Below are 288358 nucleotides of genomic sequence, written 5' to 3' on the forward strand. Positions count from 1 at the left end.
AAGTCAATAAATGAATGAATATGCCATAAATAAAAAAGAACAGAAAGCCTTCTACTTAATTAAGTGGCAGGACTTACTCAACCATCAGCTCCCAGTTGAAATTTCACCTGGGCTTCCTCATAGAGTGCTCCTTCTTCCCCCCCTTGCCTCATTAGTAACTTCCCTTCCTCTGCATCCCAGTTTAAGTGTCACATCCTAGAGAAGCCTTCTTGGTCTTCTCTTAGATCCTCTGTTTTGTAATCTCATGTGGCCTATATCTTTCTCATTCATAATCAACACTGTTGTTCCACATTGATATATAATTTAACTATTTGATTAATATCAGTCCCCTTTAATTAATTATAACATCAAAAAGAATGAAGAGTGTGTCTGATTTTGCTCTTATTTCTCACAGCTAAAACTGCGTCTGGCACATAGTAAATGCTCATTAAATACTTATGAAATGTAGGAAGATTTACTATGAGTAGAAGAAGAGAATAGGATAATGGATCCTGGGCTTGGGCTTGAGTTTTTGATATCCCAGGTGCAGAGCAATGAAGGAGAAAACAATGCCTGCCCCTGGACTCTTTTTTGGAAGACTAACAGTAGTGTGTGTGTGTGTGTGTGTGTGTGTGTGTGTGTGTGTATAGTGAGGGTGGACTGGGTGGTGACGCATGTTCATAGAGAAGTGGCAGGCATGTTAAAGGGGCTGAAGAGACAGAGTATGATCCACAAAACTTCCACTGTAAGGGTAAAACTAAGGCTTATTCTTATTTTTACGTGGGATTTAATTATTTGACGGTATATGTGGCACAGACTCTAATCCCATTATAAGGGCTTTTTTTACATTTAAATTTTATTTATTTATTTCATTTCTATATATTTTTGTAGTTTGTGATGGGGGTGTTTGATTTTGTGACACCCGATCCCCATAGAACTAAATGGGCACCATTCTTTTTGAATAGCAGCTATTTAAGTTAAAGATAAATTTAATTTTGATTTGGAAGCTGTGCAATACTTTCTGAAATAAAAGGCAACAACCTAGGGAACCTCAGAATAATAGTTGGGGTTTACCACTAATAATGGGAAAACAAACCTTTAGTTTAAAGCCAAGTTTTGGCCTCAAATTGGCTAGAAAATGTCTCTCCTTTCCTTTAAAGGACAGGCTGAAGCCATTAGACCAGCAAGACCCCTGCCTGTGTGCTGCCTGTCTGAAACGTGCTAATTTTTTTTCCTCATAACTGTGAAGTGATTGCCTTTTTGCCATTTTCATGGTATTATCATCTTATAATGGCTAACAAATCTTATGCTCTTTGATCCACACATTGCTCTTTCATTTAACTTTAATTTATAGAACCCTAGGAGAAATTAAAGAGATATTCAAAATACTTTAAATGCTAATAAGAGAATATCTCTAAAAGCGTTTTCTGTACACATAAAGTGTTTCATGTGCACACAGAATCTTAAACATTTGACCTAATCACTTTTCTTCCTTGATGATGTACTTCTATGTTCACATATCATTTTTAAAAATTGTTATTTTTAGTTCTGGGGTACAAGTGCAGGATGCACAGGTTTGTTACATAGGTAAATGTGTGCCATGGTGGTTTGCTGCACCTATCAACCCATCACCTAGGTATTAAGACCAGCATCCATTAGCTATTTGTCCTGATCTTCTCCCTCTCCCCACCCTCCCTTCCCAACAGGCTTCAATGTGTGTTGTTCCCCTCCCTGTGTCCATGTGTTCTCATTGTTTAGCTCCCACTCATAAGTGAGAACATGCAATATTTGGTTTTCTGTTCCTGTGTGTGTTTGTTGAGGATAATGGCTTCCAACTTCATCCATGTCACTGCAAAGGACATGATCTCATTCTTTTTTATGGCTGCATAGTATTCCATGGCATATATGTACCACATTTTCTTTATCCAGTCTTGTTCATGGGCATTTGGGTTGATTCCATGTCTTTTTTATTGGTTCACATATTATTTAATGAGTCTTAGGTCTACTTTTTAGCCCTCTGTTGACAATAGTTAGGGGCCAGGTGCAGTGGCTCATGCCTGCAATCCCAACACTTTAGGAGGCAGATCACTTGAGCACAGGAGTTTGAGACCAGCCTGAGCAACATGGTGAAACCCCGTCTCTACAAAAAAAATACAAAAATTATCTGGGCTTGGTGACACATGCTTGTAGTCCCAGCTACTCGGGAGGCTGAGGTGGAAGGATCAATTGAGCCCCAGAAGACGGACGTTGCAGAGAGCTGAGATCCCACCACTGTACTACAGGCTGGGTGACAGAGCAAGGCCCAGTCTCAAAAAAAAAAAAAAATAGGGATAGAAAATTTCATTTACAGGAGGAATATGATCAGGAAAACTATTATACAAAATGGTGACTGGTGACTATAGTTAATAACAATGCATTGTATACTTGAAAATTGCTAAGAGAGTAGATTTTAACTATATATATCACAAATAAATGATGCGTGTGAGGTGATGCATATGTTAATTAGCTTAATTTAGTCATTACACAATGCATGCATATTTCAAAACATCATGTTGTATACCATAAATATATACAATTTTTATCAATTAAAAATGAATAAATTGTTAAATAGACATAGAAGGAAACAAACCCTGATACTTATTTGTTCATTGTTTTTTTTTTGTTTTTTTTTTTTTGAGACAGAGTCTCGCTCTGTCACCCAGGCTGGAGTGCAGTGGCACGATCTCAGCTCACTGCAAGCTCCTCCTCCCAGGTTCATGCCATTTTCCTGCCTCAGCCTCCCGAGTAGCTGGGACTACAGGCACCCGCCACCACGCCCAGTTAATTTTTTTTTTTGTATTTTTAGTAGAGACAGGGTTTCACCGTGTTAGCCAGGATGGTCTTGATCTCCTGACCTCGTGATCCGCCGGCCTCGGCCTCCCAAAGTACTGGGATTACAGGCGCGAGCCACCGTGCCCGGCCACCAGCGTGTCTTTTACATATTAGGTAATCAATGGGGGTAGCTATCATCATCATCATATTTTTTAGTTGTACTTAGTAGGAGGAATAGGGGAAATTACATCTACTACTCTGTCTTCCCAAAAGCGGAATTCCTTACTTTACTTTTTTTTTTCCTCATTGTATAATTATCCTGATTCAACTGGCCCTTTCACTAAAATTCATAAGAAAACATTTCTATAGATCTCAAAAAACACAATGTAAAATATAAATGCATAGGATTGCTATCCTGTTTCAGAAGACTGACAAAGATCAGGCAGGGCATGGTGGCTCATGCCTGTAATCCCGGCACTTTGGGAGGCCAAGGTGGGCGGATCATCTGAGGTCAGGAGTTCGAGACCAGCCTGACTAACATGATGAAACCCTGTCTCTACTAAAAATACAAAAATTAGCCAGGCATGGTGGCACGTGTCTGTAGTTCCAGCTACTTGGGAGGCTGAGGCAGGAGAACCGCTTGAACCCAGGAGACTGCAGTGAGTTGAGATCACACCACTGCACTCTAGCAGGGGAGACAGAGCAAGACCCCATTTCAAAAAAAAAAAAAAAAAGGCAAAAAACGAAAAAGAATGACAAAGATCAAAAGAAACTGACAGAATATAAACTATCTTCCCAGATGGAGGTGATTTTACTTTCATTGTAGTTGTGCATTGTGCATGCGGAGTCCCATAGAGATGCAACAATTTAGGGGAAATTTTCCTAATTTTAGACTGCAAAGATTCATCCTTCCTCAGAACATATCTGGCTTCTTGATCTCATATTATTTGCATTGCAATTTAAATGTTTAACATATTCCTTTCTTTCTAAGTAGATCCCTAAAGAATAGACATTTTTTTAAATGTAGAACTGCTAGGCATTCAATCATTGAGTGGATGATGGAAGGAATTATACTTCATAGTGTACATAGTGCTATGTTAAGGACTTTTATTTTCCTTACAATTTTATTTCGAAAGATTTAAATAAATTCACACCACTGGAGAGTTGGGACATGTTTTGCAATTACTATGGCTTTGGGGCCCTAGGTTTTACTGTTTCTGCGATGATAGTAGAAAAAGCTGCAGTGACATTCATCTACCCTGCACAGAGGTACATGTTGTTACTGTAATATTAATGGGTCAGAGATACAGACCTTATGACTTCGTTTTCCCCAGTAGTATTTTTTGCTCTTTTTTTTTTTTCTTGAGATGGAGTTTCGCTCTTTCATCCAGGTTGGAGTGAAGTGGCATGATCTTGGCTCACTGCAACCTTCATCTCCCCGGGGTTCAAGTGATTCTCCTGCGTCAGCATTCCGAGTAGCTGAGATTACAGGTGCCTGCCACCAGGCCCGGCTAATTTTTGTATTTTTAGTAGAGACAGAGTTTTGCCATGTTGACCAGGCTGGTCTCAAACTCTTGACCTCAACTGATTTACCCCCCTCTGCCTCCCAAAATGCTGGGATTACAGGCGTGAGCCACCGCGCCTGGCCCCAGCAGTATTTTTGAGGTGCACTGTGATACTGCTCAGGTAAGGACCTCTGCTGTTCCCCTTCGTCCTTCCTCAGTACTATCAGAATTTAGACAGGATCAAATCTAGGTAAAGTATTATGTTTTGTGACCATCAAAATACTAACTGGAGTTTTACTTCAAAATCAATGAATCACAAAGATATCACTTCTTAGAGTTTCTTATTGAATTAACAAAATAAATTTATCAATTTGTGGATTTGGCACTTTTGAGACTGCACAAAAACAAAAAACTGCACAAAAACACAAAACATTTTTGAGACTGCACAAAAACAAAAACAAAACAGTCCTCTAGACTTCTTCAGGGGATTTAACTGTCAATAAAATGGATAACCTCATTCATAGAATTATTTTTTCGATGAGTGAATTGAAATGGTAGCATTATCTAACCATTTTCTTTATTGAACAATCACAATTTAGGATGCTGTGGAGACAAACAAATAAAATAAAGGCAAAGTTTCCGCTCTTAAGGAAATTATAACTGATATGGTTTAGTTTTGTGTCCCCACCCAAATCTCATTTCAAATTGTAATCCCTAGTGTTGGAGGAGGGACCTGGTGGGAGGTGACTGGATCTTAGTGGCAGATTTTCACCTTGCTGTTCTCATGATAGTCAGTGAATTCTCAAGAGACATGGATGTTTAAAAGTGTGTGGCGCCTCTCTGTTTGCCCTTTTCCTCCTTCTCCAGACATGATTGTAAGTTTCCTGAGGCCCTTCACCTTCTGCCATGATTGTAAGTTTCCTGAGGCCTCCCCAGTTATGCTTCCTGTACACCTGTGGAACTATGAGTCAATTAAACCTTTTTTTTTTTAAATAAATTACTCAGTCTCAGGTAGCTCTTTATAGCAATCTGAGAAAGGACTAATAAAATAACTGAATAAAGCAGGTGGAACATAGAACTGGAGAATCAACTACGAGTAGAAGTACAGTGCACCCCTGAACAATGCAGGGGTTTGGAGTGCTAACCCCTGTGTAGTTGATAATCCATTAACTTTGACTCTCTCAAAACTTAACTACTAATAGCCTGCTATTGACTGGAAACTTTACCGATAACATAGTGTATTAACACATATTTCGTAAATTATATGTATTATATATTGCGTTCTTACAATAAAGTATGCTAGAGAAAAGAAAATGTTATTAAGAAAACCATAAGTAAAAGAAAATATATTTAACATTCATTAAGTGGACGTGAGTCATCATAAAGGCCTTCATTCTTGTCTTCACGTTGAGTAGGCTGAGGAGGAGTAAGAGGAGGGGTTGGTCTTGCTGTCTCCCAGGTGACAGAGGCAGAAGAGGTGGAGGAGGTGGAAGGGGAGGCAGGAGAGGCAGGCACCCTTGGTGTAACTTCATGGAAGTATTAATATATCATAATTCTGGTCTGATTTTTTTTCATTTCTCTAAAACTGTTTCTCTACAGTACCAATCCTTCTTCTACCATTTGCTTTAGTTTCAGTGCCCATATTGTAGAAGGGTCCACATTGTAAAAGAAGTCACAAGCAGTCTTGAATAATTGGAGTCCTGCTTCTTGTATGTCTTCTTCTGCATCATCTGGCACTGGTTCAGAAGCACTCATCTCCATCAAGTCATCTTCTGTTAACTCCACTGGTGGTGTCTCTATTACCTGTTGAATTTCTCCAACATCCATATCTCAAAACTGTTCACCTGCCATCTTATTTACTTATTTATTTTTTGCCCTACCCACAATCTCTTTCATGATTTCTTTGATTGGCTCTGTCATAAATCCTGTGAAGTCATGCACAACATCTGGACAGTTTTCTGCAGGAATTATTGTTTCATGCTTGGTGACTTTCACAGCTTTTATTTGTCTATAATGATGGCTTGCATCTTCAATGGTATAATTCTTTCAGACTTTTTTTTTTTTTTTTGAGAGACAGGGTCTTGCTCTGTTGCCCAGGCTGGAGTGCAGTGGTGTGATGACAGCTCACCACAGCCCCAAACTCCTGGGCTCAGGCAGTCCTCCATCCTCAGCCTCCCGAGTAGCGAGGACTACTGGCATGCACCAACAACCACGCCCAGAATTTTTTAATTTTTTTGTAGAGATGGGATCTTGTTATGTTGCCCAGGCTGGTATTGAACTCCTGACCTCAAGTGATCCTCCCACCTTGGCCTCCCAAAGTGCTGGGATTACAGACGTGAGCCACCAGACCCAAACCCCTTCCAGACTTTCATGTTCTGTTGGGCTTTTGTTCTAGCATTGACAATCCTTTCTATAGAGAACTGTGTGTAATGAGCCTTAAAGGTCCTATGACTCCCTGATGTAAAGGCTGAATTAGAGAGATCGTGTTTGGGGGCAAGTAGACAACTGCTAAGCCTTCCGTGTTGAACTCATGATGTTCTGGGTGATCAGGGGCATTGTCCAATGTCGAAAGAACCTTAAAAGGCAATTTCTCACTGGCAGGGTACTTTTTGACTTCAGGGACAGAACATCAATGGAGCCAATCCAGAAAAAGGGTTATCATTGTCCAGGCCTTCTTGTACAACCAGAAGACTGGCAGCTGATGTTTATCATTTCCTTTCAGGATTTAGCAGCTTTATAGATAAGGGCAGTCCTGATCATATACCCGATTGCATTTGTACAAAACAGCAGTTAGCCTGTTTCTTCCTGCCTTAAATCCTGGTGCTTGCTTGTCTTCCTTACTAATAAATGTCCTTTGTGGCATTCCACCCACCCACCCCCCTGATTAGGGCACTTTCGTCTGCATGAAAAACCCGTTTAGGCAGTTATCCTTTCTCCTCAATGATTTTCTTAATGGTGTTTGGGAACTCGTCTGTTGCCTCCTGGATCAGCAGAAGCTGCTTCTCCCTTATCTTGACTTTTTTTAAAAAGCCAAACCTCTAAAATGAACCATTCATTTCTGGCATTAAATTCCCCAGCTTTAGATCCTTCACCTTCCTTTAACTTGTCATATGATGACTTTGCCTTTTTGTGAATCATATTAGAGTCTGTAGGTATGTCTTTCTTATAGCAATCCTGTACCCACTTAAAAGCTGCATTTTCAATATGAGAGAAAAGGTATTTTGCAAAAATTGCAAGATTTTTGTACTTGCAGATGTAGTAGTGGCAATGGATTCACAAATTTTCTTTTTTTTTTTTTTTTCCCAATAGTCCTTACACTGGATTTATTTATTTTTTTTGAGACAGTCTCGCTTTGTCACCTAGGTTGGAGTGCAGTGGTGAAATCTCGGTTTGCTGTAACCTCCATCTTCCAGGTTCAAGTGATTCTCGTGCCTCAGTCTCCCAAGTAGCTGGGATTACAGGCGCCCGCCACCACGCCCGGCGAATTTTTATATTTTTAGTAGACATGGGGTTTCACAATGATGGCCAAGCTGGTCTTGAACTACCTCAGGTGATCCGCCTGCCTCGGCCTCCCAAAGTGCTGGGATTATAGGCATGAGCTACCATGCCTGGCTTGGATTCATTTATCTTGAAATGGTGAGCAACCTCAGCTGCAGCCCTCATCTATGGTACATATCAAGCAATTCAACTTTTTCTTGTAACGTCATGACTTTTCTCTGCTTCTTGGGAGTATTTCCAGCATCACTAATGGTACTTCATATCGGTCCCATGGTGTTATTCAAGGTTTACAGTATTGCGCTAAACATGAAAAATACATGAGAACTCCAAGAGCTCAATTTCTACTGTTATATGCAATTTACTGGAGAGACGAACTGCTCATATGGAGATGGTCAGCGTCACACAGCATTTAAGTGGATACTCACAACACCTGAGCTCATGCAATAGCAACAGGAGGTGGCTACGAAATTATTAATTTTATGCAGTTATGATTTAATACTGCATCTTATTTTTTTTTGGGACGGAGTCTCACTCATGTCACCCAGGGTGGAGTGCAGTGGCGTGATCTTGGCTCACTGCAACCTCCACCTCCCCAAGTGATTTTCCTGCCTCAGCCTCCCAAGTAGCTGGGATTACAGGCACCTGCCACCACACCCGGCTAATTTTTGTATTTTTAGTAGAGATGGGGTTTCACCATGTTGGCCAGGCTGGTCTCGAACTCCTGACCTCAGGTGATCCACCCACCTTGGCCTCTCAAAGTGATGGGATTACAGGTGTGAGCCACTGCGCGCAGCCTAATATTGCATCTTTGTTTAAATTTCTCTCAACTGAATACGTATGGTCTATGTATGCATAAATTTTGATAAATCTCTGAATAGATTCATGTGTATTTTACATAGTAAATTATAGACTAATATCGAAGTCTTTGATAGTATGAAAGCTATTAAGAAAAGGTTATGTCATTAATGCATAAAATACATGTAGATATTAGTCTATCATTTACTACTATAATTTTATAGCAACCTCCTGTTGCTATTTCAAATTTTCACAGATCCCCAAAAACTTTTTCAATACACTTTTTGAAAACAATCCAGGTATAAGTGGATCTGTGCAGTTCAAACCTGTGTTATTCAACGGTCAACCATACATAACTATATGGAGATAGAGGATTACAGATGTCAAGAGACATTATTGTCCATATGTGACCCTCAAGTCAAATAAGTTTCATATATATATATATATTTATTCTGTAAGAACAAGTGAGAAGACTTGACATAGACATGGCCAAGTTGTCTGAGGATCCTCAGGTTATACTGTTTTAATCATGCTCCATGTTCCTTTGTTTCCTATTTTTCATTTCAGTAGAAGCATGAATAATGGCTACTTGTGTAACCCTGGGCAAATTATTTGGCTACTTCGTTCTGTGAAATGCGGGTAATTATACCTGCATGATAGAGTTGTTTGATCAAACCACATAATGCATGCAAAATGTTCATTACTCTTCCTTGTACATACTATAAGGATAGTAGATGGTGGCCGGGTGCAGTGGCTCACCCCTGTAATCCCAACACTTTGGCAGGCCGAAGTGGGGGGATCATCTGAGGTCAGGAGTTCGAGACCAGCCTGGCCAACATGGTGGAACCCCAGCTCTACTAAAAATACAAAAAATTAGCCGGGCGTGGTGGCAGGCACCTGTAATCCCAGCTACTCAGGAGGCTGAAGCAGGAGAATCGCTTCAACCCGGGAGGCGGAGGTTGCAGTGAGCTGAGTTTGTGCCATTGCACTCCAGCCTGGGGGACAAGAGCAAGACTTCATCTCAAAAAAAAAAAAAAAAAAGATGGTAGCTGTTATTTTGCTATTTCACTCTGCTATTGTTGCATGTAGTTTTTGTTAGCAGATTCTGTAAGTTAACAGGTTAAACTACCTTTTCTCTCTGATTGCCTCAGATTCTGTCCCATATTCCTCTTAGGTAAATCTGTGCTTAGAAAGGTAAGCTGGCATCAATGACATCAGACTTTTCCCTATAGTGTTCACAGACAAAGTACATAAAAAGTATCGTGACTTCCCTTCAATATTCCTATTATACTTCAAATATGCATTTCTATCTCGTTTATAAAGAGCAATAACAAATTATTTCATTGCCTTTTTATAATTTCATTAAGGATCTTATTTTTGGCTCAAGGCTTACTCTTAAAAATTCTTATGAGCACAGTCTTTTCTTCTCTTTGCTATTATTCTTGATTTATCCATTTAAGTGACTTTAATGCTCACAAAATCTGGTAGTAAATAAAGTTTATTCATCTCATCATCATTAAGTGTTTACTATATGCTAAGCCCTGTGCTAGAGATACTAATTGTAGTAAGACATGCCTTCTGTTTTTTTTTTTTTTTTTTTTTTTGAGACAGAGTTTCGCACTTATTGCCTAGGCTGGAGTGCAATGGTGCAATCTCGGCTCACTGCAACCTCTGCCTCGCAGGTTCAGGTGATTCTCCTGCCTCAGCCTCCCAAGTAGATGCGATTACAGGCATGCACCACCACCCCAGCTAATTTTGTATTTTTAGTAGAGACGGGGTTTCTCCATGTTGGTCAGGCTGGTCTTGAACTCCCGACCTCAGGTGATTTGCCTGCCTCAGCCTCCCAAAGTGCTGGGATTACAGGTGTGAGCCACCGCGCCTGGCAAGCCTTCTATTTTCAAGAAGCTTATTGTCTACTGCAGATATGATATTATCACTGTTGTTCAAACTACTGGAGTCATTTTAAGCTTACTTTTCTACTCAAAAATGTTTTATTCAATGTACTGCCAAAACTTTCTACTTATATAATCCCCAGTTTTCATACCTTCAGAAACTGAAGACTATAGCAGTCATTAATGAGTGTGGGCTTGGGATCCAGACTATGCAGGTTACAATCATGACTCCACTCTTTCCTAAATATGTGACCTTGGGCAGGTCACCCTTTTGTGCCTCAGTTTCCTCTTCTGTTGTGAGTCATTATATATCAAGTGCTTAGAACACTGGTTGGCATACAGTAAACACTTAATAAATGTCAAACTATTACTAGTTTGTTTCTCTAAGATGGCAGAAACAATCTAATTCTGATTTTGGGGGTTCATTATTTTATAATTGCTATTAGTTCTCTTGCTATCTCAAAGAGGCTTCTGATGTTACTATGTAAATATATTAATATTACAAAATTGATTGACAGGAACTCCCTCCATCATCCAGGCTAGAGTGCAGTGGCACGATCATAGCTCACTGTAACCTTGAACTTCTGGGCTCAAGTGATCCTCCCATCTTGGCCTCCAGTGCTAGAGATGAGTAAGACTATAAGGAAATGAACACCTTTGTGACTAAGTCTGTATTCTTGCTTTTAACATATAATTTCCTAAAGTTTCGTAGGCTGAAATAGGTTTCTTTGATTTGGATAAATTTATATACATTCAAACTTATACCCTAGCTTTCTTTTTAAACCTCTGAAAACTGTTACATGATTGTAGTTTATAGTTAAGTTCATGAGAGTTATGCAGGCACTTTAGGGGAAGAATCACTTCTGTCTACAAAAATTATGTTTCTCAGAATTATAATGATAATGAAGCTAAACAAACAAAAGAAAATCTGACTTTTTAAATAAACATCTTTTAAAAATCATTTATATCCAAAGAGATACATATTTTTTTACTTATGGAAAGTTAATTCTTTAAAATTATCAAAAGGCAGACAATGACAAGAAGTTTATTCCAGCTTTACTTAAAATTTTAGTTTCAAATGAAATGAAATGTGACACTGACGCATAAGAACACAACTGAAGACTGCAAACAACCTAATTCATTTTCCGAGTTTGCTCAAACCTCCAGGCACCAGTCAAATATCGAAGTCGTATAAAAAGTAGGTCTTTGCCCATTTGTAGCCAGCTCCAAAATGGAACTAATTTAGAACCTGTGATTTAAAAATAATTAAAAACAAATTAGCTTAAATAAACTCAGCAGAAAATGTATCAGTTTAAAGTCAGTCTACATGATCGTTGTGAGCCTTTAGCACCTTAATTTTTTAAATCACGGACCATAAAGTGAAACAATTTCAAAGCTGAAGTGAGTGTAGTGGTTTTCTCTAAAAACAAAAACAGAACATCTTGAAGTGAAACGAAACTTGACAGGATCTAAATAGTGAAAATTTCATACAGCCGTACTATAGAAAGGAAGGACTACATATGGTGAGGGCTTTAGAAAAGTCTAATAAAAAGCTACTCACTGAGTGCTCATTACTGAAAATAATTACATATGAAACAACTAAAGATACAGCACAACAGATAAATATGATTATTTCTACATAAATCCAATCTTAATGATAAAAAATAAAGCCTATGATCAGACTTAAGATAATTTTGTCCAGACCTCTTTGTCTCGGGCTACACAAGAACACCAGCCTAATTAAATATCTGATCCACATATCACAGCAGATTCTTTTTTTGTTTTTTTGAGACAAGATCTTGCTCTGTCACCCAGGCTGTAGTGCAGTGACACGATTATGGCTCACTGTAACCTTGGCCTCCGGGGCTCAAATGATCCAGTCCTCCTACCTCAGCCTCCCCAGCAGCTGGGAGTACAGAGGCACGCACCACACCTGCCTAATTTTACAATTTTTTAATAGAGATGAGGTCTCACTATGTTGCCCAGGCTGATCTCAAACTCCTAGGCTCAAGTGATCCTCCCAACTTAGGCTCCCAAAGTGCTGGGATTACAGGCATGAGTGACCGCGCCCAGCCACAGCAGATTCTTATAACCATTACTTATAGTATATACCTGCAGATAAAGAAGTATCAGGAGGAAGGTTTAACATTTCATTATCATTTTAATTATACTTTATATTTAAAGAAGACCTTTTTCACTGCTCTGAATTTATATGACAGCTTTCTTCTGAAAACATTACCACCAAAGCACTGTAGAGACATTATCGTTTATCAGGGCCAAAAATTATCTTCATCCCACAAATGAGGAAGTTGAGGTACCTACAATTCATATTACAATACAACTATCTCTGTAATGCAAATAAGCAAATGACTAAACATAAAATGGACTTTTACTTTTCCCCACCTCATCTTCCCATAGAGTCTATGTTGGCCAAAGATCTACACAAATCAACAGAGTTGATCATGATACCCCTGAGTGATCCTTTGACCTGCTTCCCAATCCTCTTTGATTCTAGGCAGCTACTGTGGAGATGAGCTAAGATTTTGTAAACTCAGTTTGATTCAGCAAGACGTAAAGAGGTCTGAATTCATCCTAGACTATATAGTTTGTATAATCTTGAGACTGGTTCTTAACCTTTTTCTGTCCCTAAACATCTGAGGTTACAGAGCAATAATGGTTTACTGCAACAAGGACTCTCACCAGAAGAGCTGGATTTGAAAAAGTCTCCAGTTGATTATGTTAACTGCTCCCACACTGTGAATTAGTTTAGGTTCATTCTAAGGTAAGGAGAAAACTAGAGTATGTTTAAAATTCTATACAGCCAGAGCTGTCTAAGCCTTTTAAAATAGGAATTATTAAGATTTATGATAGATTTCAAGTTATGATAGAGTTGGGATCTTTATATTTTTGGATATATGTACAGATATAGTTTTAAAATGGCTCTGGATTGACTGTGGGCATTTGGAGTAAAAACACTTTTATTTATTTATTTTTTCCGATGGCCTTTCACTCGTTGCCCAGGTGGGAGTGCAATGGTGCGATCTTGGCTCACCGCAACCTTTGCCTCCCGGGTTCAAGCAATTCTTCTGCTTCAGACTCCTGAGTAGCTGGGATTACAGGTGCCTGCCACCACGCCCGGCCATCTTTTTGTATTTTTTAGTAAAGACGGGGTTTCACCCTATTGGCCAGACTGGTCTCAAACCCCTGACCTTAGGTGATCCACCCGCCTTGGTCTCCCAAAGTGCTGGGATTACAGGCATGAGGCATGGTGCTTGGCCATAAAAAAAATTTTTATTTCTTATTTAGCTTTGCATAGTGGTTTGCAGGTACCTAATTAATATCCACCTAGTGATAAAAAATATATATATAGGAAATGGTGATGCAAAAAATAAATGTATCTATCTCAAAAGACTATCAACCTTCTAACTTCAGATCACCATGACTTTGTCTATTGTAGGAAGTTTTATTGAAGTTTCTTCGACAAGGTAGTAGGCCTACTGAAGGCCCCATGAACAGACAAAAAATATAAAAGGCAGCAAGCCAGATGGAAGGTATTAGTAGGTACTATTCTCCTTGGAACTGGATCTTTGAGTCAAGACAGCTGAGAAGGGCTTGATGAGGGGAGCAAGGAGAACATTAAAGCCAGCTGACTTTACTAGACAACTGTATTATCTGATATCTCTCCCTTGTCTGACTCAAGACAATCATACAATAAACAATATACTCACCTTCAATTTCTGTCCAGTTGACAGCAATTTCTGCTATTGGAATTTTAAAGAACTGTGCTATGTACAGTAGTTCTACATCAAATGCCCTAAAATAGAAAATATATTGATATTTATTTCTAAAGACAAATAGAACACAACTGTATCTCTACCTTGGCATGTTTTAAAGAAGCTTACATGGCAGATATAAAGCTTATACCATAAACCTGAAGATCAGATTCACAGAAGTCAAATAATTCAAAGCTTAGTAGTTCAGAAGTTTCAAGTCAAATAATAATTTAGAATATCATTGCATAATACTGTATCTCTATTACAACTCAGAAACTCACAGAGGTAAAACTAGCCTCATGGGTTCCAAGAAAAAATTTAATCCTGGAAAATTTCAAGATTGATGGTTTTCAATCCTAACCTTAACTGGACTAGCTCAAGGTAAAGAACTGACATTTTCAACTGATTCAGAGAGCTGATAAAACAAAACTCCGAGATGCTCTAGTTGAGACTGTTTTACATTACTTTAGAGTTGGTTGCCTATTTTCTTCTATCATCAGAGGATCAAGATTACTTTTCTAATACAGTGTCCCCAGGGCCTTCCTTGTCTTTTCTGTTCCCCTTCCCTGTGGTGTCCTGCACAATATAATACTGGCAAGTATTGAAAGTAAAAAGCTACTTTGGACTAGTCTGAAATACTCTTTGGGTATAACTAATACATACACAGGAATCTGATATATTGTCTTACTTGTCCTAATATATACTGTTAAAACCATTTCCAGTCTAAATCTCCAGTGTATCCTTCCTTCCACTTACCACTTACAAAAGGTCTTTCTTAAAGCCTCTTTTCAGTCAGTGCCTTGGCTTAGGTCAAACCTGCTTTCCTTAAAGGTTCTGAATCCTGACTCATAAATTTTCCTGGATTCTGCTTACAAAATTTCTCTGAACTAGTTGCTTCTCTCACTGGTATTAAAGCTCAGGAAGAAAAGCACCACTACCTGTTAAATCTTCTTCATCATCATTTAAACTGTCTAAAGTCCTTGACTGTTTTGCCTTCATCCATGAGTCAGTCCCCACTTTCTAGGCTGCACAGAGCACAGTTCAAACTTCTAGGGCTTGGTTGTAAAACATTATTAATACAGACAAGAAAATGCCTAAAGTCCACTTATATTTGATTTCTCCAATCCCAGACAACTTGAATTTGGGAGATTTTTGTTTTTTTGCCACAATACCATAATCATCCATTAGGTAAATAGTTTAAATTCTGAGTATTTGGATAATTCAATATGAAAACTATTTTTTAAAACAATGCTTTTTCTTATGCAAATAAAATACTTAGTTAAGATGATAAAACCATTTACAAAAGTGGGTTGTATTTTAAAACTTTCATCCCCTAGAACTGTGATACTCATGAAAAAAGAAATAATTTCAATATTAAGCCTGGTGCTTAACCCTTAACTTTCCTTTTAACACAAAAACAAAATATTAGCTAGTGGGCTGAGTTAGTTCTAATGATACTTGATAACCTGAACAAGATTATTATATATTATTTCTAAGGATATCAGTATATAGCTAGTGACTTATCAAATACACAAAACAATTGAGTAAAAAAGAGTGGGGTGGTTAATTGAAATCACTTTATATTAAAAAAAAAAAATCCTAGACCAAAAGAATTTTTCGGTTTTGTTTTAAACAGGGTCTTACTCTGTCACCCAGGCTGGAATGCAGTGGCGCAATCAGGGCTCACTGCAGCCTCGACCTCCCTGGACTCAGGTGATCCTCCCACCTTTGCCTCCCGAACATCTGGGAGCATAGGCCCAGATATTCCTTACTAGTCCTATAATTTTATCTTCTTATTTTCTAGTTTTGTTCTTTTGAGATTTCCTCAATTTTATTATCTAGCCCTCTTTTTGAATTTTCATCTCTGTGCCACCATGCCTGGTTAATTTTTGTATTTTTTGTAGAGAAGAGGTTTCATTATGTATCCCAGGTCTTGAACTCCTGGGCTCAAATGATCCGCCTGGCTTGACCTCCCAAAGTCCTGAGATTACAGGCTTGAGCCACTGTGCCTGACCCAAAATTAAATTACGTCTTTTTCCTCTTAAACATTTTAGAAGACATGAAGGTATTTTTTACACATACAAAAAAATGCAGCTCATATCATCATACTATAAGTGCCCAGTCTGTTACCTAAGCAAACATTTTAACTAAAATACCAAGTACTTCTATATAGAGCCTTACGTTATTAGGGGGAAACAGTATAAGGGTTATTCTCCAACTAAGATGCCTTCATTTGTTTATGCAAATATGGGTTGGGCTGAGCCACTGTGTTTTCTTTTCTTACTCAGTTCCTGGTACAGCTGTTATCTCACTAACAGATTCCTAAAGAACAAAAAATATGCTGAGACCCTGTTAAACCCACCAGATGGACATGAACCCCACTGCTGCCTCCTGCAGCCCTATCAAAATTAACACAACAATATGGAATAAACATATAAGAACAAAGATGGGAGGAGACGATAATAATAATAAAAAAAAAACCTTGGAAGTTGTAGGGAACATGGACTGGAGCAGTGGGAGAAGGGTGCCAAAGAGCACCCCAGAGGCTCAGGCATTGAAGGCCTCAAATGATGTCTTCAGGTGAAGACACAGGTGGGGCTGCAAGTAGCACTCACTGAACATCTAAGATTTTCCTTCCCTTCATGACTTTTCTCTGTTGGTTCTGTGAATGCTAACAGCCAGGCTCACAGCTCCTAGGCAGGAGATTGAAGGACTCTACTTTCATGAAAATGACCTGTCCAAAAGACAATGCCAGTTGGGACTTTCTCACACGAAGCTCTGCTGGTTTAACCTGTAGCGAAATTTACCATTCAGAGGCTCTGCGCATGGACACAGCTTCTACTGAGTGTTTTAGTGCCATACTATAGACATGTGAAGAATGAGTGTTAAAAAGAAACATATAAAATCAGAGGCAACAGAAACAATGCAGGTAAAGAAAATGACAAAGTTTTAAATAAGATATTCAGAGGTAGTGGAAGATACCGTAGTCATGAAACAAGAATAGGTTTTTTAAAAAGTTAATACTGAAAAACAAAAAAAAGAGTTCTAGGAAATTACAATTTTGACAGCAGAGATAAAAATTCAAAAAGAAGACTGGATAATAAAATTGAGGAAATCTCAAAAGATCAAAACTAGAAAAGAAGAGAGAAGATAAAATTACAGGACTAGTAAGGGGGTTCCACATCTGTTTGTAAGAGAGCAGAGAAAATGAAGAGAGATTGTAAAAAAAAAAAAAAAAAGATTAAGAAACATTTCTCAGAACTAAAGGACATGAGTTTTCAATAGATGGTGTTGGGAAAACTGGATATCCATATGCAGAAGGACGAAACTGGACCCTTATATCAAAAAACTAAAACAAAAACAAACCTCAACATGATTAAAGACTTACACACTTACACATAAGACCTGAAACTGTAAAACTACTAGAAGAAAACATATGGAAAAAACTAAATGACACTGGTCTGGGCCATGTGTTTTTTATTAGATTGGATCCCAAAAGCATAGACAATAAAAGCAAAAACAGACAAATGGGATTACATCAAACTAAAAAGCTTCTGCACAACAAAAGAAATACTAACAGACTGTACAGATAACCTATGGATTGGGAGAAAATATCTGTAGGCCATATATCTGATAAGGGGCTAACATCACAAATATACAAGGAACTCAACTCCATAGAAAGAAAACAATTAATTTGATTAAAAAATGAGCAAGGGACCTGAATAGACATTTCTCAAAAGATGACATACAGATGGCCAAGAGATATATGAAAAAATGCTCAGCATCACTAATCATTAAGGAAATGCAAATTAAAGCCCCTGTCAGAATGGCCATTATAAAAAAGATGACACAACACGCACTGGTGAGGAGGTGGAGAAGTGGGAACCCTTGTACACTGTTGGTGAGAATGTAGATTAGGATAGTGATTATGGGAAAGTGTATGGAGGTCCCTCAAAAAACTAAAAACGGAATTACCATATGGTCCAGAAATCTCACTTTTGAGTATTTATCCAAAAGATTTGAAATCAGTATGTTGAGGAGATAACTGCACTCTCATGTTCACTGCAGCGCTGTTCACAACAGCCAAGTTATCAAATCAACCTAAGGGTCTGTCAACAGAAAAACTGGGAAGGAAAATGTGGTATATGTACACAATGAAATATTATTCAGCCTTGGGCAACCTCCTTTGGGTCCCCTCCCATTGTATGGGAGCTCTGTTTTCACTCTATTACATCTTGCAACTGCACACTCCTCTGGTCCGTGTTCGTTACGGCTTGAGCTGAGCTTTAAGAGGTGGCAGTCTTACACTGCCAGGGTCATCAGAAAGGAAAGAGAAGAGAAATAGAAAGGAACCACCAAGCAGATATTGAAGCCAAAAAAGCCAAAAGAGCTGCAAGGCGGGACCCTCCATTAGAAATGCTTGTAGAAGGACCCCTAGTATGGGGTAATCTCCTCCAGGAAACCAAGCCCCAGTACTAAGCAGAAGAAATAGAATGAGGCACCTCATGAGGACACAGTTTCCTCCCCAAAGGATGGCTAGCCACTGAAGAAGGAAAAATACTTTTGCCTGCAGCTAACCAATGGAAATTACTTAAAACCCTTCACCAGACCTTTCACTTAGGCATTGATAGCACCCATCAGATGGCCAAATCATTATTTACTGGATCAGGCCTTTTCAAAACTATCAAGCAGATAGTCAGGGCCTGTGAAGTGTGCCAAAGAAATAATCCCCTGCCTTATCGCCAAGCTCCTTCAGGAGAACAAAGAACAGGCCATTACCAGGAGAACACTGGCAACTAGATTTTACCCACATGCCCAAATCTCAGGGATTTCAGTATCTACTAGTCTGGGTAGATACTCTCACTGGTTGGGCGGAGGCCTTCCCTTGTAGGACAGAAAAGGCCCAAGAGGTAATAAAGGCACTAATTCATGAAATAATTCCCAGATTCGGACTTCCCCGAGGCTTACAGAGTGACAATGGCCCCGCTTTCAAGGCTGCAGTAACCCAGGGAGTATCCCAGGCATTAGGCATACAATATCACTTACACTGCGCCTGGAGGCCACAATCCTCAGGAAAAGTCGAGAAAATGAACGAAACACTCAAATGACATCTAAAAAAGCTAACCCAAGAAACCCACCTTGCATGGGCTGCTCTATTGCCTACAGCCTTACTAAGAATCCGAAACTCTCCCCCAAAAGCGGGACTTAGCCCATATGAAATGCTGTATGGACAGCCATTCCTATCCAATGACCTTGTGCTTGACCGAGAGATGGCCAACTTAGTTGCAGACATCACCTCCTTAGCCAAATATCAACAAGTTCTTAAAACATTACAGGAAGCCTGTCCCCGAGAAGAGGGAAAGAAACTATTCCACCCTGGAGACATGGTATTAGTCAAGTCCCTTCCCTCTAATTCCGCATCCCTAGACATATCCTGGGAAGGACTCTATCCAGTCCTTTTATCTACCCCAACCGCGTTTAAAGTGGCTGGTGTGGAGTCTTGGATACATCACACTCGAATCAAACCCTGGATACTGCCAAAGGAAACCGAAAATCCAGGAGACAACGCTAGCTATTCCTGTGAACCTCTAGAGGATCTGTGCCTGCTCTTTAAGCGACAACTGTGAGGAAAGTAACTAGCATCGCAGATCCCCAATCCCCATGGCCTTCCCTTGTCATATTTTTCTCTTTACTGTTCTCTTACTCCCTTTCACTCTCACTGCACCCCCTCCATGCCGCTGTACCACCAGTAGCTCTCCTTACCAAGAGCTTCTATGGAGAATGTGGCTTCCCGGAAATACTGATGCCCCAATGTATAGGAGTTTTTCTAAAGGAAACCCCACTTTCATTGCCCACACCCATATGCCCCTGCACTTCAGGCCATACATTTCAATCCCTGTATCTTTAACCTCCTTGTTAAGTTTGTCTCTTCCAGAATCAAAGCTGTAAAACTACAAATGGTTCTTCAAATGGAGCCCCACATGCAGTGCATGACTAAGATCTACCGTGGACCCCTAGACTGGCCTGCTAGCCCATGCTCCGATGTTGATGGCATCGAAGGCACCCCCCAGAGGAAATCTCAACTGCATGACCCCTACTACGCCCCAATTCAGCAGGAAGCAGTTAGAGCGGTGGTCTCGCCGGCAGCACTTGGGTTTTCCTGTTGAGAGTGGGGACTGAGAGACAGGACTAGCTGGATTTCCTAGGCCGACTAAGAATTCCTTAGCCTAGCTGGGAAAGGTGACCGCACCTACCTTTAAACATGGGGCTTGTAACTCAGCTCACACCCAACCAATCAGGTCATAAAGAGGGCTCACTGAAATACAAATTAGGCTAAAGCAGGAGGTAAAGAAATAGTCAAATCATATATTGCCTGAGAGCACAGGGGGAAGGACAATGATTGGGATATAAACGCAGGCATTCAAGCAGGGAATGGCAATCCCCTTTGGGTCCCCTCCCATTGTATGGGAGCTCTGTTTTCACTCTATTAAATCTTGCAACTTCAAAAAAAAAAAAAAAAAAAAAAGAAAAAAAGAAAAAAAGAAAAAAAAATTATTCAGCCTTAAAAAAGAAATTCTGTCATTTGTGACATGGATGGAATTGGAGAATATTATGCTGAGTTATGCCAAGTGAAATAAGCATCAGACCCAGAAAGACAAATGTTGCATATCCTCTCACTTTTATGTGGAATCTAAAACCATCAAACTCATAGAGGCAGAGAGTAGAATGGTGGTTTCCTGAGGCTGGGTGGGGAGATGGGGATACGATAGTCAAAGGGTACAAAATCTCAGACAGGGGGAATAAGGTTTTTTTTGGAGATCTATTATACAATGTAGTGATTATAGTTAATAATAATGTGTTGTACATTTAAAAATTGCTAAGATAGTAAATTTCAAATGTTCCCACCACAAAAAAAGGATGTGCATTAATTAGCTTGATTTAATTATGCCACGTTGTATTCATAAATCATATCACTTTGTATCCTAAACATATGCAACTATAATTTGTCAATTTACAAAAAATTAGAGGGACCTACTGAATACTCAACAAAATGCATGAAAAAGAACTACATTAAAGCCTAGAATTATAGTATTTCAAAACACTGTGGAGAAAAAGCTTCCAAAAGGGGGTGGAAACAATATGTGAAGAGTCAAGATTCAGAATTGGACTCCTTCACAGAAGCATGGAGTGCCAAAGACAATACAGGAATATTTCCAGAATTCTGAGGAAAAATTTCCATTTTGAATGATTATAATCCTTTCTCTACCTAACTATAAAACAAATGTGAGGGTAGAATCAATTTTTTTTTTCACATGCAAGGAATCAAAAAGTTTCTTTCTCATATTTTTAGAAAGTTAATAGAGGAATGTGCTCTACTAACATAGGGGTATAAATAAGGAAATGGAGATAGAGGATGGAGCAAGCTGTATCACAGGCCAGAGAGCAAGCAGAAAGACATGAGCTGACTGAGATGTCTCCAGCGAAAATGAAGAAATGTAGAATCTGTGTTTAAACACAGTGAGGGAAAATTATACTCTTAAGAGCCTGAACATGAGTAAGTAACAGATCCATAGTAAAGTCAAGCAAACAAAAACCCCAAACATTTATTACCTTCAGGAAAACAAAAAGTAGTACAAGAAAGGTAATATAATAATGCTGCACTCAAATGTGAATTATCTTCACACAGCTATGACTATCAATACTGACAAAAAATGATTATTTTAAAACTGTATTTGGAGTTTACATGTGGAGGGTATACAGAACTTTAAGAGAACTTTAGTTCTTAGCATCGATTTCCTATTTTGGAAATTAATATCTAAAATTGAACAACTGAGAAATAGCTATGCAGACCCATTTTGAACACAAATGCAAATACCACAAAGAAATAGCAAAAAACAGTTGAAAGTGGCCACAGCTACAGAGTGGAAATTGGGGCAAGGAATTACTATTCTAAGCCTATCAAGCTAACTATTTAATATATAAAATTATAACACTGATTAAAAATAAAAAGTATTCATTGAAGCAAAGTTCATTTCAAAGAAAAAACATATATATATATTATTATTGAGACAGGGTCTCATTCTATCACCCAGGCTGGAGTGCAGTGGTGCAATCAAGTGCTCACTGCAGCCTTGACCTCAGGGCTCAAGCTATCCTCCTGCCTCAGCCTCCTGGGTAGCTGGGACTATGGGCATGTGCCACCACGCCTTGCTAATAATTTGCTTTTTTTTTTGTTAGACGGAGTCTCGCCTGCAATCTCCACCTCCTGGGTTCAAGCGATTCTTCTGCCTCAGCGCCCTGAGTAGCTAGGATTACAGGTGCCCACCACCATGCCCAGTTAATTTTTGTATTTTTTTTTATAGTGATAGGGTTCTGCCATGTTGCCCAGGCTTGTCTTGAACTCCTGGGCCCAAATGATCTGCCCAACTCAGCCTCCCAAAGAGCTAGGATTACAGGTGTGAACCACTACACCTGGCCCAGGTATTTTAACTTCCATAAATGGAAAGAATTTAGGTGAAGTACAGCTCTGAAGATGAAGCTATACACATAGTTGGTTCTCCATATCCGTGGGTTCCACATTCGCAAATTCAACCAATCATGGACTGAAAATATTAAAAAATAAACAGTAAAAAACCACAATAAAAAATAATGCAAATAAAATATATAAGCTGAGTGCGGTGGCTCATGCCTGTAATCTCAGCACTTTGGGAGGCTGAGGTGGGAGCTCAGGATTTTGGGACCAGCCTGGCAATATGGCAAACTCTGTCTCTACAAAAAAATACACAAATTAGCTGGGTGTGATGGCATGCACCTGTAGTCCCAGCTACTCAGGAGGCTGAGGTGGGAGGATCGCCTAAGGCCAGAAGGCAGAGGCTGCAGTGAGCCATATTCACTCCAGCCTGAGTGACATGAGACCCTGTCTCCAAAACACTAACAACAAAAAACAAACACACAGTACAACTATTTACATAGCACTTACCTTGTATGAGGTATAAGTAACCCAGAGATGATTTAAAGTATATGAGAGGATGTGCGTAGGTTATATGCAAAGACTACACCATTATAGCAGACTTGAGCATCTGGACAGATTTTGGTATCTGTGGGTGATGGTCCTAGAATTCATTTACTGTAGATACCAAGGGACAACTGTATATATATGTATCTGAATTTGAAGGCCAAATTTACATTACTTAAAACTTTTTAATCTTTGTATTTTTAACATACCCATTTAATTTATATTAATATTTGAATATATATACTTAACATACTTATACTCAACTCTGCAGTTCTGAATCCAAAGAGATACTGAGTCTTTTTTTTGAGACAGAGTCTCACTCTGTCGCCCAGACTGGAGTGCAGAGGCGTGATCTTGGCTCACTGCAACCTCTGCCTCCCGGGTTCAAGCAATTCTCCTGCCTCAGCCTCCCAAGTAGCTGGGATTACAGGCGCCTACCACCACGCTTGGCTAATTTTTAAAAATGTATTTTTAGTAAAGACGAGGTTTCACCATTTTGGCCAGGCTGGTCTTGAATTCCTGACCTCAAGTGATCCACCCGCCTCGGCCTCCCAAAGTGTTGGGATTACAGGCGTGAGCCACTGCGCCCAGCTGATACCAAAAGTCTTAATTTTAGGTATACTCCTTTACAGATTTCTAATACCTAGAAACTCTATTTGATTTCGATTTCTTGAAAGTTCTGAGAAAAATTTCAATGAATCCTTAAGAAAAAATAGTCAAATGTCAAAGGCGACATTTGGAAATAAGGCATAGATATACAACTTGGTTTCTGTAACTTATATTGTTCTTTAGTCTTGATTTAAAGTGCAGGAACAAAGATGTTTAAATAAAAACCACTGATGACGTATTATTGTGGTGAAGGGTATACTGCTCATTAAACTGATACATGTATACTTGGTGGTTCTCCTTTAGAGGCACCAAATAAACATAATGTACCCTAAAGAAAAATGTGAGCAGTTAAAATTTTAAGTGAGGTGAATCTTTTTTTTTTCCCTAATAAAATTAAAAACAAAAAACAAACCGAGACAGGTTTCACCATTGTTGCCCATGCTGGTTTCAAATTCCTGGACTCAAGCAATCCACCTGCCTTAGCCTCCCAAAGTGCTAGGATTACCGCTGTGAGCCACCATCCCCAGCCATTAAGTGAGGTCCATTAAGTGAGGTCAATCTTATGTCAATTAACAACAAAATAAATAAAAGGCTTGCATGTAACATTAACATTAAAAAAAGAAAAAAAACCCAATAATGTTCTTTAACTTAACCCCACAAGAACTGCTGTCTAATACAACAGCCCCTCAGCCCATGAGGATACTGAGCACTTGAAATGTGGCTAGTCTGAATTGAGATGTGCTGTAAATTTGAATATACAGTACAAAGAAAATAATGTAAAATATTTCAACTTTTTTCATATTGATTGTATGGTGATATGACAATATCTTGGAAATATATTGGATAACAAGTAAATCTTATCAGCTTCTTTTTACTTTTTTTAAGAGACAGGATTTCACCCTGTTGCCCAGGCTAAAGTACAGTGGTGCAATCATAGCTCACTGCAGCCTAAACTTCTGGGCTTATGAGATCCTCCTGCCTCAGTCTTCCGAGTGGCTGGGACTACAGGCGTGCACACCACCACACCCAGCTAATTAAAAAAAATTTTTTTTCTGGAGACAGGGTCTTGCTATGTTTTCCAGGGTGGTCTTTAACTCCCGGCCTCAAGTGATCCTCCCCACCTTGGCCTCCCAAAGAACTGGGATTACAGGCATGAGCCATCTTTTTACTTTTTAAATGTGGCTAATAGAAAATTTGAAATTACATATATGCCTTGCCTCTGTCTCATATTTCTATTAAACAATGCTGCCCTAGAACAATCCTGACAGGGAAGCTTCATGATTTTTAAGTTATCAATCTTAACCTTTTATATTTCAACAAAAATGACAGATCCTCAACAACGAAAAATAGTATTCTCAATTTCTAAATTCTTCCTTTCAAACCACAAAGAACCTGCATCTCTGACCCTGCATCTCTGACCCTAGTTCTGGAGCCAACAGCTGACTGAAAAATAGCTAATGCAGACAGAGGGCTTTACTTCTAGAGTCGTTTCTTAAATTAGATTTTCTGATTTCAAAGTCTATTAACTATCAGTTTATTTTTCAACACAATAAAAACACATATCTAAATTTGACAACTAATGTAGACTACTTAAAATGTTTTAATCTAGGAAAAAAGATTTAAAAAAGCCTGAATGATAATTCTGAAAATACATTTTTTAAAGTAGCATTTTGGGGGTTATATGGCATATATTTCTAGGAAGACAACAGGTCTTTGAAAACAGATGCACAAAAATTGTAGAGTATAAAAATGGACACATACTGGCATAATCATGCAGATACCCAACATGAACAGGATTCACACAGAACCCATGACTAAGTATTAGTTCTTTCAACAGTATTTACTGGGTACCTACCATGTGCCAGGCATGATATTAGATAGTGGGATATACTAATAAGTAAAATTAAATGTGACTCTTGCTCTCATGGAGAAAGATTATGCTTTAATCGAGAAAAAGAAACATTAAGCAATTACACAAATATAAGAAAAAACTACAAATGTCATAGGTGCTATGAATACAGCACATGGTACTGCAACAGGATATAATTAGGGGTACCCGAGCTAATTATATTATCTTTAGAGAGTGAGGGCAGGCTACCCTAAGGAAGATCTGAAGAAGAAGGTGAGAAGGGGCGTGGTTAGAAAAGAGAAGAGTCCGCATGTGGAGACACAGGTGGGGCCAGACTAAAGACCATGGGAAGCCCATGAAGGAATATAAGCAGAAGAGGTGCATATGATTGATCACATTTAAATTTGCAAAGACCTTGTGGGCTACAGCATGGTAGTCTGGAGAAGGATGGTGTTCTGGATGGCGGTGGTGGAGACGGAGAGAAATGGAGGAACATAAAAGCTAAAATCAACAGGCCCTGTCATGGATTGGATATATGCCTGTGGAGAATGTCAGGGCTGATGTCAGGGTTTCAGCTTCTGTATGACAGTGCTAGCCACCTGTATCTCCAGTATATTTCAAAAGAGAGCTCAGGAGTATCAAATGCTGCTGATAGGTTAAGTGTGACAAGTGGTCATTTAACACGACCACTGGCTTCAATGACATAGAGGTGGCTAGATGTTAAGATGAAGTAGACTGGGTGTGGTGGCTCACGTCTGTAATCCCAGCACTTTGGGTGGATCACCTGAGGTCAGGAGTTCAAGACCAGCCTGGCCAACATGGTGAAACCCCATCTCTACTAAAAATAAAAAAACTAGCCGGGTGTCGTGGCGCCCACCTGTAATTCCAGCTACTTGGGAGGCTGAGGCAGGAGAATCGCTTGAACCTGGGAGGCGGAGGTTGCAGTGAGCTGAGATTGTGCCATTGTACTCCATCCTGGGCGACAAGAGCGAAAATCAAAAAAAAAAAAAAAGATGAGGCATGGAAGAAAATCCACATGAAGAAGGTGGGGTGAGGAGTGAGTGGGAAGCAAGAAAACAAAGCCAGTGAATATAAAACACTTTCTCAAGAGAAGGTTGCTTGTGAAGGACGCAGGGCTAGAGCTGGAAGGGCACAGCAGGGTCAATGGAGAGGGTTCTGGGAAAGATGTGATGGAGGGGAAAAGGCTGAATACACAAGAGATGAAATACATGGACAGGATTAGGTTTTGACAAGGTGGAAGGAGATGTAGAGGTCAAAAGATCAGTCTTAGGAAAGACACCTTATCTCCCGTAGAAGGAAGAAAAGAGAAAATGGGTGCCCTATTCTGTTTTGATATTCTGAGCTTTTTCTTTTTTCTTCAAAGGAAAAAAAAGGAAGTCTAAGGAAAAAAAATGTTTTCAGGCCACTCAATTTCTACTGTCTACAATTAAGGTGAACACACATAACTTTATACCATATTGTTGGGTTTGTGTATTTTCAAAATAAGATCCAACTCAGGAAAAGTATAAAGGCAAGATCAAGTTTACATACATTATTGTCAATTTTGTTTAAATCTACATGTTCATTATAAATATACAGGGCTGCTTCTCATTACCTAGAATGATGGCTGGGTCATAAGACAGATACATTCCAATCAGAAACCTACCATCGTTCAACGTGTAGAGATGAAAACGTCCGCAAAGCTGCTTCTCGAGTAAATAATTTGAACCCACACTGTGTGTCCCTGATTCCTTTGACACAAAGGAACCAGACCAGAAAGTGGAACCCATACATGAGAAGAGTACGGAAGTAAGAACGCTGAAAACAAAGACAAAATATAAATGACTTTTCCATTCATCTGCAAAGGAGACACTGAAAACACCTGGCTGTAGACAACTGTATTTTAATATTTAATTGACTAGTAGATCTTACATAAGAACACCACTGTTCCATGAGCTTCACCAACAAAGCATATTAAAGAAACAGCAAGAATGCCTACTGCTTGGAGCAGAGTAGAGGCACTAGGAAGCAGTTACTCATTTCCTGGAGGTTGAGTCAGACAAGCGGCCAGGGCTTTAGCCTACCAGGAGAAACAGGTTTGGAGCTGCTGCTGTGAGCAAGGAGAACATCTCGTTTACTTACATATTTTATGCTGCTTTGCCCCACATATATTTCAGTTTCAAAAAATATGTCAGTTTCCAGGATGTAGTGACAAAACAAAATACAGATGTAAGCCTGCAGCTGATACTTAACTAATGAGAATATTGACAGAAGACGTATAGTAGAGTATCATGAAAGTTATGGACTAGAAAGGAGTTTGAAACTAACACCTGGTCTTTCTAAGTATGCCAGAGATCTAATTAAATACATTTAAAATACTGAGTTCTTTAATACTTTGGATATTAAGATTAAGTAGGTTTTAATCCCATCTAAAGTTTCACTACTGTTATTGATGATTAATTTTATTAGTAGTAACAGAATATTCCATTATTCATAAAACATAGCACATTTTAAAACATAAGAACATAAGATTATTATCACTGGATTCCAGACTTTCACATTTAAGATTAGTAAAAGATAGGATCTTTCTAAAAAATAAAATAACAAAATTTTTTTTTAGAGACAGAGACGCCTTCTGTTGTCCAGGCTAGAGTCCAGTGGTGTGGTCATGGCTCACTGCAGCCTCAAATTCCTGGGCTCAAGTGATCCTTCTGCCTCAACCTACAGAGCAGCTGGGATCACAGGCGTGTGCCACTACACCCAGCTTCTTTAAGACAGGATCTTTTAAAATGTTCCTTAGTTAAGGCAATAGACTCAAGTAATGATGTGTTACTTACGTACATAAGCAACCTATTAAGAGTCTATTAGAACATTTAATATCTCATACTATAGGATAAAGGTCCCTTCCTCCTTTTGGCTTTTGCTTTTCAAAATTATAATTTTTAGTATCATTCTTCCTTTGCATGGCTTTTTCCATCATCACCAAACAGAACCACAGTGGAACAGAGTAACACAGAAAAAGCACCAAATCAGGCGAGGTGCGGTGGCTCACACCTGTAATCCCAGCACTATGGGAGGCCGAGGCAGGTGGATTGCTTGAGGTCAGGAATTTGAGACCAGCCTGGCCAACATGGCGAAACCCCGTCTCTACTAAAAATACAAAAATTAGCCAGGCATGGTGGCACACGCCTGTAGTCCCAGCTACTTAGGAGGCTGAGGCAGGAGAATCGCTTGAACTTGGGAGGCACAGGTTGCAATGAGCTGAGATGGCGCCACTGTACCCCAGCCTGGGTGACAGAGTGAGACTCCGACTCAAAAAAAAAAAAAAGAAAAGAAAAGAAAAGAAAAGAAAAAGCACCAAACTAGCAGGCCTATATTTGAATCCTGGCTCCATTACTAATTAGCAGGGTGACCTTGAACAAGTTACTTCAGCCCTCTAAGTCCATTTCCTCACCGATAAAATGAGAACAATGCCTACCTCAGAAAGTTATTAAAAGGATTAAATGAGATTATTTTAAAGAATATAGTGAAGTGTTTGGCACAGAAAATAACAGGAACTCAATAATGTTCTTCATAAAGGAAGAAAGCTTGAAAGCTTACTTTACTCTCCTGACCACAATTTTACTTATGTATTAAATAGGGCAGGAAGGAAAGGAAGAATAAAATACTTATCTATATGGTATGTAAAACAAACTTTTAAAAATGATCTAGCACTTCTCATTTATCATCTAGAATCATTAGTTATGAGTTGATGTAAATATGTCTTACCTCTCTAAGTAGATAGGGCAGAAACCTCATCTTAAAATACTTTAGGAATCTCACAACAGCTTGCTCAGTGCCTTCCATATAAAATACTTCCAATAAATACTGGTTGACTGATTAAACCTCCAAAAGAGCACTTATGCTTAGGAAAGGAACAAATAGAAATTGAAAGATAGAAAAATAAAAATTAAAGGTAGAATAACAATACCTATAAATTATTCTCCTTGAGTGATTTTTAATGTGATTTGAGTGAGCTTATTTGTTAGCAAATAAAACTATTCATGACTGCTCTGGCTTGGATGTTAATACAGGATTTTTGTTTGTTTTAGGATAATGGCTATTTTTTAAAAAGCAGAAAAATGTAGAGTTCACATGAAGACCTTAAGTTATTTGATTTCTAACATATTTAAAAGCTTAACAAGGTTAGTCACAAACAAGAAAATCCTGTTTTTGTTTTTAGAACTTTGCAAAATATCTTAAAATTTAGAAGATACCTAAAATATAGGATAGACTTATTTAGTTAAGTGAAGCTACTAAAAGAGAGTAGGCTTATATGATCTTCTGAAATGGCCATTTAAAACATTAAGGAAAACAATTTTCACTGTTTCAGTGTTAACGCTAATATCTTCAATGTTTATAAAATGTAAACAAGAAATTAATTCAGGTGAAATTTAAAGGTGACTGCTAATTTCATTATCTTAAAATAAGAAGTTCAAAGAAGTCCCAAGACTTAAGCAAAGACTCTTTAAACAAAAACTAAAAACATTAAATAACCACTAATGGATTCTATTTTTGAATCCTTTTAAAATGATAAATTCAAGAATAGCCAGACCGTATATAAACATTACCGTTATACAGAACAGATGGGAATATGAGCACTTTTAAGGATGATACAAGACTCCATCAGGGCAGTGTCATGTTTGTCTTCCAAGGGAGCAGTAAAAAGAGGTGGTAGAATAATTGAGAAATGTAGAAAAAAATCAAGGAAAGACGTTTCTGAACATTAGGCAATAAGCTACTGAAGTTGTCATTTGCTATCTTGATTAATTCTTTTATAATTTGCTCATTGTCCATAGACTGATCACCATGCAGGGGTTAATTACTGACAGCACATGAAGGGAAATGGAAAGCCATGCTGCAGTTTTCTGGACATGAGGCAGATTCATGTCTTGTGCCTCTTGGAGACAACCTTTTGTGAGACAGGTATGGTTCTATAAGAATAAGCTGGACTTGAACAAGCCTACTGAGCAGTAGTTGTCATAGCATCTGCAGCAGACAACCAATGATGTCTAGTGAGTATCAAAGGTTATCCTTTCTTTTTATAGAATAGCAGCCAATTCTGTGGGAATCAAGAGCACTAAATCAAACACTAGGTTTTAGAGATGAAAGAATGAATGGATGGAGACAAGATGAATTATAAATAAGTGGTTTCTGCGATTGATCCCTTGATACCTGGCTAAGAGCAGTACTAGGTAAAAGATTTAGACCATAGCATAGTCTCATTTAAATACTAGTGTATTTCTAGGAAGAATTCAGAGTTTTCAACCAATGCAAGTTCTAAGTGAAAAGAATTTACACCATGAAAAACAAAACCAAAACACATGGCTCCTTTCTACAGCCACCATCAACAAATACAAGAATTATCTCTTGCCTGCATTACTCACTGGCTCCTAAGTCTGTCTTTGGCTATTTCTCCAAACTATCTTTTTTCCTTCACCAAGTAGATTATCCTTTTTCATCTCATTAACATATTTTTTAAAAAAGAAAGAAAAAAAGTACTTAAAAAACCATTAAATTAGTATTGATCTATTTTCATTAGTTGTTTTAGTGTGCAGAAACAAATTTTTATTTATTTATTTTATTTTATTTATTTATTTATTTTTTGAAGAGGCGGCGTCTTACTCTGTCACCCAGGCTGGAGTGCAGTGGCGTGATCTCAGTTCACCTGCAACCTCTGCCTCCTAGGTTCAAGTGATTCTCCTGCCTCAGCCTCCCAAGTAGCTGGGATTACAGGTGCCTGCAACCACGCTTGGCTAATTTTTACATTATTAGTAGAGACAGGGTTTCACCATGTTGGCTAGGCTGGTTTCAAACTCCTGACCTCAGGTGATCCGCCCGCCTCAGCCTCCCAAAGTGCTGGGATTACAGGTGTCAGCCACTGCGTCCAGCCTATTTGTTATTTCAACACAGATAACTGTATTTATAATATCATACTATTTTTTACAAACAACCTAATATTTCAGGTTTTATCCCATGTTATTAAATAGTCTCCATTATCATCAGCTTTACTGGCTGAACATTTCATCTAGGGCTATAGCTGCATTTCCTATTGTGGGAATTTAGTATTTAATAGTTTCTACTACAATTTTATATATATATATATATATACTATTTTATAATTATACATATATATACTATTTTATAATTACACACACACATATATATAAAATGTGCTGAACATCTTAGACACACACTTTTCCTTTTCTTATCCCCTATGCGTTGTTAAACTGATGAAGCTGGATTAATTCCAAGCTCTCTTCCCATTTTAAATACTAGGAGTGTGCTATTCTCTATGGTTAACAGATTAACCTTTTTCAAACATCAGTGAGAATCTCTAGGATACATAGAATACTAGACTAGGTGCTAGTAAAATAATTATTTCTAAAAAAAGGAGAAGAGGCCAGGCGTGGTGGCTCACACCTGTAATCCCAGCACTTCAGGAGGCCAAGGAGGGCAGATGACTAGGTCAGGAGTTTGAGACCAAATGGCAAAACCGCCTCTATGACAAATACAAAAATTAGCTGGGTGTGGTGGCGCATGCCTGTAATCCCAGCTACTCGGGAGGCTGAGGCAGGAGAATCGCTTGAATCAGGGAGGCAGAGGTTGCAGTAAGCCAAGATTGCGCTACTGCACTCCAGCTTGGGTGACAGAGTTAGGCTCTGTCTCATAAAAACAAAAACAAAACAAAACAAAAAAAAGAAGGCCGGGCATAGTGGCTCATGCCTGTAATCCCAGCACTTTGGGAGGCCAAGGCAAGTGGATCACCTAAGGTCAGGAGTTTGAGACCAGCTTGGCCAACATGGTGAAACTCCTTCTACTAAAAATACAAAAATTAGGCAGGCATGATGGCGCGTGCCTGTAATCTCAGCTTCTTGGGAGACTGAGGCAGAAGAATTGCTTGAACTCGGGAGGCAGAGGTTGCAGTGAGCCAAGACTGTGCCACTGCACTGCATCCTGGGTGACACAGCAAGACTCTGTCTCAAAAGTAAATAAACAAAAAATAAAAAGAGAGTCTGAGTTTCTGTACTTCAATATAATCCTTAAAAGGTTTTTGTCACTTAAACTTAAATTTAAACTTAAACTTAAAATTTCTACATATCTCTTTTCCGAATCATAGGGGGAAAGGTTCAACCTTTTATTCTACTGGTTCTCAAAGCCTTGTGTGCATAAGAGTGACCTGGGAAATTGTTACTCTAGTTTTTCTAGCATAATCTACAAAATGAAGAATTAAACATCTTTAGTGACATTTTTACACCCTAAAAGGGCAGTTGCAAACTTGTGAAATTTTAAGGTATAGTGTTTTTCTAAGAGGAATGAGGTTAAAAAAAATTTTTTAACTGAATCAAATTCAAAATAAAGCACTTTACTGTGCCAATGTTAGGAAAAAATAAAGGCAAGTTGATTGGTTAAAAAATGCATCATTTAGGCCGGGCACAGTGGCTCACACCTGTAATTCTAGTACTTTGGGAGGCTGAGGCAGGCAGATTACCTGAGCTCAGGAGTTCAAGACCAGTCTGGGCAACACAGTGAAACCCCGTCTCTACCAAAATACAAAATCATAGCCAGGTGTGGCGGTGTGCGCCTGTAGTCCCAGCTACTTACGAGGCTGAGGCAGGAGAACTGCTTGAACCCGGGAAGTGGAGGTTGCACAGTGAGCCGAGATTGCACCACTGCACTCCAGCCTGGGCAACAGAGGGAGACTCTGTCTCCAAAAAGAAAAAAAAAAAAAGCGTAATTTAGAAGTTTGTTTTATTACAGAACAGATTCTCTTTATCTTAAAAATACATTAAAAAGAACTGCTTGCATCCTAAGGCAAAGCGAAGTCCACATCTTCTTGTATATGCTTAAAAAAAATCAATTCTAAAATGTGCCAATCCTTCATAACCTTTCCACAATTAAAACATTAATTTCTTTTGAAAGGAACCTCATGTTTAAGAGATTAGACATAAAAGCCAATTTCTTGCCAAATATATATGTAAAAAAAGAAATAAAAGCCAATTAATTGGCTGTCCCATGCCAATTAATGAAGTCTCACCTGAGCAATTGATTCTTTTTCTAAATGAGCTCGAGATCCACATGCTATAGCCATTTGATTCTGAGGAAAAAAGCAGAGATAGTTTTTCAGTATTTAAATATCACTAATAAAAATATTTATTTTCAATGAGAATATCTAATTTTTAGAAACTGATTTTTAAAAAAGTTGACGTTAAAAATCTTTGAAAGGTTTATTGAAAAGTTCAGAGTATGTACAACTTTGAGAAGCCTAATCATACTAAGAGAACACTAAATTTTGCTTAAATAGGGCTAAATATAAGGGGCATGTGTTATGTTAAAATTCATAACTTTAAATGATATTTTCTGTGTGAAAATACTATATTATTTGAGAGAAAATTTAGTGGTATGAGAAAGAAAAGGGTTATCTGTAGATGACATAATTATATACCTTGAAAATCAAAGAATAGCAACTGAAAAACCACATTAGAAACAATGAATTTTAAAAGATGGGTAGTCACAAAATGAATATATATACAAAACTTTAGATGTCACATGTACAAACAATAATCACAAGATATAATCGAAGACAGCATTTATAACACCAATAAAAAGGAAAAATCTAGAAATAACATTTATAAGAAAGGTAGAAAGTTTAGACAAGATCTAAATAAAGGAAACACGTAAATGCTAACAAGGAAAACAAAAGAATTAAACACACAGAAGGTCTTGTCATGATGGATGAGAGGATATAGTAACAGCATTAAAAAGTCAATGCTTCTGGCCGGGCGCGGTGGCTCACGCCTGTAATCCCAGCACTTTGGGAGGCCGAGGAGGGCAGATCACGAGGTCAGGAAATCGAGACCATCCTGGCTAACACAGCGAAACCCCGTCTCTACTAAAAATTCACAAAATTAGCCGGGCGTGGTGGCGGGTGTCTGTAGTCCTAGCTACTCTGGAGGCTGAGGCAGGAGAATGGCGTGAATCCGGGAGGCAGAGCTTGCAGTGAGCTGAGATCACACCACTGTGCTCCAGCCTGAGCAACAGAGCAAGACTCCGTCTCAAAAACAAAAATAAATAAATAAATAAATCAATGCTTCCTAACTTAATACCAATAAAAATACCAAAATGATTTTTCATTGAACTAGACAAGCTAATTTTAGAGTTTCCATTAAAAAAAAAAGCCCTTGTTAGTATAGTGGTGAGACAATAGAAAATTTTTTAAAAGAGAAGCAAAAATAATCAAGAAAAGAGCCAGGAAAATTCAAGAGTAAAGGATGACTCATCACAAAAATTTTAAAAATATATGATAAAGCTACAATAATTCAAACTAAGGTGCTGGAATGTGAATAGACAAATTCGTGGACAATTCCATAGACAGAATGAAAAGGTCAGGAAACACATAAGACAAAGCCATATGAGTACTTAGAATATGATAAAGATGACCTTTTAAATCAGTGGGAAAAAGAGGAACTGACAAATGGTGTGGGACATCATGGTAGCCACTTAGAAACCAAATTAAGTTGGACTTGAGCTTCTTAACTGAATAATGGGACATAGTCCAGATACATCAAATATTTAAATGCAAAATATCAGAAATCATTTTGTAAATAATCTGAACGAAGGCACAAGTACAAAAAACCAGAAGACTGATACATTTGTTAATAACATTTTAAAGAATTGTATGACAAAATAACAAAAAATCCAACCACATTCAAAACTAAAAGACAAAAAAACTGGGGGAAAGTATTGGCAATTTATACTACAGAAAAAAGGTTAATTTCCAAAAAGCATAAAGTGCATTTGCTAATTATTTTAAAAAGTACCCAAAAACACAGTTGGAAAAGAAGCAGACTAGAAACAGAGTACACAAAAGAGGAAGTGAAAATAGCTCTTGAACAACTGAAAAGATTCTCAATTACACTTATTCCAAGAGTAATGCAAATAAGACCTATAATTTTTTACCGTACTGTGCCTGCACACTCTCTAGCAACAGCATTTGAAACATTATCAAAATTACAAATATACATATAAACTGACCCAGCAATTCCAACAATTCTTCCAATAAATATACTTGCATATGTGTAAAATGACTTTCATAGAGTTTACTCATTTCAGTATTTGAAGTAGCAAACCTGCATGTCCATCCGAAGGGACTGGCTATGAAGATGTGAAAGAATGAGGAAGGTCTTTATGCATAAATATAGTGCAATCTCCAAGATAAATTGTTAAGCAGAAACAAGAGAACAGTGTATAGTATCACACTTTGCAATTTTAAAATGAATACATAAACAGTATGCATCTTCCCAATAAAAGAAATGAGTAACACTAGTTATATCTGAGGGTAACTGAGAGATGAAAAGTAGAGCTAGTTTCACTGTATATCTTTCTTATACCATTTGAATTTTGAATGACTAACAAAAATAAATTTAAAAGTGTTCATTATAAAAAATTTGCAAGTATATAAATTTACATATATAAATGATAATTAAAGAGAAAACTCATGTATTATCTTACTACCTAAAAGCAGTCACTGTTTTAAACTGTGTATATTTCTTTGTATTCTTTTTTCTCTACATTACAAAAAACCATAGCTCAAATTTACTCATGTACGTCATGTTTTTTCAACAAAAATTTATTCATGTTAAAGTTTATTGTTTTTATACTTTTTATTATGGGTATTTTCAAACATACGCAAAACTAGAAAGAACAGGAAAATGAAGCACCACATACCTACTACCTAGCTTCAATAATTAGCAACACATTGCCAATCTTGTTCTATGTAAAGCCCCCCACCACCATCCCACCCAATCTGGGATTATTTTGAAACAAATTCTAGACATCATATGTTACAAATTCATATAATGTCAATCATAATACCACTATGATACCTAAAACATCAATAATTCCTTAATACCATCAGATATACATATTTCAAATTTGCCCAATTATCTCTTAAATGTTTTCAGTTTGTTTGAATGAACGGCCAAATAAAATCCATACAAGGCCGGGCGCAGTGGCTCACGCTTGTAATCCCAGCACTTTGGGTGGCCGAGGCAGGCAGATCACAAGATCAAGAGATCGAGACCATCCTGGCCAACATGGTGAAACCCCATCTCTACTAAAAATACAAAAATTAGCTGGGCGTGGTGGCACACGCCTATAGTCTCGGCCACTTGGGGGGTTGCAGCAGGAGAATTGCTTGAACTCAGGAGGCAGAGGGTGCAGTGAGCCAAGACTGCACCATTGCACCCTAGCCTGGGCAACAAGAGTGAAACTCTGTCTAAAAAAACAAACCACCACCACCAAAAAAATCCATACAAATCAGTTGGTATTTCTTTTATCTTCGGGTTCTCCCTACCTCTTTAAATTTTCTTCTTGTAACTTGTTGAAGAAACCACATTGTTTGCTCTACAGTTTCCTAGGTTTTAGATGTTGCTGATTGCACCCCCATGGTGACATTTAACATGTCCTCCTGTCCCCTGTACTTCCTCTAAACTGGTAGATTCAGAGGCTTGATAAGATTCAAGTTTGATTACCTTTCAAGAATTTGTCATAATAGTGCTGCATGGTAGTTTTTCTTTTTCGTGTCAATTGTAAGGGCTATACAATAGTTCAATGTACAGATTTACCATTACTTTGACTATTTGCCTATTTGTTGTCCTTTCTAATTTTATGTTATAGAAAGGCAACTGAAAGAACATCTTTGAATATAAAACTCTATCTGTATTTTAGATTTCCTTCTTTGGAGTCATAGATGTAGAATTCTAAGTTAAAAGTCTGAATGTTTTTTAATGCATATGGGCCAAATTCTCCTTTAAAAGGTTCTTTACCTGTAATCCAAGTACTTTGGGAGGCCGAAGTGGGCACATCCCTTGAGACCAGGCGTTTGAGACCAGCCTTGGCAACACAGTGAAACCCCATCTCTATTAAAAATTGGCCAGGCATGGTGGTGTGCCCCTGTAGTCCCAGCTACTTGGGAGGCCAAGGCAGGAACCACTGCACTCCAGCCTGGGCAACAGAGCAATAACTTGTCTCAAAAAAAAAAAAAAAAAAAAAATTGTTACTTACATTCCCATTAACTGGTATGATATTGACTATTAAATCAAATTCTTGTCAGTTCTAGTTATTCTAACTTTATTATTAATAAAAAAATAAACTTTTGGGGGATGTTTTAGCTATCCATATTTTCTTTAAAGAATTTTCTAGGCTGGGCACGGTGGCTTATGCCTGTAATCCTAGCACTTTGGGAGGCTGAGGTGGGCAGATCACCTGAGGTCAGGAGTTCAAGACCCGTCTGGCCAACATGGTGAAACCATTTCTACTAAAAATACAAAAACTAGCCAGGAGTGGTGGTGCATGCCTGTAATCCCAGTTACTCAGGAGGCTGAGGCAGGAGAACTGCTTGAATCTGGGAGGTGGAGGTTGCAGAGAGACAAGATAGTGCCATCGCACTCCAGCTTCAGTGACAGAGCGAGACTCTGTCTCAAAAAAAAAAAAAAGAATTTTTCTCAGCTAGGCATGGTGGTTCATGGCTATAATCCCAGCACTTTGGGAGGCCAAGGCAGGCAGATCTCCTGAGGTCAGGAGTTCAAGACTAGCCTGGCCAACATGGCGAAACCTCATTTCTACTAAAAATACATAAATTAGCCGGCTGTGGTGGCATGCGCCTGTAGTCCCAGCTACTTGGGAGGCTGAGGCAGAAGAATCGCTTGAACCTGGGAGGCAGAAGTTGCAGTGAGCCGAGATTGCACCACTGCACTCCAGCCTTGGCAAAAGAGCGAGACTCTGTCTCACGAAAAAAAAAATTGTGTTATACGCTTTGCCTACTATTTGATAGTAAAATAATTTCTTCCCTTGTTTTTCTGGTAGAGGTACTTTGTGCAGAAAGGGAGAGAATGATTTTCTTAGAGAGGAAGCATGTTAAAAGTTCAAATAGCATATGGCAAATCAGTTTTAACTTTAAACTTGAAAAGAGCAACAACACTATTGAGTAATACATAAAAAAGAACATACTTCTACATTTCAAAGATGCATGAGTAGAGTTAAAATGCCATGTAATTTAACTAAAAACAAATCAAAATCCAAACAACTTTCTTTTACAAATCTCATTTTTATCTCAGCATAAGTCCCCAAGAGCTTTTAAGAGTTTTGTGTATCTGAAGAATTCTGATGTAAGAGCTGAATCCCTGATACCAATCTCACTATCAGGTAGAATTAATCTAAACGTTTTTTTCCAAAAAGTTACCTATTCCTCAGAAATGAAAGGTATCTTTGTTTTAAAAACTGCCCATATTAGAAAATGTCTGTAGACATGGAGTCTCTTTCTTTTAAACCTCTTTTGGAGTATAACTGAATTTCCCATGGTTTTTTAAAATGAATATTTAAGTTACTATGACAGTTGGCTTTTAATAAGTGAGGCAGGTGTGGTGGCATTTGCCTGTAGTCCTAGCCACTAGGGAGGCTGAGGTAAGAGGATTACGGCTGAGTCATGATGGCACCACTGCACCCCAGCCTGGGCAATAGGACGAGATCCCAACTCACTTAAAAAAACAAAAAAAAAGGTACAGTGGCTCATGCCTGTACTCCCAGCACTTTGGGAGGCTGAGGCAGGTGGGATTGCTTGAGGCTAGGAGTTCAAGACCAGCCTGGCCAACATGGTGAAACCCCGTCTCTACTAAAAATACAAAAATCAGCCAGGCATGGTGGCACACACCTGTATTCCTAGCTGCTTGGGGGGCTAACGCATGAGAATTGCTTGAACTTGGGAAGCAGAGGTTGCAGTGAGCCGAGATCATGCTATTGCACTCTATGCACTCTAGCCTGGGTGACAGAGACTGTCTCCAAAAAAAAAAAAAAAAAAAGGTGGTAAGGAGTATATTATCTTCTAGCAAGAAATGCTAAATCAATCAAAATCTTTCTCAGTACTTTTTTTTTTTTTTTAAACGGAGTCTCACTCTGTTGCCCAGGCTGGAGTACAGTGGCGAGACCTTGGCTCACTGCAACAACCACTTCCTGGGTTCAAGCAATTCTCTTGCCTCAGCCTCCCCAGTAGCTGTGATTACAGGCACGTGGCACCACGCCTGGCTAATTTTTTGTATTTTTAGTAGAGACAGGGTTTCACCATGTTAGCCAGGATGGTCTCCATCTCCTGACCTCATGATCCACCTGCCTCGGCCTCCCAAAGTGCTGGGATTATAGGCATGAGCCACTGCACCCCACCTTTTTTTTTTTTTTTTTTTTTTTCAAGGCAGAATCTCGCTCTGTCACCCAGGCTGGAGTGTAGTGGTGCAATCTCGGCTCACTGCAACCTCCGCCTTCTGGCTTCAAGAGATTCTCCTGTCTCAGCTCCCAAGTAGCTGGGATTATGGGCACGTGCCACCACACCCAGCTAATTTTTATATTTTCAATAGAGATGGGGTTCTGCCATGTTGGCCAGGCTGGTCTCAAACTCCTGACCTCGGGTGACCCGCGTGCCTCAGTCTCCTGAAGTGCTGGGATTACAGGCGTGAGCCACCGTGCCCGGTCCTCAGTACTTTTTAAGTTAAATATTTTCACACAATTTACTGGAGAGAAGGAATAGATAGAAATATAGCTAATTTATATTAACAACCATAAACAGTAACAGAATTGGATCTGATGAAAAAATATCAAGCACAAAGATGAATGTTGGCCGGGCATGGTGGCTCACGCCTGTAATCCCAGCATTTTGGGAGGCCCAGGTGGGAGGATCACTTGAAGTCAGGAGTTCAAGACCAGCCTGGCCACCACGGTGAGACCCCGCCTCTACTAAAAATACAAAAAAAGTTAGCCGGGCCTGGTGGTGGATGCCTGTAATCCCAGCTCTTTGGGAAGCTGAGGCAGGAGAATCACTTGAACCCAGGAGGCATAGGCTGCAGTGAGCTGAGATTGTGCCACTGCACTCCAGCCTGGGTGACAGTGAGATTTGGTCTCAATTAAAAAAAAAAAGAAAAAAAAGAAAAAAGATGAATGTTAATAATTACAGGTACTGGTTGAGTGGTGAACACATGCTAAACACCTGACATACATTTCCTTATTTATTTGTTTATTAATTATGGAGTATTGCTCTGTAGCTCAGGCTGGAGTACAGTGGCACGATCTTGGCTCACTGCAACCTCCACCTCTTGGGCTCAAGTTATTCTCCTGCTTTGGCCTCCTGAGTAGCTGGGACTACAGGTGTGTGCCACCATGCCCGGCTAAGTTTTTGTATTTTTAGTAGAGATGGGGTTTTACCATGTTCGCCAGGCTGGTCTCAAACGCCTGTCCTCAGGTTCCCAAAGTGCTGGTATTATAGGGATGAGCCACTGTGCCCGGCCACATTTCCTCATTTTAATCACTACCTCAGAGTTATGGTGTCTAAAACAAATGACTTTGGAGGTTGAGTTCTCTTTTGGAAGCCTGGTTTTCTACCCACATATTGAGAGGGTGAAACAAACATACCAGCTTCTTAGACTTGCTCACATGGTCCACAAAAAAAGGGAGAAGGACTAACTGTCACGTTCTTTTAAGGAACCAAACCATGCACGCATATATGAATCGTTGGTATACAAAACTAGAACTGGCCAAGGATTACTATATTAGCAATAAAAGAGCATTCAGGGTCATTAGTAAGCAACCCAGCACTCCAGATTGAGTTGTGCGTGTGGTTAAGATCTGCTTCCTATGGTTCTTCTTAATGTAATTTTTCTCCGTATCTTTTTCATATCCATTAATTCTAGTCATCTGTGGGCTTAAAAAACTAACCACTCAGCTTGTTAGAGCTATGTCTAAATCAGAATTTAAGGGCCAGGCGTGGTGACTCAGCCTGCAATCCCAGCACTTTGGGGGGCCAAGAGGGCTGACTGCTTGAGGTCAGGAGTTCAAGACCAGCCTCGGCAACATGGTGAAACCTCATCTGCTAAAATTACCAAACAATTAATCAGGCATGGTGGTTTGCACATGCAGTCTCAGCTACTCGGGAGGCTGACGCATGAGATTTGCTTGAACCCTGGAAGCGGAGGTTGCAGTTAGCCAAGATCGCACCACTGCACTTCAGCCTGGGTGACAGAATGAGACCTTGTCTCGAAAAATAATAATAAAAAATTAACAAAATAATTTAAAACCTGAGTCACAGCCTGAGAAATTACTCTATGATCATGCAATACACACATTTTAGCATTTATTTTGCCTGTTAGAGATTTTTGATTCTATTTAGAAAAGTTAAGCAACTGAACAAGTGATCATCATATACTTCGGGATTATTTTTTGAAAAAATTTTATTTTTATTATTTTTTGAGACAGAGTCTCTCTCTGTTGACCAAGGTGGAGTGCAGTGGTGCAATCCTGACTCACTGCAACCTCTGCCTCCCAGGTTCCAGTGATTCTCATGCCTCAGCTTCCCGAGTAGCTGGGATTACAGGTGTGCGCTATCACATCTGGCTAATTTTTAGTAGAGACGGAATTTCACTATGTTGGCCAGGCTGGTCTCATACTCCTGGCCTCAAGTGATCCTCCCAGCATGGCCTCTCAAAGTGCTGGGATTACAGATGTGAGCCACTGTGCCTGGCCAGCATATATTTTGCTTAGAAAAATTACTAAAAAACAAGCATATTTTTAAAAAGAGGTAGACTAACTACCAGTTAGGAAACTGAAAATCTGAGAGGAAAGCTTTGCATATTAAAAAGAAAGATGTGGGAAAAGAAAATATAAGTAAAATACAAATGAAAGTTTTGGCTGAGCATGGTGGCTCATGCCCCTAATCCCCACAGTCTGGGAGGCCGAGGCGGGCAGATCACTTGAGGCCAGGAGTTTGAGACCAGCCTGGCCAACACAGTGAAACCCCATCTCTACCAAAAAACACAAAAAATAGCCTGGCGTGGTGATGCGTGCCTGTAATTCCAGCTACTCGGGAGGCTGAGGCACGAGAATCGCTTAAGCCCAAGAGGCAGAGGTTGCAGTGAGCTGACACTGAGCCACTTCACTCCAATCCAGGTGACAGAGGGAGACCCTGTCTCAAAAATAAAATAAAATAAAATTTTTAGTATGAAAATGTAAATGTCCTATTCTATTTGTATGTATTATACAAAGCTCTACTTAAATTATATACATGTAGTTTAAAACCTTACAAGAGCACTTATTATCAGAAAAGAAATTGTAGGCAACTTTTGTAAGATGACTTTGTATAAGAATCATCAGACCAGAACATGTAACCTGGTTACTCTAAGAGGAAATACAAGCAAGTAGTAACAAATTTCTTTTTGTAGTCATTAAAAAAAAATCAGCTAAGAAAGAAGACATTAGAAACCACTGTAAAACATACTAAAGAAATGACTTAAATGGTCAAAACAATATTGTAAAAGACATTTAAGCTAATGACTGCCATCTAGTGAGACAGTCATGTAATTACAGGACTTGACTACAAAACCCATGTTCCTGTTTCATTATTTTCTGAACTATTTCAGTCACTATTTTTATTAGGGCTTAGGGAAATACATGCAAGACATGCTTATCAAATTTGTGGCTTAAATGAATTGAGAAAACAGCTATTGCCCTAAAGATAGAACAAGAACCTACACTTTTAGACACAGAAATCTAACAAGCTGAAGTTATTAAGAGATAACTAGCCACAATTCCATTCCTGAAAACAAAGCAAAAGAACACAGAAAGAAATCCACACCAGTATAGAGATGGAGAGACAAAGTTCAAAGGCAGTGAACAGGAAAAAGAGTTGGCAATACCTGTATGAAGTAACAATGTAATGTGGAAACCAAATCCACACAAACAGACACTTCTTCAGTGGAAAATTATAAGAAAAAAATATGCTATGTTTAAAAACTGAAAGAACTGGGCCGGGCGCAATGGTTCATGCCTGTAATTCCAGCACTTTTGGGAGGCCGTGGTGGGCAGATCATGAAGTCAGGAGATAGAGACCATCCTGGCTAACATGGTGAAACCCTGTCTCTACTAAAAATACAAAAAAAAATTAGCCAGGCGTGGTGGCGGGGGCCTGTAGTCCCAGCTACTCGGGAGGCTGAGGCAGGAGAATGGCGTGAACCCGGGAGGCGGAGCTTGCAGTGAGCTGAGATTGCGCCACTGCACTCCAGCCTGGATGACAAAGCGAGACTCTGTCTCAAAAACAAACAAACAAACAAACAAACAACAACAAAAAAACCGGTAAGAACTGACAGCCTAAAATAGAGAATACACATGGAAAACAGCTTTGACTCTGTGAAGGGCTGTCACAAAGAAGTGGAGTAGATAATTTTGTGTAGCTACAGAAGACAGAAACAATGGAAGGGGGTGATTAAAAGGAGACGTATTTGCATTCTGGTGTCTGGAGGAACTTCACAGCTGAGCTGAGACAGAATGAGCTGCTTAGGCATCACTAGAGCTATGCAGTAGAGGCTGAAAGATCACTAGGTAGTTGTAAAAACTTTCCAATATTGGATAAATGATTGAATTAGATTTAAGAGTCAGCAAACTATAGCCTGTAGCCCAAATCTGATCTGCTGCTTATTTGTGTAAATAAAGGATGTATTTTATCTATGTCTACTTTCACGCTACAATAGAGAGTTGAGCAGCTGCCATAGACGCTGACTGGCTTTAAAGCTGAAATATTTACTATATGGTCCTTTATAGAAAAAGTTCTCCAACACCTGAATTACATAAGTAAGAAGACTTCTTCTAATTTCTCTATGCATGTCAACTTCAGAATGTAAGTTTTCTGAGAGCAATGACTGGCTGTTTATAAGCTTTGTCAGAACCATATTTTTCACTGGGTGGATCCAAAAACTATGAATTTTGTAACTTTAACCACCTATCATTTATTTGCGTCCTTTCCACCTCCTCCAAAGAGTATTACATGATGCATATTAATAAAACTTACTACATTTAATTCAAATTAATTCAATTGAGTTGGGACACTTAAAAAATTAGGGATACTTTAAGGTGCTATAAAACCAAGGCTATGAATTAACAGCTTAATGATAATTACATGCTTTAATTCTTTAAAACTTAACATTTCTAGTAACAATGTAGTAAATGGGATTATGATAAGGAAAAAATATGGCATCAGAACTCCTTTTCTTTACAGAGTAGTATAAAGGAACTAGATTTATAAGAATAAAGTTCAGATTTTTTTTCTGTTTTATTGTTTGGTTCACTCCCTAACATCAGCAAAATCATTTAAATTCTCTTTGCCCTACTGCTGAATGACAAAATCAGCTGCTAAAAATCTGACGCCTTATGCCCTCCCTCCCACTCACGGCTCCCTCTAGAAAGATAATGCAAGGGAAATATTTATCAAGTTTCTCTCAGGGTCCTCTAGGGAAAACCAGGAAATCACACTAAGTAACTTTATGAATTAGATTTTCCTTTTAGCCTATCATGATTTACCAAGATGTTGGACATGAAATACTTTTTTAGTAAGAGTGAACTACAACATATCCAACAATAAATTCATATCATGTTATAAGCCAGAGAACTTTTTGTGATGATGGAAATGCTACACAACAAGCTGGGCATGGTGGCTCACTTCTGTAGTCCCAGCTACTCAGGAAGCTGAGGCAGGAGGATGGAGTTTGAGTCCAGCCTGGGCAACATAGTAAGACCTTATCTCTTTTAAAAAAAAAAAGGTAGCTTTTAGCCACAAGTAATTTAAATGTGGCCAATGAAACTGAGGAACTAAATTTTCATTTTATTTAAATTTAAATAGACACATGCAGCTAGTGCTACTCTTCTGAAGAGCAATGGTATGAATATCTTTACAGCTAATTCTCTTAAGAATTAGTTGATTCACTTAGAATCTTAAAAAAACAAAAAACACCTATAAAAAAACAAAAAACAGCTAGGAATACAAGGGATGGGGACAGATGATGGTGGGGGAGAAATATAATACTTCACAAAGTGTGGAATTAAATAAATATTTATTTCTAGAAAGATATGCAGTGAGTTTTTCTGTAGTTATTATTAAATTTTTTGGGGGGGCTTATATGTTTACCTTTTTGGTTTGGTTTTTGCTATAATAGGATCTTAATAAATACGTAATAATATTCAGTTCTAAACTAGGTCTATTTCATTCATAGATAGTTTTACATATTCATCTTATTTTGGTCTCAATTTGTTTCCTTAGTTCTGTAAATTTTTTTTTTTGAGACAGGCTCTTGCTTTGTCACTGAGGCTGGAGTGCAGTGGGGCAATCACAGCTCACTATAACCTCAAACTGCTGGGCTCAAATGATCCTCCTGCTTCAGCCTCCTGAGTAGCTGGGACTAGAGGCATGCACCACCACACCCTGTTAATTTTTCTCTTATTTTTACAGAGATGGAGTCTCGTTATGTTGCCCAGGCTGGGCTCAAACTCCTGGCCTCAAGCGATCTTTCTGCCCTGGCCTCCCAAAGTGCTGGAATTACAGGCATGTAAACCTGGCCTGTAATTTTTCTTTTAATCCCATTTTGTTGTTTTGTCATCTTACCTTTGAAGACCTGTGTTGCTAAATTCTTATTTTCATTGTTTTATTTCTTTAGCCAGAATACTTGCATGTAATTTTGTCCTTTTCCTTGGATTACACTATCTTAATCTTTTGTATGCAACTTTAATTCTTTTTGTGTAATTATATGTTGGTGTGATTGCCATTTCTTTCTTTTATTTTGTCATCATTAACATGGGCAGCTCTCCTATAGTAAATGAACATTCTCCTTGATGTACTTGTATCTCTTCCCCCTCTAAACTAGAATTTCAAGGCCTGAGTATTATATCTGGACTTGAGGGTAGGCGGTGGGAAGGCAGGGAGGAGGGCCCCTCCCCTGGAGCTCTACGTGGCTTTGTTGGTTACTTGGGTTCCCTGGTCTTGTGAGATTTTGTCAAGTGTCTTGAACAAGCTACACTCCATCCAGGAAAGGATCTAGTCACATGGATCTGTATCCCCAACTCAGCTTACAGTCCTGAAAAATGGCAGCTCTCAGCAAGTTTTCTTGCTTCTGCTGAAATTGTGACATATTGTGTGATGGTAGGTATATTGTTTGATGTTGTCCAAGGATGCTTTTTCATTCTCTTATTCATTTTTTCCAGATTGAGAAGTATTTGGATAAATCCCGAGCGTTTGCCAAATACATCTTATTTCTCTAAATGGCTTTTAAAAGGTAGGAATGGCACTAGGATTTTATTTCTTTCCTCAACCTCCACTTTTTGAAGTTATGGTGTGAAGTTTCAAATAATCCTTTTTGAGTGATTGCTGCTTGTGATTTTGTTTGTTTCATCAAAAACTGGATTCTGTGATCCAGCTTCATTTCACATCTTTACCTGGAACTCAGGCTATACTTTTAAATAAAAGTATATTCAATTAAGATTGAATATGCACAATAAATATTAAAACTTGGGTAGAAGCAATCAGAAATCAAGAGAGAGAAATGGTCACAATATTAAATAAGTAATCGTCAAGTGAATCTCATAAAATCAGACAATATTTGTAACAAAATGATCAGTTCTCTATGGGGCTGTACCATTTGTATAACGATTTCATACCAAAAACACTCAGTTTTTAAACTGACAGGTAAATTCTCCTTTAACTTTACTTTAGCTCCCCTGCATTCTTGACTGAATGTTATTTGAACTACATTCTTATACTCACAGGCCAAGGCTGTAGATCATTTAGTCCCTTTTCTAATTTCTCAACATCTGGAAACTTTGTGGCTCCATCAGCATCTGCCATAAGGATCTTTTCTCCTCGAGAACTGGATATACCCTGTATTTTAAAATTTCAAGTCAAAGAAAATTGGTTAAAATTCAGGTTAAATTCAATGACATTTCAGTCTGTTCTACTTAAAATACCTAAGAGTGAAAGATGAGGTATGAGATGGCTGAAGGAGGCCAGAGTTCATTGAAAACAAATTACCTGTATATTAAGACGATCTTCTCAAATGTACCTATTGCCTATCTTCATTATTTTAAAAACTTTGTGAAGTCATACTACAAATATCTTGGAAAATACCAAGATAATAAACTAGGTTTGGACAAATTAAAGATATTCTGCATCACAAAGAATAAAAAGGGACAGTACGTATCATACATATTATATGCTTATCGTGTCATGATGCTTAAAATGAATTAGGGGCTACTTAGAACCACATATAAAGAACATGTTTATAGACAGATTAAACATTCTAATATATAGATATGCTGAGAAATGTACAGGTCTTTAGTATCATTTATTATAGGATCTAAAGTTTGCTAAATTAATTAAAGAAATAAAAAGTGTCAATAAAATTTAAGAATTATGCATAAATCCAAATGTTATTTTATGCCATTTGTGATATTTGAAACAGCAAAATTATGCCATTCAATTCTGAATTGGCTGGTCCTTTCTGCAAATTATGGCTCCATGAGTGCACATTTCATACAGAAATAAACTGCACATCAACTTTTAATTTCTCTGGTGTATTTGAGTGAATTCCTTATTTCTTAGGTGCAAATATATTTATGGTTTGATATAGTAAAATTGCTTTGATAACACAACATAGTGTGACTACAGATAAGACATATACAAATGTAGAGAGAAATCAGATCATTTATTCTATGGTATAATAAGCTAACTAGTTAGTATCTGTGATGTCTTTTTAATCACACCCATTAGAACAAATGCAAAAGGCTAGGTGAGATGACTCATGCCTATAATCCTAGCACTTTGGGAAGCTGAGGTGGAAGGATTGCTTGAGCTCAGGAGTTTGAGACCAGTCTGGGCAATACAGTTAGACTCCATCTCTACAAAAAAATTTAAAAAATTAGCCTGATATGGTGGCACATGCCTGCAGTCCCAGCTACTTGGGAGGCTGAGGTGGTAAAAAAAACTGGAGCTAGTAGTTTGAAATGGGGCAAAAAACCAGTAAGTGACTAATTTCAATGATGCATGATCAAACTTGTTTAAGCCTACTTTCCTGTTCTGCCGTCTATGGCCTTCACTTTGCTGCAGCTCCTTGAAAAGGCAGTCTACCATAGCAACTCCCATTTGTGTTTCCTCAGTCATATTTTATGCCCATTATTTCTCATGTGCCTCATTGCCTTAAGATTTCCTGGTTCTCCTTTTCTCTGTAACCTCCTCTTTGCCAGTTTAATGGCTTCAGGTTCAACTATCACCCGATGTATGTGGATGACTCACTCTCATCCTCTCTCCTAGGCTATTCTGGATACCACTGCATGTTGTCTCAAACTTAATATGGCTCAAACTCAACATAACTGCCTCTTATACCAGCTCCTCCTCCAGTGTTTCATTCCTTCTATTAATGGCATCACCATCCTCCCTGTTACCCAAGGCCAGTGGTACTCATTTGACATAGTTTGGATCTGTGTCCCCTCCAAATTTCATACTGAAATGTGATCCCCAATGTTGGAGGTGGGGTCCAGTGGGAGGTGTTTGGGTCATGGGGGTGGATCCCTCATGAACAGCTTGGTGCTGTCCTTACAATAGTGAGCAAGTTCTCATGAGATCTGGTTGTCTAAAAGTGTGTGGCACCACCATGCCCGCTAACTTGCTCCTGTTCTCATCATACGATGCGCCTGCTTCCACTTCGCCTTCTATCATGAGTGGAAGCTTCCTGAGGCCCTCACTAGAGGCAAATGCTGGCACCACACTTCGTGTACAGCATGCAGAACCGCGAATCAATCATATCTCTTTTCTTTATACATTATCCAGTCTCAGGTATTTCTTTATAGCAATACAAGAATGGCTTAGCATGTCATTCTTGTCCCTGATCCCAGACCCAATTCTATGTCATTTTAATAGCTCTCACATTTATCCCCTCATTTTCTTCTCTTCTGTCACTATCATAATCCAAATAAATATTCATCATACCTTGCCCAATATTGCTACACTTGCTGCTGGCTGATTAAAGTGTCACTCTGTCAATGGTAAAAAAATGTAAAAGCCCCTCATCTACAGTTTGTGACCTTAAACCACCCACCCCTCCAGCCTTATCTCCACAGTCAAGACGTGGGTACCATGAGTGGGCCCTTTACTGTGGCATGTTCTTTCACATTGCTGTGCCTTTGTTCATGTTCCCCGTCTAGGCTCCCTGCCCTCCCAACTTGTAGGTGGTTAAGTCCTAATCCTCCTTAAAGATCCCGCCCAGAATTTGCCTCCTCTGGGACATCTGTGCTGCTCCCCACAAAAGATGGTGGCACCAACATTTTGCATGTACTTCTATTATAGCATTTACAACACTGTATGGCAGTGGTCTGTCTCCCTACTAAACTGTGATATCCTTAAGGACAGAATAGGTGTCTTTCATCTCGGTGTCTCTAATGAAAGTAAAACGTTGGCTGAATAAAGAAACAGATGGATAGATTTAAAGCCCATCATGACATTGCATCAATCCTACTTTGTCTCTGTTTCATATATCCTGTGACCCAGCCAAAGTGAATCACTGTTTCTAGTACATATCCAAAGAGTTTCTACTTCTGTCTTTTCTGGCTTTACTAAATGGTGTGCTGTTTTCTCAAGTCTTTTCTCTCTAGAGTTATCAGAGGTTAAAAGCACGGCTTTTAGAATGAAACTAACTGCATCCAAATCTTGACTCTACCTCTTATCATCTGATAATGTTGGGTAATTTACTTTACCTTCTTTCCTCACTTTCCTCATCTATATAATAATCAAACTAATAGCACCCAACTCATAAGACACTGTGAGGAGGGCAACATGTGATGGTTTGTATCCTGACCATTTCCCTTCTCCTTCCTGTTGAATGTGGACATGATGGCTAGTGCTCCAGGAGTCACCCTGTGTGCATGAGGAAGAAGGAGTGAAACGGCAGAAGCCTAGACTTCTGATGACTGTGGAGTTGAACAAGCCCTGGACTGCCCACCTCTAGACTTCTTTTTATGAAGGAAAAATAAATAAATGAACCTCAAAGTCAATTATTTAGGTTTTCTTTCACATATCTTGATTTTTAAACTTTCAGCTTGATTCATACCTGATATGCCTCAGTTGACAGTAACCTCTTTTTTGAAATTTCTTAGCACTTTATCTGCACGTCTCTCATAATTATAATCTTCTTTTTTACTTATGCAAATGCTTACCTTTCCTATGAGACTGCACATTTCATCAGGATAGACCCAAGTCAAATTCATCTTAGTTCACGCTACCATGCATAACAGCATACCTTCATCAACGTAAAACTTAATACAAAAAAGCATTTTTTAAACTGCAGAAAACCACATAAGCTTACTATCTGCTAACTCTATCAAAGATGCAGAGGTAGATGGTAACATTTTAAACTTTAAGATAAGCATAAATACATAAATATATTTTTAAATCACCTACTATATTATAGATATGACACATCTTAAAATTTGACTAAAAACATGAAGTTATTATTAAAAATATGTTATCACTAACTTGAAATGCTGGTATTCAAGCAGCGAGCAAACACACAAGTCTGCAAAAGACATTATTCAAGATACCTTCATATTTTAGATAAAAATGTTGAAAATATGTATTACCATTCTAATCGCTCCACCTTTTCCACGATTCTTCACCAAGGTTATCACACGTACTTTGTCACTTCCATATTTCTGGCAGTATTTAAAAGCTACCTGTGAAATTATATAAAAATCAGAATAAAATTAATTTGGATTATAGAATTATATAAGCCGTGTTTCTTGCTTTGGCTCAAACACTGCTATTGCAGTTTATCCCTTCTTGTGACTAGATTATACCCACTGTACATTTTGATGACCTGGAGGAGCTGTAAAATTCTTGGTGCCATTTACCTACTAGGTTGAAATCATAGTTCAATTTCCCGCAGAGGAACCACCATAGTGGGCAATGACCTTCTTGACTCCTCTACCTAAGCTACTGAGCTGCTAAAAACAAAACAAAACAAACAAACAAACAAACAAAAAAAACCCACAAAAGCCATGTGCTATCTGACTGGTACAAATTTGTGATTGGGCCCTTAACACTGGTTAATGACTTTTGTATTTGTTCTGGTCTGCAATCGATCTTATTCCCCAGAGAGGCTGTTTGTACCCTGACCATTTCTCCCAAATCTTTTCACTCAAATTCCTCTCTCTCAGCAGTAAATTCTCTTCTAAATCTTCAATCTCTTCCTCTCTGCTGGCTCCACAGCCTCAGACTTGCTCAAGCTGCCAGCATCCTAAAAACTTTCCTTTGATTTCACTATATTCTCAAGCTACGGCCATTATTCTGCTTTATAATCAAAGTCGTGAGATAGTGATCTATATTTGCCACGTGCATTTCATCACCCATTTATTTTTCAGTCCACTGTAGTATGGCTCATGCCCTTTGCTCTTCCACATCCCCTTTCCTTGTAACCTTAGCCCATCAGGTACCCTCTCCTTTGACAACCACCTCTACAGGCAGCTGTAAAGTTGCTCTCATCTGGCCTTTGCCCTCCTCTACTGTTCCTAAGTTTTCACCACTAACTCCTTTTGCTTGGCTTGCTCCTTAAATGCTGATAATCCGCACAAGGACCGACTCTACACTGTACACACAGCTAATGGGAAACCGCTGGCCATCTTCTCTTCTCAACATAAAAGCTCACTGGGAGTCATTGAATGGGCTTAATTACAGCTTATATTTATGAATCTCACATGCCTGTTTAGAGCCCAGACTCTTCTCTCCTGTGTCACCTACTTATATATCAGATAAATAAAAACTCCAGAATTTCATTCATCTCCTCCTCCCAACTCTTGCTCAGTCTATATTCCTTGCTGCAGCAAATGGCATCACCATCTACTAAGTTGCTCAAATTGAAAGCCTGAGAATCATCTTCCGTTTCTATCACCCATCACAATTCACTGGCTACTATAACTCACTGGCTGATTTGTAAAATCCCTCTCAAATCCATGCTATCCTCACATCTTCCTGACCTAGTTCAGGGCCTTATCCCCTAAAATCTCCACATCTCTACCCTGACTCCCTAATTCATTCCTAAAGTTATACGAGTAGCCTTTCTAATATGGAAATCAGTTCACATAAGCCCTGTTCAAACACCCTCAATGACGACCTACGGCTTCTAAGCATCACATATGAGTTCCTTATCATAGCATAGGAGATCCTCTGTGATTCAGCCTTCACCTTTTTAGCCAGCTTCTGAGGCTGCCCCATTAGTACCATGAACATTAGCAATATTTGAGATTTCCAGACCATACCACGGTCTTACACTTGTATGCCTTTTCTCAGAACACTGTCTTCCAGCTTCCCCACCTGTCAGGCCAGCTTAAGACTCAGCCAAACACTATTTTTCTTTTCTAGCCTCCATGCCCATCCCCACCTTCCCCCGGGAAAAAGAAAAGTATAATTCTAATAGCAATATGTACTACTAAAGCATTTTCTCTTTCAACTATTACTTTACTCATTACATAATGCAACTGTAAATGTCAGCTACTTAAAGGCAAAGATTTTTATTTCTGGTACCTGACACATAAATGAAATCTATCAGTTTCAATGAGCAAATGCAGCCATGGTCCTATGTACACACTCCTGTTGTAGCACTGTTAACTAGCTGCCAAACCAGCAAACAGTGCCTCCTTCTTTGCTATTATGGCCCCTGTAATGCATAGTGACAACTGTGAAGCCCTAGGGGATGAACCATGATTGGTCTAACTCCTCTTTGCTGAGTACTTCTGCAGCCTCCCTGCAGGCTTTGGTGGTCATGTCACTAAGTTCTAGCTTGTGAACTTTGGGTGTGGGCTTTACTAGAGGGAGGGGTGAGGACTTCTGATAAAGATTTTCATTCCTAGTTAAAAAGGAGAGATGCACGCAGAGATGATTCTTTTTTTTTTTTGACACAAGGTCTTGCTCTGCTACCCAGGCTGGAGTGCAGTGGTGCGATCATAGCTCACTGCAACCTTGAACTCTTGGGCTCAAGCAATCCTCCCACCCTCCCACCCTGGCCTCCCAAAGTGTTGGGATTACAGGCATCAGCCACCATGCCCAGCCCAGAGATGATTCTTAAAGTCCTGGCTGTCCCTTACTACTCCAGGACATGTAATATTTGCAGCTGTGGCCATTTTGTGATGAAGGAGTGCATGAGACTGAAAATGATGTGGATCCAGCAATCTGATCCTGTTTAAATGCTAAGCCAACTCTGGAATCAACTATTTCTAGACTTCCTGGCAGATGAGATAATTAAACATCTTTATTATCTAAGCCACTCTATGATATAGTTCCTAAGTGATAAAAATGTCTAACACATAGTGCATATTTGATGCCTATTTCCAGTGTTATTAATAGATGTGAACTCCTTCAAGGCAGAAAGTGGTCTTTACATCTTTGTATTTTAGTACCAGTCAGAACTCTCAACTCCTGCTTAACAGCTGAAGAAATGTCTGTTCAAAGAACGGTTATTTGTGCTGTAGATGTTTACTCTGGAATGGCACAATACTTGAGACTCCAAAACCAAGAAAATAAAGTCACTGTATAAGTAGCTAAGTGAACTAACAAGACTTTACTATGTTAAAAGCTCCCTCTAGAGAGTATGGTTATCTAGCTTCAAGGAATATAACATTGTTGAAGCCACACCTGTTTGGAATGGATGCACACTGAAGCTTTACAGCATGGCCTTTAGTATACAGGGCAGCAGCTGTCACTCGGCCACCATTTGTGAACTGAGTTCCTACTGAGTGCCTGCTTGCCTTTTTGATATGTTGTTTGAGGATATAATAAACATCACTGTACAACTGCAGTATTCTCTTGTACTATACTTTGTGCTCCCTTAGTCTGAAACACTTCAAGAACAAGAGCCATATCTAAAATTTTCCTCATACCCCTCAGACTGTAAGACATTAACAGGGAATCTATAAATACTTAACTTAGCAAAAACTGGTTTGTTTTAAATAAAAACTTCTACTAAATATAATTTCAACTTTCTACTTCCTCCCAACCTTGGGAACAGTGGGACCAATTGCTAACCCCTCCGTTGCTTGTCCTCCCTGGGAGGGCATCCCTGATCCTCCCAGCAGAGCAGCTGGCCACTCACAGGTCAAGGGCCACCAAAAAAGTGCTTCTCAGGAGAAGATGCACAGCCTCAGCTGGGTCTCGGCTACCTCTCTAATCTCAACAGCAAGTGTCCAATGTGGCTTTCCATGCCATTCCCTTCATGTATCACTAAACTGCTGAGATGGCTTGTGTTCATAACTTTCACATCATACTATTCAAAGTGCAGCACTTACCCTTCCTAAGCCAGATCCTGCCAATGCTCTCTGTGCATGTGAAAGGACACACCTGCTTCCCAGGGGCTGGTACGAAGGCAGCTTTCTATTGGCGTGACTGCTTTAGAAATTATAAGGCAAGATGGAGCATAAAGAAACTGTGCTTAGGGAAAAAGGAAGCACAAATTGGTAGGCAACGAAGGTTCCTACCCTAAAGGCCAGCAGGAACTGTGTGTGGGCATGTTTCTTCCCTATCTGGCGATCTTCAAAGCTTCCCTGGTCTTATGGAGAAGTTCCATAAATGAAATCTGTTTTTTCTGCTATCTACACTATAACAATGGAGAGTGTTAGGCACAGCTTTGTGGTCCGCTGGTGAATGAAAGTGAGATTTCACATGTGCAAAATTATTCTCTATTTTCTATCTATTGTCAATTCTAAAAGCAAGTGTATTTACCTTTGAGGTCTGATCTTTACTGCCATCATCAACTACTATCACTTCATAATTGAACGCAGGATCTCGTTTCTGCAAGAAACAAAAATAAAATAATACAATTTGGCATAACTGCCATGAAGTATTCTAATGAAATCACCAATAATTTAAAAAACAACTGCTTTAGCGTTGATACATATAAATTTGAATATAAATATTAGTGCACAAACCGCATAAAATAAAAAGGCTAAGTAAAAAAAGAGAGAGAGATCCTGGGTAGAGGTGGAGAGTGAATATTGACTCAATCTCTCCATGTCACCTTGCTGTTCCCCGGTCTGCCCTGTACCTTGGTGGTGGAACTTGCGGTACTACAGCACATTTGAGAGGGTACAGGTGTGTAAGAAAAAAGCTCCTGAGGTTTGAAGTCAGAGAGGGCAGATTCCAGCGTGGCTGCAGCATTTCTTAACCTGATGACCTTGGGCAATTTAACTTTTTGGACCTATTTTCTGATTAAAAAAAGAGAACAGAAAAACCTACTCTATGTGGCTGGTGTGAAGATTACATGTAATTGAAGAGGTAGAAGCCTCATACATATTAAGGGCTCAATTCCTTTCTTCTTTTCTCTAAGTTGAATGTTTGGAGTTGGTAATAAGGTAATAGAGCCCTTTCTCTTTCAGTGAACCTTCTAGTTCCCCTTTATACAAAAAATCTAAAAGCAAAGTAAATCAAAACAATTTTTTTTTTTTTAAAAGAACTCACTTAATTCTTAATCCCTCCAGGGGGATTCCAATGGCAGCTAATGTTACAAAAGAAGGTTGTGTATTATTTCTGTTCTCCTTATGTAGGGAAAACAGGAAGAAAATGTGAGGGGAGACTCTTGAGAATATTGAAGAAATATAAAATAATTTCAATGTAAGTGTGTCTTTTAAAAATATCTTTTTTCTGTTCATTCAGACTTAGTTTTTCTGTTTATTCAAACTCAGTTAACCAAAAAATAAAAAAAGGGAGAAGAGAATAAAAGTTAACAGCAAAAACAACAATACACCTTTTCTTACAAGTCATAAAAGTAAAAACAGCATTGTGGCATCATACAAAGTCTGCAGACATACACTGTCACTCAATTTTAAATATATCATCAAGCAAGACAAGAGAAAAATGGGTAGGAGGGTACAGAAACAGAAATTTTCGCTTTCTGGTTTGTCCTGGGTCACCCACCTGCCTCTGGAGGTAGCATGCTACGTGCCGGGCTTATGGATAACAACAAGCAAGCAGCAGGTGGCCCAGCGATCAGGGTGCTGCCAGGACTGCCTCTCACAGTGCATCTAGCTTGGGGTCCACAATTGGTGACCTGGTCTAGTTTTAATTGGAGATATCATATTAAAAGAGAAAACATGATACCTGTCTCTTCTCTAGATAGCTCAGAGCTTCATCCATCATCACAGGCACTTAAAGAAAAAAATATATTAAAAATCGCTTTTGAAAATGATTTTCCAAGCCCGGCACATTCAGCTTACATACAGAAAAAAGTCCCAATAATCTAACAAGCCCCTCTGGTACTCTCCCAATGGTCATTCCCATCTGGAATCCTGCTTTCTGTCCACAACGTGCTTATTACCTCTCTAGAACATTCCAGTCCCGCTGCCTCATGATGCTGCTCCTACTCATGAGAGCAAATATTCACTTCCCTCTCTGCCGAACTACAACAATTATCAACTGTGTGCTCAACACAGCCCACATCTATTAATGTTTTGGCAAAGACAGTGAAGTCAAATACTTTCAATTTCCTTTTCTTTTCCAAACTACCCTTTACCAAAAAAATCAAAACAGGGCTTACACCGTTTTTCTTCATTGTATGAAGGCACAACGACAGAAAGTTGTTTGGTAGGTGAGTCCCATATGCTGGGTAAAGTTTCTTTCTGGCCTTTGGCATTTAAGAAGAACTTCTCTTCTTCATGTCGATGGAGCGCTGGCATTTTTGTAGCAGTTATAAATGCAATGATGGAAATCTAAAAGCAGACATACATGTCTTTTACAAAACAGAAATTATGTTTTGCTGAGTTTTCTGTATTTATGTTAGAATACATCATCTACTTTTCTTTTAGTTGAATATTCACTCTCAGGTTTTAGTTCATTAACAATGGTCTAGAGGTGACTCCAAAATCAGACAATAGTGAGTCCCCTACTTATGAATGAATTACTGTCCTTTTTTTCCATCAGTAAGGTGCTGATGCCTTAGGAGGCTCTGTCTCTTCCCAGTCTTCATTCCCCAGGCCTCCACCATCCCAGCTGCAATAAAGGTCAGTCACTACAGGAAGACCAGTCTACTCTTAGGTGCCCTAAACCCCTGATCCTTAGCGTGTCTACATGCATAGAGACAAAACACAGAGACACACACACATATAGTAAGGTTCTGTCTCTACTTGGAATCTATATGTGACAGGACAAGTCCATTTTGAAGTTGGAACATGTGGGGTGAGGGCACACTTTCCATCCAGGACCAGACAGACCCAAGATATAAAAGGAAGATTCCCCAGACTACCAAGTAGGGACCAACAATGTTTAAGAATATGTTTTTGACACTTAACTCAAATTTGAATTCAGAATACAGCATTTACTGAAGTATCTAACTTACAGGCTCCTTTCCATATGCACTTGGGAGCTAAGCTTTGGAAATAATCATTGTTTTTACATTGTTTCTATTGGTACACTTTCTGCTTTCAAAACAGTCTATATATTTTTGGAATGCTACTCATTTGTAATTTGATGATCAATTTGAAGACATTATCAAATTGTCATTGTCATCAGCTCCTGAGGTTTGATCTTTGAGGTCTGATCTTTACTGCCATCATCAACTACTATCACTTCATAGATTATAAGATTATAATGAAAGATTATCAAAGATTGTAAGGTTTGTACTGAAAGGACAAAGTAGTCAACCTGAAGGGGCTCTCAGTGGCCTACGATGCAAGAATCTGATCATCCTTCCACCTCCCCCCGCCAAAAAAAAATTATTGCAATGGATCAAACCACGAAAAATACTGTAAATCGTAAATTCACAGTGATACTAAAAACAAAAACTGGGTAAGATGCAGGAACCATCTCATTTCAAAAATTTGCCTTTTGCGTTTTATATGTATGAAAGGTATTTTAGGGTAAATGAATAGCTGAGGATGAGATTTCTTTCATTACAAAACTCTAGGTAATAAATGAAGGATACAATGAGAATATTTCACTTTACAACCCACAATGAAATAAAGCATTTAGGTAATGATCCTCAATGACTACTAAAACCATTAGGCTGATGACAAACTTTATAAACTGGTGGGTCTGGCTGGCAACATTAGAAACCACAGATCCATCTTAACACCAGAGACAAATGGCCATTACATGACTCCTGATGAGACACGAGAGAAAGGAAGAAGCATCACTCACAATTTTTTCTTGATTAAAAAACACATCAAGTATGTATCTGATCAGGTCTCTCGATCCTAACTACTAGTTTATAGAAAATTTGAGATAGAAGATGTTAAAAGGCATTAAGGGGATGCAATCAAAGAAATCCAAATTGTGAGAAGTTCTACAGGACAAATGATCATATTAAAGACAAGGAAAAACGCCGGGCGTGGTGGCTCATGTCTGTAATCCCAGAAGTTTGGGAGGCCGAGGAGGGCGGATCACCTGAGGTCAGGAGTTCGAGACCAGCCTGGCCAACATGGCGAAACCACATCTCTACTAAAAGTACAAAAATTAACCGGGAGTGGTGGTAGGCGCCTGTAATCCCAGCTACTCAGGAGGCTGAGGCTGGAGAATTGCTTGAGGGCGGAGGTTGCAGTGAGCCAAGATCACGCCACTGCACTCCAGCCTGGGCAACAAGAGCCAAACTCCGTCTCAAAAAAAAAAAAAAAAAAGACAAGGAAAAGAAAAAAAGGGGGAGGAGAAACTGTCAACCGATTAAGAGACTCAAGACATCAACGGAGTACAATGTGTGGCGCTTGTTTGGATCCTGATTGGAACAGACAGACATATATACTGAGACATATATGAGATAAGTGAGGGCAAGTGAACTGAGGGGGCATTTGAAATCACAGAATAAACTTAAATCTGTTTATTGTGGTATTTTAAAAAGAAGGACCTTATCTGTTAGAAATAAATGCTGAGGATTTAAAGACAAAATGTCTTCGAGTTGTTTTAAAATAATTCAGAAAGGAGGTGAGACTGTGAGAAAGTAAGAATGGAGAGTGGATACATATGAAGACAGGATGAGGTTTTGAAAAACTATTTTTTTAACGATTTCTTGCTCTGGCATTTAAAAAACCTAAGTTTCACTAGTTGTGTAACATTTGAGTACACAAGCTCATTTCTCCAACATGTTTCCTCACCAGTAAAATAATGCTAATGATAACATATATGTCACAGTGTTATTTTAAAGATTTAATAACTCCTATTAAACCAAGTGCAACACAACATATAGTAAGTACTACAATCAATAAATGGTAGCTCTTATCACTTCAAGCTAGTGGGAACAAATACCGTCAGTACAATCCCATAAAATCCGTGCAAAAGACCCAAAGTAAGGCAGCTTCAATCTAAGAATGTGTGAATCCACTCCCCGCCCACATCCCTCCAAAAATAAATAAATAAATAAATAATTAAATAAATCCTGGTTTGCTCAAAAACTTGAAAAAACAAAAAAGCCCTAAACCCTGAAATCTCCACTAGTTAGGGCAAGAGAGGACTCCTCTCTCACCCAGATACTATCAACAAAGAAGGATGCATTACATTTTATCTAAACTAAATTTATACAACCTCTGGAAAGATGGCAGAGTGCCCTGCCTGGCAGTGCTGTCTAGGTGGCTAATCTGAATGTCAAGGAAGCTGAAACCCTCTCCACTTACAAACTAGAGGGCAGGCTCATTCCAAGGTGTGCGGGAGAGAGTTCACCAATTTTCTACCACTTAACAATCAGCAAGTGTTTACAATGTTTTTGTGTTTCGAGAGCAAGGGCAAAGACAATCAAGTTTGAATTCTATCATCTTGCCTTGTTCAGGGGCAGTATATTTAGGGTGCTTAATTCTGGGACACAGTGCGCCCCCGACAAGAGGCCTGAGGCCTGTCTCTCTCGCTCACCCTGCGTCCCTAGTGGGTCTCATCGATCCACGGATTTATTCCCATTTGTAACAGATGGCTGCCGTCAAGGCTCCGTCACCCCTATTTGCTTAACCCCATCAGCGAAGGGGGCAGGCAAGGGAGCACACCCCTTCTAGGGGCTCCAGACCTCCCTGGGTGGAGCAGAAATGCAGCGGCTGCAGGTCCCGGAGAGTATGGGAGAGGTCGAGGCTGACAGAGCAGGTGGGTAGGGGGCACGGGCGCCAGGGGCGATGGAAGCGGCGACGATGCCAGGCCGGGTGGGTGCGCCCCAGTGTGAATAAACTTACAAGTCTCTGAGCACACAAAGAGATAAGATTCCAAGGGAAAATTAAAGAACCGAAGAAAAGGAGAGTGAAACTCCAGGAAAGGAAACTCCGAGGTCAGGAATTTGGGGGAAGCTAGGGGAAAAGGGACTTCTCCGAGAACGGGTAGCGCGGAGGAGGGGACGCCTGAGGAGCCGCAGTCTCCAGGAGAGCGGTAAGCCCCGGCCTGCGCGGGTTCCCATCCCTGTTCTCACCAGTACGAGGGCTGCGGCCGCCAGCGCCGCGCCGAGCACCGTCAGCTGCAGCAGAAGCAGAGCCATTCTCCATGCCGGGGCAGCCCGCCCAATCCCGGACCTACACACAGGCGGAAGCGCGCCCGCGCGACCCGGCCCCGCCACCAGAGAGGTCGCGCCCGCTGGCCGCAGCGCCCCCGCGTGGCGAGGCGGAGAAAACGCCGCTCTCGTGCCCTCGGCGCCCAGTCGGTGGAGAGGAGCGCTAGGTTCCATAGCAGGGCGCCAGGTTTATCAAGTATGCAAGACATCTACTTAATTTGAATTTCAGATAAAAAAAAAAACTAATCGTGTTTTTAACAGCCTTATTAAGATAGCCACATACCATACAACTCATCCAGTTAAACGTTTCTGGTTTATTACATTAGTTTTTATAAACTGTGGTAAAATAAAAAGTTGCCATTTTAATCATTTTAAGTTTACAATAGTGAGTGGCATTAATTACATACACAATACTGTGCAACCATCACCACTATCTATCCGTAAAGCCTTCCCAGCTCCCTCCAGGTTCTGGCAACAACTAATTGCATGCTCTATTTGGGGCATACTCATGCTAAACACACACAAACACACACAGACACACACACACAAACAAAAAACAAAAAAACCACGCTCTGTTTATGACATTCAAATTTAACGTGGTATCCTGTATTTTATCTGGTAACCCCACCTAGGAGGGAGATGGCAGCTTTGAGCACGACACAATCTACAACACAAGGTGGTGCTTAGGAGCTCTCAGCTCCGGGACCTGCAGAGCAGAACGTGGTGAGGACAATGAGCGCACAGAAAGTTCAGGTTTCTCGGCCGAGCGCGGTGGCTCACGCCTGTAATCCCAGCACTTTGGGAGGACGAGGCGGGCGGATCACAAGGTCAGGAAATCGAGACCATCCTGGCTAACACGGTGAAACCCCGTCTGTACTAAAAGCACAAAAATTAGCGGGGCGCGGTGGCGGGCGTATGTAGTCCCAGCTAACTCGGGAGGCTGAGGCAGGAGAATGGCGTGAACCCGGGAGGCGGAGCTTGCAGTGAGCCGAGATCGCGCCACTGCACTCCAGCCTGGAGGACAGAGCGAGACTCTGTCTCAAAAAAAAAAAAAAAAAAGTTCAGGTTTCTCATCTGTTGGAGCATGGAGCCCTTGACCAGTGAAGAGGCAAGGCCAGGGCTCAGCCTAAGTCCCAGGCGGAAAAAAGACGCAGAAACATTGGAATAACGCTCCACACGCGCTGCTTGATTCTTCGCTAGAAACCCTGTTATCTCCGAACTGTTGGCGTTATTCTGAGTTACAGCACCAGCTCTTTTATAAAGAGGGAGACCCTCTCCTTCTTTAACAGCAGATTCGTCAAAATATGTCCAAGGCAAGGAAACCTAGAAGGGCGTCGGGCAGGGGAAAGTCGATGCGAAGGCGGGCCAGGGACTTTTCGTCGCGTCCCCACCTTGGCATTTCCTGTGGCGTGAGCGGCCCGGGCATCCGTGTCGAAAGTGCGGCGGCGGAACAGGCGCGCAGGCGCGGAGCGGCGCAGGCGCAGACGCGCGGGCGGGAAGATGGCGGCTGGGTTCAAGTGAGTGTTGGCGGGTGGCGGGTAGAGTTCTGTACCCTGGCGGACGGCAGCTTCCTTTAACTCTTAGCTGGGATTCTCTCACCTGGAGGCCGACCCCGTTGGGGTGCCATTTCCTTCCTCGTCGAAGCAGGCGACGGGCGGGAGGACCTGGAGGTCGTCACAGTGAAAAAAAAGGGCTTCTTCCCCCTAGTGAGACAGGAGATGAAAGGACTCTGTAGAGTTCCACACCCGCTGCGAGCGCTCGTGAGCGTGGTATGTAGTGAACGTGCAGTCCCAGGAGACATAGTTGTAATCTTTTAAAGATTGTGGCCGGGCGCGGCGGTTCACGCCTGTAATCCCAGCACTTTGGGAGGCCGAGGCGGGCGGATCACCTGAGGTCAGGAGTTCGAGACCAGCCTGGTCTACATGGTGAAACACTGTCTCTAATAAAAATATAAAAATTAGCCGGGCGTGGTGGCGGGCGCCTGTAGTCCCAGCTACTCAGGAGGCTGAGGCAGGAGAATCGCTTGAACCCGGGAGGCAAAGGTTGTAGTGAGCCGAGATCGCGCCACTGCACTCCAGCCTGGGCGACAGAGTGAGACCGTCTGAATCAATCAATCAAGATTGTTGCATCAGAGCCACATACCGCCTGCTTCTCCCTCTCCCGTAATTTATTTCTAAAAGGATCATGCCTCGTTCGGAAGGTTTTTGTGTGTGTGAAGCCAATGGACTTTCTTAAAGTTTTTTAAAAATGGATAAAATAAATAGGATTCCAAAGGAAATCCATTATGTTGAAATAGTTATCTATGAGTATAAACTCCAAAGACATAATATAGTAGTATATATACTTGCTTTAAAATTAACCTTCGTAAACAAGATCTATTGGCGAGACTAGTAGTAACTCCTGGGATTTCAAAGTAACAGTGAGCCTGACCATACCTTACACAGCTAAAGGGTACAGACGAAAACATCTGTGGTCTCCGTGGTTGTTAAAGTTGCAGGTACTGCTAATGTTACTATGGTTTATTGCCTACAGTGATAATTGAAGAATATGCTAAATTTCACTTACAGTGAAAATAAAGATGTACCTTTTTGTTTCCTGAGTTATCTAGTAAGAGGTAACTATTCGTGATCACTAGATTATGAAAATAATCTTTTTTCATGATCTCTAGATCACTCTGAATCCTTGTTTCAGAGCAAGAACGACATGATTCTTTTGACACAGATTGAGCTTTTAAAGAGCTCACTCAGAGGGCTTTTAGACGCCAATCTTCTAATCGTTTATGGCAGAGTTAAGGACAGCAATTGAATGTGATTTCTACTGCAAGGATTTTTACTTTCTAGAATTACTTTTAGTTAAAAAGTTGTGGAGATTTATGCTGCATCACCACACCCTTAAGATCTTTGCCAATTTCTGGATTTATGTTAAGATTCATCAGTTTATCTCAGATATATTTTTAACACGTGTTTCAGAACCGTGGAACCTCTGGAGTATTACAGGAGATTTCTGGTGAGTAAAGGTTATGTACATGTTATGTGTTTTGATAACAATGAGCTGCTTTTAAAGATAAATTTCAAGTAATTTAAATTAATCCATTTGAAGTAACATTTAATGTTTCCCCGGTGTGTGTAAAACTTGTGATAGATGTGTAAAATATGTAATAGGTATAATCTATTTTTATATAAACATATTTATTTAGAAAGAGAACTGCCGTCCTGATGGAAGAGAACTTGGTGAATTCAGAACCACAACTGTCAACGTAGGTAAGGATGTATTTTCCACTTTCAACTGTATGATATTCCCAAGTTTTAGTCTATGAACCAGCTAAACAGTTTTTCAGCTAAATTCTTTGTCTAAAGGATTTGATGATTTTTTTTGTCAAGAGATTTTTATCTGTACAAAAGCCCTGTAACTGAATGAAAAATGATTAACACAAATTCAAGGACAGGTGAATAATTATTTAAACACTAATTTAAAATAGTTATGTAAAAATCAATTCTTCTAACTTGAAATATTCATAAGCAACTGAGAGGGGTAGCAAGATAATCATACACAGCAAACTAAAACACTTAATTTTAATTATTATGTGGATAATTTTGTAGCTGTTTTCCTTTTATGAACTTTTCATTTTGCTTATCTTTTCAGGTTCAATTAGTACCGCAGATGGTTCTGCTTTAGTGAAGTTGGGAAATACTACAGTAATCTGTGGAGTTAAAGCAGTAAGTCTAAATATGTCCTATTGAGATTTGAGTTACAAAGTTAGCTTTATTTATTAGATTGTAATATACACCTGTAATTCTACTCTTGATTTGGTAGTTGGGTGTCAATTTTTAATATTTAATTTCCCAAGAGCTTTCACTATGAGTGTTAGATAATATGACCCAAGTTTAATGGCTAAGTGAACAATTGTCAAATGTAGCAAAATGAAACAACTCTTAAAATCTTAGTCACCATTTTAAAAAAATTTAGTTACGTCATTTGAGAAATTAACAGATTTTTGGTGACATCCTTTTAGCCATTGATGACATGTAATCTGTGTAAATGTGTAGAAAATTGAAATTGTTGAAAAGAAAAATTTGAGGGAATACTGGCTACCATTTACTGAGTACCTGCTATGTTCCAGACACCTTTTTAGGCGCTTTACAGAATTATCCACTTTAATCCCTACAACAATCATTTGTTACTTCTCTTCACCTCCTGTTTTACAGATGAGGTTCAGTAACTAGTCCAGGTGCATAAGACTCATAAGTAAAACTTAGACATAAATCTGACTCCAAAGCCTGTGCTTCTTTGACTACACTACACCCTGTGTTATTTAACCTCAGTTGAGATTCTTCTTTGGTAAACCTGGAGTGATGTATAACAATAAGATTTGAGAACTTGCTCCTTGTCAGGTTTTATGCTTGGGATTTAACAGGTCTATCTCATTTGGCCCTTATTAACAGTCCCTAGGAGCAGACACTTTTCTTCCCATTTGACAAGATGAGGAGTTTAAGGTAAAAGGTTAAATAACTTGCTTAAAGTCTCTCAGCCAGTAAGTGTGGCTCTGACATTTGAACTGGCTTAGTAATTGCAGAGCGTTTCCTTTTATTTTTTGAGACGGAGTCTTTCTCTGTCGCCCAGGCTGGAGTGCAGTGGCACGATGTCGGCTCATTCCAACTTCTGCCTCCTGGGTTCAAGTGATTCTCCTGCGTCAGCCTCCCAAGTAGCTGGGATTACAGGCACCCGCCACCACGCCTGGCTAATTTTTGTATTTTTAGTAGAGACGGGTTTTTGCCATCTTGGCCGGGCTGGTCTCAAACTCCTGACCTCAGGTGATCCGCCCGCCTCTGTGTCCCAAAGTGCTGGGATTACCGGTGTGAGCCACCGCGCCCAGCCGAGCTTTTGCTCTGTACCACTAAAGCAGCAGTTCCTAAATCTGGCTCTGTCATCTGGAGAATAAATTAAGATTCTTGGCTACTAGGTGGGGGCACAAACCCAGTTACTATTTTTTAAAAGATCTCCAGGTAATCTTGACGAGCAGCACTGTAGTGTAGTCCACTGTATTGTAGTGCCTTCTTATCTTGTAGAGCTATTGTGAGGATCAGCACCAATGTCTGTAGAGGCCCTGACACAATTCCCTAAGCTGATATTTGATAGAGCCTTCCATAACTGATTGCTAAATTGTCTTCATAATTTTTCAGTAGCTTCTTTCAATAAGAAACATTTCTTTGCTACTATAGGAATTTGCAGCACCACCAACAGATGCCCCTGATAAAGGATATGTTGGTAAGTTAAGTGGTTTTATAATTTTAATACAAATACTTTTAACACATTTAATAATTTTTAGTTAAGTCCTAGTTGAGTTGATGTAAAGAAAATTATTCCTAATATTCAGAAATATTTAGGAATAAAACAAATTCCTCAAAAGTTTTCCGTGTTAGTAAAAGATAGCATAATAGCAGGATATAGAATTTCATAAATTTAACCTTTATCAAACTTGCTTGCTCAATTTTTGTTTATACATTCATATGTTACTAACCAAGAAATAGAATTTTGGCTGGGTGTGATGACTCACACCTGTAATACCAGGATTTTGGGAGGCCAAGACAGCAGGATTGCTTCAGCCCAGGAGTTCAAGACCAGCCTGGGAAACAAAGGAGACCCCGTCTCTACAAAAAAAATCAAGTTAGCTGGGTGTGCCGATGCACACCTGTGTTCCAACTACTTGAGAGGCTGAAGCAGGAGGATTGCGTGAGCCTGGGAGGTTGAGGCTACAATGAACTATAATTGTGTCACTGCATTCAAGCCTGAGTGACAGAGTGAACCCTGTTTCAAAAGAAAAAAAAAATAGAATGGAATTTTTTTTAGTCAAAGAACTGTCATTGCACACCTTTTGTTTCCATAAAGATTCTTTGCTTTATACAACTGCTATTTTTTTCTTGCCTTGGAACCATCTGTTCTTTATGGTAGGAACCAACTTTTTTTAAAATGAGAAAAACAGTTGGATGTTAGCAGAGGGGCTATATCTTCAGTTACAGAGTGAGGTATTTTGAAAGATATCAGGAAAACTGGTAAAGGATTTAGGAGAATTGAGGTCTAAAATAGATTTTTTAAAAAGGCATATGGGGGGAAAAACGTCAGAAAAATAGAAATTTCATGGCTGGGAGTCTTAGAGAGACCAAACAGAATATAACTATAATGTTACAATATATTCTACTCAGAAGAGCCTGCCCATGGCCACAGTTGCCTTTACTGTGGATTGATAATCCCTCTAACACTTCAGTAATCCATAAATTGAAAAGTTTAGGCCGGGCATGGTGGCTCACACCTATAATCTCAGCACTTTGGGAGGCCGAGGCGGGCGGATCACAAGGTCAGGCAATCGAGACCATCTTGGCCAATATGGTAAAACCCTGTCTACTAAAATACAAAAAATTAGCCGGGCATGGTGGCGTGTGCCTGTAATCCCAGCTACTTGGGAGGCTGAGGCAAGGAAATCTCTTGAACCTGGGAGGCGGAGGTTGCAGTAAGCTGAGATCGCACCATTGCACTCCAGCCTGGCGACAGCAAGACTCCATCTCAAAAAAAAAAGGTTTAGTTCATCGCTGCAGAGTGTTTCTTTCAGTTCCTAATGTGGATCTACCACCCCTGTGTTCATCGAGATTCCGGTCTGGACCTCCTGGAGAAGAGGCCCAAGTGGCTAGCCAATTCATTGCAGATGTCATTGAAAAGTAAGAGCACCATGATAAAATTTTATTATAATTCATTTTCAGATAGTTTTTGACTTTTCATTTACTTTGCTCTTTGTCATCAAATCAAGTTCACAGATAATTCAGAAAGAGGACTTATGCATTTCTCCAGGAAAGGTAAGAGGAATAGAGAAGCTGTAAGTTCTTATTAATTCTGAAGGGATTTTTTTTGTGGGGGAAAGTGAACAAGGAAATTAAAACCACCAATCAAAGTAGCTTTAAACATGGCTGTCTTACACATTTTAGAGATTCAGTAATTTCTTACTCTATAATTCTCTAAATGAACCATATTGTTTATTAAAAAACCAAGTTTGACTAACTTACTGCCTGTCTGGGAGCTACCTTTTAAACCGAAGTAATTTTTTTCCCCCTTAACTTTTAAAGTTCAATCATCTTTTATTCCTTATAGCAGATTATAACATTAATCATGTTAACATATGTTTATGGTGAATCCACACAGTAGATTCCAAAGTCTATTTGAAAATGTAAAACTAGGTTGATTAGAACCTAGAGAGGCTTTCCTACTAGATCATATAAACTGATACGTTAGCACTGTAAAACTTAAACATTTCATGTATTTTGGGAAAGTGCATTTTGAATTTTAGCTAGGGCTTTCAAAACCATCTCCCTTATCTGTAACCTCCCAATGAGAATGGAAATTCCTTCTACATCTGTAGCTCCATTAAGGGAAATGGACATGTTTGTCATTTGTCAGCTTGGCAATCAAAAGCCAGCTTTCACCAAACCTGTCCACTTTCTTCTGGTTTTCTATAGAACTTTAAAAAGGTAAAGCATTTTCTTAAGGTTTTTGAGCCTTGAAGGTTATCTTGCTTGTTTAACCAAGGGTTCTGTGGTTCTTAAGTCTAAGCGAATAGCAGGTTCTACCCATTAGAAGACTTTAATTTCCTTTTGTGTTAATTCTATTTTAGCTTGTCTGGGTTCTATACTGTGATCTCATTTGCCTTGACTACGATGGAAACATTTTGGATGCCTGCACATTTGCTTTGTTAGCGGCTTTAAAAAATGGTAAGCAGCCTTACAAAAAAGGCAATATTCCCACTAATGTAGGAACATTCTTTCTATTTTGAAAAATAGAAAGAATAGAACATTCTTTCTATTTTGTGAAACTTTTAATGTACATTTGCTTTCATATGCTTCCAAATTAATGAATGTAATGGTGACATGACTTTCCAAATATAGTTGATAGTTGTATATTCTCTAACTGAATGCTCTTTAGAGTGCTGCTTTGACTGTACCCATCTACTTAAGTTAGGACTTCAGTCCTTTCCAAAATAGTGTTAATATTGGTGGGAGAGGGAGACAGGAGTTGTAACTTCTGGCTTGGTGATTGGTGAAGATCTGCCAGTATCCTCATAGTTCTTTATGTGATATTGCCAAAAGAAATAGAATGGATTCTGTTGTTTTTACTGTGAGGCCATAGTAATAGTGAAGTTTCTTAGCAAGGAGTCTAGGTTGACTGATTAGTTACAGATTTCAATAACTTGTGCATATTCCCTATCATTGATGAATGATGAATTGGTAGGAACAAATAGTTGGAGGTGGAAAATAATGTTAGCACAGCAGTATTATCGTAGAGTGGTTAAGTGAATTGGAAGTAGAAAATGAAGTTAGCAAAATATTATAATAGAGTGGTTAAAGTAGATTCCTGGCTCTATCACTCTGTGCTGAAGTTTCCTTATCTATAATAAAATAGGGATAATAGTACTTACTTTGTAAGAGTATTGATTAGGTGAATACAATGAAAATATGAAAATGCTTACAACAGTACGTGGCAGATATAAATTAAAAAAAAAATCATTGACTTCTTAAACTTAAAAAAAAATTAAGCAATAAGCACTAGGTAGGAATGTCAGATATTGTGAAAAGCAATGTATATCCTCTATATTTACCTTAGTGGCTGTAAGGTGCTTTTTAAAAAGAAATGTTCTGGGCAAGTTAAATAGAGGGAAAGGTGAATTAAAAAAAAAAAGCTTAGGAACCATTTGTTTCTTAGAGACTTACTTTACAAATTTGCCTTTCTTAGTACAGTTGCCTGAAGTTACTATAAATGAAGAAACTGCTTTAGCAGAAGTTAATTTAAAGAAGAAAAGTTATTTGAATGTTAGAACTCATCCAGTTGCAACTTCCTTTGCTGTGTTTGATGAGTAAGTTAAGTTAATCAAACTTACTTTAAAATTTTCTATATTTAAGATTAGGGTAATTGATGTTCAGCATTCTAACTCTTTAGGAAGTGCTATGGTGACCCTACATCCTAGTTTTCCCTGGACACTTGAGTTTATACTTGTCCCTGCACAATTATTTCTGGTCAGCCTGTCTGCTTTCATAAGCATCCTGATTTGGATGATCAATTGTGTTCACTTTACCTGTTCCTTGGTTTACTTATACCTGTGTAATGTTAATTTCCAATTCTTTCACTAAAGATTTATCTGAAGCTATCTTCAGTATTTTCCAAGGATTTTAGCACGTTCAGAAATAGAAGAGCAGGGCCGGGCATGGTGGCTCACGCCTGTAATCCCAGCACTTTGGGAGGCTGAGGCGGGGGATCACCTGAGGTCAGGAGTTCAAGACCAGCCTGGCCAACATGTTGAAACCCTGTCTCTACTAAAAATACAAAAATTAGCTGGGTGCGATGGCGTGTGTCTGTAATTCCAGCTACTTGGGAGGCTGATAGTATGTTTAGTATTTTAAAGTAAAATTTGTTCCATGGATTGATAACTTATATTTTTTTCTTTTTATAGCACTTTGCTTATAGTTGACCCTACTGGAGAGGAGGAACATCTGGCAACGGGAACTTTAACAATAGTAATGGATGAGGAAGGCAAGCTCTGTTGTCTTCACAAACCAGGCATGTTCCCGCCACTTCAGTCCTAAACATATGTAGATGAAAACCCAGTGTGAGCCTTAAATTAGGGAGGGCCAAATGGAATATGGGATGTTTTATTTACCTAATTTTAGTATAGTTTCTTAGCTACCTCAAATGTTCTTCCATCTTAATGGTATATGTCAGTGGTTCTTAAACTTAAGACATACATTAGAATCACTTGGAGGTCTTGTGAAACTAACTTGTAGATCTTGAGACTGTACCCTGATTTACATTATCCAATTTTTTTGTTTTATAATTTGACATGACATTAATGTTTTTTGAAAAGGAATGATAACAGATTAAAAGTATTGGCAAAATAATTTTTCAGGTGGAAGCGGGCTAACTGGAGCTAAACTTCAGGACTGTATGAGCCGAGCAGTTACAAGACACAAAGAAGTTAAAAAACTGATGGATGAAGTTATTAACAGTATGAAACCCAAATAAATAGCCACCACATTTTCAAAACAGATTTGTAAAAACTGTATTTGTTAACACTGTGCACAAACGTTTTATACTAAATAAATATCAAACTACATTCTTCTGAAAGATGTTTCTATTATTTCTTAGGTCACTTCCATATATATTATGTATAGTGAAACCATTTTTAAAAAGCAATGACTTAGGCAAACCAACCCTAGTTTGTTAAACCATTTCCCTGTTTTTATTTAAAAATGATAAGGTTGTGCTTCTGTATAAAGTTTGTACATCTAGCAATGTAAAATACTGACACATTAAAAAAAACAAAAAGTAGAAACTCAATCCTTTTGATTCAATGCTCTTGTGTTTTTAAAAAAGGAACAAAAAGTAATGCAAGACTCAGAATTTTGGAGTGGTTGGCGTGCCTCTCTTCATTTTACTTTTTGACTGGCTGCCTGTATGCCGATGATGATGTAGCTGAGCTGTTTGTGCTGCTGCTGCTGCCATAGCCATTTGATGCTGCAAGAATCGCAACTGCTGCAAAAGGGAGGGAAAAAAATCGAGTTATGTTAAATGCAGGCAGGTGTGGAAAGGTGCTTTTCCTGAGAGTGACGAAACAACACAACTGAAAAAGGGAGAAAGCACCAAGATAACAAAAAGGGACTATACCACATTGAGACAATGCACAGTCAAACAGCACCAGTGGCACAGAAGCCTGCTGAGGGCTTTAAAAATGATTCTTGGCAAACTTCAAAATTATTTGTTACTTTGCCCTGCCAGTCTATATTGTAGTAACTCAGCAACTTCAGTTACCATTTTGTTGTATAGCAATATAAAACAACCCTGAATATCAAGATAGTCAACTATAATATGCTGACTTTCCTTCCTAAAATTATGGTATAACATTTTTCTAAATAAACAGGTATGACATTTACTAATAGGAACACTTTTCTGCAGTAAAATATTAGAAAGTTAACAATTGGCACTTACAACTGTCTTTCAAAATATACTGCATACTAGAAAAATGTATGTTAATGTGCCACCAGCACTTCATGAAAAATTTTAAATTAGAGTATGGCTTAAATGTACAAAATATATTCAGTGCTCCAAGTTGACTGGCTAAAATATCAGACTTAAATAAAATTTGCTAAATTATTTACCAATTACTGTACAGTCTTAAAAGACAGTAAAATAAAACTAAAGCAAGTTATTTTGAGGTACTTTTGGAGCTGAGTATCTTTAAAAATGTAATCAGAGTGAAGTTGCTGGATTACTTGTATCTGTTGCTGCTGCTGTTGAAAGGCAGAGGAGAGCTGGAATCTCTGCTGAGGAAGGCTTTGCTCAGGTCTGTTCTCGGCAGAGCCAAGCTGAGACAACACTACAGAGAGGAGAAGGGGAAAGCAGGCCAGTCAAAAAGTTTGAAGGCTACCAGGGTTAGAAAAGGACAACATAGAAAATGAAATAATAGAAAAGTTAGCAGTATGATTAATCTTAAGTATCAAATCATAGACATTTCAGAATAAATTTAGTATATGGTCTCCTGTTAGTTGGGGGTACCACTGATTATGGAACTTTCTGGACACAAAAAGAGAAGGGAGTGCATTATGTATCAAAGCACTGAACCTCTCTTCTCTTGCATCTGTATAAAATTTGATATTGATGCTATTTTGTTTAGAAGAGTATATTTTTGAAATATAACCAACAAAGTAGGAGAAGGGAGATGGAAGAAATCCAAACTATCGTTAACAACAAAGCTGGTAGACAGACAATTGCTTTAAACAAAAGATGCTGCAATGAATATCAGACTACTCTACTAACAACAAAGGTGGTGAACTGAGACTAAGCATTGTTTGTTATTTTTTTAGCTGAATGGAACCACAGTAATCAGTTCAACACTCATTTTACATTGAGGAAGTTTGAAGGCCAACATGATTTAAGTGACTCAGACTCTAAGTATGGCAAGTCTGTGGCGAGGAACATTCATGATTTTTTCAGACTAGAGTTGTTTCCACTAAATTATACTACAGCTATTTTTGGAAATTCACAATTGGTCTGATAAAGGTATATAATTATATAAACTTCTATTTGGAAATTCACTACCTCTAAATTGGAACTTTATATGTAAGGATTACTGACTTCCAAAATAAAGATTATTATTCTAAAAGACTTCTAAAGGCATCATAGTAAGCCCACAGTGATAAGATGCTGACAACACAGTCACTCATTCAATCCTCAAACTCTTATAGTTTTCTTATACATATGGCTTACTCTTTTAATTAAGTGTGAAGTTAGAATTATCGTCTTCAACTGACAGGAAGTTAGAATATCGTCTTCAACTGACAGGATAATCATTAAGAGTAATCTTTAGTTCACCATTTACTGCTGGAAGTGTTGAGAAGTAATTTAATCTTTTTTTTTAAATGATAAAAGTGACTTACAGAAGTTGTGCTATTGACCATTAAGACTTAAGTCATTTATGCAACTACAAGTTATCAGAATGAGACAAAAGATTATGCAATCTAGAAAAATTCAGTCTTAACCCAGGAAAACAAAAAAGTTATTAATTAAGATAACTATTGGCAAACACTGAAAACAGCTCTGGTAACCTAGTAAAGTGGATAATTATTTTGCCAGTAAACTGTAACATAAGGAAACACAACTGTGGTAATTATGTTAAGTCAAAGCTCTTTTAATTAATCCACTATCAAATTAATCAAAAAAATCTCAGCCATTAATTGATTTAATAGTTCACACATTATAGCTTTACTTTTTCCTGTTTACTGGTTGCAAGGGAAGGAAAAGAAAATAATTTAAGTGGTGAGATCCCAAATAGATTAGGTATGTTTAGTAAATTCAGCATATAAAGTTATGAAGATACCTACCAGCTGCCTGTGACTGCATGAAACTTCCTACTCCAGTAAGGTTAATAACAGCAGCTTGCTGAGCAGATAAGGCCTGTTCTTGACTGGTTGAACCTTGTTCAGAACCCTGAATAAAAAAATAATAAGTGACTTGTACAAGAAAGAAAAACAAATTTGATCTGGTGAAAAGAAATCAGTATTTTTTCCTATATGAAAGAAAGCAGTATTAGACTAGTCTTGTAAAAAGAATAACAAGGAAAATGCTTCAAAGGTATTTAGAATAAGCAAGAATAAATTTATGGTATTTGAACAAAGAAAACTTCATTTTTCAGTGCATCTGTATTTATTGTTTGATGCTACCTAGACAACGCCTAAGGCTTTTATAAAGCTTCACTGAAACAATTTTTTAAAGCTTAAAACACCCTTTGTAACATAAACATAGTACTGGAACTTTTAGTCAGCAGACTAAGTCAAGAAAAGGAAATAAAAGGTATATAGATTTTATAGGAAAAAATAAAATTGTCCTTATTTGCAAATGGCACAACTGTCTATACAGTAGAAAACCCTAAGCAATCTCCAAAACAGCTCCTAGAAGTAGTTAAGTTCAGTAAGAGGGCACAAAACAAGACCAATATACAAAACTCAACACTATATATACTAGTAATGAACAGGTGAAAACTGAAATAAAAAAAATACCATTCACAATTACTCAAAAAAAGAGAAAAGCTTAGGTATTAATCTTAAGTCTAAGAAAACATATACAGGGCTTGTATACCAAAAACTACAAAACATTGACTTTGGTCTAGATAAGGACATACTATGTTCATGTACTGGAAGACTCACATCATAAAGATGGCAGTTCTTCCACCAAACTGATCAACAAGTTTAACTCAATTCTTTTAGAAATGCTGGCAAGGTTTTTGTAGATATAGACAAGATGACTTTAAAATGTATATGGAAAGGTAGAGAACCTACATTAGCTACAATAATTTTGAAAAATGGTATGGGAGAAAACACTGCCCAATTTTAAGACACTACAATGAACAAGACAGTGTGGTATTGGCTGAAGGAGAGACACACAGATTAATGAAACAGAACAGGGAACCTAGAAATAGACCCACCCAAATAGACCCAACTGACTTTTAACAAATGTGTAGAAGTAATTCAATTCAGAAAGGATAGCTGTTTTTTTCTTTGTTGTTGTTGTTTTTTTTTTCATCAAATGGTATTGAAACAATTGGATACTGATAGGAAAACAAAAACAAACAAAAACAAAACATGGACCTAAGTTGCACATCTTGTACAAAAATTAACTGAAAATGGATCATGGATTCAAAATAAGAAACTATAAAACTGTTAGAAAAAAAACACAGGAGAAAATCTTTGGGATCTAGAGCTAGGTAAAGAGTTCTGAGACATGACAACTAGAGGATATTCCATAAAAGAAAAGATACTGTTAACTTGGACTTCAGCAAAATTAAAAACTTTTGCTCTGCAAAAGACATCCTTTGGTACCACCTAAAATAGTGTCTGAAGTAACATTTCAGTATATAATGGCAAGCCAAACATTTCAAAAGTTACATTTATCTTGAGGGGATCTCCCTGGATATAAAAAGAGATTGGACAAAAGAGCACAGAGTTGAAAGGAGGATACATTATTGAATTTGGAACCCAGTTCATGAAATGAACAACAGAATAAGGCAGACCACATCACCACCATAATGGAGCTATGATAAAACAAAAAAACTCAAAATGCAAAAAAACTCCAGGTGATATCAATTTCCCCCCAAAGCACTCCACAAACCTAAAGTAGACTATAAGCCACCACCACAAATGGAATATTCAAACAAGGAGGAATAATGATTAAACAAACATCTTGAAGAAGAAAACAAATACTAAGAAGTAAAAGGACTTAGGCTAAAACTAAAAGGATGAAAAAAGATGTACTAAGCTAACGTTAATCAAAAGAAAGATACGAGAAATATTACCAGAGATAAAGAAGGTCATTTATTAATGATAAGGGGTAAATTAATCAAGGATATAACAATCCTAAATGTATATGCACCTAACAATAAGGGCTCAAAAAACAACGTTTAGCAAAAGGAAAAATAGAAATTTCCAGTTTTGGTTGAAGACTTCAACACTTCTCTCAGTAACTGATAAAACATACAGAAAGAAAAGGATATAGAAGACCTGAACGATGCCATCAAATACCTTGATCTAATATGGAACACTCCTAATAGCAGAATATACATTTTTTCAGCCATATATGGAGTATTCATCAAGACAGATCACGTTCTCAAGCATTAAACAAACCTCAACAAACTTAAAAGAACCAAAAATATGTTTTCAGACCACAGTGGATTTAAACTAGAAATCAACTGCAGAAAGATATTTGGAAAATTCCCAAGTATTTGGAAATCAAACATATCTAAATAACTCATTTAAGAGGAATCCATAAGACAGAAAATTCTATGGAACAAAATGAAGGCACAGCATATCAAAATTTGTGGAAAGTGGCTTAAGCAGTACTGAGAAGGAAATGTATAACATTAATTGTTTATTTTAGAAAAGAATGATCTCAACACAATAATCTAAACTTCCACTTATGAAACTACAAACTATCATCCAAGAAAACATTCCAGAAATAAAGAAGTGACTCTACACATTAAAAGGATCCACAGGAAAAACATGGAAAAATCAATTCTGACACATACACCAGTGAAAATATTAGACAAACATTCAGGACCTCTAGGCAAACTGTTTAAATAAACTTACAAGACCAAGATAATTACACTGCCATCAGATTTCTCAAAAACACACAAAGCAAGTCAACAGTAGGAAGTGTTTTTAATAAATTTAAAGGAGACCTAAAACTAGAGAACATTTATAAGAAAACAAGTGAAAATGCTTCAGGACATTGGATTTGGCAATGATCTTCAATATGATACCAAAAGCAGAGGCAAGAAAAGTAAAAAGAGAAAATGAACTACATTAAAATAAAAAAAAGAAAAAACTTCTGTGCAATGGATGCAATCAAGAGTGAAAAGACAACAAATGGGAGAAAATATCTGGAAATCAAACATCTGTTATATGTGTATATGAAGAATGAAGAACTCCTACAATTCAACAACAAAAATTAATCTGATAAAAAAAAATGGGCAAGGGACTCAAACAGATTCTTCTCCAAAGATGATACACAAATGGCCAACATGCATATGAAAAGATGCTCCACACCACTAGTCATTAAGGAAATGCCAATCAAAACCACAATGGGATTATCACCTCACACCTATTAGGAAGGCTGCTTTAAAAAAAAAATTCCCTAAAGACCCAACCACCACCAGAAAATAACAAGAGTTGGCGAGGATTTGGACAAATTGAGATCTCTGTATGTTGTTGATGGGAATTAGGTAAAATGGTACAGCCACTATGGAAAACAGTATGATGCTTCTTAAAAAATTAAAAATTACCACATGAACCAGCAATCCAACTTCTGGGTATATATCCAAAAGAGTTGAAGACAGGGTCTCAAAGAGATAACTGTACACTCACATTCACACTAGCATTATTTACAATAGCCAAAAGGTGGAAGGTACCCAAGTATCCATCAGTGGATGAATGGATAAACAAAATATGGTATATACAAGTATTATTCACCATGAAAAAGGAAGGTGATTCTGACACATGCTATGGAATGAATGAACCTTGAAGACTTTATGCTAAGTGACATAAGTCAAACACAAAAGGACAAATAACTATATGATTGCACTTATATGAGGTATCTTGAATAGTCAAACTCATACTAACATAAAGTAGAATAGTGGCCGAGGGGAGGAGTTGTTATTTACCGGATATAGTTTCAGTTTTGCAAGATGAAAAAGTTCTATAATAGAAATCTGTTGCACAACAATGTGAATACACTTAACACTGCTGAACTGCACACTTAAGAAGTTAAAATGGTAAGTTTTGGCCAGGCGCGGTGGCTCATGCCTATAATTCCAGCACTCTGGGAGGCTGAGGTGGGCAGATCACGAGGTCAGGAGATCAAGACTATCCTAACACGGTGAAACTCCGTCTCTACTAAAAATACAAAAAAAAAGTTAGTCGGGCGTGGTGGCACACGTCTGTAGCGACAGCTACTCGGGAGGCTGAGGCAGGAGAATCGCTTCAACCCAGGAGGTGGAGGTTGCAGTGAGCCAAGATCGTGCCACTGCACTCCAGCCTGGGCAACAGCGCGAGACTCTGTCTCAAAAAAAAAAAAAAAAGTTAAAATGGTAAATTTTATGTGTTATCTTAAAATTAATTTTTTTAAAAGAAAATAAAAGATTTTATATCTAGCCAAGCAATCTTTAATGTGTTTAGAATGAAAAAACAGTAAGTTTTTAATGTGCCCTTCCTGAGGACTCTATTAGAGGATGAGCTTTATCCGACCAAGACCTGACTGGGGGAAATTGGGCGAAAGGACTAATGTTGAATATTTCATATAATTTGTGAGATAGAGAAACTCTGGATTTGGGACCCAGGATCAATATTTTTTTAATTTCCCAGATGACTCCAGTGTACCCAAAGTTTAGAAACACTTGTACTTCCTTCTTCTAGTGTCATTTATTGCAATTCTTATTCAATTTCTTTCCCTTTGGCAGTGTACACGTTTGTTTTTGTCTGTGTTCCCACTGCCCTACATTTTATGATAACAGGGATATCTTTATTCCAATAGCAACAAAATCCTAAAAACAGAAAGATAATGATGGGGTAGAAAATACATGAGCGATAGGGGCACAAAGACCTAGGTTTGAATCTCTGGCTCTGACACTCACTGTACGGCTAAGAGCAAGCCATTTATCTGAATCTCAATCATCTATGCAAGATGCAGGTGATACCATCTATTCAGTATGGTATGACTGTTTTATTAGGAATACACACCCAATAGCTGATTGCTACTATTGTTAATAAAAACAGTACAGGAAATGTTTACACTAACAAAGCAAATGAAGTATGCTTGGAATATACCAAAAAATGTTATAAATTCGATGTAAAAGCATATGGAAGGCTAGAAAACCCATACCTGCTCCCCTGGCTGTTGAGGACTAGAAGTTGTGGGCTGCTGAGGTTGTTGTGGTGTAAACTGGGAGAGCTGCTGTTGCTGCTGCTGCAGAGTGTTAAAAATAAGTGAACCACCTGGAAGCTATTAAGAATTTAAACAAAAATTAACCAGTTTCACATGATTTTATATCAAATATTTAAATTTATTCTACAAATATTTTTGGATCATTTGCTATGTGTCACTCTTCTAGTTATTGAAGAAACAGGTGAACAAAAAACAAGTTGGCTGCCCTTAAAAAAAAGACCTATTTAGAAACCATTTTTAAGTCCTATTACTTTGGGCTCCCATGTATGCTAATACTCTTAAACATAAATTTTTCTGCTTCAAGCTAGTAGTTAGCTATCCCAATTCACATGCTATTTTTCATTTCACTCTTTTTATACATCAATACAGAAGAGCATTAAATACATTAGAAAGTACAAACAAGCAGCTTATGAATCAGAAATGTATACTACAAAAAGCCACCCCTCATAAATTTGTTCTAGTTTTGCCAAAAACACAAATATTATACAAGATCTTTTATATAACATAGTGAGGAATTTCAAAGCTGAAAAGAAAGTGCATTTAGATGTCCATATTTATTTTGGCGACCACTACTTTCTCTTTCATTCAAATCTAATTTGAATTTAATCCAAATTAAAAAGCAATTTTTAAAGAAGCACTCAGAAAACTCCAGGTTAAAAGGGAAAACAATGCTTTTCAAATGCACCAAAAAACAAATAGTTTTTCCATTTTAAGCTATAGGGGTTTATGGACCACTTTGAGGTCCTTAGGAGAATGTCCAAGAAAATACCAAATATAGAACTCTTAGGTCTGTATAGTCAAAAAAAAATAAAATAAAATAAAATAAAAAAATAAAAAATTCTTGGGTCAAAATATCTATCTATATCCATCACAGCTCATCATTAGGTAAATCTGGACACAGCACAGATCAAATGTTCCTTCCTCAATCAGTATATGGTAAATGTAGAAAAATATAACAAACTAAAGGATTTCCATTCCTATTAACACTGAGACGGACCCCTAAGAAACTTTCAACAGCAATATGCCGGAAGGTAGGCTAAATAAACAAATGCAATTTGTAGGCTTGTCCATATTATAAGTATATTGTTCTGCAATTAGTCTGTAAACATACTGCATCGTATATAGGAAATAAGTTTTAAATTTTAGCTCTAATGAGAATTTCCCGATTTGTTAATCCTGAATACCAGGGTAGCTGATCTGTTATTGTTATTTCCCATCAATCCATAGCTCTACTATGTTACATATCCAGATCTCTATAGTCATGTCTATCCATTTTCCAAACTACTAGCTTAAAGCTTACTCCTTTAAATTAGAGGACCTAGCATTAACACCAGGAACGTTGTAAATTCACCCCCCTTGTTTTTCTTTTGAGACAGGATCTTACTCTGTTGCCTAGGCTGGAATGCAGTGGCGCAATGTCAGCTCACTGCAGCCTCGACTTCCTGGGCTCAAGTGATCCTCCGACCTCAGCCTCTTGAGTAGCGGGGATTACAGGTGCATGCTACCATGCTTGGCTAATTTTTTGTAGTGATGGGGTTTTACCATATTGCCCAGGCTGGTCTCGAACTCCTGAGCTCAAGCAATCCACCCACCTGGGTCTCCCAAAGTGGTCAGATTCTAGGTGTGAGCCACCGCGTACGGCCCATATACCTATTTTTTAAATCTCCTTCAAGCACAAAAAAACAGTATTACATATATGTATACATAAAACATCTGTTGGGAAAGCAATTATTTTCTAAATACATCCATTATTATTATTGTAGGGAAGTATCCTCCTTGGTAGGTGCAAATTCTCCCCACTAGCACAGCTAGTCTTCATTAGGCAGGGCTACTGGAGCCAAAGTGTGGTATATAGGATACTGATTCTTTCTCTTTATCCGCTTGATCATACAAAGGTAGCAATAATAACCACACCCTTAGAAGAATCTAAACAGACCTCAGAATTTCAAGTGCTGATACATATAGATATACATTGTTTAGAAAAAAAGTCAATGCACAAAAAATTTAATCAAAAGCAGTATTTCAGGTTTACCTGGAGTAGATTTAAGGGCCTGAGACTTGAAGTATTTTTTAAACCAAATGGAACACCTGTTAAATAAAACTCATGGTTATAACAGAATTCAAAGTTTATTACACATGAAAATAATTTATACTTTAGTATATATAAGTACAATAATTTTATGTATTCTCTGCATAGATGTGCTTATTTTCCATACTTCAAAAATATCTTAAAAACAAAAGATTGTCTTCAATATTTATCAATACTGAGATTTTATTCAAAGTTGTGAAGCACCAGATGCACATTATATTCTATATTTCAGAAACTGGGACTTCTTTTTCATTCTTCCGACTGTTGGCTGAACAAAGAGTAATCAAGAATTATGTGATCACCATAAATATAACAAAACTATCACTGCTGTGCAAATACATTCCAGGTACTGGCATCTATTTATATTTCTCAGTGCTACATAGTATACTATAATAATCATATCTCTAAGAACTGGTGTGCTTTATGCTTTTTTTTTTTAACTACAAATGTTAATCAGAATGCTAAAGAATGTTGCAATTTGTGTATAAAGATCAAAACTGTGAGTCAGGAAACAGTGCTCTGTTAATTTAAACTTATTCCTAAAAAAATCTGTTACATAACACAGAGCATATCTTAAAGCTGGGGGTGACAAACGTTTTCAGTAAAGGGCCATCATGTGGGCTTTGTGAGCACAAATGGCCTCTGCTGCATTTTCTTTTCATAATCCTTTAAAAATGTAGTAACCATTTCTAGCTTAGGCTGTGTGCTATAGTTTGCTGATCCTGGTCTCAAGGTATGTATATATTTTGCTAACAAAATATACTAATTTGAACACTATTTAAAAATGTATTTAGTTCTCTATCATATTTTTTTTTTAAAAAAAAGATTTAAGGGAAGAAATGCACATGTAATACTAGCAAAGCCTTGTATAAGAAACTGAAATTTGGCAAAAATATCCCTTTCTGGAAAAATTCTCATTTAAGAAAATGGCTTAACCCCCTTTTAAAAGTGGATGACATCTGTATAACGCTTTCTAGCTTACCAAAGGCACTTTCATACTTCATTTATTTCTCTAAAGTACCAACTGAAGATATTTTTATTCCCACTTTAGAGCAAATTGAACTGAGGCTAAGGCGGAAAAATTTAGTGACTTTCTGTAGAACCCCAGTTTAGCAACTGAAGCCACATGTAACTGGTACAACTAGTAGTTACATGTAAATATCCTAAATTCAAGATGTGAAGTCCATTTCCAGGACTTCTCGCACTAAGGCACACTTATGCTTATTAAAATAAGAACACTAGCTAGAAGTAGGAAATTACAGCAACATGTTAGCATGTATAATTATATTCTCTGGGTTCTCTTTCTCATAACTAAGAAAGTTTTTAATAAATTTTTCTAGATTGTTTTTCCTATTAAATTTTTCTTCAAGTGAAACTGAATTGTTTCAAGATATTATAATACATTCTTTTAAAGAGCATCAAAAAAATAAGCACAAGTTATTATAACTGTTTTCCTGTATAGGTAAAAACTACTCCTAAATAAAAGAATGCTTATCATGTCTCAGGCACAGTTTAAGCACATAATTTGTATTATATTTCATTTAATCCTCACGACTATGAGGTAAGTTTTTATTGCTATTCCCATTTTATTTATGAGGAAAATTAGACACAAAGGTAACTTTCTCAAGATTACACAAATGGTAAGCTGTACAACTGGGATTCAAGCTGAGGTAGACTGGCTCCAGAATCCAGGCTCTTAACTGCGATGCAGTTGCCTCTTGTGCACAATGTATATTTTCAAAATACATTTATTTTCCCTGGAATATAACTACAATGACAATAAGGCTACCAAAATTAATTTTGTTATTTGGAAAGCAAAAGAAAGATTTGCACAGACTCACAGGCTTACCAAGTTTTCCACAGAAGTTGACTGCTAGACGAATTTTAATTCAAATGCCAGAACTTTGAAAGGCTTTTGAAGTGAAATACATGTGATACAACACTTCATGAAATAATGACATTAAATGCCTTTAGCATTACTCTTAAAATTACATTTTTACTTTAGCATATACTTTAATTTTTTTTTTTAGAGGTTATTATTTCCAACATTCTGACCTGCTTGAGAAGCTGCCTGCATTGCACTGGGCAATGCATTTGGTAGCAGACCTCCTGAGGGTAGAAGGCCGCTCAGGTTTATTCCTGCAGGAGTTATGGCACCAGTGTTACAGCCCAGCATGGGGTTTGAACCACTCATCAAAGCCTGGGCCCCACTGCAGGAGAATAAGACAAAGCATTAAACTTCACTGTAAAAGGAAAAAATCAGCCACACAATTCCTCAGATTAAAAAACAAAACTACTAAGCAAACACAACTAGTTATTTATCTGTCTTAAATATCAAAGAAAGTAATGCAGAAGATAAACAGGAAATTCTAAGCTGCTGTCAAGATGAAGTATCAAAAAACAAAAACAATAAGATGACATATCATCTTAGTGCAGTTAACAGATGTATTATTTAAAATTAAAACATACATGGTCAGGCAGCTTCTGTCCATATCTAAACTATTCCTTTTCAGTCTGAGAAATATGCGGTTTGTTCTTAATTTCACAAATTAAGAATTTATTTAGATTGGTGAAACTATCTTTAAAAAAAAAAAAATCCGAACATCAATGCAAACTTACCAAACAGAGCCCACTACATTGATGAAGTTAAGTCCAGCAGAGTTTGCCATGACCTGGGTGGCTGTGGTTCCTGGAGTTATAGATGTTACCATGGTGGAAAGAGGAATGGTTGTTACAGGCATTGCCTGGCTCAGAGACCTTTGCTGCTGAGCAAACTGAGTTAACAAAGTGGGCTGAGGGGTGAAGCCTGAATCTTGGGGAGTAGGGGTGGCTGAAGGGGTACTAGGAGTTGAGCTCTGAGCATCAGGAGGGTGTGGGGTCGATGAAGGGGTTGGTGTAGGAGTAGATGGCTTAGGAGTTCCAGATCCTGCTCATTGAGAAAAATAAAAATTGCTAGTTTGTTATAAATGGCCAGTCCTTTTAAAATAAGGTTAATGGAATCTTACTTAGCACTGACAATTTGTTCTAGTTTTTTTTTTTTTAAGCAGTTAACTGCAAGTGTTAATTTCTACACATGATACATGAGTGTTGCTACACTCAATTACAATTAAGGATGCAGTATATCACCTAAAAATCCCATTAAAGATGCTATTGCAGTAACAGTAAAAATATACAGTTATATTCTACCACAATACCCATTTAAAAGTTAGTTTCCTACATGCTGCCTTTGGCCTAAAAAGTTCAAAACGAATTCAAATTAATTTGTTATTTACGATTTCACTAATTCAAGACTTCATTTAAAAATATTGCTTATTTAGTGTAAAAGTCTGAGATAAACTGTGAACATATTTAATAAGTTACATATGGTTAACAATCATATTTGGCACCTAAATATACATGTTTAATTCCTAACACATCAAGTTTATCCTGACAAACAAATTTACAAAAAACAGTAATAAAGCAAATATCTGATAGATAATACTGCATCTTTAACAGTAACTGTGTACTTCTGTTTAAATGTAGAATGTATAGAAAATCTGTTGTGAATGAAGTATGCACAGTTTATCAATTTTTTAAAAAACAAAAACAAAAAACAAAAACCAAAAAAGTAAAACCAAAAGCTCTTGAGGTGTTTTCTTTTTTAGCTTTCATGTCCTGCAGAAAGAAAGGAAAGAAATGTGAATGTCCAGAAGCTGTCACTCAACCCTTACTTAAAGTAACAACTGTGTGCAGTAGATTACCATAATCCATACCCACAACATAAGAAGTGTGAATAAGACTTTCAGAAAATTTATATATTTTTCTTTGTGCAAAACAAGAAGGCAGAAAAATTACACCTTTTGAGCTATCGAGATGAAGATGTTTATATCTAATGCGAAGACCACCCTATCACTGTGCAGTGTACTAAAACTTTCAGCATATATTAGCTATCTACAAAAAATCTAAAAAACTGGAATGACTTTTTTCCCCAAATTGGTACTTTCAGGTATTTACTAATTTGAAGAAATTCTCCCAAACTAATGCTAGCATTCTTGTATAACTCTTCTTGATGTTAAAAAAAAGTATTCAATAGTAAAAATTACATTTCAGTATCTTCAGAATAATGCTTTATGATTATCATCACATTTTAGTAACTGACAACAATTTATAAAAGAGTGTAGGAGTGTTTTTGAAATATTGTTTTTCAGTTTATTTTATCACCACCTTGGAACTAGTTGACTTCTTACATATACACAAAGATAGGACCTGCAGCAACAACTCTTATGACATTTTTTTCATATCAGCCACACAATTTACATAAATATTTAAAATGATCCCAGGGTACACTGGAATAAAAAATATTTTGAAATCTTATTGCCACATGTAACTACCAGGTTATTTTTTTAAGGAGATGTGTAGGTTGTAAGTCTATAAGAAAGGTATACGCAGAATGCATACATAGATACAGAAAAACAAGTACAATTACAATAGAGACGTAATACATACAATCAACAAGAGCTCTGCCTGAAGCTTCTAGCAACTTATACATTTTGGGTACACAGTACATTCAGATATCACTACTTCACAAGTTGAAAAAAGCTGTCTTAAGAAACACTAATGCAAAAGCTTATGAAGATTTAATGAAGAATTTAAGTTATGACTCACTTTGTGATGAGCTGGCAGGTGATAGGGCAGCTGGAGAAAGCATGCTAACTTGATTGAGATCCACAGATGATTTCCGAGGAATAGTTGGTGGCTTAGAAGAAGGAGGAGGAGTTGGAGATTTGAGAAAGCTGCTTGTCTGTTGTGGTGTAAAATAGTTACCTAGAAGAACATAAAAGTTATTTCCCAAATTTATAATTCAAACTTCTGTGAACTGTAGAAATCAAAATGGGGCAAAGTTTTAAAAAGAGATTATGATTATATAATGTTTGTTATTCTAGACTGCAAAAAACTAAGAAATGTAATACCTGAGGAACTATTTCCTGAGCTTGAGGGAAGTTTGATTGGTGGGGGTCGATGTTTTACACCCTTCCCCAATACTGAAGACTGAACTGACACGGTTTCAGTTTGCTAAAAGACAATGACATTAAGCATACTTGTTAGAATTAATACTGCTATAAACCCCGATGTTATTTATATTTAACTTCATAGTTTATTAAATAAAATTAATACTGCTATAAATCCCAGATTTTTAACTCTGCAAAGTGCGCTTAGTGGTTATAGATTGAATACTATATGTATTACAGAGAAAATTTCACATGAGACTCATGAAATATATTACAGTACACACAAAGAATGAGGAAAAGATTTCTGAGTAATAGGGTGGGAAGAGAGAGTTTTAGGGAGAAAGGCAGAGGAGTAAGATGAAAGCAAAGCTTCCACCCTTCCATACATATCTATTAAAGGAAAATAATAGCTGTTGAAGCCAAATGACTAGAACACAGGTGTTCATTATAATTTTCCTTTTATCTTTGTGTACATTTAAAAATCATGTTATAAAGAGTTAAATAATAATTTTAAAAAAAAGTAAAAGTAAAAACAAAACTAAACTGTACCCCCGCTCCTCAAAAAATGATTTTTTTTTTTTTTTTGAGATGGAGTCTTGCTCTGTTGCCCAGGCTGGAGTGCAGTGGCGCTATCTCGGCTCACTGAAACCTCCACTTCCGGGGTTCAAGAGATTCTCCTGTCTCAGCCTCCTGAGTGGCTGGGATTACAGGTGTATGCCACCATGCCCAGCTAATTTTTGTATTTTTAGTAGAGACGGGGTTGCACCATATTGGTCAGGCTGGTCTCGAACTCCTGACCTCAGGTGATCTACCCACCTTGGCCTCCCAAAGTGTTGGGATTACAGGCATGAGCCACTGTGCCTAGCCTCAGAAAATGATTCTTAACATTTCTCAGATTACTTGTGAAACAACTGGGCACAAAGAAGTAACATTAATGAAACACACTTCTGTTTCTTTCCCTGGAGAAACCTGACTCAGACTGGCTGAGCCACTGGAGCTGTGTGACATCTTGACCGGACATTTGGCTTCATTCTGGACTAATTCTTGGTACTGATTGACTACCCTAAAATATCAGGAGAAAACAGGTAAAGATTAGAAAACCTGTTTTAAACACAAATTTATTTTATAGGAAAGAATAATGACTATTAATGGCAAAAAGAAAGTTCTATCAAAATTAACATAAATATTAAAAATTAGGCAATTTATCTTTGTGTTAAAAGTACATATTTTTAAACTATTCAATGACAAATTGTCCAAAACATTGTGCTAAATAACAATCTAAAGATATACTTTCAATATCTTATTTCTAATATAGAAATTACAGGGATTACTTAAGTAATAAGCAGCCAAAGAAAATACTCAATTCCTTTCTTAGATTCTGATTAAAGTATTATCTAGAAATCATCTTCCTTAGCTACAATAGATATGTCTAAGTTTTCTTATTTAAAACAAAACTATACTTTAAACATTACTTTTATTTTCTTAATTCTATGAAAAAAAACCTAGGTATTATAAACTTTGGAAAAATGCATTTAAGTCCCCGAAAAATCTCATCCCATGAAAAGAACCATTCTTAGTAGTTTGGTGTATCACAAGCTTTCAAATATTTTTCTAGAATCAATAAGATTTTAAAGTTGGAAAGGACCTTAGAGGTTTTATTGTCCAATGCCCTAATTTTACAACAGGGGCCCATAAATATTAAACCGTGTAAATATGGTTAATAGCATAACCAAAATCAAAGTTTTTAACTCCTAGTATTCTCTATCCTATAAGGGTGAAAAATTTTTCATATCCATCCTGACCAAAATAGAGATGCAAATATTTTTACCTCTCAGCATCGGTCTTTGATCCAATAATGAACCTAAAATGTTTAAGGAAAAAAAAGGGGAGAAAAGTATTAGGTAAGAGTTGTCTTAAGAAGGCTTGGGATTACTTTTGAAATCTTCCATGTTTTAGTCACAGTAATATAAACTGGTATTAAATCTACCAAGATATGAAAAAAAATTTTTTTAATGCATTTAAACATATGAAACAATGACTAAGTTTTGCATGCATTATGAAACAATGTGAATAATTTGGTTGATTTAATTAAGTGAGATTTCTTTTGGCACAAAATTTATTTATTAAAACATAATCTGGGCTGAAAGTTACCAAGTGCTATATACCCTTACAACTACTGATCCTAAAGCAAAATCACTGAACTACCATGTGCAAAGGTCTTTGGCCTTCCTCTCACTTTAACCTACGATTTTAGAAGTTACTATTAACGTCTACATAACAGATCCTTAGAATATATTTCAAACAAGGTATACATATTTATCACCGATTCAAATAAAGTATCTTTAGCAAGTCTTTTTAAAGAGTTTGATATTTATTTAATTTCTTAACAGATTAAAATAGTTTATTTTTTAATTACCAGTTTGAATGATCATCTGTGGACGAGCTGAAATATAAAATGTAAAAAAAAGCTTAGTCAATGCAGCTCAAACTTTAACTTCATAGTTTATTAAATAAAGTATTTTATGAATACGGAAGAATGACTGGAAGATAATAAACCATGCAGCTACTCTGATGCAAAGGTAAAAAATTCAATTCTCTTCCTGTCAAACAAATTAGTCATTTGGCTCTAGAGACTAATTTTTTCACAAAAGAACATGTATCACCCTTGTGTTCTATAAAAATAAGTTAATAAATTCAAAATGGCCAATGTATGTTGTCTTTAAGTGAAAAGATTTTTTTAAATATAAATAATCAATATTGGGTACTATATTCACTACCTGGGTGATGGGATCAGCAGACACCCACACCTTAGCATCATAAATATACCCCTGTAACAAACCTGCACACATACCCCTATATCTAAAATAAAAATAAAGAAAAAAAATGGATTCCTTAGAAATGCATGCTGAGGATTCAGAAATAAACTGTTGTGATGTCTATAACTTAAAAAAAAAAAAGAAGAAAATGCATGTAATCAAAATATCTGATCCTTTTACAATAATAAAAACTGGTCATGTGAAAAAACAAGCTGAGGATTCCCTGTTATTTCATTTCATTGATTTTTACCTAAATATTGATGGGGTTGCTCTTTAAAATCCACCTTTCTACTGTAGTTTCAATTAGTATTTTGTGTAAGTAAAGGCTTTACAATTAACATAGACCTGGCCCCCATCCTTTTCTGCTGAGCTTCTTTCTTCTTTTTTCAAAACAGAAAATTGATTTTTCAAATCAATTTGATTAAAAAACCAAACAAATAGTAAAGCAAAATAAACTAAATACTGACAGTACCAAATATATGTAGTGCATACATTTTGGAAGATCATCTATATTTTTATGTATTAATATGTAGGGCCAATAACTACAATAAGCATTGAGTCTGTGTCCTTACATGCAGTGCCAAAATACCAAGCATCTTTTTACATTTATAGTAAACTTGCTTCATATTTAAACACACTATTGACCAAACACTTCATGTTCACAGGTTAAAGTCCTAAGTGCCATAAACATATAAAGAAGGATATCACAGGAATAGCCTTCAAAACAAGCATAAAAATTATACCACAGCTTTTTTTATTTTTAATAACTCTTGAGCAACATGGTAACTACGACTTAAGTTTACTTAGGTCTACTGCCAAATCTAATTGTTACATTTAACTAATAAGTGAGTTCCCAAAGAGAAATTTTTATTCATTAATGGTTCATCAGTAGTTACTAGATAAATTCTTGGTGGCTTTTTTTTTTTTTTTTCAGTTACTTGTATTTAACAGAACTCACTGTGATGGAGACATCTGGCTGTCACTTTCTTCATCTGCTTTACATGGCTGTATTTTACCATAGTAAAGTGGATCTCCAAGCGACTGCAAGATGGTCAGCTTTGTTTTCTGATACTGAGTACTAGCTTCACATTCAAATACATAATCATCTTTTACATCCTGAAAAATGCATAGCACCTCAAATAAATACCTTCACAAGTAGGCAGGCAATAAGAACTAGTAAAAATCAGGAATAAATGATACAGTAACATGTATCTGACGATAGGAAGACACACAGCACTTAGGCTACAAAGATATTTAAGTCTGCCTATGAGAATTAAAGCACAGCACGGTTCTTTTCCTAAAAACTATATGGGCACTCAGCATGCATTTAGTAAAGCATTAACATATACTATGAAGTATGAACACATATGTAACAATATTAATACATCATTAAATACATTATTAGACATATTGATATACATATTGGAAATAATAACAACGAACATTAATCAAACACTGTTCTCAGCACTCTACAGGGACTGAAAGCTCCACCGTATTTTCATGGTTGGCACTGTTATTATTTCGTATTGGAAGTCAGGGAATTAAGCAAAGAGAGGTTAAATGAATTGCCTAGGGTCACACAGGGAGTTAGCAGTCTATCCCTAAGCTTGCATCCCTGATCCTCATGCTGCCGTGCCCGTTTATGCTCAGGAGGGCAGTACAGGATTCTTTTTTACATGGTACTCTGGGAATGAGAGTTCAGATGGCAGGTTTAATCAAGCTTAATATGGCAGAATTTCATACTAGATATATGAATTGCAAATATTAAATAATATTAAAAGGATAAAACTTTCAAAAGCAGATCTATTTATCATTTGTCTGCTTTTGCTATCACACACACAAAACATCTCCCAACATTTCACTCCCAGAGTTCACCTAATTTAAATATTACACCTATTTCTCTCTTTTTAAGACATTATTATTGCAATTAGGAAAACTTATAAAGAACACTTCTGTTAAAAGACATCCTTAGAAGAATTTATTAATTTGAAACAAAACAAATCAAACTACCAATACGCAAACCAAAAGTAAAAATGAAGTTCTTCATTAAAATTGCTCTTTAAGGCCGGGCACAGTGGCTCATGCCTGTAATCCCAGCACTTTGGGAGGCCAACGTGGGCGGATGACCTGAGATCGGGAGTTCGAGACCAGCCTGGCCAACATGGCGAAACCCTGTCTCTACTAAAAATACAAAAATTAGCCAGGTGTGGTGGCAGGTGCCTGTAATCCTAGCTACTCAGGAGGCTGAGGCAGGAGAATTGCTCGAACCTGGGAAGTGGAGGAGGTTGCAGTGAGCCAAGATCGCACCTCCAGCCTGGGAGATAAGAGCCAAACTCCATCTCAAAAAATTAAAATAAAATAAAAATAAAAAATAAAAATAAAAAATTGCTGTTTAAAATGCAAAGCATACTCTGATAAACAAAATAGTTGTTTCTTCTTGTAATAAACCGAACTCGCAGAAAGTAATTTAAAAAAGAAAAAAGGTCCCAAACTAATGGCAATTGCACTTTATGTTTAATAAATTCAGAGGCCAGATTAGAAATGGCATAATTAGAAACAGAGACAGGCAATGATTACTTACATGGGCTGGCCAGACTGTTGGCTGTGAGTCATCAGATTTGATAGACTTTTCCACTTTAGCATACTTCTCCACCTAAACAATCAAATCAAGAAATACCACATAAAATAGAATCCATATCAGATAAAATGGAATCAGTATTCTGATCAAAGAGAAGAAACTAGGTAACTTGACAATACAATATACTTGTTAGCGCAAGAATTCTTAAATTACCGGTATCAACTACTTATGCTTAAGCAGTTTAAAAGTCTTCTGATGTGTTTAAAACAACTTTAATAATACCAAACCAAATAAATAAGTGTTAATAAACACAGCTGCTTTTCTAGACAGTGCCTCTTCATTTTTTTTGTCCATAAGCTGATATGTTTTTCCTTTAGAGCTTCTCCTTCAGGAAAATTGGAATGTCAGAGAGATAAGGATAAGGATCTTTTCCTTTTGGCAGGGCTTTTCTTGAAATAAAAGCGGTCATGTAACAGTGGGGACAAAACTAAGGGAGACTAGGGAAGGTAAAATATTAAAGCTGATCAAATTTTTTGAACCTTTTCCACTTTCTAGTCAGACTTGACCATATATTCTGTACATGTCCTAGGCATCTGTGTGAGTCAAATGTTATTACCTTACTGGCAACCACGATCTTAAGAGTAATTTAGACTTACCTGGGGCACCTATTAAAAATACAGATTTTCATGTCTGTCCCTTAGAAATCCTAAGTAGATTTTGAGTAGGGCTTGAAATCTCTGTTTAACTGATATCCTAGGTGATTTTTCTGATTAAGCTAGACTGAGAAGCTTTGAGGGCAACTGCTACTCAATGTGTGGTCCACGGACCCCAGCATCACATAACCTAGGAGCTTGTGAGAACTGCATCTTAGCGCCTCAGACTTGCTGAATAGCAATCTACAATTTAACAAGCTCTCCAGCTGATTCGTAAGGACATTAAAGTTTGGGAAGTACTCCAGCCTGTCCTCCAAAGCTAAATTCCACCCTTCAGTATTTACACTGAAATTCTATTATCAGGCCATGTTCCTTGAAGAACTGCACATAAGCTACCAAAAGATAATATGGCTTACTTCCTTGAGTTGTATACACTTTAGAACTGACTTCTAAAAACTACTGCTGCTTCTGGCTTTGTGCTTTGCGTAATTTTTTTTAAAATCAGAAACAGTAAGAATAATGCATGTGCTAGCATGGAAAGGGTGCAACAGAAGAACAAATCTGAAAATAAAGAGTTGAGTGAATATAACAAAGAACAGAGGAGAAAGAAAAACACAGGATCACTCATCAAAATATCCCTTTTCTGTCTTCAACCATTTATAGTTCATGTATATTATGGATCAATAAAGAATACAACCCAATGTTCCTAATCTTGGTTACTTCTCTAGTATTATTAATCTTTATTTTATTTTATTTCAAATAGTATTATTAATCTTCAAATTTAACCAGTTTGAGGAAACAAGCACCATTAGGAAATTTTGATGAAATATTATCAAAAAAAAGAGAGATTTCACGTGATTATGTAATATGCACTGTATTTTTCCACATTTTAAAATTGTTTTGTTTACTATTCCTGTTCCAAACAACTATATTAAGGGGTTATGTTCTTTCAACTTAATGTGAAAAAAGAACAATACACAGCTTCTAAAAATCATTTTTCAATGTTTTTTGAAATAAATCGTGTCGTTTTTAAAAAATTTGTTTAGAGTATGATCTAAATCACTTTGTTTTTAAAATAAGTTTTTTTTGTTTTCTCAAGGTATAAGCAACCGAATGGCAAAACTTACAAACTTTATATGAAAAAAAGTAATTCATGAACTGACTTACATCTACTTCAGAAGGTATGGCCAAATTACAGGGACTCCGTTTCCACATATCTACACACTGAAAAATTAAAAACAATATAAATATATTGAAAATGCTAAATAAGATAGGCTTTTGGGCATAATAAGCTTCATTTAAAATATATATACTTACATTTCCTGCCTTAGAAATTTTGAGGTCATAATGCTGACCTGCTTTTCTTTCCTTTCTTTTTTGTAAGAAATCAAGTAACCTCAGCTGAGGAGGAGGTGGACAATGAGATAGATCTTGCTGCCGATTCAGAGAGGATCTGGAATACCTCTTGAAACACCTGAAATATTAAGAAATTTGAACTAAACAGCACTAATAAAAGAAACTCATAATATATGTGAGTTGAAACTAGTCAGTGCTGAATATGTACAAATCATGTTTATAGAACACTGCCACATGCCAAGCACAGTCCTAGGAACTAGGACTAGGTGAAATAAAAATGAATAAGACAAACAAAATTCCCATCACCACAGAGCTATCAAGTCCAGAGGGGGAGGAGACATTCACAAGTACACAGATAAAATAATTTCAGATTTCAGATACCAAGAAAGCAGTAAGAGAAACAAAAGAGTACTGTGGAGAGTATGGGATAAGGAGGGCAACATTAGGGAAGGGAAGGGGGAGAGGGAGGGGAGGAAAAGAGTCTGAAAAAATGACATGTGAGCTGAGACAGGAATGATGAGAAGGAACTAGCTATGGAAAGATGGGGGTGAAGGGGATAACTTCCAGTTTTGGGTACAGGTATGTAAGACTCTGGAAGTTGCCACCTCTTCCTAACAAGTAAAAAGCTGAATAAACAAAAAAATTGACGATTCTTCTTAGATCCATCAAAGAGATGTGGTCACAAGTCAAACCACTGCCCCAAACTTGGAGAAACCAATAGGCAAATGCAGACCATCATGGCTTGCTGAAGCAGAAACCCATTAGCACAAACCTCCTCAGGAACCAGTGCCAGGGTAGGGAACCTCAAGTATAACTGATGAATTGCTGGAGGCCTAGTGTGGACATGTCTGAGAGATTCAAAACTCCAGGGGGATCTAGTCACTGGGAGCCCCCAGACTTTTGGTGGGTTTATCTCCAGGAGCTCAAAGAGGTTCTCACAGTGACTACTGGGGAAAAATCCCCTCATGTTTCCCATGGAGGGTGGGGAAAAGAAAATATTCTGAAAGATCAGGGAATGACTATTTGAAGAGACATTTTTAAAAGATGCTGAGGTAGGAATAAGCTTGGTTTGTTTCAAAAACAAAAGGTAGGTGTGCCTAGATTCAGTTTATAACTGACTTCTAAAAACTATGATCATATTTTCTCAAATCTCGAAATTACAAATTCTTTCCTTAAAAGCAGGATTAACGACAATTAAATCATTCATTCATTATTAGGAAAATAATGAAAAAATTATTCTTTTTGTTCATATTTGATCTCAGCCTCTTTACCTTTTTGGCAAACAGACTATAAACTTAGAAAAAGTTTATTCTTTAAAAGACTGCAGAAAATGCATCAGTTCAATCTAAAGCATAGAGCATTTAAAAAAATAATAATACTATACAAAAAAATATAATACGAGACCATTAAGAATCCTATTTTCAAAAAGAAAAAGAAAATCAGAGGCTGGTGCAGTTGGTCATGCTTGTATTCCCAGCTGTTTGGGAAGCCAAAGTGGGAGGATCCCTTGAGGCCAAGAGTTCCAGACTAGCCTGGGCAACAAAGAGAGACCCCATCTCTACCCTTCCCCACCAAAATCGGAGCAACCATATCCTGGAGGGAAAAGATACTATAAATAGCAAAATTTACAGCTACTTGTGTCTTTTGGTTCACCCTTCCACAAAGGCAATTACCGTTTCATTGGGCGAGTGTTCATCTTTTGCTTGTTATAGAGCAGTCTGTTTGCAGTACAGGTGACTGCTATAGAAGGATCAAGACAGAGTGGTTCAGCTGTAGCTAGGATGAGCTGGCTCTCAAGCAAAAGTTTGTCTTCCTGAAATGTGTAAGAGCATATGTCAATACCAGATTTAAGATTTTCAAATATGTAATCATACATTGCACTTAATCTAGAAATATTCCCTGGAATTCTAATAAGGACTACAGTAAAATATGGTATTTCAAGTTCCAATATTAGTGTGCACGTAAACTTTTAGAAACCAGACAGCATAAAGAAACTTCTAATGGAAATTCAATGCAGGTATACCTCGTTTTATTGTGGTTTGCAAATATCGCACTTTTTACATATTGAAGATCTGTGGCAATTTTGCACTGAGCAAGGCTATCAGCGTCATTTTCCCAACAGCACACACTTATTTTGTGTCTGTGTCACGTTTTGGTAATTTTCTCTGTATCTCAAACTTTTTCATTATTATTAAATCTATTATGGTGATCTGTGATATTCAATGTGTACTTAATCAAGAAATGATGTATGTTCTCTGACAGCTTCACTGATCCACCACTCCCCAGTGTGGGATCTCCCCTGTCTTTCTCCTTCTTCTCAGGACTTCTTACTTCTAGAAACATTATAATATTTAAATTAGGCAAAAAATGGCCTCTTAGTGTTCAAGTGAAAGGAAGAGTCACACATCTCTCATTTTAAATCCAAAGCTAAAAATGATTAAGCTTAGTGAGAAAGGCCTATAAACAGCTACAACAGGCCAAAAGCTAGGCCTCTGGTACCAAACAGTTAGCTAAGTTGTGAATGTAAAGGAAAAGTTCATAAAGGAAATTAAAAGTGCTACTACAGTGAATATCCATAACAGATAAAAAAGCAAAACAGCCTTATTGCTGATACAGAGGAAGTTTTAATGGTCTGGATAGAAGACCAAACTAGTTGCAACATTTCCTTCAGCCAAAGCCTAATCCAGAGCAAATTCCAACTCTCTTCAATTCTATGATGTGAGAGACGTGAGGAAGCTGCAGAAGAAAAGTTTGAAGCAGAAAAATGGTTCATGAGGGTTACGAGTAGAAGCTGTCTCCATAACACAAAAGTGCAAGGTGAGGCAACAAGTACTGATACACAAACTGCAACAAGTTATGCAGAAGATCTAAGATAACTGATGAAGGTGGTTACCTTAAACAACAGATTTTCAAATTAAACAAGACAGCCTTATATTAGAAGAATATGCCATCCAGAACTTTCATAGCTAGAGAGAAGTCAATGTCTGGCTTCAAAGCTTCAAAGAACAGGCTGACTCTCTTGTTGGGGTTAATGCAGCTGATGACTTGATGCTGAAGCCAATGCTTATCTGACCATTCTGAAAATCCTACAATCCTTAAGAATTACTACTCTATCAGTGCTCTATAAATGGAACAATCAAAGCCTGGATGACAGCACATCTGTTTACCGCATGTTTTACTGAATATTTTAAGGCCACTGTAGAGACCTACTGCTCAGAAAAAAAAAGATTCTTTCAAAAATATTACTGCTCATTAACAATGGCCTTGTCACCCAAGAGCTCTGATGGAGATGTACAAGGGGATTAATGTTTTCATAGCTGCCAATACAATATCCACTCTGCAGCCTATGGATCAAGGACTAATTTTGACTTTCAAGTCTTAATATTTAAAAAATATATTTTGTAAGGTTTAGCTGCCATAGAAAGTGATTCCTCTGATGGATCTGGGCAAAGTAAATTAAAAACTTTCTGGAAAGGATTTGCCATTGTAGATGTCACTAAGAATATGCATGATTCATGGGAGGAGGTCAAAATAGAAACATTAATATGAGTTTGGGAAAAGTTGATTCCAATCTTCATGGATGACTCTGAGGGGTTCAAGACTTCAGGACAAGAAATCACTGCAGATGTGGTGATAGCAAGAGAACTACAATTAGAAGTAGAGAGCCTGAAGATGTGACTGAATTGCTACAATCTCATGATCAAACTTGAATGGATGAGTTGCTTCTTATGGATGACCATATGAAGTGTTTTTTTTTTTTTTTTTTTTTTTTTTTTGAGTCAGAGTCTCCCTCTGTCACCCAGGCTAGAGTGCAATGGTGTGATCTCGGCTCACTGCAACCTTCGCCTCCTGGGTTCAAGCAATTATTGAATTGCTACTCGGCCTAAGCCTCCCGAGTAGCTGGGATTACAGGCACCTGCCACCATGCCCAGCTAATTTTTATATTTTTAGTAGAGACAGGGTTTCCCCATATTGGCCAGGCTGGTCTCGAACTCCTGACCTCGTGATCCGCCTGCTTCGGCCTCCCAAAAGTGCTGGGATTATAGGCACAAGCCACGGCACCCGGCAAAAGTGGTGTGGTTTCTTGAGATAGACTCTATTCCTGGCTGTGAACATTGTTGAAATGACAACATAATATTTAGACTATTACATAAACTTATTTGATAATGCAGCAGCAACAGGGTTTTAGAGGACTAACTCCAATTCTGAAAGAAGTTCTACTGTAGGGTAAAACTGTATCACATGCTATAGAGAACTCTTTCATGAAAGAAACAATCAATGGGGCAAACTTCACTGCTGTCTTTTAAAAAACTGCCACTGCCATCTCAATCTGTCAGATCCTGATCTGTCAGCAGTCATTAATATCCAGGCAATACCTTCCAGAAGCAAAAAGACTATGACTCCCTAAAGGTTCAGATGATCATTAGCATTTTTTAGCAATAAAGTATTTTTGAATTAATGTATATAGATTTTTTTTTAAACATAATGCTATGGCACCCTTAATAGACTACAATACAGTTGACTCCTGAACAACATGGATTTGAACTATGCAGGTCCACTTACACTGGAGTTTTTTTTTTTTTTTTCTTTTTTTTTTTTGAGACGGAGCCTTGCTCTGTCACCAGGCTGGAGTGCAGTGGTGCGATCTCAGCTCACCGCAACCTCCACCTCCTAGGTTCAAGCAATTCTCCTGCCTCAGCTTCCTGAGTAGCTGGGACTACAAGTGCACACCACCATGTCCAGCTAATTTTTGTATTTTTAGACACGGGGTTTCACCATGTTGGCCAGGATTGTCTCGATCTCCTGCCCTCATGATCTGCCCGCCTCAGCCTCCCAAAGTACTGGAATTACAGGTGTGAGCCACTGCGCCCAGCTAGGAGATTTTTTTCAATACAAGTTACACTGAGTGTGCGTGCCTCTTCTGCCTCCCCTTCCATCTTCTTTATCTCTTTGTACCCCTGAGACAGCAAGATGAACTTTTCCTCTTCCTCCTCCTTGGCCTACTCAATGTGAAGATGATGAGGATGAAGACCTTTAATATGATACACTTATTGAACAGTAAACATATTTTCTCTTACGATTTTCTTAATAATGTTTTCTTTTCTCTAACAATTAATTGTAAGAATACAGAGCACAATACATATAACATACAAAATACATGTTAATTGACAGGCATGGTGGCTCACATCTGTAATCCCAGTACTTTGGGAGTCCGAGGCTGGCAGATCGCTTGAGCTCAGGAGTTCGAGATCAGCCTGGGCAACACAGTGAAATCCTGTCTCTACCAAAAATAAAAAAATTAGCTGGGCATGTTGGCATGCACCTATAGTCCCAGCTACTCAGGAGGCCGAGGTGGGAGGATCACTTGAGCCTAGGAGGCAGAGGTTGCAGTGAGCTGAGATTGTGCCAATGCACTGCAACCTGAGTTGCAACCTGACTCCGCCTCAAAAAAAAAAAAAAAAAAAAAATCCAGTAAGGCTTCCCAGCCAACAGTAGGTATTAGTAGTTAAGTATTAGAGGAGTCAGAAGTTATACATGGGTTTTTGACTGCACAAGGGCCACTGCCCCTAACCTCTGTGTTGTTCAAGGTCAACTATATAGTGTAAATGTAACCTTTTTATATACTAGGAAACCAAAAAGTTCATGTGACTTGCTTTATTGCAGTATTTGCTTTATGGCAGTACTCTGGAATCAAACCCACAATAACTCTGAGATATGCCTATAATTTGTAGAGGATGGAATGGTCAGGTTGTAAGAGTGGCTACTCATTAATTCAAGAAACTATCTGAGCACCTATGATGTGTTAGGCACCTTTCCAGGAACTGGGGATAAGATAGTGAGCAAAACAAAATCCTCTGCTCTCACAAAACCTATAGGGTCATAAAGGGTTCATGGCATTTTTCAGTAACTGTGAAGTAACAGTCCTATCCTATACTCAACTTAACTACATTACAAGAATAAAAATGACTCTGCTAATATTGTGTGAACTCTATATACCCAATTCCAAACATACAGGCTCTTTACTATTATCACATAACATACTTTACTGAATCCTATTATTTTGCTTAAACTCTGAAATATCTTGATAGCTAAGGCTATTTTTTTTTAAAAGTGAATCAATTAATAATATTGCTAAATAAGAATTTGTTAGAATTAACCAGTTGCTTTCTCATGTCCATTAACTAGATCTGGCTGGTTTCTTCCTCATTGTGTCACGTAAGAGTTTATTTTATTCACTGAATTCCTATAAACTGCTAGTTACAACTAGTGGCTTGATTTAATATGGGCTGTTTTTTTTTTTTTTTTGGACAAGAGTTCTTTATTGGTGCTATGACTACTGTGTGTACTGTCTCTTGCATCAAACCAGGAGGTACACAATAATTGACTGTCCCATCTTCAATCAGTGGGTTTAATCAGATTTCTACATTATAAAATTTCCCATTAACCTATCATCTAATGGTTTTCACATCCAAGAATTACTGCTGTCTAGATTCATTACTTCATTAAGACTTTCAAACTTTTATTTTTTAAAAGTCTATCATTTCTTTTGCACCTATTAGCTGGAAATTTTCCTAAGAATTTTCCCTCAGTTACTTGGCTGCCTAAAATACAGTTCATAACAAGAAGGGCAGGATAAATATTATATTCTCTCCTTTATCAATCTTCAGAGTAAGAAACTGATGCCCTAGCAAACTCTGATGGTAATCAATGAGTTTTTCTGTTTTCTAATATTCTTTTAATAGCTTTTAATCTTTTTTGTAGATGACAACATTATAGCCCAAACCAAAACACAATACTTGGTAGTTACTGATGAACTGAAGCTAAGTTTATAATCACGTGTCATGAAAGGATAACTACCATTACTGATATTTTCTTTTGACTTAGTAATTATTCCTCACTATAGTCAGACAACTGAACACTTTTGTGAGTGGGCATCTCATATACAAGGGGTCTTTAAAAAGTTTATGAAAAATGAGTATTAAGAAAAAACTATACATAGGTTTCAAAACTTTTTGCACCAAAATAAATATGTACTAAGCTGTTATAACATGTCTGAACAGAACCTAGTTTGAAACACTAAGAAGGATAAGACATCAGTTTGAAAACAGCCTCTACCAGAGCAACATGAATTCTGCTAAAACTGAAGCAAGAACAAACATCAAATTGACGGTGAAGCTTGAGTGGAAGAATCGTGAAATCATTGATGCTTTTTGAAATGTTTATGAGAAGAATACCTCAAAGAAAGCAGCAGTTTACAAATGGGTAATTTGTTTTAAGAAGGGACAAGACTATGTTGAAGACGAAGCCTGCAGCAGCAGATCATCCACATCAATTTACGAGAAAAAAAATTCATTTTGTTTGTAACCTAATTGAAGAGGACCAATGATTAACAGCAGAAACAATTGCCAACACTATAGGCATCTCAACTGGTTCAGCCTGAACAATTTTGACGAAAAATTAAAGTTGAGTAAACTTTCCACTTGATGGGTGCCAAAACCACTGCATCCCGATCAGCTGCAAAAGCAGAGCTTTCAATAGAAATTTTCAACAAGTAGGACCAAGTTACTAAAGCATTCTTTCCAGTATAATCCTGAAGATAGTAAAGCACAATTAAGACAATGGCCACCAAGAGGCAGAAGTGATTCAGTTAAAGCAAAAGCAGACAGATGAAGAGCAAAGATCATGGAAACAGTTTTCTGGGATGCTCAAGACATTTTGCTTGTTGACTTTCTGAAGGAACAAAGAATGATAACATGCTTATTTTGAGTGTTTTGAGAAAGTTAGCCAAAGCTTCAGCAGAAAAATGCCTGGGAAAGCTTCACTGGAGTCGTTCTGCACCACAATGCCTCTGCTCATTCCTCTCATCAAAAAAGAGAAATTCTGTAAGAGTTTTGATGGGAAACCATTAGGTATGCACCTTACAGTCCAGATTCGGCTCCTTCTGACTTCTTTTTGTTTCCTAATCTTAAAAAAAAAAATGCTTAAAAAGTACCCATTTTTCTTCAGTTAATAATGTAAAAAAGATTGCATTGATATGGTTCAGTTCCCAGGACCCTCAGTTCTTTAGGGGTGGACTAAATAAATGGTTGATATCATTTACAAGCATCTTGAACTTGATGGAGCTTATATTGAGAAGAAAAGTTTATATTTTTTATTATTATAATTCCAGTTTTCCACAAACTTTCTGAAGTCCCCTCATATATCACTGAGCCAGAACTGGAGGGTTAACTGGTTATTCTCAGGGGTGAGAGTTCCCCTCACTTCAAGGCAACCAGTATAAATGGCAAAGAAAGATAGGCTAGGCTAGGTTTAGAAACTTGAATTATTAAAAAAAAAAAAAATCAGTATCTATTTTAACCATGGTAAAAACAAAACATTTCTGTTTGAGAGGAGATAAAGAACTAAGTTTTATCTCATTGAATATATTAGGCCAGCTTGACCCTAAAATGATCTTAGGCAACTTGAGGGATTACTACACATATAAAGAGACCCTTAACTTCTAGATCTCATAAAGGAATACCAGCTTTTCACATAAAGCATCAAACTTAATTATTGAATAAAAATAAGCAGAAATCACTTTTGCTTAATGATAAGTTTTTTTCATCCTATATTTTCCCTGTTTAAGATTAAAAAACAAAACAACTAACCTGGGTCCATTTGTGGTTATCACTTGTTATTGAATGTACATCACAAATTAAAGTCTAGAAGAAATAAAAATTTAAAAAACTCATTAATCTATGCACAAACATATGAAGAATTCGATAAATAAAACTCCCAACTAAAATCTAAAATAGTATTTCTTAATTAAACATCCTTACCTGCATTGTTGGACGTAAGAGAATGTGCCGACTTTGGTAACCAGGAGATTTCATGTTACTGGACTGCCTGTAGTCACGTATTTCTGCTATGACACATCCGCAATGAAAAATATTAACCTGTTTGGGTAAAAATACGTAAATGTCATTTTTTTTTCAAAAGCCTAAATAAGTGGGTTTATATCAAACATTTCGCATTCTTTACATTCATGCAACATTTCTGGCCACTCATGTATGTACTCTTCAGTAGATTTCCTTGGTAGATTTAACAGTATGTAAACCTTTTCAGAGGAAGTATTTTATGTTCATCACTATGACACAAGAAGCAATTTAAAACTATTTAATAGTTTCTAATTATAGATTGACTTTGGCATCTACCAAGTCAACAGTTTGACTTTTGGCATTTACATACTATTATGTTACAGATCCTTGGAACTGCTGTTCTTCTGCAGCTCACTGGCTTACTGTTACATTTTGCTAACTCTGTCATTACTATAAAGTTTATCATTGTTATAAATTGCCAACCAACCTTGCCAGTGTTTCAGCTTCTAGATATAACTTCTATATTTGCTCTGCTAAAATTTTCAGAAATATAATCTTTGCCCTTAGCCTTTATTAATAAGAGGGAAGCTAAATATAAAATTCATATGAAAAATAGTTTTTCAGGCCGGGCGCAGTAGCTCACGCCTGTAATCCCAGCTTTGGGAGGCCGAGGCAGGTGGATCACAAGGTCAGGAGATCGAGACCATCCTGGCTAACATGGTGAAACCCCGTCTCTACTAAAAATACAAAAAAATTAGCTGGCTAACATGGTGAAACCCCGTCTCTACTAAAAATACAAAAAAGTTAGCTGGGTGTGGTGGTGAACGCCTGTAGTCCCAGCTACTCAGGAGGCTGAGGCAGGAGAATGGCATGAACCCGGGAGGTGGAGCTTGCAGTGAGCCAAGATTGGGCCACTGCATTCCAGCCTGGGTGACAGAGTGAGACTCCATCTCAAAAAAAAAAAAAAAAGAAAAATAGTTTTTCAGTTCTTTCTATGCTCAAATGTAAGAACTATTATCACTGAAGTCTTGCTAGTTATGACTTGCCACGGTCACTCATAGTATGTTTTCCACCCATTCAGAACTTTTAGTGGGTACTGTGGTCTCCATGTTTTGTCATTCTTATTGTCATTCTTTTTAATAAATATTTACTGAGCAACTACAATGTGTACTATGTGCTAGGCACTATCCAGGTACAGCTTCACAGATACAGTAGTCAGATAACATTTGCTCTCAGTTGTGGGAGGACAGGCAATAAACATAAACAGAACAAAGTAATTTTAGATAGTGATGAATTCTATAAAGGAAATCAAATAGGGAAGGGCTAATCTGGATTGTATGTGCAGATAGAAACCTTAGGTTTTACCTAAGATCTGAATCACAAGAAAGGGCCAGACACTTCAGGGACAGATCATTCCAGACAGAGGGAATAACACATGAGAAGTTCTTACTGTAGGAACAAGCTTGGAGTGTTTTATTGTGGAAATGAGACAAGGATGGTTGGAATGCCGTGAGTGAGGATGAGATTTAGAAGACGAAGACAAACAGGAAAGCAAGGGTTTTCTTCAGAGCACTGGGCACGACCATGTATCTTAAAGAGAGACTGGCATTTGCTGATGGACTGAATGTGGAAGGTGAGGACAGGGTCATCTGTTAGACTGAAGAGACTGGTGATAAAACTGGTTTGGGAGGTAAAATAAAGTTCTGTTTTTGTCATGTTAAATTTGAGGAACCTATTATATATCCAAGTAAATATGTAAGTTAGGAGCTTGGTGGAACGGCCATGGTGAGGCATATAAGCAATAGACTAAGTAACATTTTAAAAACCCATGAAACTGGCTGAAATCATTCAGGGAGAATATTACTACAGAAAAACAGAGGGCCAAGGACTGAACCTGAAAACACACATGTTTATGGACGGAACAGGGATTATAGTAAAAAAGACCGAAGGATTAGAGAAGGCAGAGGAAAACCAGGAAAATGATGTCTCAGAAGTCAACAGAAAGGCATTTCAAGCAGGACGTAGTTATATCCACTGATCTTTGCTAAGAGGCCAATTAAGAAGAGAACAGAAAAGTGACCAATTATTCAGTATATGAAGATCACTGGTAACTGACAAACACAGCCTCTGCAGAACAACGTCATGATGCCAAATGAGATAGGTGGTGGAAAGAATGGGATGTGCAAAAGAGGGAATGACTATAAATTCTTTGAGTAGCGTTGCTGTCAAGAGTAACAAGAGCAGTAGTTGAAGAAGGACATGAGGTCAAGAGAAGATTTTTTTTTTTTTAATTTGAGACATACAGGTTAAGTATCCTTTATCTGAAGTGCTTCAGACCAGAAGCATTTCGGAGTTGGAAATATTTGCATAATACTTAGGTTAAGCAGCCCTAATCAAAAAACCTGAAATCGGAAATGTTCCAATTAGCATTTCTTTTAAGTGTCAGTCAGTGCTCAGATTTTGGAACACTGTGGATTTCAAATTTTCAGATTTGAGATGCTCAACCTGTAACACAGTATGCTTGCATTCTGCATTTAATAGAGAAAGAGAAATAGAAAAAAAGAGAGGTTATAATTTTAAGTCCTTGAGAAGGAAGGGGAGGATCCAGAAAACAAGTGGAGGGGATGGACGTCTATAAACAGTATACATCAACTATTTTAACGGGAAGGCAGGCAGATATGAAGAGAGAGGTAGGGATGCTAGTCGACTGGTGCTAGGAGGAAACGAGAGTTCTTATGTGATGTCTTCTTTTTCCTCAGTAGAGTACACAGTATGGCTGGAGTTAAGTTAAGGCAGTAAGAAGAAAGTAGAACAGGGCAAGGGAGTGCTTACCTAGGCAAGCTATGAACAGAAGTACAGATGTAAAGGCCAGTTTCTGGCCCCCAAGTGAAAAACTTCATAAATATTCAAAGTAGTTTCTTTCATAATTTCTTGATTGTAACTACAGGGAGATTTCCAATTGATGAGCTAATTGTTCTAACTATTTTAGAAGAACTACGTCTCTACATTTCAGTATACCCTAAAGGTTAAATATCCCACAATAAACCTATTTCCAGATAGCCATATATGTCTCATTTCATCTTCTATTTTTATTAGTTTTAGAGACAGGGTCTTGCTCTATCACCCACTCTGGAGTGCAGTGGTGCAATCACTGCAATTCTGGTTTTCCTCTTCCTTCTCTAATCCTTCCTTCTTTAATCCTGCAGTGGTACAGGAGGATCACTTGAGCCCAGGGGTTTGAGACTGTAGTGAGCTCAAACTCCCGGGCTCAAGTGATCCTCCTGCCTTAGCCTCCCAAAGTGCTGGGATTACAGGCATCATAAGCCACCAAAGCCCAGCCTGATTTCATGTTCTAAAGGCTGTTGGGAACAGTGATAGAAATTAAATATCATCTGTCACGAAACATCATATAGTCGTTTATATACATATATGTATACATATATAAAAATGTGACACATATATATCATATACATATAACAAATATAAAGACATTTTAAAGATAAAAATTTTGTACCTGAGATTTTTCTAGGAGATCAACCAAAATAGGAGGTAATTCTTCTGCATCCAAATATTCAAGCAACTCTCCTTCTTCATAGGGCAGGCGAATGGTCTCGGAATCTTAATTTAAAACATGAAGTTTGAAAATGATCATGATCACTGAAAGCTTAGCTGTATAATTCAAATGGCTTTTCAAAAAACTGTATATAATAAAACCAAAAGGCATTTCAACCAAGCAAGGATCGGGGGAAAAAAAAAAAAAAAACCCAAAACCAAAAGGCCATCCTAATGTCCTTCTTTATTTAAGGGGGGAAAAAAAACCTAACACATTATGAAAAAACATCTGGCATAACGTCACAATCTGAACCACAGCCCAAAGCAAAATAATCAGAATATGATAAAATTCCAATGTCAAAGTAACTGAAAGTTCACTGAAGACCAATTAATCTAATCTGGAAATCAGAGGGACAATTTGGTGCCTTTTCTGAAAAGTGGTCACTTTTACAACAAAATTCTCTTGGTGTTACACTTTACAATTAATTACCAACACACACACAGAATTCCAGCTATGTGAGTTCCTTGTAGAATTCACATTATCATCATATTAAATTTTTATACCTCTTTAATGAAACTGAAGTGTTTATATTTTTAAATTATTTTCATATTCACCATTAACAGAAATGTTCATATTCAGTATTAATAGAAATATTTTAATATGTGAAAATTACTCAAAAGGCAGTGAGTCTGCTTAATTTTGAAGATTTCAGACTCATATTCAAACTGCAAGATTACCTACCTTTAAACACGGTATACTATCTTAAAATATAAATAGCAATAGAATGAAAGGAAATTCTATTTTAATCATTTATAAGTTATGCCTCTATCATTTTCCTTTTTTTTTTTTTAACCTTTCCTTTGGTTCTGAGATGCTTTTATAATTGGACTTCAAAGACATATCAATTAGAATACTTCTAAAACGCACATTCAGGAAAGATAACTGTAAGAGAGACAATTTCTAATATTCTACTAAAACATATCATAAGGAAGAAAATTGGGATCAAAATCTGTTTTTATCACTAGGTCATCACTATCTGAAGGACAAATGCTTTAGCAGGTTAAAAAACTACTTTAAAAAAACAGCACATCCTGCCTAGCAAAAGTATTTTGTGGCAGCTGTGCTCTGGAGGGTCTTACCTGATCCGTTTTTTCCCCTGAGCATCAGCGAATATCCCTCATTTCCTGGGTATAGATTGACCACTAAACATGACAAAGTCTCTTGCATAACAAGCTTCTCTAACAAGTTCACATTTCTTCTTAATTTCTGCTTTAAAAAGAGGCAGAGCTCATGAAAATAATCCAGTATAACCTTAACAAATAATGCTATGATTTAACAAAATCAGGCTTGAATTAACCTTTTGGTGCTCTTTCCGCATTATGATTCTGAATAAATGGAGAAGGCTCACAAAACTATAGCCACTACATATGGGACAGCTATGTAAACTTAATTTTTGTTTACTACTATGTTTTATGCAAATTAATTCATATTTTAAAAATGGGTGACCTATAAGACAATAAAAGCACTTAAATATAAAACAAGTACTTTTGAATACTTAAGAAATAAAAATATTTAAATAAGTAGTATATAAAACCATTAAATGCAAATATATAAAACACAGAAGCATACAGTTTCCATTAAGTAGAAGTCTAACCTAAAGAATTTGGAGCATTCTCTTTGGTTGTATCTAAGAAGTGCACATTTCTTAAATATTTTATAGGCTAAATAATATACAAACAAGTTCAACAGCTCTAAGCTGAAGTGTTGAACCTAAAAATATCTCATTGGTAAGACGAAGTAAGCAATTTGGACATTTTCTGTAAATCCAATTCAACAGCTCCTTAAAAACCACAACAAAGTCCATGATTTTAAAAATGCATATAATTTAAAATAAAACCTACTTACAGATTTAACAAATCATGTCATCAAATCTTATTTAGCAAAAATAACAGTAAATTTTTTTCAGAATCTCAGAAAACAAAATGTTTTGAATATCTTTTATTTAGTAAATATAGATTAAACATATATCATACACACATACACAGAGAAGTGATAAATTCTTAATCTGTCATCACCATAGAATCGAAACACTAAGCAACCCGGAATTTTTTTAAAAAGGCAAACAACTTTTAACCACTTCGATGTTAAACTAGTAAAGAGAGACTTAAAATGTTAGTCTTTTCAGTGTAGAGAAAACCCTCATAATTTGACTTAAGACAGAATTAGATAAATTTTTACAGTATGTGTACCTCTTCAACAAAACAAATTAGCTACCACAGAGTTGATCCCATTTAGACTAGAGGTTGCAAATTTTCTTTCTTAATGGGCCAGATAGTATTTTACACTTGTGGGCCAAATAGTTTGTGCTGCAATACTCAATTTGTCTTTGTACCTGTAAGACAGCCCTAGATAATATACAAACCAACAGGTGTGATGGGTTCCAATAAAAATTCATTTATAAAAACATGCAGTAGGCCACATTTAGTTGGTGGAGAGTGGCTTGCCAATTCCAATTTAGAATCTTCATATATGTAGCTCTCTTATTTTAGTTCTGTCACTGAGATGATGAATACGTACATTCTATTGCTTGTAGTAATGGTTTCATGAGGTGTTTCTATAACGCACATGTCAAAACTTAAAAAATACATACTTTAAACATGTACAATTTATTGTATGTCAAGTATATATCAGTAGAACTTATGAAAAACATACTGTAAGATTTATTTATAAGTTTAAAAATAATTTTTTTCCTAATGTAAAGATTTTAAAGTTAGACACTACTGGAATTCCACTGTTTTTGGCCTAAATAGTAAAACTGTATTCATTTTTAAAGACAGACAACAAAAGCTCATAGAGACATTTAGGCCCTTCCAACCTGAGGGCTCCAAGACATCAATAAATCGACTTCTGTTACATTTCGACTACCCATATCTTTATGCCAAATAAAAATGAATTAAGTTAAATTGGCCATGAACTCGTTTTATGATCAAGCTCAGTTTTTATTACTGTACTTGAATTTCATACATGCTCTGTAATAGCTCTGGCTTTCCAGTTCAAATCATCACGAGAAAACAGGTTACTGCTATAAATTTGTAAATAACTTCTCAGGAGGAAGTGCTATAAATTCATAAATCACTTCTCAGGGGGAAGAAGAAGCAAAAGATAATATATACTGTGGCTTTGCTTATGACTTCCTAGTGAGACAGTCTGATACTCAATATAACTGTTCCTTCACTCCTACCTCAGCAGGTGATCTCTGCCTGGTGCCAGATTAGCCAGAGCTCTGGGTCAGCTACAGAATTGACTAGGGTCAGGTTAAAAAAGATGTTAGTTCATCACACACAAAAAAATAATACTCCAGATGTAACTCCTCCATATTCCTCTCTTCTACATTTCAAAAGCTACAACACAATAAAAATGTATACTTACCTTAACCTCAGGTTCTTTTTCACATTCTTCAATATACAAGTCATAAAGTTTTTGAAATACAGATTTTCTAAAAAAATTTAATGAAACAAATATATAAAATGTTAACAGAGTAATCATCATGACATGAATGTTACTTAATTTTTTCCTAAATTTTCACATTTTTGCCTCAATTTCCCAAAAACTGGGGTGGAGCTGAATATAGTAGCTAATATCAACTTAGAAATACCTAATACATGCAAAGAACCTATAAAATTTCTAGCTCAGTGCCTACTAGGAATGCAATAAAAGGTAGCTATCATCATATTTCAATGAATCTAAGATGTTACCAATTAATTATTCATACCTTCCACTTGATAGGTATTTCCTTTTAGGAGGTCTCTGTCGGGCACTTTCAATGACATACTAAAAAACAAAAGTTTATGAGAACAGCTTGCCTTTTGCTTTTGACTATGAACAACTGTATTGAGTATATCTAAAACATATGTAAGGCTAAAAAGGCTATTCACTTAAGTCTCTGAATTACATCTTGTAGGAAAAACTACTTAACATCTAAAGATAAGTTTCAAACAAATGAAATTTGAACTGCACCACGATTTAGCAGAGTATTTCATTGCCATAAGCAAAATCATAGTTTCACAACCATGACTTCACAGGTCAGAAATATTATCAATATATTTTATGGTTGTTCAAAATATGCTTACTGTATGAAAAATTATATACTGTATACCTTAGCTATTTTTTCCTTTCAGTAATTAGAAAACTTGTCAAAACAGGAAAACACAATTTTAGAAATTCTATATCCTTCTTCAAGTAAGTTTTATTCCATAACATTATTATCTTGAGGATTCCACGTAACAGGTGATCCAAATATCACCTGGCATTTTTATATATTTACAGCAAAATGATATGCATACTTGTCCTAAAATAGTAATGTGCTCCTTTAAAAATCACATACAAAAATCTCTTAAAACTGAGCTTTTGTCAATTAAAGACAACACCATTTCAATATGTAACTTAGTCACACCTCACCTCTGCACGATCCAAAGCTAGTTCTAAAGCTTGTTGCTGTAAAAAGTAAATAGTATATTTGGTAATATTAGTTATTTCCACAAAAAAAATTTAATATACATTTAACATTTCTAATGTTTTCTAAAACAGGTCTAATATATTTTCCTTTGTCTCCTCCACTCCACTCTATGATCAATATATATATAACAAAGAAAAAATATGAGTCTTGGGCACCTGATTACTAACAACAAACTAAATAAGAATGCTAACACGGTCTCTCTGGTCAGTGTTTGTGAGGCTAACATAGGGGAGGGTTGCATATGGCAGCTATCATCACTTCATAGACTTTAATTTTTAAGAGCACCATTCAAAAAAATATACTGGCCATAAAGTATACAATCAAAATGAAGCAAAGGCTAAACTCTCCTTATCTGCTAAAAATCCTGAAAATTGGGAGTGGGGTTGTACTGGCACTTAACATTAACTTAGAAATTGCTAATATATTAATGCAAGAAACCTACAACATCTCTAGCTCAGTGCCTAGAAAGAATAAATGATGGCTATCATTGCCATGTTTCAATGAATTTAAGATGCCATTGAAAGCATGCATCATTATTTTGCATAACATTAAGACAGAAAAAAATATGCTATCAATTCTAAGATATTCTTATCAACTCATCAATTCAGTAATATTAAAATATAAAAGAAAATGAACCTCAGAATTGATGAAATATATTACTGTTACTACATGTAAGGTTTGAGATCTGCTAGTAGATCCCTATCCATTCATTTCTTAGAGACGAGGAAAAAACATGGTGAAGCTATGCTATGTCTTCATTTGCAAAGCCTTCATTTCTAAAGACACATATGAATAAAAGTACTAGGTTCTAAACAAAATTAAACATGGCTAGGCATGGTGGCTCATGCCTGTAATCCCAGCACTTTGAGAGGCCAAGGCAGGAGGATCACCTGAGGTAAGGAGTTCAAGATCAGCCTGGCCAACATGGTGAAACCCTATCTCTACTAAAAATACAAAATTAGCTGGGTGTGGTGGCACGCGCCTGTAGTCCCAGCTACTCAGGAGGCTGAGGAAGGAGAATCACTTGAACCCAGGAGGCAGAGGTTGCAGTGAGCCCAGATCGTGCTATTGTACTAGAGCCTGGGCAAAAAGAGCAAAACTCCATCTCAAAAAAAAACAAAAACAAAAACAAAAAAAACAAATAAAACAAAACCCAAATATACCACTGGTGGTTTTCTTTCTAGTTTTCTGTTTTATAGTCTTTTTCATTCACAATGATAGTCATTTTTAAATTTTATTAAGTGGCACAGAACTTTCAGTTTTCATTTAAAAGGACTTAAATTCTTCTGTCTTATTTTGCAGATTCCAATACCTCAACCTACCAAATTGCATGTGGGTAAAAACTCCTACCACCCACCAAAGTTCCAGGAGGGTAAGGGGGAAAAACAAATACTGCCACCCTTTGGAAATCATGGGAACTTTTCAGTGACCACCTAGTCCTAAGGATGGAGAATTTGTATAATTCCAAAAACAGTAGGCCTTCTTGCACTGTTCAATGAAAAACTCACATTATCAAATATCTAAATATGGTAAGTGAACAAAGTCTGAAATCTGCCATCTTTTCAAAACCTTCAGTTATAATAAATCTACACCAATTTGCTTTGTTAAAAAATCTTGGCCAGGCACTGTGGCACATGCCTGTAATCCCAAAGCTTTGGGAGGCCGAGGTGGGAAATCAGGAGTTCAAGACCAGCCTGGACAATATAGTGAGATTCTGTCACTACCAAAAAAAAAAAAAAAACTTGTAAGAAGCGGATTCCCAATGAAACTGGTTCCCAGGATTCAAGGTAAGATTCCTGAATCCCATTTTCCCTGATCCCATTTTCCACCATGAAAACATAATTCTGTACATACACACTTCACAAATACAGAAGGTTCTTTTAAATTTTGCCCATAAAATTTTAGAGTTTGTATCAAAAAATTATAATAAACAAAATCAAATATATATAGTCTAGGACAATTTTAAACAGCCAGTCATCTCAAGTAAATATTTCGTCTTCTGAAATTAAAACTTCAAAGGGTCTAGTGAGACACGCCTACATACATAAATAAAAGCATCATTCATTCATTACCTCCTTCAAAAACTTAAGAGGAAAATGATTAGGTAATATAGATGCAAAATACAAGGTGTGGTCAGAACCCCACTGTGATACTTCTACTTTTCTCTAATAGGGGAGGAGTAGATAGGCAAGAACCAAGAGGAGAAGGAAGACAGATGTTTTCTGAAGTTTGTGACGCAGAATACGGGTTATCTAAATAAATAACATGGTGGTCAATGTTCATTTATTCTCTGTCAAATGCTGCTGCTTCTTTAAAACATTAAAAAGTGTTTTTCTCCCCTAGTTTGTCATTTCTTAATGGCAAAAGTTAAATGCCTACTCCTAAGTATGTTTAGTGACTGTAAGTCAGTGAACAGAAATGTGCCATTAGAAGATTAGCACTGATGCTGCCTGAAATACCTTATGTGCAGCTAGCAGGTTACATTTGTTTTTAAATTTTAATAAAATCTAAAGAAAAGCTTTAAAATACAAGAAATCTATGCTCCCCAAAACTATTTGTATTTATACCCATCCTCCTTGCCAACGATTTGGAATATGGCAAAGTAGATAGAAGTAAATATTTTTAATACTTCATAAATACAAGAACAGATAGATGGATGAATGTGATCACTGTAACACTGATTAGTGAGCAATATATTTTATAGAGAAGATTTTGCAATGTGATTGCTAAGTAATTTCCCAGTTGGGATAACTTGTACAGCTTACAAGAGTATTTCTATATCTACAATACAAATATCTTTATGAAGATGAAGGAAGAGAACATTCTAAAACACAAATTTGAACATACTGAGCTGAAGCTTACCATTATGGCATAAAATAAGGGTCCAAAAGAAGAGATAACTTATGTACGCTGATGAAGTGGGGTGAACACCATGCCTTTAACATCAATCTTACAGTACTGAAAAGCAAAAACAATAAAATCCCAATATTAACATAAGGCTATTAAGAGAAAAAAATGAGATTACATATTTAATAATTAATAAGGAAAATTACTTATATTTTTAAGACATATATATTTTTAAGACACTTTTTAATAACGACTAACAATAAAATTCATGTACCACAACCTATCCACTCACTGCTGAAAAGTAGTTTCAACTAGGAAGGGCAAAACGCACTTGCCAAGTTACAATTATTACTCCTTTTCTCAAAAATATTTAACATCCCCAGAGAGAAAAAAATACATTTTTTAAAATCTCTTCTCTATCACCACTGTTGCTGTTCTCATTTTTCCTCTGAATTATTTTAATAGCTTGCCCACTGGGCTTGATCACTATCCAGTTCACTTTACAAATCACAGATATAATCATGTCTGCTGACAAAAAATCCTCTTATTAATAAGAGAGGACACAAACAAATAGAAAAAAAATCCATGCTCATGGATAGGAAGAATCAATATTGTGCAAATGGCCATACTGCCCTAAGTACTCATAGATTCAATGCTATTACTATCAAGCTACCATTAACTTTCTTCACAAAACTAGAAAATACTACTTTAAATTTCATATGGAACCAAAAAAGAGCCTGTATAGCCAAGACAATCTAAGCAAAAAGAACAAAGCTGGAGGCATCATGCTGTCTGACTTCAAACTATACAAGGCTACAGTAACCAAAACAGCATGCTACTGGTACCAAAACAGATATACAGACCAACAGAACAGAGGCCTCACAAATAACACCACACATCTACAACCATCTCATCTTTGACAAACCTGACAAAAACAAGCAATGGGGAGAGGATTCCCTATTTAATAAATGGCCCTGGGAAGACTGGCTAGCCATATGCAGAAAACAGAAATTGGACCCCTTTCTTACACCTTAACAAAAATTAACTCAAGATGGAATAAAGACTTAAACATAAAACCATAAAACCGTAAACGATAAAAACCCTAGAAGAAAACCTAGGGAATACCATTCAGGACACAGGCATGGGCAAAGACTTCATGACTAAAACACCAAAAGCAATTCCAACAAAAGCCAAAATTGACAAATGGGATCTAATTAAACTAAAGAGCTTCTGCTCAGCAAAAGAAACTATCATCAGAGTGAACAGCCAACCCAGAGAATGGGAGAAAATTTTTGCAATCTATCCTTCTGACAAAGGTCTAATATCCAGAATCTACAAAGAACTTAAATTTAGAAGAAAAAAACAACCCCATCAAAAAGTGGGTGAAGGATATGAACAGACACTTCTCAAAAGAAGACATTTATGTGGACAACATATGAAAAAAAGCTCATTATCACTGGTCATTAGAGAAATGCAAATCAAAACCACAGTGAAATACCATCTCACGCCAGTTAGAATGGTGATCATTAAAAAGTCTGGAAACAACAGATGTTGGTAAGGCTGCAGAGAAACAGGAACACTCTCACACTGTTGGTGGGAGTGTAAATTAGTTCAACCATTGTGGAAGACGGTGTGGCGATTCCTCAAGGATCTAGAACCAGAAATACTGTTTGACCCAGAAATCCCATTACTGGGTATATACCCAAAGGATTATAAATCATTCTACTATAAAGACACATACACATGTAACGTATGTTTACTGGAGCACTATTTATAATAACGAAGACTTGGAACCAACCCAAATGCCCACCAATGATAGACTGGATAAAGAAAGGGTGGCACATATACACCATGGGATACTATGCAGCCATAAAAAAGAATGAATTCATGTCCTTTGCAGGGACATGAATGATTCTGGAAACCATCATCCTCAGCAAACTAACACAGGAACAGAAAACCAAACACCACATGCTCTCACTCATAAGTGGGAGTTGAACAATGAGAACACATGGACACAGGGAGGGGAACATCACACACTGGGGCCTGTTGGGGGGTTGGGGGAAAGGGGATGGAGAGCATTAGGACAAATACCTAACACATGCGGGGCTTAAAACCTAGATGACGGGTTGATAGGTGCAGCAAACCACCATGGCACATGTATACCTATGTAACAAACCTGTATGTTCACCACATGTATCCCAGAACTTAAACTAAAATTTAAAAAAAAAAAAGATACATTATCTAGCCTATTTGATACAAAAAACAAAACCAAAACCAAAACCAAACCTCACTCCCTGGGTACATATGTTTCTAATATTTGGTGGAAAGAAAGATTCATTCAAAAAATCAATGAATCCAGGAGCTGGTTTTTTGAAAGATCAACAAAACTGATAGACTGCTAGCAAGACTAATAAAGAAGAAAAGAGAGAAGAATCAAATAGACGCAACAAAAAATGATAAAGGGGATATAACCACCGATCCCACAGAAATACAAACTACCATCAGAGAATACTATAAACACCTCTACGCAAATAAACTTGAAAATCTAGAAGAAATGGATAAATTCCTCGACACATACACCCTCCCAAGACTAAACCAGGAAGAAGTTGAATCTCTGAATAGACCAATAACAGGATCTGAAATTGAGGCAATAATTAATAGCTTACCAACCAAAAAAAGTCCAGGACCAGATGGATTCACAGCCGAATTCTACCAGAGGTACAAGGAGGAGCTGGTACCACTCCTTCTGAAACTATTCCAATCAATAGAAAAAGAAGGAATCCTCTCTAACTCATTTTATGAGGCCAGCATCATCCTGATACCAAAGCCTGGCAGAGACACAACAAAAAAAGAGAATTTTAGACCAATATCCCTGATGAACATCGATGCAAAAATCCTCAATAAAATACTGACAAACCGAATCCAGCAGCACATCAAAAAGCTTATCCACCATGATCAAGTGGGCTTCATCCCTGGGATGCAAGGCTGGTTCAACATACACAAATCAATAAATGTAATCCAGCATATAAACAGAACCAAAGACAAAAATCACATGATTATCTCAACAGATGCAGAAAAGCCCTTTGACAAAATTCAACAACCCTTCATGCTAAAAACTCTCAATAAATTAGGTATTGATGGGATGTATCTCAAAATAATAAGAGCTATCTATGACAAACCCACAGCCCATATCATACTGAATGGGCAAAAACTGGAAGCATTCCCTTTGAAAACTGGCACAAGACAGGGATGCCCTCTCTTACCACTCCTATTCAACATAGTGTTGGAAGTTCTGGCCAGGGCAATCAGGCAGGAGAAGGAAATAAAGGGTATTCAATTAGGAAAAGAGGAAGTCAAATTGTCCCTGTTTGCAGATGACATGATTGTATATCTAGAAAACTGCATCGTCTCAGCCCAAAATCTCCTTAAGCTGATAGGCAACTTCAGCAAAGTCTCAGGATACAAAATCAATGTGCAAAAATCACAAGCATTCTTATATACCAATAACAGACAAACACAGAGCCAAATCATGAGTGAACTCCCATTCACAATTGCTTCAAAGAGAATAAAATACCTAGGAATCCAACTTACAAGGGATGTGAAGGATCTCTTCAAGGAGAACTACAAATCACTGCTCAGTGAAATAAAAGAGGATACAAACAAATGGAAGAACATTCCATGTTCATGGGTAGGAAGAATCAATATCGTGAAAATGGCCATACTGCCCAAGGTAATTTATAGATTCAATGCCATCCCCATCAAGCTACCAATGACTTTCTTCACAGAATTGGAAAAAACTACTTTTAAGTTCATATGGAACCAAAAAAGAGCCCGCATCGCCAAGTCAATCCTAAGCCAAAAGAACAAAGCTAGAGGCATCACACTACCGACTTCAAACTATACTACAAGGCTACAGTAACCAAAACAGCATGGTACTGGTACCAAAACAGAGATATAGATCAATGGAACAGAACAGAGCCCTCAGAAATAACGCCGCATATCTACAACTATCTGATCTTTGACAAACGTGAGAAAAACAAGCAATGGGGAAAGGATTCCCTATTTAATAAATGGTGCTGGGAAAACTGGCTAGCCATATGTAGAAAGCTGAAACTGGATCCCTTCCTTACACCTTATACAAAAATTAATTCAAGATGGATTAAAGACTTAAACGTTAGACCTAAAACCAGAAAAACCCTAGAAGAAAACCTAGGCATTACCATTCAGGACATAGGCATGGGCAAGGACTTCATGTCTAAAACACCAAAAGCAATGGCAACAAAAGCCAAAATTGACAAATGGGATCTAACTAAACTAAAGAGCTTCTGCACAGCAAAAGAAACTACCATCAGAGTGAACAGGCAACCTACAGAATGGGAGAAAATTTTCGCAACCTACTCATCTGACAAAGGGCTAATATCCAGAATCTACAATGAACTCAAACAAATTTACAAGAAAAAAACAACCCCATCAACAAGTGGGTGAAGGATATGAACAGACACTTCTCAAAAGAAGACATTTATGCAGCCAAAAGACACATGAAAAAATGCTCATCATCACTGGCCATCACAGAAATGCAAATCAAAACCACAATGAGATACCATCTCACACCAGTTAGAATGGCGATCATTAAAAAGTCAGGAAACAACAGGTGCTGGAGAGGATGTGGAGAAATAGGAACACTTTTACACTGTTGGTGGGACTGTAAACTAGTTCAACCATTGTGGACGTCAGTGTGGCGATTCCTCAGGGATCTAGAACTAGAAATACCATTTGACCCAGTCATCCCATTACTGGGTATATATCCAAAGGATTATAAAACATGTTGGTATAAAGACACATGCACACGTATGTTTATTGCGGCACTATTCACAATAGCAAAGACTTGGAACCAACCCAAATGTCCAACAATGAGAGACTGGATTAAGAAAATGTGGCACATATACACCATGGAATACTATGCAGCCACAAAAAATGATGAGTTCATGTCCTTTGCAGGGACATGGATGAAGCTGGAAACCACCATTCTCAGCAAACTATCGCAAGGACAAAAAACCAAGCACTGCATGTTCTCACTCATAGGTGAGAATTGAACAATGAGAACTCATGGACACAGGAAGGGGAACATCACACCAGGGCCTGTTGTGGGGTGGGGGGGAGGGGGAAGGGATAGCATGAGGAGATATACCTAGTGTTAAATGATAAGTTAATGGGTGCAGCACACCAACATGGCACATGTATACATATGTAACAAACCTGCACGTTGTGCACATGTACCCTAAAACTTAAAAGTATAACAAAAAGAAAAAAAAAAAAAAAGAAAACCTTCTTTCCTGTAACTACAGGAGTTCTCATCCTGGCTGCACAAGAGTAACTTGGCTGAGCTTCAAACTGTGGGATGCCTGTGACCCACCTGCTTGAGACTGATTAAGTGGTCTAGAGTGAGGCACAGTCCCCATTTTTGGAGCTCACCAGAGGAGTCAAACGTGCTGCCAGGGTTGAAGCTCACTCTGCCTAGCACAGGATGGTGCATAACATTTGCTCTGAGATAAGACTGGGCATAGTGGTTCACACCTGTAACCCCAGGACTTTGGGAGGCCCAGGTGGGAGGATCATCTGAGCTAAGGAGTTTGTGACCAGCCTGGGCAACATAGTGAGACTTGTCACTACTAAGGGAAGAAAAAAAAATTAGTCCAGCATGGTGGCACAGGTCCCAGCTACTCGGGAGGCTGAGGCAGGAGGATCACTTAAGCTTGGGAAATAGAGGCTGCAGTGAGCCATGATCACACCACTGTACTCCAGCCTGGGTAAAAGAGCAAGACCCTATCTCAAAGAAAAAAAAAATAAAAAAAATAAAAAAAAATAAATAGAAAACATTTGCTCTGAGAGTGAAGACAAAAATTATTTTTAATCTATTCACCTAACTTCATGTAACCACTACTGGGTGTCTACACAGCTGAACTAAAGCACAACTTCTGATGACAGAAAACAAGATTTTCCAGGTAAAACAGTTTTGCTTTGATTTTTGGTGAACCCCAAAGCTTTGTTTTTTGCCAAGCCATTAAAAAAAAAAAAATGGAAAGGGCCAGGTGAGGTGTGGCTCATGCCAGTAATCCCAGCACTTTGGGAGGCAGAGGCTGCCAGATGGCCTGAGCCCAGGAGCAGTAGTTCCAGACCTGCCTGAGCAACATGGGGAAAGTGTCTCTACAAAAAAATACAGAAGGCCGGGCGCAGTGGCTCACGCCTATAATCCCAGCACTTTGGGAGACCAAGGCAGGTGGATTGCTTCAGCCCTGGAGTTCGAGACCAGCCTGGACAACATGGCGAAACCCCGTCTCTACTAAACACACAAAAATCAGCCGGGTGTGGTGGCGTACACCTGTAATCCCAGCTACTCAGGAGGCTGAGGCAAGAGAATCGCTTGAACCTGGGAGGTGGAGGCTTCGGTGAGCCAAGATTGCGCCACTGCACTGCAGCCTGGACGACAGAGAGAGACTCCGTCTCCAAAAAAAAAAAAAAAAAAAAAATTGGCTGGGGCGGTGGCTCACGCCTGTAAGAGGCAGAAGCGGGTGGGTCACTTGAGGTCAGGAAGTCGAGACCAGCCTGACCAACAATGGTGAAACCCAGTCTCTACTAAAAAAATAAAAAATTAGCCGGGTGTGTTGGCACACGCCTGTAATCCCCGCTGCTCAGGAGGCTGAGGCAGGAGAATTACTTGAACTGGGAGGCAGAGGTTGCAGTGAGCCGGGATCGCCCCATTGCACTCCAGTCTGGACAACAAGAGTGAAACTCCGTCTGAAACTTTAAAAAATGGACTAAACTCCTAATACAACACAAACACAAGCACCATACAACTGTAAATGATTTACAATCATTTACAATGAGTAAGATATTACTCCTACCCTTGAAGAGCTCCTAGGAGGTTTAAGTTGAATTTAGGTTAAGGTGAAAATTTTCTGGCCACTGAATTTGAAGATGAAGATACACTATGTACTTTTCGGACAAAATGTGATGACTTTAAGATTTCTTGTTACTAAATTGGGGATGGGGGCTTACTAACTTTAAATTATTTAAGTACTTCAGACAAAAACTAATAACTTCATATCTCTCACAAAGCAAACATTCTGACTACACACAGAATTTACTAGAACCTGTGAGGAAACTGTAATCATTATCATCTCCGTTTTACAGAATAAGGCAATCAGAACATCTGACTTTCCTAACATCACAGACCTAGATCAGAATTCAGAATTCTGTGTCCAATCTTAGGTCCCTTCCAATATTACAACCTGCAAACTAATCAAACCGGCATCTGGTTTTACATTTCTTTAAAAAGCAAAGCAATTAAAAAAAGGACCCAAGTTCTACTCAGAGACGAATATGTATTTAATTTGGATCTAACTTTATAACATGGTGATCAACCCAAGTACACTGTACTCAACTCCGAAAATCCTGCTCGTCACTTTATATTTTGAGTCCTACTAGAGACTTTGATGAATTGCACTCAAGAAGACGCGGCCCCCACTGCGCAGTGGTTACCGGAGATGGCTTCCAGGGCAACTGTTCTCCAAATTCATTTCTGAGCGCCGGGTAACCACGGCCAGTAATTAATCCAATTCTAAGCGTTGCTGTCAATTCTACTGATTTCCCTGATCGACCAGAGTCTTCCCACTGCAGGAGCTTTTGTCACAACTTAGGCTTTACCTGTAAAACCGTCATCTCCACAGAGCGACCAGCCTTTATGCAATATGGACACCAAGAAAACTGCCTTCGAAGACACGCAAGGCAAAATTCTTGCCAGTGTCCGGAAATACCCGTCTCTGGAACCCAAAAGTCAAACTAAAATTAAAAGTTCGGCTTAGCAATACCGCGAAAGGCGATGTAGGCGTCCAACGTGAGGTTAGCTGCCTCAACCTCCGCCCCGGCCTGCCGGGTCTCTGGGGACCCCGTCTTCCTCCAGCGGGCTCTGGGATGCGGCCCGCTCACCTCTGACCCTGGCCGGATCTCGCGCGCCTAAGCCACTGCGCTGCCAGTCGCTGGCCAGTCCCACCCACCTACCGCCACCGCCCACCTGTGCGGGTCGCCTCGCCGCTAGGCCCCAAGACGGCGCCGCCTGCTCGGCCGCAAAGCCGCCTCGGCCGCAGAGCCCACCCGCCCCGTCGGCGGCTCAGTGCTACACCCCCACCAACAGCCAGTTCCGGCGGCCGCACTTCCGACTGGCGGGCTGGGCCGAGGGGCGGGGAAGGCGGGCGGAAGGGGAGGAGCCGGGAGAGCGGGGCCGCTGCAAGGATCGTGGAGCGCTGCGTTCCGCGCAGGACGCCGGTGAGTCCCGCAGAGACTCGGGTGAGGGCGGGAGGCGGGGCCCAGGATCTCTGCTCAGGCCTGGAGTCCGAGTCCGCAAAGTGGGAGGGAGGGTGTAGATGTGAATTTGGGGAAAAACGACCCTGTTGAATTTCTAGAATGGAAGAAACATAGAACTAGCTTTTCTCTTTGCTTAGTACATACAAATGGAAAAACAGCGACACCGTTATCTACATTTACTAGTCCAATGCGTACAACCTTCTGTAGTGTATCAACTGCCAATGAGTTTAATGTTTTTAAAAAAACCACCCCAGAGAAGGGTTCTAAAAATTCAGAAACCGCATTACTAGCACACATTGTAAGGTCTGTTTTGTTTTGTTTTGTTTGTTCGTTTGTTTTTCAGACAGAGTCTTGCTCTGTCGCCCAGGCTGGAGTGGAGTGGTGAAATCTCAGCCAACTGCAACCTTTGCCTCCTGGGTTCAAGCGATTCTCCCTGCCTCAGTCTCCGGAGTAGCTGGGATTATAGGCGTGCACCACCACACCCGGCTAATTTTTGTATTTTTAGTAGAGACTGTTTCACTATGTTGGGCAGGCTGGTCTTGAACTCCTGATCTCAAGTGATCCACCCGCCTTGGCCTCCCAAAGTGCTGGGATTAGAGGCGTGAGCCATCATGCATGGCCTGGGGTGAACCTTTTTAATGAGCATTTATTATTTGCCATTCACAATGCCAAGGGTAATGATGAATGAAAATGTCTTGGAATTAGAGTTAGTGGTTGCACACATTATAAGTGTATTAAAGTACACTCCAAAATAAAATCCGAACACGTTAAGTGGTTACTCCCATTCCTCCCTCTCTCAGACCCTGGCAAATGCCAATCAGCTTTCAAACTGTGGTACCTATTATGGATATTTCATATAAATGGAATGTGTGACCTTTTGGTCTGTCTTCGTAGCATAATCTTTTGCAGGTTCACCTTGTACACCTTGTTGCATGTATCGGTACTTCATGTCTCTTTATGGCTACTATTCCACTGTACCTAGATGCCACAGTTTTACCTGTCCATCCACTGATGGACATTTGGGTTGTTTCCACTTTCGGGCTATTGTGAATAGCAATGCTATGAACATTTGTATACAAGTATTTGTTCGAGTCCCTGTTTTCAATTCTTTTGGGTATAAACATAGTGGAAATTCTGGGTCTTATAGTAATTCTACGTGAAAATATTTGAGGAACCGGTAAACAAATGTTTCTACAGCAGCTGAACCATTTTACATACCAAGAGCATTGTCGGGGGATTCCAATTTCTCCACATCCTCACTAACACCATAATTTTCTATTCCTTTGATAGTAACCATCCCAAAGGGTATAAAGTGGTATTTTATTGTGGGTTTGATTTGCATTCCCTAATGGCTAGTTATGTTGAGCATCTTTTCATGCCCTTGTGCCATTTGTATATCTTCTTTGGAGAACTCTCTATCCAGGTCTTTCCCCATTTTTAAATTGAGTTGTTTGTGTTTTTGTTGTTAAAGTTATGTGTAGTCATATATTCTGGATATTAGACCCTTATGAGATATATCATTAGTGGATACTTTCTCCCATTCTGTAAGTTGTCTTTTCACTTTCTTTGTAATATCCTTCAGTGTACAAACGTTTTTAATTTTGATGAAATCTAATTTATCTATTTTGTTACTTGTGCTTTTGGTGTCATAACCAAGAATCCATTGTGCAAGCACACTAGCTTTCATGTCTCTTCTTATGAGTAACTAATTCTATTGGATAAAGGCCCCACCTTTATGATCTTCTTAAACCTTAATTACCTCCTTATAGATCTTATCTCCAATACAGTGACATTGGGGTTTGGGGTTACACATATGAATTTTGTGGGGATATAATTTGGTCAACAGACTTTTGTACCCCTGCAATTCATGTCCTTATTGAACACAAAATACATTCATACCACTTCAACAGTCTCAAAAGCATCAACTCTAAAGTCTGAAGTCCAAAGTCTGTTCTAAATATCACCTAAAACAGATAAGGGTGAGACTTGAGGTATGATTCATCCTGATGCAAATTTTCTCCCCAGCTATGAAACTGTAAAACCAGGGAAGATATTTGCTTCCAAAATACAATGGCAGAACAGGCATAGAATAGGCATTCCAAGAAAAAAAAAATATATATATATATATATATATATGAGCAAGAAAGAAAGGAAAGAAAAGAAATAGGGAAAAAGGAAGGGATGACAGGTCCCAAGCAAGTCCAAAAATCTAGCAAGGCAAATTCTCGTAGATTTTAAGGCTCAAAAATAATCCATTTTGATTCAGTGCCCTGCCTTCCAGACCTACTAGGGTGGTGGCCCTGCCTTCTGGACCCTAGGTGGATGCTATACCTCTCCTCACACTCTACCAGGCACGCTCTCCCAGGCAGAGTCTCATCCCAAAAGTTTTGCTAGGTAATGGCCTTGATAACATCTGAATTGCTTTGAGGTCATTCTCCCCTTTTCTTAAAGAATAGCGCAAGTTTGGCCAGGTGTGGTGGCTCACGCCTGTAATCCCAACACTTTGGGAGGCCAAGGTGGGCAGATCACGAGGTCAGGAGTTTGAGACCAGCCTGGACAGCATAGTGAAACCCCATCTCTACTAAATATACAAAAATTAGCCTGGCCTGGTGGTGTGTGCCTGTAATCTCAGCTACTTGGGAGGATGAGGCAGGAGAATCACTTGAACCTGGGAGGTGAAAGTTGCAGTGAGCTGAGATCCCGCCATTGCACTCTAGCCTGGGCAATGGAGTGAGACTCCGTCTCAAAAAAAAAAAAAAAAAAAAAAAAAAGAATAGTACAAAGTTAGCAGCTGGATAGCTCTATTGTCCTGTCCTGTAGAATCTAGGACATGTAAAAGCCTCCCATCGTTTTTGTCTTGTCTGCATCCCCTTCAGTTGAAATAGGCAGTGTTTCTGCTCGTATAATCTCATCATTTATTTATCAGATGATAGTCTAACCATACCTTTGGTGTTTTCTTTAGAATATACTTTCTCATTTTCTGCAACATGACAGGCAGAGAATTTTCCAAATATTTAAGTTTTGGTTCCTTTTTGCTTAATAATTTCTTCTTTCATTCATCTCTCTCCTCTTGCATTTTACTATAAGCATTCAGGAAGATCCAGGTCACACTTTCAGCATTTTGCTAAAAATCTCAGTTAAATATTCAATTTTATCATTCACAAATTCTGTCTGCCAGAAAACACTAGAAAACAAGTCAGCCAAGTTATTTGCTACTTTATAACAAGGATTGCTTTTCTTCTGTCTTCCAGTGACCCATTCTTCATTTCCATCTGAGACCTCACAAGAATGGCCTTTCCATCTGAGACCTCACAAGAATGGCCTTTAACAAACATATATTTACCAAAATTGTGTTCATGATTATGTTTTCTCTAAGAAGATGGAGGCTTTCTCTTCAACTGTATTTCTGAGTTCTTACCAGAATTGCCTTTAACATCCATATTTCTAGCATGGAAATCTAGGCTTTTTCTAGCATGCACCTCCGAATTCTTTCAGCCTCTACCCATTACCTAGTTCCGAAACCACTTTCATGTTTTTAGGTTTTATTAAAGCGACATCCAACTTCTTGGTAGCAAAATCTATCTTAGTTTGCTCAAGCCGCTATAACAAAATACCGTAAACTGAATGGCCGAAGCAACATAAATTTATTTCTCATAGTTCTGGAGGCTGTGCAGTCCAAGATCAAGGTGCTTGCCAGTTTGGTTTCTGGTGAGGGCTCTTTTACTGGTGAGTAGATGGCCACCTTCTTTCTGCATTCTCATATGACAAAGTAAGGGGGAGAAGGAAAGGGAAACAGACAGAGAAACACACAGAGAAAGAGATCTGGTGGTTTTTGTTGTTTTTTTTTTTTTTTATAAAGATACTAATCTATAGCATCAGAACTCCACAATTGTGATCAACTTAACCTCAGTTACTTTCTTATAGGTCCCATCTCCAAATACAGTGACATTGGGGGTTTGAGCTTCAATATGTGAATTTTGAGGGGACATATTCAGTTCTTAGCAAATGCTATTATAAATGAAATTGTTTTTAATTTTCCAGATTGGTGATTGCTGATGTATAGAAACACAATTGATTTTAGGGTATTGTCTTAGTCTGTTTTCTGCTGCTGTAACAGAATACTACAGACTGGGTAATATATAATAAACAGAAATTTATTGGCTCACGGTTCTGGATGCTGAAGAGTCTAAGATTGAAGGGCTGGCATCTGGTGAGAGCCTACTTGGTATGTGTGTTAGCGCATGGTGGAAGGACAAAGAGAGGGCTAGAGAGCAAGGGATCAAACTTGAAGCCTCAAGTTCTTTTACAATTGGCATTAATCTATTCATGAGGGTGAGACCTCATGACCTAAACAACTTACATTAGGCCTTACCACCCAACATTGTTGCATTATGGGTTGTTTCTAGCAGGTCCTTTGGGGGGATATATTCAAACCATAGCAAGTATTGGCCTGGTACTCTGAACATTTACTTATTAGCTCTAATAATTTTGTATGTATGCCTACATGTGTATATTCTTTAGGATTTCTATGTATAGAATCATGTAATCTGTGAACTGAGATAGTTATACTTTTTTTCTCCCAGTTTGAACCCTTTCACTTCTTTTCCTTGATTAATTGCTCTGACCAGAGCCATCCCTTCATTTTAAATATTTTACTCACGTGATTATGGAAGCTGGCAAGCCTGAAATCTGTTGGGCAGCTGAGTAGGCTGGAATCTCAGGCAAGAGTTGATGCTGCAGTCTTGAGGCAGAATTTCTTTTTCTCTGAGTAATCTCAGATTTTGCTCTTACGGCCTTCAGCTAATTGAGTAAGTTCTACCCACATTATCAAGATTAGTCTCCTTTACCTAAAGTCAACTGATTATAGATATTAAATACATCTTCAAAATACCTTCATAGCAAGACCTAGATTAATGTTTGATTGTGTACTGTAGCCTAGCAAAATTGACATGTAAAATTAACCATCACATTCAATGTGGTAGATAGTAGTGTTAGTTCACAGGATTTTAAAACATTTTTATTTCTCACTCTCCTTCCCATGGCTTCCGTGTTGGCAGAGTATACTTCCTCATGGTGATTTTGCATGGGGCTATGTGACTCATTTTGGCCATTGGAATATGAACAGATCCACTAGCAGATGAGGACAACTAGATGGGGTCTTAGAGAGAAGCAGAAGACATGTGTGTTCTGAATCCTCTGATTGTGTGTGTGTGTGTGTGTGTGTGTGTGTGTTTGTAAGCGATGATACAGAGTCCAATTTGAAAGAGCTCCTACTGGCAAAAGAAGGGACACTTGGAGCATCAAGGAGAATCAGAAAGATTTTTTTGACTGAAATGGTTTGAAATATATCAAAAATTTCAAAATACATAAATTTCAATGCTTTTATTAAACCTCTCACTGGTCACATTGAGGATTGCTAGGGCACTAACTCATTATTCTGAAATTGCTTTTAAAAAGTTTTTAAACCAAATTTTTTGCTTTCCTGCACAAACTGAAATTCAGAGTAACCAAAGAGTTGATAGGGGAAACCTTTTTTTTTTGAGACGTAGTTTCACTCTTGTTGCCCAGGCTGGAGTGCAATGGTGCAATCTCGGCTCACTGCAAACTCTACCTCCTGGGTTCAAGTATTCCCCTGCCTCAGCCCCCTAAGTAGCTGGGATTACAGGCGTGCGCCACTATGCCCGGCTAGTTTTGTATTTTTAGTAGAGACAGGGTTTCACCATGTTGTCCAGGCTGGTCTTGAACTCCTGACCTCAGACAGTTAACCCGCCTCAGCCTCCCAAAGTGCTGAGATTACAGGCATGAGCCACTGTGCCCAGCCTGGGAAAATTTTTTAATAGAAAAATTCCAGTGAATAAATAAAAAAATGATAGAATATCACCATTTTGCAACCTGTGAGAAAATAATGCTTCTAGGGAATAATTACTAATGGTTACCAAATAACCAAATGGGTAGAAGGTTGAAAGGAAACTTAATAGTGATCCACTTTATGTATGTGTTATTTATGTGCTATGTACTATACTATATAAATAGTACTTTATAGTATTACTGTTTATGAAATTTTTTTTTACGAAATCCTAAATCTGAATTTAATCAAGCCTCTAGATCTAACTGCCAGTTTACTTGAAAAAAAGAGGCACATAGTAACATGTTAAGTGATCTTTCAGTGACCAACAGTGGTGGTGGAGGAGACCCACCCAAGTCTGGCTGTGTTGGGTACTTGCGATGCAAATAACTCATGAGGAGCCTCGCTTTCCTCCTCTGGTGCTATCAGGGCTGTTACCTTGAGCTCCCCCTACGTTAGTGGGTCCTCGATTTTAGAGTTGAAGGCTTGGCTGCCTGGCTGTGCTCTGAAAGAAATTATTTTCTTATGATTGTCACTCTGTTCCTCCTTCCCTAATGCTTGCCACTCTGGTACCATTGCTACTGATGTCACAGCTTCTTTTCTGGCTCAAGTCACTCCTCCCAGGACAGGGCAGGTGCAAGTGAAGACAGAGAGAGGGTGGTTGCAGCAGTGTGTGAGGAGGCCCTACCTGCTGGCTTGTGGACAGTTGTTCTGCCAGGTGTGCCAGCCACAGCCATGACAACGGAAAGACAAAGCCTTCTCTCCTGCCTGACTCCCTCTCTCCAGCTGCTTTCCACACTTCCAATACCCAGATCATGTCGTATGCCCCCGTTACGTTTTTTTGAGCCCCTAGTGTCCTTAAAATGAAGTCTGAATTCCTAATATGACATTTAGGCCCTCCATGGTCTAAGGCTGTCCATGTTCCCAGACAGAGTCTTCCACGATAACTCCTTTACATCCTGCTGTCTTGCTGGCTGCATTGTCTATCTTGTTATAAACTTTTATTTCTCTATTTATTTTCGTAATGAATGATTTTTCTTTACCTGGCATTTTCTTTTTTAATAAATTTGCCCATTGAATGTTATACCAGCCTGCTTGACTACATAAATGTTAATACCTCTGAGATACTTTCTGGGATTTCTTCCAGTTGGAATTAGTTTTTCTCACCTGTAATGTCTTCAAATGCTTTTTTTTTCTTTGAGACGGAGTTTTGCTCTTGTGGCCCACGCAGAAGTGTGATGGTGCATTCTTGTTTCACTGCAACCTCCACCTCCTGGGTTCAAGCGATTCTCCTGCCTCAGCCTACCTAGTAGCTGGGATTACAGGCTCCCGCCATCAGGCCCGGCTAATTCTTTTGTTTGTATGTATGTATGTATGTATGTATGTATGTATGTATGTATGTATTTATTTGAGACAGAGTCTCGCTCTGTCACCCAGGCTGGAGTGCAGTGGTATGATTTTGGCTCACTGCAACCTCCAACTCCTGGGTTCAAGTAGTTCTCTTGTCTCAGCCTCCTGAGTAGCTGGGATTACTAGTAGTGGGCGCCACCATGCCCAGCTAATTTTTGTACTTTTAGTAGAGATGGGGTTTCATCATGTTAGCCAGGCTGGTCTTGAACTCCTGACCTTAGGTGATCCGCCCACCTCGGCCTCCCAAAGTGCTGGGATTATAGGCATGAGCCACCATGCCCGGCCTCCAAATGTTTTATTTTAACCAAGGTGGCCAAAATAAAGTCTCATTAATATTTCTCTTAGTTCTCCTAACTTTAGGTAGGATTTCTTCCCAACTCTAGGCCACTGACCTCCCTTTTCTTAGATCATTTACTATAAAAAACTTTTAGACTGTTTTTTTGCTCCTTTGAGATATAATTTTTTAAAAATGCCTGTTACCAATTCTACAACCCTGGAATGTCTTTCTTAAGGACTTGAGGGCCATCTCCTTGAAATGTAATAATCAAGGAAGATAGAGCCCCTGTCTCCAGTTTCTGTGGGAGGGCAGTAACCGACTTCAGAGGGCGCTTAGCTCCAAGTTGTAACATTACCTACTATCACGAAGACACAGGAAAGTTTGCGTTTTCTTTAGGTAAGGCCGGTTAACGTAGATGGCCTACTACCCCCTACTCCAGCTCCTAAAACCTCTCCTGCTAAACTTCTGTACATCAATAGAGTGAAAAGGCAACCAACAGAATGAGACAAATATATTACAAATAATATATTTGATATATGTATAAATAAAGAATATGTAAAGAATGTCTACAACGCAAAAACAAAAAAACCAAATAACCCAATTTAAGAATGGGAAAATAATTTGAATAGACATTTCTCCAAAGAAGAGGTACAAATGTCCAATAAGCACATGAACAGGTGCTTAGCATCACTCATCATTAGGGAAGTGAAAATCAAAACTACAATGAAATACCACTTCATATTCATTAGGATAATTATTATCAGAAGAACAGAAAATAACAAGTGTTGTCAAGAATGTGGAGAAATCTGGATATTTGTACCTTGCTAGTGAGAATATAAAATTGTGTAGCTGCTCTAGAAAACAGTATGGTTGTTCTTCAGAAAGTTCAACACAGAATTACCATGTGATCCAGCAATTCTACTTCTAGGTATATACCCAAAGGAATTGAAAGCTGGGACTTGAACAGATATTTGCACACCAACATTTATAGTAGCATTATTCACAATAGCCAAAAAGTGGAAACACTCCAAATGCCCAACAGATAAATGTATCAATAAAATGTGGTTAATACATGCAATGGAGTATTAGCCTTAAAAAGGAATGGAATTCTGATACATGCTACATTATGGATGAACCTTGAAAACAGGCTAAGTAAAAAAAGCCAGAAACAAAAGCACAAATATTACATGATTCCACTTATATGAGGTATCTAGACTAGTCAAATTCATGAGACAGAAAGATGAATGGTTTACTAGGGGATATGGGAAGGAGGAATTGGAAGTTATTATTTAATGGGCATAGAGTTTCTATTTGGGGTGATGGAAGAGTTCTAGAAATGGATAGTGGTGATGTTTGTACAACACTGTGAATATACTCAGTACCACTAAATTCTACATTGAAAAATTGCTAAAATGGGAAATTTTATCTTATGTATATTTACCATAACACAAATATTAAAAAAAAAAAAAACCCAAACCCAATTCTCTTCCCCTTTGTTTCAGTGGAGTTGAGTTCATACTATATTCTGGTCTCTCTCACCTATTGCAATAGCCTTAAAGTAAGTCTTCCTTGACTATTTAACTTTGTCCAGGCCAATTTTTGCTTAGACAGTGTGCATTTCTGGCATTGCATTGAACATACTGTGAATTGTGTTTAGCTACTTGAGCACACATCTGCTTCTTTGTAAGCTTTTAAGCCTTTTGAGGTCAGGAAGCATTTTGTGTTCATATTTTTATCATCCGGGATGGATGACCAGGTGTCCTCACAAATTAGGACCCAAAAAATTCTGAAACAAAATTATTTCTATTTTACATAGAGAGTTTGCTTGTATATAAGTGACATCTTGTGGCACCAAATGGAATAGTCAGTACTGTATTAGTGTTTTCTTTGAACAAATAATGCTCTTTTTAGAGATCCAGATCCTACATATCTATTTTAAAGCTTGCCTAAAATAAGCATTGTTACAGTCAGAGGGCAACCAGTTAGTGGTATTTCTTAATTATGGTTTCGTCCACTTGGGTAGACCCTACCAGGGACAATTTGTGGCTGGATCAGGTCTGGAAACTTACTGATTGCGGCAGCGGGTGGTCCTGAGAGGCCACTGCCACCCCACCGGCTGCAGTTGGGAGGTGCGAGTCGTGGCAGCAGGAACGGCTGTGGGAGCAGCAGTGGCGGTGGTGGGTCCCCTATGCCCCACGTCCCGGAAGCAACCTCCTGTGCTGCCCCCAAACTTATGCAGCCAGGTGGGACCCGACCCCAGGCCTGGAGCTTCCATCACTCGGGACTCTGGCCTCACATTGCTGCTCTCACCCACGCACTGCTGCTGTGGGGAGGGCGTGGGGAGGAGGCGGAGCTGGGCCCGGGGCTGTGCCACGCTTCACGCTTCACGGAACCAGCGGGAGCCAAGGACAAGCAGGAGCCGCCCCGCAGCCCCCTGGGGGCCGCCGCTATGAGGCCAGGCCAAGTCGCCCAGCCCAGAGGGGGATTGATGGAGCGACGCGATTGGGCACAGAGGTGTGGGCAGAGAGGCACCCAGCAAGGACCTGGAGCCCCCGCACCAGGCTGTGAGGAGGCATGGCCCGGGCTGCCTGCAGATTCCACAGAGCAGGCAGGAGCCCCACCTTCCCAGGTGCAGGACACAGGCCGTCTCTGGGATCTGTACCCTTGAGGTCCCCACAGGCTCGGGGATGCCTGCTCCTGCCTGGCCTCTCCCTGTTCCCTGCACTGCCTTGATCTTGGAGCTGGGTTGGGGCCAACCCCGGGCGCCATCACAGCCTGCCGGGTGTGCACAAGCTCCGGGCAGTGCTGACACGCCAGCCCTCTGCTGCCTAGACCCCCTCCGGACTTTGGGCACTGAGGAGTACAGGGGAAGCCGAGGGGTGGCTGAGAGCAGCTCGATGCTGGCCTACAGGTGCCCCTTGACTCGAGCAGTCTGGGCTCCATGGACAGCCGCAGGAGGCAGACAGGCTGTTAAGAGGGTAGAAGGGGGCAGGTCCCTGGTGAGGCCAGGCAAGGCCTGAAGGCTTGGGGCTGACTGCCCATCCAGCTGATAGGAGCGGGAGGTGGTGGCTTTTCTGGCCACCCGCCGTGGCCTCCCATAGACCAATCAGCGGGCACTTCTGAGGCCATAAAAGCCCAGGGCTCAGTCAGAGCTGAACAGATGACGGGATAACCAGCAGCAGAGAGGAGCTACCCTCTCTGCTGCTAGCTGGACCATGGGAGGAACAGCCGCAGAGAGGAGCCACTCTCCCTGCCGAGAGTGAACACTTGTTGGGACGACTTGCCTGCAGAGAGGAGCTACCAGCTCTCAGTTAGGAGCTGAACACTTGACAGGACACCCTGGCTGAGGAAAGGAGCTGCCCCTTGTGGGAGACAGCTGTTCTATCGCTCAATAAAGCTCTTCATCATCTTGCTCACCCTTCACTTGCGTGCGTACCTCATTCTTCCTGGTCACAAGACAAGAACTTGGGACCCACTGAATGGCAAGGCTAAGAGAACTGTAATACAAACAGGGCTGAAACATGCCCCTTGCTCCCCACGTTACAGGCAGAGAGGAGAGCTGTGGCCCTTTGGGGAGTCTAGACCTGGGAGCTCCCTGAGCCGGGGCTGTGACTCCTTCTTTGAGGCCCTGTGGTTCCTGGCATCTCCAAGCTTCCAGGCACCACTGCTTTCCCTGGTGCCAGCCAGGGAAGCTCCTTGTGGTGCGCCCTGTCCAGCTGCAGCCTCACTGAGAGCCGGCGCCTATGCTGGCATCTGGAGCTGTCTGCCCCATGGCAGCAGCTGCATGTCTGATTGCGCAGTGGCCAGACGCCTTGCTCACACACACAACCCTTGCTGCTCCATGCTTGACTCACTGTCTCCCTTGGAGATGTGGCATCCAGGCCAGTAGCATGAGCTGAGTACAGCCTGCTAGGCCAAGTGGGCAGAACGAGCCTAGTGGGCTGAGCAAAACTTGGGCAAGGCCTCCACCAGCCACAGGTTTCCAGCCAGAAGAAGGACACCCCAAAGATCCCATAACATTACCAAACTTGAAAGAGATTCCCTAATCAAAATTATTAATTTATTGATAATTTGCAGAAAGATAATAGCTGAATCCAAGGAAAAGAAGAAGGTGGGTTGGCTATAAAGGCAAGAGAGCCCTTATATAATAAAAGCAACAGAACTTACAAAGATGCCTGATAAATGTCAGGTGCATTGCTAATTGTTTTGACAAGGGAAGATTTGGGGCTTGAAAAAATACCTGGAGTTGCTGGTGTTTTAGTGAATATTCAATTTATTAAAATTATGAATTTATAAATTTAGATTTCTTAAGACTTTAATCTCAAAATACAAATTTTATTATAAATTTAGAAACTTATTTCAATTAAAAAGTCTCTTTTTCTTAACACCTCAGGGGATTCTTAAGTGCCCTGGAGTGTGAGAATCATTGTTTTGTAACGTATAATAATTTTCAGCCTTTTTTTTTTTTTTAAATAAGTAAGGTTTCTAAATTCCAATTAATGAATCTCTATTGACTTGTTTTCTCAGTGAGGCTGTCAAAGGGAAGCTTGATAGCTTTGGCATGAAATTCCATAGCATGTGTGGTTCTCATTGACATATGCTAAACCTGTTTCCTCCAGCCAGCAGTGGTTTCAGGGGAGTGTGTCTGACTTTTTCCTGAGGGTGACCCCGATAAAGAAAGAAAGCAAAAGAAAAGAATAATAAAGTAGGCATTGAAAGCAGAGAAACGTAGTGGTCCCCACTGTAGAATTTGATTCATTTCTTGCCGCTTTCTTCCTTTATCCAGGCAAACTTATTGAACAGGCATTCGTATAACTGGGCCACTGCCTGCAGAACATTGCCAGGATTTGCTCTGATTCATGTTTGCATCTATTAAAACATAACCTCTGGCACATTAAAAACTAAGAGTTTATTTGAGCAGACTGTGACCATGAAACAGGCAGGGAATGGCTAGGGGCTCACACAGAAATAGAGGCTCCTGGAAGAGGTTGAAGGAAAAGCTTTTATAGGGTGAATGTGAAAGCAAAGAAATTATTTGTCTGGTTAAAATTTGAGCAATTGCCTTATTTGGACTATTTCAGTGAAAGATTCAAGACAATATAAATAATGCCCAATTGGCCATTTGTGATTTGCTGAGATAAAGTTTAAAATTCCATTAGGTTTCAGTTTGCTTATGTAGGAATCCAGGGTGTCAGAGCTACTTCAGTCTAATGGCCTCCCATTTAGCTATTTTAACACATCTCTAATGCCTACTCCAATCTTGGTGCTCAATATTCATTCATTAATAACTACTTCTTGAGAGCCTCTAATATACTAGGTATGCTTCTAACTGCTGGGAACATTAGCAGTGTCCAAAGGGATAAACATGTATGCCCTCAGAGAGATGCTTCCTAGAGGGAGAAATGAATAAATGAGAACACATAGTACATTATGTGTGTCTGTGTCCTTCAGGAAAAGGCCACCAGGAACACATCTGTGGTTGAATAACTAGGGTTTGTTATTTTTTGCAGAGAGGGACAACAGTCACCATAGGGACTCATAGGGGGCTCAGAAAAAGAATGTAATCTATTATAGGATTTGGGCTTTAGCTGGGCAACTTGGGGCAGGGTCTCAAAAAGTAGAGCTTTGCTCTGGATTTAAACTTGTCAGGAAGTAGGGGAAATTCTGATTGGGTATCTTAATAAATCTTATGTGTAGAGAGGACAGACTAGATTGAGGCTAAAGTTGTACTTGGTAAAGAAGCAGCAGTCATTAATTTTAGCCAAAAGAAAAGAGGTGTTTGGTAATTTGTGGGTTGCACAGTGGCCTTGTTTTTGTCTCACTTTATCAAAATCTCGGAGTGTCCTTGTCTGTTGTTGACGGTCTATGAAATTGTTTATGTACAGCAGGAGAATGGGGCCAAGCTGTGAGCATCAGGCCAATTGCCTGATGGCAGGGGCTGTCTCTTTATCAGATGACAATAAGTGCCATGAAGAAGAAAAAGAAAGCAGGGAAAGGCATATAGGGAGTGCTGGATGGAGAGAGGCAGGAATGATGTCGACTTAAAAACAGTTAGTGAAGGACTAATTAACCTGTAAGCAAAAAAATCTGAAGGAGGTGAGGGAGGGGCCAACAAGTGAAAAGGTGGGGAGAGCAGCAGGAGGGATAGGAGAAACCACATTCAGAAACAGTGAGGAGACCAGTGGGTTCAATGGTGAGTTAACAAAGGTGAAATAAATACTTCTAAGGACTTCACGAACAGCTGCCGATGCCCAGATGTCTGGTTGCTCAAGGTGTTATCTGAGACTGAAGAAACATAGACTTTCCCCCTTCATTCCCTGAAACTCCCACTCCCTTACCCTTTGGCTGCATAAAAACTCCCTGCTTCTGCTTCTTCCTTTTTTTTTTGAGATGGAGTTTCACTCTTTTGCCCAGGCTGGAGTGCAGTGCTCTAGGCTCACTGCAACCTCTGCCCCCAAGGTTCAAGCGATTCTCCTGCCTCAGCCTCCTGAATAGCTGGGATTACAGCCGCCCGCCACCACACCTGGCTAATTTTTGTATTTTTAGTAGAGACGGGGTTTTGCCATGTTGGCCAGGCTGGTCTCGAACTCCTGACCTCAAGTGATCCACCTGCCTTGGCATCCCAACGTGCTGAGATTACAGGCGTGAGCCATTGCGCCCAGCCCCCGCTTCTTTTTGTTAAGATGGATTTGAAAAATCTTGCTCTCCTGCCTTCTTGCTTTGGCCAAATCAAATAAATCTTCCTCTATCTCTGAGCACCTGTGTGTCAGTATTTGGTGTCTACTGCACGTCGGGTACACGAGCCTGAATTTGGGGTTTTATGACACTCTGATGATGTCCTATCTCATTAAAAGTCCTATCATCCCCTAATTATCCCACACCCCCACTGCCTTTCTGAGCTCATTTCTACTCTGTCCCTCATTCACTCCACACTGGCCTCTTTTCCTGTTCCTAAAAACAGGGCCTTTGCATCTGTAATTTTTAAAATTCCAATCGTAAATAGTTCACTATATATATCTAAGAGATAATTTTAAGAAGCAATCATATCAGTATCATACCTTAAAAGTGAACTATAGTTCTGTCATATCATGTAATATCCAGTCAGTTTACATTTCCCTATTTTTCATGATTTAAAAAAGCTGTGTTCAAATCAGCATCAAAACAAGGTCCACACATAGCATTAGCTTAATATGATACTTTTAATCTATAAGTATCTTAGGACACTTTAAATCTATAACAATAAAACTTTTAATTGTTTTCATCTATAATAATTTTCTCTTCTAGCACATTTCTTATGTTCTTTTGTGCAGTAGAACTTTCCACATTCTAGATTAGTGGCGTCTAACATGTTTACCTGCCTTTTTATTTCCTCTAAACTGCTTGTTGGACCTAGACACTAGATAAGATTCAGGACTGATTTTTGTTTTGTTTTTTGCAGAAATATTTCATAGGTGGAACTGGATTTTGCCTATTGCATTATATTAGGAAGGTTATAATGTTGGGCTCTTTTCTTTTTTTGTGCCATTACGATTGTTCAGTAGGTTGAGGTATTGAATTAATTCAGTTTAGCCACTAGAGGTCAGGGCTTGATTTAAAAATAAATACTGTACTAAACTTGATGAAAGATGTAGACAACTTTTGATCTGTGAAGGAGTAGAAAATTCTTTATTATTAATGAGATGTCATTACTAGGAATTTCTGCCTAAAACTTTTTTGGTTCTTAAATATACAAATGTTCGTTGCTTTAAAGGTCAAATACAGTTTTTCCAAAATAGTTTTTCCATCGTTAGCCATTATCAACACTCGAAATTTCTGTTTCCTAGATTTAAATACTACTGTATCCCAGGCATTTAAGTCAGTTTATAAGCTGCTTTAACTATATATAATACTCTAGTTAAAATGGTAAAATAGGAAAGCTAGGACAGTGAGAAAAATACTGGTTAAACCAAACATGGAAAAAAGGACTGAGCAGCCAAGGAGAGGAGGAAGTCAGGTGAATTCACAAAACCGTAGCTGTAGCAGGAGGCAAGCAGTGCTTCTTATCTGGGACTGTCTTCAGGCCCATCTTCCGCAGCTGTGTCCAGAGCTTTGTGTGAAACATACCTTGGTCTTGGCTGGTCAGTGCTGTGAGTCCAAAGATATTCTTCAATTTAACCATATTGAGAAGTTTGAGTAGGGATGATAGTCGAGGTAGATGTGTGTTTTTCTTGTTTTGCAGAAGTGGGACAAATTTAACTTAGTGATGTAACTCTTAACGGTAAATTACTGGCCAAAAACCTAATGCTAAAACAATAGATGAGTACAATAATAGTGACAATACACACATTTTTAGAATCTTATCTTTTCTTCAGTTATAATCTTAGAAGTGTAGAAAAACCTGAACTAAACTCAGATAATCGGTGGTTTAGATTCTGACCCTGTCTTATTGAGGCATCTTGTAACATGACCACTTTGAGCTTCTGTTTAGATGCATGTAAAATGGGACCACCAAAACCTAGAGCTTCCAGGGAGGTTGCAAGGATTGGGTTTTCTCCTTATCTCATCGGCTTCTTCTATTTAGTCTCCCTTGCTGGGTCCTGTGCATAGTCCCAACCTCATTTTGCTTTTATTGCTGAATAATATTCCATTGTACGGATATATCGTATTTTATATACTCATCAGTGGACAGACTTTGGTTTGTTTTCATTTTTTGGTTATTTTGATTAATGCTTTTATGAACATTTATGTACAAGTTTTTGTGTGCACAGGTTTTCACTTGTCTTGGGTATATACCTGGGAGTGAGATTGCTAGGTCACATGATAACACTATGTTTAGCCTTTGGAAGAAATGCCAGACTGTTTTCCAAAGAGGCTGAACCATTTTACATTCCCACTAGCAATGAATGAAGTGGTTTCAATTCCTTCATATCCTGCCAATATTTGTTGTTATGTATCTTTTTGTATTATAGCCATCCTAGTAGTTGTGAAGTGCTATCTCATTGTGGTTTTGGTTCACATTTCCTTGATAGCTAATGATGTTGAGCATCTTTTCATGTGCTTATTGGCCACTTGTATATCTTTGCAGAATTATCTATTCAGATCTATTGCCCATTCTAAAACTGGATAATTTGTCTTTCTAGTGTTGAGTTGTAAGAGTTTTCTGTTCTGGATACCATCCCTTATCAGATAATGTGATTTGTAAATATTTTCACTCATTTTCAGGGTTGCTTTTTTATTTTCTTAATAGTCATTTGAAACATAAAAATGTTTAATTTTGATGATGTTGAGTTCATTTATTTTTTTTCTTTTGTTACTTGTACTTTCAGTGTCATACCTAAGAAACTGTTGCCTAATACAAGGTCATGAAGATGTACATTTAATTTTTTTCTAAGAGTTTTAAAGCTGGCACCTCCAGCTTTGTCTTGGAAACTATTGATAAGATCTTCAGATTTAGGTGAACTATCACACGACTCCCGCAACCTCTTGGTGTGCAGATAAATGTTTAACAACCAATTTTCTGAAAAAAAGTGTATGTGTGTCTGGGTGTACATAAGTTATTACAGATTTTACTGCTTAAAAGGAAGTGTAGCATGCAATTTATGAATAATAATAAAATGTACTCTGAATTGCAAATATCATATGTCACTTATCGCAAGTACGTTCATTGATTTTTGCTAAATTCTTGTATCCATAGCCAACCTATAGTTGCCATTCAACCATGACTTGACAAATTCAGTTGCATCCCAATCCAATTAGTCTTTCTCCCAATAAACTTATTGTCACTAAATTCAGTATATGATCTACTGTTAAATGATTTCTCAACCTATATAAATTATATTTATTAAATTGTAATATTTTTCAATTTCTGATTTATAGTGTTTGCCAATTTCCATGGTATAAATACTCTCATCATGATTGATTTCAAGCTATTAGCATGACATTGCTGAACACAGAACTGGGAAGAGATGCACAGTGGCACCCCAGTATATAGTATTTGTACCATAAAGATACAATAGAAATAAATGACCTCAAAAGCAAAGATACTAGAAAATGTAATAAAGTAATATAGCAATAAAGTAAGAAAAATGTAAGAAATTATGTAACAAAGTAAACCCTTGTTATCCATGGTATCCCTTGGTGTTTGTGGGGGATTGGTTTCAGGAACCTGATGGTATCAAAATCTGTAGATGCTCAAGTCCCTTATATAAAATAGCATGGTATTTGCACGTAACCTACACACATCCTGTTGTGTACTTTAAATCATCTCTAGAATACTTATAATACCTAGTATAATGTAAATGTTATGTAAATAGTTATACTATATTATTTTTATTTATATTATTTCCTATTGTTGTATTGATATTTTTAATGATTTTTTATTTCTAATATTTTGAATCTTTGGTTGGTTGAGTCCATGGATGCAGAACTCACAGACAGAGAGAGCTTACCACATTTAGGCAGTGATGTTATTTATTTTTTGAGACGGAGTCTTACTCTGTCACCCAGTCTGGAGAGCAGTGGCGCGATCTCGGCTCACTGCAACCTCCACCTCTTGGGTTCAAGCGATTCTCCTGCCTCAGTCTCCCAAGTAGCTGGGATTACAGGCATGCACCAACACGACTGACTAACTTTTTTAAATTTTAGTAGAGACAGGGTTTTATGATGTTGGCCAGGCTTGTCTCGAACTCCTGGCCTCAAGTGATCTGCCCGCCTCGGCCTCCCAAAGCGCTGGGATTACAGGCATGAGCCATGGTGCCTGGCCAGTGATGAGTTTTAAATATTTGTTGCCTTTGTTTTAACATAATTTAATGAATTATAAGTTTGTATAATTTAATTTTTGATAATGGCTATGTTTAACAACTGCATTGTAAAATTTTTGAAAATTTATTTATTTATTTATTTATTTTTGAGAGAGAGTCTCACTCTGTTGCCTAGGCTGGAGTGCAATGGCATGATCTCGACTCACTGCAACCTCTGCCTCCTAGGTTCAGGTAATTCTCCTGCCTTAGCCTCCCAAGTAGCTGGGATTATAGGTGCCCGCCACGATGGCCAGCCAATTTTTGTATTTTAGTAGAGACGGGGTTTCTCTGTGTTTGCCGGGCTGGTCTCGAACTCCTGACCTCAAGTAATCTGTCCGCTTCAGCCTCCCAAAGTGCTGGGATTAAAGGCATGAGCCACCGTGCCAGGCCTGAAAATTTATTAATAGCAGCAAGCTCTCAAAAGCCTATAAAAGCCAGTTCCAGCACACCACTAATTCGCCTCCTCCTCCTGCCCCAAATATACCATGCCCATCTTGATAACAGATGATGTAGAAAAGATTTTTGCATTTGATGTACCTGTTTTGGTGTTGTATCATCTGTGTTTTGGGGCCTTTGCGTGGATACCTCTGCTTTTGGGTTTATCTCAGCCTCTAAGAATCTTAAAGAGGGTAGAGAAAATATAAACCTTACCAGTAATTTCTGTTTCCACCTTCAATATTTATTGGCTATCCATAGGCTATGGCAGTGTTCTCATACTTTATCACTACTACAAAGCAACAAAGATTTCACTAAAATGCAGATTCTTAGGGCTCATATTTCAAAGCTCTCATTGTATAGACATAGATTGGGGGAAGAAATTTGTAAGAAGCCCAGGTGATGCTGACACAGGTGGTTTTTATGCTTTGAGAAAGCAGCATCAGATTATTAGGAGATTCTAATGTTCAGTAAGTAGAAAAGAGTCAATTACAGTGTTTATAAATTAATTGGATAACTAATTCCATTCAATCCATGAATTTATTCATTTACTGAATATAATAAAAACCATATTACATTTTAAAAAGCATGGCTTTTGGAGTCATGGAGTCATATTGAATTTAATTCAAATCCCTGCTTGTAAATATTAAATGATATTTATGTTTTTATCTTCTATCTATCTATCTATCTATCTATCTATCTATCTGTCCATCTATCCATCTATCTGTGTTGAATGAATAAAATTAAAATAAAACATGGCCCATATTTTCAAGAAGCTTCCAGTCTAGTGAGGAAGTAGAAAACAAATTAATGGTCCCAGTTCAGTATGATTATATTGTGTGTAGAAGCTATGTCAGTAGTGTAGAGGGAATCTAAATCAGACAGAGAGGTAGGGAGGGTAAGGGAGAACTCAGAGAGGCAATACTTCACTTTGATTCTTAAGGCCATATGGTGTTAACTGTAGGAAAAATGACTGAAGGTTATTTTAATGAGAAGAAATTAAATATATGTGAGTGGGAGGCTTGAAGATGCAGTATAGTTGGCCCTCCATATCTGTGGGTTCCACATCTGTGAATTCAATCAACCATGGATTGAAAATATTCAGAAAAAAACTCACCCCAAATAACAATAAAATAATAAAAATAATACAGATAAACTAGTATGTACAATATAACAAGTATTTACAAGGCATTTACATTGTATTAGGTATTATCAGTACTCTAGCGATGGATTAAAGTATTTGAGAGGATGTACACGGGTTATATGCAAATACTATGCTATTTTATACAAGAGACTTGAGCATCCACGGATTTTGGTATCCTTGGGGTTCCTGGAACCAGTGGACACCAAGGGACGACCAAACTCTAAAAAGCTTAGCAGACATGCCTGAGGGATAAGGCAGTTCTGCTAAATATTCAGACAAATAAAAACAAAATCAAACAAACACATATTTGGTTAAACCTGTATCCAAGTACAATGGAAGCCATTCTGATTCATATTTTTTTCTTCTTTTTTTTTTGGATGGAGTCTCACTCTGTCACCCAGGCTGCAGTGCAGTGGTGCGATCTTGGCTCACTGCAACCTCCGCCTGCCAGGTTCAAGTGATTCTCCTGCCTCAGCCTCCCGAGTAGCTGGGATTACAGGCATGTACCACCATGCCCGGCTAATTTTTGTATTTTTAGTAGAGACGGGGTTTCACCACGTTAGTCGGGCTGTTCTCGAACTCCTGACCTCAAGTGATCCGCCTGCCTCAGCCTCCCAAAGTGCTGGGATTACAGGCGTGAGCCAATGCACCTGGCCTATATTTTCTTAACTAAATTCGCCATTCAAGTGTTTCTGGCAGGTGAACTAGGTCCCTCTTCTTCCGCAACCAAAAAAGGTATGATAGAAATGATCTATCTTACTTTCAAATTAATTTTTAAATTTAAAATTTGAATATCCTTAGTAGGTAGCAAGCTCTTTGAGGTCACTGATATATTTTATTTCTTTACATATTATCAGTCCAGCTCAGTGACATGCCTTGTTCAAATGCTCACAAAGGAAAATATTAGTGATTCTGAATAGAGAGATTTAGAGATTTCATACAGTATGCAAGTACATGGTTCACAAGAAGAGTGCTTCGAGAAGAAAATTACCTGAACTTTTAAAATTATGATCTGAGTTAGGATACACCAGAGTTAATAAAGAAATATGGAATAAGAACTGACAGAAACTGGAAATGCTGACCTCCTAATAGTAGGAAAGGAAAAGACAATAAATTGATACTTTGAGATAAAGTAGATTCATTTTAGCTTATGGTAAACAATATTTCCTTTACATTTTTTGAAGTAGGGAGTAAATACCATGCTACATGAGCAGATGTCTAGGTCCCTAGAGCAACAATCTATGAACATTTACAATGGGGTAGGAAAAAATGCAGAACTTCCAACCATAAGACTTGGATTTGAATTTCATCTTCAGTATTTGCTAGCGTTTGGCCTTGCTTATTTTCAGTCTGTCTTTTGTCACTTGTGAAAGAGAAATTGTCATCATCATTGTCGTCATCATCATCATCAGTTTCCTCACAGGGTGATTAGAAAGAGCAAATAAGATAATGTATGGAATGGTACTTTGTAAATAGTGAAATTCTCAGGAAATATGTTGTTGTTGTTGGTTGTTGGTTCTGTAAGGAATCCATTGTTCTGAGATCTTCTCCTCTGACTTAAATTCACATTCTATTCCCACAGGTGAGTTTCAACCAGGGCAAGATCTAAGATGGTTCTCCTAGATCAGGACCTAGGAAGCAGGTGTGACTGACTAATCCTAGGCAGTAATTCAGGAGGCCAGGATAGGACCAAAGCTACCCAAGTGTATCTAACTCTTAGGAAAATAATGAAATGAGCCTGAGGCAGGAGGTGTGGAGACAGTATAGGAGTTGTAAAAGCTGGGAAGAAAATAACATTTCTGGAGCTGATTTCTACTGCTATAAAGGACCAGGGAGGGCACAAAGCTGCCCCAAGTTTCCTTTAAATATCATGGTTTCTGGAGCTGGAGGGATACAGGTTGCTAGATGTCCTAACTTAGGAAAGCAGCTCTGCTCCCAATATCTTCTTTGATATATCTTGATAATGGGCAGATGGCCCAATAGTAAGTAATTTTTTGGTTGAACAAACAATTTTGTTTTAAAATAAAAACAGCTGCTGAAATATTTAAGGTTGGGAGATACCAAATCAATGACACTTCAGTGTGTGCTCATTTGATAAGGTGTTTTTTTTTTTTCCCATTCTGCCATATTCTTAGTTACCAGAAAGCAAAAGTCGATAGATATTTTATCTTTCAGGTAACTTTTTCACAGAAAAACTCAAAATTTTAGAGATAGTTTATATTGTTAGTGGCTACATGAAATTTACAAAACAATGGAGTTTTAAATTTTAATATTTGCATAATTAGTTTAAAGTAGTATTAAATATCATGTCGATTAATTTTATTTTTTATAATTTATTCACCCAACAACTACTTAGACGCACTATTTTGAACCAGCAATTATGTTGTAGCCCAAGGATGAAAAGTGGGGCTTCTGTCTTGATGGATCAACTATGATATAATTCCACATTTGATAGAATGGATCTATATATAAAGGGTAATGTGAACAAAGGAGAAGACATTTACCTTGGAAAGTATGAGAAAGTCCTTTCTCTGAGCACATGAAAATCAGAAACGTGCCTTAGGAAAGATGGGGACTCATGGGTCTTTCATGGGTCATGCATTAAAAATATATACAAAGTCTGTTAAGAAGAAGGTTAGGGGAGATTAGCTGCTAGATAACAAGATTATCTTAAAATTGAAGAGATTTGAGCATGTTTGTATTCTGCCAGGAGCAAAAGAGATTCCATATACCAGAAAAGAAAATCTTTGCTATCATTTAATAGGGTCCCTGAGTATGTTAGAGGGAAGGGATTAAAAAGAGTAAACCAAAGTGGGAAGTAAAATAGCCTGCAAGGAGTCCTTGGAGTGACTGATGGATAAACACCCTGGCGTGTTTGTATTTGAAATGGGGAATATATTAAGCACCTGGAATTTAGTTAATCCTGTTTCCCAAAGCAGTAACAATCTCCTTATTAGCATAGAAACCGAGAAAGCCAAACAAAGACAGACTGCCAACACTGAGCCTGAATGGAGTCTTCTTTTGCATCAGAGACACAGAGCTAAAGTTGTCTGTATTGGAATTTAAGCAGCATATCTTTCCCCTTTAATTGTCTCATACATAGAGACTTTTAATATGAATATGATACACCTAAATTGGAAGTTATAAAATACTGTATGATGAATTTTGTAACAAGAGAGGAGTTAACGTGGCGAATAAAAAGAATTTTGTGGCTCATGCCTATAATCTCAGCACTTTGAGAGGCCGAGGAGGGGAGGGATCACCTGAGGTCAGGAGTTCGAGAGCAGCCTGGTCTACATGGTGAAACCCCATCTATACTAAAAATACAAAAAATAGCCAGGCATGGTGGCGGGCGCCTGTAATCCTAGCTACTCAGGAGGCTGAGGCAGGAGAATCGCTTGAACCTGGGAGGCAGATGTTGCAGTGAGCCAAGATTATGCCATTGCACTCCAGCTTGGGCGACAAGAGCAAAACTCCATCTGAAAAAAACAAAAACCAAACCCAAACCCAAAACAACAACAACAAAAGAACTTTGTAAGAGTAAAAAGTTGTTGGATGCAGGAATGGTTTATCAAAAGGGGTTGTAGGATTTTCTTGGTGTAAGAGCTTTAAACTTACAATATAGATAAACTTAAGATAACATTTCATAACAACCTCTGGCTTTGCACATGTGATTAGTCTAATTTACTTTTCTTTTGAGGTGGAGTCTCACTCTGTCGCCAGGCTGTGGAGTGCAGTGGCACGATCTCGGCTCACTGCAACCTCTGCCTCCTGGGTTCAAGGGATTATCCTGCCTCAGCCTCCCAAGTAGCTGGGATTACAGGCGCCCCTCACCATGCCCAGCTAATTTTTGTGTTTTTAGTAGAGACAGGGTTTCACCATGTTGGCTAAGCTGGTCTCGAATTTCTGACCTCAGGTGATCCACCTGCCTCGGCCTTCCCAAGTGCTGGGATTACAGGCATCAGCCACCACGCCGGGGTGCCTAATTTACTTTCTATGACCCAACTCAATCATTATTTTCTCTAAGAAGTCTTTCCTTACTCATCCATGAAGAAGATTTGACCATTTCTTCCTTTGTGTCTTCACTATCTCCTTTATGTCATACTATCACAGCACATACATTTTAGGACAGTTCTTTATTTCTGTACCTGTTTCCCTTTACCAGATTACAGTTCTCTAAGGGCAAGAACTCTTTTTTATTTATCAGTTGCTTTTCAAGTTTCCAGTTCAGCACCTGCAAAAAGTAGACAATCAATATAAATAACCCCCCTACCTCTTTGATACTAGCTAAATTGGTCACCTTTCTTCTAGGAACTCACCATAAGCCTTCCTATTTTTTATGTTTATGTCATTTCTCTTATTTTGGAGCGCACTTTTCTGTGTTTGTGTAAGTCTTGCGCATGTTTCCAGGTCCAGTGCAGCTCCACTTCCTTCATAGAGCCCCCAGGATATTAAAGGCTTGAGTGATCATTCTTTCCTTGGAAATTCTAAAGCATTTATTTACAGAGTCGGTATATTTTGAAAAAATATGCATATCCCATGTCTACCCAACTAGTTTGTGAGCATCTCAAAGACAGGGGCCATGTCTTATCCCTCTTTATTGCCTGATGTTTAGCACAGTGTTCTATTCAGAGTACCTGGTCATTAATAAATAATAGTTGGTGATAAAAGAGGTGAGAAAATGGCAAATCTGACCACTTATGGAACTTTCTGTTCAGGAAACTAATGTTAACAGATTTGTAAAATCTGCACACGATGGAAAAACAGGATCAATATTTCTAATATTATAAAATAATGATATAGTCTCCATCTCTTATCCAGAACTCTGGGAGCCAAATCGTTTTGGAATTCAGAATTTTTCCTACACGCTACAAGACCTGGGGTAGCACTTCCTGTTAATATTTCACAGTAAGTGGATAAATAAAGACTGTAAATACCCTAATGTCAGTTCAAATCAGGCTTTAATTGATAGTGAATTTTGATAGTTTGACTTTCATAGAGTATGAAATAAAATGATTTGCCTGATGATCAATCTACATGTCATATTGTTGGCCTTGTAAATTGGCCATAGTATGAGATTTAGCCTTTGCAGTTCAATTAGTTTCTATGGAGAGATGCTGTATTAATACAAATGTCACAAGAAGACTGTAAATCAGAATTTCAGTATTCTGCTAAAAATCATAGTTTTTAGGCCAGGCATGGTGGCTCAGGCCTCTAATCCCAGCGCTTTGGGAGGCCGAGGTGAGTGGATCACGAGGTCAGGAGCTCGAGACAAGCCTGGCCCACATAGTGAAACCTTGTCTCTACTAAAAATACAAAAATTAGCCGGGCGTAGCGGCTTGTGCCTGTAGTCCCAGCTACTCGGGAGGCTGAGGCAGGAGAATTGCTTGAACCCCGGAGGCGGAGGTTGCAGTGAGCTGAGATCGCGCCACTGCACTCCAGCCTGGGTGACAGAGGGAGACTCCATCTCAAAAAAAAAAATCATAGTTTTTAGAGTTTGTCTGACTAACGCACATTGGGTAGTTTGTATTAATATAGCTTAGATATTTTTGGTGAGAATTTTGGCAACAGTTTGTTTTTTTTTTTTTTTTTTTGAGACAGAGTCTTGCCCTGTTAGCCAGGCTGGAGTGGCACGATCTCCGCTCACTGCAACCTCCGTCTCCCAGGCTCAAGCAATTCTCCTGCCTCAGCCTCCTGAGTAGCTGGGATTGCAGGCGTGTGCCACCACGCCCGGCTAATTTTTGTATTTTTAGTTGAGACGGGGTTTCACCACGTTGGCCAGGCTGGTCTGGAACTCCTGACCTCAGGTAATCTGCCCGCCTCGGCCTCCCACAGTCCTGTGATTACAGGCATGAGCCACCTCGCCCGGCCAAGAGTTTTTAAGACTTCCTGTTCAATACGAACTACCTCTTCAGACAGAGTAGGCTTAAATGACAATAAGCTTCTAAATGTAGAGAAACCTTTTTAGTCAATTGACCCTCTTAGAAGCACACTGTTGCTGTTCTTTTTAAAAAGTGCTTAAAGAGGATTTAGAAATTGACTGTGTTTCTATGTGACCAGAACTGTATGTAGTATTTTTTTTTATTATAACCCTTTACTCTTCTTGGCTAGAGTTTAATTATATTTTTTCATCCAACAATCACAGATTTAGTTGAGCAATCTCTTTTGGCTTGTATTTAGGTCAGTTTATTTGTTCATAATAATGAAGTCGCTGACATATGGAAACATTTAGTGTGTTACTTAACTAATAAATTGGAACAATAAAACCTAGAAAGCATTTTTATCAAGTTAAAATTTCAAACCACACAGTTTTCTCCTTCTCACTTTTATCATAAAATTGTTCCCAGGAATTGTACTGTGAAAATCAGTTTTTTTTTAATATGATTTTTCTTTTTAACTTAGAAAAATAAACTTTGATGGAGTAAACCCCAAAAAGGATAGTGACCTAGCTGGACTTTTAAAAAAACAGCTTAAAAGAAGATCAACTGAGAGAATTGAGAAGAGAAATTGGAGGTGGTAGGTGAGGAGGAGAAACAGGAGGGAGTACTGAGTGGTAAGGTGGCTTAGTCCGTTCCTGCTGTTATAACAAAATAGCTTAGACTGGGTACTTTTAAACAATGGGAATTTGTTGCCTATAGTTCTGGAGGCTGGGAAGTCCAAGATCAAGGTGGTAGCAGATTCAGTGTCTGATGAGGGCTCATTCTTTGCAGATGGCAACTTCTATGTGTCCTCACAGGGCAAAAGGGGCAAACGGGCTCTACTAGCCCTCTTCTATAAGGGCAATAATCTCATTCATGAGTATGAAGCCTCATGACTTAATGACCTCCTAAAGGTCTCACTTCTTAATACTCTCACATTGGGTATTAGGTTCCAACATATGAACTTTGGAATGACACTGATACTAAGACCATAGCATAAAGTGAGAAGGTGGAGGAGCCTGGATTGAATACAGTAGACAGTGGATTTGTGAACATATTTTAACACATTATCACGAGCCACACAATGAAGAGCAGCTGAGAGCGGTCTTAAATCAGATCTGAAAAAGGCCATGACTGTGTGTATTAGCGTTCTCTAGAGGGACAGAACTAATGGAATATGTATATTTAAAGGGGAGTTTATTACGTATTAACTCATAGGATCACAAGGTCCCACAATAGGCCGTCTGCCGGCTGAGGAGCAAGGAGAGCCAGTCCGAGTTCCAAAACTGAAGAACTTGGAGTCCGATATTCGAGGGCAGGAAGCATCCAGCATGGGAGAAAGATGTAGGCTGGGAGGCTAGGCCAGTCTCTCTTTTCATGTTTTTCTGCTTGCTTATTTTCTAGCTATGCTGGCAGCTGATTAGACTGTGCCCACCCAGGTTAAGGGTGGGTCTGCCTTTCCTTGTCCACTGACTCAAATGTTAATCTCCTTTGGCAACACTGTCACAGACACACCCAGGATCAATACTTTGCATCCTTCAATCCAATCAAGTTGACACTCAGTATTAACCATCACACTGTGAAACAGAAAGACAGCATCAGATCCAGAAGGGCCAGTAAAAAAGAAGCAAGAGGTCATGAAAATGGATCGAATGTAGCTGGCAAAAGAGAAAAAGAAACTTTTTTTGATAGAATAGGGGAAATTTGCAAATAATAATTGTTGGTTGAGATAGAGGTTATGTTGTCGTCTTATAATTTTCAGGCTGCTGACAATAATGCAATGATTTTGGGGCAGCATAGCCATGAAAGAGCAAGATGAGTGATGTTGACAAACACAAGGTGGCCTTAACTATACTGAGGCCAGGCTGGTCACTCTGCCCACCTATGGGGCCACATGTGTCTCCACAAATTACTCTTAGGCAGTATAGTATTTAAAGTAACTAAAAAAAAAATAGACTCATTAAATGTTGAGAATGCTTTCACAGTTATTTAGTTAGTCAAGGTTAAGAAAAGAAAGGGAAAAAGGAGAAGCACAGTTTCTGTGCAAGTGTAAAGTATATAATGATGGCGAAATATTTTTCCTTCCCCAAAAGTGACTGAGGAGTTGCTATGTGGAAATAGAGGCAAATTGGTCAGATCTCTTTTCTTTACAAATGACAGAAGTGTACCTTGAACCAGTTTAGGCAAAAGAAAAGAAATGATCAGTTCACATGTGTGGAAAGTCCAAGATTTACAGCATTAAGCGTGGTTATCTCCAGGTGCTCAGATAATGCTGTCAAATATCTGCTTCTTTTTTTCTATTCTTGGCTCTCTTTGCTTTTTTGCTGGCTTCATGTCTCTGTCTTTTCAAATGATAGGGAAGAGGGTCCCAAGTATATTCAGACCTAAATTTTTCTTCTAACTCTTAAGTATTCTCTACAATTTCTGCATCCGCATCAGTCTCTCAAAAAACAAAAATAACTCTGATTAGTCTTGCGTGAGATATGTGTTTACACTGAACCAATCAAGCACTCATTGAAACCTGGGAAATGGGAGGTCTGACTGGCAAGGCGGAATCTTTAGCAGTGAATGTAGGGAGGTCTGATGGTTGGAATTGCATGGAACAGAGAAAACAGGACTCCTGAAAGGAAGGATGTGAGGCTGAAATCAAGCACTGGCGTACTTAAAGTTATTGGTAATATAGAAACATGAAAAGCAAAAGTAACAAAATAACATTGACAACTGGGAGATGAGGAAGAAGAGGAACCTAATCAATGTTCATCAAGTCAAGAGGGATTTGGGAAAACACAGAATCCGTAAGGACTGAGCCAAAGCTGAAGGAAAGCAAAAGTCTATTTCAATCATTTCTCTAGACAATTCCCAGGAATCTCACGATAGACCAACAGTTCAGAGTGACAGTAAAGTTATTGACAGTTTTGATCTGTAGCCAAAAGACCTAAGCCTACCTCAGAGAAACAAGCATCTGGCTAATCTTCAAGGAGGACTTTGTCTTTGTTACGTATGGGTAGCACAGGCAGGTAAAGAGACGGTTCAAATAAGTAATAGTGATGCCGCAGATGTTTTAATAGACACATTTAAGTTATAGAAGGAGAGGAAAGAACTTGCAGTCACAGATACCATGGCTTTGAGGGGTCAGAGAGTAAGAATATGGGTGAATCCTGGCCCCAAGGCGGGGGCCATTTGCTTCCTCCCTCTCTGCCCGTTCTTTATTGCCACAGAGTTTCTGAACTCGCTCAACAGTTTCACAGACAGATTCCAGGTCCCTTCCCAGAACCACTTACCAAGTCAGGCTACCTGGGGAGGGACAGGAGAAATCTGTATTTTTATTATTTTTTTTTGAGACCGAGTCTTGTTCTGTGGCCCAGGCTGGAGTGCAGTAGCATAATTTTGGCTCACTGCAATCTCTGCCTCCTGGTTCAAGGGATTCTCCTGCCTCAGCCTCCTGAGTAGCTGGGATTACAGATGTGCACCACCATGACTGGCTAATTTTTGTATTAATTTTTGTATAAGCTCTGCTATTACAATATATTCCCTGGTCACCTTCCAGTTTTGTCCCCTCTGTCGCATGAGAACAAACATTCCATTAAATACAGAGGCAGGAGGGAAAGTTATGTAACTTATTCTCTGAGTGACATCCCTAGGTCCCAATACAGTTCCAGAATTTCCAGCGTCAAGTTTAGCAGAGTGCTTCTGAAGATTACTTCCCATTTTAGTTTTATAAATTGGAGGGCTGGATTCTTACAAGAAGGCTACTGGACAAAAAGTGTGTGGAGTAGAAAATGCAAGAGAAAAAATACTCTCATCTTGGGACTCAAAGCACCAAAGAGAAACCATTTGGTAAAATTCTGGGCCAATTTGAAGCTATTCCTCCTTAAGGAGAAAATGGTGGATCTGGGCTTTCAACACAAAGGAATATTTGATATCCTATTGTGATGGTTAATTTTATGAGTCAGTTTGTATGGGCCATGATGCCTAGACAGTTGGTCGAAATTTATTCTGGATCTTTCCGTGAAGGTGTTTTTTGGATGAGATTAACATTTTAACTGTTGAACTTTGAGTAAAGCAGATAACTCTCCATAATGTGGGTGGGCCTTATCCAATCAGTTGAAGGCCTGAACAGAACAGAGATGCCCACCCCTCAGCAAGACGGAATTCTGCCAGCAGATGGCCTCTGGACTCAGACTGCTGCTCTTCCTTGGGTCTCCAGTCTGCAAGCTTACCCTCCAGATTTTGGATTTGCGAAGCTTCTGCAATTATGTGAGCCAATTCCTTAAAATTAAATCAATCTCTCTCTCTCTCTCTCTCTCTCTATATATATATATCTCCTGTTGGTTCTGTTTCTCTGGAAACCCTGAATAATGCACTTATTGATGTACTAATTATTTCCAGTTCTGATTGAATATTAGGCTTTGCAGCATTAAGATTAAACCTCAGGTCCTTAATTCTCTGCCTGTCCCCAGCTCTACTGAAACTCCACTTAATTGAGGACCAAACCCAATGATCTGTAGTATATGTGTCATGTCACCCTGGCACCTGTTTGTTGGGGGAAAGGCTTACAGGGTGCCTGTATAAACTGGCCATAAAAATATGGGAAAATAAGTTGTGGAAAGCCACAAGAGGCCTCTGAGGAGGAAAGCCTTCTTATCGCCATTATGTTCCCATACTCTGAGCAAGACTTGCTCTCTTATCCACAAACACTGTGTTCAAGGAGAAAGACACTCCTTTGAAGCATTGGAATGTGGCCAGACATGCAGGATCCTAGTTAAGCCTGCTCCCAGTAGCTACTCTCCGATAAGTTAAAGATATGCTGTTTGAGCACAAAGGAGAATAATTTAAACTGCTACTGTTACAGATTATGCGTATGATGCACTGCCTCCCTTTCACCGTTCCCTGAACGTCTGCTTCTTAGATCTAAGTGATTGTACCCAATAAATAGCATGGAGACCAGAGCTTGGCGCCTTTTACAGCCTCTATTTTGCAATTGGCCCCCTGGTCCCCACTCTTTATGCACTCTTAACCTGTCTCTTCTCATTCCTTCATTGCCACTGGACTTTGGGTACCCTATGGGTGGTGATGAGGCTGGTCCCCAACACCTGTTATTCTTGATGTACTGTAGTATCCTGGTGGGCTGTGAAGGAGAAACAGGTGTGTTCCCAGATAGTGAATCCCACAGTCCTCAGGGCGGTTGAGTGGGACCTGCACTGCCAGCACCTTTGGTGGTGACCACCAGCCAGGCAACCCTGGCCAGAGTTCTTTCAGGACCCATCTAAGCAAGTGAAGCCTGACCTATGGTCCCTGCAGATGCCAAATGGAATGAGCAGCAGCTAACATTGGTTGCTTCATCAAAGGGCACATTACTTCCTGGACATTACTTCTGCACCCAGTTGCAAAATGCACCCCTACCACATTAAGGACAGGGAGCCAGTGAAGGTGCTGGAGAAGTGTTGATGTGTCAGCTCAAGGTAAGACAGGTGGAGGTGGGAAGGCGGTGGGGAGGCAGGGTTGGGGCTCTGAGCAGGAGCAGGGCCAGGCAGTCCTCCCAGGTCTCTGTATTTGCGGCTGATTTGCCCTGTAGCAGAAGAACAGAGACACTGTGCTTACTATGGGAAAAAGGAAGAAGAAGGAACTTACCTTCTTTTCTCTTACATTCCACTGGTGAGAGTTGGCCCCTTGGGAGTTAACCTCTGGTCACTTCAGAGGAACATCAGCCAGCACTTTTAGGAGCTACCAGGGAAGCAAAATGCTATGCTTTGCTTTGTGGTGGTTCTTCCAAGTCTGGAAATGGTAGAAGGAGCCAGAACTTCAAGGTGGGAAGAGACAGCCAAGCAAGATTCTGGGTGGAGTAGGCAGCTTCTGAAATCTGAAATGGTTCACAGTGGTCCCCACCTCCTGGATTTTTGTTGTTGTTGTTGAGATGGAGTCTCACTCTGTCGTCTCGGCTCACTGCAACCTCCGCCTCCCAGATTCAATGAATTCTCCTGCCTCAGCCTCCTGAGTAGCTGGGATTGCAGGCAAGTGTCACTGTGACAGGCTAATTTTCGTATTTTTAGTAGAGACGGGGTTTCACCATGTTGGCCAGGCTGGTCTGGAACTCCTGACTTCAAGTGATCTGCCTGCCCCAGCCTCCCAAAGTGCTGGGATTACAGGCATGAGCCACCAAGCCCAGGCCTCACCTCCTGTTCTTCGTGTCCTTGTGTGATTCCTTCTTGAGTGTGGGCTGGTCCTAGTGATATACTACTAATGAAGACAATACTGCAAAAGTGATGGGCTGTCCTTCTGAGATTAGGTTTAAAAGACTGTGACTTCATCTCATTGGCACACGTACTCCTTTGGCTTCTCTGTTGAAGCCACCTGCCACATTGTGGGATGCTCTACAGAGAAGCCCATGTGGCAGGAAGCTAAGAGAGGCCTCTGGCTAACAGCTCTAAGGAACTGAATACTGTTAACAGTGACATGCGTAAGCTTTCTCTCTTCCTCGGTTTAGCCTTGTATGACGTAGTTCCAACTGACACATTAAATGCAGCCTGATGAGTGACCCAAAGCCAAAGAAAACAGCCCAGATTGCTGACCACAGATACTCTGAGATAAAAAAGCTACTATCTGTGCAGTACTAATACAAGTACTAATATTACCTGTGCTTGTACTAATACAAGCAACTCATCAACTGCAGGCACAGGATAATAGGGGATCCCAGTGGAGTTGGAAGGCTGTGGTGGCAGGAGTGGCTGCAGGGGAAGGGGCCAGCACCTGAGAGCCTACTGCTGGCCCTGAGAGTCTCTGACAAGGTACAGAAGACCCGTGTGCTGTATCAGCCAAGTCCCACATTCTCAGAGGCATCACAGCATGGTAGAAAGATAATATACTCTGCGGTCAGAAAGAAATGAGTTTAGCTCTGTCTGAGGTGATCAGGTCAAGTTGCTTAAGCTATTTGAATCATTTGAATCTCAGTTTTCTTCTCTGTGAAGTGGGAATAATACCTCCTATTTAGAGGATTGGTTGAGCTACACATGTAGCAATACTCCTGACATGCAGGGGCTCATAACACGTGGTCTTTATTTTGATGATTGTAGATTGTCGTCTTTGGTAAGCTTGAACAATTTATCTTGCTGAAACTCTTTCCAATAGACATTTACTTGACTTGATGCTTCTGAGACAACACCCTTTTTTCTTCTCCTATCTTTCTGGCTACCCCTTTTTCTTTTGGTGGCTTTTATTTTTCCTAACTACATTTTTATTGTTTGTTTTCTTCAAGAATCCATAATGGGGCTCCTTTTCTTCCTCTTCATATTCTTCCTGAGCAATCTTATCTCTAGGGGCATCATTTTTTTCCCTCTCCCAAGTCCCTGCTGGTCATAAAATGGGAACATACACCACCAACACTTTCACTCATTTAGAGGCACCCATTTGGGAGGAGTAGTATTTCATCCTTCTCCACATTTCTAACCTGTCTTATATCCAGGAGTGGGAGTGACTTAACTTTTTGGTGAGATTGGAACAAAGGGTTCACTATATAACCCTAGCCTATGTTTGCTAGAGTTCTTTCTCTCTCTCTCTCAGCTGGACATTATCCAGCTATTTTGTCTGAATTGAGCAGATAAGTTCAAAGTTGTTTAAAATTAAAGAACTATAGAGTCTGAGTAAACATTGTTGACACAAATGCTTTAAGAATTCAAAGTGTAAGGCTGGTATTTACTATCTCATTTCAGGTAAGGAAGATTAAATACAGTTTGATTTTTAATCTCCCAAGGTTATAACCTATAATATTAAGACTATGTTAACCTTAAGTCTTATTCAAATGTTTGTTGTAGGAAATTGTGTCAGCTCACTAAAGTTATACATTTTATTTGTCATACAAAATTGAATTTACTCACCAACCTTTTGATAATTAACCCATGACTATGACTTCATTGATCTTATTAAAATTGACCTTACCTACATTTAAACTCCGCACATTCTCTTTAGATAGGAAACTATCTCAAGCCCCTAGTTTAGATTTTTCTTCTTGCTGATTGTATAGTTAAAATAAAATGCCAAATCTCATATTTTAACACTTCCAAATGAGGTCCCAGTCTACTCTTTCCAACAATAAGGGATATATTTAGATTCTTATTTGACTTTTTTCATATTTCTTGATTGATTCTGAATCTAGAGAGGAAGGATATAACAAATCGGTCCTTCTGAACCCTAATAAAAGCCGGGTATTCACTGGGGATTTGCTTTCATTGTAACATGCCACTTGGTGGTCAGCGTTGTGAGAAGGGAGTAGATAATGCCACCTAATTCTAGCACAGGCAGCTAACAACATTACTGAAAAGACTCTGTGTTTCTCAAAGGCCTGGATTGGCTTTAGCCTTATCAGTTATGTAGCCTTATTAATGCTTGTAATTTTGGTCCTATTAAACCCTTGGTTACTTACTATATTGAGATTGTGAACTTGGGGATCATATTTTCTCATATGCCACTTTGCTGTTACACTTGCACTTCTCCCTGTTTATAATACCCAGCTCTTAAATGCCACATAGCCCATGGCTTAGTATTTTCTGCTCAAATGCTGGCTCCTCGAGCCTTCGTTTCCTGACCCTTCCTCTCCCCTGCATTTCAAAGCTTGATTTAGTGCTTCATCTGAGCTTGTTTCTCCTGGGATATGTATCTATGGAGCTCATGACAGTGTTGTCATTAAAACATACACAAATTCTTTCTGTTTTTGCTAAGTAGATTATGAGTTCCTTGGGTGCAGAGATCATGGTTTTCATTTATGTAACTTTAGTGCTTAGTATGCTGTCAATGAATGTTCACTAAAAATAAATAAAATGAATAAACAAACTCTGTTAAGTATAGTGACCAATTGTTCTAGCTGTGGACTAGTACCGACTTATAACTTTATACTAACATAATTATTAACAGTACCCCCTTTCACTCTCAAAAGTGTTCCAGTTTGGAGGATAAATTCTAGGTCACCTTATTCATAAGGATTCTTGGGGGAGATATAGAGCTGAATTGCTTTTTTTTTTGCATCTAAGAGGATAATGTTCTCAGATTTTCTGGAAAGCAGAGACAATGATTCTTATAAATTATAATAACAAAAATATCTCAATGATAATTTTCTTACCTACAAAAATGAAACTAGCTAATGGTTTCACAGATTTCTGTGAGAATATGTGTATTAGTTCACTATGGCTGCCACAACAAAATACCACAGTCTGTGTTGTTTAAACAACAGGCTTTATTTTCTCACAGTTCTGTAGGCTGGAAGTCTAAGATCAAGTTGTCTGGAGGTTTGGTTTTTCGAGGCCTCTCTGGAGGCTCACAGATGGCTGCCTTCTTGCTACGTCCTCACATGGCCTTTTCTCTGTGTGCACATCGTGGTGTCTCTTCCTTTTTTTGTAAAGACACTAGTTATACTTAATTAAAGTCCTGCTCTTATAACCTCATTGAACCTTCATTACCTCCTTTAAAGTCCCTTATCTCCAAATACAGTCACATTGGGGGTTGAGAAGTCAATGTACAATTTTGGGGAACATAATTTAGTCCATAGTATGTATGTATAAATATATGGTGTGTGAATTTGTATATCCACACCTACCAACGCATATATAAAAAGTCATTTTGAAAATAACACAATGAAGACCTTTTTGTTTTGGACAGAATAATATAAATGGGTGGTAGAAGAGTTTTTTTTTGAGATGCATTCTCTCTCTGTCGCCCAGGCTGGAGCGCACTGGCATGATCTCAGCTCACTGCAACCTCCACCTCCTGGGTTCAAGTGATTCTCCTGCCTCAGCCTTCCAAGTACCTGGGATTACAGGCACGTGCCACCACGCCTGGTTAATTTTTGTATTTTTCATGGAGACAGGGTTTTACCATGTTGGCCAGGTTGGTCTCGAACTCCTGACTTCAAGTGATCTGCCTTCCTTGGCCTCCCAAAGTGCTGGGATTGCAGGCATAAGCCACTATGCCCAACCCTTTTTATTCAATCTCATATTATCAGATTATTTTGTTTGAGCTTTAAAAACAAATTTATTACTCTATAACAGATAATAATAATTTACTCATTTAAAATAATACATACAACTTCTAGGCTGGGCACAGTGCCTCACACCTGTAATCCCAGCACTTTGGGAGGCTGAGGTGGATGGATCATTTGAGGCCAGGACTGTGCATGGCTGTTGTTCTCCATGCTTAAGAGGCCATAGTTGTGGCAAAACCTCGTCTCTACTAGAAATACAAAAAATTAGCTGGGCGTGGTGGTGGGCCCCTGTAAGCCCAGTTACTTGGGAGGCTGAGGCAAGAGAATCACTTGAACTGGGGAGGCAGAGGTTGCAGTGAGTCGAAATCGACCACTGCACTCCAGCCTGGGCGACAGAGTGAGACTTCATCTCAGAAAAAAAATAAAATAAAATAAAATAAAAAAATAAAACAAAACAAAACAAAAAAACAAGAAACCATACAACTTCTAGACCTTGTCAAGAGAAGTCCTTGTCAGGGTACCATGGTTCAGAGGCCTGCTAGACCCCTTTTTTCTGTGGGGTGAGGAGTCCATAGGCCAAAAGGACATGTGGGTGCCTAGATCTCTGGGATTTCTGCTCATTCTCAAGCTGTATCTGGGACCTCTTTGGGCCTCCTTTGAGTCTCCATCCTCCTGAGTGTGGTCTGTACCACTGGTAGTGTAGCACGGGCAATTGTTGCTTAAGAAGAAGAGTTCTGCTTCCCTCCTAACTACCATATTCTGGTGTGGAACTGGAAGGGATCCTAGGTAATTACGAGGCTATATAATAGATACAATAATAAATAGAACCTATTTTAGTTGAGGGTTTGACTTGATTTTTTACCTTTCAAATATTTAAATCTATGCTGTATGAGTCTTCATTTGTATTCTTGCTCCAGGCTCCACACATATTAGGAGTGAACTTTTTATTTTTTTGAGATGGAGTCTCGCTCTGTAGCCCAGGCTGGAGTGCAGTGGCACCATCTCAGCTTACTGCAGCCTCCACCTCCTGGGTTCAAGCAATTCTTCTGCCTCAGCCTCTCGAGTAACTGGGATTACAGGCATGCCCCACCACGCCTGGCTAATTTTTGTATTTTTAGTATAGATGGGGTTTCGCCATGTTGTCCAGGCTGGATTTGAACTCCTGACCTCAAGTGATCTGTCCACCTTGGCTTCCCAAAGTGCTGGGGTTACAGGCGTGAGCCACCCTGCATGGCCTGGGGTGAAACTTTTTAATGAGCATTTATTATTTGCCATTCACAATGCCAAGTGTCATTTATCATTTGATCTACACAACAGATAATTGGTAGGTCCTATTGCTGACCTCAGTTTACAGAAATGAAACTGTGGCCAAAGTCAACCCTGCTCAAAGAAGCAGAGTTGGGCCTGGAATGGAGCTCTGACCTCAGAGACTGAACTTAGCCCCTCTAACCTACTCTAGGGCCATTCAAAGAGTGATAGTAATTCTCATTCATTTTGAAGGACATAAAACATGAACTCATTGACCACAAATAGTCAGTTTGTCTGAAGATAATAATCGTCTGGGAATCTGCAACAAATTGTTCAGATTCCAAAATTTGCATTTTCAGACGTAAGACTTATAAAAACTGCATGCATTATTCTGTAACTAGTTCTGCCTTAAGTGGTGTAACTGCACAACAGAAAGAGTGGGTAATCTTGTTCAAATGAAAGTTTCTTCAAATAATGGAGCAAATGACTTGCAGGAATCTACATGAAACTGAAAAGAAGTAGCTCCCTATCACTTATCAAGGAGTGTTGAAAGGTATGGGGGCAGGTAGTTTTTCTGCTCATCTTGAAATGAAATGATAATGGTCGAGAATTCCACCAACACATACATATTTTTGCTCCTCTTTTTTTTGAATGTACACTACTGGCAGGCAGGATTCACACTGTGTCTTTAAGTGCAGAACATTAGCACACATCTTTACCTACATATATACTAGAACTGTTGTCTAATTTAGAACAGAGTGTTCTTCCTTTGCTCCTTATTGGGCCCTAGTAGAAACTTCACAGGTCTGTAAGCAAGGTCATTTAGTGCCTTGCTTTTTTGCCCATCATGTTTATGTTTGTTCCCAATAAGACTGTTTTGTAATTTGGAGAATGACATCTTTTTTGTTCTTTACATGACCACGAATGTCCCAAGCTCCTGATGATTTGTAAACCACAAGATATAACAGCTGAAATGTATTAGTTTAATAATAAACATAAACACAGGGAAAGTCTGATGTTATAAAACACTAATTATGCAAATTTCTCAAAATAAATAGTGGTCTTAATGATGGCAAGGTTTCAGTCCCAGCTGCTTTTCCAATTTACTTACTTCAAGAACTTCTTTGTATGTAATTTAAAAATTCCAACTTATTTCCAGGATACTTCAGTCCCTTTAAAAATTTTCTGCTTGCCCCTTTTACTTTAGCTTTCACAGTATTGCTGAGTAGCTACCCAAGCAAAGCAGGGGGGACATCTTGAATCAGAGGTGGAATCTGCAATGAAAGGATCTGTGTTATTTCAATCCCCCAAGCGAGGAAAGGGGAAGAATTTAGGATAGGCTGAAGGGCTAAGGGGACCGTGAAAGGACCTGTTGGAGGTAGATAAAGTTAGGGTGGAGAAGTCAGCCAAATTCCAGCCACTGCCTATTAGGCATACCCCCAATCCCTCATTGAGGCATCTACATTTCATACGCATCTGAAATTCAACATAAGCAAAACTGAACTCCTCATTTTGTCTTGCTCAAAACAGACTCATACCCCATCTCAGTTTATGGTAACTTCTTCCTTCTAGTTAATCAGCCCAAACATCAAGAAGTCGTCTTTGGCTCCTTTTGTTTTTTCATATATATATTTACAAAACCTATTAACTCTCCCTTTCAAATATACCTAGAATTCAACAACTTCTTGTCCTTCCCCAGCTTGGTCCTAACCACAAGCACCTGGGAACCTAGATGATTGAGGTAGAGTTTCCATCACCTCTGTTTCCATCATTTCTGCTTCCATCATCTCATTCATGTCATTTATGGTAAAATCCAAGTCTCCTCTCCTTCATCTCTGACTTCATCTCCTACTTCTCCCTCCTTTAGCCTTGCTGGTCCTCTTGCCATTTTTCAAATACTCCAGGTGTGTTCCTGTTTCAGAGCCTTTGCCCTTGCTGAAGTGCTCTCTCAACTCCATGTCTTTGCTGAAATAGCATTTTATTTTAAAGGAGATGATTTTATTCAGATTATTGCAATAGGGAGAAGGTTCATAAATAAGGAACATCTCAAAAAAGAGAAAGGGTCCTACAGCTTTACAGAGGTAGAGGAATATGGGAGTCAGGACAAAGGGTAGAGGTGAGTCCTATCTACAAGCACAGGGTGGTCCTTTGCAGTTAGTCATGTCCCAGAACATAAAGGGTGGGGAATTTCTCAACCACTACTGCTTTCCAGGAGGACAGGCCTCTAATAAAGTTCAACATTCTTATTCCCTTCAGTTATCAGCTGTCATTAAACAACTCAGAGGCGGTTGTAAACCTCCTGAGTAGGTGACACAGTCTAAAAAACAATCTCGTTGGCAGTGTGTTTGTACAACTAGTTGAACCCACTGTTGGAAGGTGGTGGCAAAGAGTAGTTGTTTGTGCGTGTGGGAGGTCACCTTAAAAGACCTCTTCTCATTTGCAGCCATACCCGGGGATAGATGATGGTGCACTGGCTGTCATAAACTGGCACTTTGTTGCAGACTAGCAGATCTTGTGACTACACCTAATACAGCTTCCTATAGCCACACATCTCTCAAAGTGGCAGAAATGAACATGCTCATTACAAACTCAAAGACACAGGCTTCGCGGGAGTAAACAGGGATCTGAAAGTGAGGCCCGGCCCTACAGATATGTCAGTTTCATCTTTTCCAGCATCATTAGCTCTAGGTGGTGCAAATGTTTCCACTTAAGGAAAATTTATTCCACAATAATAATTAATTGTATGACAATGAGATTACAGAGATTATAGCAGGCATACCCAATGAAACCTTTATACTGGCTTATCACAAAGGATACTCATGAAAAGATGCATAGGGTGATGTGTGGGAGAAGGGGCATGGAGCTTCCACCCTCCAGGAGCCTCCACATGTTCAGCTATAGAAGCTCCTTCAATGGCATTTTCTAAGTGAGGGATTCTCTGACTGCCTTGTTTTTAGCTGGGCACAACACTCCTCATTCCCTCCACTGTTATTTTTCTTCATAGCAGTTATCTTCTGAGTAATTTTAGTTATTTCATTTATTGGTTGCCCCCACTAGAATGCAAATTTCATGACAGTAGGGATTTTCACCTATTTTATTCAGTGATACAGCCCCAGCAACTAGAACAATACCTGGCCTATAGTAGGTGCTTAACAAATGAATAACTAAAGATGTGAATGAACTGTACTGAAACATAACTATGGCCTCTTAAGCATGGAGAACAACAGCCATGCACAGATGGGTGCTTGGGTATCAGAATATGTCTAAGGTTAAACATCAATATGAACAGATGAAAATCATTTTATATAATTTGGTGACTTTTTTTCTGTGTTTATCACTCTTCTGTTTCTGTAACAGGGATAACAAACATTGACCAGATGAGATTTTAGAGGTAAAGATGAGATTTGTAGGTAAAACTTAATTTCATCTATAATTTCTGAGTCAAACCTTATACCATTAAGATAGATTCAAATAGATGCAGTGGGAAGCCTTGGAAGTTTTTTTCAGGGTATATGTGAGCAAGTCTGTATGCATTGTGGGTGGTGGTGCTGGTATTGCTGGATTGGGGTGAAAATGCTTATTTCTAAACTTCTGTGATCATCTCTGATTGGAAAAGTAGCACCATCCTCAGCTGCTCCATCCTCCTGGTGGGTCTCGTAATGGCCCTAAGGAATCATGGATGTTAGAAGATGGAGGAAGAATAGAAAGGCTGTGAAGGACCCAAAGAGGTTCCACTCAACTTACACATTAATAAAATGGCCATCCTTTCTTCTTTTCCGTTTTTGATTTAAAAAGCTATAGCTGCCATTTTTCAAAATATTTTCCTTTTAGTTTCTTTACAACTTATTACTTGCCTGGATTTTCCATAAATATCTTACATGCTGAGGGACATAGTGTTTTTAAGTCCTATGATTCTCCTGTGCCTAAACCAAGTTTCTAAATTATGTCATATGTTGGGAACTGCAGCCAGGAGTTAAAACTTGGCAGTTAAAAACTTGGATTCAGTACAGGTTTCTACTATTGCTTGGAATCATTCAATATGACCTCCTGATATGTGGGGGGCTCTCTTTCTCTCTCCCTCTTTTTGTAGTTCCTAGGGATTTTAAAGTTGGAGGACAGAGAAATACAGAACTGATGATGTACTTTATTTGGAAAATGTGTGATCTTACTTCTGCACATTTCAGATGTGTGCTACTTTTTAATGTGTGTGACCTATGAGAAGCTATAAATATGTTAAGGAAAAAAGTACATACATATAAATGTGTGCGTGCTGTTTCTTTTAAGCTTTTGGCTTTAAAATATAAAATGTTATTGTCTTTTGTCTTCATGTGGCAGAATATAGTTCCTTTTGTTACTCTACAGTAGGTTCCCAATGTAAGAAGGTTAATGACAAAGAATCCAAGAAGTTTTTTTTAAATTCTTTTGATATTTTTATTATAATGGAATTAAATTTATAATTATTTCAGTGTGCTCTGCTTGAAACATTAATAAGTCTTTGTGAGTATTAGCAGAAGTAGGAAAATCTCTTAATAAAAATATTTGTTGGTGGAAAAATCATAGTAAAGGTAAACCTCTAAATATCTATTTGTAGACCATCAAAGCATAAGCACATCCATATGGTAGGAGATAACCAATGTCTCCCTTCACGTCTACTCTTTTTTTTTTTTCAGACAGTCTTGCTCTGTCACCCAGGTTGGGGTGCAGTTGTGCAATCTCGGCTCACTGCAACCTTTGTCTCCCGGGTTCAAGTGATTCTCCTGCCTCAGCCTCCTGGGTAGCTGGGACTACAAGGTGTCCACCACCATGCCTGGCTACTTTTTGTATTTTTTAGTAGAGATGAGGTTTCACCATGTTGCCCAGGCTTGTCTCAAACTCCTGACCTCAGTTGATCCGTATGCGTCGGCCTCCCAAAGTGCTGGGATTACAGACATAAGCCACTGTGCCCGGACACGTATAATCTTTTTTTTTTTATTTTCTTGTTTTACCCTCCCCAAAACAGAGACATTGAACAGTAGTTAGAATGGCCATCTCCCAACATTTAAAAAAACTGCGCTCTCCAATGGGTGAACAAACTAAAGAGCAGTAACTTAGAATTCAGCTGAGTAAGCCACTGTGGAGCCTTAAGTGGTGAGGTCTCCTAATATCACAGTGATGTTTCTTCAACTTATATCACCTTTTAGTGGAAAAACATAATTTAATTTTTGTGAAATGAGATTCATCTCTTGGCACAACTAGTAACAGCATTCACTGAATTTCACATTCTTCTTTTGTGAACTCTGAAGACAATGAATGGTATCTAGAAGAAAAATGGAATGATGATATACCAGGACAAAAACATCTATATTTTGTTTTACAAAGCTAACAGTAGTTTTAAATCTGCAACTTCATTATAGACCAACTATGCCACAACCTTTTCAAATGGCAAGAATACAAAAATATTTCAGAATAAGTACATACTGAATAAAAGCACTGAAAAATATCTTGCTAGAGGGAGGTCAGCTTGGAAAAGTTACTACCAAAGCTAAATATTTTCTGTTATATAAACTATACTCAAAAATAGCTTTATGAGACTGATTTCTGGAAAGGGCTTAATAGCTAAGAAACAAATACCTTAACTAACAAGGGTGGATAGAAAGAAACAAACAAGCTTCCTACCCCCAACATTTGGATTTATTAAGATTTCTTCAGTATAATAGTACTAATATATCCCTTAATGGCAGAATGTGGTAATCATGGAATTAATTATTGCTGAAGTAGTTTTCAAATGAAAAAGAGAAAAAAATAAATGAAACCTGACACAATCTGACCAAACATGTGGCAATTTACAATTTCAAGGTTATTTTACAAAATGCCTACATGTACACAATAGGCTCCTGGCAGCATTTTCAGACAAATGTTCTTTTAATTTATCCTGACATTCTGTAAGTGAATAAATTACATGATTTAAAGAATTAAAAGGAAAATGAGTTTTCCTTTATCTTGCATCAGAGAAAAAGAAAAGAACGTGCAAAAAGATTGAGAGGAAGAGCACGCACACACAGATAATTCAGAGAAGCAGATGGGGGTTAGGGAGGGTCAATGATCACAGAACCTCACACAGTGTGCCCTCCAAGGGTAAAAGTCAACTGCTTATAGCCATTTCACAAGTATTTTAAACAACAATGTTTTATAGTCAAACCCTTCAATGCTTGCATTCTTATTTGAAATCAGCCCAGCTATTAGTCAGTGGAAAAAGTAACAATACCAAGTTTTGGCAGGTGCAGTACTAGATATTTTACCACAAGTCATTAGAAAAAGAAAAATGAAAGAATACATTTCCCCTTCATACAAAACAATTATTTTAGAATAAAAACATTGAAAAAAGTTATATAATGAAATAAAATTTACTTGCAAGGGAATATCATGTAACAAATGGCTTGAAGTTGACTATCGAAAAATTGGGGAGATTTTTATTTCCTAGTGAATCAACAAGGCATTTTTTGGTTGTTGTTTAAAAAAGTATCATTTCCTTATAGAAACAGTTTTTAGATTTTAGTGAACTTGTAAAACATAAAAGCTCCCATTTCAAAATATGAACAAAATCCCAGATCATATAGGTGTTTACGGTGATTACATTTATCTAAGCCATGTACATACATGTTCAGTTGTAAGATGTTAACTAAATTTCTGTGACAAATATGGTTGTTGTTTTTAAAATACCGAGAACATGATAGAGTTAATGTGGAATTCTAAAGATAATCTGGTAGTTACTAAGATTTTCTTATGTCTTCACAGGTAAGCAGGCGGAATCTTTCCTATTCTCAAAACTGGAATTTTTGGTTACTACTAGATCAGCTGGCTTGCAGACAAGAAGCCAACCATTTTAAGAATGCTCTTTATGTGAACAATTTGCAAACCCCAGGGATGGAGAAACCCTAAAAATGCTCAATCGTAAGCATTTACAACCTTCGCAGCTGTGGCCGAAGACTGTCCTTCTGAAATGATATCTCAAAGCAGTCTAGTTCAAAATAAAAGGTTTTAACAAAAAATTGGCATATGGACAATGTCTCCACCAATTCGTGTGTGTCAACCATTTAGTTAATTTTTCTACTTGAATAAATGCAATAGAAAACCAGACACCATGTTTCACTACCTCAGTTAATATTCACAATTACAGCGGCTACACCTTGCGATACAGCATCACCAACGCTCCCCAGAGTCAGTTTATATTGAAATAAAGTTTTTTACACCAACTAAATGGTTGTCCACAGCCACTAGCTGGTGTACATATGAACTACAATTTCTAGATGTGGGGAGAAACAAATGCTGCTCGAATCATCTGCTCTGCTTCTTCTGTTCCTCATTCACGCTTAGTTATCTTTCACATTATTCTTGTTTTTTTCAGTTTGCTTGCCTGTCTGGGTTTGGGCCTGCTGACCCTGCCCACTGGAAGAGGTTGCCTGCTGTGCTGCTTTATGCTTTAACATCGTCCAATCAAATGTGTAGTCATATTGGTGGTTCAGGGTCCTGAAAAGAATGCGGAATAGCTGCCTCAGATACATGTAATCTGGGACTTCCTCAAAGCGCAGCCCACGACAGTAGTTCAAGTACATGGCGAATTCTGCAGGAAACCCCTTACATAAAACTTCAACAGGGGTGGACGTCTTCTTCTCACTAATCTTTTCATATTTTTGTTTTTTTGTCATAGCCCTTAGTCCTTGCCACGGCAGGCTGGTTCTATTAAAATACATGAAAACGTAGCCTAAGGATTCCATGTCATCTCGGCGGCTCTGCTCAATACCAAGATGTGCATTGATGCTGGCATATCGGACAGTGCCAATGAGGTGTTTATCTTCTCTGTACGGTATGTGTTGCCTGGTCCTGTTGTCTCTGTACTTTTTGGCCAAACCAAAATCAATAAGGAACAACTTATTACAGTGACGCCCAGTACCCATCAGGAAGTTATCTGGTTTAATGTCTCGGTGAAGAAAATTCTTTGTATGCACGTATTCAATTCTGCTGATCATCTGGTCGGCTAACATAAGTACAGTTTTCATGGTGAACCTTCTTGAACAGAAATTAAAGAGGTCTTCGAGGCTGGGTCCCAGAAGGTCCATGACTAGCACATTGTTGTCTTTTTCCTGACCATACCAGTGCATGTGGGGGATGCCAACCCCACCTTGAAGAATCGTGTAGAGTTTGCTCTCATACAGCAACTGGGGGTGCTTGACCTTCTGAGATTCCAGCTTCACTGCTACTTCCTCGCCGTTGGTGGTGGTGATGCCCAGATAAACGTCTCCAAAGGAGCCAGACCCGATCTTCCGCACCAGTTTGTATTTCCCTCCCACAACGAGTTCGGCCTTGGAGCCGCTGTTGTTTGCCATCCTGAGAGGCAACGATGGAGGCTGGGCTCAGCCCTGACCCCTCTAGGGGAGGATGGAGGCCTCCGGGGCCCGCCGACCTACAAGGCTGAGGGTGAGGGCTGCTGGAAATGGCCACCGAGGCCTTTCTAGGTGTTACAGGGCCCGGAGTCAGCCTGATCCTTGCAGCACACCAGGATTTCCGCCAGGCCACAGTTTGCGAGGGTTTCTCAAGGTTGCCAGCCTGGGCCACCACCTCTTTCTGGGTTGCGGTTGCTGCCTCGCTGTCGTGGCGACGTTGCGGGCTGAGAAAGGGGGCACAGCGAGTTGGGGCAGCAGTACCGCTGCCACCACTGCCAACGGCTGTGGGCCAGAGGGCCCGGTCACGCAGCCGGCGCCGCCATCTTGTTCCTCCGCCTCAGCCAACCACAAATCGAGAATTTTTGGAGACGCTGTTATTGTCTGAGTCCTCTGTTAGGTGTTCCACTCATCTCACTCCATTTAACACGAACTTGCTAGTCTTGTAAGGTAGCTGTTATTTTCCCTGATTTGTTGGGTAAGAAAGGCTAAGTCTCAGGTAAGCGGCCTAAGGTTGCAAGAGATTGCGGGCGAGCTGGAATTCAAAACTGCCTAGGCTTACTTAACTCGAAGCTCACCTTCTTTCAACTTAATCGTGCAGAAATGGGAGGCTTTTTTAACAAAGATTTTCTTGTTTTCGGGCCCAGTCATTGTCCCACCTACTTCCCTAGCCATCATGTCTCCCTGGGTTAATGTGAGTCGGGGTGCCACCTCTTGAGCTTTTTCTCTGCTATCTCAGTGGTTGCTTCTTTATTGAGTTTAGTCAACAAGAGTTACTTACTGCTAGTTAAATTGAAATGTCTTTTTTTTTTTAAAGCGATCCTTTTGAAATTTTTTCATAGAGTGCTTTGAATTTAAATAGGATTGCACAGAGAAGTTCTGGCAAAACTGACTAAATGAAGGATTAAAGTAAAATTTAACCAAAATATGGAGAAGAAACAGACGCCGGCAGTTCTGAGCATTTTCTCAGAAGAATTGGGGCCAGCACTAGCAGAAAAAGCGGTAGCATTTCAATATTTTTATGAAAGTTCACATCACAAATAACAAAACCCGTGCGATTATTTTGTTTTATGAGGAGATGGGATAGGAACTGAGTATAATCCTAACGGGGCAGTAGCAACTAATTTGGGGGCCAATGGCAGAAAGGCAGGAGAGAGAGGTGCAGCTTTGAAAGCAGGTATTCCCACTTTACTGTCTCACATAAGTTAGTGCTGTTCCTAACTTTTCTGACCTGCATCAATCTATGGCGAGAGAAGGAGCTGGTTTGAGACATAGACGGGCATAGAACATTATAAAGTCCTTTAAAACATTTTTAAAGTCCGCTTCAGACAAATATGTGAGGTGGGTAGCACAGTGTATTACTTGGCTTTGCAGCAGGAACAACTCGCAAATCTCAGTGGCTTACAATGACAAAGTTTATTTTATCATTCAGGTTTTATGTAAGCTGTAGATCAGCTGTATCTCTGCTTCCTGTGTCCTCTTTGTTCTAGAATGCAGGCTGAAAGAGCAGCCTCCTTAGGAGCATGCTGTTCTCATAATAAAAGGAGTGGCAAATGTTACATTCCACTGGGCAAGACACATCACATGGCCAGGTCCAAAGACAGTGGGGTGAAAATACATACTCCTCCCTCAGGTGGGTAGTAATACAGTATACTGCTGGCATATTTTATTATTATGATTGTACTTGTCATTTTATACAAGTGGAAATCAAGGCATAGAGAGGTTAGATGAATTGCCCAAGACCACACTACAGACAAGTGTCAGAGGCCAATTTGAAACTGAAGTCTGACCCAAGGTAGTTACTTTTTATACCGTACCAACTAGAATGGCATTTCTTCCATTTACTCATCCAACTTTGTTGAAATTTGCCTGGAGAACAATTTCCTTTCTAATAACCTAGAACAAAATTTATGTTGTTAACTCAATGCCCATTATGCTTCCTTCCCTTTCAGTCTTCCAGTCAATGGCTTCAACACGAACCTTGAAATTCAAATAATCTCTATGTGAGAGAAGTCACTATTCAAAAAAGTTACAGATAACCCATACATGGACAAAAGCTTGAATTAAAAAATCCCCTTTCAATACTGGAACTAGAATAGTTTAATTATAGTTTATTAATTGTTTACTAAGTCCCATACTTTTTTGTACCAGTTAAATAAAGGCACTGTCTATAAAGAAGGTCAAGTGTAACTTATAATGGTGGTTGGGTGAACCTTCATTTACAGGGAAGTTGTGAGCATCTCCAGAATGGGGAGGATCAGTAACTGAAGTGGTAATATGACCCTGAATAGCTTCCAATCCAGTCTCCCATGAATTCTCTTACAACAAGCCGGTGGGGCTGCTGATTTTTCCCCGAACACATACTCCCTGCATTTTTTCATCTTTGGGTCTTGGCTTATGGTGTTTCCTCAGCCTGAAATGCTTCCAGCTGCTTTATCTTTCCCATCGCCCAGGTCTAATCCTAATAATCTCAGGGCTCTTCCTTAAATGCTGTTTGCTCCATGAAACCTTTTCCAATCTCCTCAACCAAATATAAATACGCTTTTTAAACCCAAACAACACTTTGCTTAAACTCTTGCATCCCCTCCTACCCTTTTGTCCAAAGTTTTTCTGTAAAAGATGTGCAACAAATAGTTTTTAAAATGGAAGTAAATTGAACTACTGTATTTGATAAAGTTTTGTGGACAGTGTGTGGGGTTGATGCATTCTTTATTCATTCATTCAACAAATAGTTATTGAATGCCTCCTATTTGCAGGGAGTGAATGACTCACCAAAGGTGGCATAGATAGGTAATGATGGATTCAGAATGGAAATCCAGGATAGCCTGGCTCCAAAGCCAGTACTTTTAACCCCTACGTAGACATCAACAGCCAGAGGCTCCTGAACGCTGGGTGGCTTCACTGTTGGGAATATATTAGTTCTGTTTCTTTTCTTTAATTGTGTAAAGTATTTTACCAATGCATTTTAAAGCTATGATTTAGCCTTGGTTTCAAAATTGCCTCTAAAATAATTTCTATTAATATAAGATGACCCCAGTAAAAGTAAAATAACGTATTCTGGGCAGAATTGTACTGGGTAGTATTGTACTGTCTAACAGCCAATTTGGGTTTTGTCAGTCCTGAACTTTATACAATTTTTTTTGTGGCCGTCTTTAAGAAAAACAACAACAACACAACAACAACAAACAGGCATGAAATATTTAACTTAGGAAAAGAAATCATTACAATTTACCTGAGTGTTAGAGGTTCAAGTCTCTTTTTTTATCCCCTAAGCTATCTTGATGCAATTGACCAGAAATTCTTACATAGAAATGCTTCCACATTGCAATCTGACTTCTCCTCCCCACCTGAAATACTTTACAACTCCTGTCCACTCCTAACACTTAGAAGGGACCTTGCAAAGGAGGCTTTATTCACTTCCCTGTAAGTCCATATCTGCTTTTGGCAATTAAGAAATGATACTCAAATGGCATTGGTTTTAGTCTCATATGAATTTTGGGGTTAATTTTCTGGGCTTCTTGGTATCTTTTCCCAGGAAATGGAGACACTTTAGTAGAATGGTCGTTTGAGACACAAAAATTTCTTAGTAAAAAAAAAAAAAATTTTGGCTATCGAATTGGGTCGGCAGTTGTCATTACGGAAACCATTTGGCATGATTATAATCTCCTTTTGGAACTATTTAAATAGAATACAAAATAAATGAAAATATGTTCTTAAATAAATAATGCTGTCACTAAGGGATTTACTGACATTTATGTGGCTCAAACACTATGTTCAGAATAACATTACCCAGAATCAATCACTTCAATTTTAAAAGATCCTGGAGATGACTAACTTTATAGAAGGATTTAAGTCTTTTTTTCCTCAAAGCTTTTTGGAAGTATTGGCACTGCAAAGACAATGAGACACTATTGGAAATGAGGTTATTTGGTGTAGTATCAAAAATCACAGCAGAGGGCGTCATTGTAATGTGCTGGATTTTTCTTTCTTCATGAAAGAATATTTTCTCCATGGCTCTGCATCTTTCTGTTCACTCATTTTGAAACTTGCAATATGTTTATCTGAAAAAAAAAGAAAACACTTAAATACCAATTTTACTATATTGAGAGTGTAGGGTGCAATTTCAGCCTTAAAAATCATTACTTATTTTGTTTGGTTCCCATGAAGTTATTGCAATTTTGGCACCTTTCTAGACTTCCTTCCAGAGCAGTGAGGAGTTGTGTAACCTCTTTTGCTTTTTCTTGCAGGTTGTCACTTTATTAAGACCATTCAAATTGTTGGCATATCATTATGTGAACACATTCATTAATTATGTTACTTTATTCAAAGATCAGGAAAATTACATGAAAACAGTTCATAACATCACACTTATTGCATCTTCCAGTTCCTTTCAGCGAATTGTGCTTAGGTTCTAACAGCTATCTACTCTAATACAAAGAGAAAGCTGTAAATTGTAATTATGTCAGATGTTCAAAATGAATGAGACTGAGTATAAATGATCCATTAATTTAGGTTGTTTTAATTATTTTATGGATTCATCTTGTGATTAGTTTAACTGTGATTAGGGTGAACAACGGATTGGAAAATAAAAGGATTGGCTGAACTACAGTTTAGTGCATCCTGAATGTGCATACACAGGCTTGCACTTAAATCCCAGTGAAGTTCCTTTTTGACAATTTTGTCTAAGAGAGAGCATCTCCAGCAGAGTACAAATATTTTTTATAACTCTGGGTTCTGCGGTCAAATATATTTATTTTTCAAGTCTCAACCTGGTTCCTTATAATTATGTTCACAGAGATATTTAATTTTATCCAATCATCATACACTCTAATAGTACATGTGTAGCATCCTGTTTTTTTTAAAAACAGTAGTCCTAATGATCTGTCAGAAAAGACATATTTTTGAGATAAAGGAGTTTCTAAATAATGAATTATTGTTTAGTACCAGCTTTTGGAATCCTTACATTTTAAGGAACTTGAATAATTTAAATATTAGATAATGTAACTCCTCATAAAAACACTGTCTAGACAAGGGCCAATATTGCATTGAGATTGGATGAACATTTTATTTTGCATATAATTGTTGTCTACAAAACAAAATACTAATAATAATGGCTACCAGTTAGACAATTTAGAATATGTCTTACTATTTACCTTTGTGGTAAAACATTGTATGTTTTAATTTTTTTCTGATAAAATATTATACAATAACAAAACTGGACAGTATTGTGAAAAACAACCATTTCAGGGCTCTTGAAATTCACCAAAGGCATACAACAAATTGCGAAGCAATTATTCACAAAAAAATGCTGAATGTAAGTTAGTAGGCGCAGTGGGAGTCTATGGCATTCTTATCTGGGGCTTCTCCTATCCACGTCTTCTGTACCCCATTCCCAAGATGGATCTGTTGAGAAGTTTATGAGGGCACTGCTGAATGTGAAAACCAGCAGCTTCCCTGCCAAAGGGGGATCATTTGGTTTGGCGCACAGTGTGGAAAAACTTCACACCCAGTGGTGTTGTCAGTGGAAATAGCGACCTTTGTGGCAAATGAAAGGAAAAGACTAGCTCTTCAGGTAGTCTGAAGTTATAGTCTTGGTTGCAGCAAACAATGGACTCGTAGACAAGCCTGGAAGTTAAGGAGATCTGAGAAATGATAGCCTTGGAGGGCCTTGCTAAGTTCTCCATGTATCTATGCAGGGGAGACTATGAGAGAATCCAAATAAGCCACATATCTTTGGCTAAGTGTGAGACAGGCCACAGAGGAGGTGCCACCAGAAGGCCTGGTGAGAAGTAAAAGCCAAAGTCAACTTGACAACTGATTGATTGAGTCAATGGCAAAACTTTCTTTGGATTATTTAACTGGTGTTAAAAGACTATGCTAGGATTTTACAATTTCTTTTATTTTTGTAAATTCTTCATAAATTCTAAATTCTAATCTATTGGAATATATTCGAATATATTCTAATTTATTGGAATATATTCGAATATATTGGAATATATTCTAATATGAAGGAATACATATATTCCTTCATAATAATTAGGAATAATTTAGGAATACACTAGAATGGGGAAATGTTTTTTAATTTCTGAATTGTGACTCTCTGAACTCATTCTCCATCTATAGATTAGAGCTCTTTATTGGCTTTACTACTTTTTTTAATTTTAGAGGAATAATATCTATGAGAACCTTGCAATATTAATAGTAGCTTCCATTTATTGAACACCTATTATGAGGCAGACATTGTGCTGTGACTTTACACACATTTTATGTCATTTAATTCTCATAATGGCTTTATGGTGATGTTATTCCCTTTCTGGGTGCAGAAATTGGAGCTTAAGCAAAATAACTTTTCCAAGGTTATAACAGCTAAGAAGTGAAGTATGTGGAATGCACCTTGGCAGTCTGATTCCTGAACTCAGATCCTTAAATACTATGCTATGTTTTCGGATGATGGTGCTATAGAATACAGAATATTTTTCTATGCCTATAATAACATAATCTGATAGCAATTAAATTACCTTATGTAGAGTTACTGGTACATTAAGCAGGTTTTATAGTTCAGTTTTTTTAAAAGAAAACCTTTATATCAAAGAGAATTTCAAACAGGTACAGAAGTAGATAATAATGTAATGATCCTTCATGTACCCTTCACACAGCTTTGAATACTTTTTATAAGTGCTAACATTACTGCTTTCTATGCTAAACTTTGCTGCGAAAAGGAAATATTATAGACCAATTTTTGTATAGTGAATATCAGTAACTGTTAATTTTGCAACTAAAATGTTCAATAATGGATTTTACTAACTCATTACTTTGTGAGTATTTCGTTTTAAAATAGGCACACTAAGGCCAGACCCCGTGGCTAATGCCCGTAATCCTAACACTTTGAGAGGCTGAGGCAGGAGGATCACTTGAGCTTGAGTTTGAGACTGCAGTGAGCTATGATGGCACCAATGCACTCCAGTCTGGGCAATAGAGTGAGACCCTATCTCTACAAAAATAAATTAATTAAAAAATAAGTAAACTGAATAAAAATAGATACACTTACAATACGTTTTTAAAAGTAGACAACTCTGTGCAAACAACATGAAGAGTACAAGGAGGAGAGGGTTGTAAATATTCTGTGGCTATTTTGGCATAATGGAGCAAATGACTGGAACATAGCAGGGTAGAGCTGTGGAATTTGGTTTACGCATCCTCTGTTTCTTTAAGATGCTGCCTATGGACCTCTATGGGTCTCCCAGCCTCTGTCATGTGACTCCAGGCTAGCCGTCTTCTTTTAAAGACTTTTTTTTTTTTCTGAGAAGTTTTAGGTTCATAGCAAAATTGAGCAGACAATACAGAGTTCCCATATCCTCCCTACCCCCTGCCAGCCGTGCATAGCCACCCTCACCGTCAACATTTGGCACCAGAGTGGTACGTTTGTTACAATTGATGAACCATTCATACCTCATTATCACTCAAAGTCCGTGGTTTACATTAGGGTTCACTCTTGGTGTTTGTCATACATTCTGTGGGTTTGGACAAATGTACAGTAATGTGTACTTACTATTAAAATACCATAAACGGTAGTTTCACTGCCTTAATAATCTGGCTTGGTCTTTTATTCATTACATTTTCTCTTTTATAAGCATCAGTATTGTTCTTTCCTGAATTTCTAATAATCATGTCATGGTTTTCAGTGACTTGTGGAGAAACTGAGAACGAGTTCTCCGAATCTTGTCCTCAATTACTTGGCATAGTAGTATTCAACAGAGCTATGGTAGTTTGCAGGACTGGAAGGAAATAGTAATATGATCATATTTTGTTATTTTAGGCCACCTACAGAAATATTTTGTGTTATAGAGAGGATTTAACTTCTTTATTTGAAACCTTAGGTCCCTTGAATGGGATATGATGTTTTATGCCATATGTTTCTGTAATAGTCTTTAAATTCTTGTTGTCAAACATATTTCCAGTAACTCTGGCTCCTGAGAGAAACTATTCTGTTTTTCTGCCTTTTCTTTGGCCTCTAGAATCCTAGAAACTGTGCATTTTGGTTATTCCTGTAATTTGTGGCCCTTTAAAATACTAATTGTCTTTTGCTTTTCAAGAAAACTAAAAATCATGTCAATGAGAGCTATTTCCTTTGACTCCTTAAATCTGGAGTGAGCAAGCCCACTGGTCAGAGTAGGATTCCTGACAATATCCCCTGTCTACACTATAGCCCAGGTTGCCATATACACAGTAGAGTTGTAAAGATCCTATTTTCTGTTCAGCTAGAGTTCTTGCTGCTGAACTAGGTGGATTTTACTCAGTTTTAACATAATCTGCAGATTGCATAGCACGATCTACAATTTTGTGCTACATTTTGTGGAAAATTTAGATGACTAAATGTTTTTCATTTTGAAGGACTTAGAAAAGGCAGTGTGGAGCTGTTAAGAGCTCAGATGCTAGAGAAAGCCAAACACTAGCTCTGCCACTTACAAGCCAAGTGATCCTAAGAAAAGTGAGCTTCACTTTTTCATTTGCATAAAGGACATATTAATAACAAACTCAAAACTGTAGCTAGGATTCATTGAAATAATGCACGCAAAGCCCTTGACTTGGTCTGGTGCACACTAAACCCTCATTGTTACCTGAAAGAAGAAAAGTGGTAACAAAGTACACTTGGATTTCATAACTACAAAGTCTCTTCCCTTCTAGGATCCCCCAAGGGGGTTCCATAAAATCAAGTATGAAATAGTCTTTGATGGAAAGGCTAATACGGTCTGGTTAGAGTCCATGAAGACTTCTGGATTCTTGTTGCTCTTGTAAGGTTAATTTGGATTATACTATTGTGTTGAAGGACATAATTGGGGGCCAGGGGAAGATGCTTTTGTCTCTCTTCAGAGTACAGTTCTGTCTTCTATCCATTCTGAGAATCTAAGGTAACTCTGAAGATGATAGCAGGGCACTTGTCTGGTTTTTGTTTAAGTTTTTCTACCACAAAATCTCAAGTTCCGGTAACCTGAAGGGCTAGTCTTTCCTTTGTCTGGTTTGGTGGTTGCTAGAATAGAGTCTACCTGCTAACGTTCTATTTCAGAAATATTTTGTACAAAGCTTCCTTCATCTGCTATTGTAATGTTCTTGTTAACATGCAACAGTTTGCTAAGGGATCTCTGGCTTTGGTCCTGGCAGTCTGGAGGCAATGAAATACGTACTGCCAGGTATATATCATAGAACATTTCCATACAACTGAGCAGAAAGGCAGACTCTCATGTAGAATCAAATGAAATAATAAAAGAATCCTGTAAATCTCAAAGATCCCATCAAAATTCTTGCATGGAATTACTTAGACCTGGCAAACAGAAATACAGCTGCATTTGCAATGATTTAAAAAAAACTCATTGAAAATACTGGTGATAACAAAGCAAATTAAAAGTTTAATATCATTTTGATTATATAGTATTTTTATAAAAACTCTTGGTCCTTTCACATAATTGATATGGTGAAAGAAATCTTGGTTATATGCTCAAATGTGACAAGAGCTTGGTTCAAGCACTAGATCCGTTATTTAATAAATATGTAATCTTGGACCAAATAATGTTCTGAGCCTTGGTTTTCTCCTCTGTAAGATGGGGTTAATACTCCACCTACTTCCTTTGGTTTTGGGGAGGCTTGAGTAAGATAATATGTATAATCTGTAAAGGACTCTGTAAATAAAATATATTAATTATATGATTTCCAATGTTCAAAACTGAGAATGGTAAAATCTTACACTTGAAAGGAACATTAGAAGACATTCAATGTATGCATCTTTCAAAAATAACATTGTTGAAATTCAAAATGTAACATTCAAAATATAACATTCAAAAATAACAACCCTATCTCTGTTTGGTCATTTCCAGCAATGCATTCAGACTACTTAGGATGCAAGCATTCCACTTGCCATTGGGCAAGTTTCTTAAATTGGGCTCTTCAGGAAGCAGACTTAGGAAAATTAAGGTGCGGGGCATTTATTAGGGAGTTCCCTTGGCATCACCCCTGAGGAAGCGAGAGAAGGAGATACTATAGAGCAGAGGACAAAGGCTTTAGCTGAACCCACAGTGAGCTTGGGCCTTCAATGGCCCCTCAGAGTTATCATGAGTTTGGGCTTGAGGGCCAGGCCTTTATACCTCCATCATGACCAGTCATTGCAGGCTGGCTTCCCCAGAAGGAGGTGCCATCTTGGCAAGGCAATTCTCTTCAGCTGAGGCCATCCCCAAGGAAGGTTAAAAACTGAGGCACATCTTCTGGCAGTCCTCCTGCAGCTAGTGGAATAAGTCCTTCCTTCCTCAAGGAGACCTTGTGCATTATGGCATCCACCACAGCAGGCCCTGCAGATAAGACATTTTGCCTTATATTGAGTTGACACCTTCCTCACTGTGACTGTCATGTAAGCTATTCTCTTCTGAGTCAATTCCAAGTCTTATCATTATTTTCTAACAGATAATTCTTTACTATATTCTGGCAACACTAGTGCTATAATACTGATACACATATATGTATCTATATCACATATATAAGATATATATCTCACATAGATATCATATACTCAAACATATATTACACACACATATATAAGGCTCAAATATATATTTATACACCTTTGCATATACATATGCCGAACTACACCTGACACATAGCTGTTAGTGACCATAATTATGTCATTTATTGGAGACAATAAAATACGTCTTCTTTTCTAAGAGAATCAGATAAGCAGATCATGGATTCTGTTTTGGACATATTGAATATGAAGCACTTTTAAGACATCCAAGTAAAAATGTTGGGTGGGCATTTGAATTTACCTGGAGCTTCAAAAAGGGTCTACTCTACAGATAAGTAATTACAAGTTGGTGTTTATATAGTAATTGAACTATGGGGCATGGGTGAGATTATGAAAAGAGAATAAAGAGTAGAGCAGAGAGATAAGAAACATTCTAGTAGGCATGTTGGATTTACTTTGATTAGCAAATTGGCTTTTACAATTATTAGAAAATCATTTATTTGCCGGTATTTAAAAATCAGGAGGTTCCACGTGATCCAGATTTAAGCTACTCTTGAAAAACTAAAAAATCAGGCAACATTTATTTTTTTATTTCTGCATGCCAGTAATGACCCAGAGCTGGGTTTCCCCTTTAGATACTGGATTTTCCCTTCAGTGGAGGGCTTCACCCCCTGAGGTGTGTGCAATCACTAGTTTAGTGTCGGGAGAGAGAGGACCCGTGGCTGAGACACAAACAACATCAATATTTATTTATTTTATTTTATTTTATTTTTTATTATACTTTAAGTTCTAGGGTACATGTGCACAATGTGCAAGTTTGTTACATATGTATACATGTGCCATGTTGGTGTGCTGCACCCATTAACTCGTCATTTACATTAGGTATATCTCCTAATGCTATCCCTCCCTCCTCCCTCCACCCCACAACAGGCCCCGGTGTGTGATGTTCCTCATCCTGTGTCCAAGTGTTCTTATTCAATTCCCACCTATGAGTGAGAACATGCAGTGTTTGGTTTTCTTTCCTTGCGATAGTTTGAAAGAGCATCAATATTTAAAGACTGGTGGGTGAGAAGTCTGGCACTGAGATGTGGCCAGAGATGTAAGAGGCTGCAGCCCATAGGTGCAAGGGGAGAGAGAAGTGGTTAGCAGTATACAATTTTTTTTTTTTTTTTAGGCAGAGTTTTGCTCTTGTTGCCCAGGCTGGAAGGCAATGGCGCGATCTCGGTTCACTGCAACCTCTGCCTTCTGGACTCAAGCGATTCTCCTGCCTCAGCCTCCCGAGTAGCTGGGATTACTGGTGCCCACTACCACGCCCAGCTAATTTTTTGTACTTTTTTTTAGAGAGACAGGGTTTCACCATGTTGGCCAGGCTGGTTTTGAACTCCTGGCCTCAGGCGATCCACCCGCTTTGGCCTCCCAAACTGCTGGGATTATAGGCGTGAGTCACTGCTCCCGGCCAGCAGTATAAAATTCCTCAGAGAAGTAATACCTTTGGGAGATGGAGCTCATTGACTTTAGGGAGAGTGGTTTTGGTGTAGCAAAGGGGATGGAAGCCAGATTGAAGTGGGATGAGTGAATGAGGGGTGGGGAAATGAGGAAAAGAATGTGCACAATGAGAAGTGTAGCTTTGAAGGTAAGGACAGAAATAGGGATTAGCTGGAGGGAAGTTAGGTTGTGTTGAATTGGGGTGGGGGAGGGGGTTGAAGGGCAATAGGAAGAAGAGAAATAGAGGTGTTTTTCACATAACATTGCTTTAAATATCCCCTCTGACTTTTAAGTGGTTTGAACTATTTCTGAAATGTTAAGTGAAAATTCAGAGATGTTAGTGCTTTGTTGAAAACAACCGTGACCAAAGTACTTGGGTAGTGGAAAACTTAGATTGTACAGCTCAAATTGAAATGGGTAACTAAATAAAAGATTAAAAATTTTCAACTTGAATTATTTAGTCCAACACTCCATGACCTCATTTTGCTTTTAACAAAGAAAATTTCACATGGCATGAGAGAGAAATTTCATATTATTTGAAAAGTAAAGTCTTAAGTCTGACTTATTTTTCAGATAAATAGCATCTTTGACAAAAACGAAATGAAGCATTTTTGTATGATTCTAGTGCAAACATAGATTATGTGATACTAATACACTATTTAAAAAATATTTTCCTATATATGGGATAGGAAAAACATTATGGATTTTCTTCCGGGAAACATTTCACAGATTCTTTTGTTGAACACCTATATCATGGATCACTCTGACTCTAGCACCCCTCAGCTCAGGGAAAGCAACAGTTTTCCTCAGTGTTCCTATTGCCCCCAGAGAGTGCTTGCCAAGTGCTCAGCAACATTTCACTGCTTTGTGCCATGCCACTGGGTACTTTGTTCTATCCTTGGTATGCCATGGTAGCTTCTGGGGCTGCTGCCCAAACCCTACTGGCTTGCTGATAATTTATCTCACTCTTGGCAGAAGGTGCTCTAGAGTTAAATTTTTTCCACAGCCCAGTTTCCCCAGGGTGTGATAATTTAGGGTGGAGAGGGGGAAGAGAGTGACGGCCTCTCTCTTCTTTTGTGTTAATTTCTTTTAGAGGGATCTTAATTATCTAAGGTCCCCATGTGTTCTGAGAGAAGTGGCTTTTTCTTATTGCTTATGGTTCTTTTTTCCTTAGAGTCAGCTATATCTGTTTAGAGGCCAGATCAGAGATAGAGTTTTTACTCTATCTCTGATATGCTTATATATCAGATTTCCTTTTTAAATAATAAATAAATATCATGCCAGGTAAGATTTTCTTAGTTAAAAGCAAAATGAGGACATGAAGTGTTGGATTAAATAATTCAAGTAGAAAAATTTTCATTTTCTATTTAGTATTTTTTTGTGTGTGTTGTGTGTGAGAGGGGGTCTCATTATATCACCCAGGCTGGTCTTCAATTCCTGAGGTCAAGCGATCCTCCTGCCTCAGCCTCCCAAGTAGCTGGAACTATAAGCATGCACACTGTCTCCAGTCATCCCTATATTTATCTTCAGTCAGAAGGCCATCAGGATCATCTCCAGAATTATAAAATATGAATTTTCAGATTCACTCACTGAATCCCTATTTTCATAAGTTTGTTCCAAGCATCTGCATTTTTAACAAGTTCTAAAGAGGGTTGTAATATATACCCTTAGTTAAAAACATTGCCCTATGTATCCTTAACTTTGCTCCCCCACTCTCCAGAATAAAGACAGGTATCACCCTCTCTTTAGATGGCTTTTTTTTGTTTGTTTGTGAAGAAAAAACATTCAAAATTTTTTCTCCAACAAACAGCATTGGCAGGTACAACTACAGGGGTTTCTCCATAGATCAAACATTCATGAGGCATTATTAGCTTAACATTGAGAAAGCCACTGGTATGTTCTCTGTAACAATATCCACTTCACGTTTAAACAGGTACTATTATTGTGTTCACTTACAATTCCAGAAGGAAAGGCATCAATTGGAAATTTTTTTTTTTTTTTTTGGATCCTATAGTCAGATACAATAACAGAGACAAAACTTTGGGTAACAATCTTGATTTACATTTCAATAAGGGCCTTCCACAAAGAGGGGAAAAACTTCTCTGCCCAGAAGTTAGGGTCTTTCTCCTTCCTCATTAAATCATTGGAACAACATTTCATTGTTTGTTCAACATTATTACATGTACAAAAGAGGATTAAAAAAAGGAATCACAAAAATATCTTGAATGTCCAGCTATTCTCACCAATACATGAATTCTTAGGTTTAAGAGAGGGCCTGGGAATACTTCAGTGGTCATAAAATAGGAAAATAAGACACTATGGCTACAAAAATAAAAAAATATATCCCCCTTTGGCTGGAATGCACATGCTCCCGTAATTCCAGGTAGGTTCTATACTAATTATTAAATGTGTTTTTTTGCTCAGCTCTTCTCAGTCCTTTATCTCTTCTGATCAACAGGACCTTTTTAATGTTAGGTCCCTGGGATAGATCTGAATGACAGCTATAGCCATTAACTGAGAGCTCTTAACATTTCTTATTATATTTCTATGCATCTTGCTACTTATCCATCTATCCATTTATCTATCTTAATTTATTCATCCATTAATGACAGGTTTTTTAATATTTATTGAGTACTTGCTGTGTGCTGGGTACTGAGGATATAAAGGTGAGCATGGCAAACCTGGTCCTTGACTTCGAGGAGGAGGAATAATTAATGTTTGCACAAATAGGTAATTATAAACCGTGATAAAGGCCACGAAGGTTGATGTGAGATTGTTTGACAAAAGCTTCAGATCTGGGCTGGTGAAGTCAGGGAAGATTTTGCTGAGGAAATAACCTTGAGCTAAAACCTGAAGGGTGAATAGATGTGCCAGGGTATTGGAGGTGAGCATGTATTTTGAATCATTTCCTTAAGTAGACTATCAGAAGCAAAATTTCTGGGTCAAAGTACATGACTTTTAAAAATCATTAAATGTTTTTTATTATAATTTTTTTCTTTAAATTTTAAATTCATTTAAAATTATTTTTATGTAATTTAAACTTACAGAGCAGTTGCAAATATAGTGTAAGGACCTTTTTTTTTGCCTTGAACTATTTACCAGTTTCCACTATGATGTCCCCAAACCCCCAAATACTTTATGCGAATAGCCTTCAAACAAGGACGTTCTCTTATATAAGCACAATATTATATTAAAATTCTGGGAATTACCATTGAATTATTAGTACTTTCTAATCCTTAGACCTCATTTGAGTCTTGCCGGTTTTCCCAAGTGATGTCTTTTGTAACAAAAGATCCAGTTCAGAATCAAGTGTTGCATCTTGTCAGGTCTCTTGAGTTGGCTTCAGTCTTGAACATTTCCTCAGTCTTTTGTTGACTTTGAGGACTTTGACTCTTGAAAATCACTGTCTAGTTATTTTGTAGAATGTTCTTGCAGTTGAATTTGCTGATGTGTCTTCATGATTAGGTTCAGGTGATGCAAATTTGGCAGGAATATCACAGAAGTGTGTTCTTCTCATTACATTCTATTAGGTGGCACAAGGTTTCAATTTGTCCCACTACTGATGATGCTCAAGTTGTTCACCTGATTAAAATGGTACCTGCAGAATTCTCTCCTGAAAAGTTACTTTTTCCTTTTGAATTTAATAAATATTTGGAAGCTGAAAATATCCCATTCTTTATAAAACTTTCAATTTATCCTTTTTGATATTTATATCAGATTGGATTTCTTGTTTTCCTCTTTTATGCAATCGGTTATAATCCATTACTATCATTATTTAATTTGATGCTCAAATTATCTCATATTTGGCTGGCTTCTGTGTCCCACTGCTACCATGGCTGCCCCTCCCTCTCTCAGATTCCCTCCTCTGCCATCTCAGGCCACCAACACCCTGAGCTGAGCTGCTACTCAACATGGATGCCCTCTTTCCCTCTCTGCTCAGGATCCGACATCTTTTACCAGCTGTTCGCACCTCCTGTTTGTGGAGGAGCTGTGGAGGAGGTGTGGACAGCCAGCATTTATGTGGAGACATCCTCCTCAGCCTTCATGGGCTCCAACACTCAATATTGGCTGTCACACACTTCCCACCCTAATTGAGCTCTAATACCCTCTTCCTAGTGTAGCTTGGGGATCCCTGCCATCTATGCATTTTTCCAACTTTTGCTATTTTATCACATTTCCTTCTAATCTTTTCTCTATGCACTTAACGTAATGCTGATAACTATGATTTTTAAATCCCATTTTTTTATTTTTAATAATTTCAACTTTTATTTTAGATTTGGGGGTACATGAGCAGGTTTGTGACATGGATATATTGTGTGATGGTGAGGTTTAGGATATGAACAATCCTATCACCCAGATGGTGAGCAGAGTACCCAATAGTGAGTTTTTCAACCCTTTCTCCTTATCCTCTCTCCCTACTCCATTAGTCCTTAGTGTTTATTATTGCTATCTTTATGTCCACTAGTACCCGATGTTTAGCTCTCGTAAGTGAGAACATGATGTCTTTAATTTTCTGTTTCTGTGTTAATTTACTTAGATTATGGCCTCTAGCTGCATCCATGTGGCTGCAAATGATATGATTTCATTCCTTTTTATGGCTATGTAGTAATCCATGGTATATTATGTACCATATTTTATTTATCCGATCCACGGTTGATGGGCGCCTATATTGATAGCATGTCTTTGAAATTGTGAATAGTACTTCAATGAACATAGGAGTGCATGTGTCTTTGGTAGAATGATTATTTTTCTTTTGCATATATACCCAATAATGGGATTGCTGGGTTGAGTGAGTTCTGTTTTAAGTTCTTTGAGAAATCTCCAGACTGCTTTCTACATTGGCTAAACTAATTTACATTCCCACCAACAGTGTATAAGCATCCCTTTTTCTCCACAGCCTCACCAGCATCTGTTATTTTTTGACTTTTTAATAATAGCCATTCTGGCTGGTGTGAGATGGTATCTCATTGTGGTTTTGATTTGCATGTCTCTGATTATTAGTGATCTGGAGCATTTTTTCGTATGTTTGTTGGTCACTCGTACATCCTCTTTTGAGAAGCGTCTGTCTTTTGCCCACTTTTTAATGGAGTTATTTGTTTTCGCTTGTTGAATTTTTAAGTTCCTTATAGATTCTGGATATTAGACCTTTGTTGGATGCATAGTTTGTGAATATGTTCTCTCATTTGGTAGGTTGTCTGTTTACTCTGTTGACAGTTTCTTTTTCTGTGCAGAAGCTCTTTAGTTTAATTAGGTTCCACTTGTCAATATTTTTTGTTGCAATTGCTTTTGAGGACTTAGTCATAAATCCTTTCTCAAGGATGTTCAGAATGGTGTTTCTTAGGTTTTCTTCTAGGATTCTTGTAGTTTGAGGTCTTATATTTAAATCTTTAATCCATCTTGAGTTTATGTTTATATGTGGTGAAAGGTAGGGGTCCAGTTTTATTCTTCTGCATTTGGCTAGCCAGCTATCCCAGCACCATTTATTTACTAGGGTGTCCTTTCCCCATTGCTTACTTTTGTCTACTTGGTTGAAGATCAGATGGCTGTGGGTGTGTGGTTTTATTTTTGGGTTCTCCATTCTGTTCCATTGGTCTGTGTATCTGTTTTTGTACCAGTTCTGTGGTGTTTTTGTTACTGTAGCCTTACAGTATTGTTTGAAGTTGGGGAATGTGATGCCTCTGGCTTTGTTCTTTTTGCTTAGGTTTGCTGAGGCTATTTGGGCTCTTTTTTGATTCCATGTGAATTTTAGAATAGTTTTTTTAGTTCTATGAAAAATGACATTGGCAGTTTGATAGAAATAGTTTTGAATCTATAGATTGCTTAGGGCAGTAGGGCCATTTTAACGATATTGACTCTTCCAGTCCATGAACATGGAATGTTTTTCCATTTGTTTATTTCATCTATGATTTCTTTCAGCAGTGTTTTGTAGTTCTCCTTGTAAAGATCTTTCACTTCCTTGGTTAGATGTATTCCTAGGTATTTTGTTTTTTTTGTGTGTGTGACTATTTTAAATGGGATGGCATTCTTGATTTGGTTCTCAGCTTGAACATTATTGGTGTATAGAAATTATACTAATTTTTGTATCTTGAAACTTTACTGAAGCTATCTATCAGTTGCAGGAGCCTTAGTGGAGTCTTTAGGGTTTCCTAGGTATAGAATCATATTGTCAGTGAGGAGAGATCATTTGACTTCTAAGCCTATTTGGATGCTTTTTATTTCTTTCTCTTGCATGATTGCTCTGACAAGGACTTTCACTACTATGTTGAATAGGAGTGGTGAGAGTGGGCATCCTTATCTTGTTTACACAAGACCCGTTTTCTCAAACCGTTAAGAATGTTTCATAAATGTGACTTTAAATGACTTGAAATGGACATAATATTTTTGTCTGTAATTGCACATTGCTGCCTTATGTGAGAGACTCCTAGAAGAGGAATTACTAGGTCAAAAGTACCAATATTTAGGTTCTTGATACACATTTTCAAATAATCATTTCAGAAAGGTTACATATTCAAATATATATATATTTTTTTGAGTTGGAGTCTTGCTGTGTTGCCCACTCTGGAGTGCAGTGGCACAATCTCAGCTCACTGCAACCTCTGCCTCCCACGTTCAAGCGATTCTTCCACCTCAGCCTCCTGAGTAGCTGGGACTACAGGTCTCTGCTGCCACGTCTGGCTAATTTTTTGTATTTCAGTAGAGACAGGGTTTCACTGTGTTGCCCAGGCTGGTGTCCAACTCCTGAGCTCAGGCAATCTGCCCACCTCGGCCTCCTGAAGTGTTAGGATTACAGGCATGAGCCACTTCACCTGGGCATGTATTCAAATATTTTTAAGTTAGTTTATAAATGCAATGCTGTGACAATAAAAATATCATTTTTTTAAATGAGCTAACCAATTTGATTTTAAAGTTTGTTGAGATGAATAAACAAAGGATGGCCAGAAGAATTCTGAAAAAGAAAAGCAGCATATGGGTGTAGGGGAGCTACCCTTATCAGCTTCTCTGTTGAAAAGAGTGTGATATAGTTGAGTGTATAGACAGAAGCCCAATGAAACAGAACAGAAAATCCAGAAATAGACCCAAATATATAGCAACATTTAGTATATGTAAAGGGTGACACCTCAAATAAATATGTTACATAGTGTTAGGATAGATAGTCACCTGGAAAAAGATCTAATTGGATCTGTTCCTTTCTCCATAAACCAGGACAAACTGCAAATGTTTCAGAGAGGTAGTGAAAAAATGAAACCGTGGAATTACTAGAAGAAAACTTAAATTTCTAATATGAACCAAAATTAGAAGCATAAAACACTGATACATTTAACTACATAAAAAAATCTTCCCAGGCTCAGGTCTGTAATCCCAGTACTTTGGGAGGCTGAGGTGGGTGGATTGCTTGAACCCAGGAGTTTGAGACCAGCCTGAGCAACATGGTGAAACCCCATCTGTACTAAAAATACAAAAATTAGCTAGGTGTGCTGGCATGTGCCTGTATTCCCAGCTACTTGGGAGGCTGAGGTGGGAGAATCACATGAGCCCGGGAAATTGAGGCTGCAGTGAGGCATGATCATGCCACTGCACTCCAGCCTGGGTGATGGGTAAAATGACAACTGAGAAAAAAAAAATGTTACCCATTTCAGGGACAAAAGACTAATAAATCTAATAATAAAAAGAAGAAAGTGATGAAAAACCTAGTAGAAAATGGGCAAAAGGTGTGAGAAGCTTACAGAAAAACATTGCAAAATATCTTTAAAATATATTAAAAGATGCATTGCTCATAATAAGATAAATGTATACTAATATTATACTGAGATGCCATTTTCAATTATCAGATTGGTGAAATTCCAAAAGTTTACAATATTTTGTTGGCGAGGCATGGGGAATACAAAATGGCAAACAGCTATGGAGGGGAACTTGATATTACTTAGCAAAACTACATATGTATTTCTGTCTTTCAATCAGTAATCCCACTTTAATGAATTTATCCTCAGGATATACTAATAAAAATATGACATGTCAGGGTAGTGGGAAAGAGTGGAGTCAACTCAAATGGCCTTCAATAGGGTGCTGGTAGAATAAATTATGATATATACGTAGTAGATCAGTAACTATGCTAAAATTATGCTCTATAACAAACCACCCCAGAAACCTTTGCAGAAGGTAGGTTTTTAAGGAATTATAGCAGAAACACACACACACAGGATAGTACATATCTTTCATTTTACACAAATAATAGACTATACACACTTCTTTGTGCCTTGCTGTTATTTCACTTAACAATATATATTAAAGATTATTTTATATCTGTGTATAAAAAGCTTCCCTATTTTTTGTTGTGGCTATATGTTATTTCATGGTATGCATACACCATTATTTATTAAACCAATCTCTTGTTGAAAGATGTTTAAGTTGCTTTCAATTCTTTATTATTAAGAAGTGCTAGGCTGGGCACAGTGGCCCCTACCTGTAATTCAGCATTTTGGGAGGCCGAGATGGGTGGATCACCTGAGGTCAGGAGTTCGAGACCAGCCTGGCCAACATGGTGAAGCCCTGTCTCTACTAAAAATACAAAAATTAGCCAGGCATGGTGGTGTGCCCTGTAATCCCAGCTACTCGGGAGGCTGAGGCAGGAAAATCCCTTGAACCCAGGAGGCGGAGGTTGCAGTGAGCCAAGATCACGCCATTGCACTTCAGTGTGGGTGACAAGAGTGAAATTCCACCTCAAAAAAAAAAAAAAAAAAAAAAGAGATGCTGCAATGCATTACTATGTATGTATATATACATACACACATATAATTTTGCACAGCCATGAATATGTTTTGGCTACCTCCTCAGAAATAGAAGTTTTCAGCACATTCGAAATTCCCCTTTCATCCAGCACTTCAGTGTTCACTCTGTTTCTTGTTTAGATTTCATATATAGTGATACATTCTTTGAAGAATACCCCCCAGGCTCTTGTTTTTAGAGGTAAAATAAAGTTGTAGTAGAGAATGAGGACAATATGTTTCCTTTTCTGTTTACAAAATTACCTGTGACCAACAAATGGGAAAAGCCATGGTCTTTAAAAGAAAAAATATGCAATTACATTTCCACTATTTATTCTTGTTAGTTCACTGACTGAAACTGAAATGTGGTTTATTACAATGGATGAAAATTTGGAAAGAAACAATTAATTTGCATAATCAAGCAATCTGCATTATATTGCATAAGGGACAATAACAAAGTGAATTATGTACAAGGCTAGACTTCAGGCTTTGACAAACAAAATGTAGCAGAATAGTTTCTGTAAGTGGAACTTCTGGACAAAATTCCCACATAAGATACAGGTAGCATGGATGAAATAGAGATGTTAAGACATTTTAGTTTTTTTTTGTTTTTTGTTTTGATCTTTCTGAAGGATGACTTACCATAGCTTGAGGGGGATGTAAGGAACTAACACATTAAAAAATAGATGTTGGCTATTATTATGATGAAAGGAAAGTGGTTTACAGTATGGAAAATATCATGGAAGTTTACGCAGATTTGGGAAAGAGAGTGATTGAGGCTCAGAGGATGCCCTGAACAACACAAGAGAAAAGAAGGTAAGAGTAGTGTGAGAACATCAACTCTAAAAACTGAAGTGTAGTCTGATGGCCATGAATTCTCGTAAGTCCCTAGTCGTGTGAGCTTTCCCTTATTTTCCTCAATAAATGTGTATTTGTATATATGTTTGTGTATGTTTGCTTTTTTCATCCTCAGACAACTGAGAAATACTTTGTACTTCACTATCCAGTATTTATATGTCTTACAGCACCTTTTCTCCTTGTATGTTAGTTTTTTCTTCAGTATACTTAATTTTAAAGCTGTACTTCTCTTTTCTACTCTGTTGTCTTTCCTATCATTTAAAGCCATGAGACTGATTGCTTTTCCTTCTCAGTGCATCCATCCCCCATACAAAGACTCTTTTATTTTCTTATTTATGGAAATTTCTTGCCGTCACATTTTGACATTCTTCCAGACAATAAGCAGTTATGTAGCGTTGGCAAAAGTCCTGCATCTAGTTCTAAAGAGATGTACCCCCACTGTGTATCTCAGATTTCCTCTTGATCTGACCTTTCTCTTTGCCCTGGCTTAACTATCTGAGTTTGCTGGTGGTGCCAAGTTCCTTCTGCTTGTGAGCTGAATTAATGAAAAGGCATCAACATCAACTTCCCTTGCTGTAATACACACACACACACACACACACACACACGCATACACATATCATCATCATCATAATCATATCATTGGGGAAAGTTTTCATGTTGACTTTTTTGGGGGAGATGGTTATAAAGGTAGCATGAGGAAGGTGAGGGTAATAATAGAAATTCAGTAGATCTTGCAGGACAAATTGCCTGATTCAAATGATGAGCTACTCTCATTATATTCAGAGTAGGCGACATAATGTATTCACTTCTTTCCTTTTCATGGGCAAGTTGTACTTGTGTAAACAGAGGGAGAATAGTACACATCTGTTCTGTTTCCAGTCCTATGATTCAGACTATTTTAAGTTGCCAAGAACCAGGAAAGTCTGGAGCCATTGTTTGCTGACATAGTCAATGGAGTTCAGTCGGGAAATAGGAGCAGCCAAATGTTCCCCAAAACGGAGGTGGTGTGGCTTCCACCAGCCCACCAATGTCAGCCAGCCTTACTTTAAAACTTACTCAACTGCACAAAATTGCAGATGAAATGAATAACCTAAGCTCATTTCTCTCATCATTACAATCTCCAAAACACTAAGTTTCTTTTAGCAACTCAGCACTGTATTAATTTCCTGCCAGGCAGAATACTTCTCTAGCCTTCTGTGGAGGTCTTTTTTTATTAGTCACCCATGGATTCCTTTTCCCATAATGCTGCCTGGAATATTACCAACCTATGGTGAATTTAATTTTAACCATCATGTTACATTCTCTCCTTCCTCCCTTCCTTCCTTTTATTCAATACGTATTAAAGTTCTATTTGCTAAACACCATGGGAGGTACCACGGATACAGTAGTGAAAATACAACACCAGGACGCTAGAGTCTAGGAGAGAAGAAATACTTTAAAAATGAGTGAATTATTATCATAATATGTCCTACAGAGGGGAAGTACAATATAATATAAGTATGTATACCAGGATGAACTAACCCACCTGTGGAAGTGACATTTAAAAGGAGACTTGGAGAGTGAGAAGGAATTACTGAGACAAAGGGTTTGAACGTAAGGGCAGAGCTCACGGGATCTTTGTCAGGCAGAGGGAATGGAACGTGCAAAGGTCCTAAGACCTAAAGGAACCGAGTGAATTTAAGAAATCTTCCAAAGGTTAATGAGGCCTGGACTCAGAGTGAATGGAGTGTCTGAGACGTTATGCTGAGGCCAGATGAACCAGAACCAGGACCTTGTAGTCAGGTTAACAGTTTAAAGTTTATCCTAATATAATAGGGTGAGTTTTAGGGTTTATCATGTTGCAGTAGGTTGCCTGTGAGATGAAACTAAAGAAAACAGACACAAGGCACACAGAGTTATTTATTTATTTATTTATTTATTTATTACAGGATCTCACTCTGTCACCCAAGGCACACAGAGTTATTTATTTATTTATTTATTTATTTATTACAGGATCTCACTCTGTCACCCAGACTGGGGTGCAGTGACACAATCATGCTCACTGTAGCTTCAACCTCCTGGGCTCAAGTGACCCTCCCGCCTCAGCCCCCTGAGTAGCTGGGACCATGGCTACTCCTGGGCTCAAGCCATCCTCCCACTGCGGCCTCCCAAAGAGCTGGGATTATAGGCGTGAGCCACTGCACCTGGCACAGACATTTAAAAGAGATAAACTGTTATTCTAATCTTGTCAGCAATTTTATTTGTAAAGTGAAACCATTACTTTATCTTCTTTGTTTCGGGAAGGTCTGTTTTTGTGTCTCAACAAGACAAATTGGAACCCACTCATCTGGGGGAAGTGTAACGGGAAACAATTTTGGTTGAGAATCACCTCATTCTTGCTCTCTGTAGAGAGCTGTGCGGTGTCTCCTCAATAACCACAGACCTGTGAAACTTAAAGACTAGAGAATGAGTTATCCCACTTTCATAGGAGCTATGGGATCTTCTGGGAGGTAAAGAATTATAATCCATGGGATCTTCTGGGAGGTAAAGAATTATAATCCCCCATGGAGTTCAAAATTATTATTCTTTTTCTGATAGATCAGGGTAGATGAGGCCATCTCGTAGGAAAAAATGAAGTGCTTTCTTCCTCCTTCCTCTCCAAAGAGCCTATCAGTGATGTATAGTTAGGGTCTGGTTGTGAGAAAATGGAAGGCATTGTATGCATTCTGCATATGGAGGGTTTCGATACAGGAAAATAGAGGCTTCATAATTGCTGGAAGAACTTCAGGAACAAAGGGCAAGAAAGCTGCACTGATGGATGTTTTCCTGCAGCTTTCCTTTTCTTCTGCCTTCTAGATCTCATGCAAATGCCTCTCATTAGCTGACCTGGAACCATAGAAGGAACTGGAGTCTGAAAATGTATTTCCTGGTTACTCTTATGTAATGCATGGGAGACCTCTGAAAGGGATGGCAGTGATGTCAAATTGACAATAGGACAATTCAGCACAGGTGATGACCCTGGTTTAACAGCAAAGCCTTGGCTGTTGTGAGGGGAAGAGGGTTCCCAGCGTAACAGACTGCTATTCTGACAGTGTGGATATATCTTGAGGCTTCTTGGCATTTGTCAGGTTGCTCCAGAAAAATGGAACGAATTAGATAAGTAGATGCAGATATATTTACATACACACATGCAGATTTACTTAAGGAACTGGCTCATGTGATTATAGAGGGTTGGCAAGTCCAAAATCTGCAGGGGGAGTTGGCAGACTGGAGACCCAGGGAAAAGCTGATGTTGCAGTTCAAGTCCGAGAGCTGTGTGCTGGCAGAATTCCCTCTTGCTAAAGGAGGTCAGTCTTTTGTTTTATTCAAGCCTTCAACAGATAGATGAGGCCCACTCACATTATGGAGGGCAATCTGCTTTACTCAAAGTCCACTGATTTAAATGCTAATCTCATCCAAAAACACCCTCACAGAAACATCCACGATAAAGTTTGACCAAATATTTGGGCACTGTGGCCTAGCCAAGTTGATTCACGTAATTAACCATCATACTTCTCCTTCCTTATTCATACTACTGCTAGATGGTGTTTTGAATTAAATTTTATATCAATATGCCTCAAGTGAAAAATTCATGGTCTTTTTATGTATATGTGGTTTAGTTCTGCCCTTTTAAACCAAAGAATGTGATGATAATTATTTCTTTCCTTTCTCTTAGATTTTACAACGAGCAAAGACATCTCTTTAGGCCATATTTTCTTAATATTTCATCATTAATTTATTCATTAGTTCAGTCTTTCAACAAGTATTTATTGATGATTTAGGCACTGAGGATAACACAGTGATATGAATAAAAGATCAGGCCCAGGAAAAAGACCTTAAGCTAGAGAGCAACACAAGCATTTTGCTGTAATTGTGAAAACAAATAAGGAAAATGCCAAGTGCAAAAGACATTAGATTTACAAGCCTTTAAGAGATGAGCCAAAATTTTAAAGAGGGATATTTTATGAGCAAATTCAATAAATGAAAATTTACAAGTTTTATAAATCACGATATCTGCAGGTATGTTCCTGAATAAAATTGAAGATGAGTGAGGACAGTTGTTTATTGAAACACTTTTTAATGTCAACTAATATGGCTTGTTTTGGAACCAAATGCCTTAGTAAAGAATACACACACCCTAACATATATTTAATGATTCTTTTATTGGGGCCCCAATTTCCTTTCTGATCTCAACACTATTGTCTTGCCAGCTGCTATACTTTTCAAGAAAGTAACTGCCATGGTTGATAGAGGATTACTACGTTGAGAGCTGAGATGGCAGTTACTAGCTTTATGACAGTGCACATTTCACAACATCATCACCAATGCTATGGGTGTTAATAAAATCAAACAAAACTGTGGTAGGTTGAATTCCAAGATGACTCCCAATGACCCTCACCTTCATCTAATCCTCTCCACGTTGAGTGTGGATGAAACTTGTGAATATAATGAGACATCCACTGCTGTGTTTATATTACACTCCATATAAAAACCTCCAGAAGGGAGGTTATATTGAGTGGGCCTGACCTAATCAGTTAAGCTCTGCAATAGAAGAGAGCCTTCTTTGGAGGATGCCAGAAGGGAAATCAGAGTTTTGCGGTAGCAGAGACATAGTCTGGCTGGCCCTAAGGAACATATCAGGAACATACCATGTTAAGGGCTACTTGACAGGGAACAGCAGGAGGTCTGTAAGAACTGGTTGACAACCACCAAGGAAACAGGAACCCCAGTCACAAAACCTCCAGGAACTAAATTCTGCCAAGAATTAGAATGAGCTTGGAAGTAGATTGTTTTTCTCAGAGCCTCCAGATGAAAACTCAGCTCAACTGACGCTTTGATTTCTGCCTGTGACACCTGGAGCAGAAAATCCAGCCACATGGTGCCAGACTTGTGACCAACAGAAGTGTGGGCTAACAAATGGTGTTGTTTTAAGCTGCTAAGTTAGTGGGATTTGTTGTGCAGCAAAAGAAAACTAAGAGATAAACAAAAGCAAAACAACTTTTGTCCTACTTCTCTTTCTTTGGGATGTGAAATTGTGCTGAGACTGGTCCTGGGGTACCCTCATCTTATTCAGCTTACATAGGGTAAAGGAAGGGCTCTGAGCTCAATGGCAAGGCCACATGGCTGAGAGCAGAATCCCATGGTGCAAAGGCAGTTTCTTTAGGAGAGGCCCACTGAAACCCTTGCAAAATCTAGGAACAGCCAAGAAGGGTATTTTCTTCATAATCTTTCTGAATGTGGTTGAGTATATTTGGGTTCCCTACTTTTTGTCATTTATATTTCTATGAAAATGAGGTTTAGAATATTCAGCTAACTTATTAGTCAATCCAGGACTTGATATTATAGTAGTTCCTGTTTGTCTGCTGTTTCATTTTGTGCAGATTCATTCATTACCCATGATCTACTGCTGTCTGAAAATATTAAATGGAAAATTCCAGAAATGATCAATTCATAAGTTTTAAAATTGTGTGCCATTCTGGGTGGTGTGATGAAATTTCTTGCCATCATGTTCCGTTCCTTCCAGGGTGAGACTCCTGTCTTTATCCAGCACATTCATGCTGTAGACACCACCTGCCTGTTTGTCACTTAGTAGCAGTCTCAGTTATCAGATCGAAAAAGCGTAGTATATTTAGGATTTTGTACTATCCTTGGTTTCAGAATCCACTGCAGGGAGTAGAATGTATCCCCTGCCGATAAGGGGATTCTATATACATCATGTTTTGACCCAAAGCAAATTCAAGTATGTGACTCAAATAATCACTTTGTAAAGTTCAGTTCACAGTTGCTGAGTACTAATTCTATTTTCTTTTCTTTTTTGAGACAGGGTCTCACTTTGTTGCCTAGGCTGGATTGCTCAAGTGATCCTCCCACCTCAGCCTCTCAAGTAGTTGGGACTACAAGCGTATGCTAATTTTTGATTTCTTTTGTAGAGATGGGATCTCACTGTCTTACCCAGGCTGGTCTTAAACTCTTGAGCTCAAGCAGTTCTCCCACCTGGACCTCCCAGTGATGGGATTACAGATATGAGCCACTGTGCCTGGCTAATCCTATTTTTATTTTTATTTTTTGTGAAATATTTTGCTTTTTAACTGGTGAGACATAATTTTCAAAATCTTTTAATAAGTATACTATCATAGTTTGAATAACCAGAATTATATTTATTTCAAGAAAGCTAGATCAAATAAAGAATCCAAATGTATAAAGACTTCTTGAGAAAAATATAAAATGCAAATTTAGATTTGTACCTTATTCATTAATCGTGTAATTTAAAATGAAGTTGCTGTATTTTCTTTTCTTTTCTTTTTTGAGACTGAGTCTCGCTCTGTTGCTAGGCTGGAGTGCAGTGGTGTGATCTCGGCTCACTGCAACCTCCACCTCTCAGGTTCAAGTGATTCTCCTGCCCCAGCCTCTCGAGTAGCTGGGACTACAGACACATGCCACCACGCCCAGCTAATTTCTGTATTTTTAGTAGAGATGGGATTTCACCATGTTGGCCAGGGTGGTCTCGATCTCTTGACCTCATGATCCACCCACCTCGGCCTTCCAAAGTGTTGGGATTACAGGCGTGAGCTACTGCACCTGCCCTGCTCTCCTTTATTTTATCCTCTTGGGGGTATAAGGCCTTATGTCAAGATTCATGGCTTGTCAAGTGGTGTATGGGCTGGATTCAACCTCCATTGATTCTCCTAGCTGGGCCCTTTTGTGCAGAAAACAACTGGTATGTAGCAGCACCAGTGGAGAGCCATTTGAGTAATCGTAAAACAAGCAGAGGATGAAGAGGGAGGCTTATGTTATGAAAGCTAAGGGCAATTCATACTTCCATGGAAAAGCAAGTCTACTCAAATTCTTTTCCAAGCCAAATAAAGTAGAATGATCATCAGGGTTTATAATAAGCTGTTGGAAATATGTACTTCAGAAGGAAATCAGAGTAAAATTGAAAGAGTAAAGATGGGTGGATGGGGTATATAGAGCAGGGGCAGGTGAACTTTTTGTTAAAGGGCCAGATAGTAAATATTTTAGGCTTTGTGGACCATACAGTCTCTGTTGAAACTATTAACCTCTGCTTGAAAGCAGCCATAGAAAATATGTAAATGAATGGGTGTGGCTGTGTTCCAATAAAACTTTATTTACAAAAATGAGGTTGGGGTACAGGGGAGCATAGTTTGCAGTATAGATCACTGAGAAAAAAGGATACTCTGAGGCATTTTGTCGGTGTGACTCTAATGCTGATGCAGAAAGAGCTCTAAATCTGAGTAACAAGTATTGGTAAATTATTCAACAGATACACTCCTTACAAGATGAAAAATAACATTTGTTAACCAGTGTTCATTTATAGATCTACAAACATCAGGAATGGAAGTTTATTTGTCAGCACATATTTCTCTGTTATATTCCCTGTAATATATACTCTGGAAGAAGAAAAAAAGGGGTGAACAGCCTATATTTCGCATAAAATGTTACTCTTTAATCTTATCTTGCAGTGTCAAATTTAAACAATATATATGGATGTGTGTTATGATTCCTGGAGTCAAGGTGAATTGTATTCCTGTTCCTTCATAGCAACTAGCTATTATCAGGGCTGATGTTTCTTGGGGCTGGCTTCACTAATGGAACTCAGATGATTTACTCAGATAAGAAATTCTTTGGAGAAAACTCACTGTAAGCAAAATACTTGAAGAGATATGAGAAAGGGCAATAATTAGGCCATAAAAACAGACTTTATCTTTTCAATGGAAAAAAAATCCTCCAGGATCCCAGCAATTTACTCATTTCCTAAGTATCTGAATGCATTATTCCATAGCATAAGTAAAAAGATATTTTGCTCTTTGAGAACAAATTGCCCTGAGTTATCAAACTTTCAAAGCTGGAAAAGAATCAGTCTTAGTCTTTGCTATTGTGAATAGCGCCGCAATAAACATACGTGTGCATGTGTCTTTATAGCAGCATGATTTATAGTCCTTTGGGTACATACCCAGTAATGGGATGCCTGGGTCAAATGGTATTTCTAGTTCTAGATCCCTGAGGAATCGCCACACTGACTTCCACAATGGTTGAACTAGTTTACAGTCCCACCAACAGTGTAAAAGTGTTCCTATTTCTCCATATCCTCTCCAGCACCTGTTGTTTCCTGACTTTAAAGACTTGGAACCAACCCAAATGTCCAACAATGTTAGACTGGATTAAGAAAATGTGGCACATATACACCATGGAATACTATGCAGTCATAAAAAATGATGAGTTCATGTCCTTTGCAGGGACATGGATGAAGCTGGAAACCATCATTCTCAGTAAACTATCGCAAGGACAAAAAACCAAACACCGCATGTTCTCACTCATAGATGGGAATTGAACAATGAGAACACATGGACACAGGAAGGGGAACATCACACTCTGGGGACTGTTGTGGGTTGGGGGGAGGGGGGAGGGAGAGCATTAGGAGATATACCTAGTGCTAAATGACGAGTTAATGAGTGCAGCACACCAGCATGGCACATGTATACATATGTAACCTGCACATGGTGCACATGTACCCTAAAACTTAAAGTATAATAATAATAAAAAAAACCATGATATTAATATGTGGATTTTGGTAATAATAATGATTAGATATATATTGATTTTTCTAAAAATGATATTAAAACTGTGAACCAATTTATTTGAATTAAAATATCTTTTAGGCCATCTAAAAAAAAAAAAAAAGAATCAGTCTTAGAAAAGATCCACGTTATTGTGTGTGTGTTTTAGTTTGTTCTCAAGATGAAGATAGACTGTTCTGCAAAGTCTTTACAAAGAATTATGTGAAATAGGTGGGAGCTGATAGTTTCTTGGGCAACTGGACATCTGAGCCTTAGTGTTTCATGCAGGGAGCAGAATTCCTTTGACCACATCAGCCCTCCCGCATTGTTTATTGCAGTCTGTAACCTCTCCTTACACCAAAGGGGAGACGTTTATGAAGGAGTTCACACAGCTGTTCTGATGTCTTAAGGCAATTAAGGCCAGCTGGAATATTCACTGTAATACACTTAATTTTGCAAGATTTTTGCATTCTATTGAAAACTGGCAGTTAACAGACCTCAGAGAAAGAGTTTAGATTTTGATTGTCATTTACCACTGCTAGAAATAAATTAAATTCTAGTGGGGCCAGACCTTAATGAAAACAAATTGATCTCCTCCATAGCACATTGATGAAAAGAAAGCTCAAAGATTTAAGAACTTTCTGAATTCTCTTGACTCTTTACTGCTAATTAGCACCATGACTGTTATTTAACAATGTATAAAGTATTTTGGTACTTGTTTTGACTTGTTTTTAATTATCTCTCTAATTTCCCATGGCACCTTTTAGTTCTACACTTGTTGCTAACAAATATACAAACTGTGGACAATAGTGAATTTTTTATTTATAAAACAAAATTTTGTTTTTCTTAGGTTTGGAATTCATTTCTGTGCAGTTAAAGATGGTAATTAGTAGCTTTCTTCTTCTAATGCCATTTTGAGATTTTATGAAAAAAAGTATGCGATAGAAAATTGGTTTGGTAATGCAGTGGGTGGAATTCTGAATCCTACTCTCTTCCTGGAGCTAGATAGATTTTTCCATATTGGTTTTGGGCATGGAAATGGTGTATTTCTATGAGGTTGGAGTCTAACAGTTACATCCATAATTTCTCTATGTGTTTTCTGGAACCAGCAACTTAGAAGACAGTGTACCATGAGAGAGCTAGTAGAGATGGAACTTATAAATATTCAATGACTTGGCTCTGCTTATCTTATTAGCTCTAATTTTGGCTTATTTTTATTTGAATATGGTGAGAGAAAAGGGTGACTACAATGTGTCAGTGAGAGAGAGCTGTAATCTGATTGCTTACTTGAAAGACTTTATTCTCAGTAGCATAGAGATTTGTTAGTGAAATAGTATGGTAGAGCATTAATTCAGGTCTGTGAGATTAATCTATTCCTTACTGAAGAATTACTGTAATGGTTGCTAAACCTAAAGCTTAGCTGCTCAACCTAAAGCTTAGCTGCTCCAAGTAAATCACTGATTAACACTAGATCTTGAGACTTAGGCCTATCTAGCATAAGATACTATAAATACAAGTTATTGTTATTTACTTTGTAGTATAAATATTCCATGTATCATGAATTCATATTGGTTAAGAGTTGAGAAGTCTTTCTTTTAAGATTTCTTCAGCCTATATGCTAGCTACTACTGAATGTTTTCTTTTCTTATTTTTTCTTTTTTTTTTTTGGTTCAGCAAAGGTGAATTCCTTTAGGCCCTGTGACTAACTTCTCTAGATTCAGAGATTATCTAATGAGTTCCTTAGAAAACTTTGGAACAAAATTAATTGAAAACTTACTGAGTGACTAATGTAATCATATCTCTAGGGAAATAAGCTGGCTCTTAATTTACTGGTTGTTTGCAAAAAGTTCTGGCAACGAACAGAAACTAGGATGAACAGCTATCATTAAGAAAAAAATTCATCAGGCACCTTGGATGTCCATATAAGACATAGAGAGGCCAGCTTTAAATGTTTCTTTTTTTTTTCCCAAAAGACATGACATTGCATCCTTGGCCATGTGTTGATAAAGTTCACCATTTGTATGCATGAAAATCTGATTTATAAAGTTTAAGATGTAGTCTGGACCTTTGTCCTGTAAAAGCTTTTAATGGATTCTTTATGGAAGAGTAACTGAGAAAAGAAATCTCAGAATGTTTATTTATAACATGAGTTGTGGAAACATATATAACCATGAAGGATATTATTGGAGGAAAAAAAACGTAACATCAGCAGATTCATCTGTTTCAAATTTTGATGCATCAGGATAAATTTAATCTTTGCTCCAGAAGCATTTTAAATAGTCTTAGGATATTTTTTCCATCAGACATTTTTATATTTGTGCTGAGATAATGCTTCAAATGTTTCAACACAACAGAAAAATGCTGTGGAAAAAATGAACTGCATCTTACTCTATTTCTAAACTCTAAATGATTTTAACTAATAGTCTTGACCAGAATTTTGTTTTCTTAAAATTTATCCCTTGCACTCATGTTGATTATTTGATACAATATTTCCCAGTATCATGAATACATGTGTTCTGTGTGTGTGTGTGTGCATCTGTGACTTGAGTGTGTGAATCAGGTCTTTTGCACCTTATGAGGTTTTTTTGTTTGTTTGTTTGTTTTTGAGATAGGCTCTCTGTCACCCAGAGCTGGAGTGCAGTGGCACAATCATAGCTCACTGAAGCCTCAGACTCTTGGCCTCAAGTGATCCTCCTGCTTTGACCACCCAACATAGGATTACAGGCATGAGCCACCACATCTGGCCTGTGAGTTTAATTTGGAACACAATTCCCATGTCTATCTTCAAGGCCTAGAATAATGGACATTGTGAATGTACCCATAGTTTACCTCAAGTGCTGGGACAGATTTGAAGTAAGTGAAGTCTATCTTCATTGAACCTTGTCTCTCTTTCCAGGTCTTTCCATCGGAAGAAGTTTTGTCACATGGAAGTTCTGCCTCTGGCTTGGGAAGGCACTTTGGGCCACACAGAAGAGGACTGTCCTGGGACATTTGTATTTTGGAGAGTGGTTTCTGAATCCACTTTTATCTTTCTGTACTTCTCTCTACTATTCTGAATTTCTCAATCTGTCTCTCTCTTTCTCTCCCTCCCTCTTATTGTGTGTATTTATTTTTTAGAGCATGTGACTTTTAATGCAAATACATACATACAAAGAATATAAAATTCTCCCTTCATTCCTCCCCACCCTCCAATTCCTATTCCCCTCCCAGCACCACTGTTTACATTTTAGTGTGTGTCTTTTTAGTCCTTAACACATACATTAAAGAAAGTACGTTGACTTCCAATTTCACTATTTTTTTCATTTCATAAATATTGTACTGTCTTATCTTCCCCCCCAAATTACCATTTTTAATATAAATATATTAATTTAATAACTGGAGGAGATGCAGACCTTGGTATACAGAAGCATATTTTGAGTTTCAAATGTCTTCACTTTCTAGACCACTCATGTAAAGCTCTCACTACATTTCGTGTTCTAGGGAACATGTGAAACACTTATAGTCGATTGAATTGTGTCCCCCCAGAAGGTATATCTATGTTCTAATTTCCGGAATCTGTCAGTGGCATCTTTTATGGAAAAAGAATCTCTGTAGATGGAACTGAGTTAAAGGTCTTGAGATGAGGAAATCACCCTGGGCTACCTGGGTGGGCTGTGAATCCAATGACAAGTATCTCTGTAGTCACTCAGAGAAGAATGCAAGGTGAAGACAGAGGCAGAGAATGGAGTGGTGTGGCCACAAGCCAAAAAAAATCAGAGAGTACTGGTGGCCACTAGGGGATGGAAGAGGCAAGGAAGAATTTTCCCCTGGCGCCTCCAGAGGGAGTGTGGCTCAGCTGACATTTTGATTTTGAACTTCTGGCCTCCAGAACTGTGAGAGAATAAATTTATTGCTTTAAGCCACCTAGTTCATGGTATTTTGTAACAGCAGCTACAGGAAACTAATACAAACACCAAAAAAGCCAAAACACTATATTTCTGCTATTTAGAAATAGAATAAAATGAAACAAAATTTGATTTAAAAATTAATTCATAAAATTCACTCTTAAATAAGCAATACATAACTTTTCTTGTTATAAAAAAAGTCCCAAGAATTGTAATTCTACCAAGCTTCTATTTAAGTGTTGTATAATTACTTGACTAAAGCACTAAAATGAAAAGATGTGTTTCTGGATTACTAAGAAGGATTTATTAAATAGTAACAAGAAAATGCTGAATTAAACTTATCTAAGCCTTAAAGATAAACATTTGGAACTGAATTCCAATAAAACTCATAAAATGGGAGCAATTTATTATTAATAATAATATTTATATTTATACAATGTACATTTATAAAACACCACCTTAAGAATGACAAGCTTCTGGCTCGTCAGCAGGCAGACATGCATGCCTGTCCTTCCATAGGCACACCAGAACTAATAATCAACACCTGGTCTCTTGGTTTTGAATGCCATTTTAACCTCACCCAGGTGACATCTTTTATCTCTGCTTTGTGGCACTGGGCAAAAGAAAGCAATAAAACTTTGAGTGACATGAAAAAAAAAAAAAAAAGAATGACAAATTTCTATTTGAGTCATTGCGTATTTACTTAACTAACAGCTGTAAGACAAAAAGAACAAAATCTAAATTACTTTAGAAGGGATACAAAAGAACATCTTCCTGTGGTCCTGGATTTCAGAAGGCTGGGTCAGTTTTGGAGATGACTCATTACTATTTTCAGTGTTGGGACAGAAGATGGGGGATGAAAATTCCTTGGTGGAGAGGATTCTTGGGAAAGTCCATACTGGCTTCCCAGGGGAGGAAGAGGGACAGAAGGTCTTCTTCTTAGCAGTTATCCCCTCACATCCTCTGCAGCGTCTGACCTCTGAATGGAGAATGAAATGGAGGTCCCGAGTCTGGGCCAGCTGTGTTTTGTTCAGGTGGGAGCATTGAATCAAGTATGTGTAAGTGACCAAGATTATCTGTGATGCCATTTTTATTGGATTCCATTTCAGAAGATGAACAAACTTTGTGATATCAAAGGAAAGCATAATAAAACTTACATGTTCTGCTGGTCCTGAGACTGGCAGTACATGCAGCACCAGGGCAAGCTCTGTATTGCATTTGTAGAGGAATTGCTGGATCAAGATACTGTTGGCTGGATGGAGGAATTCTTTTCCTGTGATTCTGCTCCTACGAGGGTGGTGTCCTTGGATCATTGAGCCATCCGTGTTGTATTAGTTTGCTAGGACTGCCATAACAAAGTACCACAAACCAGGTGGCTTCAACAACAGAAATTCATTTTCTTACAGTTTTGGAGGCTACAAGTCCAAGGTCAGGGTGACAGCAGGTTTGGTTTCCCCTGAGGCCTCTCTCCTCGACTTGGAGATGGCCACTGTCTTGCTGTGTCCTCACGTGGTCTCTCTTCTGCATGCATGCATCCTGATGTCTCTCTGTTGCAATTTCTTCTTGTAAAGAAGAGATTGGATTAGGGCTCACTCTAATGGCCTCCTTTTAACTTAATCCCCTCTTTAAGTTAAACGCCCTGTCTCCAAATTTTGCCACATTCTGAAGTACTGGGGATTAGGGCTTCAACATACGGACTTTAGGGAAATAGAATTCAGGCCATAACACCAGCCTAATGCTCCATTTAATACTCCCTCTTCTTGAGAGGTCTGGTAATCCAGAGAATTCCCTAGATTTAGATTCATAGAGAGACGATTATTCATTTCTGTTCAGCACTGAGGCTCAAGATAAACAATTTTCTTCTTGCTCTCAGAGATGGCAAGTGTAGATGCTGTAGTGCCTGCCCAGATTCTTTAGGCCCTTTCACTTCTGTGTTTTCTGGTTGACTTCAACTACAGGTATTGGATGAGGGCTCTCTACACTGAAGAAAACTTTTTTCTTTTTTTTTAAAGATGAATATTTCTTTCTTTTTTTTTTTTTGTAATACTTTAAGTTCTAGGGTACATGTGCACAATGTGCAGGTTTGTTACATCTGTATACATGTGCCATGTTGGTGTGCTGCACCCATTAACTCGTCATTTACATTAGGTGTACCTCCTAATGCTCTCCCTCCCTCCTTCCCCCACCCCACGACGGGTCTCAGTGTGTGATGTTCCTCATCCTGTGTCCAACTGTTCTCATTGTTCAGTTCCCACCTCTGAGTGAGAACATGTCGTGTTTGGTTTTTTGTCCTTGCGATAGTTTGCTGAGAATGATGGTTTCCAGCTTCATCCATGTCCCTACAAAGGACGTGAACTCATCATTTTTTATGGCTGCATAGTATTCCATGGTGTATATGTGCCACATTTTCTTAATCCAGTCTATCATTGGTGGACATTTGGGTTGGTTCCAAGTCTTTGCTATTGTGAATAGTGCAGCAATGAACATACGTGTGCATGTGTCTTATAGCAGCATGATTTATAATCCTTTGGTTTTATACCCAGTAATGGGATGGCTGGGTCAAATTGTATTTCTAGTTCTAGATCCTTGAGGAATTGCTACACTGTCTTCCACAATAATTGAACTAGTTTACAGTCCCACCAACAGTGTAAAAGTGTTCCTATTTCTCCACATCCTCTCCAGCACCTGTTGTTTCCTGACTTTTTAATGATCGCCATTCTAACTGGTGTGAGATGGTATCTCATTGTGGTTTTGATTTGCATTTCTGTGATGGCCAGTGATGATGTGCATTTTTTCATTTGTCTGTTGGCTGCATAAATGTCTGAAGAAGACTTTTTTCCTTGTGAGTATGGCAGGTTGGCCACGTTGGGGATTAATGACTCTTGGGAGTGTCTTTCAATCAATGACTGAGAGAAATTGGTGTCTAACTATCCCAGTTTCTTTGGCTTTCAGACAAGATGATTCTGAGTCATATACTTTATATCATTTCCCAGATATTCTCCAAGAGATTAAGCTCCAGTTATCCAACATGCTATTTTGTTTGATAATGTACCCTTCATTGACTATCTTCCCTTTTCTGTCTCAGATTCTCCCTCCTCTCCATTGTTTATTGTACCTCCCAAATAAATATTTTTCATTTGAATTATTTTCTCTGGGTCTGCTTGTTTTAGGGAGGAAGATAATCTAAACTAAGGCAATTAATATTAGAAGTTGTTCTAGGAAGCAGATCTTCAAGATGGATCCTAGAATAGAAGCACTTGACATTCAGATTGCAACAAAGACCCATTGTTAGCACTAAGAGGGGTTGTGATCGGCTCCAGCGTATTGTAGCATTATAATCATTAAGACTCTTATTGTGGTGAGTTAGGTTGGGCTGAGGTGAAAGGGTGTGCACTATCTCATGCAATATCTCTAGAATCTGAGAGATGGGGTGATATGGTTAGGCTTTGTGCTCCCACCCAAATCTCATCTCCAATTGTAGTTCACATAATTCCCACATATCATGGGGAAGGACCAGGTATGAGGTAATTGAATCATGGAGGCAGTTTCCCGCTGTGCTGGTCTCATGATAGTGAGTGAGTTCTCATGAGACCTGATGGTTTTATAAGGGACTTTTCCCTTCTTTGCTCTTCACTTCTCTCTCCTGTTGCCATGTGAAGAAGGACATGTTTGCTTCCCCTTCCACCATGATTGTAAGTTTCCTGAGGCTTCCCCAGCCATGTAGAACTGTGAGCCAATTAAATCTCTTTCCTTTATAAATTACCCAGTCTCAGGTATTTCTTCATAGCAGTGTGAGAACAGACTAATACATAGGACATTGGTAATTACAAAGACTATAGATTTGGTCAGTTGCTATTAAATGACATTGATGTGTTGAAGAAAGAAAACCACTCAAACTAACCAGCCAACAACCCAGGAAATTATCTAAAAGTCACGAAATCTTTTTGGCAATATTTAAGGAAGCTCCCATCTTCTAAAGCTGGAGAATGGATTGCACTGAAAATCAAGCCTGGCATCAGATTGTGAGAGTAGTAGAATTACCAAGAAGCCTAAGAGATAGTCCTGGCAAGTCTCTTTCTAAAATTACAGACCTGATAGGAAAAGAATGGGACTCTGATATCTAGAATGAATTGATTTGAGAATCTTAAAATCTTTCCAGATCTCCATGAACTTTTGGACTTGCATAAATGGCCTACTGAATTTCCCTGATTCCCTTGAACTCTTGGGCCTGCAGAAGTTACCAATCCCTCTTACCAGAGGATAGCAGTCACTTTCACTCCCAACCCTGCCTTGCCTGGATATGACGCAGAGGACTCACCTAAGGCAGATATTTTGTAAGATAATGTGCTTGCAAATATACTTACTTCAAGATTTGCTCCAACCTCCCCTCTTAGTATCTAGGCTTAATGTGAGCATGGCCCAACTGGGGAAGCTGATGGGTGCACTTGTGATTGGGAATGGGACACTTACATCTATTAGAGCATCTCCCTCACACAATACTCAGTAATTACATATTAGTTAACACAACATCCTGGCCCAACTAGGGAAGCACTGTCTCTGATTTGGGAGGAAAGAGACTATTCAGAAGATGAGTTGCAGGACCTGGCTGAAATACATATCAGGAAAACACGCTTAGAAATTGATCTTGGGAGTGACACACAAAGAGTCACAAAATAAGGCTGAATAAAGGAAAATTTATTGATATGAGTCTCTCACATGGATTTAATATCCTCGCAAGGACACCAGGAGTCAGCTATAATCTTGTGCTTGTATGATGGACATGCCAGAGCTGCCTTGACCAATTATTGAAGTAGGTGTCAAATGGCTCAGAGAGTTCACTACATTAGAATAGATTTATAGTTTTTGCTTGGATTTTCTGATACGCATTTTCTGATATGAATTTCAGTTACTAAGTTTAGTTAACTAATACCAGTGTCCCAAGAGCACTGTCTACATTTCAGTTATGAAGGTATATTAACTGTGAGTAATTGCATAAAATACCAACTTTGCTATCTCTTCAGTGGATAAAGCACTATATAAATGACAGATGCACATTCTGACCAGTGACCAACTGTGTCACTTTTTAAAAAATCTTTAGGTAATTAGCCAATGCATATCTGTTATTAAGTTCACACACAGATGGCAAATATATAGTTGTGTCATCTCCTTGTCTCCCAGTGATAAAGCCATCTGACAGTTTACAAAAATGGATACTTGAAAGAGGGAACTGACTGCCAAATATGAAAGTACAGCAAGGAAACAAAAAGCATAATGTTGGAAGTGAAATTCTAATCAAATGTAAATGGGCTTATAGAATAAATAGTTGACTGTGGGTATGTTGACACCTCTCCTATTTATGAGAGTCTAGACGTGCAGTCAGAGAAACTTAGCAAAGGCAACCATATCAGTCTAAATGAGAAAAGTGGTCATGTTGGAAAGGTTAAAGAGAAAAGGATGCCAGTGAGAAATTTCACATTTAAGAGAACTCTCAGAGAAAATTCAATGTATTAAAAGTAGAAAGCATAAAATGCTGGAAGCTGATTCAAACTTAGAAAGTAGTATGAAAATATGCCAAGGCATACAAAAGATGCTCACTTTATATTGTATGTGGTAGGAGAGGAAGGCCAGCACTGTTCAAACTACTCTTGATAAGTTTTTTTTCTTAACAAAGAAATAAAAAACTTCAATCATCAATGCTTTTACTAGGTAGGCACTTAGTGAGAGTATTATTTTATCTGTTTAAGCAAAATAATCAAGAGCAGGTGATCCAAATGTTGATGTCAGCTGCCAACAACAACAAACAGATGAAGTTATGATCCTTTATTCACTTTCCAGATATGAGGCAGTTCTCAGACTCAGCATTGATTGAAGAGAAAGATGGGCAGTCTTGAGGAAGAACTTTGCAGTGCCTCAGCAAGCACAGACAGTAGTAATTTCCCCATTTTTTCCCAGAGCCACTTACCAGAGTAATAATACAGTGGTGAAAGGGGAATACTATGTATTTCCAGGGCTGTTGGATAAGGGTCTGAACTGCCATTGGTATGTTTTGAGAGAGGGAGTTTCTGGTGTTTGGTTCTGTTATAGGTTGAATTGTGTCTCCTATAAAAAGAAATGTTGGTGTCCTAACCCTAAATACCTTAGCGTGTGACCTTATTTGGAGACAGAGTCTCTACAGAGGTAATCAAGTTAAAATGCAGTAATTTGTGTGGGCCTTAATCCTATATGACTTGTGTCATTATAAAAAGGGGAAATTTGGACACACAGACAGATACTTATAGAGGAAAAATGATGTAAAGAGACCCAGAAAGAAGATGCCATCTACAAGCCAAGAAGAGAGGCCTGGAACAAATCCCTCATAGTCCTGGGAAGGAACCAACCCTGTCAATGCCTTGATTTCAGACTTCTAACTTCCAGAACTGTGAGACAATGAGTTTCTAGTGTCATAGCCACCCAGTGTGTGGTACTGTGTTATGGCAGCCCTTTCAAACTGATACAAAGCCATAAATGGAGTCCTGGCCTAAGTCCATCTCACAGTGAGTTCAAAGGCTCCTGTGGTCATGTACTCATTCCCTGAGTCCCTACTCATGATGAACATATTTAGCAGAGTCAGAACCTTCAGACTGGTTAACTGATCTGGAGAGTCAGAGCTGCCACTGCATGGAAGCCCTTGAAATACTCTGCTGCCATTCCAACCAAAACAGAAAATCAGAAGCAAGACTGCATCTCAAGTGGAATGGCAGCAATAAGAGATACCCTCAAAGAAGGATTCAGGGGTGGTTGTCACTATCATCATTACTCTTACTTCTGGAAAAAAGCCAGATGGATTGGAACAGAAGATGTAAACTTCTGAAAACTTAGCCAAGCTTCCAGCTGCTCTTGTGGATTTACCTTTACCAGAACAGATCAACATAGTCCCTTGCACTTGGTGTACAGAAAATGATCTGGAGAAAGTGTTCTTTTCATTCTTTGCCAGAAAAATTTATCAGAAGCAATCTTCATTCACTTGGAAGAGACCAAACTATGCTGAGTTATATTAACTCTCTTACTCTTCATCACTATATAGTAAAAAGGTAGCTTGAATATCTAAACATTCTGCAGAAAATTCATACTGGTCTACCATTTAGATGACATCCACATTAAATGGACCAGGAGAAGGAAGTCTTGAGTCCTCTGGGTGCCTTGGTAAGACACATATACCAAAGGGTGAGAGAGAAATGCTACAGAGATTCAGAGGCCTCCCACATTGGTAAAAGTTTTAGAAGTATTGTGGTCTTGGTCCCCACCAAGCTAGAAATGCTATTGTACCTTGTGTTTTCTACCACTGAGGAAAATGCACAGTACTGGAAAGGCTGGTTGATTAGAGATCTGGAAGAAGTAAGATAAGAAGATCAATTACAAGTAATCTGTGAAAGAAAAATGTGGGTTGACTACTAGGAATGGACACAAAGTATGTGAGTCTTTGCATCCCACATCAGTACTTATGGTGATCATCCACATCAGAGAAGGAGTAGAAGACAAGATGGGTAGGATGATTTGTCCAGTGGAGTTTAGCAAGCTTTTCTTCTTGGCCGTCCCGGTGTTTGCACAATGGGCCCATGAGTGGAGTAGCCTTGTGCCAGGAGTGCAGGTGATGCATGAGCCTGGCAGCAGAGGCTCCCTCTCACCAGGGCTGATCTAGGCACTGCTACTGCAGAATGGTCAGACTGTCAGTGGTAAAAACTGATGCTGAGCCCTTGATAGGATGCTGTCCTCTGAAGACACCAACCTGGAGGTGACAGTCATTTGTCATGACTGGATTGATATATATTTTGGTTATAAGTCTACCTTCCCTTGTTGAGTGTTGTGACTCATGCCTGTAATCCCAACACTTTTGGGAGGCCAAGGTGGGAAGATTGCTTGAGGCAAGGAGTTCTAGAACAGTCTGGGAAAAATAGTAAGACCCTGTCTCTACAAACAAACAAACAAACAAACTGGGTGTGGTGGTGAGTACCTGCAGTCCCACTTGGGAGGCTGAGGTGGGAGGACTGCTTGAGCTCAGGAGTTCAAGGTTGCAGTGAGCTATGATGGAGCCATGGCACTCTAGCCTGGGTGACAGAGCAGGACCCTGTCTTTAAAAAAAAAGAAACAAGAAAGTCTACCTTCCTTGCCATAGCACCTTGTTCTGTGCCATTATCTGAGGGATCAGCGAGTATCTGATTTGTGGTTGTATCTCACATAGCTTCACCTGGGATCAAGGGACCACATTTGTACCAAGGAGTAAACACATGTCCATGAAATCCACTTGTCTTACTATATCACCCAGAAATTGCTGGCTTGAATGTTTAAAAGACCACTGAGAGATCAAGCAAAGGCATCAGCCTGGAGTTGTTGGGTGCTATCTTTAAAGATGTGGTATATACCTTGAATTAACAGATACTGCTATGTCTTCCTAGGTAGAACAAATGCATGTAGGATCGAAGGCATGGTAGTGTAAGTTGCCTTTACATCATTACTCTGTAACCCACTTTAGGGGAAGGTGTGCTTTCCATTCCCACAACTTTAAGCTTTGGTCTCAAGGTCTAGGTTCCCAAGGGACAAATTAATTGTTTCTGTAAATATAAGATTATAGCAGTTGCCTGGTCATTTTGGACTTCTTACACTAATAGACTAGAAGGTAAAGAAGGATTAGTATATTGAAAAGAATAATTGGCTTTGATGATCATAAAGAGAAAGATTGCTGCTACATAATAATGACAGGAAGAAGTATGTTTGAAACTCAGGAGATTCACTGGGTACCTCTTAATAACTTCAAGTCCAATGATTACCATAAGTGGAAACTGCTGGAACAACATCCTGACAAAGTTAAGGTAATTGAAGGGGCAGACCTCTTACGCACGAAGGTCTGTGCTATCTTGTTGAACGACAGACCTGCATGAGCAGAAGTGCTATCCAAGAGGGAGAAGAATCTAGAATGTGTGTTAGATGTGGGAGAGGGTGAGTATCAGTTGTGCGCTTGGAATCAACTGCAACAGCTGATAGAAACTGTAGCTTGTACCAGTATAAACCTTGTTGTAAGTTTTTCTTTTCTTAAATAAAAATTGTGTCTGACTACCACTTTGAAGAAACAGTAACAAGATGCAGTGAAATTAACATGGGGACAGGGAGCATCTGATTGGTGCAAGGGATAGACAGTAGCAGATAGAGTCAGTTCCCCATCCACATCTCTGGAGAATTCACCTCATTTCCAATGGCAGCTATCTGCATTTGTGACTAAGGCTCTCTTTGCCTGCAGTGGTGGAGAGCTGCCTGTACTTATGACAATCTAGAAGCACCAGTGAGTCAACAGTCCCTATGGGACAGCACCCAGCCAGCAACCCTCCTATGCAGGTGTATGAAAACCTGAGCTTCCTTGCTGCTAGGCTTGGACAATTCTGAGGTGTATGTTTTGCATGCATTTCTCAGAGCTTCCTTGTGGGATTAAGCTTTAATTGCTCACTGTGGAATACTATGCAGCTATAAAAAGAATAAGGTAATGTCTTTTGCAGGAACATGGATGGAGATGGAGGCCGTTATCCTTAGCAAACTAATGCAGGAACAGAAAACTAAATACTGCATGTTCTCACTTAGAAGTGGGGGCTAAATAATGTTAACACATGGATACATGGAGGGGATCAACACACACTGGGGCCTATTGGAGGGTGGAGGAGGGAGAGAATCAGGAAAAGTAACTAATGGGTATTAGGCTTAATACCTGGGTTGATGAAATTATCTGTATAACAAACCCCCATGACACAAGTTTACTTCCTGTATAACAAACCTGCTCAAGTATGCCTGAACTTAAAATAAAAGTTAATTTAAAAAATGCTTTAATTTCTCACTATGATAACTAGTTTAATGGCACAGCCCTTATAGGCTACTTTCCCTTTCTTGTCTTACTGTCCCATTTTCTTACTAGTGTTACCTGCACTTCCCAACTAAACTATGCACATGATTCCTTGTTTAAGGGCCTGTTTCTGGGGGAACGCTAAATAAGACAGAGCCTAAAATTTTTACATATTTACTTATTGCTTTATCATTCAATGTACATTGTTACCAATAGTAATGCCAGTATTAATGCTAGCAGTAAACCTAATGTGAATGGTTTAAGATTTCTTTAATCTATTTTTATTCTTAAACCATATCACATTTATGATGTGTAATCAGAATATTATATTTTAAAAGTTACATGTAGTTTGAATTAAAACATTGTCTCAGTATTTCTAACTGCTAGAGATGACGATGACAGGGGGATTGGCTGTGTTCGTTTAGGCTACCATTTTGCCTGGAGGTTCAATGACATGATTTTTTGATTATCTGCAATGTTGTTTTCTAGTTGAGAGGATTACCAGAAGTCAAATAAGGATAGAGAGGGTGGGGAGGCATCGAAACATGGATCACAGCACACTGAGTTGGGACTTATCAGCATTGCTGCGAGTCACATCAATCTTTTTAATGTCAAAAATTTAGAGTTAAGGAAATAAGCATACTTGGTTAGCAGAAAACCCAAATCAAAGCCTCTCTACTTTTTTTTTTGTTTTCAGTAAATGGCTAACCACATTCCGGGATGAATGATAATATAAAAAAGAACCAGCATAAGGACTTTAATAAAAATGGAAAGGAACAAAAACAAAATGGAGACTTGTAAGAGGAATTATCTAGGGAAATAGAATAATTCACTCAGAAATAAGAATTCATTTCAGCTCATAAAAGTCAATAGATTCTTTCTACACCATCAAAAGCCAGAAAGAAAATACAACATAATATAAGAAGTCATTTGCAAAAGGAAAATAGCTCTATCTTATCTAGGAATTAACCTAACAATCAACAAAAGAAAAATATTCAAACTCGATTGAAGGACATAAAAAAATCTGAATAAATGAAGATATATGATATATATGTCACACACATATATATGTGTGTCATATATATCTCATATATATGGTATACATGTGTGTCATATATATCTCATATATATGGTATACATGTGTGTCATATATATCTCATATATATGTATACATGTGTGTCATATATATCTCATATATATGTATACATGTGTGTCATATATCTCATATATATGGTATACATGTGTGTCATATATATCTCATATATATGGTATACATGTGTGTCATATATATCTCATATATATGGTATGCATGTGTGTCATATATATCAGAAATAGAGTCCATAAATTCAGTGTTTCTCCAACAAATTGCCATGGCCCCTTCTGAAAGTGCAAATCGAGGCAGCCGTTTGTATTGTGTGACTCCTAGTGAATAAGACACCCCCTTTCCTAAAACCACTATTAGAATAATTATGAAAAACAAAGAGAATGTAAATCTTATCCAATCAACTTCTAATAGTGTATTGTTTGTAATTAAGAACGAATCTTCACAGGGACAAAGCTATAATGACCTTGTGTAGTGCTGATTCCATACTCCCCTTGCCAGGAATGTCACCTCTAGTGCTAAATGGGGTATGGCTGTATTCAAATTAGGCAATGTTGAAGGCACAAGACAGTTAGCAGAGGGAACTTAAGCTGAAAGGTTGCATACGAAGAGGCTAGGAAGTACAGTCAGGAACATACAGAGGAAAGAGACAGAGTCTACACAGTGAGCTATCATGTCAAAATCAAAGTGGTGATGAAAAAGCCTAAACTATGAAGTAGTAAAAGGAATACAACATGAAGGAATGGATAAACCAGAAGCATAGTAGGAGAGAACTCAGCAAACTGAAATCCAGAGGAGAGAGACAAACGTGCAACATGGAGAGAGTAATTGGTTCCTAGGGATTCAGCAGTTTCTGACTGCTTACTAGTTAACAGTTTTAGTTCTAGACCTTATGTATATCTTTATAATAAGCTCAATATTATTCTTAAGGTGGTCTGAGTGACTCTTAGTCCTTTCTTTTTAAGACATAATTTTCCCTAGTATCTTGGTATCCTGGCACATTATTATTATTGATCAATGAAAGATATTTAAACATAATATATCATTCTTTTGCACTCTTTTATCTATTTTTTCTTCATCTTTTTTTTTGCTTTGCACATATCATTTGTTCTCTTCTCTTGTCTTTCCTTTCATTCTCTTCCTTTCTCTCAGATCTTCAATTCTATTTCATCCCCTAAACGCACCCACTCTGAGACATTTTTTAGATGTACTTAAGCTTCTTGTAAAATATATGGTGTTATACATGTATGTGTTTTTATTTTTCTTAAATAGCATGGAGCTATGAATCTCATTCTACCTATTTTTTTCCCCAATCAACATTATGTTTTAAAGATCTATTCACGTTGTTGTATATATGTTTATTTTGTTGCTTCTAATTTCTGAGTATTATTTCATAGTATGCATTTATCATACTTATCTACCCACAAAATGGGTAAACAACGATTTGATAAACATTCTGTATTGTGCTCCTGTACTGACTTTTTCTCATTTCTCTGGATATGCATATCACAAAATACGATCAATGGGTCTAGGGCTTATCCCTATACAATTTTATTGAGTAATTTTGCAACATTCTGCCAGATTGTTCTTAAGAATGGCTATGGAATATGAGTTTTAATTTCCTTTTGTTCTCAGTTGGTACCATCAATATTTTTTAACTTTAGCCATTTTAACAGAGTAAAGTGGTGTCTCATAACTGAGTCACATGTAGCTGATTACTAAATTAGGGCATTAATTCATTAACTTTAGGTACTTAGCATTAAGGCTTCATATTCTGTAAATTGCTAATTCATATCCTCATTTTCTATTGGGCTTTCTGTCTTTTTCTTTTTGATTTGCAAAAATTTTTGTATGCTTTAAATATTAATCCCCTGTGGATTTTAAAAATTGCATTTTTTTTCCTTAGTTTGTCATGACTTTTCAGTTTTGTTTAAGCTGGTCACCATTGAACTGAAATCTTTAATTTTGATATAGAATGTTCTATGAAGTTTAAAAAAAATTTCAATTTTATATTATCATTTAAAGTTTTTTTTAGAGATGGGGTCTCAATCTCCCACCCAGGTTGGAGTGTAGCCTTTCGTATTTTTATAATAAGCTCCTTTTTTCTTAAGGTGGTCTGAGTGACTCTTAACAGTTTTCTTTTTAAAGAATTAATTTTCCCCAGTATCTCTATCAATAGTGCTATCTGGTGCCATCATGGCTTATGGCAGTCTTGAACTACTGGGCAAAAGTGATCCTCCTGCCTCAGCTTCCTGAATAGTTGGGATTACAGGCAATTTTGTTTTTAATTGTGGTTACAATCACATTACATAAAATTTACCATCTTAAACATTTTTGAGTATGCAGTTCACTAGTTGTAAGTATATTCACATTGTTGTGCAACAGATTTCTACACTTTTTCATTTTGTAAAACTGAAACTCTGTGCCCATTAAACACCACTTTCTCCTCTCTAAGCCCTTGGCAGCCACCTTTCTACTTTTTGTTTCTATGATATTGACTATTTAATTTATTTATTAAATTTTTAATAATTTCAACTTTTACTTTAGATATAGGCGGTACATGTGCAGGTTTGTTATCTGGGTATATTGCGTGATGCTGAAGTTCAGGGTATGGTTGATCCTGCCACCCAGGTACAGAGCACAGTACCAATAGTTAATTTTTCAACCCTTGTGCTCTTCCTTCCCCCATCTAGTAGTCTCCAATGTCTAATGTTGTCATCTTTATGTTCATGAGTACCCAGTGTTTAGATCCCGCTTATAAGTGAGACCATGCAGTGTTTGGTTTTCTGTTCCTGCGTTAATGGCCTCCAGCTGCATTCATGTTTCTGCAGAGGACATGATTTCCTTCTTTTTTATGACTGCATGGTATTCTATACTGTATACGTATAACATTTTCTTTATCCAATCCACTGTTAGACAACAAGGTTTATTCCATGTCTTTGCTATTATGAATAGTGCTGCAATGAACATTTGAGTGCATGTGTCTTTTGGGAAGAATGGTTTATTTTCTTTTGGATATATATACCCAGTAATGGGGTTGCTGGGTCAAATGGTAGTCCTAAGTTTTTTGAGAACACCGTACACTGCTTTCCACAGTGGCTGAACTCATTTACATTCCCATCAACAGTGTATAAACATTCCTTTTTTTCTACAGCCTTACCAGTATCTGTTATTTTTTGACTTTTTAATAATAAATTAAAAATGGCTTTTTAATAATAGCCATTCTGACTGGTGCGAGATGGTATCTCATTGTGGTTTTGATTTGCATTTCTTTGATGATTAGTGATGTGGAGCATTTTTTCATGTTTGTTGGCCACTTCTATGTCCTCTTTTGAGATGTGTCTGTTAATGTCTTTTGCCCACTTTTAAACAGAATTATTTGTTTTTTGCTTGTTGATTTAAGTTACTTATAAATTCTTGGTGTTAAGCCTTTGCGGATGCATAGTTTGTGAATATTTTCTCCTATTCTGTATGTTGTCTGTTTACTCTGTTGATAGTTTCTCATTCTGTGCAGAAGCTCTTCAGTTTTGTCAGTTCCCACTTCCAATTTTTGTTTTTGTTGCAATTGCTTTTGAGGGCTTAGTCATAAATTCCTTCCCAAAGCTGATGTCTAGAGTGGTGTTTCCTAGGATTTCTTCTAGGATTCCTATAGTTATTTATATTTAAATCTTTAATCCATCTTGAATTAATGTTTGTATATGGTGAAAGGTAGGTGTATTAGTTAGTGTTCTCTAGAGGGACAGAACTAATAGGGTGTATGTACATATGAAAGGGAGCTTATTAGGGAGAATTGACTCACATCATCACAAGGTGAAGTCTCACGATAGGCCTTCTGCAAGATGAAGAGAAAGGAAGCCAGTAGTGGCTTGGTCCGAGTCCCAAAACCTCAGAAGTAGGGAAGCCAGCAGTTCAGCCTGCAGTCTGTTGCTGAAGGCCCAAGGGCCCCTTGCAAACCACTGGTGTAAGTCTAAGAGTTCAAAAGCCAAAGAACTTGGAGTCTGATGTCTAAGGGCAGGAAGCATCCAGCACCGGAGAAAGATGAAGTCGGGAAGACTCAGCAAGTCAGCTTCTTCCACCTTTTTCTGCCTTCTTCTTCCTGCTTTTTCTAGTCGCACTGACAGCCGATTAGATGGTGGGTCTTCCTGAGGGTGGGCCTTCCTCTCCCAGTTCACTGACTCAAATGTTAATCTCTTCTGGCAACAACCAGAAACACCCAGATATACCCAGAAACAATACTTTGCATCCTTCAATCCAATGAAGTTGACAGTTAATATTAACCATCACAGTAGGGGTTTTATTCTTCTGCATATTGCTAGCTAGCTATCCCAGCACTGTTTATTGACTAAGCAGTCTGTTGCCCATTGCTTATTTTTGTTAACCTTGTTGAAGATCAAATGGTTGCAAATGAGCAACTTTATTTCTGGGCCCTCTATTCTGTTCCATTGGGGGGTGTGTGTGTGTGTTTATCAGTATCATGCTGTTTTGACTACTGTAGCCTTGTAGTATAGTTTGAAGTCAGGTAACATGATGCCTCTGACTTTGTTCTTTTTGCTTAGGATTGCTTTGTCTATTTGGGCTCTTTTTTGGTTCCATGTGAATTTTAGAATAGTTTTTTTTCTAGTTCTGTGAAAAAGGACATTGGTAGTTTGATAGGAATAGCATCAAATCTATAGATTGCTTAGGGCAGTATGGCCATTTTAATGATATTGATTGTTGCAATCCATGAGCATGAAATGTTTTACCATTTGTTTGAGTCATCTATGACATCTTTCAGCAGTGTTTCCCTGCAGAGATCTTTCATCTCCTTGATTAGATGTATTCCTAGGTAGTTTTTATTTTGTGGCTATTGTAAATGGGATTGCATTTTAAATTTGATTCTCAGCTTGAATGTTGTTGGTGTATAGAACTGCAACTGATTTTTGTACGTTTATTTTGTATGCTGAAACTATTGAAGTCGTTTTTGAGTTCCAGGAGCCTTTTGACAAAGTCTGTAGGGGTTTTTAGGTATAGAATTATATTGTCAGCAAAGAGAGATAGTTTGATTTCTTCTTTTCCTATTTGGATGCCTTTTATTTCTTTCTCTTGCCTGTTTGCCTGTTTGCAAGAGAAAGAAATAAAAGGCATCCAGATAGGAAAAGAAGAAATATACTATGTTGGTAGTACCTAGTATGTCTACCGCTATGTTGGTTGACATAGTACTATGTCCAGTAGTATGTTGAATAGGAGTGGTGAAATTGGGCATCCTTGTCTTGTTCCAGTTCTCGAGGGAAATGGTTTTAGTTTTTGCCCATTCAGTATGATGTTTGCTGTGAGTTTTTCATAGATGGTTCTTATTATTTTGAGATATATTCCTTCAATGCCTAGTTTCTTGAGGGTTTTATAATGAAGGGATGTTGGATTTTAGCAGAAGCTTTGTCTGTGTCCTTTGAAATGATCACTTTTTTTTGTTTTTAATTCCGTCTATGTGAAGAATCATATTTATTGATTTGTATATGTTGAACCAACCTTGAATCCCAGGGATAAAGACTGCTCGATCGTGGTGAGTTAACTTTTTCATGTGCTTATGGATTTAGTTTGCTAGCATTTTGTTGAGGATTTTTGCATCTATGTTTATCAGGGCTCTTGGCCTGTAGCTTTCTTTTTTTTGTTGTGTCTTTGCCAGGTTTTGGTACTAGGATGATGAGGGGTTTGGTATCAAGATGATGAGGGCTTTGGTATCAGAATGAGTGAGGGAGGCATCTCTCCTCCATGATTTTTTGGAATAGTTTCAGTAGAATTGGTGCTGGCTCTAGGTTGAACATCTGGTAGAATTTGGCTGTGAATACATCTGATCCAGGTTTTTTTTTAGGTGATTATGTTTTTTATTACTGATTTGGTTTTGGAACTCTATATTGGTCTGCTCAGGGTTTCAATTTTTTTCTGATTCAATCTTGGAGATTGTGTGTTTACAGGAATTAATTTCCTCTAGATTTTCTAGTTTTCGTGCATAGGAGTGTTCATAATAGCCTATGAGTATCTCTTGTATTTTTGTGGAATCAGTTGTAATGTTGCCTTTGTTGTTTGTGATGGTGCTTATTTGAATCTTCTTTTTCTGTTAATCTAGCAAGTAGCCTATTGATCATGTTTAGCCTTTCAAATAACTTTTGGCTTCATTGATCCTCTGTATGAATTTTTGGGTCTCAGTTTTGTTCACTTCTACTCACATTTTAGTTATTTCTTTATTTCCTGTTAGATTTGGACTTTGTTTTTTTTTTTTTTTCCTAGTTCCTCTAGGTGTAATTTCAGATTGCTAATTTGAGATCATTCTAAATTTTGAGTTAGGAATTTAGTGCTATGAACTTCCCTCTTAATACTGCTTTTGCTGCATTCCGCAGATGTTTGTATTTTGTAGTTCTGTTTTCATTTATTTCAAATAATTTTCCTGGTGTCTGCCTTAATTTCATTATTCACCCAAATGTTATTCAGGAGTAAGTTGTTTAATTTCCACATATTTGCATGGTGTGAGAGATATTCTTGGTATTGATTTCTGTTTTTACTCCACTGTATTCTGAGAGTATGGTTGGTATGCTTTCAGTTTTTTGAATTTGTTGATACTTGCTTTATGGCTGAGCATGTGGTCAATCTTAGAGTATATTCTGTGTGCAAATGAGAATAATGTATATTCTGTGTTTGTTGGGTTGGATATTCTGTAGATGTCTATTAGGTCTAATTTGTCAGGTATTGAATTTAAGTCCAGAATTTCTTTGTTAGTTTTCTGCCTTAATCATTTATCTAATGCTGTGAGTAGGGTGTTAAAGTCCCCCACTGTTTTGTGTGGCTGTCTTTTCAAAGGCCTGGAAATACTTGTTTTATGAATCTGGGCACTCCAATGTTTGTTATGTTGGGCATATATATATTTAGAATAGTTAAGTCCTTTTGTTGAATTGTACCCTTTATCATGTAATGCCCTTCTTTGTCTCTTTTTACAGTTTTTCATCTAAAGTCTGTTTTATCTGATATAAGAATAGTGACCCCTGTTGTTTTTTGTTTTCTGTTATTGTGGTAGGTCTTTCTTCCACCCTTTACTTTGAACTTATGTGTGTGATTACACATGATATGAGTCTCTTGAAGAAGGCAGATGGATGGGTCTTGTCTTTTTTTTTTTTTATTGAACTTCCTACTCTGAGTTTTTTAGTAGAGTATTTAGAGCATTTATGTTCAAGGTTAATATTGATATATAAGGTTTTGATTCTATCATGAAGTTGTTAGCTGGTTCCTTTGTAGTTTCTATCATGTGGTGGCCTCATAGGGTCTGTGAGCTATGTATTTAAGTGTGTTTTTGTGGTGGCAGGCACTGTTATTTTGTTTTCATGTTTAAGGCTCTCTTAAGGATCTCTGGTAATATTGGCCTAGTGGTAATAAATTCCTTTAGTGTTTGCTTGTCTGGAAAATATTTTCTTTCTTCTTTGCTTATGAAACTTAGTTCGGTGGAATTTGAAATTTTTGGTTCGAATTTCTTTCTTTAACAATGCTGAAAATAGGCCCCCAATCTCTCGTGACTTGTAAGATTTCTGCTGAGAAGTCTTCTGTTTGCCTGATGGGGTTCCCTTTGTATATGATCTGATCTTTTTTTCTAGCTGCCTTTAAGATTATTTCTTTAGAATTGATTTTGGACAGTTGACTATTTTAGATATCTCACACAAGTGGAATCATACAGTATTTGTGCTCTTGTGACTGGCTTATTTCACTTAGTCTGTCCTTAAAGTTCAAACGTACTGTAGCATTTGACAGTATCTCCTTTTTTAAGGCTGAATAATATTCCATTGTATGTATACTCAATATTTTCTTTATCCATTCATCTGTTAGTTGAGCATTTGGATTGTTTCCACTTCTTTGCTCTTGTGAATAATGTTGCAGTGAACATAGACACACAAAATATATTTTTAAGTTTCTGTTTTCAGTTCTTTTGGGCATATACCAAAGGAACTGCTGGATCATATGGTAGTTCTATTTTTAGTTTTTTGAAGAACTTCCATACTGTTTTTCACAGTGGTTATACCATTTTACATTCCTACCTACAGTGCACAAGGGATTCAATTTCTTCACATTCTCACACACATTTGCTATTTTTCTGTTTTTTTTGATGATTTGAAAATTTTATTTTTATTCTTCTAGTAATTATGCCTAATATATTAAGATACATTTTAATTATATTTTTTCTTACCAATGACTTAAGATTATCGATATCTATATAGCTCTCTTCCCATATAGATGAGTACTTTAGCACACCTGCATTTCCCAGTGTTTTTCCTCTGTACTTTATCCCATTCCACTCTTCTGTTAGTAGTGTCGAGAATTTTTGTAGTAAATTGTTTTAGGTATACTTTTGTATATTTCTGTCACTTAAACAACCCTCTAAACTTGACTAAATTACTTACTTATCTATTTTTCATATAATTTATATATCTCATCCCTCATGATTTTTTTCTTTCCTTTTTTTTTGGAGTACTTTTTCCAAGACAGGATCCGGAAGGTTTTGTGTAAAAAATCTCTTGAGGCCTTGTATGCGTCAGAACATCATCACTGTAATCTTACATGAAAATGATAGTTTTACTAGATATAAAATTTTAGGTTCAACATTATTTTCTTTCAACACTTTGAAAAATCTACTCCATTGTTATTATTCCTACAATGTAGCTGATGAAAAGTCTGATGTCAAGTTGATTTCCTTTGTGCGTAATCTGATTTATTTCTCCAGATGGCCGGGGTTACTACTTTTTATAGGGAGTTTTTCTCCTTTGACTTCCATCACTATTCCTTAGAGTATGTAGTGGGAGAGGCAGAGGAGAGAATTTCATGTGGCTTTTAGTTCAACTGCAACTGTTGTTATCTGTTATTCTTATTATCCGGTTTCAGAAAATTGTTTTAATTTTGCCCTTGTAGTGTTGGTCTGATGCTGTGGTTTTTCTGCCCCACTGTGACAATATGCAGATTAATGTGGCAGTGAGTAAAGAACAAAATAAAAAAAAATTTTTCTTAAACTTACCCACACATTGTGTTCCAGGCCTTCTGTGACAGGCAACAGTCTGCCTCTACACCCCATCAAATTCTCAACTTCCTTCATCTTTGTATGGGTTTCTCATAGTTTTTGATTTAGTTCTTCAGATTAACATACTTTCTTGAGCTGGTTCGGGAAAGCAGGCAACAGAAGTTTGTCATCTTGTAAGAAACAGAATTTCTTTTTTATAATTGAAATGGTCTGCTTAGGAAATACATGACAAAGGACTAAATCCGATCTATTTAAATATTAAAGGCAAAGGTGACCTCAGAATTCTGAAGGTTTAGTGTTATATTTCTTTGGGAAAGTCATCCCTTTGGATGACTTTGGAGAAAAATAGTACATGGAACTATGTAGGAGGAGGGGGCACAAATCTCGTTAGCCTGAACAGGCAAATCAAGCACTGCAGTTGGTCAACAGAGTGATAAATGTTGCAACCAAATTGCTCTCACGTTTCATACTTGGTGATCATTTTAATGAACAAGATGAAGAGGAAGGTAAAAAAAAAAGAGATTTCTAATACAGAAAGAGGAGCTGATTATATATATGCAATCTACAAAAAAGGAAAAAGAGTGTTTATGTTGACTGCAGAATTCTCTAAAGCAAGCTTGTCCAATCTGTGGCCCCTGGGCAGCATGTGGCCCAGGATGGCTTTAATGTGGCCCAACACAAATTTGTAAACTTTCTTAAAACATTGAGTTTTTTTGTGATTTTTTTTTTTTTCATTCATCAGCTATTGTTAATGTTAGTGTGTTTTATATGCGGCCCAAGACAGTTCTTCCAATGTGGCCCAGGGAAGCCAAAAGACAACCTGTTCTAGAGCATTAAAAAAAAAAATTAAGGAACACCGCATGTTCTCACTCGTAAGTGAGAGTTGAACAATGAGAATACATGGACTTAGGGAGGGGAACATCACACATCGGGGCCTGTCAGTGAGTGGGGGTTAGGGGAGGAATAAGATTAGGAGAAATACCTGATGTAGGTGACAGGTTGATGGGTGCAGCAAACCACCATGGCACGTGTATACCTATGTAACAAAACTGCACGTTCTGCACATGTACCCCAGAACTTAAAGTATAATAAAAAAAATTAAGAGTGTTATGGTAGAGACACTTTTGTACTAGTAAAATGGAACAATAAAAAAATTCCAGTAAAATTTAATGACTGTCATGCCAAACTGTCTAATATACAATAGAAAATAATTTAGAAAATCTGGTACATTTTGATTGACATTGCTATGCCTTTAGCTTAGATTTGTTGGTTTTAAAGGAAACTATAAACTCAGTTTCAGGGATACATGTTAAGCAACTTCAGATTTAAACTGTTTACAACTGCTAGCTTTTGTGTATGGTTTTCATTTGACATTATAAATTTCCACTCTGCATGGGAATCACCTGGAATTCATTCCAGATGGGTGATTCTCAAAGACATTTTCAGTTAGTTAGAAGTCTAAAACTGTCTGACTTCTAGTCTTTGCTAGAGTGTTTTCTATTTTTTTAAGTTCTAGTAAGCATTTTCCTGAAGTAATAGTAGCCAACTCTTTATTTCTAGTGACTGAGAATTTCATTCAGAAGGGATGGGTGATTTAATTTTTAGGAATGGAAAGCTTTGCTAATGAATTAAGTTAAAATATTTTCACACAGTGGTCCAATTAAAATGTAAATATAGTACACATAATATATAACATTCTGTTCATGTCCCTAATAGCTGACACATGCTTTAGCTGGAAATAAATGAAAACATATGGGCGTGAACATGTTGTCATCATGTCAAAACAATGCATTCATTTCAAAATGTTTTATGAAACTATATTTGCTTCAAACATGGTATGTGCTGTATTACCATAATGAGAAAAGTTTTCCTGTCAAAATGCTTTTTATGGAGTTTATCTGAAGGGCAGCTATGGAGGGCAGTTTCTAGAGAAATCTGTATCAATATCCTTAGTCCATCCTTGGAGTGTTGCATATGTCTTGGTGTTCTTTCCTTCTTTTCTCCCACTTTTCTGTTGTTGACTTAAATTGTGATATAGCAAAAAAAATTGATTTCATGATTTTGTGAAAATATTACTAAACTAGAGTCCAGGGATTCTTCTTTCTTTGCATCTATGATGTTTTTTCTTTTCTTTTAAAAATTATTTTTTAAACATTTTATATATATTTAGAGGGTACAAGGGCAGATTTCTTACATGTGTCTGTTGCGTTGTGATGATGTAACTGCCTGAGGGGTTCTTCCTACCCACTGCATAAAGAAAGACCATGGCATTAGAGTAGAGAAAGAATTTAATAGACACTAAACCAGCCATGCCACAGGGGAGCTGGAATTTGTACTCAAATGATCTAGGTTGAAGCTCATGGGTTAGGGGTTTTTCGAAGGCAGTTTGAGGGAACAGGTGGGTGTGGCCAGGTAACAGGTGCTTGTTGCTGATTGGTTGGGCTGGAGATGAAATCATAGGGGGTCAAAGCTGTCCTCCTGAGGGCTGAATCGCTTCTGGTTAGGGCCACAGGAGCAGCGTTGGTGGTCTAGGTAGGGACATCAGGTTTAGTTGGAGCCATCGGTGTCAAACATGCAAAAAACCTGGAAAGATAACTAAAAAGGTCAATCTACAATAGTGGTGTTATTTGCAGGAGTAATTGGGGAAGTTGCTTGTCTTATAACCTCTGGAATGACGGCTGACAATCCTTTATGTCTGCACCTTAGCGGGACTCAGCTGCCTCTCCTCCCCGCAGCCTTGGTAGCCTCCCATTAGCTTTTAAAAGTAGTTGAGTTTTGGGCATTTACACTGTAGCCTAAATATCTTCCAAAGTTAGCTCAGCTCAACAGCCCACAATTAATTTAGGGAAATGCAAGATGGGGGGTTAGCTTAGCTTTCTGTTATAATTTTTCTCACTGATATAATTTTTGCAAAGGTGGTTTCAGTGAAGTCTGGGTGATATTGTACCCAACAGGTAATTTTTCATCCCTCACTTCCCCCTCACCCTCTCATCTTTTGTAGTCTCCAGCGTCTGTTATTTCACTCTGTATGTCCACGTGTTCCCACGGTTTGGCTCCCACCTATAAGCACGTACCTGTGGTATTTGACTTTCCATTTCTGCGTTATTTCACTTAGTATAATGGCCTCCAGCTCCATCCGCTTTAATACATCTATGATTATTCAAACTCGTAGTCCTCAATGCCTAGGTCTAGTTGGTCCATTTTATTTTTCACTCATATTCTATGCACATTTCTGCTGTGTGCCTTCATCATATGTATATATCTACTACCTGCAATGCCAGCCTCCTTTCTCTTGATTGATTTACAGCTGATTAGTTCTATTCTAGGTGCCACATTTTGTTTTTTTACAAAGATCCTCAGTAAATCCAGATAGCTTTGTTTCTCTTCACGTTCTGTTTGTTCATATGTAATGTACTTTTGGCATTGTATTGTATAGAAACTTGTATGATTTTGTATTTTGAATTATTTCATATATATTGTAAAGCAAAAATAAAATTCTAAGCTCCAACTGATTGATGGACGCCCCTCTCTTGGCCAAGGGCACTCCAAAGTAAATCTGAAAATCGAGTTCAGGCCATGATGGGAAGAGGGAGTCAGACATACTTCATTATACCCTCCTCTCTTGGGAATTCAGGCACACCTGACCAGCGTTAACATTAAAACAGAGATCTTAAGACTGATAAAGACTCTGTAGCAATAAGATACCATTTCCAACCTGACTCTAGTGTAGCATCACATGACAGATGGCAGGCCTAAAAGGAATCACAATATTTTACCCCAAAATATATTTCTTTGACATATTTTGAAATGGCCCTGTAAGGCTGTCCCTTGTGGGGGAAAATATACATTCTGTAGAAAATCTCTTTCTCTTTTCAGGAGAGATTTAATTAAGATCAAGGAGAGAATTACCTAAGAGTCTAGCACCTTTTTAGGTCTGATAAGAGCTCTGAAACCTACTACCTGGAGGCTTCAGCTGCATAATCAAACCTTTGTCTGCACAACCGTTTATCTTGAGAGCTTGTTTGGAGGTTCTAGCAAGACAGCATAGCTACTCGTATACCCTTGACTGAAGACCAGTTCTTCTCTATCAGGGATGGTCATCATCTTCGATCGAGCACACAGCTTCAGGAGTGACACACATGGAGCGGTAAGGGAGGAAGTGGCCACCCACCTAGCCAGCCAGATCAGCCAAATCAACCCTGGCATTTAATGGGGTGACAGATGTCACAGCCAGGTTGCCCTCACATCCACACAACCATTTATCTTAACCCAGACATTTCTTTCTATTAGTTCCAAATCTTTACATAATAATGGATATGGTTTGGCTCTATGTCCCCACCCAAATCTCACATCGAATTGTAATCCCCACTTGTTGGTGGAGGGGCCTGGTGGAAAATGATTGGATCATGGGGGGACCCTTCCCCCTTGTTCTTGTGATAGAGTTCTCATGAGATCTCATGGATGAAAAGTGTGGCACTTCCTCCTTCACTCTCTCTCTTCTGCCACTTTGTGAAGAAGGCACTTGCTTCTACTTCACCTTCCACCATGATTGCAAGTTTCCTGAGGCCTCCCCAGCTATGCAGAACTGTGAGTCAGTTAAACCTGGCAATAACCTATTGCCAATCAGAAAATGTTTGAATCCACCTATGACCTGGAAGCCCCCACTTTGAGTTGTCCCACGTTTCCGAGCTGAAGGAATATGCACCTTACATGTAGTGATTGGTGTCTTATGTCTCCCTAAAACATAAAAAACCAAGCTGTTTTTATAGGTTTTTACAGGTCATGTAGCCTGACCACCTTGGGCATATGTTCTCAGGATCTCCTGGGGCTGTGTCATGGATTGCGGTCCTCATATTTGTCTCATAATAAATCTCTTCAAATATTTTACAGAGCTTAACTGATTTTTATCAACCAGATATATCTTTTTAACTGGAAGAGTATAAATTCCTTGAGGGCAAAAATATGTTTTATAAATTTTTATTAATATGTGTTTTTCTTTTAACATTGTGAGTCACATAAGTAGTGCTACATCCATTGGCATTTTATTGGTCTGTTTGAATTTATTAGTCTAATTTCAACTCTACCTCCAACTGTGTTTTCTGAATGAAACTTTAAATTTATTTCCTATATTAATAGTCATTGATTAACTTATATATTGGTTTTGATCAGATTAATCTTTTCCAATTTTTATCTCTATGAATTCTAATTGATTTTTATGGGTGATGTGGTATGAATCTTGTGTTTTTGTTTTTTTTTTTCTTTTTAAGATGGACTCTCGTTCTGTCAACCAGGCTGGAATGCAATGGTGCATCTTGGCTTACTGCAACCTCCGCCTCCTGGGTTCAAGTGATTTTCCTGCCTCAGCCTCCCGAGTAGCTGGGATTACAGGTGTGTGCCACCATACACAGCTAATTTTTATATTTTTAGTAGAGACAGGGTTTCACCACGTTGCCCAGGCTGGTCTTGAACTCCTGATCTCAGGTGATCCACCTGCCTCAGCCTCCCAAAGTGCTGGGATTACAGGGGTGAACCACCATGCCTGGCCTGAATCCTATCTGTTAAGATTCTCCTCAAACTTCTCCTTCCTGAATCTTACGCATTCCTGACCCACTGTTCTAAGCTCCCTCTTCTGTGCTCCTTTTCCTTTGATTTACCACCATTACTTCACTTATAGAAAATACTACATCACCTTATAGATTTTTGGTGGCTATTTCCCCTGCAAGAATGAATTCATGAGGACAATGACCAATATTTAATTTTCTATTTTCAGTATTTATATAGTCAGTCCTTAGTATATAGTAGACATTCAATAGGAGTTTGCTGCATAAAAACTATTCTTACAACAATCCTGTAGGATAGGTACTATTTTTATAGAAACTGAGACTCAGAGAGTCTAAGTGGGTTATGAAATTCACACAGCAGCAATTGCATGCCGAAGGATTCTATTCATAGCTATGACTCCAAGTTCAAGGATTTCTTCTAAAGGCTGCCAGTGCTAGAAATGTGCTTCCCTCTGAGACTCAGTGTTGTTTATAGTTTCTAATTGATTTGTGACTTTGAAATTAATGGAATTATTATTTATATTTTTCCTATTTGAGGTATAATTTTTTGACAGTTTTATTGAGATGTAATTTACATACTATGCATTTCACTCATTTATTAGCTTTTAATATATTCACAGATATGTGCAACATCACCATAGTCAATTTCAGGCCATTTGTATCAACTCAAAAAGAAACTTAGTATCCATTAGCTAACCCCCACCCCCAGCTACCACTCCCCCAGGTAAATTCTTAAGGCATAAGGGTAATTAAGTTTAATGTCCCTTTCACAGCCTTTACTGTAACTGTTTAAGTGTTGTCAGCAGCTTAATTATTTCTAGTTAAAAAACATTTAAAGGTAACTTTCTAATTAAATAATTTAGAGGGTGAAACTTCAAGACTCAGTTGAGTGTTGTCAATGTGTGTATAATGGTTACAATATTTTCATGCCACTACTCAGGCATAAAGAAGTAATTTTTTTTATGTTTGAAATAACTCATCTGAATCTCTATTTCAGTTCCTCATGGCAGAACACATAGTCTTAGTGCATTCTGGGTAAACACACTAATTTTGCAATTAAACCCAGTAACATTAGTTGTAACTCTACAGGATAGCATTGGGAAGCAGTGACTGCTGGTTGTTGCCATCTGTCCAGTTTGTCATCTGTTTAGGTGCATCTTGCTCCATCTGTCAGCTGGGCATGCTTCTTCTCTACATCTGCACCCCCTGAATGGTAAGCCTTCTGATTAGGATTTGGTTTATGTTCTGCGCTGTTCCTGTCTAAAGAGAAAGCCCTTAAGGCTTCTTGTTCCTAGTTAGAGGGAGGTAGGAAAATAAGGTTGCTTTCTTAAGTCACTTCAGACCTGAGGGGAACTGGGTGAGGTGGTAGCAGACACTCTCTGTCTCTATCCCACATGCTTCCAGCCAGCTTCTCATCTGCTGTAGGAAACTTTTAGGACTTGGCTTATTCCTCCAGGCCTCCGCCAAGAAGAGAGCCTCTCCTTTCTACCGTCACACCCCCAAACTTCTCTGGAGCTTTGCATTTACTCACTTCTTTTTGAAGCTTACTCTTATTTTGGATGGTGGAAAGGTGGAAGAAGTGCAGGCTGCTGAGATCATTTTCATGTGTCTGTTTTGCTTTTCCTTCAGTTCTTTTTGAGAACATGAATAGTAATATTATGTGATGTGTAGGAATACATATGTCACAGTCATATTATAAAAACATGTCTGGAAAAGGCAAACCCAAATTCAAATGAAAGTAACCTCCTACAAGAGTTAAGGAAAAAGAGTTTATGAGATATTTGAATTTATTAAAATTTTAGTTCATAAAATCATTGTTACATCTTTATTTTGTTAAGAATAATGAATCATTTCTAAATATTTGGACTCTCTGTGTGCTTAATCAGAGAGGATGAGACAATTAGCAGGATTTCAGCAATACCCAAGTCAAAAACAGCCGAAACATCTTGATTAGCATTAGAAAAGTCTGATGACTATAAAGACATGGCATAATGTGACAAATCGAAGAATGGTTTCAGAGCATAATGATAAAGGTTCCCTAAATTATCTTTCAGAAATAGAGTAATTATAATCATGTAATACATTCCAAGCTTGAGTATACATGAAATTGCTGTCAAAATCTGCCTCAGGATACTTAAACTTTCCGTAATTGTAAGTTTAATTTCTAGTGAAGAGTACATGTATTCAGTTGGAAATAATCTTGCCTCCCATAAAATAGACCAAATTAAACCAAATTAGTATACTTCAAGAGAAACCGAATGCAATAATGTGATTTTTTTTTCAGTAAATTCTTCTGAAGTACAATATTGTGTAACTGCTTAATTTCTTAAATGTCCAGAGTTGTCAGATAGGTTTTAACTTACATGGTATCTCCTGGGGAGCTGCAAGGAAAATGATTTTCATGTTGGTTCCTGGCTTTAAGGAAACAGTACAGGAATTGAATGATTAATGCCCATTTTGTGTTGGGGGATGACTTGTCTGGCCTCAGTAATAACAGTGGTGCCATATAGATTATATTGTACACCCTACTTTGGATAACATATAAATTTTGATATGAATTTAATTTTTTTTGAGATGGGGGTCTCACTGTGTTGTCTAGGCTGCTCTTGAAGTCCTGGGCTCAAGCAATCCTCCCATTTCAGCCTCTCCAGTAGCTGGGACTACAGGCACACACCACCGTGCCTCACTATTAATTCTAATACGATCTTGTAGATGAACTGTAACAAAACAATGAGAGCTAGGAGAATGATTTGAGGAATGAATAACTTCAATATTTTGCTAAATGAAATCATAAACAAAATATTAATCATTTTCTTTATTCATCACAGAACCCTTGTTAACCCACTGCTCCGGGCAGGGCAGAAATCCTGTTTGCTTCATGGCGTTCCTTCATGCTGTCACTGAACTGTGGTCTTTTGTGCAATAGACCACCATGGCAATGTGTTTGTATCTTTCACTGACACTTCTCACATTATACCTTTTATTACTTATTTATCCTTGTTCCCCATTATTTTGTTTTCTTAAATTAATTAATTTTTAAGTTCATAAAAGTTGTATATATTTATGGCATATAACATGATGCTTTGAAATATGTATACATTATGGAATGGCTAAATTGAGCTAACTAACATAAGTATTACTTCACATATCATTTATCTGTGGTGAGAACACTTAAAATCTATTGTCTTACCAATTTCCAACTATACATTACATTATTATTAGCAATAGTTACCATGTTGTACAATAGATGTCTTGTACTTATTACTCCTGTCTTCCTCATAACTTTGTGATGGTAACGCTTTCTAGCATTTGCATTTTTGACAGCTTTAAAAATTATCAAAAGTTCATTTACATGGTCTTATTCAGGTCTCACACAGACCATGTGATTCAGGTTAATTACTCCCATGTCAGTGAATCAAGGGATGTGAGATAGTTCAATGAGGCAGCTTCAGAAGACTTGGGTTGTAGCTTTCACTGTGTAACATATGAGTTTTGCAATTGTGAAGAGGCAATTTACACACTTGAAACTTCAGCTTTCCCTCCTGGAAAATATGTAAGGGGGACATAGTGCTGTGGGGTTCATTGCTATGAGGCATTAATCAGATATTTAATAACTTTCAAAAACCATTAAAGTGGCATTAACATACTGCTATTAAGAGAATGTAGTATCCCGGAGGGTAGTAATTATGTCCCTTTTTTATTTATCTTTTTATTTTCCAAACACTTAATGCAGCACCTAATGATAGTTGGTGCTCAGTGAACATTGGTTAAATGGATGAATGGGACAGAGGTTGTCAAAATTTTTCTGTAAAAGTCATGCTAGTAAATATTTTAGGCTTTGTGGGCCATACGATCTCTGTGACAACTACTCAGAGCTGCTTTTGTAATGCAAAACAGCCATAGACAATATGTAAGTAATGAGCATGGATGTGTTTCAATTAAATTATTTATGGCCACTGAAATTTGAATTTTATATAATTTTCATATGTCATGAAATATGACATATTTTTTTCCAACTATTTAAAAATGTAAAAACAGTTCTTGGCTCATAGTGTTACAGGGGGAAGGGGGAGGGGGTCCTTGCTCCCAGAGCTCCCAAGATGGTGGTGGGCTGCTTCCAAGATGGTGGTGGGCCACTTCCAAGATGGTGGCAAACCTCGTGTTCTCTGGCCTGGGGTTCTTGGCCTCACGGATTCCAAGGAATGGAATCTTGAGCCATGCAGTGAGTGTCATAGCTCTATTAGAAGCAGTGGGTCACGGAAGAGAACTGTGGAACCCAGTGACTAGTGTTCAGCTTGATTAGGACGAACTGGGGCACTTAGCCATGCAGGAACGATGGCGAACCTTTAGCCTGATCGGGATTAGCAATGGCCACCTCACTGGATCAGGAGCACAGTGGACACCCTGCCGGATCCGGAGGGATGGAAGTCAGCAGTGGGTCTGCCAAGGCAGCAAACAGCAGTGGCAGATGGCGATCAAAAACTCAGCTCGAGTGACAAACATGGACCAGAAGAGTGTGCAGTTGCAAGATTTAATAGAGTGAAAACAGAGCTCCTATACAAAGGGAGGGGACCCAAAGAGGGTGGCCTTTGCCGGCTCTAATGTCTGGGTTTATATCCCTATCATTGTCCCTCTTGCTGTGCTCTCAGGTGATAGATGATTGGCTATTTCTTTACCTCCTGTTTTTGCCTAATTAGCATTTTAGTGAGCTCTCTTTACTACCTGATTGGTTGGATGTGAGTTAAGTTGCAAGCCTCGTGTTTAAAGGTGGATGCAGACATCTTCCCAGCTAGGCTTAGGGATTCTTAGTCGGCCTAGGAAATCCAACTAGTCCTGTCTCTCAATAGGATGTACAAAAACAAAGGAGCCACATTTATTTTGTCAATCCCTGGAATAAAATGTGAATATCAGTTAAATTAAGCATGTATCTGAAACCTCAGCATCACACAATATACCCATGTAATAAACCTGCACATGTAACCCTGAATTTAAAATTAAAGTTGAAACTTCTTTAAAAAATAAAACTTATTATGGTCATTTTATGAGCACTTTTTTATAATCTTATTTGAATAGACTAGAAAATTTGGTCATTCACTAATAGGATATTGTGAGTATAAGAATCACAGAGGGAAAAATCAAACTTACTGTACTAGGTTAAATACAATTTTATCTTTCTTGTATTATGATATGCAGACTTTTATCGAATATTGTGGGCTTTTAATTCATTTCTGGATTCATTTAAATAGATTGAAAAAAGTTGAAAAGGAAAGTATTATGCATTGAGGAACAACTGATGAGGCGATAAGATGATGTAACCTGCTTGGTCTTATGGAAAGTCACGAAACTGTGCAGACTTGGTCCATTGCAAATTCATGCTATCTCACCTCATTTGAGTTCTTAATGCTACTTGTCAATTCTTTTCTTATTCATTGCTTGTTAAATACTTATTGCGTTCCTCGTAGCAACTGTTTTAGATTTTCTATGCTTTCAACTTCCACTCTCATTGCCTCTCACTCACTTTAAGCAGATGACTCTCCTCCTTCTGCACTTGCTGGCCGTTGCAAGCTCTTGCAGTTTCTCTCCTCTCATACTCAGACATATCTGCTGCCACTCATTCCCCATAACCTCACATTCCTCTTGATCTTTACTTCTTTGTTTTCTTTCATTGCAGGGGGATAATGTGTCTCTTACAATTGTGCTCTTTCCACCACCATTTTTTTTTTTTTTTTTTTTTTTTTGCCCTGAGCTGGGGGTTTTGCTATGTTTCCCAGGCTGGACTTGAACTCTTGGACTCAAGCTATCCTCCCACCTCAGCCTTTTGAGTAGCTGGGATTACAGGTGCGATTCACTGCACCCTGCATCTACCACTATTTTTAAACTTCTTCCATAAAATTATTCAATTGATGATTTTCCTTATCTCTTCTGTTAGCATCGCTCTGCCTTTTTACTGCCTCTTTCTCTTCTTTTTATAAACATTATTAGATCTCCCAGTCTTTTAAAACAGGGATTATTCAGCTTTTCTTCACTAATGTCTCCCATAAGCCAGCCTCTGTTCTGTTTGGGCTTGCCTGCACTTCTGTTCTCACTGGTAAGTGCCCACACACATCACCCCTTCACCCTTGCCTTAACACAAGCAATGAACAAAATCCATATAAAACTTAATCATCTCTTAGACCTTCTGCTTAAGTAAGACCATTGTTCAGTCTCCTTTAGGTTAATCATTTTATGTCCCCAAAATACAGTCTATATGTGTTGTCTTTGTCTCCTGTTATGACTTATTCCTTTAGTCCTCGCAATCTGCATTCTCTTTTCACTGTTCTTTTGAATCTGTTCTCAAGAATCACCAATGACTTTCCAGGGTATAAACACAACACATTATTATTAATAATGATCTTCTTTTAATTCCCTAGCATTTATCCTTTGATAACTAATGCATACTTCTTAGAAACGTTTATTCTTTGGCCTCTGGAAGAGTGCTTCCTTCTTATCCCAGATTGTTTTCTCTCTGAAAATGTTGATGACTCTTTTTTGTCCTTGCCCCAAAGGTTGGTGTTTTTCAAAGTCATATCCTAGTCTCTCCCTTTTCATTCTCTCTCTATCTAAAACTACCCATTTCTATTCCATTTTGCCACCTTCAAGGTGATGATTCACGCACCCGTTCCAGGCTTCTCTTTCCTGGGCTCCAGTTCTGCGTTATTATGAGTCTGGTGAACATCTCCGCTGAATGTCATGGGCACCTCAAACTCATCATGCTTAAAACTGAACTAATGACTTTTCACTTAAACTGTCTCTTACTCTACTAATTTCATTCCTGGTTTTTCTAAAAGAAGCTCCATTTCCTTGGTAATGAAATCTTGGAGCCATCCTTGACTCACTGCTTTTTATTGTCTTCCTTAGACAATCAGTTCTCCAGTCCTAACAATTTACCTTTGAAATATTTTTGGCATCTTTATCTTTCTCTATATTCCTCCTGCTGTGACCTTAGTTTAGTCTTTAATTACCACATACTTAATAAATTAGTAGTATTCTCTTTATTAGTCTCATTTCTTATAGAGTCACCCCTCTCTAATACATTTTAACACCTTCCCTAAATATTTTTTGAATACTTCACTTTGGTTTTAAATTACTTCACTTTGGTTATATTATTTCACTGCTCAATAATAACAGCTAGCAATTATGGAGGGCTTACAGTGTATCAGGCAAGGCTCTAAGCAGTCCTGAGTTCTAAATGGATAGACTTAATTAATCCTCACAATAATCCTATGAGGTAGCTAGTATTATCATTTAACTATGAAGAACACTGAGCCTGCTGGAGTTTAGCAATTTATCCAAGATCACACAGCTTATGAGCTGTAAGTTCAGGAATCCAAGGTTGCCCTCTCCCAGCCCTCAATGCAGGTTGTGGGGTTGAGTGTGTGCGGGGAGTTGGGGGGCAGCACCTAGGCTCTTAACCTCTAAACTGTAATGTCTTTTGTGAGGGACTGAGCAAAGTTCAGACTCACTAAGTTGGCTTTCAACTCCCTGGCCTCCAAATGGCTTTTAATTTTCAGAAATATCAAACACAAAACCAGTGTAATGGCTTATGTCTGATTCATGATTCTCATACATATGCACTGGGTCTTTGGTCTGCGTAGTTCTGTTTATATTGTTCCCTTGACTCCCATCATGCTTTCCTTCTTCTTCAACCATGAGTTCCTTCTTCAACCAAGCCGAGAGTCTTCTGTATAAAACCCTTTCATCACCTTTCAACACTTACTTAAGCACTGGAGAGTCTGTGTCACCCAAGGGTGACCCTTATCTCCTGGCTACCAATTGCATTTACCTTGTTTCATTTATATTTTACTTATATATTGGGTGATATTCAGAACATTGATGTTTATGTGTTATCTCTCCTACTAGGTCATAATTTCTGCATGCATTAAAGCTGTAACAGATAGCAGTGAAATGATTGAAATGACTTCAAAATATTTTCCGTTTATCATTTTTAAAAATGTAAAAACTCAATTGAAGAAAGAGAAAGAAACAGTAACTTTCTCCCCAGACACCAGATAGTCTCAGATTATGCCACAGTTTCTGGGTTTTAATTACTATTCAAAGTTCAAGTACAGTTATCACGAGAATGGAGATTTTCCCAGTAGCTCTGACTCCGAATAAACAGGAAGTATAGTATCAGAAATCTGGCATGAGAACCTGGTCTTGTGAAACTTCTCATCCTAAGTACTTGAACCTTTTCAGGCCTCTTGCTAAACCTTCTCAAGTGTGCCCATAATTCTATATTACCTAACTAGTTTGAACTCTAGAATATTAGTTCCAAAACCATATACAGAACAGATGAAAACTAGATATTACAAGACTAAAAGCTGTTGCAACAAAATCTTCCTGACAAATGGAGCTGTCAGTTTGTGTGACTACAGGGAGAAACGGAGTGGGACTATGAAGTGCTAAAGTATTGTAGGACTGCATTTGCCTCTTTTAGTTACTCCAAATGCAAATCACTCTTGCCCTGGGAAAAGTGGTATAGTTGGAGGATATAGTTACAGTAAAACAAATTTGGACTCATTTTTTTCTATGAACCTCAAGTTTAACCAAACTAAACCCCCTTTATCAGAGATTCCATGAAAGGTCATATTGTTTTATTTATTTATTATGGCCATGAACTTCCTAATTAAATTCAGAACCATAGCAAGAGCTCCCTAGCTTGTGAAAGTCTAGATTTGCTGACATCTTAATGTCTTAAGTACCCAGCCAACTGTTAGTCTTGCATCCTATGCATGGTTTCGTAAGTTGAAGCTTCTTAGTCCTTCCCCTACTTCTGACTTTGAATCAGCAAAATGGGCAACTTTTACATTTTATGGTTTGTATGGCAATCCAGGCACATTGTGGGGGTCAGTAACTCTAGCTGGCTATGGCTATGCCATTTTAGAAGTATACTGTCTAAAACTAGTAGTTTTAGTAGAAGAACATATTGTCAAGGGGAATAGGTGCACTCCCTCTTCCTGTACATGGGATTCAAAGGCTCCTGTTCTGACATTAGATGATTCAGATGTTGTGCCCCATACTAGTTGCTTTAACCTGTGATCTGAATTTTTCTGTGTGCTTGTGTTCCTGTTTTGATATTCTTCTAACCTAGAATTCTAAGTTAAAAGACATAAAGTGAAAGGAATGAAAAGGTACAAATAAAGGGCTTGGAAGGTTTCAGAAGAGGGAAAGATGAACTTGGGTGAAGATGGAAGTTTGAGAAGGCTTTATAAAAGAATTAAGATCAAGACCAAGAAAGACGTGAGCGGATAGTGTACTCTGAAGACACAAGTCAGTGTTTGATTTAACTTTAGGTATTTAGTGAACTGAAAGGATAATCAGCATAATACCTTCCAGGAAGATATTTCAGGCCAACTTTAAGCACACATAAATTCACACACCTCATAAAACTGCATTAGGCATTAGCTATTAGCCAACAGAACATTTTCTTTGTCATCTGCCAACATAAAAATAGCACTTATTTTTGGGGCGCACCCTGCACAGCACTGAAATTTTTTAAGCAAAAACTTCCCCCAAACAACAACAACAAAAAACTGAAAAAACCCTCTACAAATCCTCCATAACGATAATATAAGTGAACATTTCATTACCTAAGAAAAATTTGCAAAGCACCTACATTTTTGCTACATCTTTCATTAACATTGATTTTTTTTCTTAGACAGTTCAAAAGATTATAAAATACAGTCTATATTTTAAATTTTCAAACTATAATTGAACTCAGCTGAAATAAATGCCTTCCAAGTAAGGTATGTGTAGAACTTCCTTTGAATACTTAAAGACTCAACAGTTTACTAGATAGAATATAATGACCAATGAAAATAAAAGCTCTGTGTGTTTCCAGTGATTTACATCATCAAATGTAAAAGGTTTTCTAGCTACAGTCACCTAGATGTCTAAACCTCCTTCAAGGTTATTGGATCTAGATCTTTTGGGGAAAGTGTTGACCAGAGGACACTGGAGTGACCTTGAGCTCTGACTGCTAGGAGTAAGAGAAGACAAAGTTTGAGGATGAACCTTGTTTGGGAGAGATGATTAACCACCTACATTCCTGATTAAAATAAAGAGACAGAACAGAACACTGAAGAAAAGGTTGAGAGTCTAGGAGAAATGGTATAGAAGGCAGAGTCAAGTTGAGTTGTGCAATATAGGTTTGTGGACTGAGCCAACGTGTCTGAAGATATTGCTGTTGGATACCTATGACGTGGCTTTTTCTGGGTTTGGGCATATGGGGTAAAAAACCAGAGAAATCACTAATGATAGGAAAAGCTGAGCAACTGACCCTGTCATCTCCAGGCCGTCTCTGGTCAGACCAACTCCTTTAAAAACATCACCTTAATTAATTAATTTAAAACTCTCCATTATCTGACGTTGACAGTCCTCATTGCTGCCACCTTGTGTCTTTTAATATACGTTCACTTAACTATTTATACAGTTCTTACATTTTTGAGAATTTAACCCCCGTCTTTGCCATGTTCCTCCTTCTTTAACCAGAACAAGCAGCTCTTCCTTTGAACTGGCCATCCTAGGTGGGCTTTGGTAATCCCTGGTGCTACCATAAAATCTTATGTCATGGGTCTCAAGTTTTAGTGTCCATGAGAATCAGCTGGAAAATATTGAATATAGAATCCTCAGATTCCCACCCAGTCTGCACAAATCAGAATTTCTGAGTGCAGAACAGAGAATTCCATTGTAGCGATTGCCTTGGTGATTCTAATGCACATAAATGACTGAAAACACGCCTCTGTGGTTATCATATTTATTGTAATTATCTTTGTCTCAAACACTCTTTTACAGAACAGTCAGTGTTTTGGTCAAATTTTTGTGTGTCTTTGGTATCTACTCCAAAGTCTGAAACATATCACACACTACCATGTGTTTATTTAACTAGCTCATGAATACTTCATGTAGTAACAGTGAACCAGAGTGGGGAAAAAGAATACCCAACTGGTTTAGGATTTGAGTTGCTACTCTCTACCAGACTACACGTCATTTTATTTTTGTTTTTTACAGATAGGATATTTTAAAAGGGTAGTTATTCCTGGTAATACTTCATCAATAACTAACAGGTGAATAATTTAAACATAGTATATATGGCATTAGACTACTTATTTGAAGGAAACTATTCAAAATGTATGAACTTAGGCCAAAAGGCAGAGGATTAAAGGGCAGAGAAAAGTGAGTTGCTCATCCTACCACATGACTTTTATGTTTATTTCTGCCATTCAGAGCCCCTGAGAATTATGAAGGCTTTGTAAATCATACTACTTCTACCTCTTGTCTTTATGTACTTTCCTTCTATTTCTCCTCACAGATTATTTCATTTTCTCTTCTCCCCTATCCTCTCTAGCTCTTTCTTTATTCCTAATTCTCTCTTATAGAATTACAATCATAGCCATAAATTTTTTTTTCATAAACTTGGAGGTATAATTTGCATAAAGTTAAGTGTATCCATTTAAAGTGTACAGTTCAACGAGTTTTGACAATTACCTGTGCCCATGTAACCATCACTGCAACCAAGGTACAGGACATTTTCATAACCACCCCCCCCCATCATTCTCTTATGATCCTTTGCAACATTCTTCTCCCTGACCCCATCTGCCCCTGGCAAACACTGGTCTGCTTTCTGTTGTCATAGATTAGTTTTGTCTTTTCTAGAATTTCATATAAATGGAATCACACAGTTTATACTTTTTTATATTTGCTGCTATCATTCAGCATCATAGTTTTAAGATTCATTTATGTTGTTGTATGTATCAGTAGTCCATTGTTACTTTTAAATTCCATCGTATGACTATATCACAAATTGTTTATTCATTTGCCTATTGTTTACATTTGGTTTGTTTCCAGTTTTTGGCTATGACAAATAAAGCTGCTGTGAACTTTTGTGTCTGAGTCTTTGTGTGGACATATGTTTTAATTTTTTTGAAGTAATCACCCAGGAGTTGATTTGCTGGGTAGATGATAAGTACTTGCTTAACTTTATGAGAAACTGGCAATTCATTTCCAAAGTAGTCATGTCATTTTTATATTTCCATTAGTAAAGTAGGAGAGTTGTAGTTTTTCCACAATCCTGTCAGCTCTTGGTGTTGTCAGTCTTTATAATTTTAGTCATTCTAGTGGATATGCAGTGATATTTCATGGTGATTTTATTCTGCATTTCTCTGATGTCTAATGATACTGATCATCTTTTCATGTGCTTATTGGACAGTTGTATAACTTTTTAAGTGGTCTGTTTCAAATCTTGTCCATTTAAATTATATTTAATTTAGTAATCTTATTATGAGGTACAAGAATTATTTATATATCAACAACATATAATTTGTTTCTAATTAAAAAGTGCTATTTTTCTGTTCAACTAAGGTAGATGAGTCCTTGATTTAATTCAACAATTCCTATATTTTGGCTTACATCTAACTCAAGCACAGTCGCTAGCCAGCTGGAAAATCCATCATGAAGCCAGAAGTTGCTATATACTGCTACATGATAATTACCTAAAACTTTTGTAAAAGACCCAAGCCTAGGGTAAATATTAGATAGTAATATGATCAAGAGAAAAACAGCAGTCACTGGGTAGCTGAGTGATTCCATAAACAATCTCCTATAGCAAATAGAAATGGAATTTGATCAACTATAAAAGCTAGATTAATTTCTGCAGTTAAATTGGCAAACCATATGATAACATTGAAGCATATGTCAAAATAAGCACATATTCACCTGGGGTGAGAACGATCTCCCTCAGTCCTCTCAGAGTGCAAAACTGAAATCACTAAGATGTCTCAGATTCTCACCACCAATGTCGAGATACAGTAGATTCTTGATATTCGTGGTAGTTATGTTCTATAAAGTTGCTGAAAACATTGAAATAGTGCAAACAGTGAATTAACTCTTAGAGAAAAGAAAATATATGTAAATCAAATATCATATTTAATCTTAAAAACTCATCCTGGTGGATTCTATTCTCTTTATTTTACAAAAGAGATAAGGAGATTGAGAAGTGCCAAGTGACATACCTGTGTTGCCACACTAGCAGTTGCCAGAGTTGGGATTCAAACCCCGTCCACCTGGCCCCAGGGCTGGAGCTTCTCGCACTACCCGGCACTGCCCTGACTGCCTTGTGTTTTCTGGTCATCTCCGTATGGGAGCAGAAACATGAAGGCAGCACATTGCCTTGTTCTACCTCAGCTACAAACCAGCGCTTTGGACAACTCAAATTTTTCGCTGCTCTGTGCATGTCCACAAATTAACACAAAATCTCTGGGAATATTGATTTGGGGGTTACAAATAAAATTTAACAAGTAGGTGAATTCATGGTTACTGAATCTGTGAACAAGAATTGATTTTACATATGAGAACATAAAAGCACGCATTCACACACATTCATTCACACAAGCACATGCAGTTTCTGCATGGGTGGAAGAGGAGCAGGCAGGATGGTAACGAGCAACGGCCTCTGATCTGTTTTCACTCTGATTCTGAATTTGACACCAACGAGATTCTTTGATTATTTTCAGGTCTTTGATTTATGTCATGGTTGTGTCTATATGGCTAGCTGACTTTTTATGGTCAAAATGAAGTAACCTATTGGTTAACAGAGCTACAAAATCTGGGTCACATAAATAATCATTTTTACTCATCCATAATATAACCTCACATCTCAAATTAAACAAATGTTGGTAGATTTTGTCAGTAATATTTATAAAGTCTGAATCACAAAACATAGAAGAGTTCCATCAGCTATTATATCTTTGCTTTTGCTATTTCTTCATTTGAGGTCATCAAAGGTCTGTGTAAGATGATTCCAGCTATTTCCAGGGCTCAGTTTGAGAGATGAAGTAATGACATTTGGCAGAAACATTAAAGCTATGCTAACTTCACACAACTGTTAACAACCAGAATATTATTCCAGACAACTTAGATCTAGGAAGCAATTGGAAGGATTCAGCAAATCACAAAATAGGAGCAGGTGGAAAATTTTTAAGGTGGAAAATCATTTAGGTATAAAGTCTATCATCTTAGGTTGTTCCCCTCAGCCTTAATACTTTTGGAACAGAGAATTATTTGGAGCAAACCTTTTTTTCACCAAGTTTCAATTCTTTCTAGAATATGCTGGCTAATTCATTTTACAATGTAAATACTTTCATGTTTAGACCATCACTTAATAGCAAATAATTTTTATGATTATTTTTTCTTTATCTTAATGTAGTGTTTATGTTTATGTTTTGAATAAGAATTAATTTTACTAATTGTATCTGCTAATGAACATGTATCTTAAAATACATTTATATTTGCAGTTTGTTCTGTATTAAGCTTACATATTTTTGGATTTGAAATGTATAAAATATTTAATTTCAGGTTTGTTTATGAAATCTGTGGTAATTTAAAATAAACTGTAAATATTTTAAAAACACCAGAGTTACCATTCCTACTGAAACTATTACAAAAAATTGAAAAGGAGGGACTCCTCCCCCAACTCATGCTATGAGGCCAGCATCATCTTGATACCAAAACCTGGCAGAGATATAAGAAAAAAAGAAACTTCAGGCCAATATCTTTGTTGAGCATTCATGCAAAAATCCTCAACAAAATACTGGCAAACCGAATCCAGCAGCACATCAAAAACTTGTCTACTACGATCAGGTAGGCTTCATCCCCGGGATGCAAGTTTGGTTTAACATATGCAAATCAATAAATGTGATTCATCACATAAGCAGAACTAAAGAAAAAACCTACTTGATTATCTCATTAGATACAAAAAAAGACTTTTGATAAAATTCAACATCACTTCATGTTAAAAACTCTCAATAAACTAGGCATTGAAAGAACATACCTCAAAATAATAAGAGCCATATATAACAAACCCATAACCAATATACCAAACGGGCAAAAGCTGGAAGCATTCCTCTTGAAAACCAGCACAAGACAAGGTTGTAGTGTCCCACTACTCCTACTCAACATAGTATGGGAAGGTCTGGCCAGGGAAATCAGGCAAGAGAAAGAAATAAAGTGTATTCAAATAGGAAGAGAGGAAGTGAAACTATCTTTGTTTGCAGATGACATGATTTTATATCTAGAAAACCCCATTGTCTCAGCTCAAAAGTTTCTTAAGCTGATAAGCAACTTCAGCTAAGTCTCAGCATACAAAATCAATGTGCAAAAATCACTAGCATTCCTATACACTAACAACAGTCAAGCTGAGAGCCAAATCATGAATGAACTCCTATTCACAATTGCTATAAAGAAAATAAAAGACCTAGGAATACAGCTAACAAGGGAAGTGAAGGACCTCTTCTAGGAGAACTACAAACCACTGCCAAAAGAAATCAGAAATGACACACACAAAAAATTGAAAAACATTCCATGCTCATGGATAGGAAGAATCAATTTTGGTAAAATGGCGATTCTGCCCAAAGCAGTTTATAGATTCAATGCTATTCTCATTAAACTACCATTGACATTCTTCACAGAACTAAAAAAAAGCTACTTTAAAATTCATATGGAACGAAAAAAGAGCCCGAATATCCAAGGCAATCCTAAGCAAAAAGAACAAAGCGAGAGGCATCACACTACCCAACTTCAAACTATAGTATAGGGATACAGTTATCAAAACAGCATGGTACTGGTACAAGAACAGACATATAGACTAATGGAACAGAATAGAGAACCCAGAAATAAGATCACACACCTACAGCTAGGGAATCATTCACTATTTGATTGAAGAAATTGAGACTTTGCTGAAATTGTTTATCAGCTTAAGCTTTTGATCTTCCACAAACCTGACAAAAACAAGCACTGGGGAAATGATTACCTATTTAATAAATTGTGCTGGGAGACTCGGTTAGCCATATGCAGAAAATTGGAACTGGACCATTTCCTTACACCATATACAAAAATCAACTGAAGATGGATTAAAGACTTAAATGTAAAACCCCAAACTATAAAAACCCTAGAAGAAAACCTAGGCCATACCATTCAGGACACAGGCACAGGCAAATATTTCACAACGAAGATGCCAAAAGCATTTGCAACAAAAGCAAAAATTGACAAATGGAATCCAATTAAATTAAAGTGTTTCCACACAGCAAAAGAAACTATCAACAGAGTAAACAGACAACATACAGAATGGGAAAAAATTTTGCAAACTACGGATGTGACAAAGGTCTAATATCTAGCATCTACCAGGAACTTAAACAGATTTACAAAGGTCTAATATCCAGCATCTACAAGGAACTTAAACAGATTTACAAGAAAAAACCAAACAACCCCATTAACAAGTGGGCAAAGGACACAAACAAGCACTTCTCAAAAGGAGCCATACATGCAGCCAGCAAACATATGAAAAAAGGCTCAACATCACTGATCATTAGATAAATGCAAATCAAAACCACAATGAGATACCACCTCACACCAGTCAGAACGGCTATTATTAAAAAGTCAAAAAATAATAGATGCTGGCAAGGTTGAGGAGAAAAAGAACACGTTTACACTGTTGGTGGGAGTGTAAATTACTTCAACCATTGCGGAAGACAGTGTGGCAATTCCTCAAAGACCTAGAACCAGAAATGCCATTTGACCCAGCAATTCCATTACTGGGTATATGCCCAAAGGAATATAAATCATTCTCTTATAAAGATAACGTGCATGTCTATGTTCATTGTAGCAATATTCACAGTAGCAAAGACATGGAATCAACCCAAATGCCCATCAATGATAGACTGGACAAAGAAAATGTGGTGTAGTACAAAGAAAATATGTATCACACCATGGAATACCATGCAGCTATAAAAAAGAAAGAGATCATGTCCTTTGCAGGGACGTGGATGGAGCTGGAGGCCCTTGTCCTTAACAAACTAACACAGGAACAGAAAACAAATACCGCATGTTCTCACTTATAAGTGGAAGCTAAGTGATGGGAACACATGGACACACAGACCAGGAAAAATAACTGATGGTCACTAGGCGCAATACCTGCATGATGAAATAATCTGTACAACACACCCCATGACACACAGTTGCGTATGTAACAAACCTGCACATCCTGCACATGTACTCCTGAACTTAAAATAAAAGTTAAAATAAAATAAAACATCAAATCAAAAAAATATCAGAGTTGTTATTTTATTTGGGTATTGCAGTCTCCGTTTGAGTGAAAATAATTTGCTGGGACTATTGGCTACTGCCAACCCTGGAACTTTTGTTCACTATTTAAATAAAAATTATTATATTAAGGACTTTGAAATTACTGCTGCACAATTGACTTATGAAATAATATATGTTAGAAGAATAAAATGAACAATTATTAAATGAAAAGTAAGTGGCGGTTGGCTTGTTTTAAAAATAAAAACATTTCTATGTCAATGTATAAATCATAGGGAATAGAAATGCCATTTAACCTGCAAATTGACTAATAATTTAATTTAAATTAGTAAATATTTATTTAGTATTTTAAGGAACATCTCTAGGTGTTAAAGAGATAAACAATAATGTGTTTTTTTGGGCTTCCAGAGGCTTACACTTCAGCAGGAATATTTTGTAAACCATGCTATATAGTGTGGTGAATGCTCTATTAGCACAAGCAAATATATCTGTTACAGTAATATCAGCAGCTAAAAATACAACTAAATTTCTCAGAGAGGAATTTTTTAAAATTCGTGAGACAGAATGGAGGGATGCTATGTATGGGGGAAAGGCATTTTAGGCAAAGGGAACAACAGAAAAAGCATGAAAGCATAAAAAGTGGTGTGTTTGGGAATATGTCATTGTAATGTAGGGTATATGTCTTAGTCAGCTCAGGCTGTTATAACAAGAATACCATATACTGGGCGGCTTAAACAACAAACATTTGTTTTTCACAATTCTGGAGGCTGGGAAGTCCAAGATGAAGACGTTGGCAGGTCTGGTGTCTGGTGAGGGTTTGTTTCATGGCTTGCAGACAGCTGCTATATCCTCACGTGGTTGAGACACAGACAGACAGACAGACAGAAAGACAGACAGACACACACACACACAGAGAGAGAGAGAGACAGAGAGAGAGAGAGAGAACCTAAGCTTTCTTGTGTCTCCTCTTATAATAAGGGCACTGATCCCAAAATGAGGGCTCCACTCATGACCTAGTTACCTCTTAGACTATCTCCAAATACCATCATGCTGGGGATTAAGGTTTCAACATACAAAGTTTGGAGAGACACAAACATTCAGTCCATAGCAGTGTAATACATAAGGATAGGTTTAAAATTCAAAAAAATAAGTTGGGGGTAAGATTTAAGGTAGTACTGACAGCGAAATTATAGATTTTGTCTAAAGCAACATGTAGACTTACTTATGGCAGTGAACCCAGTCATATTTATGTTTTAGAAAGATAGTTTTGGTAATATCATGCAGAATGGATTAGAAAGAGGAAAGTTAGGACAGGGAAACCAGTTAGAAGACTATTTCACAGGTCTCAGTAAGAGAGGATGAGGGCCTGAGGTAGGGCTTGAGGAGGAAATATAAAGGAGGGAATAGATTGGAAAGATATTATTTAGGTAGAATTATCTGGGGACAATGTCACATAGTAATGAGAGAGACTGAGGAGCCAGGAAAAGCTCATAAAAGCCGGATAGGAGGAAGACAATCATTTAACCAAGTAAGGGCAAGAGTGCAATTTATCTTCGTTCAAGTTGTTTGGTTGAGAAAGGAGAAAGTGTGATTTTTTTTTTTAAAGAAAATTAAGTTTTTGCTTATTTTTTTTAAAGACTGGGGCTAAACCGCATACAGAGAGAATGTTTATAAGATACAAAGGAGAGAAATATAAAAAAATTCCTACTTGATCATTGTTGCTGTAGGTTAGTCCAGGCCACACAGAAAGAATGTAACAGTGTATGAGTGACAGTCTGGAGTCCTTGGCACATACATTTCTACTTTATTTTGTCATGGGCGACCTTGCTATTGACCCACATTTGTTATATTCTTCTACTGGTTCCCCTACCTAGTTCTGGTCTACTTTATTTCTCCCCTGTGACTGCTCTCCTTAAACTCTGATGAGCGTCCTCTGATTATAGCTGAAAGATAAAAAGAGAATTTATTAGGAAGGTACATGGGTGCCTCGCAGAAGTCAAGGGCAGGCAGGTACTGGACCCAGGCACTAAAAAGGCAGAAGGATCCTCACTTACTAGAACATGTGCTTTTCTGACATTCTTCTTTCTTTGTCTTTGCAGAATGGATTCCTCTGCTTTGCTGGAGGAAGTATGGTAGGTGGAAGATGCCAAACCACAGTACCCAAGCTTCACATGTGTCTAATAGGTCTAGTTACATCAAAAAGACTAACTTCCCTCAGGCCTAATCTTAACTAATTGTCTCAGCCTGGATCTAGTGCCCAAGTCTGTTCCAACCAACAGTGGTCAATGGAATGGGTCCCATTGTACAAGCATGACTCATCAGAGCTCAGTATGGGGACATGTTCATGGGGCAGAGGGAGAAGGAGTGCTATGTTTTGTGCATAGATGCTGGGCTGGTAACACAATGGCTTACGGTCATCACACACTGGTATACTCCTGATCTCCTATACCTATCAATTCTCATTTAGATGGGTTGCCAACCATTAAAATCTTACTATTTATCTGAGCATTTATGATATAATATATTTTTATTAAGAGAATTACATATTGTATAACATATAATAGGAGTATTATATATAACAAAGCAGAAATATTTTTAGTAATAAGAAAAAGGATACTTAGACTTTAACAATTGAGACAACATCTTAGTCTTTCCACTCCAGACTGTACAGGAAATTCCTCATCAAATTTCTGAAAACCATTCTCAGACATTATCCATTTTTTTTAGTCCTGTCATCTCTTAGTCTTCAAACAGCAGGGATGTTCTTTTCTATAAAACCATATGCTTTTGTTGGAATAATGAGCTAGAAATAGAAATTAATTCCAACTGGTGATTCTATGCTTTCCTGTAACTAAAACATTGAAAATAAGATGTATCTGACCACACAATCCTAAAGCAATATAGAAATTTCTTAGAGTTACTAGTGCACTATAGCTTGGCCATGCTGCAAAGTTCAGTAGAAATGATTGATGTATTGTTTTGTCACCTCAGAGTCAACAATAATTGCTGACATTTATAAAGTATCTTTTATTGCAAAATATGGCTATCTTTTCTGTTGCTCAAAATGAGTAGGCTTTTGTTCATGATTGCATCCTTTATTCTTAGAGCAGTGCCAGACATGTAATAGGCCCTCAATATTTCTGAATATATCATTGAAAAGTATTTGGCAAGAAGGAGTCTTATTATAGTGATGTCACTTAATTCCTTGAACTCTATGGTAGGTAGTCTCCAAAGACGCCTGCCATCATTTCCTTCCTTCAGGTACGTACATATTCTTTCATCCAACGAGAGGTCAAATCTATTTCTTCTACCTTTGTCTTTAGGTTGGTCTTGAAATTTTCTTTGACCAATTTAATTTGGAGAAAGTCAACATCCTTTCATGCTAAAAATTCTCAATAAACTAGGTATTGATGGAACGTAACTCAAAACAGTAAGAGCTATTTATGACAAACCCACAGACAATATCGTAATGAATGGACAGAAGCTGGAAGCATTCCCTTTGAAAACCGGCACAAGACAAGGATGCCCTCTCACCACTCCTATTCAACATAGTATTGGAAGTTCTAGCCAGGACAATCAGGCAAGAGAAAGAAATAAAGGATATTCAAATAGGAAGAGAGAAAGTCAAATTGTCTCTGTTTGCAGATGACATGACTGTATATTTAGAAAACCCCATCATCTCAGCACAAAATCTCCTTAAGCTGATAAGCAACTTCAGCAAAGTCTCAGGGTACAAAATCAATGTGCAAAAATCACAAGCATTCTTATTCACCAACAATAGATAGTCAGAGAGCCAAATCATGAGTGAACTCACATTCACAATTGCTACAAAGAGAATAAAATACCTACGAATACAACTTACAAGGGATGTGAAGGACCTCTTCAAGGAGAACTACAAACCACTGCTCAAGGAAATAAGAGAGGACACAAACAAATGAAAAAACATTCCATGCTTATAGATAGGAAGAATCAATATCATGAAAATGGCCATAGTGCCCAAAGTAATGTATAGATTCAATGCTATCCCCATGAAGCTACCATTGACTTTATTCACGGAATTAGAAAAAACTACTTTAAATTTCATATGGAACCAAAAAAGAGCCCATATAGCCAAGACAATGCTAAGCAAAAAGAACAAAGCTGGAGGCATCACGCTACCTGACTTCAAACTATACTACAAGGCTACGGTAACCAAAACAGCATGGTACTAGTACCAAAACAGCATGGTACTAGTACCAAAACAGCATGGTACTAGTACCAAAACAGACATATAGACCAGAGGAACAGAACAGAGGCCTTAGATATAATGCCACATGTCTACAACTATCTGATCTTTGACAAACCTGACAAAAACATGCCATGGGAAAAGGATTCCCTATTTAATAAACAGTGTTGGGAAAACTGGCTAGCCATATGCAGAAAACTGAAACTGGAAGCCTTCCTTACACCTTATACAAAAATCAACTCAAGATGGATTAAGGACTTAAACTTAAGACCTAAAACCACAAAAACCCTAGAAGAAACCTAGGCAATACCATTCATGACATAGGCATGGGCAAAGACTTCATGACTAAAACACCAAAAGCAATGGCAACAAAAGCCAAAATTGACAAATGGGATCTAATTAAACTAAAGAGCTTCTGCACAGTAAAAGAAACTATCATCAGAGTGAATAGGCAGCCTACAGAACGGGAGAAAATTTTTGCAATCTACTCATCTGACAAAGGGCTAATATCCAGAATCTACAAAGAACTTAAACAAATTTACAAGAAAAAAGCAAACAACCCCATCAAAAAGTGGGCAAAGGATATCAACAAACACTTCTCAAAAGAAGACATTTATGTGGCTAACAAACCTATGAAAAAAAGCTCAAAAGAAGACATTTATGTGGCTAACAAACACATGAAAAAAAGCTCATCATCACTGGTCATTAGAGAAATGCAAATCAAAACCATAATGAGATACCATCTCATACCAGTTAGAATGGCGATCATTAGAAAGTCAGGAAACAACAGATGCTGGAGAGGATGTGGAGAAATAGGAACACTTTTACATTGTTGGTGGGAGTGTAAATTAGTTCAACCAGCATGGAAGACAGTGCGGCAATTCCTCAAGGATCTAGAATCAGAAATACCATTTGATCCAGCAATCTCATTACTTGGTATATACCCAAAGGATTATAAATCATTCTACTATAAAGACACATGTACATGTATGTTTATTGCAGTACTGTTCACAATAGCAAATACCTGGAACTAACCCAAATGTTTATTAATGATAGACTGGATAAAGAAAATGTGGCACATATACACCACAGAATACTATGCAGCCATAAAAAGGATGAGTTCATGTCCTTTGCAGGGACATGGATGAAGATGGAAACTATCATTTTCAGTAAACTAACACAGGAACAGAAAACCAAGCACTGCATGTTCTCACTCATAAGTGGGGGTTGAACAATGAGAACACATGGACACAAGGAGAAGAACATCACACACTGGGGCCTGCTGGGGGGTCGGGGGCTAGGGGAGGGATAGCATTAGGAGAAATACCTAATGTAAATGGTTGACGGGTGCAGCAAACCACCACGGCATGTGTATACCAATGTAACAAACTTGCACATTCTGTACGTGTATCCCAGAACTTAAAGTATAATAATTAAAAATAAAAAAGAAAGTGGCACCATGACAGCTCTGGGCCTAATATTTAAGAGGCCTGGAAGCTACTATTTACCTTTCAAAGCTACTTAGAGAGGTACAACTATTGACCTCTCAAAGAACTTCTTATATTATATTCTTATATTATAAGAAGTTCTTATAAAAGAACTATAAAAGTACCCAGTGTTTAACTCTAACTTAAGAAGTTCTTATGATATAAGAAGTTCATATTCTATTATCTTGGGAGAAAGTCCATGTGGAGTCACATGGCGGGGTCAGAGGCACCAGACAAGTGTGAGAAACCTCCTTGGACTTTTTATCTCAGTCTACTCACCAACTGAAAACAACCGAGTAAATGACTACAGTTGGCAAGGAGCAAAAGAACTACCCAGCTAAGCTCACTTCCAAGTTCCTATCCTAAGGAATTATGAGAAATATTAAATTGTTGTTTAAGACGCTGTTTGGGGGTTGTTAGGCAGAAATAGGTGCCTGAAATAAGCTCCTTCTATATTATATGCCCAAAATCGCATATTGATCTGTCATGAAAAATAATTTTTTTCAACTTTTATTTAGATTCAGTGGGTACATGTGCAGGTTTGTTGCCTAAGTATGTTGCATGACACTGAGTTTTGGGGTATGAATGATCCTGTCAGCCAGGTTGTGAGCATAGTACCCAATAGTTTTTCAACCCTTGCTCCTTTTTCTTCCTCCCCACTCTAGGAGTACCCAGTGTCTCTCACTGCCATCTTTATGCCCACGAGTACCCAGTGCTTAGCTCTAACTTAAAAGTGAGAACATACAGTATTTGTATTTGATTTTCTGTTCCTGCATTAATTCACTTAGGAAAATGGCCTCCACCTGTATTCATGTTGCTGCAAAGAACATAATTTCATTCTTTTAAGGCTGCATAGTATTCCATGGTGTATATATATCACATTTTCTTTACCCAGTCCACCACTGAAGGGTTAACTCAGTTGATCCCATGTCTTTCATATTGTGAAGAGTGCTGCAATGAACATGCAAGAGCATGTGTTTTTTTGGTAGAAAGATTTGTGTTTTGGGGGATATATATCCAGTAATAAGATTGCTGGGCTAAATGGTAGTTCTGCTTTAAGGTCTTCGAGAAATCTCCAAATTGCTTTTAACAGTGTCTGAGCTAATTTACATTCCCACCAACAGTATATATGTTCCCTTCTCTTTACAGCCTTGTGAACATTTGTTATTTTTTGATTTTTTTAATAATAGCCATTCTGACATGTGTGAGATGGTTTTTCAGTGTGATTTGCCATTTCTCTGATGACTACTGATGTGGAGCATGCTTTCATATGTTCATTGCCCACTTGTATGTCCTCTTTTGAGATGTGCCTGTTAATGTCTTTTGCCCACTTTTTTTTTTCAAGGCAATGGCTTGCTCTGTAGCCCATGCTGGAGTGCAGTGGTGCATTCTTGGCTCACTGCAGCCTCCGCCTCCCATTTTACCCACTTTTTAATAGAGTTATTTGTTTTCTGCTTGTTAACTTGTTTAAGTTCCATATAGATTCTGGATATTAGACATTTGTTGAATGTATAGTTTGAAAATATTTTCTCCCATTCTGTAGGTTGTCTGTTTGCTCGGCTGATAGTTTCTTTTTCTGTGCAGAAGCTTTTTAGTTTAATTAGGTCCCACTTGTCAATTTTTGTTTTTGTTGCAGTTGCTTCTGAAGACTTAGTTATAAATTCTTTTCCAAGGCAAATGTCCAGAATGGTGTTTCCTAGGTGTTCTAGGAATCTCATAGTGTGAAGTCTTACATTTGAATTATTAATCTTCCTTGAGTTAATTTTTGTATGTGGTGAAAGGTAGGGGTCCAGTTTCATTCTTCTGTATATGGCTAGCCACCTATCCCAGCAGCATTTATTGAACAGGGCGTCTTTTCCCCATTGCTTATTTTTGTAAGTTTTGTCAAAGATAAGATGGTCATAGGTGTGTGGCTTTATTTTTAGATTCTGTATTCTGTTTCATTGGTCTATGTGTCTGTTTTTGTACCAGTACCATGCTGTTTTGGTTACTGTAGCCTTATAGTATAGTTTGAAGTCATTTAATGTGATGTCTCTGGCTTTGTTCCTTTTTTCTTAGGATTGCTTTGGACATTTGGGCTCTTTTTTGGTTCCATGTGAACTTTAGAATAGTTTTTTCTAGTTCTGTGAAAAATAATGTTTGTAGTTTGATAATCTAACATCAAACTACCACAGCATTGAATTTGTAGATTGCTTTGTGCAGTATGGCCATTTTAACAATGTTGGTTCTTCCAATACATAAGCATGAAATGTTTTTCCACTTGTTTGTGTCATCTGTGATATATTTCAGCAGTGTTTTGTAGTTTTCCTCGTAGAAATCTTTCACCTCCTTTGTTAGATGTATTCCTAGGTATTTTGTTTTTGTGTGTGGCTACTTTAAATTGCATTGTATTCTTAATTTGGCTGTCAGTTTTAATGTTATGGGTGTATGGAAATGCTACTGATCTTTGTATGTTGATTTTGTGTCCTAAAACTTTATCAAAGTTGAAAAACAACTTTTAATAATTTATTAGATAACTCAATTAGACCTTGTTTAGTTTTGATAAAAACTAAAAGACTAGCACTTGATTTGTAAATAACAAACAATAAATAACTTACTTGTTAATAACTAATTTATTAATATAAATAAATAACTTATTTATTAATAAACTAATACATAACAAATCAATAATCAATAATTTATTTGTAAATAACAAATCAACACATCAAGATTTCACTTGATTTGTAAAACAATTTTCAATGCAGTTTTTAAATATCATTCTCTTTCTTGGTTCTAACACCAAGATTTTGACTGTGCCTTTGTTTTGCAACTATATGTTTTTTACACCCTGGGTGAATATACAGTAGTAAGATTCAGGATAGTGATAGTTGTGCCTTTCTTTTTCTAAGAGTGACAGAATATTGTGGGAATAGAGGTGGAAAAGAGAATCAGCTTCTTGAGAATAATTTTAGGAAAAACTTCACATGATGTTGAAGATCTGAAAATCAAGTGCCCTGAAACTACCAGCTATAGCTCCAGGAGAAAAGCAAAAGACCCTTGGCCACAACAACTGCTAAGATCCCTTTTTCTGTTGCCTCCAAGTTTTGGAGAGAACATAAATCCTGAGATCACCCTAGAGCTGAGGTGTGCAGTTTGGGAGTGCTAAGCCATAAACTGTAGCCAGCACTCAAGTGGGAGAGGAGCCCATACTTTCAGAGCACTGAGAGGGAACATGATTGCAACTGTGAGGAAATATATAGGAGCCATATAACTGAGCAAGAGCCTGCCTACTGACCATTACACTTAAGTACCACCTACTGGATTGCACCCCAAAGCTTCAACACCAAAAATAATTTGGTAACATAGACCCCTGTGAAACCAAAGACAACAAATCAGCTAAAAATAAAGACTATGCACAAAGACTTAACCTTCTGGAAATGTCCAGTAAATAATTCTACTAATTGTACTCAACCTACACTGCCATTAAAAGAACACCCTCAGCCAGAGATGAGAAAGAACCAGTGCAGGAACTCCAGCAACTCAAATGGCCAGAGTGTCTCCTCCTCCAAACAACCACACTAATTGTCCAGCAAGGGTTCTTAACCAGGCTGAGATGGTGGAAATGACAGGAAATAGAATTTAGAATATGGATAGGAACAAGGATCACTGAGATTCAGGTGAACATCAAAATCCAGTGAAAGGAACCTAAGGATTACAGGGTGACAATACACAAGCTGGTAAACAAAATTGCCATTATAAGAAAGAGCCAAACTAAACACACTACAAGAATTTCATAATGCAATCATATGTATTAACAGCAGAATAGACTGCTGAGGAAAGAATGTGAGGAAAGAATCTCAGAGCTTGAAGACTGGCTTTCTGAAGTAAGACTGACAAAAATAAAGTAAAAAAGAATGAAGAGTTATGAACAAAACTTCTGGAAAATATGGCATTATGTAAAGAGGCCAAATCTACAAATAATGTCCCTGAAAGACGTTAATTGAGCAGAAAGCAAACAATTTGAAAAACATATTTTGGGATCTCTTCCATGAACACTTTCCCAATCTCACTAGAGAGGCCATCATTCAAATTCAAAAAATGCAGAGAATTCCTACAAGCTGCTACACAAGAAGATTATCCCCAAAATACATAAACATCAGATTTTCCAATGTCAAAATGAAAGAAAAAAATGTTAAAGGCACCTAGAGAAAGGGCAGGTCACCTACAAAGGGAACCCCATCAGGCTAACAGCAGACGTTTCAGCAGAAATCCTACAAGCCAAAAAATGGGCCCATATTTAACACTTTTAAAGAAAAAAAACTCCAACCAAGAATTTCATATTCAACCAAACTAAGCTTCATAAGTGAAGGAGAAAGGAAATCCTTTTCAGACAAGCAAATGCTGAGAGAATTCACTAACACCAGATCCACCTTACAAGAAGTCCTGAAAGGAGCACTAAATATGGAAAGGAAAGGTTGTTACCAGCAAATACAAACACATACTTAAGTATACAGACCAGTGACACGATAAAGCAACCACACAAACATGTCTGCATAATTACCAGCTAACAACACGATGACAGGATAAAATCCACATGTATCAATACTAACCTTGAGTGTAAACAGGCTAGCTAAATGCCCCAATTGAAAGGCACAAAGTGGCAAGCTGTATAAAGAATCAAGACTCAATGGTATGCTGTCTTCAAGAGACTTATCTCACATGCAGTGACAGCCAAAGTCTCAAAATAAAGGAGTGGAGAAAAATCTACCAGGCAAATGGAAGACAGAAAAAAGCAGGGGTTGCAATCTTAATTTCAGGCAAAATGGACTTTAAATCAATGAAGATCAAAAAAGATGAAGAAGGGCATTATATAATGGTAAAGGGTTCAATTCAACAAGAAGACCTAACTTTTCCAAATATATATGCACCCAACACAGGAGCACCCAGATTCATAAAGCAAGTTCTTAGATACCTACAAAGAGACATAGACTCCCACACAATAATAGTACAAAACTTCAATACCACACTGACAGTATTAAACAGATAATTAAGGCAGAAAATTAACAAAGGTATTTAGAACTTGAACTCAACCCTTTACCAAATAGACCTAATGGACATCTACAAAACTCTCCACCCCAAAAAACAGAATATACATTCTTCTTATAGCCACATGGCAAATACAGTAATATAGACCACACAATAGGACATAAAACAATACTCAGCAAATTTAAAAATACTGAAATCATACAAACCACACTCTCAGACCACGGTGAAATAAAAATAAAAATCAATGCTAAGAAAATCACTCAAAACCACACAACCTGCTCTTGAATGACTTTTGGATAAATGATGAAATTAAGGCAATAATCAAGAAATTCTTTAAAACTAATGAGAACAAAGATGCAACATAACGGAATCTCTGGGACACAGCTAAGGCAGTGTTTAGAGGGAAGTTTATAGCACTAAATGCCCATATCAAAAAGTTAGAAAGATCTAAAATTGACAACCTAAAGTCTCAACTAAAAGAACTACAGAAGCAAGAGCAAACCAACCCCAAAACTAGTAGAAGACAGGAAATAACCAAAATTAGAGCTCAACTGAAGGAGTTTGAGAACATAAAAACACCATACAAAAGATCAACAAATTCAGGAGTTGATTATTTGAAAAAAATTAATAAGATAGATGGACTTCTAGCTAGAATAATGAAGAAAACAGAGAAAATCCAAATAAACACAATTAGAAATGACAAAAGGGGACATTATCACTGACCCCACAGAAATACAAATACTCATCAGAGACTACTATGGACACCTCTATGCACACAAACTAGAACATCTAGAGGAAATTAATAAATTCCTGGACACATACATCTTCCCAAGATTGAACCAGGAAAAAGTGAATCCCTGAACAGACCAAAAACAAGCTCTGAAATTGAATCAGTAATAAATAGCCTAGAAACCAAAAAGAAGCCTAGGACAAGAAAAATTAACAGCTGAATTTTACCAGCTGTACAAAGAGAGCTGGTAGTATTCCTACAGATACAATTATAAAAAAATTGAGGAGAAGGGACTCCTCCCAAACTCATTCTATGAGTTCTGTGTCATTCTAATACCAAACCTGGCAGAGACACCACAACAGCAAAAACAATAACAGCAAAAACTTCAGGCCAATAACCTTGATGAACATGGATGCAAAAATCCTCAACAAAATACTGGAAAACTGAATCCAGCAGCACATCAAAAAGCTAATCCACCATGATCAAGTAAGCTTTATCCTTTGGATGCAAGGTTGGTTCAACATACACAAACTGATAAATGTGATTCATCACATAAACAAAACTAAAGACGAAAATCTCATGAGGGCTGGGTGTGGTGGCTCATGCCTACAATCCCAGCATTTTGGGAGGCCAAGGCTGGCAGATTACCTGAAGTCAGGAGTTCGAGACCAGCCTGGCCAACATGGAGAAACCCTGTCTCTACTAAAAAATACAAAAATTAGGCGGGTGTAGTGGTGCACACCTGTAATCCTGGCTACTTGGGAGGCTGAGGCACGAGAGTCGCTTGAACCTGGGAGGCAGAAGCTGCAGTGAACTGAGATTGAGCCACTGCACTCCAGCCTGGGTGACAGAGTGAGACTCTGTCTCAAAATAAAACAAAATAAAATAAAATCACACAATTATCTCAATAGATGCAGAAAAATTTTTCAATAAAATACAACATCCTTTCAGGTTAAAAACCCCCAATAAACTAAGCATTGAAAAAACACACTTCAAAATAATAAGAGCCATCTATGACAAACCCACAGCCAACATCATACTGGATGAGCAAAAGCTAGAAGCATTCCCCTTGAAAATCTGCCCCCTCTTTCACCACTCCTATTCAACATAGTATTGGAAGCTATGGCCAGATCAATCAGGAAAGAGGAATAAATAAATGACATCCAAATACAGAGGAAGTCAAACTATTCCTGTTTGCAGATGACATGATTTTATATATAGAAAACCTCATAGTCTCTGCTCCATAGCTTCCTGAGCTGATAAACAACTTCAGCAAAGTTGTAGGATACAAAATAAGTGTACAAAAACCACTAGCATCCCTATACCCCAACAACATGCAAGCTGACAGCCAAATCAGGAATTTAATCCCATTCACAACTGCCATGAAGAAATACCTAGGAATACAACTGACTAGGGGGATAAAACATCTCTTCAATGAAAATTACACAACACTGCTGGAAGAAATCAGAGATACACAAACAAATGCAAAGACATAACTTGCTCATAGATAGGAAGAATTAATAATGTGAAAATTGCCATACAGATTCAATGCTATTCTTATCATACTAACAATGACATTCTTCACAGAATTAGGAAAAAAAAGATTCTCAAAGGAATATAAATCATTCTACCATAAAGACACACACACATGTGAATGTTCATTGCAGCACTATTCACAATAGCAAAGACATGGAATCAACCTAAATGCCCATCAATTACAGTTTGAATAAAGCAAATGTGATACATATACACCATGGAATACTATGCAGCCATGAAAAAGAATGATATCATGTCCTTTGCAGGAACATGGATGGAGCTGGAGTCCATTATCCTTAGCAAACTAGCACAAGAACAGAAAATGAAATACCTCACTTGCAAGTGGGAGCTAAATAATGTGAACCAATGGGCACAAAGAGGGGAACAACAGACACTGCAGCATTTTTGAGGTAGGAGGTTGGGAGGAGGGTGAGGGTCGGGAAATATAACTATCAGGTACTATGCTTAGTACTGGGGAAACAAAATGGTCTTTACACCAAACCCCCATGACATGAGTTTGCCTGTATTAACAGACCTGTACATGTACCCTTGAATCTAAAATAAAAGTTTTAAAGAAATAATTAGTGGAGTATCACATTTAAGGCAGGGAGCATCAAACTATCATTCCCCAAAGGATTTTGAGAACAGAGAATGAAAGAAAAAAATATGTAGGTCAGGAGAGTGCAAAGAGGATGGGGTAAGTAGGTCTTATTGCTCTTATTCAGGCTAATATGTAAGATAGCCATTTCTTCTCTGCTCAAAGTAGCTACTAATTGGTAAGAAAAAAAGTCAATTTGTTTTTGCAGAAAATTTTGGGAGAAGACAAAAATGGCCATTTATTTTACTTCCTGACTTAGTCTAGTAATGGGTATTAATATCTTTCTTCTTTCCTTCTAGTTTCTCTCTCCAGAGAAACAACCTTATCAGGTGGCATCATTATAAACGATATCATTAGAAACCAGATATTTAAAATCTTTAATACATTTCTAAACCATTGCTGTGGTATTGCCTCTGGCTTTGTTTGGGTCTGTGCCATTAGCCTTTCATTACACCCCAGGTAGGAGAAGTTTGTGTTAGAGAGAAATAATTATGCTTATTCCCAAGCCCAGGGGATGGGACCTTTTGTGGTAGGAATAAAAGGTCACAAAACTAAGAAAGATGTCTAGGTAGAGTAGAGATTATTGTCCTACTTATTTCTTATTTCTGTTCATAAAAAAGAAATCAAGGGCCGAGTATATCTTTGATTGAAGAAGGACTTCATCTTTGGAGAGCTGAAGAACTCCAGATTCACTACCATGGGCAAAGGTTTAAGATGAGCCTGACATCCAATAGAGAATCTTCTGCTTGGAAAATACTCCACAGACATTTGCTGCATTGGATAAATATGTCTACTAGAGACTGGCTTTGGTGCAGGTTGAAAGAGAGTACAGAAGAGTTAGACATCAGACTACCACACAGTCCAGGCTATCTCACCAGAGTAGAAAGGCAGAGATTTGTAACTAGACACTGTACATTGAAATAAAGATTGCCTATTTGATTGGTTTGAACTCTGGTATCTCATAAAGATGTCAGTATCATACTAGAGTATTGGCTAAGATACATTTCTAGTAGAGTCAACAGAGAAACTCTAACATGATGTCCGATGCCAGCTCTCTGGTTTAGAATGAAATGCTTTAGTAATTTACTAAATTGCTCCTGGGTTGAAAGAGCTAGTTTAACTTATTCACCTATTCTGAAACCATCTATTGTGTATTTACTATATGCTAAGCCTTGACAGTACTAAGATAAATAATATCTATTTCCTATCTTTTAAAGAATCATAGCGTAGAAAGAGACAAAATCAGAGGTAGCCGGCCTCACTGGGATGTGATCAGTACCATAATGGAGACAAAAACCTGTGAGAACCTACACGAAGAAGGGAATAATATTGCATGGGGAGAGGAGGGAGCTGGGAAAGGTGAATTGATGCATATACTTAACTTTCTGCCAGCCTGTAAATAATGGACAAGACTAAAATAGATCTGTCTTTTATTGTACTCTTCTTTACTTAAGTTGGGTCTATTGCTAGGTGTTTTGGGGATAGTAGGGCAGGAGCAGAGGGTAAGTAAGGGCAGATACCTTTGGAATCTGATCACCTGATGCCTCCTAGGCCTGAACAGGAACATTGAATTAATATTGAGACCCAAAGCTCAGGACTTACTATAGATTTTTTTCTCCCAGTTTTGGCACACATATCAGATGGTTTTTGGGTATGATGTACTCCAGACTCTCATGTCTCTCACATATTGTCTCTCTCAACTCATAACAAGCTAAAAGATTGGGCGTGGGAAGATACTCCAGGGACAACTCAATTGGAGAAGGAGGCTCTGCTGCTTCACCAAGTCAGGGACACACCAGAGGACTGTCATAGGTCATTATGTCAATTATTACAGTTAACTTGTATTGATATGAAATATAAGTAAATAGTAGTATGATTTGATGTTTGGGAAATAACTTCACAGTCTCCCTAAAAAGAGTTTGGTTGATATACTCTGCCTTTGCAGTGGGGAATTGGTGTTCATAGTTCCTCCTCCCTCTGAGACAAGTCAAGCCTCATAATATAGAAAAATGACAATATTATAAAACTAAAAGTCCATACATAAGTCAACAGACACTATCTAATGAAAGCACAGAAGAAAAATCTAGCCTCAGACATAGTTTATAGTTCTTTATATCTGATTTATTTATATCTTGTTATATTGACAGTATGATGTACTTCAGACTCTCATATCTGCCCCTTCCACCCTTCCATCTCAACACGAGGGTAGAGAGATACAAAAGGTGAAATAGTTGGGAGGAAGTGTGATCTGATTCATCAGCAGAATCACAGATGCTTTAGTCTTGAAAAGCCCTTTCAACATGGCAGAAATTCCTGTGCTGTGGTTCTGTCTTTGCCTTTTTGTAAAATGTCAGAATGGATGTCTAGTGGTGCAGTTGATAATTCATTAGAACTAACTTCATGTTCTGCAGAGGCAGGCTCCCTGTTGGGAACACAAATCGTTGGGAAGACCTCCACTAGAAACCCTAGGGGATGACTGATTCTTAACAGGCATGGAGACATGGATCTCACTGCTCTTGCCAACTTTTTTTCCTCAAAGCAAAACACCCAATTTCTGAGGAACTGAGTGAAGATGAGAACCAGGCAGTGGAAATCTGGTTCTGCAGCTATGTACTGTCCCCTGCATGTTTGGAGGCGTGAGTGAAGTTTCTCTTTGGCCATTTATAGAAAGACTTGAATTTAGGAGATAAAAGCATACTTCAAATCTTACATTTGGCTCAGTTATATCAGTAACTTAAAAGCAGATGCCCTTGCATACTTTCCTTGAATTTCAAGAATACAACAACAAATCAGAACAATCAGAGCTGGAATTATGCAGCATTCATTCACTTAACTATTTATTCAACAAACATTAAAAGTTCTCTGTGTATCAAGCTGTGCTATTTCCTGGAGATATAGTAAGAGAAAATAGAATGAGGGACCCTGGCTCAGACAGAAATGGTCAGGGAACCTGGCCATGTGGTGGCTGAGAATTACCTAAAAAGGAGGTGAAGGACAGCAAAGGCAAAGAACTCCAGGCAGAGGACCTGGTGAGGAGTCCAAGATGGAAAAGTGCATGGGGGATGGAAGAATGAAAGACCAGGATTCACTGGGGGTGGCAAAAGCAAAAGCAAAAATGAGGCCATAGAGGGAGCTTAGCACATGACACTTCCATATACCTGGTTGATCATTTCAGTACAAGAAAGTCATCTCCTCTAATCCACCTCTTTCACATCAACTCTATCACTTGTATACACTTTTCCCCATACCCACTGACACTGCCCTGGTTTACCACTCCACTGTCTGCAGTGCAGTGAATTCTTGTTCTTTCCTTTTCTTTTTTTGGTTTTTAAAATTTTATTTATTTATTTACCAATACATAATGTTTGTATATATTGATGGGATACATGTGATATTTTGTTCTATGCATAGAATGTGTAATGATCAAGTCGGGATATTTAGGTTATCCATTACTTTTATCACTTGTCATTTCTATGTGTTGGGAATGTCTCCAGTCACTATTCTGAAATACACTATATATGGTTGTTAATTATAGTCACCCTACCCTGCTACTGAACATTAGAACTTATTCCTTTGATGGTTTTTAAAATTCTTTATTGAGATACAATTCACATCCCATTAAATTCACCCATTCAAAGTGCACAATTCAGTGGGTTTCAATATATTCACATCATTGTGCAACCATCACCAAGATCTAAGTTTGGAATATTTTCATCACCTTGAGAAGAAGCTCCTTATGCATTAACAGTCAATCCCCTCTTTCCGTAGCTACATCCTCTCCCAGCTCTAGGCAACTTCTAATCTACTTTCTATTGTGCCTGTGTAGATTCGCCTATCCTGCTTATTCCATATAAATGGAATCATATAAAGTGTGGTCTTTTGTGACAGGCTTCTTTCACTTGGTATAACATTTTCAAGGGTCTTCATGTTGTAGCTTGTATCAGTAATTCACTACCTTGTATAGCTAAATAATATTCCATTGTAAGAATATAACACATTCTTTTTATCTGTTAATCACTTGGACATTTGGGATTGCTTCCACTTTTGAATCATGCTGCTATGAACATTTGTGACACATTATTGTGTACACATACATTTTTATTTATCTTGGATATATACCAAGGAAGAAAATTGGTGGGTAATATGGTAATCTTTTTATGTTTAACCTTTCTGACAAGCTGCCAAACTCTGTTCAAAAGAGTCTTCACTGGCTTTCTCTTCCCAACAACAGTGAATGAGAGTTCCAATTTCTTTACCTCTTTACTGGCACTTGTTGCTGTCTGTCTTTTTGAGTATACATCATTGAAGGGTAATGAAGATAAATCATGAAGATAAATTGTAAAACCTCTTATGGTTTGATTTGCACTTCCCTAATAACTAGTGATATTGAACATCTTTTCATGTGCTTGTTTTATGTACATATGCGTATCTTCTTTGGAGAAGTGTCTGTTCAAATCCTTTGCTCATTTTAAATTAGATTATTAGTCTTATTATTATTTTAATAATTTCAACTTTATTTTAGACTCAGGGGTACATGTACAGGTTTGTTACATGGGTATATTGTGTGATGCTGAGGTTTGAGGTATGAATGGTCCTGTCACCCAGGTAGTGAGCAAAGTACCTTATAGATAGGTTTTTAGCCCTTCCTCCCTTCGCTCTCCATCCCCTCCAGGAATCCCCAGCGTCTATTGTTGCCATCTTTACGTCCACATGTACCCAATGTTTGGATCCCACTTATAAATGAGAACATGCAGTATTTGGTTTTCTGTTCCTGCATTAATTCACTCAGGATAATGGCCTCCAGGTGCATCCATGTTATTGCAATGGACATGATTTTGTTCCTTTTTGTGGCTCTGTAGTATTTCATGGTATATATGTACCATGTTTTCTTTATCCAATCCACCACTGACGGGCACCTAGGTTGATTCCATGTCTTTGCCATTGTGTATAGTGCCATTGTGTATGAGTACATGTGTCTTTTTGGTAGAATGAATTATTTTTCTTTGGATATATACTTAGTAATGGGATTTCTATGTTGAATAGTAGTGCTGTTTTAAGTTCTTTGAGAAATCTTCAAACTGCTTTCTACAGTGGCCGAAATAATCTAGTAATATATTCTCATCAACAATGTCTAAGCTTTCCCCTTTCTCTGTAGTCTTGTCAGCATCTGTTATTTTTCCACTTTTTAGTAATCGCCATTCTGACTGGTGTGAGATGGTATGTAATTGTGGTTTTGATTTGCATTTCTCTGATGATTAGTGATGTAGAGTGTTTTTCATACGTTTGTTGGCTGCATGTATGTCTTCTTTTCTGAAGTGTCTGTTCATGTCCTTTGCCTCCTTTTTTTTTTTGAGACAGAGTTTCGCTCTTGTTGCCCAGGCTGGGGTGCAATGGTGCGATCTCGGCTCACCGCAACCTCTGCCTCCTGGGTTCAAGCGATTTTCCTACCTCAGCTCCTGAGTAGCTGGGATTACAGGCATGCGCCACCATGCCCAGCTAATTTTTTGTATTTTTAGTAGAGACAGGGTTTCTCCATGTTGGTCAGGCTGGTCTCGAACTCCTGATCTCAGGTGATCTGCCTGCCTTGGCCTCCCAAAGTGCTAGGATTATAGGCATGAGCCACCATACCCGGCTGTCTTTTGCCTACTTTTCAATGAAGTTATTTGTTTTTTTTGTTTGTTGAATTGTTTGAATTCCATATAGACTCTGGATATTAGACGTTTGTCAGATACATATTTTGCAAATACGTTCTCCCATTCTGTAGGTTGTCTTTTTACTCTATGTATAGTTTCTTTTTCTGTGTAGAAGCTCTTTAGTTTATTTAGGTCCTACTTACCAATTTTTATTTTTGTTGCAATTGCTTTTGAGGGCTTAGTCATAAATTCTTTTCCAAGTTTGATGTTCAGAATGGCATTTCCTAGGTTTTCTAGGATTCTTACAGATTGAGGTCTTACATTTAAATTATTAATCCACTTTGAGTTAATTTTTGTATATGGCGTAAGGTAGGAGTCCAGTTTCATTCTTTTTTTCTTTAAGAATGCTGAAAAATAGGCCCCCAGTCTCTCCTGGCTTATAAGGTTTCTGTTGAGAAGTCTGCTGTTAGCCTGATAAGGTTCCCTTTGTACATGAGCTGACCTTTTTCTCTAGCTGGCTTTAAAATTTTTTCTTTAGTTTTGACCTTGGAAAGTGTCAGGACTATATGCTCTGATGATGTCTGTTTTGTATAGTATCTCACAGGTATTTTTTGGATTTCTTGTATTTGACTTTCTATATCTGTAGCAAGATTAGGAAAATTTTTGTGAATTATTCCTCAAATATATTTTCCAAGTTGTTTACTTTTTCTTCTGTCTCAAGAATGCCAATAATTCATAGGTTTGGCCACTCTATATAATCACATATTTCTCGAAGACTTTGTTCATTTTAAAAAAAATTCTTTAAAAAAATTTTTGTCTGACTGCCTTAGTTTGAAAGATTGATCTTCACGCTCTGAAAATCTTCTTTCTGCTCTGTCTAGTCTATTGATAAAGCTTTCAATTGTATTTTGAAATTCCTTAAGTGAAAACTTCAATTCTAGAAGCTCAGATTTGTTTTTAAGAGGTTTATCTCTTCCTTCACTTCCTGGATTGCTTTGGAAGTTTCTTTGTTTTGATTTTAATCCTTGTCACAAATCTCATTGAGCTTCTTTGCAATCCATGCTTTGAATTTTTTATCTATCATTTCTGAATTTCCATTTTGGTTAGGGACCATGTTGGAGAGCTACTATGATCCTTTGGCGGTATCAACAATAGTCAGATTTTTTTTTTTTTTTTTTTAATGATGCCAGAATTCTTGCAGTGGCTCCTTCTCATCTGGAGATATGCCTCACACTTTGAATATCTGTAATTATTTTCTTGTATATAGGATATTTTTTCCTTTCTTTCTCTATAATATTATTATCATCATTTTTTCTTTCTCTTTTTCCCCCTCTAGAGGGTGTGATTGTAGAGAACGCCAGATAGGGTCTTTTGACTTTGCTTCTATAGCCCTATGCGCTTCTGTTGGCAGGTTTTGTATTGGGGTCCATGGTTTGATCTATAATCCAGTAGACAGCACTAGTAAGAGCCAGCTGTGGCAAATATGGCTGGGTATATACTTGATCTTTGTTTACAAGGGGAAGCTCTCTGTCCTCAGGCAATGGGCTGTTCCAAGGAGTGCACAGTGGTCTAAGCTACCTGCTCAGCCCCAGTGGAGGGTACCAAGATGGGTGGGGCCAGACTGGCCAGGCCTACCTACAGGACCCTCAATGGCAGGCAGAAGCACCAGTGCTGAGGAGAGTCCACATGGCCACCAAGTGCCCAGGGGTGTGCCTAGGCATGGAGTGGGGGAAACCTTCATTGCTCCAAGTTCTCTGCATGGAAGTGGGGAGTGGCCTAAACTAATCCAAGAGAGTGGGTGCTCTGGATGACTGGAGACCTGCGTGGGCGTGGAGTGTGGAGACTGCACTAGATCTCTGCATAGAAAGGGTGGGGCATCTCAGGATAACAAGTGCTCCAAATGTCTGAAGATATGCCTGGGGGTGGAGTGGAGAGGGCCCTATTACACCAAGGTCTCTGCTCAGGAAGGGTGGACTCAGGCTGTTAATCCAGGTGAGTGGATGCTATTAAATTACTAGAGATATGCCTGGGGGTGAGCAGAGAGGGCCCCCTGCACCACGATCTCAGGAAAGCAGGCTGGGCATCCAACTATGACACACACAGATCCTTTCCAGATTGCCAAACTGGCCCTGGCTGCAAGTCTCATCACCCAGTAGAAACTGTAGCTGCAGTAGCTCTCCTCCCACTGCAGACCTATGACTGGGGAGAGTACAATTTCAGCACATAATTCTGGGGGTGTTTTCCACACTCACTACTCAATTCTCGCTGTGGAGACCCCTACCCCACTCCAAAGGAAGTGCCCCAATTTTTGGCCCAAGACTAAAATGCCTGTGTGGCTAGGCTGCCAGGTCACCAAAGAATGACTGACTTTGTATGAACCTGGAGTAAAAATGGCATCCTGCTCTTGGTCCTGGGTCTAGAAAAATGCCTGCAGCTTTTCCTGTCTTTCCCTCTCAGTGTCACCAAGCCTCTCCTCAAGTTAGCTCCAGGGATTGGGGGGAAAAAAGTGCTCCTCCTTGGCCTGGGTTACAAGGATCCCCAGTGGAAAGGTGAGTCACAGAGACTCTGCACCTCCTGGGGTTTCATTCACTTTTATCAGCAGGATGTCGTTGCAAGGGCTGTTTGCTTGCATTCTCCTCCCTGGGATCTGGGGTGTCTTTTTCTCTTCTGATGGATTCCTGTTTTCTTTCTTCAATTAAAGCTCACAGAGTTGATGGCTTATGCACTATTTTGGTATTTCCGAGTGGCTGAGGCATGCTAAAAGCCTCTACTTCACTATCTTAGAAAAAAAACAACAACAAACTAATCTTTTCATTATTGAGTTGTAAGAGTTCTTTGTAAATTCTGGATATGAGTCCCTTATTAGATATATAACTTGCAAGTATTTTCTCCCATTCTGTTAGTTCTCTTTTTGCTTTCTTGATGGTTTTGTTTATTGCACAAAACTTTAAAAATTGTAATGTAGTTCAATTTATCTAATTTTTTTTTGGTCATTTTGGCTCTTGGTGTCATATCTAAAAACCATTGCCTAATCCAATGTCATGAATATATATTCTTATATTTTCCTCTAAAAGTTTTATTTTAGTGCTTACATTTAGGCTTATAATCAATTTTCAGTAAATTTTTGTTTTAATATAAAACTGGGTTTTAACTTCCTTCTTCTGAATATGTACATTTGTCCGAGTACCATTTGTTGAATAGAGAGTTCTTTCTCCCATTGCCTAATTTTTCCCTTGCTGAAATTGTAATGACACACTTTATTCCTGAACTTTGAATTTTTGTTTGGAACCAGAGTGTAAATTTCTGCGAAAAAAGCCAATTAAACCTCTTTTCTTTATAAATTACCCAGTTTTAGGTATTTCTTTATAGCAGTGCAAGAATGGACTAATACAATTAGTGATGTTGAGCATTTTTTTCATATGCTTGTTGGCTCCATGTATGTCTTCTTTTCAAAAGTGTCTGTGCATGTACTTTGCCCACTTTTTAATGGAATTACTTGTTTTTTGCTTATAAATATGTTTAAGTTCCTTACAGATTCTGGATATTTGACCTTTGTCAGAGGCATAGTTTGTAAATATATTCTCCCATTCTGTAGGTTGTCTATTTACTCTGTTGATAGTTTCTTTTGCTGTGCAGAAGCTCTTTAGTTTAATCACGTCCCATTTGTCAATTTTTGTTTTTGTTGCAATTGCTTTGGGAGTCTTCAACATAAAATATTTGCCAGGGCCTAGGTCCAGGATCATATTTCCTAGGTTATCTTCCATGGATTTTATAGTTTTAGGATTTACATTTAAGTCTTTAATTCATCTTGATTTTTGTGTAAGGAAGGGATTCAGTTTCAATCTTCTGTATATGGCTAGCCGGTTATCTCAGAACCATTTATTGAATAGAGAGTTCTTTCCCCATTGCTTATTTTTGTTGGTTTTGTCAACGATCTGATGGTTGTAGGTATGTGGCATTATTTCTGGGCTCTCTGTTCTGTTCCATTGGTCCATGTGTCTATTTTTGTAACAGTACCATGCTGTTCCAGTTACTGAAGCCTTGTAGTATAGTTTGAAGTTGGGTAATGTGAGGCCTCCAGCTTCGTTCTTTTTGCTTAGTATTGCTTTAGCTATTTGGGCTTTTTTTCAATTCCATATGAATTTTAAAATAGTTTTTTTCTAATTCCTTGAAGAATGTCATTGGTAGTTTGATAAGAATGGCTTTGAATGTATAAATTGCTTTGCACAGTATGGTTATTTTAACAATATTGACTATTCCTATCCATGGGCATGGAATTTTTTAAAAGTTTGTTTATGTCATTTTAAATATTTTTGTTCAGTGTTTTGTAATTCTCTTTCACCTCCTTGGTTAACTGTATTCCGAGGTATTTTATTCTTTTGTGGCTATTATGAATGGGGTTGTGTTCCTGATATGGCTCTCAGCTTGGGTGTTGTTGGTGTATAGGAATGCTACTGATTTTTGTGCATTGATTTTGTATCCTGAAACTTTGCTGAAGTTATCAGTTAATTTTTCTTTAAATGGTAGAATTTAATAGTGAAGCCATTTGGATCTAGGCTTTACTTTGTTGGAAACTTTTAAATTATTAATTAACCTCTTTACTTGTTATAGCTTTATTCAGATTTGCTATTTCTTCTTGAGTTAGTTTTGGTAGTTTATGTTTTTCTAGAATTTATTCACTTCTTTTAAGTTACTAATTTGTTAGAATATAATTCTTCATGGTATTCCCACATATTTTAAAATTCCTGTTAGATTTGTAGTAATGGCTTCTCTTTTATTTCTGACTTTAGGAATTTGAGTCTTCTCTTTTTTCTTGGTTAGTGTGGCTTGCAGTAGCATTTTTACTTGTCTCTCAGTTTCTACTTTTATTGCTTTCCACCCATTCTTCATGCAGCACACAGAATGATGTTTTAAAAATCCAAATCAGATCATGCCATTTCCTGCTCACAAACTTTAATGATCATATATTTAATTAGGATAAAATAAAAGTTTTCTGTCTCGGCTTACAAAGTCATAGAAAATCTGACCCTTGATTTGCTTTCAAACTTTATCTTGTGCCAACTTTGTAACTGTAACAGGTCCGTTGCTCAATGCACATGGCAAGTCAGTACATTGAGACACTGGGTTGCAGTACAGAAAGAGATGTAATCGTAGGGCTGTTTAGCGAGGAGATGGGAAGAAACCTGAAATCTATCTCTCTAAGAAGTTTGGGGAAAGGTTTTTAAGAGTTTTGAAATGGGCTGAAGTGTGGAGATCATTGACTGGTTAAGGAGTGCAAGGTAGAGTCATGAGGCAGGGAGATGAAGAATCTGTGTTCTCATGTTAATTCTGTTTCTCTGTGAGAGTCTTCAGGCTCGTTGGTGTCAGCTGTTTCACTGGAATTTGGGATCTGGAAAGCATTTTAAGTAATCTTAAACAGAAGTCATATAATTCTAAGGTGGAAATCCTATCTATAGGAACAATGGGGATGCAAATGGTCAGTATCTGGTACTACGTTTGATTAAAAGCAAGTGGGTTAAAGTGTAGCCTGATTAATGCTTAATTATAACTACATTTCTGTCTGGAGTTCTTGTGAACCCTGTGAGGGTGGCTTCAATTTCAGTACATTCAATATGCTTCTGCCAATACTAGCTACTTTTCTGGTTCTTAAATATGCTGAATTCTTTCTTCTCCTTAGGCCCTTGCATATATTATTTCTATGTGAAATTCCCCCTGTCCCTCAAACTGGGTAAATTATACTAATAATTTTGGTCTAGTTTAACTATTACTTCACAAAGAGACTACCAAACGCTTTATGTTACTCTATTGCAACTCACTCACAATTTATAATTATATATTGTGGAGTTATTTTGTTTAATATTTACTGAAATTTATGAGAATATGACTCACGCTATTATTATATAGCAAATTTCAGGATATTATCTATGTTAGGGAAATTTCTATGTATGAAAAATATGTGCTGATAGGTTTTTAATAATACGGACAATTTAATTGATCTTGTAAAATAATGCCCTATTTCTGGTGCTTTAAAAAAATACTTGGATATGACCTATATTGCCCAATATAGATCTAAAAGAGAGAGTGTTAGAAACCAAGACAATTGTTCAGGTCCTTTAACTACTTCCCCTCGTTTCCTTGCTAGTGTAATTTACAAATGATGTACCAGTACAAATATAGGATGTGGCAAGTTCAGGAACTTTGGAATTTTGTTTACATACTTTCTTACTTTTGTTTTTTGAAAAATTCCTTTCCATTTTCCACTGACCAAATGATTCATAATGTTATCCCAGAAAAAATACACTGTACTCTTGCTTCCTGATGCTTAAACTGAAAATTAGAGATAGTATTTTGGCATCTGAGTAAACATAATATAGTTATTTAAATTGATATGTCAATTTTCACACTTGTGTTCCCATTTACAAATAATGACTTGCAGATGAAAGTCAATTCTTGAATATGTTGAGTTTTCTGCATATTTTAATCTCATAGCTGAGATTCAAGTGTAACAGTCTTCAGTTGGAAGTACTTGGAGTGGGCACATATATGGAAGCTGATTTTATATTTAAAATACTTACTCTTAAGTAGCCCACTTTTCCCCAGGAAAATATGGTTATGAGAGTAGATCCTGATGATTCTAGAACAGAGTTGAATAAATATTTGAAATAAAGCCCAAATATGTTTTATTATGAGCCTGAAAGAAATATTTAAATAGTTCTAGTCTTTCTTATCTATCTATAAGAGATCAAGAAAGTCATTTATTTTCTTGTCTTACTTTCTCTACCTAAAAATGGAATCCACAAGATTGTCACTTGGTTCCATATTGTCTGTGAAAACACTGAAAGCAGAGAATCCTCCCTATTTGTGTTTATTCCTAGGCCTCTTAATTCCATGGCAGAATTTATTAACCTTCTGTGTTTTCCTGTATTCCCTAAGGAAAAAAATGTAGATTTCCAAACTTCGTTGAAAATATTTCATCTCCCTAATGTTGACTACATTTAAAAAGTATTCTTCCATAATAGGCATTTTAATATATGTAATCTTGAATCTTTAGAACAACATGCAAAATAAGTATTTATATTCCTATTTTAATATGAAAAACTGAAGACTGGAGAGATTAAGGAATTTTTCCAAGTTTAAAGCCAATAAAAATTAAAGCAAAAGTTAAATGTAGGTTTATATTTAACCAAAGCCTTTTTTAAAAAAAAGATATTCTATTTTCTTTATTGGACTTTGTGAGTCTGAAAGGCAAAAATATGATTAGCAGGTGGTGAATTCTAAGAAGGAATCTATTAATGTGTTTTATTTGTAGAAAGGATGGGAACTCTGTGCTTTGTTTTGTTCTCAGTGTACTCTGAGAAATTTACTTTGGTTATAAATTCATGAATAATCTGTAACTCATTTTGGTGGACTATGAAAGCTAACCTTATGTCTTTTCTTTGGAAGGTTCATTGTAACCATAGATAAATTATTTCATTTACCTTTGCCTTAATTAAAGGAAAAATGATTCTAGGTCAGAAGCTACAAGAAAGCAGGGCTAGAAAGTTTATTTTTATTTTTATTGTTTGAGGTGGAGTCTCCCTGTCACCCAGGCTGGAGTGCAGTGGCATGATCTCTGCTCCCTGCAACCTCTGCTACCCGGGTTCAAGCCATTCTTGTGCCTCAGCCTCCCGAGTAGCTGGGATTAAAGGTGCACCTGCCACCATGCCCATCTAATTTTTATATTATTAGTAGAGATGGGGTTTCACCAGGTTGGCCAGGCTGGTCTTGAACTCCTGACCTCAAGTGATCCACCCACCTCGGCCTCCCAAAGTGCTGGGATTATACGCATGAGCCACCGCGCCCGGCTTTAGAAACAGTTTTAAATTGCTTATGGATGCTTTTGAGTATTAATGTCAGTAAAGCAATGAGGAAGATGTTTGTCATTTAGTCTACACAGCATTTGAACTATTTTCTGCTTGAAAGAGGTTTCTCTTTTTGAGTGGTATAGAGACTATCTCTCTAATAAAAGCTGAGATTGCTATATACTCACTTTCCCTTGTAGCTCTACTATCACAACCACTTGTGAAAGACTTTGAGATGAAAAGCCAAAAGAAGTAATAGTGAATTCTTTCTCATCGCAGTGACAGTAGAAGTGTTTGTAATGTCAAGTTCACAATACAGAATGGTCATCAAGTCTGGTGGCATTCACAGCTGGAATAAAATTGTATTCCTGGTAGAGAATTTGCCGCACTGAAAGTTGTAGTATTCAGTGTTTGGTGGTGAAGGTAAAGGTATCCTTACCAGTCCAGGCCTGGTAAGGATATAAAATTAAATAAATAATATGCTTTACCAGGGAGAAGATTTTTACAATACAGTTCTGACTTATGATGGTTTGACTCAAAAGTTTTCAACTTTATAATAAGTTTATCTTGATGTCACCCCATTGTAAGTGGAGAAACATCGGTATAAATAAAAAACAATTGCTTTCTGGACTACATAAATAATTTCTACATATCAAGAGGAAAAAGACTAATACTCCAACAGAAAAATGGGCAAAGAATGTATATCTGTAATTTTCAGAAGATAAAACCCAAGTAACAAATAAGCTTATTAAAATTATAACAATAATGAGAGTATCTTTCATATCCTTCATATTAGCAAATATTATATAGTGTCAAGTATCTCTAAATTTTGTAACATTGTAGAAAATGAGTTCAGTGAAACATTACCATTGAGAGTATAAATTGTCACAACACAGTTGGAGAGCCGTTAATGAATATCTAATAAAACTGAAGGTGGACACTTCCTACATTCATCGAGTGCATCTGCCCCATGTTGTGTCTATCCTAGAGGGCCTTGGACATTGCAGGAGGAGACACGCACAAGAATGTTCATTGTAGGTACTTTCATAATAGTAATAAATGGAAAGCATCTAACTCTCTATTAGTCTATGAACTGATAAACTATGGTTCATCTTTGCAATGGAAAACTTTACATAAAATAAAACAAATTCAATCAATCTACATGCATTCAGCATGGATAAATACCCCAAAATATTGTTTTATTTTTAAGCAAGTTACAAAAGGTTTGGTACAACACATTTTATATATATATATATATATATATAAAATTTAAAAACATCCTAAAACCATAAAAACCCTAGAAGAAAACCTAGGCAATACCATTCAGGACATAGGCATGGGCAAGGACTTCATGTCTAAAACATCAAAAGCAGTGGCAACAAAAGCCAAAATTGACAAATGAGATCTAATTAAAGAGCTTCTGCACAGCAAAAGAAACTACCATCAGAGTGAACAGGCAACCTACAGAATGGGAGAAAATTTTTGCAATCTACTCATCTGACAAAGGGCTAATATCCAGAATCTACAAAGAACTCAAACAAATTTACAAGAAAAAAACAAACAATCCCATCAAAAAGTGGGCAAAGGATATGAACAGACACTTCTCAAAAGAAGACATTTATGCAGTCAACAGACACATGAAAAAATGCTCATCATCACTGGCCATCAGAGAAATGCAAATCAAAACCACAATGAGATACCATCTCACACCAGTTAGAATGGCGATTATTAAAAAGTCAGGAAACAACAGGTGCTGGAGAGGATGTGGAGAAATAGGAACACTTTTACACTGTTGGTGGGACTGTAAACTGGTTCAACCAGTGTGGAAGACAGTGTGGTGATTCCTCAAGGATCTAGGACTAGAAATACCATTTGACCCAGCCATCCCATTACTGGGTATATACCCAAAGGATTATAAATCATGCTGCTGTAAAGACACATGCACATGTATGTTTATTGCGGCACTATTCACAATAGCAAAGACTTGGAACCAGCCCAAATGTCCATCAATGATAGACCGGATTAAGAAAATGTGGCACATATACACCATGGAATACTATGCAGCCACAAAAAAAGATGAGTTCATGTCCTTTGTAGGGACATGGATGAAGCTGGAAACCATTGTTCTCAGCAGACTATCTCAAGGACTAAAAACTAAACACTGCATGTTCTCACTCATAGGTGGGAACTGAACAATGAGAACACTCGGACACAGGGAGGGGAACATCACACACCCAGACCTGTCGTGGGGTGGGGGAAGGGGGAAGGGATAGCATTAGGAGATATACTTAATGTAAATGAGGAGTTAATAGGTGCAGCACACCAACATGGCACAGGTGTACATATGTAACAAACCTGCCCATTGTGCAAGTGTACCCTAGAACTAAAAAAAAAATCTGAAACAATAGTATAAGTTGTTCGTAGATACATTTAGATCCAGTTAATAACACTCCAATTTCAGAATAGTGGCTACTTTAGGGGAGGGAAGGAGGGGAATCATGGAGGAAATATATATTTATTCTTTAAAAATAAACAGAGAATAAATTGAAGAAATACGAAAAATGTTCATATCTGCTTAAACTTGATTGTGGGTGCACAGATGTCTGTTACAGTACTTTTCATGTTGAAAACATTTCAAAGTTGAAAATTAAGGAAAAACTGTTTTAGGTACTTTAGCTAAAATGAATCTGTGATGTTAAGCTCATTATTAACATAACTCTAAAGGACTTATATTACTAGACAGAAACTAATTCTGATGGTTTTATTTTTATCATTATTCTGTACTTGAAAGAGTACACTTATTAAGTATATGGTGATTAAAATATATTTAAATTTATTATGTATAAAAATAAATATGTAGAGATAACATACATATGACATACACATACATATATATTTGTTATTTCTGATGTTTGCTTGTTTTAGATAGTAGACAGAGTTGAGAATTTTTTTAAAGAAATCTGGGTTTGGATTTTGGTACTCAATCTCTTTGAGACTTAGCTTTACTTTATTCCTCCCAAAATTTTCTGCAACCTAATTTAAGATACACTTCTTAACTCAATATGTTGCTTAAGTCACTGGAGACTCAGTGTTTTTATATATAAAATTTGAATACTATTAACAATTTATTTAGATGTTTATAAGCATTAAATAATATCATGTATGTAAAAATTCTGTGTAAACTCCAAAAAGCTATATTTAAGATAGATATTGACATTTCTTTAATTTCTGCTTTCAATGCCCCAGACTAAAAACCAAGAGATTAATACATACTTCTGTATTATTCATTGAGTGCCTAATGCACAAAGTACAAAATTCATTGCGGTCATTTTATCAAAATGAAAGAAAAGTAGACATTACTCAATATTTTTGTCTGTGGAAAGTCATGCCTGTGATCCCAAATTGGGAACTGGCTTGTGTGATTCTTTTTGTTTTTCTGCCCTCTAGAAAGAACCCATGGACTTTTTGAGAGCAAAATCAACCTCAGATCCTGCTTTGGTAACATACATTCCAAAAATGGAATGATTTCCTAGCAAACTCCAGGATTGAGAAAAAAAGAGTTCTTTGACATTTCTGAGTCCCATAGTGGTATCATAATAGTATTTCTTTTAGTGTGGGTCTTTTGGTGACATATTCTCTTAGCTTTATTTTGCTTTCATTTTTGAAGGATCATTCTGCTAAATAATAAGTTCTAGGTTAGCATGTTTTTCTTTCAGCATTAATGATGCCATTTCATTATCTTCGAGATTCATTAGTGGCATTGAAAAGTTAGCTGCTAGTCTTACCGTTGCTCTTCTGGAGATAGGGTGTCTTTTTTTTTTTCTCTGATTGCTTTAAAGATGTTTATCTGTCTTAGGTTTTCAGCAATTTGGCTATCATTGGCTTGCTTTGTTTTTCTTTGTACTTATAGTGCCAGAGGCTTGCTGAGCTTCTTCAATTTCTGTGTTGCTGTTATTTATTGGCTTTGGAAAAATTATTGGCTATTATCTCTTTAAATATAGCTTCTGCCTCAATTTATTTCTTTCCACTTCTTCTTGACTTCAGTTTACATGTATATTAGCTTTTGACCATGTTTCATGTGTCTTATGCTCTCTCTCTGTACCCTGCCATGCTTCAGGTTGCATATTTTCTATTAACCTGTCTTTGAATTTATTAATCCTTTTTCTGTGTTTAATTTTCTGTTAAGCACTTCTGCTCAGTTCTTAATTTCAGATGGCATATTTTTCAAATCCAGAAAGTCCATTTGATGATATTATTCTGCTGGAGATGGTTCTTCCTTCACTTTGTTAGGCGGATAATGAGAGGAACTGATTATCTCAATCCAACCTACTATTCATCTGGGTTGGTTTTGGGTTGCAACTTTAGGAAGACTCAGCCAACTTGTGGTATGACTCTGTTCCTTGGAATGTTTCCCTCCCAGGTTTGTGATTGATAGCCTGGCAAGTCTCCATCTTTTTGGTCCTGAAAACCTGGGAGATTCAGTTCTACCTTTCAGGTTTTCTGGGCGTAATTGATTCCCAATCGCTTCAAAATCAGGCAAAGGTATTGACAGGAAAACCAATGGGTTGTTGGAAGCAGGCTCCCTCTTTCTAGTGGACTTGTCTTCTCGGTACCATGAGACTGTGGGAAGCTTTGTTTCCAGCCCAGAACACCAGGGTCTTGTGCTACTCCAGAACTAAAAAATATCCCTTAGGGAAAATCATGTCATGAGTTCTCAGTTATTCTAGTTTCTAACACATCATTCCAGTCCATGTGAACTTCAAAGTTCCACTGATATCCTTTCCTCAATAGAATCTCTCTACCTAATTGAAACTGGATTCTCAGCCTGCTCTGATTGTCAGCAGACTCCTACCTGCTGCAGTGGGACCTACTGCAGTGGGACTGGTACCACCTACTCCATTCTCCTCAGAAGTGGACATCCTATGGCATAGTTTTGGATTATGTTTCTGGAAACTTAGACTCAAGTCTGGTTCCACAGCCTTCTTGTTGTTTCTTCAAGCCACACACAAAATCTTGTTATAATTCTCAAACCCACCACCCCCACCTTATTTAGGTAGAATGAGCTTCTGTTGCTTATAATAAAGAAACTTGACTATGCAGTAGAGGTTGAGGATGGGGAAAAAAACTGCTGAGAGAATCATTGGTTCATAAGAAGACTGCGGTTGGTATAAAGAAGCCACAGTGTGTGGCGGCATTTCAGGACTAGAGGCAAAGCATATTTCCATGATTATCAGCAGCACATATGAACCTAACTCTAAACAGACCAAGTAGGAGAAGTCACATCTCTGTGGACACCACCTTAGGATATGCAGTGACCAGTCAGATGTATCTGCTACAGCATCAGCATCTGCAGATACAGTGAGAAAAGTGGTCAATGCTCTAACCAAATGGGATGAGTCACCACAATCAGAGGAAATAATTAGGGCCAGACACTTCCTGCCCTTTGCTAATTGGAAATTTAGGTTTATCTTGTACCCAGAGCCCATGCTGGGAAGAAGGAGTTGGAGAGAAAGGGAAAATCTGGAAATGAGCAATTACTCTAAGTAGACTATTTCCAAATAAAGCCACTAGGATATATTTAGTTGGCGAACTTGAGAGCCAAGATGAGGTAAGTAATTTAAAACACAGAAAATCATATTTCTGCATGTCTGAGTATATAGACGGTAGGTTTCAACCCCTTGACAATACACGGTGAGACACAGTCCAATGTTAATGTAGAAAATAATTTTTTCCTTTGGCTGTGGTAGACAAAAACTAAAAATTCAGTTCAAAGTTATAAAAAATATATGTAATCTTATTATACATAAATTTTATTAACAAAATTTTTTTTTGGCCGAGTTGCATTTTCTCCTGGATAATAATGGAAACAAAATATTTGTTTACTGTGAATTAAAGGATTACAAAAGACATTCTAAAGCCAACAGTTTGAATACTTGCTGCTTTCTGTCATTAAAAAAATGAGTTGGAATTTCTTTTTCTGTCCCACCCCCAAATATAGCTGATGTAGAAGGGAGCAGATAATCTCAGTGCTTTAGACTTGAATTTGTATTTAAAAACAGAGAAGACAGATAAGAGAAAGCTATAACAAGATATTACTTACCTATTTATCTAAAAAGATATCTACATAATAGACTAAATAAAAATATCAAAGACCTTTGATTTGAGCTCTTAAAGTTCCAGAGATGAGAGAAACTTAGTTTCCCTCAGTGAATGCAGGTTTATTCTAAATGTAACCTGTTTATTGAATGGCCTGGACCCAGTGTTGTACAGTAGGAAAGACTCCCTCACCTCCCTCACCCCCCTCACCCTCAGCTGACATCAAAAATGGTCTACCACTCTCTCTTCCTTCCCCTAGGATGGCAGCTTGGGAAGATTCCAGAACCTTTTTGTATCTTTCAGTTCTGAGAATTTTATTTTCAGGTAATATACTGGAAGTCCAGCAGACTATAAGGAGCTTTTAATGTCATACCTAATTCAAAGATGAAGCTTCTCTGCACAAGGCTCCAGCTCCCACTCTTGCCCAGTCAGATCTGTGGCTCAAGAACAGGCAGTAAATGGTTTATTCATGTGCCTTTTCTTCCTCCCACTCCATCATCTGGTTTGTCCAGGGTGTAGGAAAAGAGAATGGAGATTAGGGGGAAAAGGATAACACCTGTTATTTTGCTGGAGCTCTTTCTTCTGGTTTGCACTGGTTGAACATCAAGCCTTTCTTTGTGGCAGTGAAATGGCGTAGCTGTCTGGCATAATACCTGAGGTTCATTGCCTCATGCCAAGGAAATCAAGGACAGGGACACGTGTGGAGTGAGGTTAAGATCGGAGGTTTAGGCAGGGTGCGGTGGCTCAGGACGCCTGTAATCCCAGCTCTTTGGGAGGCCGAGGACGATGGATCACGAAGTCAGGAGATTGAGACTATCTTGGCCAACATGGTGAAACCCTGTCTCTACCGAAAAAAAAAAAAAAAAAAATTAGCCGGTGTGGGGGCACCTGCCTGTAGTCCCAGCTACTCGGGAGGCTGAGCAGGGGAATTGCTTGAACCCAGGAGGTGGAGGTTGCAGTGAGCCGAGATCGCACCACTGCTCTCCAGCCTGACGACAGAGTGAGACTCCGTCTCAAACAAACAAACAAACAAAAAGAGCTGAGGTTTAATAGGCAAAAGAAAGAGAAAGGAGAACAGCTGTTTTTCCTGTGAGAGAGGGGGCCTCCCGGTGGGACTTCTGGCCAGCGGTGGAGTGCACAGGGTTTTATAGACAGGCTTGAGGAGGCGGTGTCTGATTTACATAGGGCCCAGAGAAAGGTGTGACGTTTACATAGCAGGTGGGGAAGCTGATCACCCCACCCTCATCTTATTATGCAAATAGTCTTTGCCTGGCTGGAGGGCATGTTGTCTGCCCCCACTGGACACGAGGTTGGCAAGAACAAGGGAATATGAAGCTGCCATTTTGAACATGCCTAGTCCCCAAGTAGCCCCTTTTCCTCTTGTCACAGATGCTGGCATTCACCTGTGCAAGCTTCCAGCTTGTTATCTATGTTTGCAGCTCGATTTTGCAGGCAGTTTTTTGCTAGAAAAGAAATTATTTTGGGCTGCTTTTATTAAAAGGGAAACCTTACCAAGGACTTCCTCACTCTCACTCTCTGCCTAAATAATTTCTTTTTAACTCCTGTATCAGCAGGTGTCCAAACACTGTCTCCTTAGTCTACATTAGTAGATTCTTCTTAGGCACCCGTTTCCACTCTGACCTCCACACTCTACCAAGTACTTGGCATAGACAATGCCACTTATGGCTAAAATAATGTAATGTCTTTTCAGAACCTGTCACATTTGATATTCCTTCAGTCTGTTACAGTGGAATTCTGTCTGGACAGTTCACGTTTCTTCAACAAAGACACTTGGGCTACCTTGGGAGGTATCCACTTGCCCTTTAGTTTTGAGGAAGAAGGAGCTACTTAGAAATCTGGGGAGGCACTTTAGCATAATAGGGTTTCTTGAAGTAGATTTAAATAAGAAGACACCAAGATTCCACATTAATTTTTGAGGGACTGAGAAACAAGCCCCCTTTAGGGCTTCCCACTTACTTTTCAGTTCTAAGATGAAATGATTTCTGTCATTCTATGCCTTTAGTTTAAAAACGTATATATTCCTAAAGGGGTACAGGAGAATAACACAAAATTTCTCTAAAATCTAAAAGTATGGCAGGTAGCCTGCATTTTTTTGGAGGTGTGGAAAGAGTAAGTTTCCTCAAATCTCAACATAAGAAATTTTTGACATGTGTACATAAATTTAAAGTATTCCTTCTTAATAGTTTTCTTTCCCCGTTCACTTTTAGACACTGAAAAATGATAAATAATAGGTAACACACGGGTTTTAAGTAAAGTTAAATTTACCAGACAAAGGGTTTCACTCCAGTCACTTTTGTTTCCTTTGGAGAATGTTTTCTTTTTACCATTTTTTTCCTTCATTCCATATATTTTGCCACTAAGCACTTTTGCACATTTCTTCCCCGAGAAAATGATGCTGCATAGGATAAATCGGAAAGAGTAGAGTCTATTATTCTCAGCTTTGAACAAATTCCATGCATCAGACTTTCCTGTGGTAAAGCCAGATACAAGTACAGAGCAATTAAATGACAGAAACGAGAAACACAGAACTTGACCATGTGCGTGGTGCTTCTTCTTCCTTGTAGGAATTTGTTTAAGTGGTTGATAGCTGGGTTTTTGGAAAGAAAATCTTCTGCAGTATAAAATGCATTTATCATTCATGTCTCATGGGGCATATTTACTGGGGGGAAAAATTCTTTTGAGAAATTCTGACTTTCTAGACTGAAACAATTAAAAATGAAAATAAATCCATTGAAATCTCTCTTGACTTTAAAAACCTATGCTCAGTTTTACAGGTCTTGGAAGCGTGTGTGTGTTTGTGTGTGTGTGTGTTTACAGATATATCTACATATGCACACATAAGGCATATTTTTATGTATGCTATACTTCATCATTCAGTATTTTTGCATGTGAACATTTATGTTTTGTAATACACTCAGACTAGAAGGATATTTTGGTATCTGTGAAAAGAAATAGTAATTTACAATATTTTATAGCCTTATTTTCTTCAAAGAAAATATTCTATAGACTTATTTTCTTTAAATTAAATCTTTCTTTTTTCTAAACCTAGTATCTCCCCAACTTTGAATACCTAATCCAATGCTATAATGAAAATATTAATTATAACTCAGATTATTGAATGCTTTCTATATGCTAGGAATTGTTCATAGCAATTTATGTATGTATTTAGTAATTTAATCTTGACAGTAACATTATAAAATAGATACTCATATTATCTGTTTTCTCAGATGAGGAAAATGAGGCATAGAGAAAATTTCACAGGGTCACGGAGTTAATATGTGACTGAGCCTGGATTGGAACCAGGCCACTGGTCTCCTAAATCTATGTCCTTAACTGCTACAATACACTGAAGTTGTAAAATGGGAAATGGACAGCAAAAACATCTTGATCAATCAGAGTCAATAAAAAATGGACAGAATCACATTAGGTTTCTACTTATTTTCAATGGAATTGGCATTTTGATTGCTTATTATGGTGACTTTGAAAGAAGGCATGCAACATAAAATGAAAAACTGAAAGATCACTGTCTAGAGCAGGGATTGACGAAGGCTTGTTCTGGGACTACTAGCACCCTAGCACCACTTATCACTTATTAGAAACACTATTTTTTTTTTTTTTTTTTTTGAGATGGAGTCTCGCTGTGTTGCCCAGGCTGGAGTACAGTGACGCGATCTCAGCTCACTGCAAGCTTCGCCTCTCAGGCTCAAGCGATTTTCCTGTCTCACCCTCCCTAGTAGCTGGGATTACAGGCGTGTGGCACCGTGCCCAGCTACTTTTTGTATTTTTAGTAGAGACAGGGCTTTAATATGTTGGCCAGGCTGGTCTCAAACTCCTGACCTCAAGTGATCCACCTGCCTTGGCCTCCCAAAGTGCTGGGATTATAGGCTTGAGCCACTGCACCTGGCCTAAAACTTACACTTCTTATCTGTACCCATAAAGGTTCTGTTTCAGTGGGTTTGCAATGAGATTTAGGAATCTATGTTTAAAATCTCCTTTGGAGGTCTGGGTGTGATTTAGATAAGAGGATTCCAGTCCAACTCTTTTTAGAGCTGTTATGTTGTTATTGTTTTAGTTTACTGTACTCTATGTTACTACTTAAATTGTAATCTAAAATCTTTAATTTTAACCCATCTATTTACATGGATTTTAAAAGTTTAATTAAAGAGATTAATGCTTGAATATTTTCTATGAAGGGACCAATGTAGGGTTGCCCTGGCCAAATCGATCGTTTAATGTGAGTGTACTACTGTATTTCCTTCATTCAATGCTGCCTTTGTTTTCTTTGCATTCTTATGTTTCTGAAAGTACATAGCTGAGGGAGTGGAAGGTTATACATAAATCTCCCTTCGTTTTAATTGTTATTAGATTGATGGTGCTTTTGACCTGAGGAAAGGGAATGCTTCTACCTCCTTGGACCCTGCACTTTCTCCAGTGAAATATAGAAACTCTGCATGAGACTTGGGTTGTGGGGCAGAGTCACAAGAGTTGGGGCTGGTGTGGTTACAGGGATTACAGGGACTCTTGAAGCAAGAACCATGGTCTAAGAGGCTGAGTCTGCCAGGCGTGGTGGCTCACGCCTGTAATCCCAGCACTTTGGGAGACTGAGGCAGGTGGATCACCTGAGGTCAGGAGTTTCAGACCAGCCTGACCAATATGGTGAAACCCAGTCTCTACTAAAAATACAAAAATTAGGCTGGGCATAGTGGCTCATGCCTGTAATCCCAGCACTTTGGGAGGCCGAGGCGGGTGGACCACTTGAGGTCAGGAGTTCGAGACCAGCCCGGCCAAGACGGTGAAACCCCATTTCCAATAAAAACACAAAAATTAGCTGGGTGTGGTGGCAGGTGCCTCTAATCCCAGCTACTCAGGAGTCTGAGGCAGGAAAATCACTTGAACCCGGGAGGTGGAGGTTGCAGTGAGCTGAGATGGCGGCACTGCACTCCAGCCTGGCCCACAGAGCAAGTCTCTGTCTCAAAAAAAAAAAAAAAAAAAAAAATTAGTCTGGCATGGTGGCGTGGCCTGTAGTCCCAGCTACTGTGGAGGCTGAGACAGAATTGCTTGAACCCAGGAGGTGGAGGTTGCAGTGTGCCGAGATTGCGCCACTGCACTCCAGCGTGGGTGACAGAGTAAGACTCTGTCTCAAAAAAAAAAAAAAAAAAAAAAGCTGAATCTAGGGGGCAGGAGTGAATCCCAAGCCAGGTAGATAACCAGCTAAGTCATCACTCCAAATGGAAAATCTAGGTAAGAGGGAATAGGAAGGAAACAGGGGCAGGGAGTACCAAGTGCAGAGAAGCGGCTGAGATCACAATGATTTAATAATTTGCTGAGTAGTTTATGATTGTTGAAGGTGTATTTTATCAGGTACCCACAACCTTAGCTCTGGATGAAAAAAGGGTCCTGATGTGCTTCAGACCTCCATCTAGAAGGCTGTATTTACATAGATGGAAGACGTGAATTGAGATAAACTGTACTGATAAGAATTACTCACCTCCTCTTTATTTGCTGTATATAGAAATCACTTACTCGCCGGACGTGGTTGCTCACGCCTGTAATCCCAGCGCTTTGGGAGGCCTAGGTGGGTGGATCACGAGGTCAGGAGATCAAGACCATCCTGGCTAACGCGGTGAAACCCCATCTCTGCTAAAAATACAAAAACAAAATTAGGGCACCTGTAGTCCCAGATACTCGGGAGGCTGAGGCAGGAGAATGGCGTGAACCCAGGAGGCGGAACTTGCAGTGAGCCGAGATTATGCCACTGCACTCCAGCCTGGGTGACAGAGCGAGACTCTGTCTCAAAAAAAAAAAAAAAAAAAAAAAAAAAAGAAATCACTTACTGTTAAAAGTGTAATTGAACATGATAGTGCTCAGCTTCAGGCATGCATTCATATTTATACATTGCTCCCGCCTCTCAGCAATAGAGGAGTAAAAAAGTAGATGATAATAAGTGAATTCTGAGACACAGAAATGTGTTTTCTCTGTCTACTATTATTCTATTGTTGCAAGTAATTTTCAGATTGCAAGTTGCTGGGTGTGGCCCCTGGAATCTACAATATCTAGTGTTTCCAAGTTGAGAGAGGGGACAAGTTCTCTCTCCATCATCTAATTTTCTATCTTTTTTTTTTGTAGAACTTGGCTACCCACATCAGTGCTGCCTGACCTTTTATAGAATAATTAGTAGATTACATAACATTTGAGAATTGTGCTTACTTATGAGAATTGTGCTTACTCTGAGAGAATAAAAGTGTTCTGGAACTAAGTCATTGATCTAAAATGAACACACATGGAGGAAGACCCAGCTGACGTTTATGCCTGCAGTGGGAGAAACACATGATTTTTAAAAGCCTGGATAAAGAAATGGTAGCAAGATTTTGATTTTTACAACAGGAGACTTAAGAAATAGGATAGACCTATTCTATTGAATCCTATACCAGGATTAATTTTTAGTGGTCTTTGACTGTAATTGACTAGTATTTTAGGGAAAAATATGAGAATAAAAAAAGTGATTAAAAGTCTTGAATTTCCTTAAGACTGTTAAAGAAAAATTAATATTTTGGCCCAATTTTTGTATTTTGTGTGTATGTGTGCTGATTCCTTATTCAGTACAGAAGGAAATGACATATTTTTGATCAGTTATGGTTATTGAAAGACCTGACATCTCTATGTACCATTTCAGTTATAATAATTGTCAGTTGACGTGACTAATGAACTTGAATATGATTTTTAAAACAACCGCTTAAACCATGTGTATGTTTAGAAGTTTCCCAGACATATAAAACACATAGGAATGCATTGCTTTTTGTATCAACTTTTCTTAAATTTTGTTAACTCTATCTCTTTAGAATCTAAAGTGGCTCACTAAATGCATTTAAAATCAAATTTGTTATCACCTGGTATGAACAGAGTAGACAAAGAGAGTTGCCAAATTTATTAACTATTTTAATCAATAAGACATTTGACTTTAACATACATGGGATTACAGAATACATTCTTTAGTGAAGTTATTCACATTCCGATAACTTACTTACCTGTTTTCTATGAAGAATATTTGAATATTGAGTAAAGGCTGTAACTGGTAGCTATAGCTCCTTAAAAACTAGGTATACTTACTTCTGTTTATTAGATTTATTGATTTTATTTTTAATAGACTTTTAAAAATGACTTTTTTAAAGAGTGGTTTTAGGTTCACAGCAAAACTGAGAGGAAGGCACAAAGATTTTCCATGTACTCCCTTCCCCCACACATGCAGAGCCTTCCCCCACACATGCAGAGCCTTCCCCATCATGATCATCCCCCACCAGACTGGCACGTTTGTTACAACTAATGAACCTATATTGATGCATCATCACCCACAGTGCATAGCTTACATTAGGGTTCATTCTTAGTACTGTACCTTCTATGGATTTGGATAAATGTATAATGACATGTATCCACCATTGTAGTATCACGTAGAGTAGTTTCATTGCCCTAAAACTCCTCTGTGCTCTGCCTATTCATCTCTCCCTCTCTCCTAATCACTGGCTACCACTGATTTTTCACTGTTTTCATAGTTTTGCCTTTTCCATAATGTTATATATTTGGAATCACACAGTATATAGCCTTTTCAGATTGGCTTCTTTCACTTAGTAATATGCATTTAAGGTTCCCCCATGTTTTTTCATGGCTTGATAGCTCATTTCTTTTTAGTGCTCAGTACTATTCCATTGTCTAAATGTACCACAGTTTATCCATTCACCTACTGAAAAATATCTTGGTTGCTTATAAGTTTTGGAAGTTATGTATAATGCTACTTATAAACATCCATGTTCTGGTTTTTGTGTGGGTAAAGGTTTTTAACTTTTTTGGATAAACACCAAGGGGTTCAATTGCTGTTTTGTATAATTAAGAGTATGTTTAGTTTTATAAGAAAACACTGGCCGGGCGCGGTGGCTCATGCCTGTAATCCTAGCACTTTGAGAGGCTGAGGCAGGCGGATTGCCTGAGCTCAGAGTTTGAGACCAGCCTGGGCAACACAGTGAAACCCTGTCTCTACTAAAATACAAAAAAATTAGCTGGGCATGGCGGCGTCCGCCTGAAGTCCCAGCTACTTGGGAGGCTGAGGCAGGAGAATTGCTTAAACCCAGGAGGCAGAGCAGTGAGCTGAGATCGTGCTGCACTGTAGCCTGGGCGACAGAGTGAGACTCCGTCTCCAAAAAATTAAAAAGAAAGTAAGAAAGAAAACACCAAACTATCTTTCAAAGTGGCTGTATCATTTTGCATTCCCACCAACAATGGATGAGATTTCCTGCTGATCCACATCCTTGTCAGCATTTGATGTTGTCAGTGTTCTGGATTTTGGTTATTCTAATAGGTGTGTATTGATATCCCATAGTTGTTTTAATTTGCATTTCCCTGATAGTATGGAGCATCTTTTTTTAATATGCTGATTTGCCATCTGTATATCTTTTTTTTTTTTGGTGAGGTGTCAAAATCTTTGGCCAATTTTTGAATTAGGTTTGTTTTCTAATTGTTAAGCTTTAAGAGTTCTTTGCACATTTTGGATAACAGTGCTTTATCAGATGCATCTTTTGCAAATATTTTCTCCCAATCTGTGGCTTGTCTTCTCATTCTGTTGACATTATCTTTTACAAAGCAGAAAATTTTAATTTTAATGAAGTCCAGTTTATCAATTCTTTCTTTCATGACCATGCCTTTGGTGTTGTATCTAGACCCAAGGTCATATAGACTTCTCCTGTTATTTTCTAGAAGTTTTATAGTTTCGTAATTTACAGTTAGGTCTATAATTGATTTTGAGTTAATTTTTGAAGGGTGTAATATCTGTGCCTTGATTTGTTTATTTATTTTTTGCATGTGGCTGTCCAGCTGTTTCAGCATTATTTGTGGAAAAGACTATCTTTGTTGCATTTTATTGTCTTTGCTCCTTTGTAAAAGATCAGTTGACTGTATCTTTTACAAAGATACAATAGAACCTCATAAGGTTCTATTTCTGGGCTATTGATTCTGTTCCATTGATTTATTTGTCTGTTCTTCTGCCATTACCACACCATTTTTATTACTGTGGCTTTACAGTGAATCTTGAAGTTGGGTAGTGTCAGACCTTCAACTTTGTTCTTCTCCTTCAATAAAGTGTTAGCTATTTGGGTCTTTGCTTCTTCATATAAACTTCAGAATCATGTTGTCAATATCCACACAATAACTTGCTGAGATTTTGATTGGGATTACCTGAGATCTTGACAATAGTGAGTCTTCCTATCCATGAGCATGGAATATCTCTCTCTTTATTTCTTTGAATTTTTTCATCAGTTTTGTAGTTTTCCTCATATCGATCTTACACATATTTTGTTATATTTATGCATAAATATTTCATTTTTGGGATGCTAATATAAATGATATTGTGCTTTTAATTTCAAATTCCACTTGCTCATTGCTGGTATATAGAAAAGCAATGGACTCTTGTATATTAATTTTGTATCCTGCAAGTTTGTTATAATATCATATTAGTTCCAGGAGATTTTCATTGATTCATTCAGATTTTCTACATAGATCATATGTCATTTGTGAACAAAGACAGTTTTTTTCTTCCTTTTCCATCTGTATTCCTTTTATTTCCCTTTTATGTTTTACTGCATTAGCCAGGACTTCCAATATAATGTTGAGTAGCAGTGATGGGAAGGTATATTTTTGCCTTGTTCCTGATCTTTTGTGGGAAAGATTTTAATTTCTCACCATTAAGCATCATATTAGCTGTAGATTTTTGTAGATGTTCTTTATCAAGTTGAGAAAGTTTCCCTCTATACCTAGTTTACTGAAAATGCATATCATGAATGGATGTTGGATTTTTAAAAAATACTTCTTTTTGCATCTACTGATATAAGTATGTGATTTTTATGCTTTAGCTTGTGAAGTGAGGGATTACATTAATTTATTTTTGATTGTTGAACCAGCCTTGCATACCTGGGATAAATACCACTTGGTCATAGTATATAATTATTTGTATGCATTGTTGGATACTATCTGCTAAAATTCTGCTGTGGACTTTTGCACCTAAGTTCATGTGAGATATTGGTCTATAGTTTTCTTTTCTTGTAATGTCTTTGGTTTTGGTATTATGATAATGCTGATCACATAGAATGAGTTAGGAAGAAATTCCTCTGCTTCTATCTTCTGAAAAGAGATTATATTTTCCTTAAATGTTTGGTAGATTTTAGCAGTGAGCCCATCTAGCCCTACTAGTTTCCGTTTAGAAAGGTTATTAATTATTGTTTCAATTTCTTTAATAGATATAGACTTATTCAGATTATCTCTTTTTGTGTGAGTTTTGGAAGATCGTGTTTTTCAAGGAATTGCTGCATTTTATCTAAGTTATAAATTTTGTGGGCATAGAATTGTTCATAATATTTTTGTTAACTGTGAGCTAAAGTTTTCTTTGTTCATTTCTTGTATCTAAAGTACTCTTCAGTGTCATCCTTGGCCTGAGCTTCTTTGCTATAGTCCTTAACTACTACAGAACTGCAACCAATCACTTTAAAAGGTTTTCTCTCTTTGTCAGTTATGCAGAGGACAACCCATATTCTTAGTTTCTTGTCATCAACTTTAATTATGTCGATTTGGTGTTCAGCAGAAAGGACATCCACCAACTTGACATACATAGGCTCATTGCAGTTGGATGCAAGCACACAAAGACGGGCTTAGTGCTTGTTTAAGGCTTTGGCAGCTCTGTGAATTCCATGTACTGGGCTTCTGTGGATGAGGACAGTCTTCAGCACTTTTTGTAAAGCAGCATTAATGTCCATTATACCTTTAGCAGGAACGCCTTCCTCGACCATGGTGGTGAGTTATGGAAGAAGCCAAATATTGGATGCACCTGAGCCTCCACCTCTGCACAATTTAGCTGTGGCAGGTAAAGATCTATAGTATTTCTTGATCATCCTTTTAATGTCCACGGAATATGTAGTGATGTTTCTTTGTTCATTTAGGATATTAGTAATCTATCCTTTCTTTTTTCTTAGTTATGTTGGCTAGAACTTTATTGATTTTATTGATAATTTTAAAGAATCAGCTTTAGATTTGTTGATTTTTTCTACTGATTTCTTGTTCTAAATTTCATTGATTTCTACTCTAATTTTTATTTCTTTTCTTGTGCATGATGTTTTAATTTAAATTTTCTAGTTTCCTGGGGTGGAAGCTTAGAAGACTGCTTTTAGATTTTTCTTCTC

The 288358-nt window shown here is 38.0% G+C and overlaps 4 protein-coding genes and 1 long non-coding RNA gene across 55 annotated transcripts; 2 read left to right on the forward strand and 3 right to left on the reverse strand.

Annotated features, from left to right (window-relative positions):
* Window positions 1-11519: 11519 nt before the first annotated feature.
* ALG5 (ALG5 dolichyl-phosphate beta-glucosyltransferase) lies at window positions 11520-61401 on the reverse strand. Its single transcript, XM_054446495.2, has 10 exons — window positions 61022-61401; window positions 57191-57362; window positions 56755-56801; window positions 55381-55449; window positions 51252-51344; window positions 47389-47502; window positions 33805-33864; window positions 27394-27545; window positions 14209-14294; window positions 11520-11729 (listed from the first exon to the last, which is right to left on the reverse strand). Exons 1-10 carry the CDS (start codon window positions 61271-61273, stop codon window positions 11614-11616), a joined length of 1161 nt encoding a protein of 386 aa, XP_054302470.2. The 5' UTR covers window positions 61274-61401; the 3' UTR covers window positions 11520-11613.
* A 408-nt stretch (window positions 61402-61809) lies between these two features.
* Window positions 61810-71257, forward strand: EXOSC8 (exosome component 8). 2 transcript variants are annotated; one of them, XM_054446499.2, is made up of 11 exons: window positions 61810-62616; window positions 64069-64105; window positions 64296-64359; window positions 64742-64815; window positions 66319-66364; window positions 67704-67809; window positions 67899-67944; window positions 68757-68853; window positions 69872-69992; window positions 70587-70693; window positions 71040-71257. In XM_054446499.2, exons 1-11 carry the CDS (start codon window positions 62600-62602, stop codon window positions 71153-71155), a joined length of 831 nt encoding a protein of 276 aa, XP_054302474.1. In that variant the 5' UTR covers window positions 61810-62599; the 3' UTR covers window positions 71156-71257. The 2 variants fall into 2 exon arrangements, with proteins under 2 accessions (XP_054302474.1, XP_054302473.1); XM_054446498.2 differs by having other exon boundaries at window positions 62526-62616; window positions 67635-67809.
* SUPT20H (SPT20 homolog, SAGA complex component) lies at window positions 71168-121621 on the reverse strand. Of its 50 annotated transcripts, none has more exons than XM_054446468.2 (26): window positions 121446-121621; window positions 113390-113485; window positions 110470-110505; window positions 109784-109842; window positions 109441-109507; window positions 107151-107277; window positions 105973-106076; window positions 102420-102536; window positions 102249-102302; window positions 95274-95413; window positions 93562-93718; window positions 93412-93468; window positions 91595-91666; window positions 89972-90129; window positions 88614-88640; window positions 88026-88058; window positions 87143-87260; window positions 86159-86261; window positions 85854-86012; window positions 83829-83898; window positions 83265-83419; window positions 81153-81208; window positions 79058-79141; window positions 74011-74116; window positions 72403-72506; window positions 71350-71665 (listed from the first exon to the last, which is right to left on the reverse strand). In XM_054446468.2, the coding sequence occupies exons 2-26, from the start codon at window positions 113390-113392 to the stop codon at window positions 71528-71530; spliced, it is 2304 nt and encodes a 767-aa protein (XP_054302443.1). In that variant the 5' UTR covers window positions 113393-113485; window positions 121446-121621; the 3' UTR covers window positions 71350-71527. The 50 variants fall into 50 exon arrangements, with proteins under 50 accessions (XP_054302455.1, XP_054302430.1, XP_054302453.1 ...); XM_054446459.2 differs by having other exon boundaries at window positions 79058-79177; XM_054446443.2 differs by having other exon boundaries at window positions 79058-79177; window positions 83829-84135.
* Window positions 121622-121628: 7 nt separating this feature from the next.
* Window positions 121629-200772, forward strand: LOC129011473 (uncharacterized). Its single transcript, XR_010123544.1, has 3 exons — window positions 121629-121696; window positions 199996-200130; window positions 200280-200772. It is a non-coding gene; the product is annotated as an uncharacterized LOC129011473 (long non-coding RNA).
* On the reverse strand, window positions 158812-168642 carry CSNK1A1L (casein kinase 1 alpha 1 like). Its single transcript, XM_054446494.2, has one exon. The coding sequence runs from the start codon at window positions 167118-167120 to the stop codon at window positions 166107-166109; it is 1014 nt and encodes a 337-aa protein (XP_054302469.1). The 5' UTR covers window positions 167121-168642; the 3' UTR covers window positions 158812-166106.
* Window positions 200773-288358: the final 87586 nt, after the last annotated feature.

This window comes from Pongo pygmaeus, chromosome 14 (genome assembly GCF_028885625.2).
Source record: "Pongo pygmaeus isolate AG05252 chromosome 14, NHGRI_mPonPyg2-v2.0_pri, whole genome shotgun sequence".
Taxonomy (NCBI): Eukaryota; Metazoa; Chordata; class Mammalia; order Primates; family Hominidae; genus Pongo; species Pongo pygmaeus.

Coding starts and splice junctions, on each gene's coding strand:
- EXOSC8 (XM_054446498.2), top strand. Junction 66,365..67,634: donor CCCTGATAAAGGATATGTTG/GTAAGTTAAGTG, acceptor ATTGCACTCCAG/CCTGGCGACAGCAAGACTCC. Junction 67,810..67,898: donor ATTGCAGATGTCATTGAAAA/GTAAGAGCACCA, acceptor CATCAAATCAAG/TTCACAGATAATTCAGAAAG.
- CSNK1A1L (XM_054446494.2), bottom strand. CDS start 167,120: ATGGCAAACAACAGCGGCTCCAAGGCCGAACTCGTTGTGGGAGGGAAA.
- ALG5 (XM_054446495.2), bottom strand. CDS start 61,273: ATGGAACCTAGCGCTCCTCTCCACCGACTGGGCGCCGAGGGCACGAGA. Junction 57,363..61,021: donor CGGCCGCAGCCCTCGTACTG/GTGAGAACAGGG, acceptor GTCTGCTTTTAG/ATTTCCATCATTGCATTTAT. Junction 47,503..51,251: donor AAGGTGGAGCGATTAGAATG/GTAATACATATT, acceptor TTTAAAATACAG/GGTATATCCAGTTCTCGAGG.
- SUPT20H (XM_063650769.1), bottom strand. Junction 102,303..102,419: donor TCTTACGTCCAACAATGCAG/GTAAGGATGTTT, acceptor TATTTCTTCTAG/ACTTTAATTTGTGATGTACA. Junction 90,130..91,594: donor CAACAGTCTGGCCAGCCCAT/GTAAGTAATCAT, acceptor TGCATTTTTCAG/GATGTAAAAGATGATTATGT.